A 250,429-nucleotide genomic window follows, 5' to 3' on the forward strand; every position below is an offset into this window, starting at 1 on the left:
GCCTAATAACAGAAAATGCACATGATATACGGGAGGTGTGATTAAGTTTCAGGGCAAATATCTGCCAAATATGGCTGTAAGATTTTAACACAGAGGACAGGGTAGAGCAGAACCAGTGTGAGTTGTGAAGGAGAGTCCGACTGGTGAAGCTGAGGTTCATTTTAATCAGTTCGCCAGCACTAACCTTTACTTCACTAAAGAAGCCAGCTGAGGCTGTTAATGGTGGCTCTGGAGAGGCACAGTTTCAGGAAGGCAAAACCACTTATCTTCCCACAGTATCAGCTGCAATTCCAAGTGGCAAAAATACAGGCAGAGGTTCCAGTTATAAACTGGGCAGCAGCCGCAGCAGGTGGGAACATCATGAGCAGAATGTTTTCCACACATCTTTTCATCCTGTGACTGGACTCATCCCCTGGGAAGCCCAGGATCATCCTAATCTGCATCAATTGTTGTATAAATAAATATTTGGCTGAAATTCCCCATTCTCTGTGAGGATAGGTTAACTGTGAGTTGGCATGAGCCTTATGCCTGGTCACCTGCAGGAAAGCATTTTCCCTGGCCTGGTCCCATGTCCTGTGGCCAGCTAGCTGCTCTTCTGACTGGGCACTCCGTATGCCCAACACTTCTGCTCCAAAACCTATTGAGCACCTACTCCAGGAGCCTCTCACACATACTGTCCCCTATCTCCTCAGCTTATGGACAGCCCTGATGAAAACAAGTTGGGCATCCAAGGGAACCCCTTTGGGGATGAGGTAGTGTGAGCTGGGGCACTGGAAGGGAAGAGAAAGGACTTTTCTCCACCTAGAGCAGAAAGACCAAAACCCCCTGAAAGCAGCAGCAGAGGAGAGAGCATGACAGGCCCACATTCAAAGCAGTGGGAACCATGGGAAATAGCATTTTGCAACAGCATAACACTGCAGAAGATTGAGCACAGTTCCAAATGCTACTGCAAAATACCCTAGATAGAGTTCTGTGCTCAGATATGTCCCCGTGAGGAGCACAGGGTGTATCAATTTACAAGCTAGTCCCCAAAACGAAGCCTTGACATACCTAAGAATGGTGTCTGCCATTATGGAAAAACAATCTGTACCTGCTGTGAGTCTGGTGGCAGGTCCAAAGCTGGGCAGGTCTGTAGAAGCCACAAGAGTAGTCTTGGTCACACATTTAATTTTGGCACATGAGCATAAATTCTGGAAGTAAGAATTACGCTCAGCCCAAAGAAAACATTGCCCTCATAAGAACAAGTAGAAAGTGATGAGTAACTTCGACAAAGCAGCTATTTTTCAGCCTTACTTATTTGAAAACAGCATCAGTGGTACAGCAACATGTTTCTTGATAACCAGAAAAGAAATTCATCAGATTAATAGCTAACATGCTTGTGCCTCAGAAAATAGCAAACTAGATTGGTTTTACTTAGACATAATGGGAGATTAAACAAATAATCTTAAATTGCAATAACATGCAGAGAGTTGCTTCAGTGGAGTGCTGGCATAATGTTACCTTTGCTATTGCATAAGCCCCAAGAATAATCTCTTCTATGGGATAACATGGCTAGCTGCACTCCAATTCCCATCCAACAATTACATATACCGACCACTGAGCAGAAATACCATGTAGTAGAGATTCCCTTCCACTAGGGATTTTCACCCCTGAGTCTGACATACTCAGCTTGAATAAATCGGACTAAGCCCATTTTTAGAAATATTTTCAGAATTATGCAGAAGCACAACATGCAGCCACAATTTCCTAGGTAGTTTTTAAGACATGTGGCAGTTGCATCAGTTTCAGATTTGGAAATCGCCTGTGCAAATAGAGATTAGACAAACATGGTCACTTTAGGGCTGTAACCTCCAGAAACCAACTGCAGTCCTCCTGTCTTACCTTGAATTCAGCATCAGGGAGACTGTTGAAGCAAAATGGAAAGAGGAAGGGAAGAGAAGGCAAGGCAAGGCAAGAGCAAAAACTGCGCACAAATAGCAGTTTAAGTTGTGAAGGATTACTTGCTTTATTTTTTCTGACCATTTCTGTAACCTAGCTACCAAGTATTTTATTTCTGATGTGTGCTTTCCCTCTCTGTTGAAAATGCTTGTCAGTACCCATGGCACATAAAAGGAACCTCAGGACACAAACTAGCAGGAATTTTCCAAATAAGAGTCTTATGAACATTCATATAGCTTATTATAATCATATAACTTGCAGTTTGGGGTAGCTTCTCTCCCAGTATTAATGCCTTTTTTTTTCCATATAGGTAATGGTATACAGGTAGCAATCACTTGCTTCTGACTTGTTTGAAACTACCATTTAAATTGTCACAGAATTTTGATTCAATGGTTTAAGAATGTGTAGATTCTCTGAAATTACTAACAGGGAGAAGGATGAATTTACCAGAAAAATGACGGCACAACTAATTATATTTAAAATAAAACCTGGGGATAAAGAAGTAACAACATGAAGCAAGAAATTGGTATTTGGGGAAATAAATTCCTTATTTCATGGAGACAGCATTTATCTGGTTTTGGCTGTTACTCAGTCCATTTGTTATGGTGGCTAGACTATAAACCATGTTATGTCAGTATTATAAAAATAAATAGGACAATTAAGACTGTGGCATGTACAAAACCATTATAAGGATATATATTTACCTTGTGTACCCACAGAAATACACTGAAAAAAACAGACTTAACCTTAAAGTGACTTTACGACTTCTACCTGCAGGCACCTGGGGGCTACATAGGCTATAACAAAACTCAGAGGCACACAAGCATCAAACTGCTGAAAAAAATTGACTCATAAAACATGGAAGACGCAGATTATAAGGTTTTTCCATATTTCTGCTATTCTCCCATATTGTGACAAGAAACAAACCTTAATCTGTTTAAAAAAAACCATGGCTGTTTCCTTCCACCTTTCTGTGACAGCATAAAGTGGTCTTTCTATTCTGAGTGCCAGACAACTTGTTTAGAAAATATGTAACAATCTAGAAAAAGTAAGCAAAGAAAGTATATTTAAGTTTTGAATCTTAAATCAGGGAAATAGCTTTCTTTATTTTTTTTTTTGTTGCATTGGGCTTTCCACCATGTCATCACTCATGAAAGTTAAGGACAAGCTAAATACTGTGAGTATTTGAAATGGCTTTCTATCAAAGTTTAAGAGAAGAAAAACAAACAGAACACAAGCAAGAAATAATAAATATTTCAATCTCTTCCCTTTTATATGCCTTGTTTTGAAGGGTTTCTGAGAGAGATTAGGTTCTGAGATAAAATTGACTCTCAAAATGGACTGAAGTTCTTTGCCAAACTAGCACTGAGATATACTTCATCCTGTCATAGATTTAACAGCTTATGTTTGATCAAAATGTATATGGGCAAAATTCATTTTAAAGGCGCAAGTTCTTGGTGTCTTTGCTTGGTTTTGAAGTAATCTGAAAATGTGTATGGACAAAATTTATTACATTGAAAATAATAATATAATTGTTATGACAAGCCATTCAAGGAGGTGTGGGGCCACAAGGCATTGAATCTAGTTATTTTCCCTCATGCGCCTCCTCCCTCTCCAGTACCACACACTCCAAACACCTTGTCTTCTGCAGAAATGCGGGTCCCCTCTGCCTCACCCCTGCAGGGACTGCCGAGGTTTCATGACAGGCTGAGACTGCTTTTATCCTCCTCTCTGAAGAATGTCTCTTTCACCTGCTTGCAGAGTTGAAATTAGGAAACTGGGTGAACACTGTCAACGTGCCGGACATGAAGAAAGTATTTATCATTTGGTTTGAAGGAAACTTTCAGCTCTGCTTTTTCCATGAAGAGGAGTTTCCTAGGGCCTCCTTTTGACATGGCTGAAGCTGCTGCGTTCTCATTCAATTGCCGTATTTCCAGGCTGAAGTTAATCATCCTCCAGCTCCTGGTTATACAACCTGCAGTGCGTAAAGCTAGAAACTGCCCAAGAGCTCTCAGGAAATTATCTTATATATTTAGAGCTATAACTTTATTTTATTCAACTATTTTCTGTAAAGTGATTTTAAGCTCTAGTGTTTGAATAGAAACTCAGTATCAGATTAGCTCTTGAACAGAATCTATAGAGTTTTATAGCCCATTCTCTCTCACAGTCAACAGAATTTCTTTTTTAAAACCTCAGGGAACAATTTTTGTAGCTGAATTCGGTGAGGTATTTGCTAATATATCGCCAAGTAACAATTATATTGACTGGAGAATTCACCTTACTTCTTTGTATGTTACTCTTCATGTTATCACATTAAAGCATATCGAGAGGAATTAAATAAAACATTGTTTAAAGAACCCTAATATAAATGTATAAAAAGAAATATATTTCAAGTATTTAAAAAAAAACCAAATTTTATCTTGTTGACATGAAATAGGAGTTAGATAAAGAGACTTAATGTTTCCTTTAGAACATTTTCCAGTCTTTGGGATTTGAATGTTTTAGGGAAAATATATACTGAAAATCTATTTAAAATAAAGGGTATACGACTTTAAGCAGAAGAAAGTCAGGAGAGGTGATGAAGATCAGTCTTTAGAATATAGGTTATATTGGTTTTAAAATATCTCTGACATCTCTTTCTCCTAAAAGGTGAAGCACCCTCATATATTCTTCTCTTAGTCAGGTTTCTTCATAGCCAAGTGATATTCATTTTCTTAGGGAAAAACTTTATTCATTCCTGTGCCTGCTCCTTCTCTTTTTGAAGCACCCTCATATATTCTTCTCTTAGACAGGTTTCTTCATAGCCAAGTGATATTCATTTTCTTAGGGAAAAACTTTATTCATTCCTGTGCCTGCTCCTTCTCTTTTTTGGAAAGGTTGTCCATTCCTGTAAGGGGGCTGCTGCTTGTTTGCCCTTTGAGAAAGCAGTTCATGGCTGATGCTCTGCCAGATGAGCCACAGGTGCCCCTTCCAACCAGCCTGCGATGTACAGCACCCCTGTCAGCCAACTAACACCCAAGAGGAGGTGGGAGAATGGTATCCAACAGACAAAGCAGTTGTTAGTGTGCACTGAGAACATCTGTAGAAACCTGGTAATGTATCTAAGTTACATGTTTAAGCAGCATTTTGTCTAATAGCAGATTTGGAAACACCAATAGTGTTGGACGAGGGGGCTAGTGCAGAAAGTAAGGAAACAGCGAACATGTTCACTGGCTAAGATATCTCTTGCCATAAGATATCTCAGATGCCCAGGTCTAGCAAGAGCAATTAACAGCACTTACATGATCAGCTTATTGGAAACCTATAGGAGAAGTTACCTGTATTCATGACAAAAGATGACTCTGGGTGGAAATTAGGTGTGTGTATTTTCAGAACCTATTTGTAAATTCCTGAAAGAAAGGGAAAGAAGAGATGAACACTAGTCAGAAGCAAAGGTAGTGTTGAGAAGAGGGTGATGCTGCTCCAAGGCTGACCACAGCTTAAAACTCCAGGCACGTCTTGAGGATTCTCAGGGATGATTGAGCAAGGGACTGCATAGGCCTTCTGCTATTAAGTTTGATTTCTTCTGGAGTTTTTAATTACCTCTTTTTTAATTCTTTTTACAGGAAGGCTGATCTGAATTCTCATATATATAAGGACCTAGGGATTTTCTGTTTGTTTGGGTTTTAGGTCATGATGACTGTATGTGAGATGGACCGATTGGATTCAGGTGACAGCAAGAACTGTACGTCTTTCTGTCAGCAGTGGGACCAGATAAAAGAGCATAGCTGAGAGCCTGTGAGTAACATGTGTCCTTACATATATATGAATGGGGAACCCAAGTGAAACATAGCCTCTGTGATGTAAAAACATTGGATTTGAAGTCCAAATTTTTGATTAAAGATTCCCTGCTAAGGGTATAAAACAGGAAAACTCCAGAACATCTCTTAAAGGCTTCTGTTAGCATACTGCTTGAAAAGACTTACATTTCCCAAACCAAGCTCATAAAAACACAGGTAGCAAAGCAAACTAGAAGATAGGAAGGCTAAAGAAACAAAATAGGTATTCTAAGGCCAAAGATGTCACCCTCTTTGACTCCTGAGGTTTGCTTGTGGATGACAGAAAACAGAAACCTCCTGTAACTCCTTTGGTTAGCCTCTCATTTAATAAAGAAAAAATCTAAAACCAAAAAATGGTAAGAGTTTGAAATCTCCAGGCAGTTATTATTGTTTTTTCATGCACAAGCAAGTTTGTAACGATTTGGCAACTAAATATAATTTGTCAAGAACAAGTTGTATCAAAACAATCTAATTACCTCCTATGACAGGGTAAGAGACTTTTCAGAGAGGAAAGGAAGAAATAGATGCTATATGGAACTTCACTTTTGAAAAGAGTTTTGTGCTAACTAAGGACTCTGTGGATGAAAAACTAGTTGGAAAGCAATATTCAAAAAAGAGCTATCAAGGGTTTGTTGTCAGAGAACAACCACGGTTCAGCAGGTGTCTCTTTTGAATATGGTTTTGCCCAGTACTTTCTATACTGAGCTAATAAGACACTTTGCCCTTAAGAAGCTTGCAGAGCACACTGATTTAGGCAAGGCTGAAGGCACATTTGAGGGCAGAATTTGACTTTTGAATTGCCATGACCAATTGGGGAAACAGCCTGGAAAAAATGAGATGAAATTTAGTGGGACAAGCTGTCTTGCTATACAGACAGAAATGATCACAAAGGCAGGATAAAGAGCACATGGCTAGACTCTTTTTCTTTGTAATAAGGTCTAGTGGTGATTGTAAGACAAACACTGAGCCATTGACAATGTCAGTTTGTGGAAAACAAAACCAAAGCAAAAACAAAATCTAAAAAGCGACAGGTAATACAGGGCTGTTTAAATAGAAAGATCCTGTAAAACATGCAGAATAACCTCTCTGCTCTACTCAACTTTGCTACAGCTTCCATCAACATTTTCTAATCCATCCCTGAAGGTTTTCCTTGACATCCTTTTAGACAAACATTGGCTAGAAAGGGTGTAAGTGTAGCTGATCTCAGACAGAGAAATGAACTACATGATCTCTTGAAGTTTCTTCAAAAAACCTTTTTTTTATTTCCATTATTTTAATGTAAGAATAAAATACAACAATATTAACTACTCTTCCCTCTGTTGCACTTTCCTTTTTCACCTATTCCTCTTTCATCGTCCCAGGAAGCCCAAGGTTAGGGAGAAGCTTTCTTCTGTCTACTTTCCTCCTTTGGTGATGTGCTGTCCCATCTTCCCCTGTTTTTCAACCCTGATGTGCCCTTTACAGACCACTGCCCTGATGCTTCACTTAGAATAAATCTACCTCCTTGGCGCGGGGCTGTTGTGAAATAAAGAGCAACCTCACAGCAAATGTCACTATGCATTTTCTGCTATAGGAACCAAGTTCAACCTATCAGATGCTGTCTGCTTGGGAGTTTTTCTTCATCTCTGTAGCATTTTGCAACCTCTAATCAAGCTGTTAAATTGCTGGCTTTGACGTGGTACACTTTGACACCTGGGCAGCCTTAGAGCAGAAACTGTCAATGTATTTCATTCTCTTTCATTGAAGCTATGATACACCTAAGAGTTAGCACTTGCAAACCTTGTTGCACTCCTCAAGAGATGAAGTGGCTGCAGGGTGATTCCTTTCCTTTCCACACTTTGCCATGCTCCCTACGGGGCTGTCCACAGTAATTCTTACCCACCATGTTTTCAGAAGTTGTTATCTGGAGCTAGCTACCTATATTCACAATTAGATGGTTAGAAATCTGCTCTTGACTGTAAAAGGGGTTCAGCTGGCCTTTGTGGAGCCCAGGCTGAAAGGTAGCATTTTGTGTGAAGTTGATTGACACTGCTAAAACTGAAATGCATTGTTTTCTTCCTATTCAGAAGGTCAAATCCATAATTTTGCAAGAATTGTCTCAACACTGGCAAAAATAAAATATCATAGAATTATAAGATAGTTTGGGTTGGAAGGGATCTTCAAAAGCTATCTAGTCCAAGACCCCTGCCATGGGCAGGGGCATTGTTGATCTTGTCTACCTGGACTTGTACAAACCATTTGCCATTGTCCCGCATGACATCCTTGTCTCTAAATTGGAGTGATCAATTTGATAGGTGGACCACTTGGTGGATAAAGAACTGTCTGGATGGCCGCACACAGAGTTGTGGTCAATTGTGGGATTTCATGACATGGACTCAAGTTGATGAGGAGATTCAAAACCAACTTTATTACAACCAAACCGTCTTTATCCTCTGTTCTGTACTTTCCCAACCTGCACATACATGCAATGTTCAATCTCATTGGCCCCTGTAAAACTCTCCAGGTAAATAGTCCAATCACAATGCTGCAGACCCTCTCCCAACCCCTACATATTATGACATCCGACTGATATTCCCGCCACAACTACATCCTGACCCATTCCCCCAAGGCTTGTTTTTCCATCTTCCCTGTCCTTCAACGTTCCAACTTATTGCCCCAGGGTTTGTCAAGCATAAAGTCCGCAGAGCTCATTCCCAATCTGCTTCTCATGCACAACTTTTCGCCTTTACTCCCTACAGCCAACGGCTCCATGTCCAGCTGGAGACCAGTAACGAGTGGTGTCCCTCAGGGATCAGTGTTGGGACCGGTCTTGTTCAACATCTTTGTCGGTGACATGGACAGTGAGATTGAGTGCGCCCTCAGCAAGTTTCCCGATGACACCAAGCTGTGTGGTTCGGTTGATACGCTGGAGGGAAGGAATGCCATCCAGAGGGACCTTGACACGCTTGTGAGGTGGGCTGATGCCAACCTTATGAAGTTTAACCATGCCAAGTGCAAGGTCCTACACCTGGGTTGAAGCAATCCCAAGCACAGCTCCAGGTTGGGTGGAGAAGGGATCCGAGCAGCCCTGGCGAGAGGGACTTGGGGGTGTTGGTCGATGAGAAAATGAACATGAGCAGGCTTCAGTGTGTGCTTGCAGCCCAGAAGGCCAAGCGTGACCAGCAGGTCGAAGGAGGTGATCCTGCCCCCTTACTCTGCTCTTGTGAGACCTCACTTGGAGTATTGTGCACAGTTCTGGTGTCCTCAACATAAAAAGGACATGGAGCTGATAGAAAAAGTCCAGAGGAGGGCCATGAAGATGATCAGGGGACTGGAGCACCTCCTGTATGAAGATAGGCTGAGAAAGTTGGGGCTGTTCAGCCTGGAGAAGAGAAGGCTGCGTGGAGACCTCATAGCAGCCTTCCAGTATCTGAAGGGGGCCTATAAGGAAGCTGAGAAGGGACTCTTCATTAGGGACTGCAGTGATAGGACAAGGGGTAAAGGGTTAAAACTGAAACAGGGGAAGTTTAGATTAGATATTGTGAGGGTGGTAAGGCACTGGAATGGGTTACCCAGGGAAGTTGTGAATGCTCCATCCCCGGCAGTGGTCAAAGCCAGGTTGGAAGAAGCCTTGGGTGACATGGTTTAGTGGGAAGTGTCCCTGCCCTTGGCAGGGGGGTTGGAACTAGATGATCTTAAGGTCCTTTCCAACCTAACTATTGTATGATTCTATCTTCAACTAGGTCAATTTCCCCAGAACCACATCCAGACTTGAATGTCTCTAGTGGTGGTGCATCCACCACCTCTCTGGCCAACCTGCTCCAGCATTTTACCACCCTAAAACCTTCCTGCTCATCTCCCCTCCCCCAGCAGCCATCTTTGCATCACCCCCGCTGCTTAGAAAACTCTGAAAGTCATTTGTCCCAGACTGGGAAAAGTTGGGGAATAGTGAAATGTGATTGGTAAGAAATATAGGAAAACAGATCTGTGTTTTCAACACAGATCATTCCAGCCTGGTCACTTTAGTTAACATGTATGCATACACAGTTTTGCTGCTTCTGGAGATTGAACGTGCTGATGAATCAGGGTCAAACTGGGGCTGTCAAAAGGAGCAGCAGGTGTTGCAGTCCAGCAGTTAAGGGCTGTTACACAAAGAGAGAGTGTAAGGAATTAAAATTTCTAACCCATTGCTGTACATCTGCAATAAGTTTACATGTTTTTATTATAACCTGAACTCATGTGAAAAAATTATTCTTGCCTAACAAAAATCATTTCACATGCTTTCAGAGGGAGACTTGGAACATTACAATGACTTTTTGTAATTCCACTCAAGGCATTTCTTTTTATAGTTTGTATTGCTGTTCCTCTGCATTTTCCATTTATCTCCTAATTAAAAAAGTAGCATTTCAAGCTTGGCAAACAGATCAATGTGGGCATTATCATAATCCTGATAAACATGTTTCTGCAAGAGTTGAAATATGGATGTTTTGTCTATCAGAAAAGCTGTCATGCAGCCTAAGGAGTCTTCCTTGATTGACATCCTGTATAGTTTCTAGTTGTTGGAACGACTGATACCATCATAGACAAGTTTTTTTGGATGCAGATGAGACCAAAGTTTAGCCCATTTATAGAATCATAGAATAGTTAGGGTTGGAAAGGACCTTAAGATCATCAAGTTCCAACCCCCCTGCCATGGGCAGGGACACCTCACTCTAAACCATATTACCCAAGGCCTCGTCCAACCTGGCTTTGAACACTGCCAGGGATGGAGCATTGACAACCTCCCTGGCAACCTATTCCAGTGCCTCACCACCCTAACAGGAAAGAATTTCCTCCTTATATCCAATTTAATGAAAGATGGTAACTCGAAGCAGGTTTTCATTTCTTACTAGAAGATGAATTGTATCAAAAGGCTACAGAGACATTTCCAGGCTAAATCACAGTTGCTAAATGGTCTACCTTATACAAGAGTTTCTGTGTTTGAAACCTGTATCAATGAAACACATAGAAAACAGAGGAGGTGATCCAGAAAGTTCCAGCAAGGGCTCTGTGCCTGAAGCAACTGTTCAAAGGAAAAAGACAACATACCTCTATTGGATATTTGGTTGTCTGGAGCCAGAAAAGAATGAGATTAATCATAGGCGTTTGGCTTTTTTTTTTTCAACATAACAAGATGGGACTTTTTTTTCAACATAACAAGATGCATGAGGATAAATTAAACAAATTCTTATAAAGGTTAATTTACTTAAGCAAGCCAAATGTTTAAGAAAACAACTATAAAAGTGTAGGAACATGATTGACTGTCCATAAGGAAAGGGACATTACCATTTTCTATATTGCATAAAATCTCACAAACTATTGTCATTTACTTATTGTACAATGACTGGGAAGTCCCCTAACATGATTCAAAACCTGACTATGCCTCCTGCTTTCCCATGACTGTGCCTGCCACAGGACTTGTGAACATCAGCCCTTGCCCTCCTGTGCCCACCTGGCTTCAGATATGATGATTCAGCATCTCTTCTGATGAACAGTTTTACTGTGTGTAGAAGAAACACATTCTGCTGGCATTAGTCTTTCAGTCTTCTCATTACCAGTCTAGCTTGAAGGAACTATAACACAGTCTATAAAATTTAAAAGAATAAGAAAATCTTAGTTCCTTTTGAAATAGATAGAGACAAAACCCACCCAGAACATCTTTTCTGTAGCAGCCACACAGACTAGACATAAAACAAAACTTAGAAATGGAACTGGAGCAGAAACAAAGAAACAAATTTCAGAGAGAAGATGCCAAAAACCATCCAGTTCCCGTTTTTGGCTAAAAAAAAAAAAAACCACCCAAAAAAAAAAAAACCCAAAAAAAACCCACCCCAAAAACCCAAGCCAAACCAAAAAAAAAACCCTAAATGAACAAACAAAAAACCCAAGAAAGTAACAGGTTCTCCAGCCTGGGAAACAAGGCTACCAGAAAAATAAAACAGTTTTAGACAACTTTCACTTGTCAGAAATGCAACCTAGGCAGCTTTTATTCATGCCAGATAATCAGGGCAGAGCCACAACAAAACCTGCCCTTGGACTCGGTGGTTCTCAAGGTTTCTCTTTCCACTGACAACCATGATTTTCAATGTAAGTGCAGTTTCCCGCAGGAACAACAAGAAAATCAGAGATTTACCAGCATGAACTATTCTCAAAGCCCATCTCTGAGGTTGTGTGCATCCAAACCTGGGAGAAGTAAACTCAGCTGCTGCGAATGCTGCTTCCACGTCCACTTCCATGTATCATCATGGCTTACTAGCCATGGGTATCTATTCAAAACAGGGTACAACAAATATACAGAAATAAATAGAACAAGCACTGGCACTTTCTGTCCAGAGTAGGAGAAGTGGGGAGGAAGTGTGTGAGAAAGTTTGAGTTATGAATGAAGTCACTTGCTTCTCTATGAAGAGGGGTGTATGTAAACTGCTGATCACGATGAATGATGGAGAAAAACCTTCATTAAATCTATTATGTGTGTTCCAACTTAGGCTTCAAATTAGAGCAGGACTAATAATTCACTGAAGATAATTTTTTTTCAATGATTTCAGTACTTCCCCTGCTCACAAATCATTCCCAAATAGCTTGTGAGTCTCACTGTTTCCATCCTTCCACTAATTTTGTTAAGTACCCTGGGGCAGACAGACACAGGCAAAACCAGAACTCCTGTAGGGGTAACAGCACTGACAAATCCCCAGTACCATTAGGAGGCTCACCTGCATCACGTGTCAGGAAAGCTTATGACAGAAGATTCCAAAATAAAATGTTGTTGAACAAATTACTGAGCCAGGGAGTGGGGGGAATGACAACAGAGTCAGACTCAGTCTCGCCGAGTAGCTGTGTGAGGAAGAAATACATGTGCCAAGGGAGTGCATGCAGATGGTACTTAGGAGGAGCAGCTACGAAATCAGAAAGCAATGGTGGTGGTGTATAGGCTCACTGAAGCACAGGCTAATTCTACTGTTGGGGATAAATTACTTGCTGATTTATAACCAAATCAACAGTACAGCTCAGGATGGGAAGTGTTCCCTTTGGTCAGGTATGTGCTCTGCAAGGCCTCTCATGGTCAATATGCAACATTGTCTGTGGGGAGCAGCAAGACTGCGCGGAGTTTCCCTCCACCTCCACACTACTGCTTCTCAAATTCACAGAGATGCCACCAGAGTCAGGTTGTCCTTTGTAGCAGTGTCTTTCCAAGAAGGATTTCCATCCGAAGAGGAACTGCAGTGAGCCTGAAAGACCTTCACTTACTTACACTAGTGGAAGAAATTCTTAATGATCTTCTTACAAAGTAGCCAAGCACACGAAACATTTTAAAAAGCCAGTAGAAAGCCAACCAGGTAGGGGTAACAGTGCTCTCTGATCATGCAGCTTTTGATGTGAAGTGCTTGGTATCCCATTGGCTGAGCCAAGCAGGACCTTAGCTGGTGTCTAAGCAGCTGGTCACTTGGCCTTTATTGAAACAACCAGAAGAAATTAGAGGTTTACCAGAAAGGATAATTTTAGCCCAGATCTTTGTGCTTATAACAAATGTGTATCATTGCACTGATGTCAAACGGCATTAAGTAAAGCATGAATCCTTGTGAAATTCTGCAAGTTAAGGCATCAGAACTGGGAAAAAACACAAGACCTAAGCTGGCATATTAAGCTTCTCACTAGACTTCTTGTAATGCAAACCTGGCCACCCCTCTGAAGCACAGCAAGCAGGATACTGCTATCAACAGATCCCTGCTGCTGCAGAGATTGCCACCAAAGAGCTGGGAGGAAAGCCTGATGCACTGCAGATGCCACTGTAATTGCCTATGTAGTGGAAGTTCTCCTGCAGTGGATGGCTGGAATTCTGGAAGACTGTGTTGCAGGAGTGAAAGCCCAACATACTGCTTCATCACAGTGTTGTGAATAGTCTGTTGTTAAGCAAACGAAATAGAGATGATTATTATTTTTCTATTTAACATTGTAAGTGTAAGTAAAACTTCTAGAAAACTTGGCATATTTTTTATTTCCTCATTCTGTCATTTAAGCAATGTTTTATTCAGCTTTTTATAGACTCTTGATTAAGTGTGAGGACTATGACATGAATTTCAGTGTCTTCAAAATCCATGTTATCATTCTGACAACACTTTTATGTGGATGACAAGCAGACAGAACTAAACAAATACACATCCTCAAAGAAAGGATAAAGGATTAATCCAGGTTTGCAGTAGGACACTTTTTGCTTCGTCTTCCTCAGTGCTATGAATGAATACTTGCATGAAACTGTCTTCTGTTCTCTAAGGTTTGTACCAGAAAGTAGTCTCACATTTCAAAACAGGCAAAGGAAACCAACTGTTTCCTCTTAAATTCAGCTGCTGATTTTAATTATTTTAATAGCTTTACAGATTGAGTCTCTGAAGTTTCTTTGTGTGGGATTAAAAGGTGTTCCCGTGTGCATCTTCTTTAAGCAGTGTTAAAATTTGTTATTTCTAATAACACTGCTTATTTTTAAAAAGCTTATTTCTGCTGTGCTGAGTCTAGGATAAATGTCAAACTGTTAGTACCGACCTAGGGAGTACAGAATAACTCATTTCATAACAAAGATATTTTTATTCCAATCTGAGTTTATAGTGGAATAGGAAATGATGCTTCTACAAACCATCCTTCATAATAAGGTACAAGGGTTGATTCACTGCTGCTGTTGTTGAAGCTGGAGAGTCAGCCTACACTGTCTGTTAACACAGAGGTATGTCTATGTGAACAATCGACATCAAAGGATCCTTGTGAGACAGGTTAGTTTTACCCTACTGATGATGTGTTGTTGCAATAGTAATCCTGCTCAGTACGAGAGGAACCGCAGGTTCAGACTCCTGTGCGTGAGCTTGGCTGATGAGCCACTGGCACGAGGCTACCATCTGCGGGCTTATGACTGAACGCCTCTAAGAACCCACCTAGATGCTTGTTGTGCTATTGCATCATCGGTTGCTTGTGACTGACCCAGGAGATTACAGTCTTGTTCAGAATGCATGTCTAAAGGTCTTCCCGAGTCTTTGTTAGTGAAGTCAGGCCTTCCTCATAGGAGAAAGAAAACTCCTATCTTCAAACCTGGGCTGATGGAGCTCGTCTAGCCTTGTATGCTCTTCCATCAAAGAGAAGGACACTCTTACAAAACCTATGACCTGTGGACTTTGCTGTCACTGTCCTAGCTAACTAGGCCGTGGCAGTTAAACCTCAGGTTTAAAGGGTGGGGCCAGTTCTGCGCAAGCTGCGCTTCACCTAAAAAATCCACTGTGCAGGCTGGAAGGGCTTATTCTCACTTGTCTGTATGGACAGGCGAGGGTCAAAATGGTAGGTTACAAGGTGCATGGGAAGCTGCAAGATCCAACGTTGCATGCAGGTGGACCAGCGCATGAGCAGCTCAAGGTAGCTCAGGAGTTGACAGTCATGGTCGGACACTTCCTGATTGCCTCAGCACCCTTTTTCCCAAACAGATTTTTATATCCCACGTGCCCTTGGTTATCGTGCTTGTAGTAAGCGTGGTTAGAGCACTTCCCAAATCTTCGCTTGCGAAGCCAAGCCATCATCATGTCTATGTGAATACATTTTTAATTCAAAGTCATCACTATATATACAGAACAAAATGGTTGCCAGATATGCATATTCTCATGTTAATCTGACTATCACATTAAACCCACAATGCCAGAGAATTTGAAAAAGAGATCACACAAAGACATCAGTTTTCTCCACTGACTCATTCCATCCCAGATTAGATGTTAACGTGGCTAATTGGCCGGCCTGCAATCTGCTGCAATCCAGACAGGGCAGATGGAAAGGGTATATTGGTGTTGTTTATGGAAAAACACCCCAAACACTCTCCTCATATTGCAGCTACTCTGTAGTCCTACATTTCAATTATCTGTTCCAGTAATAGGGTGCAAGATCATTGTTCGCATTCAGTAATGAACCAGAAACCTGGAACTTAATGTTCTCATTTACCAGGCAGTTTTTCTGACTTCTAGACCAATTGATAGTAGCTATAAACCCATTATAAAGTACAGCATGATATAAAAGATGCACCTCTCATCTTCCTCAGCATTGTTCAAAATAGCTTCAATTAAATACAAATTTCCAAATAGGAAGACATCAAACTTTATCAGCAAGGGTCCACTACTAAAGAGGCCTCTTGTGAATAACTAGAATTTAACATCTGTTCTTCAGCGTTCTAATACATAAGTCTGGCACAAATGCCTGTATTTTCAATTATAAAATAGATTTAACTAAATGATACATGTAACATAATAACTGAAATTTCCATCATTTCAGGTAGGAACCCCACAAAATTAGAATAACATCTTAAAATTATAGATTTATTTATTATGTAATTGAAAGTGTGCTGGAATTTCAGAAGATTAATAAATCGTTGGGTTTTTTCTAAAAGGACAATAGTGGGAGTAAAGAAACAATGATCCCTTAGACCTCATTCTTGCATTTTTAACAGCATTTGAGGTGTACCAACTCTGTTGATAATTCCTGTTTTCATGTTTTCATCTTAAATGACTAAATATCTTTAGTTATCATGCTTTTAAAAGCAGATGCTCCACAGTATTTCAGTGAGACTTTTGATTACAGTAATTTTGGAAATCAAAGTTAAAAATAAAAACTCCTGAGTGTTGTTGGGGCTTTTTCTGTTTTGTGGTGGGGGAAGGAGTTTGGTGGGTTTTGCATAATTCTAATAACCAAAGGAAGATCTGCAAAAGAATGTCATGAACTATTGTAAATCTATCCAATCACCTTCAACTTTTATCCTGCTACATTTTTATTCACTGTTGTTTGAATTCAGGCTACCTTTCTACCCAATATGTCTTTATGATTTACATCATAAGGCAGAGCTGGGCTGAGAGGGGCCGGTGCAAGAACAGGTACCTGACCCATGGGTTGGCTATGCCAGGAGAAAACCCAAGTATCACTGGAAACCTGCAGTGCTTTGCTGTAGCCACAGCTATCTAAAGTCACAGTCCAGAAAAAGTATTACATTTGCAGACATACATTTTATTAGATTAATTGAAAAATTCAACAAGCTGTTGAGTGCCCAAAGCTAAATACAAGTTGAGAAAACCATTCAGAATTTAACTGGATGCATACAGGCTGGACCAATTAAAAGCTGATAGCTGATGCTGGTGCAGCAAAAGAAGAGAGGGCGAAAGATGACCCAGCTAGCTATCTCCTAGGGAAACAGCTGGAAAAATCATTTATAACTGACATAGAGAGGTTATAAAACCACACGCAAATGCATCATCTCTCTTACAACCACTTTTTTCTCATTATTACTTCTAATTTTCATTCCTAGACCTGTCTTTCAAAATTGCTTACAGGTTTTCCTTGAGGAGCAGACCTGAGAAATCAGAAGTGAAGTGGTTGCTTTGCAAAGAATGTGTTCATGGGCCATGGGGTTTCCCCCGTATTGAAAGTGGTGGTTGCAGGTTCCACCCTGAATCCTGTTACTGTCTGAGTTTCCTCTGCATGGTGACCACAGAGTCCCACAAACTGGGACATGCCAGTATGAACTCTGGGAGATGTAGGATGTCTTCTGCTGTGGCAATGGAAGTGCTGGGAAGCCCCAGTGCAGACACAGCCTTGATAGAGGCAGCACAGTGCAGACCATAGGGAGTTGCAGGCTTCACTGAAACGGACCATAGCTGCTTTGCTGGTCTGTTTGACAGCTAAGACGTGTAAGTTAGGAAAGATCACTCTTGATCTAAGCACCGAACACAAGCAGCTCACTGCTGGCTCTGTCAATTGCCCCTGTCTGGAGAGAGGCACAGCAGAAACAAAAAACGAGGAGGAACAAATTCAGCAGCAGAGAGGCAGATAAGATCTAATTTCCTTGGTTTTGGAAACCTTGCTTGTGAGCTAGGTGCAAAAAGACCTGAGACCTTAGAGTGACTGGAAGATTGGTAAAATACCAAGAAGATCACTGATATATCATTTTACAGACTTAAATGTACTGACATGTTGTCCTGGGTTTAGCAGTGGCAGTCATTTTTCTCTTTCTTGGTAGCTGGTGCAGTGCTGTGTTTTGACTTTCAGCTGGGAACAGAGCTGAAAAACACTGATGTTTTGGTTTGGCCAAGGACTCTGTGGGCCTCATGCTCTGCCAGGGAGGAGGGGAGCCTGGAGGAAGCAGAGACAGGACACCTGACCCAAACTGACCAAAGAGGTATTCCATACCACAGCACGTCATGCCCAGGAGGTAACTGGGAGTTAGCCGGAAGGAGAGGGGGTCGGCCGGGTCGGACTGGTGGTTCGGCGCGTGGTATTGTACTCCTTTCCTTTGCTGTTTTCTCTTATCATTGTTGTCGTTGGTGGTAGCAGTGGTGATTCGTATTGTACACTAGTTACTAAACTGTTCTTATCTCAACCTGTGGGAGTTGCATTTCTTTTTGATTCTCCTCTCCGTCCCTCCAGGAGTAGGGGGAGGGCAAGAAGGGGGGGAGTGGGTAACAAGCTGTCTGGCTGTGGGTTAAACCACGACACATGGCTATGGCAACTGTGGCACTTCATGGTCTTTAAAAATGTATGGCCATTACCCAACAGCCTCACCCACCCACTATGTCCACTGGTTATTACAGTCAGTCCTTTATTTGCTTTCATTTCAGTTGTGAGATCTCAAGGTAAAAGCTCTGATCAGTTTTGAAGTCTGACTGGGTTTTACCTTGGCAGAAACATTAGACACCTTTTCAGCAAGTCTTGTAGCTGCTTCAGAAGGGAATGTTTGCTTTCAGACTATATTTGAAGGCACCAGACTATATTTCATTTGAATTCAAAATCCTTCCTCTCTGTGGGAAATCTTAAATCTTTCCAGTGAGACTAAATACCTACACAAAGCATGCAAGTTGGCCCAATGCTAAGAAACAGAGCCATGCATACCACAAGTTAAAGCAAAGAGTAGGCCCAGATGGCCAAACCAGGACAGTTCAAATGAAGAAAAGATCAGCAAGTCTGGAAAACAAGTAAGAAAATACAATTGGTCAAGATGAAAAATAATGCAAGGAACAGTCAGCAGAAGGAAGCAACAAATAGACTGAATCCTTTCTAGAACACATCAAAAGAAAGAATTCACAGTGCTAACTGGGTCTCAGGGTATTAGAAGCCCCTCAGAGATTGTGAAGTGCTATACCCAGAAGTTTAGAAAAGGCAAGAAGAGGCATCTTCCAACCAGTGACACAGCTTGTATTCATGGAATTACCACAGAAGCTGGTGATAAGACATCCTTCATCTGGGTTCACCCATTTGGCCGTGTTTAGATAGCTTGAAAACCCCTGAGAAGAACGTCACTTGGATGTTGAGCCAACTTCTGATCAGACCTTTCCTATAGAGAGGAGGCTGGACTACTGGAAGCCCTGGGATTGTTACCAGCAGTAACACTTCCATTGCCAAACAAAGAGAATTGTAGTCAAAAGGCTTTGGCATGAACCAAGAAGAGACGGTGCTCTGCAGAGATGTGTAATTCAGAGCAGACAACCTGGAAGGCAGGCACCACCAGAGGTGTGTCCCTGGCAGAGCCCTTTCCCAAGCCGTTGCTAGAAAATGGCAAGTGTGCTGACTAGGGAAATTTCAGCATTTGAAAGATTAATGAAGGCCATCAGACATCAGGCTTCACCAAGGGTGCACAGGACAGATGCAAACAGGCAGTAGGGCTGGCTCAGAGGGACCGATGAGCAGGAAACCTCCAGTCTGAAACAAAGGGAGCTGTCAGTTTTCAAATTTCAGATATAAGACAAACGCTGGCCGCAATGACTTTAGTGGTGAAACCAGAGCTACAGGAACAGCAAGGTAGGGGGTAAAAATGTCACAACACCAACAAGAACTGTTGTGGAAACAAGCCCAAAACCAGGCTGGGGTTTTTACACCAGTCCTTCAGTTTGAGTTTGAAAATGAAGCAAGAAGTTGAATACATCTGCACTGGGGAAGAAGAGCTCTCAGAAGAGCAGAGCTGACAGACCCACACATCACTCACTGCTTATCCAGAGAGAAATGGATGCTTTTAAGGAAGGCAGTATGACTAGATGGGCCAGAGTGTTTTAGGAGGGAGAATAGAAAAGTGTGTACATGGTATGATCTTTAATTGGAAATGGCAGAAATTCAGTAGGCTGCAGGGATCCAGACCCACACAAGCATTACAGGACTGATTTCGTATCTGAAAAAAAATCATGTGTCCATTAAAAAGCAAGCAAACTATGAAGTAATGCAGTGAGTCACACCTGCCCACCTCTAGCCATGAGGAGGTCTGCCAGCAAGCAGAGGAGCCACATCTGTGCTGCCTCTCATTGGCCCATGGAGGGATAGTGCTGAAGGCTTTCAGGAAGCTGAGTCTGCTACAGTCAGAGCTATGTCAGTGCAAAGGTCTCCTTGAGATCCCCCTATCATTCATCTCATGTCCTCCTTTAGAGTACATTAGCAGACACTCTCAGTGACTTTCTTTATAGCCCAGAACAAATCATCATTCCAGTCCTCTTTAGCCCAGCCACCCACCAGACCATTCCAGTGTGGAGAAGCTCAAGTCAAAGGAAGTGCATCAGTATGTGACTTTGTGGGCAGGGCAATTCAGAGACTTCACACACTAAGTTTCCTTACTGCATTCCTTTCTTCACCTTCCCGCATTACCAGTTCTGTTTCATGGGGTTGCCACACAAAAAAAAAAAAAGGAAAAATGGCCCCTGCTACTCTCATACCCCAAATTTTGTCTACCTGTTAGACCCTTAAGGGCTCATATGCAAGTCTGTCTACAAGCCTCCCTACCTCAGTGTGACTCTTTATGCCCAAAACCTTCTCTCTGGAAGTATCTTAGCATCCAAATGCCAACTCAGCTGCCCTGCCTCCTCTCCTCAGGGCCAAACAGGATTAATTAACATGAAAAGAAAGTTAAATACAGTTTATTAAGAGAATCAAGTGTCCTTTCACCCCCAACTGAAAAATCTTAGTGTTAACCACTTTTTGATTTATTTGAATTGACCTTCTTGCTAAAATATTAATAACATATGTGTTTGTTCTCCTACTATGATCACACACTGAGAACACAAAAGCCAAGGCCAAGCAAAGAGAAATGTATTTCAATATTTATTTCAGAGATGACTTAAAATTAACGGTGAAGAGTTCTCTTCTAGTTAATGTTATTGCTGCTGCTGCAAACAGTGAATGACAGAAATGTTTTCACAGGCTATGAAACCTGAGTCTCTGACAGAGATGGATTGACACTTATGATCAGCTCTTAACTTCCATTCCTTGTAAATGATTAGTATAAATATGACAACAAAAAAAATCACTAGACCTTCACTGGGTAATGAAACTGTGAGTGATGAGCAGACCATGACAATGTTTGTCACACCACCTTGATTGCTTTCTGGATGGATTAAAAAAAAATTAGTAGGTAGCAGAAAACTGGTGGCTGTCATACATAAATTATGAGAAGGCATTTGATAGCATGTCACATAAATATTTTGTTCCAAACTTATTTTAATTTGTATGTGTGTGCTCTTCCAGGAGTTGCAAAGTGACTGAGAGGACACCGATAACAAAAGCAGGGGGAAAATCAGCCAAGGGGAAGTGTTTAATAAAGCACTGGAGGGAAGCATGTTAGGCTCTGTATTATGCATGGCCCCACTACAGGATGGGGCCAGCAGCACATATTTTCTTCTTGCTTAGATAAGGGAAAAGGTAAAAGGGGTGCCTCTCTCACAGTCTTAAACCTCCCAGGAGGCAAAGGGTCCCAGGGACTGACTCGTGAGAGAGAGAAGAGTCCTGGCCTTAAGGTGAACTTTTGCCCTCTTTGGTTTTAAACCTCCTTTTATTTTGCCGTGAGAAAATGAAGTCGGGTCTTATATTAAGACATTGCTTTCTTTTCACTCATTTCTTTTTCAAAGCCTACAGCTGCACACATAATATTTCAAGGAGAATAGTAAACAGGAAATTAAAGAGACATTTTATGAAAATTTACTTGGGTAGTATTCACTAGCCTTACACAGGTAACATAGATATTCTCAATAAGGTCCAAATAGTATGTACAAAGTTTCAAAATTCTTCTCATTTATACAAAAAATAAAGCATTGAAGACTATTTAAGAAGTATCGTTAAAGGCCTTAGCATAACCATGAAGTTACACTATAGCTATGTAGAACATATAGATATTACCAAAATTACATGCAAATTACATACAAGAGACTTAAGTTGATTTATAGTCCACAATTTGCTCTTTGTATAAAATGTTAACTATTGATGGCTTGTACTAATAATCTTAACTTGTCCACACTTTTTTCCCTTTTTTCCTTTCCCTACTGAATAACTGTCAGTTTTTTGATGGTACTTGTATGGAAGAAGCCTAGGATGTTTATAGCTCAGGTTAAGTCATGTGTATCTGACACAAATATACTGGAATCACTACGTATGAAAAGATTTCATTAAGACGACTAGAAGTTTGATGCTTTGCAGGTAGTCCTGAATACCACTTATACCCATAGCCACTGCAAATGTATTCCAATACATTTGCTCCCAATACTTTGATAAGATACAAAAATACAGTGAACATTCATGTGGTTGAAATGCAGCAGCTCCTGAGAGAGCCATTTTAAATCTTAGAAATGCTGATATATACATTCCTCAGAATACAATGATCTGATAAAGGAAACTGGAGCTGAAAAAGGCTTGTAAGTTTTCAGCCTGTTTCACAGGAAAATGAAAGCCATTATCCTGAAAATATTAATTAACTTCAGGAAGTTTACCTGTGAAAATTGTCCTATATTAATCTTTTGTGTAAATTTATTTAGTGGAGTGACAATTTGTTAGCCAGGAGCATGCTGAACAATTGCTTTTAAACATATGGTCTCAGTTTCACATGCCAGTCAGGATAGGGTTAGGGATCAGAGAGCCACAAAGCCTACAGGTCTAGAGAGAGTGGGACTGCAAAAGGCGTATCGAGTACAGCACTGCACCAACATTGTTCCTAACACACACTTCTCATGAGGAATACCCATGGTGCTGGAGATGTGAGCCTCAGTATTGTGGTGTCATCAAGTTAGGCTTTGGGTTAAGGTTAGGGTTGAGAGAGCCACAAAGCCTACAGGTCCAGAAACACGGGGGCTGCAAAAGGAATGCCAAGATGACAACGGCACTGCATCAACATTGCTCCTTACATGCCTTGCTCATGAAGAGCACCCATGTTCCTAACACACACTTCTCATGAGGAATACCCATGGTGCTGGAGACATGAGCCTCAGTATTGTGGTGTCATCAAGCTTAGGGTTGGCATTAGGGTTAGGGTTCAGCGAGCCACAAAGCCCACAGGTCCAGAGACACTGGGGCTGCAAAAGACATGCTGAGACCAGTACAGCATGGCATCAACATTGCTCCTTATATACTTTTCTCATCTGGAAAGCAAACTCTACTGGAGAACACAGCCTCAGTATTATGCTATAATAGAGGTTACGGTTAGGGTGAGGTTTAGGATTCAGAGAGCCACAAAGCCCACAAGACTAGGGATACTGGGGCTGTAAATGGCATACCAAGATGACTAGGGCTCTGAAACAATATTGTTTTTTGAACAACTTTCTCTTTGGCCACATGTGGAATTCATATAGGTGGAATTTATATAGGGTTAGTTTTAGAGTTATGGTTCGGGTTAGGGTTAGGGTTCAGAGGGACACAACGCCTACAGGACCAGAAACACTGTGTCTACAAAAGACATGCAAAGATGAATACGTGTCTGCGTCTACTTTGCTCCTTACTTACATTTCCCACATGGGGTGCCCGTGGTGCTGGAGACGTGAGCCTCAGTTGCACATGCCATTCAAGGTACCGGTTAGATTTCAGAGAGTCACAAAGCCTCTGGGATGCAAAATGAATACCAAGATGGATATCCCCCTGCAACAACATTGATCTTTACGCATCTTTCTCATTGGAAGAGCCATGGTACTGAAGCCATGAGCCCAAGTATTGTGGTTTCATAAAGTTTAGGGTAGGGGTAGGGTTAGAGTTAGGGTTCAGAGAGCAAGAAAGCCTACAGGTCCAGAAACACTGTGGCTGCAGAAGACATGCCAAGATGAGTGTGGCATTGCTTCAGCAGTACTTAGATACCTTGCTCATGAGGAACACCCATGGTGCTGGATACATGAGCTTCAGTCTTACGGTGTGATCAAATTTAGGGTTACAGTTAGTGTTAGGGTTCAGACAGCCACAAAGTCCAAAGTTCCAGAGACATTGGGCCTGCAAAAGTCATGCCAAGATGATTACGGCATTGCTTCAACATTGCTCCATACATACCTTGCTCATGAGGAACGCCCATGGTGGTGGACACATGAGCATCAGTATTATGGTGTCATCAAGATTAGGCTTAGGCTTAGAGTTCAGAGAGACACAAAGCCTACAGGTCCAGAAACGCTGTGGCTGCAAAATACATGCCATGATGAGTACAGCACTGCACCAACTGTGCTCCTTATGTACCTTACTCATGAAGAATACCCATAGTGCTGGAGACGTGAGTCTCGTAATTATAGTGTTATATAGGTCAGTGTTCTGGTTAGGTTTAAGGTTCAGAGAGCCACAAAGCCTCCTGCTCCAGAGACACTACAATTGCAAAAGGCATGAAAGGATGAGTACGGCACTGCACCAACATTGCTTGTTGCAAAACTTGATCATGAGCTACACCTGTGGTGCTGGAGACGTAAGCCCCACAATTATGGTGTAATCTATGTCAGGGTTCCAGTTAGGCTTAGGGCTCAGAAGTCTAAAAAGCTTACAGGTCCATAGACATTGGGGCTGCAAAATGCATGCCAGGATGAATTGCCCACTGCAACAACATTGGTCTTTACACATTTTTCTCATCTGGAATACCCAAATGCAGAAGACCTGAGCCTCAGCCTTGTGCTATCCTAAAGTTTAGGGTTAGGGTTAGGGTTCAGAGGGACACAAAACCTACAGGTCCAGAAACACTGTGGCTGCAAAGGGCATGCCAAGGTGAGTCCGGCACTCCGTCTACACTGCTCCTTACATACCTTGCTCATGGGAGATACGCATGGTGCTGGAGATGTGAGCCTCCATTCCACATGCCATTGAAGGTAGGCTTTGGGTTCAGAGAGACACAAAGCCCACAGTTCCAGAGCCATTGAGGCTGCCAAAGGCATGCCCAGTACGGCACTGCATAAACCCTGCTCCTTATATACCTGTCATGGTTTACCCTGCTCCTTATATACCTGTCGTGGTTTAACCCCAGCCAGGCAGCTGGTATCTGCATAAACATGTCTTGCACCAGTTCAGTGGAACACATTAATGTAACATGCCATTCTTCTGCATTGTCTGCAAAGGAAGAGTTAGAAAAAAGAAAATACAAGTAAAAAGATGAAGAATGAAAATAAGGTGCTTGTGATTGGTTTTGACTTAGATGAGTTCTTGGGTGAAGGTACAAGATCTGCACTCCAGTGGTTTGCTTTGGAACACACTGCTGTGTTTTGAACATTTTCTTTAAAAGACTGAGCATCCAACAGTCTTTTTCTGAAGTCTGTGGCCAAGACAGCATTGCACCATAATTTATAAGATCTCTTTACTATTTACTTCTGGCAGGGAGGTGCACAGTTTGCACATCCGTGACATTCACCTGATGTGATAGCTTTGGGTATTTGTTTGCGTTTCAACACAAAAAGCCCTTTTACTCTGAAACCTGATCATTACCTGCAATTACTCCTTTTCTCCCCTTTATCTGTCTTTCCATGTAACTTATTTGCAAATGATTCCTCTTTCCTAAGTCAGTACTTGGTCTTTCTTTGCTACTATAAGTCTGAGTTTTGCCTAAAAAAAAAGACAGAAAAAGATCTTTCAAGCAAGCTATGGTTAGTATATATCTGCTTTCTTAAAGCAGTAAAAATCTAGAGCTCTCATGTAGAACAGCTATGTGTATTAGATTCCTTGGTTTGGACAATGCTTTGAACAAACTTAATTTACCTTTCATTTCATAGACATGCTCATGCCTGAAAAAGAAATCACTTGATGAAATATTTGTAGTCCCTGCCAGCATAAGGAACATCTGAAATGCTTTGTTGGGGAATGAAAGTTTAAAAATTTTTTTAGTGCCATGACATACTTCTGTACATGGATGGAAAATAACTGACAGCCTCTGGCTTTTTGGAGATAAGCAGTAGGAGCCACCATAGAGTAGTGGACTGTGTCTCATGGGTAAAACAGACTGGCCATAGCTTTGTGAGAGAAAAAACAACAATCATGCTGTTAATGCATTTTCAGTTTCTTTTGATGCGTATGCAGCCGATGAATGATTATTTCTTTTTTTTTTTTTTTTTTTTGCTACTGTTTTTTTCCATTTACATGCCAGGCATCATTATCAGGTCGATTTGAAGACATGAATGAGAAGTAAGATGGCTAGGAGCAAAAGGGAATTCAAATACATACAGCAATTTCCTGGATCTGGTAGCTCTAGATACACATTATATGTATCTTTGAAGGAAGACCACAGCAGTATCTCATTATAAAATATTTTTCTTCCAAATCTGAAACTAAAACAAACAGAAAAGCTGAGCTGATGGAAATTGCTTAAATATCTTTACGTGATAAATATGCGAAAGTCCTGTCAGAACATATCCTCCTCTATTGAAATTCACTGGACAGACGCTATCAGCCCCTAGGAGAGACGCCATTCAGATGTCATTCAGAGAGTATAATGATTTGAGCGTTCACGATTTAAAATGCTTTTTCACATTTCTTTCCATGTTGTGGGCATTCTCACAGAGAGCAGTGTGAGAGTCGTCTCCTGAACATACCCTTTTTGAAAAGTTTTGAGCCCACAAGGGGCAGCACAGCAGATGAACCCATTTATCATGGCTACAAGCTTGCTGTGCACATTTTAAAGCTGACAAGCTGTAGAGATGTAGCCTGTGGGAGTTCTTCAGAGCCAGTTACACATCAGACATATCGATGAAGACTCTCAGGGTCATGTGCCCGTATAGAGTTTCCTGAGATACTGAGGTGTGACTCAGTGTAACCCAGCCTTGGAAACCACAAAGGGCAGCAACCCAAACCAGACCACAGCACCAGCATGGGCCCAGCCAGAGAATGAGATCTTTCACAGACCTGCAGACACCTTACCATAGCCATGTGTCATCTTCCAGGAAGATGTGGACATAACCTGGCCCTTATTCATGTAAACTGTAATTTTTCCCTTCTTCATCTCTTTAGGTCTTGGTTAAGGAAAACATACTTTCTCCCCTTCCCTACCTTTTGTATTTTCTGTATTTTAAGCACATCATTAATCACAGAGGTGATTGAAAGTTAAGCACATTCATAAGGGTTTCCTTGAATAAAAATATACTTGGGAAGTCCTTTCTGACCCTTTGGAGGACAGGCAGCTCATCTGTTATGGTATCCTGAAAATGACTGAGATCACATCAGTAACAGCACACTGAAAGGGCTGTAAAGACTGAGACAGCTCTAGTTTGAGATATTTTCATTACTCTGTCAAAATACACGTAATTGTTTTAATTAAAAGGGGAAAAAAATAAGTTTCTTTTCAACTTCAACTTCCTTCTACCTCTCCTCAAATAAAATGTAGATGATGCAGGATAATTAGTCTCATTGGCCTGAGTGGTTTGTGTTCAAAGCATTTGTGGTAATATCCTGCTTTCCTCTTTGTCTTTTTATTACCCATAGTATACTGTGGAATATATCAGGTCAATGCTGAACTGCAACACTGCAGGCAGCTTTACAGGCTCATATCTTAATATTTGTTTTGACATCTGGCCAATCTTTACATTTAACATGTTGATTTATGTGCTAGCATTTTGAAGAGCTCCCTATGGCTTCTGAACTGTGCATTTGTATATACAAGGTCAGCAGCAGCTTCTGCAGATCAATTATTTGTAGTCTATGCCAGAAGCTGATAGGAGACAAAGCTACTGTGCTACCCTTGAAAATAAGCTGCAAATTTTCTTTAGGAAAAAAAGAAGTCATCTTACACAAAAGAGGAAAAACTGCATGTAGGAAAATAGTGTGAATAGTGGTGAATGGGATAAGGAAATGAAAATTAAGGCAGAGCTTCAGAATAATCACATTTCACCCTCCAAGAATAACCTTCCAGATAAAAGCATGAGATGGATATCATTGACTTTCCATATCAGAAGTTCTAGAAGGAAAATAATGAGACAGAAAATATTTGACATTTATATGATAGAGCTCCAACAAATAACATTTGTGATTTCTTATGTATCACCAAGTAAAAGAAACAGGTGATGAAGTACACAGTAAAGAAAGGTACATATCTTTTTTCTACCCTCAGTATTTGGAGTTCCAAATCCGTTTGCCAGACCTATTGTTTAATTTCTCCCTTGCACAAGGATAGTCACTGCTTGAAAAGTAAGACATTTTACAAAATTTATTACTTTTTTATTATTTCAGATTTTTTTTTTTTTTTTTTTGCTATTTACTTAAGAATTATTAAGATATCCTTAACTGGTTTCAAAGTACTTTTTTCTTCTATCTTGGCTACCGTATTCTAATATTTCATGCTTTTATGTTGAAGCTGCAAATGCGAAATTACAGTAAAATCAGTGAAGTGTCTTGCTAATTGCTGTCTGGTTGCTCATCAGGGGTTGTGACTTGGCAACTTTCATTGGAAAGTACTTTGTCATAATCTGACAAGACAAGTTAGTTAGTGTAAAACTCCAAAATGCATTCATTAATGCTGACGTACCTCAAACCGTTGACATAACTGCTCCTATGTAATTTATGCAAGTGGTAAGGAGCACAGTGATACCTGGGTTTATTTGTATCAGAGCATACAGCATTCACGCTTTAATCACCTGTGCCTTTTAACAAAGGGATTAATACTAAAATAACTTCTTAATATTGTTAAGGTGCTGTATCCCTAGGTGCTGAAATAGCCAGGGTTTACATACCTTCTTTGCATGATTGCAGAATCACAGCTTAAAGGTTATTATATGAAGATCTTTTTTTCCTGTGCTTTAAAGATCTTTCAGGAGCTTTATGACCTCTATCTGTTGCTGTCAATAGATCAGAGCATTGCTAATTTCCTTGCTAAGCATGTGTCCCTGCTATGTAAGTGTGAAAAGTTACAGATTAGGCAAGCAGAGTCTGTTGCAGGAGACTATAATTCAGATGAATTAAGAACATATTTGCTTTAGAAATATGGGACTGTTGAGAGCATCAGGAATTGCTGTAGCTATGAACTCTTATCTGGAAGTGGCCCTGGGAAGGCAAGGAGGCCATGGGAGTGAAGAAATGAAACTGAAGCCATAGCAAGTAATGTCTTCAATTACTTTAATACTCCTCTAGCCAAATCAGCTACAGTGTCATATGTTTTAGGAGGAGTACTGAGTGTAGCCCCGCTCACACTGCATGGTGCAGGTGCACACAGAGGTCCTGAATACTGACTTTGCTGGAGTAGGTAAAGTGTTGCTGATTTCAGTGGCCAATAGATCAAACTCCAAAACTACTTCTTACCTTTTTCTACAAAGAATGGATATCACAGTCACCAACTTAAAGAAAAATGAAATTCCCAACTAGAAAATGTGCTCCCATTTTGTTCTCTGTCTATTATTTTTAAGGTCTAACCAGAAGACCCCCTGCCAGCACAATATCAGCAGCAGTCACAGTTCTCTCATCATGACTGTATTCCTGTATTTCAAACACCCACAAAACACTGATTCCCTAAAAATTCCTTTCATTCTGGTATGCTGCCACTGACAGAAAAATAATAACCTATAGCTGAAAGAAAATTGCTAAGGCAAAGGAAAAACAAGGTGCTTGGTGACAGCCAGCATGGCTTCATAAGGGGAAATCTTGCCTGACCAATTTGGTGGCCTTCTATGATGGGCCTACGGAGTTGATGGGCAGGGGTAGAGCAGTTGATGTCATCAACCTGGACTTGTGCAAAGCACTTGACACTGTCCCAGACGATATCCTTGTCTCTAAATTGGAGAGACATCAATTTGATAGGTGGACCACACGGTGGATAAAGAACTGGCTGGATGGCCACACGCAAAGAGTTGTGGTCAATGGCTCAGTGTCCAGCTGGAGACCAGCAATAAGTGGTGTCCCTCAGGGATCGGTGCTGGGACCGGTCTTGTTTAACATCCTTGTCGGTGACATGGACATTGGGATTGAGTGCGCCCTCAGCAAGTTTGCCGATGATACAAAGCTATGTGGTTCGGTTGATACGCTGAAGGGAAGGAATGCCATCCAGAGGGACCTTGACACGCTTGTGAGGTGGGCTGATGCCAACCTTATGAAGTTTAACCACACCAAGTGAAAGGTCCTACACCTGGGTCGGGGCAATCCCAGGCACAGCTACAGGTTGGGCAGAGAAGAGATTCGGAGCAGCCCTGCAGAGAAGGACTGCTGTTGGGTGTTGGTTGATGAGAAAATGAACATGAGCTGGCTTCAGTGTGTGCTTGCAGCCCAGAAAGCCAACTGTATCCTGGGCTGCATCAAAAGGAGCGTGCCCAGCAGGTCGAAGGAGGTGATCCTGCCCCTTTATTCTGCTCTCGTGAGACCTCACCTGGAGTATTGTGTACAGTTCTGGTGTCCTCAACATAAAAAGGACATGGAACTGTTGGAACAAGTCCAGAGGGGGGCCACGAGGATGATCTGGGGACTGGAGCACCTCCTGTATGAAGATAGGCTGAGAAAGTTGAGGCTGCTCAGCTTGGAGAAGAGAAGGCTGCGTGGAGACCTCATAGCAGCCTTCCAGTATCTGAAGGGTGGGTGTAAGGATGCTGGGGAGGGACTCTTCATTAGGGACTGTAGTGATAGGACAGGGGGTAATGGGTTTAAACTTAAACAGGGGAAGTTTAGATTGGATATAATGAAGAATTTCTTCACTGTGAGGGTGGTGAAGCACTGGAATGGGTTACCCAGGGAAGCTGTGAATGCTCCATTCCTGACAGTGTTCAAGGCCAGGCTGGGCAGAGCCTTGAGTGGCATGGTTTAGTGTGAGGTGTCCCTGCCCATAGGAGGGGTGGTGTAACTAGATGATCTTAAAGTCTTTTCCAACCCTAACTATTCTATGATTCTATGACTTGGGTGGTGTTGGCAGAGCATTTGCCAGTGAAGACTGAGGCAAAGAAGTCTTTAAGAAACTCAGCCTTCTCCAAATCCAGGGTAGCCAGTTCTGATAGCTTCCAGAGAGGGCCCATATTGTCCCTAGTCTGTCTTATTCGCAATGTACCTATAGAATCCCTTCCTGTTACCTTTCACATCCCTAGTCAAGCTTAATTCTAACTGGAATCTCACCTAACACCTCACCTAACAATAAATGGGATGGTTCACAAGACAGAAGCTAATAGAAAACTAAGCTTAGATAGAAGATGAAAAAATGTCAAAGTACTGTAAACTACAGTATATTATAAGCAAGAATATTTTTTTCTGATCTGTTTATGAATCCTCCAAATCCTGATCTCTGATTTCCAGTGAAAAAGTGCCAAGGTAGGTTATAAACTTCTTACAAAGATCTTGCCAATAACACAATCTACATTTTAGGGTATCTTGAAATATCTATTGTACTATGGCTTTTCAACCTTTTGTGCATACAGATAGCACAGGAACAAAAGCTGTCTTCCTTATGCTGTTATAATGCACAGAACATTGTGACTGCCCGATTTCCCCACCCCACAGTTCCCAGCCATTCTTACTGGAGCACCAAACAAAAGACAAAGAATAAAAGGAAAATGTTAAAATAATTATTTTAATGGCTGGAGAACAAGATAATTTGGCTGAGATCTTTAAAACTCTGAGCCTGATCTTAAAATCATTAACCTTTCACAGACTTTTCACTGTGCCCTCACATTAAAGACAGAGCAGTGCCTACTTATCACCAAATGAGATCATTGGCTTTATAAGCAATTTCTCAAGGGTCAGCTTGTCCTTAGCTACTTCCTGGGCACCTATAGCTACTTCCTTTGATGACACTGAAATAAATGAAAAGTTTGAACTGAATAGAACAAGAAAGAGCATTTAGACCACTTAATTCGATATGATTGCAGATTTTTGTGGCACAGCCCTCATGCATTTAATTCTGTTAAATTTGGAGATGTAGATTTATATTTTTTTTTCAGGTTTAGATGTTTCCTTTTTCACTTGTCGTTTCTCCATATAGTAAAGGTCTCCTGGCAGGTTACTGCACTTATTTCAGTTATGTCAATTTTCGGGTTCTTTTTCTAGGGTTTGAGGTCTTTTTAATATCTAGAAAACATTGAGGAACATATTGCACAGAAGTTGAAAGCTAAATCTGCAGATTCTTCTGGTTCAGGAATTTGCAGGGTTAAGTGTCCAGCATATTCCTACAGTCACTTCAGGGATCTGGACTACAGCACAGCTTCACAAGCCATCCTATTGGCACTGAAGATGGAGTGCAAAACTGCTACTTGACTAGAGACAAGCAGTTAGGAATTGTGCAAAGGTGTTAAAGGTATTTTCAGCAGTGACGTCAGCTTGTTTTGGTGCCAGCCCCATAGCAAGCATGAAAATCAAGGCCAAAGTGTCAGTCCAGGTGTTGTCCTTTCTCCAGGAGCTGATGAACAGCAGCATGGGGCTGGTATCCAATTTAAAGGACATGCCACTGAAACACTGCCTAGAGGCTCTATCCAGGAACCTGGAACAATGACACCAAACTTTTTGTCACTCGACGAACTAATTTTTTTCCACTTGCCAAAACAAATCAGCCATTTTAACATGCAAGATGTTATTAAGGGGTGCCCCATGGCAGCTTTGCCAACAGCACCTGTTACTTCAACTCTTTCAAACAACACTTGGAGTTGGGTTCACTCCTGATTTAGGTGACAGCCACTGGGCTTCTGCAAGGAATGCAGGCACATCTATCTGTGGCTCATGATCAAAGAAGAAAAGAGGAAAGAATAAAACAAAGGGGTCAAACTTGAAGCCAAGTTCAGTAGAACTGAAGGATTCTTTCCTTCCAGCATCTTAATGATCTTTCTGTCCCTTACACAATATATTTGCTAAACTTGAAGCAGCTTCTGCAACTCTCTTCCAAAAACATGCTGCCAAGCAGTCCCCATTTCCAAATATTTATCTTTTTCATGCCCTCTAAAGAATTAGAGAAACACACATAATCATTTTAAGAACAATAAATGACGTGAAATCTGCCAACTTTACTATGTAATTGCATTAAATTGATGCAGTTATGTGAAAGAATAATTTAATTCATTTTACTGATTTATTTCAGAGTTACAATTACACAGGATTAATGCTAATTTTTCATACTTAGAATAATTAATTTGTCTCCATTTATTTGTTTGGGGGATGACTTACGCAGGAAAGCACAAACAGCTCAGTGACTTGATGATGTATGCTTTAAAAGCATTTTCACCTGGCAGTGTGTGATAATACGAAGCTTTCTGCAAGATCACCACCATATACTAAGATAAACACCAGAGCACCTTTATGGTATTTCAAGATTATCCGCATGCTTTTTGATCAAGGACTTTGCATGGACGTCAAAGAGCAGACGTCTTGCTCATACCTTTACTCAGTAAAAATAGAGAAAAGAGGGGGTTTAACCTTTTTCTAGAGCAGGCCCACGTTCTTCCATCAGCCCTGTGGTTACTTCTAGGATATTTTCTGGCTAGTTGGACTAGATGACTTTTGAAGGTCCCTTCCAACACAAACTATTCTATGATTCTGTGATTTCATAAGGCCACCAAAAGAGCTTCTTCATCTTGCTTCTGTCACATGCTTTTCTTCAGAATTTGAATTCATAAATATAAAATTACCTAATAGGCTCCTAATTTCTCAGAAAGACTGAGGTTATTTGAAAGAGCAAAGTAGGCTAGTGGAAGGAAGAGAAACCTCATAAAAATTGCTTTAAAGCCAAAGTACAAGATAAATGGCAACCATATTTAATTCGTCAGGCTAATCACACACATGACTGAGCAATCTAGTAAAACACTGGGCAGGTCTCTCATATAACCCCAGTACAACAGAGGAGCAAACCAAACTTAGTTTAAAGAAGTGGACCCAAGGTGGAGGGTTGAGAGGGAAAGGTAGAAAAGAGTCATTGTAGCATTCAGACACCTTTGAGGAGGCATTTTGTCCAAATTTCAGTGAAGAAAGTTGTCAGCTTTTTGTATTTCTAGGTCACAAAGGTCAGAACACTAAGAAGCTTTTCTTTAAAAAAAAAAACAAACCTAACACATTAATCATTCAGAAGTATGGAAGTCATCAGCTGATGAAAGTGAACACGTAAGAAATTTAGCAACAGGTGTGTAAAATTAAATTTCCCCACATTCTATCAAACTACAGCCTTTCCAAGGCCCTGTTTCCACAAAAGTAACCTTTGGACAGTCACTCTGTTCTTGGAAATGTTAAATTTATGCTTGCCTCCTCAAAGGCTCTTTTTATTTTTCAAGTATTTGAGTTATAAAGGCTAGGATGTTATTGACAGAAGTGTCTGGGAGCACTTCTGTAGGACCATGCGTTGCATGGTTTAGTGGGACATCACAAGGCTAGGATGTGCTGTGTCACTTCTACAAGGCAGTAAGACCCAGTGCACTGCTGTGGTGTGACCTGCACAGCCAGGTGCCCACGGACAGGATCCAGGAGATGTCACAGATCCGCAGCCAGCCATGCAGCTTGCAGGAGTATGGACATCTCTGCCAGACAGCCAGCAAGGGATGGATGTACATGAACAGAGCAAAGACATATCTTCTATTGATACTGTTGGGGGGGGTTAATTCACAAATCACTCCCCTCTGCTCATCTTATTTGCCCTACTCCCCCAGTCAGCCCTTGCCACCTCTGCAATCCCAGAGTACCTTTCTCTAACTTGCTCACCCTATGAAGTGAAGTTGTACCTGCTGGAAAAAGTGTTCAAACAGTAACTTGCACAGCAACAGGGAAGCTGAGTGCCTACTGGGGGCTCTCACCTCCTCTGAGCATGTAATGTCACTGTGTTTTCACCCTTATTTATCCCTCCACCCACCACTTTTGGAGTAAAATGAGTTGTCTTTGTTGCAGCTGGGAGAGCAGATGGAAAAGGGAGGTATTCCATGGTCAAGTACTTTTCTGAGTCTTAGCTATGTTTCCTTCAGCTGTGCCCTCTACCTCTTGTTTTCTTCCACCTCTCAGAAAGGGTTGGACAGGGACATAGTTTTAAGACAGTTATTGCCTAAAAGCCTTACATAATTAAAATCTCTTTCATTATCATCACTGAGCTGAGTGCATCATTATAATGAAAAGGATAATAATACATAACTTTATCATTTACAGTAACAATAAAAGATAACTGCCAATGACCAAGTGTCTCAAGTAATATATACAGAATGTACAATTCAATAATGAAAGGTAATTCAGTTGTTAATGGCAGTGAAGTACTGGTATAATTTAACATTCAGATATTGGACAGGATTCTGCAAACCACTGTTGTTTGGTCCACTCCTCCCTGCACATGGAGCACCCACTGCCTCCAGTGGCAAGGGTTGGGTACAGAGGAGATATGCAGTGATGAGAGCAGGTTCTCATGGACACATGGCGACGGTCCCTTGGTGCTTCTGCATTTAAAACTTTTAAGGCATTTAAAGCCTTCTTGGGTAGTCAGTTCGCAGTCTTGTAGCCAGTTATGGGCCAGAAAGTGTAAGTCTACTTCTAAACTTATCCTGAGAGGGATGGAAAGAATGTGCTTTGCCTCCTGCCTGCAGTGGGGAATTGGCAAGCCCTGTCCCAGAGGTGTCCACAGTGGGTTGACACTAGGCAAGAAGTTCTGCCCTTATGTCATGGTTTAAGGCCAGCCATAACTCAGAGCCACACAGCCGTCTCTCACTCCCCTCCTTTCCTCCCCATGCTCCCAGAGGGATGGGGAGGAGAATCCAAAGAATGTAACTCCCACAGGTTGAGATAAGAATAGTCCAGTAACTAAGGTGTAGCACTGCTGCTACCACCAATAATAATAACTGTGGTATGGAATACCTCTTTGGTCAGTTTGGGTCAGGTGTCCTGTCTCTGCTTCCTCCTGGCTTCACCTCCTCCCTGGCAGAGCAGGAGACTCAGAAAGTCCTTGGTCAGAGTAAATGTTACTGAGCAGCAACTAAAACCATCCGTGTTATCAGTGTTGTTCCCAGGCCAAAAGTCAAAAACACAGAACTGCACCAGCTACTAAGAAAGAGAAAAATGACTGCCACTGCTGAACCCAGGACAGTATCCACCTCTTATTCCATACCATTCACATTATGCTCAGATCCCACATTTTCAATATACCATCACTCTTATATATATATACATACACAGAGAGAGAGAGAGAGAGAGATCACTCCTTAGTTCATGGACCAATCCCAGTAAAGCTGCTGAGTCCATCTGGTTCATGATGTCAGGCTCCATCTCTTGTAACAGTCTTTCAGAGCAGGAGAGGGAGTGTGATGTAGTCAATCCTCCAGGCCTCCCTATATTTGTGCTTCAGCCATCATCCTCCATACCAAAGAGATTTTAACCGCTTGGCTTGTTTAATTGCAGCACGTTTCACATTCTTGAATAACCTGGGCAACAGTGTCCATTGCTAAGTCCACCCCTTGATCATGAGTCCATCTCTATGTTGCATCTCTACCCTGATGGCCTGAGGTGTCATGGGCCCATCAGGCTCAAAATAATTCACTTCAGCAGTTTCTGTAACTGTTGCTGGGGACTCCATACAGCTGCCTCCCATCTCCAACACTTCCAAGGCATTGGAGGGGCCCAGTGGACTAGATATTTGCCCATACTGTCCCACACACCCTGCCACCCATGACTGTCCAGCCTCGGGGAAAATCTCTTGGTCCTCCTATATCATAGTCTAATCCTAGACAAGACCCAAACACAACTCTGCTTAACTTTCGAGATCAGACAAAAATGGTCGTGGGTAGAACACACTCTGTATGTGTGCCTAAATGGTGATCCCCATCAAGGCAGGTCTCAAGGGTGCCCAAAGGCCATTCCAAACCTTCAGAATTCGCAAATGACGCTGATGTACTTGTCACTGGGGCTGGTGTAGCTGCGCTGTCTACTGCTGTTGGAGTTTGAGTAGCTGCTGTACTTGTCACTAGGGTGTGTGGGAATGTCTCTCTCATAGGCTGACCACCCTAGGAGGGGAAAAAGATGTGTAATTGCTAAGCACTTCTATTATATACTTCCCAAAGTATAGAGGTGGTGACCACACTGGGAATGAAAAACAGATCAGTTTCATGATCAATGAGACTATTGTATTACAAGTCATTACCATAAAGTTCAATGAAACAAGAATCTTAGCCCAAGGCTCCCAGTCGATAAACACTAACACAGCAAATATTGGCTGTAAGTAAGGCACGAGATGCTGAAATTGTGAGATTAAGAGTAACAACTTTGAGAGCCAATAAGTCAGCACTGTGATGAGTGACTATTAATCTGAAACAATGAATGCTTATCACAGATACGATTAGAAACACTCTGGTCAGATCTGCCATTATCTCAACCCTTCGTGCCCCATGCTGGGTGCCAAAAAGAACTGCCATGGTTTAAGCCCAGCCATAACTCAGAACCATGCAGCTTCTCTCTCATTCCCCTCCCTTTCCTCCCCATGCTCCCAGAGGGATGGGGAGGAGAATCCAAAGAATGTAACTCCCACAGGTTGAGATAAGAACAGTCCAGTAACTAAGGTATAACACAAACCACTGCTGCTACCACCAATAATAATAACGATAAGAGAAATAACAAGGGAAGAGAATGCAACAGCTCACCACCCGCCGACCGATACCCAGCCTGACTGAGCGGTGATCTAGCCCTTCCAGGTAACTGCGTCCAGCTTATATAGTGGGCATGATGTGCTGTGGTATGGAATACCTCTTTGGTCAGTTTGGGTCAGGTGTCCTGTCTCTGCTTCCTCCCGGCTTCCCCTCCTCCCTGGCAGAGCAGGAGACTCAGGAAGTCCTCGGTCAGAGTAAACATTACTGAGCAGCAACAAAAGCTATCGGTGTTACCAGTGTTGTTCCCAGGCTGAAAGTCAAAAACACAGCACTGCACCAGCTCCTAAGAGGAGAAAAATGACTGCTACTGCTGAACCCAGGACACCTTATCATTATTATTGGTGGTAGCAGTAGTGGGTTTGTACCAGACTGTGCACATGAAGCCCATCAACATCCACCCTGCCTCTCATCAGGGAGGCAGGATGCAAATGACTGGGGCAATCAAACTAGGGGCAATATGCTGCTGAGGGTGTTGGTGGCACTTTTTCAAGTGACACTTTTATGCTTCTTAGAGGTAGGGGAAAATTTTCTCCACCTCTGACTCAGGACTGAGACCTGAGAACAAAACTTCATCCTATATAACTGATGAGTACAAGTTATGCGATGTCACGACTGATGCAATGATATCCCTCACTAATCACTTCTAACATATTCTAGACTACCCTAATATAGTTCAAAACAAAATATAGCAAAATATTCAGTGGAAGGGAAGCATGAAATTGAGATGTATGGATTAAAACCACATCCTCATTGCAGGAGGTAAGAAAAATTCAAGTTCATTCATTAGGCAGCAATTAAATTGCAGTTTACAGAGCAGGAAAACAGAGTACTATTGGAAAACTATAAGGCAGGTGAGCTTATCATTAACTGATTCTATTATGCTGCCTTATCCCAGAACTACAGCTATTTCCCTCTAAATTAGAATGAATTAGGAGTGTATTTCCTGATTACACCTTACATAATGATTCAGGGCATGGTGCTTCTGTTCATATTTCCTTTCTTCTTTCATAAAACATGCCAGATAAGAAAATTAGCTAGCAGTTTTCTGTCAACACAGGAGTTTCTGACAACGCAGGAACGACCAATGGGATCAGCGAATGCCAATTTATTACAAAGCTTTAACTCCTTATATACCATTTCTTACAGGCACTTACAGCAATTTGGCATATTATGATTGGATACTTGTCTTGAAGACCCTTAGTGATTAACACCTAATTGTTTAAGCACAGGTGTGAGAACTTGACCTCGAAAGCTTGCCAACAGTCCACAGTTCTCATTAACTCAGTGAATTACAGCTGCTTCTTATCTTGCTTGCTTAAGCTTTTTTTTTTTCCCCACTTTGTTCACTTTTTGGCATGTGTTACAATAAACCATAAAGATGTGGGGATGGCAGGTTGTACCAGAGGTTGGAGTTCAGCTGCAGACCTCTAGGACCATTTGTGCCCAGACACATGCTCTCTCTCTGGTTCCTGGGCCAACACAGTGCTCTGCCATGATGGCTGACTGCTTCTGATCCTTCTTTTCCCAGCTGTTTGGGAGATAGCAGCAATGGCAGCAGAGGGTGGCATGAAGAGAGCCGGGTGTGTGTTTGGAGGCAGGTAGTGCTTTCAGGAATCACTGAGACTGTAGCTTAAGTGGTCCCTGTGGTCTGAGTCAGAAATGTAAATGCCTGAGGAGGTGAAGCATGTTGGGTCATTCACCAGGAAGAGAGAACAAAGGTGAAATGCCCCATATTCTCCCCAAGACCTCCTCCCCAGAATTCCTACACAGGTCCCATCCACAGTCCTCCCCAAGCCCTGCCTTATTCCTGCAAAGACATCCTTTTCCCCCAGGAGCTTCATGTCTCTCCCAGGTAAGCTGGGCTGGCCCTAGGGTGTGGAGGGAGAGCTGGAAGTGAGGATGGGGACAGTACAGGGACACATGGAAGCACTCACAGGAGACAGGACTATTCCCAGAGTCAGCGCTGATTTTGCTGCTAGCGCTGTAGCACAACTAGTCTGTCTATGGCCAGCATGGCTGCTGCATGCTTTCCCCCCGCTTGCTCTTGCCGTTTGTCATGTACCCACTTTGGCTGCTCTCATTGTTCAGTAACTCATTTTCCAGCACTGTTCATGAGCCTAAATGCTGCTGTAATTTTTAAAATATAGATTTAAATCTCTACAGGGCATAATTAACATGAATTACAGTAATATATATTAAGTATCACAAATTCTTCCCTTGTTGAAGATCAGATTTCTCTTTAACTCTTGATGTGGAGCCAAAGGTTGTATAGTACAACACTGCAAAGGCAAGAATTCTTTTCATGGTATTGCTGCCCCGGCAGGTATTAAAAAGATCACTTTTAGGACAGTGACAAGAAGCATTTTAATTTTTGCACACTCCTAGTCTTAACCAGGTGCCACTGCAACTGTCAGAGCACAGCAATAGACTGTTATTGCAGGTAATCCATGGCACTGCTGTTGTTTTATGGCTTGCAGTAGACATTAGCCAAAACGTATGAACATAGGTAACTAACTAGATGGATAGGATGTGAAAGAAAGCATATAGTGAGTGGCTCAGAATTAGTGCCTAAGTCACAAAGTGAGGTAACTGTCATTATTATCCCTTTCTCCATGTGTAGCAGTGCAAAAAACCTCAGCCATGGATCAGAATCTCATTTAGACTACTTATTAACAGAAAAATGAAAGAAAATCCGAGTCCCCAAGGGCATTACACGGTAGTTCCTACATGTGTGTGCTTTTAGAAAAAAATGTCAGTTCTTCACTATCTAAGCCACAGCTTTGGCAATTGCATTTAGCTGGGGTAGTACCAACCACCTATGAAGCCCCTCAAATCCAAGAGCTACACAGATGGTAGAAACAGACACAGCAATTCCATTAAAAATAATAATAGTCAATGCATGGAGGTTACAGGTGAAAGTAAGAAAGGGAAAAGACAAAATGTGTGTTCTGGGAGGACATTTAGACAATCACAGGATAAAAATAGCTAGACAAATAAAGCCCCCAGAAAAATGAAACTGACAAAAGAAAGGCGTATTTTGAAATGGCAGCAAATGAGTGAATTATGCTTGAGAGCAGAGAGTGAAAGTGCTAATGTCAGTGGAATGGTAAGAGGTCAGACAATGGTAAGAGAAGAAAGTTAAGAGGAGCCTCGTCTTTTGATAACTTCACTGTAAGGAAAAAAAATTGAGAGTTACAGAGAGAAAGACTGAGAACAAAAGGCAAAGTAAAAAAAAAAATAAATTTAAAAAAAAAAACCCAAGAGGTTGAGTTTGGTCCTGGAACACCAAGGAAAGTGAAGAAGGAACAGCAAGCGGGAACAAACAGCACTACAGAAATCAAGAAACAGCAAGTTCTGCGAAACAAGAAAAAAAGCAATCTAAAAATCAGAGTATCCTTTATTTTGTTATTATTATATGATTAGTTTGATACACACATGAAATAAAGGTTTTGCAGGGTGAGAAATGTTTCAGTTTCAGCTTGAGAAAAATATCTGTGTTCCTGAAAAAAAACCTGGAAGACAATATTGCTGGTGAAGCAAGTGGGAGTGAAAAGAGGGAGAGATCTCTATTTGTGATGCTCAGTGTGCATTTTAGAAACTAAAATTTATACTTTGAAGCATGTGGTAAAATCAATGAAAAGTAGTATATTCATGATATCAAAGACAAATCATTCAAATTTTCCATTAGAAAAACTGTTGCTTGATTGTGAACAGTATTTCTGAGAGCTGCAGAGCATACAGGGATAATAAAAAAAAAAAATTCTCTGTAACCCCAAAATGTTGTTGGAGATAACTTGTAGTGAATTAAAGCAGAAGACAGATGTAGAGATGCATTTGCCTTGAAAATAACAAATTCCCTAAATGCTCAATTACTATCAAGCGGTAGTTTTAACTTCTAAAGCAGGTTGTAGGGGGTTTTTTACCTCTTTATCAATGAATTAATGAAGTGTTCAGCTCGCCTTTAAGAACAGCTCCCAAGGTAGGGTTTACAGGGAGGATGTGCAAACCCATTTGGGGCAGAGGACCATGGGAAGACCCTTCTGTGGCCACTGTTTCTACTGGACAAAGCCCTGCAGCTTGTGTTTCAGGGTACTGGTACACCTCCAAATTCCCAGGGAAAGTGGGAACTCAAGATTCTCCCAAGAGCAAGGCACTGCCAGTTTGCCTGTAGCCACCCCTGTACTCTGTCAGGGTGGGAACCATTAGGCTGCAGGTCCTCCTGAGCCAGCACTGGCAGATGCTGCCATCCGGAGAGGAGAGAGCTCACCTCTAATAAGAACATGTGAAAAACAGTGAGAAAGACATAAATGGTGGCTTTTAACATCTTACGTTCTGGAGCAAAAGCTTTTATTTATGTGGAAATACAGAAAATCTGGTGACAGTAACATGGGGAACAGAGAGAAATGAACTGCAAGATGACATTAAAGGCTGAAAACCTTGTTCTTATCACAACTAAGAAAAAAACCTCACCTCTCTCAGAATGGCAAGATGTGCTCAGGTTGGTGAATACATTTTCCCATCCTCTGCAGCTGCCTCTGATCAAGACAATAAGGGTGACTTCTCTGTCTTTGTGCCTGTGAGAAGCAGCACCCAAGCCTTCCAGAAATTGTGATCCCAGGCCTTCCCTGATGAACTTTTACAGCAAGCAGGAGAGAAAGCATCCCACTCTGTGTTTGTACAAATGTGTTAAGATAGGGCTGCGCTAGGTAGCTGAGTTGCTCTAGGAGTGATGCTGGTTGTCCAAGAGGAGGTACTCCCTCTCCTTAGAGAATCATGGGCCACCTACTGGTGTCTGAGCCAGACTCATCTAGACTTGCATAGAGCTCCTAGTTGTAGCCCAGGGATTTTAACAAGTTGCTGAAATACCAGCAAGCCTCAAGCTGCAGATTCCCTGTGCCTGTTGTGAGTAGCCTGTTGCAAAATCGGAACAATCATTGCAATAATTCCATTTACTAAGGAAAGGACTTTTGGTACCTCTGTTCAAACCCTATGGTGCAGTCTCTCTCCGACTCCTTGGATTTATAGCCTGTTTCCTTTTTCTGACCAAAGACAAATTCACACATGTCCAGACTCTCCATTTTCCACTGACCAGCAGAAAGATGGCATATTAAATCTATTGTCTGCACTAATGCACTGAATACTTAAGCAATCTTTGAACATGCTCCAAGAAACACAGTACAGTAATTTAGAAACTGCATTTATCTGAAAAGAGTGAATCCTGTTCATCAGATCTTTCAACTGATCATTACAATTCTAGGGGATTAAGCAATAAGCTTGGAGGTTGCTGCATGTGATGGAGTGGTGCCATTGCCTTGCAAACCAGTTGAGCCCTATAAGGGCATCTCTGCTCATTCCCATCATCTACGGTGCCAGCAGTCACATGTCAGAAGGGCTGTGGGGGCCTGAGAAATCCATCAGTGCAGTGTCAGACATGCAAACTTATATTTCTTTTGTGCTGCTCAGGATAAGCTTTTGCCATCCTTTCAATAGACTGCTGCCAATTAATTTGCTGCTCCTGTTATCTAAACTTTCAGACCATGCTGACATCTTCATCATTTGGGAAGCACACTTTTCATTATCCACTTTGAGTCCTATCCAATCTCCATAAGGTCTGAGATTTACTCTAAGTAACAGCAAATTGAATGCTTTCTCTCATTGAGAGTAGTCTTTTAATCTGCAGAGATCAAATAGCAGAATATCTATGTGTACAGTATATCTGTAGCACAACAAAAGATGTGGATAGAGTGCGTCCAAATTGAAACTAAGACTCAAGACAAAATGCCCCAAACAATTTCAGTGGGCTAAAAAAATGCACCTTATATGCAAAGCCAAAATGTGTTGTTAATCTAATTAAAGTTGCAAAAGTCTAATCAAAGAGTCATTACTAGACCAGTTAGAATGAAACTTATTGTCCAAATTATATAATTATTACTGGAAAAGCCTAATTAATAATACAGTTAAAATTGTGCTGCATTAATTCCCTCATACCCATCCTTCCTGTGGCATATTGCTGACCTTTCCCCTGCCCTTCTAGTTTCCAAATTAAGTGACACTAGGCTTCCCCAAGACAACTGGCACTTGTGACATCCCATTTTCATCCCTGAGGGAATCCAACATTGATAATGGGGTTATGGCTACATGTTAGCTCATACAGACCGCTTATTTACTCTTTCTTCATTGGTCCCCATTCCTCCTTGAATCTTTTTTCACTGCATATGATACATTTTGACCAATTTGGTGGCCTTCTATGATGGGGCTATGGAACTGACGGACAGGGGTAGAGCAGCTGATGTCATCAACCTGGACTTGTGCAAAGCATTCAACACTGTCCTGCACAACATCCTTGTCTCTAAATTGGAGAGACATCAATTTGACGAAGGGACCACTTGGTGGATGAAGAACTGGCTGGATGGCCACACACAAAGAGTTGTGGTCAATGGCTCAATGTCCAGCTGGAGACCAGTAACAAGTGGTGTCCCTCAGGGATCAGTGCTGGGAACAGTCTTGTTCAACACCTTTGTCGGTGACATGGACAGTGGGATTGAGTGCGCCCTCAGCAAGTTTGCCGATGACACCAAGCTGTGTGGTTCGGTTGATATGCTGGAAGAAAGGAATGCCATCCAGAGGGACTTTGACAAGCCTGTGAGGTGGGCTGATGCCAACCTCATGAAGTTTAACCATGACAAGTGCAAGGTCCTACACCTGGGTCGGAGCAGTCCCAGGCACAGCTACAGGTTGGGCAGAGAAGAGATTCAGAGCAGCCCTGCAGAGAAGGACTGCTGTTGGGTGTTGGTTGATGAGAAAATGAACATGAGCTGGCTTCAGTGTGTGCTTGCAGCCCAGAAAGCCAACCGCATCCTGGGCTGCAGGATAAACTTAAACAGGGGAAGTTTAGATTGGATATAAGGAAGACGTTCCTTCCTGTTAAGGTGGTGAGGCACTGGAATGGGTTGCCCAGGGAGGCTGTGAATGCTCCATCCCCTGCGGTGTTCAAGGCCAGGTTGGACAGAGACGTGGGTGACATAGTTTAGTGTGAGGTGTCCCTGACTATGGCCTCTCTCACCTCATTCTTGCATTTTTTGAGGTCCTTGTTGTCTTCCAGGTTTTCTTTAACATCAAGGAAAATCTTATGGCAACATAACTGATGTTTAAAAACAGCACAACCTAGTCACACGTACATCCATGTTCTGTAGGCATTAAGAGTTCACTCTACCAAAAATGGTGATCTATTATAAGGCAGCTAGATGGATAGCTACATACAGATATAATGCTTTGTCAAGTACTTTTTATTAATATTCCATATATTAATAACACTTATATGTTATCAGAAGAACTTCTATGGCATTTGTGATGCAGAGATGGCACAACCTGACTGCAGCAGGAAGCTTATACAGCACACAGCTTCCTCCTTCTTCTTTGAGCTAGAGCCTTGGCTTCTGCCAGCTGGTGGGAGCTGGATGGCCAGTGCCTGCCAGGGTCATAAGTGGATAGGTACTCTCCTATCACTCACCAGGTAGAGTGATCATCTGCAGCAGCTCTGCATGTGGCCTTAGCCAGTGTAGCATACGATAGTCCTTCTTCACTGGGTTCTTTTTACCTATTACTCTACAAGACATATTACAGGGGGACCTACTTACAGGATCATTTTGGTGGGTTTTCACCTCCTGTTTCAGGGTGTCTGAACACTGCAAAGTGACTTTCTAGATGCAAATTATTTTTCTGTAAGATTATTATAGATCTTCAGTTTGCAAATCTAGAGGTGTTCTGTTTCTAAAAATAGCTCTGTCATCATCTAAGTTGTCAAAGTTAAGCTCTCTCGTTTGTGAGTTGCTCCTCACTACATTCAATAAAGCTGTAGAGACTAGCAGATGTCTTCATTTCACATAACTCCTCTGTATTATGACTTTCTTCTCCTGTATGTGAGTTTTCAGGGGGGCATGGAGAAAGGTCTTGGTGCAAATGGATTACTGAAAGCTGTATTTAGCCCACCTTATAGATTGCCTTAAGCAGATTGGTGGGATGGTAGTAGGGCCAGGGAGTCCCTTTAGGGGCATCAGGTCCAGCAGGTCATTCAAAGATCTGCAAAAGTCCTTTGGTTCCCAATTCAGACATATAGACTGGAGGAACAGAGTTTGATGGCATTCATTGTGAACTAACACAATGACTTTTTAGAATCATAGAGGGAGGTGACAAGCCATTCAGAGCACTTGATGTCCAGTACTTATGTACCCCAGCTCTCTGTACAGACACCGGAGAGAGGCAAGTGATGCCTGTTCTTGGAAAACACAAGAAGGATCCGGATGCTAGCCCCATCTCTGTCCTTGGGAAAGCTACAGATGCCTGCCCAGGCATGTGAAGGAAAAGGCAGGGTAGCCTTCTCTCTTGTAATTCCCCAGTAAGCAACAGTTTTTCCTCCTCAAAGAAGTTGGGTAATCTTACAAAAATTTAACAGATTAAATGCTGGGCAAAGAATAAGTGTTGGGATGAAATCTTTATGATTCTATTTAGTATAGATGCTGCATGGTATCATATGGATGAATAGAATTTTCCAAAGGCTGTTGCTATTAATCTATTTCAAACATTCAGAAATTCGATTTCGAGTCAGAATAGTGAGAACTGGATATTCCTAAACAATTTCCAGCTTGAAACACACTACTATGTGATACGCATGCATATTTATGTGTCAAACACTCACTAGACTGTTCAGTCACTCCACCCTTTCGCAGGATAGCCAGAAAGTAAAAGGAAGATGAGAAGACTTATGGATTGAGATAATAACAACTGAAACAAAAGCAGAGTACAGAAGCAAAGCAAAATATGTAGTTTATTCTTTACTTCCCATCAGCAGATAGTTTTCTAGCTGCTTCCAGGGAAGCAGGGTCTTAGCACCCGTTAATGGTTTCTCAGGAAGAAAAATACCATAGCCACAGATGTATCCTCTTCCTCCTCCTTTCCTTGAGCGCAACAACATTTGGTATGGAGTATCTGTTTGGTCAGTTCAGGTCAGCTGTGTCCCTCCCAGCCTCTTGCTCGCCCTCATCATTCATGTTGAGGGCCAAAGTGGGAGAAAGAGGAAGTGTTGACACTCTGCATGCACAGGTCAGCAATAGCAAATGTTGGTTTGTTGTCAACACTGTTTTAGTCACAAGCCTAAAACACACAAAACATATCTACAGATAATTGTCATCTGATTCCATGATACTCAGTTGTTCTGATTTCTTAAACTAATATTGTCTGCCCATTTTTGGCTTTGCCTTTTCCCCCATTTGGCTCCTCCCCTGTGGTTTGAAAGTGATGGAGCCTGAAAACACTTTATAAACCAAAGGTTTATTGAGGCAGTAAGAAAGATGATCAGCAACACACCCATATGGCAACTCACCCTATCACTTACAGTGAACACCAAATCGTAAGCAATGACATGGCTCTGGTGGTATGCCAAGGATACAGAATGTTTTGGGTCATCTGGCAGCAACAGCCAGTTATGTAAATGCCTTCTTACCGTAAGAGTCACATGGTCCCTTGGCTCCACCACAGCCAATGTGACTAGGGAGACTCATACCTTATAGAAATCATGTGGGTGGCATCCAGCTCTGCTGCCCATGTCACTTGAGGGGCAGGGTTGTGGTGTTGTCAGTGCTACCTAGCTGCCTATATTGGTTGACTGACAGGGTATCAGGAGGCAGGGTGTCATCCCCTAAATACCCCATAGTGAGTCCTGTGCAATCCTGAACTGCTTTTCCTCTGCGTTGCCTAATGTGTTCCAGCCTTTGGCAGAACTCTCCCTTAGTCTAAAAGGTGATTTAGAGAGCTACTCCAGTGACTCCTTATCATGGGTTTCGTACCTGGATACTGGAACTGAGGCCTTGCTGGGACAGTCCTGGAAGGGGCCCAGACAGAGCGTTCATTCCTCCGAGTCCTTGATTTGGATTCCCACCTGCCTTTGTGCCCCTGAGCTCCCCTGGGCAGATGAGGATGGGCCTCTGGTGGGCTAATGGCCCTTGGGATGGGCCTGGGACAGGGTTTAAATTAGGCTCCCTTCTGCCATTGCCTCTCCAAGCTCCTTTGTGAGTGTACAGACCAACTTTTATTACATAACATGGCAGATTAAAACCAAAGTTTGCAAACTATTTCTAAATGGTTCTGGCAATGGCTCTAGAAAGGCACCGAATGTTGATTTAATGGATTTATAGCATGCATGAGCTTGCACCCAGGTGAGCACAGCAATTACACTTTTACTGCTTTCTTATAGTCTATATGACTAAGTTTTAGAAGACAGGTTGAGGTCTAAAGGAAGATGTCTTGCTGGTCTGTCAAGAGTATTAAGCCATTGAATAATGACAGCTTTTATTCTGGCGGTATGAAAACCTTCACCTTACATCTGCAGATGATTTTCTTTTGTCAGTTTGTGTCTCACCCAGCATAGTACAAAGAGATAGATGATCTTTCATCTTCCGTCCAGCTTTGACAGCCGCTGTCTGGAATTTCCCATGCTTTCGTCAGTCTGCAGCGTTCTTACCACTGGGAATACAAGTGTGGAAGAGGCAAACTGAGTAACATTGTTGTAAACTCATTATTGTAACTCTAGTCTGCAAAGTCTCTTCATTGGGATGCCATATAGGAAAGCAAAAGCAAACCCTCACAATGTAGTCCTCTTTCTACTGCAGCCATCTCCATTTAACTGAAGATATGTCCTTATCTGTCCCCATGAAGGAAAATTCAAATAAAAAGGATTTCAATTTGCAGTTCCATTGTAAAGGGGAGAGTTCCATAAGAAAGGGGAGAGTTATGTTTCCAGAAAGAATCCTCTTTCATCTGATAGCTTCCTTTCAAGCACCTATAATATTAAAATGGCCAGGACACTTCAGACTGGTCCTCTGCTCTTTAATCTCTGCTGAGTATGCATGTATTGAAAGCTTTTCTCTTTCTCACATCAGTGAGAATATGTGTAAATGCAGAGTGTAATTTTATTTCTATTAGATACAAATGTAAAAATAGAATTTTCTTGCTGATTCAACCTTGTGTCTCTTACACCAGGTAATTCACTGAGATCAAAGCATAGACACATTTTAGTGATGAAGGGCTATTTAATCTGACATTTGAGAAATAAAATTAAGCACAAATTATGTGGACAATAATTTTTTACCAGGAAGTAACAGCACTTTGGGAAAAAAAATTAAATTTATTTATCCTTATGTGTTAGAGATGTTTCTGCTTGGATGTTCTCCCTGTGTGGACCATAAAGTTTTCAGAAATAAATGAAACCTTTCCTTATAAGTGTCTTCATCTGTAGTTTTCTCAGGTGTGGGATTTTGGGAAGAAGGGGGTTTGGAAGGATGGTTGTTTTTTTGTGAGTTTTTTTGCACTTGTAGACCTAAATCTGAGCAGCTTCTAACAGAGCAGAAATGCAGTTAAAAAGCCATGAGTTTGCCTCCATTGTCCACCAAGACTTTTCCAACAGCCTTTACTGCCCGTGCAAAATAAAAGCTCTGGAAAGTACTAAACACAGAGTAAGAGTTAAACATCTTCTTATTCTGCCCTTTAGCGTGCCTTACAAAATCTACCCTGAAGTCCTCAAGATGTCAGTAATGAGGGACCAAGTAAATGGATGGGGTGAGAAAGAAGGACATGTAGCCCATTGCATGCACAGACCAAAACTTGAATTCTGTACTATGGATATTCTTTAATCTCTAAATAATAAGTGAACCTCGATGTGATTTAATGCTGTTTATAAAGCTGTTCAACATGTTCATATTTCATGATAACATGTTGATATCAGGGGTCCTACATGAGTCATAGTCACAGGTGCTTAGAAAAGTGCTACCCATGTAATGCTGCTTAGAGAGTGTCAAAGTAACAAGTGTTTGTGGCAATGCAAACCATAACATTACCTGCATTCAGACAGTGAAAAATGGCAGAAGTTACTTTAAGAAGCTTAAGCTATGAGTTGAGATAGAAACAATTACCTTGTCCCATGCAAACCTTGGAGGCATGTCACTGCAAATCAGAATGCAAAATCAGACTGTTAAAAGGGATACCTTGCTCCTCCTCAAAGAGGACTGGTGTAAATCAATCATTTTTCTTGGATCTTTTAGGAATGTTTGTTTCTTGCTTGTTTCTTCAGACTTGTTTCTCTTGTAACTAAGTACATGTTCCCCATGGGCAATGCCACCTTAACTACCTTGGACAACATGCACTGTCCATTTGGGAGACTTACTGGTCTCACAGACCACAACCCTCACAGTTAAGGGCAACCGCCACACGCATACAGCAGCTTCTCTCGTGTGTGCCAGCAACTTCCCTAAGCACAATCTAGGCTTTCTGAGGGTGCTGGTCAAGCTGAGGTGACTCAGAATGGACAAGGGCACTTCCCTCCCCTCAGTGGCCAATCCAGAGGAAGAGTTTCAAAAACACAGAAGGATCCTTTCCATAGCTTGCAACATGCAGGCACTGAGCAGGAACCAGCTTCAGTTAGAGCTCTGCAGGCACACTGCAACCCTGCTTTCCCTGAGAAGGCGCAGCCCTAGCACCAAGCCAAAGCTACAACAGCTGAAAAGATTAGAAGTAGAATTTGGCATTGTTTTTATCATGACAGAATAATGACAAAATAAATATAAGTAGAAAAAACATAGACAATAAGTTCAAAGTGACTACAGAATGTATAGTTTTGGTAAAAAGTCAATTACTACTTTGGTTATTACAGAGTTCCTCAGTCCATTGGTATTCATGACCTATCATAAGGTTCACTAATAAAACTTTATCTTTCATAAATTTTCAACAGTATTTTCATTGGCCACAACATCACACAGTTATAACTCTCACAAATAATATAATCATCTCAGTCTTCAAACTGTTCTTGCTTTTCCTTTTCTTTAGAAAGGGCTGACAATTGGTCTCAGAAATCAGCATAGGTGGCTTCACTTTTTTTAGTTATTCTTCAGAAAACATTGCTCTGGCTAGTGCAAAGAGTTTGTGTAGGCTGAACAAAGATGCTAGTGGAGTTATCAGAAAATATTCTATGTACTGCAATAAGAATAGCTTCAGGCACATTAAACTCATGGTCCATTACATCTTCTTCATTTACAGTACAGTGATGAAAAGCAGAAATGAATTTCATATCCCTTCAAGCCTTCTCTGTCACTAAGCAGTTGGTAATGCTTTATTCCCTTCTTCTTGGGTGGTTAATTTTTACTGGCAGTAGGGAAATGTAATTACCTTCATTCTGGTGCAGTTCTAGGCTATACTTGCTCTCCCAAACATACCCAGGTCATCAAAACTGTCTTCCACAGGAATTTCAACATATATAGAAGCTAAATTGTATGTTAGATTCATCAATGCCTTTTCTCCTGCAGCAACAAGTCTGGTCTTTGTGATCTAGTAGTGTATGAAAAATAAGCTTTCCATTCAAATACAGAGAGTTCTTTCACAGAATTATTTGGGATTTTTGTTCACCTATTTGAACTCCATTGTCAAGCTAAATCATCTAATAGATACCAGATTCCAATTTATGTTCAGGTAGAGTATTATATTAGGATTCTTGGAACTCTGTCTCATTAGTGCACCCTGTCTGTATAAGATGAGCATTTTTCTTTAGATACAGATGTCAACCAATATTGATGAAGTTCACCCACTCCTAAAAATTGGCATGAAATTGTTCAACAGTCCCTGCATAGAAATGCATAATCCCTTCTGTAATGAGCCTTTCAGCATCCACATGAAGAGCTAGCAAGAAAACCACCTTCTCCAAAAGCTTATATGATAAATTAAAACTTGCAGAACTTAGTACTGTATCAAAGAAAACTAGAATGTTCTCTAAGGCTTTAAGTGCAGCAGTTCATGCACAGCTCTCTGTGTACAGTCCCTTAACTCTCCTCTAGCATGATATGAAGGCCAGTATTTAAAATTGCTTATTATCTTCTTTCTTTGAAGAAGAATAAGTCAGAACTGGTCAAGGTTGCACAGGGTCTCTTTACAGTCCTTGAGTTAAGAGCTTGTTCATATTTACCTCAATACACCCTTGTCTTCAATCTGTCTTCCCTATTTTGTTTTGCTATTGCAATGGATCAGGCTGCTTTCTCAGGAAACCACTTGGGAATACTACTATGGAGCAACTAGAGAGGGAATCACCTACAAAAGAGAAACCCAAGAGGCCGTCTGGTCCCTGCCCCACACTGATGGAGAGGTGGCCCTGTCAGATCAGTGTTCAGTCACTTCCTGAAATTTTCTGATGCGTTTCAAAAGCCTTCTGTGTCTCTGTTTCTATATACCTTTAGAGTTGGATTTTTCTTTCCCCCAGATCAGACTTACATCTTCTTTTCTGCAAGTAAACCAAATACTTATTGCCAACTGTGGAAAACAACTGGACAGGGAGAGCTATTATTTGTTACGTTCTTCACAGTTACCTTCTACTTATTAGAAATCTGTTAGGGTGTTCCCCGCCTCTGTTTTTTAGTCATTCATCTTCTTAATGTTGCCTTTCAGCTTTTGGCATGCTACAGTTTGCCTTCACTTTTCAATGGAATTGAAAGGTGGGAAAAGGCCAAAACCCAGAACTGAACAGAATCTTATTATATGGCTCTTTTGGGTTTTGTTTTGTTGTTGTTGTTGTTGTTGTTGTTTTGTTTTGTTTTGTTTTGTTTTGTTTTGTTTTGTTTTTGCTAAAACAATCCTCTTTAACATAGTGAACACAGTTCAGTTACCAACACAGGGCATCTAGTGTCATTTGACATGCCCTACAGATCTCCCCAGCTGACAGATGCTGCTCCACAAGTGCACAGCTCTCCCATGACTGTACATTCCCCAGTCCCACACATATTTCTCAGCTATCAAAGCAGCAGAAATGACACCATATTTAGGCAATTCAATCTCTGCGTTTCTGCTTACAGGGATGGACAGAAAAAAAAAATAAAAAATCAAATCCTACAAAATACAAACTAGTGTCAGTTTAGTTCATTCATTTTAGATATCCTTGTGCTTTTGCAGGCCAGACAGATCTCTACTGCCTCACATTATGATTTTCTATCACTGTCCAAGAATAAAGGAGTTCACTAGTAACTTAACATGTGTATTCACATCTCAGTTACTCCCTGGCCAAAGTACTCTTTTGTTTTATGAATCATTCCATAAGCTCCAAATATAGTTAATTAGGTCAAAGAGTGATATTTAAATCCAAAAAAGGCTTCCATGAAAGTTTTACTGGAGGAACTAGGTGTAAAACCAAGACTTTGCTCTTCATTTGAGCCAGCATCTGATTATGATCTGGTTTTCCAAGTGTGCTTCTGCAAGTTCCCTTGTCATCCATGTAACTATGTAAGCATGTATGTATAGCATTCGTAATCCCCTTCTGTAGTTAACAAAAAAGACCCTCCACACTCTTGGACTGTTAATGAGATTAAAAGCAAAGGGCCAGAAAAGAAGTTTGCACATTGTACCTTTGAGCATCTGTATCTTTTCTTTCCTTGATATGCTTTTGATTGTTTCAGCTAACTCTAAGATTCCACCCATGCCCAGTACAGATGACAGCAGAATAATTCTCTCAAACAGATGTCCCACTTTAGGACAGGTATCTTCTATCTCACTCAATAGAAACATCATTTTGATGGTTTAAAATACAGACCTCCTGTTGTCTTAGTCAGGGGAACTCAAAGTACACACAGAAGAGTAAACCCAGCTTTGAGGCAGAGGAGCATCAGCATGGGTCCAACAGAAACCCTGGGCCAAGTAATATGCAGCTGTAGACATCACCAATCTGCACTAACAGTGGGAGCAATACAGACATGAGCCAGTCCACACCAGCTGGCCATGCAGCCAGGGAAATTCCTTACCTGTCCTTAGAACTGGAAAGTCATCATCTCCCCTACTAAAAACAGGTTAAGACAACAAAGCCTTTAGGTGGCACTGCACACCCCAAAAAAAAGCCAGCTGAAGGCCTTATGCTGCTGGGTAACAGTAAGTAACACAGACTTGTGGATCCTATCCAGAGGGGTTAGAAAGAAGTTACAGGCTACATGGATTTTCCTTTTGCTGCCCCTGTCCTCGTAAAACAGTTACCAGGGAATTCCTTCAGGCAGCCCAAGGGTGAGAAAATCCTCATTTGACCAGTGCTTTGAGATACGTTGATGTAAATTGTAAGGAGGACAGGAAGGGATACCTTTTCTTGCGATTCTTAGCAGTAATGTGTTTTTTAATGTTGAAGGAAAACCATGTAATTTCTCTCAGCAGAAAACCAAAATGTTTCTGATAATCTGTATGGCAAAAAATACTTATTAACATGCAGAAATTACAATGTACAAAATTACAGTTTTTAATTGAAAACTGCCATTGTCACAAGTATACTGCTGGAGAGGGAAATATGGTTTGTGGTACTAGCAGTGTTGAACCCTATAACGGGCTGTTATTTACTAATATTTTTATACATCCAAAGCATACACCCATTAGCAAGTCACTTCAGTAAATAAGTAGGGTACAACTGTTGTTAATAGTTATTGCCACTGAACCTGTACTGAGCACAAACTCTTCTCATCTGCACTCAGACATACAGACTTTCCCCTTTAAGCTCACTGCTTATGCTTACATGTAAAAAAATAAGTTCTCTGCTTTTATATGATTTGCCTTTTCTACATTGTCTGCAGAATACAAGTATAGCATCAGGGCTGCAACTGTCAAGCATGACTCAGAGAGCTAAAAAGAACCACCAGCCACCCTGTTAATGTGATGAGAACTCACACATAGAGCTGCCAACTGCTTTTCTGTAAAAAGCCTCCCCCATGTAGTACATCCCTACTCACTCTCTTTATATCACCACTTTCATACGTATATATCTACACATACTGGGGATGAACATGGCACAAAAATAGCTGCCCCAGTGAAGTCAATCGTGATATTCCGAGTGAGTTAAACAGGGACAAGGATTTGCCTCAGATATTGAAGTCAATGTTGCTGTGTAAAATCACATCTAAACTGCAGGCCTGAGAGTAGTGTGGGGTGTTTGCATTTGGTTTACCCTGGAGAGAATTGAGGGAAAGTCAGTGTGTCAAAAGTTTGACATAGTTTCCATACATCACCAGCCCCCTAGCTGAGGCATGAAGAGCGTGCACCCACCATGCTATGCAGTCCATGGCCAGCACACATTCCCTGAGTACTGCAGCCCAGTCTTTAACCAGATTTGCTGTTTCGGTGGGCAGAGGAGCCTCCACTGTCAGCTCACCTTGTAATCCTGTTTGTTGCTTGACCCATCTGAAGGGAAAAGCAAAATCATATTTACTGTCACAGAAGACAGGGGCAATGTATTGGGAACAGAGTTACAAAAACTAGAAAAAGAAAAAAATTCTAAGTATTTATCATAGAATGATAGAATCACAGAATGGCTTGGGTTAGAAGTTACCTTAAACATCATCTAGTTCCAGCCCCCCTACCCCAGGCAGAAACACCTGCCACTAGACCAGGTTGCTCAAAGCCCCATACAACTTGGAATTAAACACTGCCAGGGATGGAGCACCCAGAGCTTCTTTGAATTTTCACAATTTGTTCCATCTCTCCAGTATTCCACTTTTCAGCTATTAACATCAGAGTTTGCACTGTATTTCAGCTTCATTTCTTTTTTAATGTCATGCCGGTCAGTGCAGGCAGGGCCCTTGAGGCCAGTTTGGCATGTCATCAGTGCTCTGCCTGCTGCATTTCCACTACACATTTCCACCACTGGTTCAGCAGTCCTATGGTTTATCACAAAACTTCAAACATTATATTTCTACTGTTCCTTAAAATATGATAGCACTTCACTAACACGCAGTTCACAAGGTTTCTCCCCACCCCAGGTAATGATGCCTGAGTCACACTCTGTAAGACGTGTGGAAAGCGGAGTGGAGGCAAGAGCTACAAGACTGTCATGTCTACTTAGGGTGAGGCTGAAGAAGCTGTGGAAACAAGCTCTGTAAACTGGGCTTACACTCAGCTGTGTGCATTCGTTTTCACTGGCAGGGACCCCTGTACCTCACAGACCCCCACATGCCCCTTTCAAATCCAGCCATGCAAATGGGGATGTTTAGCACAGAAAGGCTTAATCCCCACTTCCCAGTGTCCTGGGAAAGATCTTGGCCTCGAGCACCCAGTGGGACTGTGGGATGTCACATTTCTTCTCCATACCCAAGGATACAACACCGTCATTCTGATTTAGCAACCCTTCAGAGATGCTCATGCAACCCAGCCATGTGTCAGTGCCCAAACCCCTCTCCTCTGCACCGGTTTTCTGCTCAGTGTGAAAACAAAAACCAGCGAAATCAAAATCCAACCCTTACTTCAAGGAGTATGTGTTTCTCTAAATAGGGCACCTTCCCAATACCTTTGGTTTTAAGTGCTATGGCAACAGGCTGTATGAACATTAATGAATTGAACGGAATGGGAGGAGAGGCTCTGAAACAAAGAGAAAGACCGCACTGCACAAGTGGACTGAGCAAAATGATGCAAAAACCAACACATCTAGAATTGATTTAATAAGTGATATGCAAAAGGTACAAATTTCTTGGGCCTAGTAAATAGGGTAAGAGATATAAAGATCTAACAGCTGAACCCTGGCAAGTTGTATCCCATGTAATTATCTTGACATCTTGAAGTGCGGAAGCGTTGGTTGAAGCAACCAGAACTTGTTATCTACAACGAACCCAAGCAATTACTTTTCAGTGTAAAAATGTCTTTAAAGCAAACTCAGGGCAGGGCAGCAGCGCTGAAGTGGCTCCTTTTTCTTATGGCTGCAGTGCTTTCCTGAAGGAGCTGTAATGTCTGCATGCACTCATCTGCTAGGACTAGCACCAGAAAGACCAGAAGGCAAATGTGACTGCTACTGAAGCCCTTCTAAAGCAGGACTGGCAAGTAGGATTAAAATAAATACATCCCTTAATCTGCACTTACAGACAGATGTAGATACAAAATCAAAATAATGTAAGGCAAGTCTATTACAAGAGAATGGGACTGTAATATGAGATAATATACTGGAACAATATACTTAAGGCTTGACATGTGATTCCTATTCTCATTACTTCTTCCCATTTCTAGATAGGGATCTAGTTCATTTTGATCCTTCTTTACAGGCAAGTCCCACTGTGTTGGTACTACCACAGAATACATGGAAATAAGAGTTTGTGAGGGGACAAACCCAGTCATTTCTTACCTCACCCTAACTGACTGCAGAGTCATTTTTCCTACTTCTTTTTAACATATATGTACATTAAATTCCTATACATATAGAACATGATGCAACCAAATCAAGATAAGGTAAGGTTACTTTCTTCTAGAAAATCACCAAGAAAATAAACAGAAAGGGATTACTACTGAGGATTCTTCAACACTGGAGTGTTGTCGCTCACTACTGTCACTTGTTATGTAGCTATTTATAGTTGTATGAATATAGCTAACTAGTTGCACTAGCTACGAGGAGCCACAAAAACAGTAATGTGAACTCATATCAAACCCCACCAGACTGTCCATCCAGCAGAAAAACCTTTGGGGGTCAAACCACACTTACTCCTCAATAGGTAATTCCTCTTGCTCTAACCTCAAACAGAAAATACACACCAGCAAGGTCTCTGACACAGGTCTGTGCACTCTTGGAGGTGAACGGCACCCAGCACAGCTGAGCTCAGTCCCAGTGGAGTTTGCAGACATCAGTAATTGGTCAGTTAAAAGCTACTGTATTGAAGGAATGTACACTAATTTAAGAAATTCCAGAATGAAAAGAAAACAAATCACGTTAGCTTTGAAGCTGAACTAGGCCTGCACAAGCACCCAAAGGTGTCGGAGGCTGTCAGGACCACCCAGGCATTCACTTTCCTCTGGAGGTCACAGAACCACAATTAAAACAAGCTGTTGCCCTCCATGGTAGCACTGCCATCTCCCAGGTGCACCCATCTCTGCTCTCTGCTCCAAGAACCCCATGAACTCCTTGTGAGTCACCAAAGCAGAACCTTAAATTCAGGAAATCAGTTTGCTCTTTGAACTTGTCATAAGTTCAGCTTGATTAGGAAATAAGGAGCGAGCAGTGTTTTTGCTGGAAATGTTCTCTGAGCTATACAACACAGGGACAGCATAAATGTTCACAGCAAGGTGAAGATGTATATGATGTACCTTACTGGTTTCAGCACTGAAATATGGTCTTATCCAGCAGACATGCTAGGTCTTCACAGCACTGAATAGGTGAATATTTAGTGTACAGTTCAGAAAAGGAGAAGTTTTGCTGGTTAGAGGTTTAAATTGATGCAGCATAAAAGAAAAGTTTTGAACACCTATGGCTTCAAATACGTTCAGTTTTCTTTTCCAAGTATATGAATCCTACACTCAAGCAGCTCACTATGCACACAGTTTTCTGAATTGCTTTTAACAGACATAAACAAGCTCATAGCTAGTTCACAGTGTTCCAAGTTTTATCAGCAGAATACTTTGTCTCATATAATCTTCCAAAGCCCAAACACAAATACATGCTGAAAATAAACTTCCTACTTTGCTAGCTCTACTTACTGGGACATTTTTGCTTACTTTTATAACTCTAAGCACTGCTTGGCATTTATGGATTTGAATACATGGAGTATGAAAAGGAAAGCAAGTGGATTTTCTATGGATTTTCTAAATGCCTTCTGTAAAGACTGCTCCCAAACAAAACTCGGGAACAGGCTGACCTTGCCACAGGTTTGCCTGTTCATCTGCAGTAGCTGCACAGTGGAACCATTTTTGAATGTGGGAAAGAGATGCTGGACAAAGGGAGCAAGCTTCTGCAGATGACACATGGGGTTGCCTTTCTTTATGGGTGAGGTTAACCAAGTGCTCCACTAATTTTCATCTAACTTCCTCCAGAAATCTCAGGACTTCTAGAGCAGCTGCTGTGAGGAGCGCTGAAACAAAAGAATCAGAATATGCTAAGCAGAACTGCAAATGTGAGTAATCCCAAGGACGGCTGCTTTGGGCACCAAAGCATTTGAGCAGAACTGCTGTGAAATTGGACCAGCCTCTGGGACAAAGACATGCTGGCTGGTGAAACTACTAGCATAGCTAGTCTCTGCATCAGCACTGGTTGTTCCAGCACCATTTCCCCACTGAACGCAGTTTGCAGCATTAGCTACCTGGACCAGCATTAGCTGCCTGGACCACAGGCACAGTACATGACGTGGGCTGCTTCCCTGACGAAACTTCCATGGAGTGAAATACAGCATTCTCCCAAATGAGTTCAGTGCTGAGAAGCAGCAGTGACTGGCCCAAGTACTTACGTGTAACACTTAACGAGTAATTTAATCTCTGTCTGGAAAACCATTGCCCAAAATGATCTTTTGAATTAGGGAAGAAAAAGGAGCTGTCCCTTTGCCAGGGAGCTGCTGCCAGGGCATCAGGTGGAGAGAAGAACCTCCCATGTTTTGCAAAGGGGAGCAAAATAGCTGAAATGCTTGAAGACAAAAAAAAAGTTTGGAAATACAGCAAACTACAACCCTCTGGAGGTCATGAACTTCAACTCTCCAGAGCTGAGAGGTGACTGGAAAGCTGTCATGGGAAACCCAGACATCCACAGATGACCACTGAAACAAAGCTTTTGTCAAGCAAGTTATGCGCATAGGTTACCCATTCCCACTTTCAGATGCAAAAATGTCTACTCCCCAGACATGAGCACCTTCCAGGTCTGTACAGATCTAGAGGGAAATCTTGATCTAGCTGAAGAAGCTAGATCTGTAGGAAGAGGGAGCAAGGCACAGGAGAAGGAAAAGGTCAGAATAACAACATGGGCTTTCCAAATTTTACCTGTGCTCTGACAGGCTTTGCAATACTACAGGAGGGGAAAAGGAACAGGTTCCTTTTCCTTAGGGTTTGTGTTGCAAGCTTGTTCTCACATGAGGTCCACAGGTTCCTGGCAATCACTGCTGTCTCTGCTGGCTGCTTGCAGAGAGGTAACTGTTCACATGGCAGTGCCTCCTCTTTCCTGTTTTCAAATTGTTTGAAGACATATCAAGGTAAAAACAGATATCCAAAGCTGAATGCTACTTGAGAAGCAGAGCAGAGGTCTTGGGATGATGGAGTTGCAGCTGATGAGCTGTCAGTGTGGGGGGACATTGGCTCAGGGCAGATGTGCTGAAACACAATTCTGTGTCAGCAAGAGTGACCAGGAATCATGGCTTGAGGAGTCCTCATCAGAAAAATCATTTGACTGTTTTACAGAGACTTGATCCCAGGAAAGGGAGTATTTCTCTAAACTTGCCAAACCTGTGGAGAGAAACAGTACCATAATGTGGGAAAGAACTGCCCACAGGTGTGTGGTGAGGAGGGAGCATCAGCATAGTTCTGTTTCCCAGTCAAGGGGAGAAGGGCAGGAACAAGAGCATGTGAGGCCAACAGGTTTGCTAACCTATCTTGCAGCTATGAAAAATCACAATGGTGGCAGGTATCATCTTCATAAAATAGCTATTTCCTGGAAAAGTCTGAAGGCCTGTCACTGGCATGAAGCTAAAAGGAACCTACAGAAGATTTTTTACATTCTCTTGAATTCTGCATGCGTTATGGTAGTTTCTGTTGAATTGTGTTTTCCCTGTAGATTCAAAACTTATCCCCCAGAATTCTATAGTTGCAGTTTGTCTTTCTTTTAAAGAGATAAATTGTCTTTTTTATCTCTCTCTTTATAAATTGGTTCTAAAATCCTTTTCAAATACTATAATTTTCTATGAAGATTATCTAGGGACCACCCAAAAACTCCATATGGACAGAAACTTCAATTACATAAACCACAGATATGGATATTTTACATGTGAGTTTCCATATGTAATAACTCACATTAAGCAGGTTTTCCAAATCAAGCAATCCATGCAAGGGAATGAAGAAGTCATTTTCTCCACCAAATGTTTTTTATTTGTTTATTTTATTTTGGCATATAGAAAGTAAACATCTTAATACATATAATATGTTCTAAATAAATACAGAAATTGACTTCTATATATCTTCTATAGATAGAATATATCTTCTATATCTTCAAAATTCCATTCATTATCATCAGATCCTGCCACCTTATACCAATTAATCTATCAATTTATAAGCAGCCAAAGGGAATAGATTTCAATAATACCTTGATTTATAATTGATGAGCTCAGTGTTGCATATGCCTTTGAGCCAAACATCTGGACCAAGCTACTCCAGCCTGACTGAAGAGGTTTTTTAGTGAAATGTCACAAAAGCATGTGATGAGTTATTGCCCATCAACACTATATATTGGTTGGTCCACTAACTGGACAAAGATGCATTGCCTACAGCTGCTGCAAGTCCTCTGTACTTCCAGCTTTTCACATGATGAAGTTTCTGCAGGCATTGATGTTCAATAGGTTGCAGTGAATTACATTATCCCAGCTATGAAGTTTACAAAATCACAGAAAATAATCTGTTTTCCATTATTAAGAAAGAGGTTGGGCTTTGTTTCATTCATTGAATTCATTGCCCAGCCTCATTCCTAAAGTTTTATCCAAACTTTCTGTTCAGAAAGTCCTAAGAGCTCTGACATATTCTTGCACTCTTAAAAGATACGAAGATTTCTATTGGTAAAAAAAAAAAACCAGGGAAAAGAAAGAGTGTAGGGAAAGAACAGAGAAAGGAAATCTCATCATCCTTTCCATCCGCCAAGCTCTCCCCACCTCCCCTGAAGTGTGAAAACTTAGTTGCTGTGCTGGTGGAGGTGGGTAGGGGCAGAGATAGCGTATGAGGAGGCTTTGAGGCTTTGATGTCTCCTGACTCTTTATTCCACCTACACCCTTTAATGCACAGCAGAAGTGAGTGTGCATCCTCTGACCTCTCCAGTGCAGCCAAGGAATGGCCAAGAATTAACAGATCCAGCTCATGGGTACTGCTCCCTGTGGAGCTGGTCCTGAGGCAACAGGACAGGGATGCAGGGATGCTCAGGGTTGCTGGGCCTCACACGGGCAGGATTTCAGGGGCTTGCTTAGTGGTAGTGAGCCTCAAAACCAGTTAAAATTACTCCCCCCATTTCTGGGAACAGGAAGACAGAAGTTACCTGCCTGAGATTTTTCCAGCATCAATGGCCAAGACTGTAAAGGGAAGTATTTTTCCACTGGCAAATCCTGAGTTATTCTGTAGTATGGCACAGAGTAAAAGGTGCAATCCTGGATGGCCTAGATGGGAAAATAAAGTGCAATTTCTCCAGGTACTGCAAGGTATCTCTTACGGAAATCATGGCTAGGACTGGATTCAAGTTGCACTGAAAAGACCTTTATCTGCTACATTAGAAACATTTTCCTAACATCAGCAGCCCCCTTTTCAATTCCTTGGCCAGTTTCTTTCCTAAGGAGCCTGAAATTCAGCTACTACAGAGCAACACAGAGACTCTCCCTCACAGCTGCAAAATGTTTTTTCTTATTATTTTATACTTAGGCTCTACTGTCAGTAGTCATAATGAGAAAAAGGCATACTTTTTTTTTCCAGGCCCAGGGCACTCTGTTGGGTGTGACACTTGCCAGGTGCAGTCCTTTCATAGAGAAACATATTCAAATTGAATCAAAATGGCTGAGGGAAAACCACATAAGACACTCTACACCACTTAAGAGTTGGTCATTTTTCTTGGGTAGAGCAAACTGGGCATCAAGGGAAAGAGAAAGCTCTACCTTACCCCTGCCCAGGGAAAGTCCATTAGGGTCACTGGGAACTGGTGGTTTTATGATTAGATCCATATTCTTTGACCAGTGGTCTCCTCTTACTTTGTCCTTTCAGGCAGTGTTTGCTCTCAGCCTGCCCTGACCCCTAACAGACAAAAGCAGAAAGCTTCCTGTGTTACTCATCTTTAAGATGATGTTACATTTCTTTCACTTCCGCTGGCAGAATAAAACATTTAGGAGTTTTTCTTTCACTAATATCAGAGTGGAAAATGTGAATACATTTCGTCAGCAGCATAGGAACAAACTCTGACAGTGACTTGGCTTTGATTTTAGGAGTGATGATTGCATCGGTGAAGGAAATGGATGTTTTAATTTTCATCTGTAGCAAGATTTATTCTGAAGAGGTAGAATATATTCTGGCATGCACACACATACAGATGCACACACACCGCTGACCACAGAATTTGGTCTGCTTTATTCAGAGCATATTAGAACATTTTGCCCTTGGGTCGGCAAACAGTTCACCCCTGAAGGTATCAATATGCAGTTTTGTGGTAATGAGAACTACTGCAAAAATACCTGTACTGACATCACATAAAACCAGGCACTGATACTGTAAACAGCTGAGCAAGAAATTAACTCTCTTGGTGGGAGCAGACAGGGAGGTGAATTTTCTTTCTGTGTGATACCTGCTTCTTTTTAGGATCACGTACATTCAATTTACTTGGAGCACTTTCATTCCAGCAGTGAGTGTCACACAACTTGCCACACAGCTGTTGTCAATTAATAACAATGGAGTGTTATAATAAAATAAATAGCCTATTAGATCACATCCTGTTTTATTTTCATGCCTCACTCTTGAGAAAACCAGCAGGCAGCTGTTCTGTGACTTTAAACTGGTCCATATTCATTCCCTTATGGGTTCTGCCTGCACACCGAAATGTATTATGCATGCACACTAACACAAAAGAGCCTCGTTCTTGCTTCGAGCATGCGAAGATAATACATTGGATGTGATGGTTATATAAATAATAGCAATTATGCAGAAAACAGCCCATGTTCCCTTGGTAATGGAACCTCATTAATATCACTGAAACCTTCCTAAATTATAGCAATGAATTCTGCTGTCAGGTTTTGGTTGGGGGTTTTTTATTTGTTTGTTTTTCCCTTTCATGAGCAAATTGTGCCATACAAGAGTAATATTGCAAACGTTTGCAGTGGACAAAATGCCCATCAGATGAAATAGCAGTGGGAGAGAAGAGCTATGATGCATAGTAGACACTGACATTGTGCTTGCTAACAGCTGTAGAGAAAGTAACACTGACAAAAAAATTCAAGAAGTAATTCCAGAAGTGGTGGAGCCCAGTTTCCAATCTATTGTGTCTTGTGGTAGGTGAATTGCATTAAGGCTACAGCAGGAACTCACCGTGTCAGTAGGTATGGGAGACCCCTCAGGGGAGAAAGAAGTAACATGAATTTTGAGGAAAACTGCAAGGTTTGGTTTTTTATTAGTCATAAATGCCAGATAATCTGCTTAGGACCCAACCACTGACAGAGGACAGGACTCTTCACTTGTTACCAACCCTGTGCATTGTGCAGCTGAAAGTGAGCCATGAAACACAGCTCACTGGAGGCCTGTGATAGCCACAGCATCCCTTCAATCACCATATAGATCCTGTGGCTACTAGTACGATTGAGCTGAGGCTGAAATATCTTTCCCTCAGTAAGGAAATGAGTTGAAATGGGGGTCTTTGAAGCCTTCAGATGTCCTTTAAATCTGGTCAAAACTGAACCACAAGTTTGACAGTTATTAAGAAGGGAGATAATGGTGGGCATATATGTGCAGTAATGGAGAATGAGCTTAATTTCTTCAGAAACCAGGTGAATAGAGAGATACTCTTTTGTAATTGTCACCTTTCTGGTTCTCAGGGCTAGCCAATAATAGTGTCACCAAGCTGACGGCCTCTGCATAAAAGACTGCATGTATTCCTCTCAACATTTCTGTCTTTGGAGGTCCATGTATTCCTCTCAACATTTCTGTCTTTGGAGGTCCAGACCTTTAATACATGTATTTGTTTTCAATGGACAAACACTAGAGAAGTAGCCTTCTACTCTCTAAAATTAAGTATCACCTAACTTTTCACAGGGAAAACTGCTCCAGCTCAATGGCTAAAAGCAGTGACCAACGTCAGGACAAAACAGCATTGGAAGGTACATTGTTAGATATCAATTTGCTTGTGTACTGAAATAGACAATGAAAAATGTAGCTCCACATATGTGGCCAGTGTTCACAGTGCAGCATGGGAGCAGGACGTCACAGAGATTCCTTTCTCCTCACACATGAAAACAGAGCAAGCAGCTACTGCTCCAGTGACACTGAACTCAAACAGTCTCAGCACTTATCAAAACATAATTTTTTCAAAACATAATTATTTCAAACTTTATTCCCACTTTCAAAAAACTGTGAAGAGTCCTCTTCAAAGACTAAAACACTCAAAGCTATTTTGATTTCATTTACAAAATATTTTATAGATAACTAACTGCTAATAGATACTCCACAAATCAATGAATGTGTGAAATTTTGTCTGTTCTTGCTCTTTGTGAAGTCCTAAAAAGGGTTTCCATTGGTTTGCATTTGGAAGGAGGGGTATTGTTATTGTACAGCCTGCCCTATACAGACTACCATTTATTGTTAAATAAAGTGTTTCTAATGCATTTCATTTCATTTTCTATACTATTGGATGGAGTAATTGTAAGGTTAATTCATGGCTATTGCTCTCCTGCACATGCAGACGCATTCAGATTCAACTACCATTTCCTGAAGTTTTCCAGGACACAAGTTCAGTTAGTTATCAGTCTGTTTCTGATTATTCTTTTTTCCCCAACCCTTTGTTAATTTGACCTCATGTAGCTTTGTAACTCCTGGTGAGGGAAGTTCCCAAAGAATCCCAAGAACCAGTTATTTCAGCAGTTTCCCGCATTCCCAGCTATGTTCTAGCTGAGGACCTGACTGGTCCTCATAACTGAAAGTGTGAATGAATGCTTTAGTATCTGTGTGTGCCATGCTTTATCGTCTCTTCTGCAAGATGAAGCTATAGAATGTCACTTTTTTACTTCATTCTGGCTTATTCATTCCTTTCATAAATTGCATGCCTGTGATATGTTTTATCAAAGACTTCTCAACAAATATGACTGTGCTAAAAAATCTTCATAAAGCAAATAGTTAATGAAAGTGTAAAAACAAGTATTATAATTTGAAAAAATGAGAACATAACTTGTATGAGTATGTGGTATTTCTAAAATGGTCAGTAAGAAGGTTGGAGAACACTAGGGAAACCTCTGGGCCAGTTCTTCTTGGTTCCAGCATACCTGTACAGCCAGGTCATCGTTTTCAAACTCAGTTAATGTGACATTAAGAAATACCAAGTATATACAGGCTGTCGACTAGAGGTAGGAGTTCTTAGTGGCTGTAAAAAGCAGTGTTTTCTAAATTAAATCCCCAGGTAGGAAAAATATCAGTCAATGCCTTTCTTACTAGCTGTTTCAAATTATTCTCTTATTTCATTGTATTGGGTTTATACAGCAAAGTTTTGGTAGCAGGTGCACTGCAGGGATGGCTTCTGTGAGAAGACACAAGAAGCTGCCCCCATGTTGGATAGAGCCATTTCCAGTCAGCTCCAAGATGGACCCACCAAAAGCTGAGCCCAACAGCAATATATTTATGAAGGGATAAAAAGTGCTGCACAGCAGGTGGGAGGGAGGAGTGGGAAAATGTGAGAGAAATGTTCCTGCAGCCACCAAGGTCAGGGCAGGAGGGGAGGAGGTGCTCCAGATACTGGAGCAGGTTCCCCTGCAGCCTCTGGTGTTGACCATGGTGAGGCAGGCTGGCCCCTGCAGCCTATGGGAAGTCCACGGTGGAGCAGATATCCACCTGCGGCCCATAGAGGACCCCATGCTGGAGCAGGGGGATGTGTCCTAAGGGAAGCTGCAGCCTGTGGAGAGCTCCTGGCAGGAGCTCCAGGCCTGGAGCTCCAGGAGCCCATACTGGAGCAGGTTTTCAGACAGGACCTGTGAGCTTGTGGTGCCCATATGTGACTGATGCTGGAGCAGTCTGCTCCTGAAGGACTGCACCCCAGGGAAAGGACTCATGCCAGAGAAGTTTGTAAAGGCCTGTATGCCATGAGAAAGACCCTACAGTGGAACCAGGGAAGAGCGTCAGCTCATCACACATCTCTGCTGCAAACCCTATGTCCAGTCCCCCTGCTCCACTCAGGAGGCAGAAGACTGAGACGTGAACTTGAGCCTTGGAAGAAAGTGGTGGGAGGAGAAGGTGCTTTTAATTTAGTTTTATTTCTCACTATGCCAGTCTGTTACAATTAATTGGCAACAAATTTAATTAATTTACCCAAGTAGAGGCTGTTTTGCCCATGACGTCAATTGACAAATGATCTCCCTATCTTTATCTTGACCCATGAGTTTTCTTCATATTTTCTCTCCCCTGTCCTGAAGGGGGCTGGTGGGCACCTGGCAGCCAGCCAAGGTAAACCCACCACATTCATTTATATAATGTTTTCTCCTTGTCAGAAGTCCTTCTGTGTCTATTTACTCTGTTAGTCTCCCTGTCTGATACACCTTATTTTCTCTCTCTTCTGTTGTGGTGTTTCTTAAGTAAATACACAATCACCCATGTTTTAACTAAGCTTTAGTCACTAAAATTGCTTCATTTTTATTCACCAGTTGTGCTACTTAATAATTTTATTTCATTTTGCTTGAACTTTTATGTCCATATTCAGTCTTTACTAGTGCAACACATTATTCACTCAATTCCTGAGGTACGCATAGTACTTTCAACAAATGCAATGATAGTCTGTCCTCTAACAAGCTTAGAGCTGAAATAATAGATGCCAGAAGAAGCCTGAGCTGGGGGCAATCAGGGAACGATCAGATTTGCACAGTATACTCTTGAGAATGAATTGACCACAGGATATATATAGATCATTACACCCTTGGTGACATGTAACCACATAATCAGGATCTGATAAAGGCTTCACAACATCAAAGCAATGAGGTTTTAGAAAAGCCTTCTTGTTAGAACTACGGGGAAAAAAATGCTTAAACCTTAAGCTGGAGCCTGGTGTGTTTCTGAAAAGGACTGTGTGATGCTGTTGTCTGCAGCAGTGGGAGAGTGGATTTCCTTTTTCTTGGTTTTAGGTGGGGTTTTTTACTCTTTTTTTTTTTTCCCACTGTATTTTTGCATTTGCTTGCTGTGAACAGAGAGGGAAAGGGGCTTGTTAGAGTGCAGGTTTGAAGAAAGTGAATGCCAAAGCTGCACTCATGAGGGACAGCAGTCAGGGAACAGCACCTTGTGAATGGAGGAAGAAGTGCTACATAACATCTAGCAAGAAAGCAGGCTCATTATATGGGTTTCCAGTGGTTTCCCATCTGTTCCTGTGATACCTCGTTTCCATGCTCAGGAGGTGAAATTTTTTCTTACAGATGAGACAGACACTGCATTTGGCAGAGTATTGCTGCGGACCAGCTGACCATAGCGTAACCCAACGATGGCTGTCAATGTGCCATACAGCGCTGCTTACACGTGACACCAATCCTGCTAACTTGCCAAACCTCATTAAAACAAACCATAAACTACTTTCCAAATAAGCAGTTCCTCTGTCTTTTAGAGAGCTAATAAAAGCAGGGAGGAGAAGGAAGTTGGCCTGCTGGGTGAGGAAGAGAAGGGGGGCATGGCCAGAAAACAGTCTTGCAATTGACGGTGATCTGTTTTTCAAAAATAATTTCTACTCCATCTGCAAAGATTGTATTTCATACTAAATGGCAGTGCTGGCAGAGTGGCAAGATGTTCTAAGAAAAAATTAAATGCTTTATTTGATTATATGGGGATAAAACATTTGTACAGGCAAAGCCTAATTAAATAGCAAGTTCTCTACAACCCTCAGAACACTGCTGCAAGGTTAAAATTAAGATACTGTCTTTTTCCTTTGTGCACTGATTTCTTTTTCTGCCCACTCACACTCACAACCTAGATCTGCCAGCTTGCTGGATTTGCCCTTTTTTTCCTGATTTGAAATAGTCTTCTCTTACTGGAGAAAACGCTTTTATATGACCACTGGTAGTTTCCCAAATACTGGCAGCATTCAGGAAGCACTGACAGGGAATGGCTTATTCAGCCCATCTGTTTCTGTCACCGATCATGCTTAGATTCTGAATCTTGTTTAAAATACAGCTTTATTTCCTAACTGACTGCTTGCCTAGGAATACAAATATCTGAACGGAAAAGGCCAATTTAGGGGCCAGGTGAAGTGTGATTACAAACTTTAATTTTTTTATTGGATTTCAAGTAGGAAGAACTTTTCTACGGTGCTACCTGACAGAGAAATCCAGGAGTTTCTACACAGCAACTGCTTGGTGGCTTCCGAGCCCCAGGTGCCACCCTAGCATACAGTCAGACTGCTTTCTCCCTGGCTTCTGCCGTGCCTCAAGTATCTCCACTGCATGTTTCATTTTCTGTCACTCTGCAGAAGCCACACAATGCTGTTTCCTTGGAATTTTTCAAGCACCTCTAGGCACATAATTATTTCTACATGAACCTTCTTCAGCTCATCTTCCTCTGCCTACTTCACTCTCTGCTGCAAGTCACCTTTTGCTCTGAAACCTTGACACAGCAAAGGCAACTGCTGTTTCTGAAATTGCTGTCTACCGCCCTGCCTGTCCATGTCTACCCATGGAAACTTGTCACCTAATTATATTGTCCAGTGGGAGGCAAGGATGGTCTTTGGCCAGCACCCAGCACGTGGGGATCCCACTCTGTGCAAGCACTGCTGAGCTGAACACAAACATATCGACAAAATAGGACTTGAAATAGGACTCTGCCATAAACACTCCCAAGAGCCCCTTTTCTCTCTCTGTTGTTGTAAGAATAGGAGTTTGATCTCCCTTCATGCACCCCCTTCACCAAAAGTCTTTTGCAGCACACACAGAGGGTTAGTGAGCAGGGCAAATTTCAAACCAAAGCAGCTGCCTTTAAGAGCATTGTGCTCTGACTGTGTAGCTTGAATGCAGACACCATAGTAACATATCCCCCTTGTTTTTCTTTAAAAGGTTTGCTATTGCATTTCATATTGTTCTGACTTGCTCTTTGATATTTATTCTTAGATGTCTTTGTGGCAATAAAGATGTATTTTCCTCCATGAGAAAGTGGAGAGTATTTATTCCTCAGCTCTGTAAATCTGCTTTCACTTTATCTCCTTCAGAACAAGCCATTGCTAGCAGAGGTGGGTAAACACAGCACATTGGACTTTCTGAAGTGAGACAAGAGCAAAGAAATCTTGAGTGTGATGGATCAGGAACAGGGTGTCACAACACTTCTGCCATGGTCTTGGTGAGGGAAAGTAGAATTCAGCTGCTGAGGCCCTTAGGGACACTTCTCACTCAAATCCAGAGGTAGTATCCACAACCTGTTCTCTGTAAGTCCACTGATGGTGAGAGGCATGGGAAACCATGGAATACATCTCTTAATTCTTGAGGAAAAGCACCCAAAAGCTCTTGCATAGAGTTATAACACTCCAAATTCCCTGAAGGGAAGAAGAAATGGGGTAAAATGAAGATAGGAGAGAATGTGAGAGGACTAGATGGGACAGCCAATCCTGCCAGCAAGAAGTATGGTCAGTGAAAGGCTCTTCAGAAAGTGGGGCTACACCATTACCCTGGGCATCAAACGTCACCTTGCTGTTGACCAGATTTTTTGGTAGTCAATTCTGTGGGGAAGTTCTCTCCTGGAAACTGTTTACTCATTGCCCCATGTCTGAAATAAAAGCTGAGAGTCTGAGAGAAGTTTCAAGTTATAACCTGACATCTTCAAAGCTTCCCAGAAAACATGACTGTAGGTGCCATCAGACAAAGCTTTTCTTGTTCAGTCTTTGTCTGGAGATTCAGTTTCTCTCTTGAACTTGTTACGCCACTCAACTTCATTTCAGTCACTTAAAATAGGTAATGCATTATTTCTTCATGTTTATATACAGGTAATGGCCGCAAAGGTGGAGGCAGTGTAACAGTTTAGATTTTTTTCCAGCTTAGCTTTATTTCAAAATTAATTTCTGTTTCAGAAATTAAAAAAAGCAAAAAAAAAAGGACAAGTTTTGCTTTTGTCCTGAGTATGGACTTCAGACTAATGAAAGTTACAAGTAAGTTATTTGTAGGGTTGGGTTTGAACTTTCCTATAAGAAAAAGGCCTGTTTACATACAAATCTGCATCACTCTACCTACCTTGATATGAACTGAAATTGTCATTATCTAAAATATATTTTATGTTTCTTGAATTTAAAAACAATGGAACAAACAAAGGGTTTGTTGATAGCTGCTGTTAGGCGAGAAGAGACCAAAACACATGCTAAAACTGAGTTTCTTTAGGACTCTCTCAAATCTCTTTTCACTTAGTAAAAATTTGGTATATTGGCAAAAAAAAATACACACTGCTACTGTAGGCAATTGAAGTATTGTCATGCTTTGACACTTTTAAATTCTTGACTTTCAGTTATTGAAGCACCTTAAACCCCATGTAATTCACTGTAGTTCTAACAACTTCTGTAGTTTCCTTGGGAATACTTCACTTGTCAGAAATTAAAATTCATTATCACTAATGAGATATTCTGATTTGAGATTGTCATTTCCTATTCTAAATATAAAACTGATTACCAGCACGTATGACCCCCCAATGGAATAATTTTATCATAATTCCCGGAAGTAACATCAATACTCTTTCTGTTTCTGGTAAATGAAAAGCCTTTACCATAATGACCCCCTGAGAGTCAAGCAGAAGACATTACATAGATACAGAGGAATGAAATAATTGCATCAGAGGTTTAGCAACATATTCTACTTATAAGAGCAAGAAATAGATACAAAAGAGTAGTTATTATGTACAGTAATATAACAAAGGTTTTGGTTTTGTTTCCAAACTCATGAAAAAAATTACCCAGATAAAGCAGTCAAGTCTCTGAAAACTGCAGCAACAGCAGGCAGCAAAGAGAATCATAGAATCATAAAATCACAGACTCATATAATGTTTTGTGTTGGAAGCGACCCTAAAGATCATCTAGTTCATACTACTTGCAAATCTCAATAAATAAAGTGTCCTTTCATTTCATCTTATCAATATCTCATTTTGCAAACTATACAGCTATTCTTAAGAAGCCTTCTAAAATACAAGCAGCAGATTCATAAAAATGATGGATATTAGGAACAATTTTGTCAAGTGCAAACCTGATACGTGTCCTGCAGCAACTCTCCTTTTTCAGCATAGCTTTCACAGAAGGCAAACATTCCTATTAGCATCACCATCTGTTAGCATCATCCAGATTACAGTTTGGCCCTATCAGCCCTGTATGCTCTGTATCAGATTTCCTGTGATTGATACAGAATATCACAAAGTGTCTAAGAAGGGAGTCACACAAGTAAAGAGAGATTTATAGACTCCCTTCAACTAGCACTCATAGTTAAGATTACCTAAATAACTGCTGCATTCTTTATGCTACCTGATCCTACACTATAATTGCATTGAAGATCCCTGCACGTGTCTATACATTATAACATACCTCTGTATAGCCCCATCCATGTTTTACAAATTGGATTTTTAGATGAATAATACTGAGTATATTAAGAATGGTGGTAGATTACATAAATTTATCAAGAACATTTCTTTATTACTGCTTGTTACTGAGAAACTGTATTTTGTACAAACTGTTCTGGTTTATTCTAATCAAAAAGTTTTTCAGAACAAAGCACCATACCGGATATCTGATCAGCTCAATACTTAAATATCAACTATATCCCCTTTTCCCACTCCCATTTCACACCCATTTGAAAGACATGAGAACCTGGTAGACTTTCTAGTTAAAGACCATGAGAGGAGATTGATTAAGAAGAAAGTCAAGGATCTTCTTGGATCATCAGGCCTAGTCTTTTGTCATCTTGATTGGCCATGTCACACACATTTTTTCATAAAGAGACAAGTACATAATTTATTATTATTATTATTATTGTTGTTCCTATCAGAAATCAACTATCTGTGTTCATTTCCACTTCAAAATTATTTGTGCCCATGTTTATTTCCAGTTATTCTTGTATTAGTATTTAGTTTAGATAAATGCAGCAAGTTCCTTCAGTTAACTGCCAGGAAATGGGTTTTCCTTTCTTCTGATCCTTTTCTCCCTTTTGTCCCCATTCTTACCACTCTTCAGAAAGGACATATCAGCACAGATGTGTGCAGTGCTTTGGGTTGGAACTTACCTGTGGTTCACATGAGGTAAATAAGACTTTTCCAGTCTTTGTAGGTAGTACTCTGATCCAGCCATGGGCCCCTTGTTGGCATTCCCACAACTGAACCTCAACCTGTTTACCCTGCAGCTGTTTAGTATAACAAGGTCTTGTTCCTTCCTCCTTTGTTTCCAGTTGATGAATTCCAGCTTACAGGAGGAATTTTTGATGCTTAGCAGCCTTGTAATTTTGACTAACAATTTCATTTTTTCTTTATTACATCAAGATTTAAGGTCATTCTGATGTTCCTTTATTATTCCTACCTCCCAAGTGTTGCCATCAGGAGTTCATTAAAAATGTTCCTATTTTTTCTACTAATCTCTAAGACATTTCTGAATCCCACATCCAGTCCCTGAGGAATTCAGGTCTTTCTTCCGATTGATTAGTTCCCCTACACTGTAAGCTTCTTGCCATTTGCTTATTGTCCATTTCCTTAGCTATTATATAGTAACTAACACACAAAACTTGAGATTGATTAATCATTTCTAGTGAGGAAATGTTTTACTGAAGTCCAAACAGTTTGGAGCTATTTCACTTCCCTTGTATCAAAAATTAATTGACTCATGAGACATAAGTATTAGGTTACACTGGCATAATCTACTGTCAGGAGATTGTAAATCTATGTTGTATTTTATACTATTCTCCATGTAGTTCCTTCCCTTTAATTATTCCTTCAGACTTCTGGGATGAATATTGCCCACGTTTCTAGTTTCACTGCACTCAGCATTTTGAATTCAAAGTTAGTTATGGGACTCAGCATATTTTATCATCAAGTTCAGAATTACCAGGTTCAGTTGAAAATATGGTAACATTTAATTATTGACAAAGCTATCTTTCAATTATGTCATACGTCTATTTGGGCATCTATATTGCTGAAGAAGCTCTTACTTGCTTTCAAGTGCATTGCAAAGTCTAAATGAGTGCCATTTTTCTGAGGTTCTGACTTCAGTCATCGTCTTCTTGATTTCAAGATTGCCTTTTTGTTGTTGATTTACCCTTTCTGGTTTTGCTGATCAGTCTGACAGGCAACTGCCTCTCTCTACAGATTCTAAAGACACTCTCAGTGGCTCAGTGTAGCAAGTCTTCATCAGCGTTGCAGATGCCTGAAGCCAGGAGAAATGAAAACCAGCATGGTAGTCTTTCAAAATACACTGTACCTAATTCAGATGTTATGGACTTGACTCATAATACAAGACTGAGTCAAAAATCACATATATGATGCTAATGGTCCTGATGGATACTTGTAGGTAATTATGAGGAAGTTTGTCACAAACCTCATCCATGAAAATTGTACACCACTTTCATTACTATTGTTCTTCATTCTGCACCTGAGAAGGTAATTTTCTCATTCATATTGCAAATCCTAACATGTTTTTAACTCAGAGAAGTATTCAAATATTAATAAACTCAAATGCATTCACACAAGCAAGCACAGAGACAAACTCCAGGGGAAAAGAAGCCAAAGATGTATGTAAAATAGTTCTGCAGTACCTAGTACAGCAGTACATTTGCTTTAGTACAACTAGTAGAAAAAGACCTTCTCATTGCCATTTTTACTAGCATCTCTAGTAACCACCTGAAGGATTCAGCTTTGCATGTATTTCTGGTGTGGCTAAAGAAGTAGAGGATTTGACCTAATTGTTAGATTTAAGAAAGAAATATGGACAGAAGATAAAGCTGGAGGTCTGCAAGGCAGGATGTTGCCAGGGTTACAGGAGTTTGTTCATGAAATGCTCTCCATCACACTTGAACCAAACTAGAGCTGTTTCCTGGGCACACACACTGAAATAAGTGCATATGCACAGGTCTTGAGAATGTCATTTACAGATTGTGGGAAATACAAGATGCTGTATTCAACATTGTTTTCAGCTCATTTTGTTCCTCATTTCTTATCAAGCCAGTAAAAAAAATAAAAATTAAATATGAGGTGACCTTGCTTTGAGGAAGTTAAATGGACTGTCAAGATTTTTCAGTACTATTCCCACAATGGCATCATTTGAGTAGACTCTAAATATCTCATAATGGGCTTCATAATAGCGTTGAAGAGTTTCAGAAAAGCAAAACTACTTTTTACATCTGTATTAATGCATATTTCACCTTATCAACATATGACCAAAACATTGTTGCAAAACAGTACACTGTAAAAACCCCTCAGAGAAAGCAAGTATTAAGATATGAAACATGTAACCCAGGATTTTCTCTGTCACTGCATGGGTGTCCTGGTTTCAGCTGTGCATCGCATGTATTTTTTGAATTTCATTTCTCCTTTTTTTGTTGTTCCCTTTTATTATTATCAATATTGTTATTATTTCTATTATTATTAGATTTTACTTAATTTCAATCATTAAACTGTTCTTATCTCAACTGGCAGGCTTCACTTTTTTCCAATTCTCCTCTTCATCCCACGTGACGGAGGTGGGGGGAGTAGGTGAGCAGCTGCCTGGTACTTAGTTGCCAACTGGGCTTAAACCATGTCACTGGGCTACACTGCAGGTCCCTGTCCCCTCTGGCATCCCTTCCAACTGGCATCCTAGTCATCATTATTTCCTGTTTTGTCTGGCCCTGCCTCCTGCATGAACCTTAAACTCACATCACAGCTGTGTCTCTGTTGCTGCCAGCTGGACTCTCAAGCTGACTCACTACCTTGCTTCATCTGGGACTGTCAGTGGCTCCTGGGACTGCCAGTGGATACTGCCAGTACCATCAACCTTCCCTTGCTCAGACCCTGAGGGACAGCGCTTCATTGGAGCGGGCAAGCTAAACCTGAGCCCCAAAGGCAGCCAGACTGTCACCTCAGTGCAAAGAAAACACAAGCCCTGTGGTAGCTGTAATGAGAATGAGCCTTCCCTGCCCTTCCGTTCTTCCAGATTGCTCTGAGTTTCCAGGCTGAGAATCTGTCCAACAGGGCACAGCCTGGCTGAAGTCTGTCTACACTTCTGCTACAGCTCTTCTTTTGGATTATCCTCCAGGCAAGAAAGATTATGGTAGCATGTGCCATAGTTAGCTTTGCACGTCTGTGGAGAGTTTTGCTCTGCCTGGGAAGGTCCTTCTCTGGCTGGATCACACGCACTGCAGCAGCCACTCACTGCACTCTCCAAGGTCCCCTGGGCATCAACACCACCCAGAAGAACCCAGCAGTATGTGAAGCTGTATTTCATCTCAGAAATATCCAGGTAGCTCTCTGAATGCTGACTGCTTTGGATGTTTACCACACCACATGGTGTTGGGAACTAATAGGTTTCTGTAAGTGCCCTGTAAAGGATTCCTTTCCTTCTCAGATAGTGCTGCTTGTTCTGATCCTTGCTTTCTTTTGCATGTCTGTCACCAATTATCCTGTTGATTGATGCAGGCTGTGAGGACAGCTTGCTTTTGAAAATAAATCTTCATTAAGGAAAGCTGGGGATCTGGTTTGTCAGGCCCATATGAATAGACCCGAAAGACCTGATAGACCCATCAATAAAGTTGAAACCAAAATGATCTCATGAGCTGTATTTTCATTAATGTAATGCACCCCAGCGAAGGGTTAACATTACTTGAGAATGCTTTAGCTGGGTTTTGGGTTTTTTTTGTAAGAACACTTAGTGCAATTCTGAGCACATCTGAGAGTTTGAAGCACAGAATGGGGCAGGAACCAGGAACAGGTTCAGCCTGCTAGTGGGCAGTGTGCCATTGTAAGGATATTACATTTGTGTGACACCATAATGCCAACAGTCCTAACGCTGTTTGGGCACGTATGCATAAATGAAATGCACAGCCTTCAGAACAGAGGCTTTACACCCTGACTTACATCACAGCCACAGCCCTGCACAGCTGCCTTTTGCGCAACTCAGCCCCAGAGCCTTCTAATTCCTGACTCCACAAGCAACTCCGAGCACTCAGCAGCAGAGCAGGACAGGAGAGCTGTGCTTTTTCCTCACCCACCCCTAATGGCAGCTTTCCAGGCAAAGTGTTCCAGTGAGGCATAGAAGACAGTCTCTGAATCCATGTGGAAGAGATTAGGGAAAAGATTATGGTGGAGTGAAGAGCTGGGGCAGGAAAAGAGAGCTCATTGTATGACCTTGAATAGCAATGGTCCCTGTGGAGGTATATCCCAGGCTCCTCACCTCTCCTTTGTTCCCGTTACAGCTAAGCACTCAATGTACCAATTCTCTCCTAATCAGCATCACCCTTGTGGGCAACACAGGAAGCTTCCCATTTTCTAGATACAGCGAAATAATGCTATGATTGAATTTCCTCCCTTGAGAGAGGCAGGAGAAAGCCCTTCTTCCATCTCTACCTTTACACTAAGAGCCCCTTAGAGCAGCATTATTTACAATGTTCAGAAAAAAATCTAGCTTGTGACCAGAAGTAAAAAACAGGGCCATCAAGTATAGTATATAATCTGTGCTGTTGATTCCTTAAAATGCCCTTTAACTGACAGCACTTAAACCCAGAGTTTAAGAACAGAGGCATGTCCACAATGTGAATGGCTTAAAACGCAGTGTGATAAGGTCTCAAAACCTAGACTCATCCATCCCATTTGTTTGCAAGATCATCTCCATAGCTTTTAACTCACTTAAGTAACTGTAAACGCCCACTGCAGCTAGCTTGTTTTCTTAAAGATAGGGCCTATTACTGTGTGACCCTCAGCCCTAGCAGCACCATGGCTAAAATACCCTAGTTGGGTAGGGGTAGTATATGCCTGCAAGACAATAAATATGTTTTTGCAAGCAGTTCCCATTGGGAGTCTTGGAAATCATGCAACATGGTTACTTAAACATTTGTCTTTGCTACCACAGAGAGATAACATTCAGGTATAAAAAGACAGTATCAGTTAGTGGGAACTTTATTTCATGGTTTAATGGTCCTTAGGGCAGCATAAGAGAAGCTGTGAATAAAACAAGAAAACAGGCAAGTAGGCAGTGGTCCTGGCAAAAGGCATAGTCATTTATTTTAATTAACTGAATTAAATTACAGGAGTCAGACAGTTGTCTTTCTACAACCAGCCAAAAAATCAATACTGAGGATTAGTCATAGCAAATTTAGTAGTGTTGGCTGTTATGAAGGTGGCTAGATATTTCCTATTACAAGACATGCTTTTGAGCTAACTATTCCCCACAAAACTTCATCTGTCTGAATTGAAATTTTCCATATGCGATATCTGATTTGGCTAATTCTTCCAGAAAATTTTAGCAAGAAGATTAGAACTGTTTCCAAGAATTGAAATACTGAATGGGATACTTCTTGGCCCTTCTACTTTCTGGGACCTTCCTTTCCACCTTCTTAACTTTTGTGTTGGAGGAGAGGTTTGAAATGCAGTAGAAAGTGGAAATGAAGGCATCAGTAACTGCAATTGTGCCTCCCCAAGAGGCCTAGACCCCATAGTGTCTAGCCAAACTCAGCTAAGCTTCACAGTCCTCAGTCACTCCACAGATGCTCTGAAGAGTTTGCTAGCCATGATGCCCAGAGGTCCAGCCCTCCTTCAGGGCACTGTTGCCCAATTCCCTCACTGGGACACAACCCAGAGGGCCATTTGACATGCAGAAGAAGTAGGAAACTCCCTTGAGTAGCATTGCTTAGCCATTCTGGACCCACCTGAGGCAATCATAGAATTTGTACTTAATTGCATCTTTGGTGGCACTCACCAGCCCCACTTTGAATAAGGAAGGGATACAAAACAAAGGAAATGTGGACAGCAGGTTGAGGGAGGTGATTCTCTCCCTCTACTCTGCTCTTATGAGACCCCACCTGGAGTACTGTGTTCAGCTCTGGGGCCCCCAAAACAATAAGGACCTGTTGGAATGAGTCCAGAGAAGGCCACAAAAATCATTAGAGGACTGGAGCACCTCTCCTACAGAGACAGGCTGAGGGAGTTGGGCTTGTTCAGACTGAAGAAGAGAAGGTTTTGGGGAGACCTTATTGCAGCCTTTTAGTGTTTAAAGAGAGTTTATAAGAAAGATGAGGTCAGACTTTTTATCAGGGCCTGTTGTGACAGGACAAAGGGTAAGGGTTTTAAACTAAAAGGAGGAGATTTAGACTAGATATGAGGAAGAACTTTTTTAGAATAAGGGTGCTGAAACACTGGAACAAATTGCCCAGAGACGTGGTGGATGCCTCATCCCTGGAAACATACAAGGCCAGGCTGAATGGGGCTCTGAGCATCCTGGTCTAGGGGAAGGTGATCCTACTCATTGCATGGAGGCTGGACTAGATGACCTTTAAATGTCCCTTTCAACCCAAACTATTCTATGATTATACATGTAGACAAGCACCCAGGCAGTGGCCCAAATGCCTCCACATTGTGGAGGCCTTCACACATATTGTGTCCTCTCCAGGGCGGTTTTCATGCGAAGAAAGCTCCCTGCATGCAGACAGAAACTTCACTAGAGTCCAAGAGGTGTCAGCTCAGTGTGATGAGGAAAGCCAGGATGAGGGCAGGAAGGAGAAATGGAAGGAAGTAGAGGCTATGGCCCATCACCAGGCAGGAGAGAATACTACCTGATAGAAAACATATATTTCTTATAAAAGTAAAGTTTATTGATTATTTATTGATTATTCTAATCAATAAATATTAAAGAGACAGTAAGGCAAAATTAACACATTCACTGTTATTAATTCTCTTGCTCTTCTTACAGGTGTGCTGACTATTTCTGGCCCACCACACGAGAGGTAACCAAGCGTTATCCAACCATTCAACAGAGCCATCAATAACTCTGTCACCAGGATACCTAAGGGAATTCTCTCCTAACCTGTTTGAGTCCCAGTGCACTTGAGGGAAGCTGTCAAAGCAGACTCTGATATTCTGTTCTAATCACCTTTCCAGGCCACCATGGAAGAAATTAAACTGGATATTTTATTATCTGATTTTCTGTGGGTTTGGGCTTAGGTCTTTTCATTTCTTATCTGAGAAATTCAATCTTCCAACGATTTCCTCCAAAAACTTTCTACTCACCTCCTTAGGTTTGGGCTTCTGAGGCTAATCTAACCACGGCCAGATGTGCACTGCAGAAATGACTGTCAATCCATATATTATCACTTCCCTGATGGGGGTGAACACTTTTCCATGCGAATCAGGAGAACAGATTGTTGGAGTTCTTAATCAGTCCTGTGTCAGCTGATAGGTTGGTTTAATATTCACTAGAAGGCAGTTTAACCTACCTTGCCTTGCTTTTCCCTGAGGCAAAGAGACCTCACATTTCCTCCACCTGAGGGAGCAGTCGGGGGCAGTCACATCTGAAATCATCACAGATCTTCCAGCAGGAATCGTTTCTCCAACTTAAGTTCATGCTGTGCAAATGCTCAGCACAAAGTTTATGTCCCAGAGCATCTGTTTCCTGCCAGAATTTAGCCCACATGATCCTGAAAAAAAAAAAAAGAGAAAAGTGAGGACAACCCAGATGCTGCTGTATTTCAGCAGTTGACAAACATTTGGATTGGAGATGTTGGCAGGGTGGTATACCTACAGATGAGCAAAGTAATTTCTACTCTTTAATCATATGAGGGCTTCCTACAGTGTTTATCTGTCATGGGAGAGGGCTGGTCTATTCCTTATATCTCCTCTCCTGTGAATTCTGAAAAGGCATGAAGAAAAACAAAGGCAATTCAAGCATGTATTAGGCTACACTTTGTAAAAAAAGTTACATCAATTTTCATGGCTTTGACAAAAAAGGCCAGACACAAGTAAAGCATTTTAATCTGGCATGCAGACGGGCGAATCTCTCTCTGACTTTCATCTCAAAATAACTTGGCTTCAATATTCTTAAAAAGCATATATCATTGTATAGTACTGAATCAGACCTGTAGAGCTGTGACTGATGAAATTGCCCAGCAGCCCAACCTGACATTTCTGCTGTTTTGCTTCATCAGACAGAGCCACCGATACGACTGCTACTTGTCTATAGCAGCCATGCAGACAGGCAGGGTGGCCAGGTAAGTATTAAGTCACCTTTCTTCAGTTTCTCCATCCACACTAGTGGGATAGGAACAATGAGACGACTGGAAACACTCTTAATGCCTAGGATTCCAATTCTTTCTTCACAAAATAGATTGAAAACCTGAAATCTTGTTTCAATCTATGGTAGCTATCAGATATCCTGATTTTTTTCAGGGTAACTTTTGAACTGACTCATATTTTGTGAGAAAACAATGGTGCAAGGACCATTCCCCAACTACTTTTATGTCATGGTTTAAACCCAGCCAGACAGCTCGTTCACTCACTCCCCCCCTTCTTGCCCCCCCCCCCCCCCTTGCCCTCCTCCTACTCCCGGAGGGATGGAGAGGAGAATCAGAAAGAATGCAACTCCCATGGGTTGAGATAGGAACAGTTTAGTAACTAAGGTATAACACAAATCACCACCACGACCACCAATAATAATAATGATAAAGGAAATAACAAGGGAAGAGAATACAACACCTCATCACCAGGCAACTGATAACTCACCCCCCCCCAGCCCAACCAAGCACCGACCCATACCTCCTCCAACACTGCAGTCTCCTAGCCCTTCCAGGTAACTCCCAGTTACATCCAAGGCATGACATGCTGTGGTCCGTTTGGGTCAGGTGTCCTGTCTCTGCTTCCTCCTGGCTTCCCCTCCTCCCTGGCAGAGCGTGAGGCTCACAAAGTCCTTGGCCAAACCAAAACATAATTGTTTTCAGCTCTGTTCCCAGCCCAAAAGTCAAAACACAGCACTGCACCAGCTACCAAGGAGAAAAATGACTGCTACTGCTAAACTCAGGACATTTTAGAAAGCTGTCACTGTGGTTCCAGCCACAGCAGAAGACTAATCCCATTTCAGACAAGTATAAGGAGAAGGACAGAGGACAGAAACTCACTTTCCTCTCTTAATCTCAAGTCACAGTATTTCATATTGCCAGTAGTTCAGTAGTCAATTCTGCCCAGGAACCCCACACATAAGTTTTTCCATGGAGAAGAAGGAAACCTGGGAGGTAAAAGTCCAGCTAGGCATCTCACCTGTGATCCTCTTCTTTTGGCAGGCACATCTGGCTTTAGAGACTGCATGTGCCTTCATTAAGGACACTGCAGTAAGAAGTTTTAAGTATTAATAACTTTCTTTTCTACTGCACTAATTTATTAGAGAGTTGCTGCCAATTTTTTATTTGGGACATTTTTATAAACTGTGATACAAGAAAATAATCACTGATAAGAGCTGGCAATTATCTATTGCAGACATGACAAGAAGAAAGGAATGAAATGTTAGAACTCAGGCTATAGCACAGCCTTCATCTCTTTTTTTTAATTTAGCTGCAGCAACTTGTCTCTTTGTGGCCTCCTCTGGCTCCTACTCCCTTGCATCCAACAGACATATACTAAACCTCAGAACTGTGTTAGGCTTTTTTCCCCATGAACAATTGTCAAAAAAAAAGAAAAAATATCTCTTATTCATGTAAGAATCAAATAGATGATATTCATGTTTTCATGCAATGTATCTTCCTGGTTTTATTCCAACATGCATTATTTGTAGTCACCCTTGTAGGGATAAAATGTGCAGCTGTTCCTAACAGGAACAGAATGTTTTAACAGAAAAATACCTCATGGGGCTCATGTATCTCAGTTCCCTCCAGTCCTTACAGCCTTATCATTTTGTGCGCCAGGTTGTTAAATTGCTTCCCAGTTGACACCTTAAGAAGTCTTTCCTTGCAGCTGTCTTGAAGCTGACTCTCTCCATAAGACTGGTTTGCTGGTGACAAGATAGCACTGTGATCTTCACCACCCCCTGGGAGGCAGCAAATTAAACCAGTATGAGTATCTGGATATTTAAGCAGCACACATTCTCTAATCCTGAACCCTGTAAATAATGAGGAAGTTTAAATGTCAGAGCTCTCACAGCCTCATACCTACAAGCACCATGATCTATTTCACTTTGATAAGTTGCATTAGTGCTTTTGTGTCTCTCATGCCCAAAGCTAGCCTTGATCTAAAGACCCAGGAACTGTTTTGGTAACATCCCTGCCCAGATTTTCACAGTGTGCTAAATTCTGAAATGTCTGGTTCCATTTACATCAAAGAGGAGATCTGGCCTCTTAATGGGTGTATCATAGCGAGACTAGAGAAAGTCTAATGAAATCCATGCTGGGATGTTTCATTATCTTATAGGCAATAAAGCCATCAAAACAAAGCCATTCATTATCTTTCGTACTAGGGAAGAAAACAAGTGATCTATATCATTTAGATTATCTCATTGTCCTCCCTGGTCAAAAATGATTGTGGCATAAAGAACACTAAAGAAAGTAATCTATATTACTCACTTGTTTGTTTCCACAGTAAGGAAGCAGTGTCTTAGAAGTAAGAATAAGCTTGAGGGCTCAGCTGCATAAAAATTGTCTATTTTACAGCTCATTGCATTGTTAAGTAACATTACATGGTAATTTAGACTTTGGGATATAGTTTTACATAGGGTAGACTAGCACTTGCAGATATATTTTTAATGTCCTATTCCCCCAAATATGTTGTACATAACCAAATCCAATATTTGGATTTTTAAATCTGCACTAAATGGAAATGACTATGAGCATACTTGACAGCAGGCAGCTTCTGGACTCCAATCCTGAAAACATTATTGTTTCTAAAGTGATTTATTAAACACTACAGATTTGCTTGTCTCTGTTGTCTATCTTGTTAAAACAGATTATAAGGTCTTTATGGTAAGAGCTTTGTCTCATTAACATGCCATAATACTGTGATCATAATAAGAGATTTGGGATGTTAAAAAAAAATTAGAGTGATAAGAATAATTTCTGTCCTGTTTCATAAGAAAAAGACTTCTGCGACTGCACATTTTTTTCCCAGCTCTCTCCCTAGTCTGACAGTGAAATTCTCATGACTTTTGGGAAACTGTCAATCAAGTGCAAGAAAGAAACATGGATGTCAGAAATGTTCCTCCAAACTTTGTGGAAATAGGGTAGAAATAACTAGGTAAAAAGCAGGTATTACTGACAAAAAAGCACCATGGAGCCAAGCAAGTGCAACAGCTCGGTGCAGGCTGGGCTGATCTGCAGTGCTACCAGGGCAAGCCTCAGCAGGAGCAATTCTGCCCTGCAGTTACAGGCAACTGTGCTGGGGCTTACCCCCTCATCTCTGATGGCAGCAAGGATGCTCAAACAGGGCACAACGTGCCCAGAATACACATCTCTCCATGGCTGTTGAGAACTCTTGGGACAAATAAAAATAATACCTCAGCTGTTGCATTGTTTATTAGACCCATTCTCCTTTAGCAGCAGAAGAAAATATACTAGTGAGGTATTCTCCCAGGCTATACCTTTCTATTCCTTCTCTGCTTTCCCTGTTACTGCAAGACAGAATACATACATGCAACTTTCATTCTTGCTTCATTCTTGCATATAAATATCTGATTAGATAACACTGTGTTGTACTAATAAGCCATTCTATCTTTTAATGTCTTGGTTTTCAGGTCAACCTCTAAAAATGCCTAGCTATGTCCAAAGGGAGTACTGGAGATAGCCATCAGATCCCAACATGTGAAATGTGTCTGGTCTGAGATGGCTAGCTCTGAGGTTTCTAAGTCTAAAACAGAGAGAATGGGGGATCTTTATGATCTTTATGGGGTAGAATCTCCAGTGGTTCTATGTGGAAGACACTGTACTTAAATGATGGTTAGACCAGAAGTAGATCAAGAGAACTGTGGAGCAGGATTATCCAGTATCTGGACTCAACAAGGTTAGGATTTTATATATAGGAAATGCCTTTTCACAGTTTCCATGGCACTTTTATTTCAATTAAGCAAGAATGAGATTCTAGTCTCCTTGGCTGTGGGAAGTAATCTGATGCCAAAATATGCCTCAGAGGCAGCAACTGACATTACAGGGAAATTCAGAACAATGTGTCATTATGATATTGTCCATCTCTAGATAACTAAAGAAAACAGCATCTAAAAGAGCAGCAGAATATATTTTACTTTCAGACTGAAGGCTCCTAAGATAAATGGCGAAAAAAAACAAACACCCCAAACCTGTTGGTAGTAAAGACAATCAGACTGTGTGAAAGAAATAATGTTCCAGGTTACTCCTAGTAAGAAATTGCCCTACAAAGAATATGACTAGCACACATAATTTTTTTAAAAGCTTGCTTGCAATAAGTTTGTTTTTTTTAATTTAGCAGAAGAAATTGAAACTAGGAAGAAAACAGTGGTATTTCATTTCATGAGGGGAGGAGAAATTCTGGATCATGTTCTGGTGTTGGATTCTTAATAAACAAACTCACTATTAAGTATTTGTTCAGGCAACTGAAATGGTTATTTTGTGGTAGCTCCTAGTTACACATTACCAAATAGACAGAATAAATAGATAGAATATCATTCTCCAAAGCTGGACTTTCATTTCCAGATTCACCATAATGCACCAAACTTTAATTGTGGGTAGGCAGGAGAAGATCCTTTATGGTAATTAGCTTCAAAGCAATTAAGTTATAACATAACTCTAACATAAACTTTCTCTACCATTTTTAGCTTAGCTGAAAGGAGAGGGTCAAATGCTGTCTTTGGGCACATTAATGTAAGTTACATAGACAGATGAATGAACTTCATTTGGTATTTGAAGTTACAAATTCTAATTCAAACCCAGAACAACTGTATGTGACTCCAAAGCTGTTACCTAAAATGTATCTCAGCTGAGGTCATAATGTATTAAACTATAATCCTCCTTAATTTTTCACCTCACCAAATACTTACATAATACTTTTCATCCACAATGCTTCCCAAAGGACATCTATCTGGGTAGATGTTAGATCTATTTCCGAGTTTTATCCTTAAGCACCTAAAAACCTTTAAAAACCTAATTAGTTCTTCCAAGGATAAAAACCAGGTAACAGAGCATCACAGACCACCCTGGAGAGAGAAATACAGCAGAAAAATACTGCTAAAGTGTTATAGGATTGTTCCCACAGCAACAACAGACCACAGACCAAGGTTAAAGTGACACAGGATTTGTGGGGAGAAGCAGTATTTTTACTAGATCAGGTTATATCAGTGGCAAAAACTAACTAAATTGCAGGTACACGAGCTCTCCTTCAGAAGACCCAAAAGCTTGTCAAAACTCTTCTAGATAACTCTTTTCATTTCATGAAGACTATTACGTTTGCCTTCAAATTTGCTTTTCCTTTAATTCGCAGTCGAAGTGTTAATCAATCTGTCAAAGAGTCAGCAAAGCACAGGGTATTAGTTCAGACAGGAGCAGACACCTGCTCTTTCCATCAGGTTCGTGCTGTCGTACACTGCAGTAAATATTACCAGAATTTTATAAGTCTGGACAGCTGAAACAAAAATGACATAAATTAGCACTCATGTAAATTAAGGCTCCTTACTGTTAAGAGCAAAGCAAGCAGACTGGGTAACACTCTTTTACCCTTTCACAAGAGATGACCAACAGGTGTTGAACGTATACCTTAGAAAAAGCAGTTTCAGAGAACTGACTGACACGTTTGTTTTTGTATCTAGGTGTTTTACTTTACATAGTCATATTTTAAGCTATGGATAGGCTCTTGGTTGAACTTACAGGTGCCTCACTGCAACACTAAATATAAAAGCACATCAATTCTGTGTGATTAATCTAACCGGCCCTAGTAAACCCTCTGTCAGAAGTCTCAACTAAAACAATCCCAGGACTACTTCTACAGACTTCTCAATTTAACAAGCAATCATGCCTTTGCTCCCCAGTGAACACAGAGCGGCATTACCCTGAGTAAAAAGCAGATCATTGCATGTATAATCTCATCCCTAATTCACTTAGTTATGCAAGTAGCAAATCTCCTAAATCATGCCCCTCAGGAAGTCTGACTCTCTCCTGCTCACAATACTGTTGCTACCTAACTTCACGCAGCCAGGAGAGATTTGTATCTTCAATTAGTTGGAGAGAAATGTTTGTTGGTCCAAAACCTCCTTTCTTAAAGCTTCTGTAAAACTGAAAGATGCTCCCAAGAATGATACCCTTGTAAGTCTGTGTACATGAGTCTGGTAATAACGATGTTATTAGTAAGACAGTTTACACAAAAATAACTCTAAATTGGGAACCTGCTTTATACTCAATTATAAACTAGCACTGACCAAACTTTGTCACATTACGCTCCCAAGATTAAACACAGGGAAAGTACATTAAACATCCACAAGCCTTAGAAGTTGATGTTTTGACTGTTCAAAATTTTGGATGCCTATTCAGTTTCTCAAACCTTGGGACTCAACCAAGGCATATTATTAGGCATGTATGTCAACAGGAGTTCAAGCTCTTCCAGGTTGTGCTTGCATTGGGACTGTGCTGAGAAGTTTTCTTTCATGTTTACAAGCTTCCTTCTATCCCTTTTGGAATAAACTCAATTAAAATCCTGGGGAGGACAGATGAATGAGTAGCACATCCAGCAGAAGAAAAGAAAACAAGCATTCCCCAGCCTGAGGCTGGCACTAGCAGAAGCAGAATCTGGCATAGGCTCTTATGAACCAACAGAGATAATAACTGGATGGACAAAGCAGTGATGCAGCAAGTTCCAGCCATTAGAGAAAAACAAGAGGTGCTGTCACTTCTTCCTGCCAAATCTGTGCCACCACAGAAATGGGGGTTGAGACTTATTTGGCCAAAAAGGGAAAGCAGGAGGAGTTCTTTAACCTATTTATTATACCACTAGTTTAGCAAATAGGAGTCCTGTGATCTAGCTCCTTTGCCAGTGACTGTTTCTCTCTTTTGCTCAATAACTACTTAAAATACAAACAGTCTAGAGACCTGGGTTCAGGTGCTCTCCCTGCCTCCTTCCTTTCCTAAGAAACCTCTTGTTGCCTCAACTACAGAATCATGCATTCCTGGTTTTCCAGTGCAGGACCAGTGATTTATTTTTTTTTACAGATTGTCCTAAGTTGTGACAGCAATGAACATCAGCACCAAAAAATGATACTAACTTTACTGAGTGGGCAGCCCCCAAATGAAAGGGTGTCTGGCTGCCTCTGAAACTCAGAAGGAAACTAGCCATGTCTCTTACATCCCAGGGAAGTGCTCTCGTGAATGGATTATTGCTCAGCAAGGGAGGGAGGCACGCTACCTGGTAACAGCAGATTCTGCTGTTGCATCTTGACTGGAAATGGACCCAGCAAAGACATTCTGAGAGCGCTTACCTGAGCACCCACACTGAGGAGACACTGGTACAGGGTTCTGGCTGGGCTTAGGCAAGGAAGATTGCTAAATTTAAGGCCTTAACTAACATGGAGATAGTTTGAGGCCCACTGGAACGTTGTACCCTCGGGAAGATTAGGCTAACAAGGAATGAGTCTGCTTATTTCAGCCCTCAAAAACAAAGGAGCCAGTTAAATATAGTTGATTGGAAACAGTGAGGTGATGGTAGTGACTAACTCCCCCTTCAGCACCAACACATCAGGAATGTATATCTCAGCCATTTGGGACAGGCTCTCCTTTAAGGTTCATGACAAGAAAGCAGCAATAACCCATGAGTGATACATCTGATCTGCTAAGGATGACTGAAAAGCACCTGGGTTTTTTTTCTGCTGATTATAAAAGGAGCCTGTGGTGAATTGCTCACATACAGGCATTGACATTTTGCTAAATTAACACTGTACAAGTGCTTAGAATAGCACAGTCCACCTATTTTAAAACAAGGATGGTGGTGCTGCATCTTGCACAATATCCTACCACTCAGGTAAGATACTTATCAAGCCCATAGAGGATCCAGATCAGGCCATCCAGGGTGACTCAAGCACTGTGCTGCCTGTCTCATGTGGGAACACAGCCCCAGCAACTAAGAGCAGGGTGCCTGAGTGGAAGTTTGAGGAAGCTTTCAGAGAAAAAAAAAAGGTAGATAGGAAGGGGAACACCACACCCATATAGGATATAAACCAATTTCGGATGTCACGGGAACACTTGATGGTTTGAGAGCCTTCTGCTGGCACACGTTCATGAGATGAACATCGCAGGAAAGCAGGGCAGCATGTTTCCCCAGTGGGCTCAGAACTGAACCACACCAGTATCTGGAATGGATCTTCAGTCTTATTTCGTCCAAAAGGAATTGAGGTCTCAAGCACAACAACTGCAGTGGGAAGCAATCACAGGAAATAAATGGAAAGTGTTTGCTTCAAAACTGCAATTTTTCTCCAAATTGCTGATTTAGACTTAGACAATGAGTAGTATGTTCCAAAGGTAGCAAAAGTGATATTCACACTAAAAGACACCTGAAGTATTTTAGTTTGTTATTTCTCAAACTGCCCCTGTGAAATCCTGAGTTTATTGAAGCTATTGGGTGAGGTCATGTTGCACAGAAACTCAGAGCAGACTATCTTAACTATTCCTTTAAATATATACAGTTTTGGATTTTGCTTTAATACAAGACCTGAGTCAGTTCTTAGGTTATCCAAACTGCTGCTGTTACTTCACAAGCAATTTCCAACTGTTAAATTATTATTTCTTAAATTATGAACAGAGAGTCCATAGAGGTGGAAAAGATAGACTTACCTTTCCAGGAGCACTCCTAAAGCATAGAACGTTATCTACGCTTCAGGCAAAAGCTGGTTTCCTAGGCTCTGATCCAAACCTGTGCAAGTATGTTGCCAGGAGTTCTATAAGGCAACCAATTTCCTCAACCTAACTAAGATGTTATAAGCAGAAAAAGTATTTCATATACAAACAAACCATCAAAGTGTAAAGATTAAAGTACAGAGTTTTTACAAGATGAAAGGCAGTTTAACAGACATTATTCTAGCAAGAGGTCAGCTAGGTCAGACCAGAATGTTAGATCCTGCAATCCATGAGGAATTTTAAGAAGCAAGGAACCAGACAGTACTGAAGATTACTCACTTGTACACGAATAAAGAACAACACAACTGGTTTACTTCTGTGCTCTCAAGTGAATTCATATTAAAATACATATATTGCTTGCTTTGGGGGTTTCTTTCGTGTTTGGTGGTGGTGGTATAGGTTTTTTTAAAGCAGCTTACAGATAAAAGTGAGAGAATCAACCAGAGACTGGAAAATCAGCATTTCTGGAATTGCTATTCCGAATGAACTTCCAGACGAGGCCACATAGGCATTTTCTTCAGATACCTAATAGATGCTTATGTAAATATTCTGGATCATTTTAGGGGAATTACACAAATATGAACATCCTAAATAGCACAAAATGCATAGATTCTTTTCATATCCTTATTTTAGATGAGTCCTTAATTCATTTCACCCTGTCAGCACATGGTAGCAAACAGCTGAGATACAGCTGAACACTTGAAAAATCTAGACAGAGCTGAGAATCCAACACAAGGAGAAATATCTAAAACACTAAGTTCACTGACATTAAAAATATAAAGGATGCTAATCTGGAAAATGAGTGAAATCCTGGAAGTAAGCACTATGTCAAGAGTGGGGATGGGGTGCACTGGGAAGAGGAAGAATTTGTCTGGAAGTTACCACAGGGATAACAGCTACCAATTCACTATGCTAGCAGGGAAAAACTGAGCAGTATGTGGGATGTAATGCTGAGGCACAGAAATATATCACGACTCTCATGCAGATGCCCAAGTGAAGGAGCCTCCTCCAGCCTGTGTGCAAGGATAAGGTGTTATTCAGTCCTAGGTACAGAAAAGATTATACTGTTTGCATGCTGTCGTGTTGCAGTGAGTTTTCCCAGGATGCTGCAGGAGGCCACGTGCTCTCCCAAGAGCAATGTTACTCTGATCCCTCCTTGATCTACCTGACCCCCTTTCTCAGCAAATTTTAGTCACCTCACATATGCAAACAGTGCAGCTGGGGGAAATGAGCTTCAGCCAGTCCCAAATAGGTTTCCACAGCTCCTGTTCACTTCTATGCTGATCTGGCCTCACTGTCAGCTGCAGCCAAGATGACTCAGAAGTCCTGTATGCTGTAATTACACTCCCTACTGTCATCATGACATACACCCTGAGTTTGGGGAGAACCTTTCATTTGCATTGCTATAGTAACTGTAACATAGCTCCCACGAGGAGGTCAGCTCAGGTTGGCAAGTCACTTGTTGCTCTTACACTTGTTCTTTCCTTAACCTCCTCCCCACCCTTTTGAGCAGCAAGCCCCTTGCCATCACTGCCTATCTGCTTTTTCTTTCCTCAAAACTTCCTTTGGCTTGGTGCTGTACTTCCTGCTCGCACAGATTCTTGCTGAGAAGTCAGCCTTACTTCCAACCTGCTACTCAGAACCTCCAGGGCATTCCTGTCAAGCAAGGGCTTAGACACCTGCAGGGGAATTTAGAACCATGCTTGAGTCCCATGAATGTCAGGTGACAGTAAGCACTCTTCAGTACCACCCTGTAATCAATAAAGTCACACTTTGTGTGATATGAATTGGCATCACTTCAGTGGCTTCAGAAAAACAGCAAGCTACTGCAGGATCTGGCGCACCTTTCCACAAGCATTCCCTGATGAGGAATAGTCTGGGTGGCCAGGCAAATCCTCCTCAGTGTCTCAGGAAAACTTAGATATAAGACTTTCTATTAGATTTAACCTCTGCAGTCATTACATTAGTACATGAAGGTTATATCTCAAGCTGCTAAATAAACAAGAAACCTCAGCTTCAAGGTAGGACATGTTACGTATGTTGAGCAGATGCTAAAAGACTTTACCTGTAAATCTTACAGTGAAACTTGTGCTGATGAAACACTTGACTAGAGATACTCGGTAAGATACAGCTCTGTCTACAGTATCAGTTAAGTGCAGTATCTACCCCACAGTCACATCCAAGCTTGGATGCTGCTCCCCTTGTTCACAAACAAGTGCAGACTCTGGTCCAACTGAACCAAGCTACCAAACTTCCTGCAAGGGAAAACCTGAACATAGCTGGCATCAGCACAGGATCACTTCCTGGACAAGGCAGGCCTAGATTTTAAATGTCATCTTCCAACACACCCAACAGATCCTCCCAACACCCAACAGAGCTTCAGTTCCCAATACCCACACCCAACATTTCTTCAGTCAGGTTTTCCCAGACAGAGTGGTTCAGCTATGCTCAGGCTAGTAAACTGTACAGGCTTACAGAACATACCCAGGAACAGGTAGATACATGATTATCCACTCTGCCATAGGATCACCTCCCCGGATCTGCTGGCAACACTCCTCATGCAGCCCAAGCTTGGCTGCAAAAAGCTCATTTGCCTTTTTCCATTTTGGAAACGGCACGCTTCTGATTCTGCCAGCTCAAAGAGGAGATGGATCCCTTGTGACAGTAACGGGTTTGTCTCCAAGGATACTCCTTTATGTAGCACAGTTAGCAAAAGGACAGGTATGGGCACTGGGAGATGAAAAGATGATGGCGCTGTTTCTAGCTTCATTTGACTAAATGAAAAATTCCCTCCTTGACACCACAGTTCACAGTAGGCACCATGATTCTTTAATACAATATATAAACAGTTCTAAATAACACAATTTAATATATTTGAAAATACATTTGCACATTCCAGACAATCTTAGGAAAATGCTTCATCTTTCACAAAACAGTGTCTCTCACTGGGGAAAACGTACAATGACACCAATTGTGGCAATACCTGCTATTTCTAGGACACGCATTTGCAAACCACTTTAGAAAAACCCTTCCATAGGAATACATTTTATTTTTATTACCATCGAAACTTCTTTTAGTGAAGAGATAAACTCTGTAACCTGAGATTTTCTAAAGCAATGCAAAGCTTTTAAACTTACTGTTTTACAAAGCTGTAATAATGGCTTTCTACTTTTGTACAGATATTTACCTTTTGGTGAAGTAAAAATTATTTTGCCCAAAACCAACGAAACACAAAGCTCAAAATTCCAGTTTCTTTGTAGGAAAAGCTGGCCCAGGTATTTGGATCCCCATCAGTTACATAGCCTGGGTCCAGCTTCTTGACAAGTCTGATGATGCTACAGGGCTAATAGGATTCAGCCTTAAACATGGTACAGCACCTCTTGCACTCTCTTTCTGTGTCAGTGATTCAGGCTGCAGTCCTGGTATTGCAAGGGTGCCTGTAACTGTCATACAGTGGAGTAACTTGTGATTTCTGAATTAAAATAAATTCTTTTATTCTATTGGGGAAAGGTTGCCATGACCATGGAGTGGTCACTGGATGAGAGAAAACATGAGTGAACCTTAATTCATGTTCATACTCAGTTACTGAAATTAACTGAGTGTTACATGGCTGGAGTCCAGATAATGCTCCAGGTTTATGACTGTTTCTTCTACAATTTCCACACAAGTGTTCAGATTACATTTTAACATATAAGTGCATTTAATTTCTCTCTTACAAAATACAAATACAAAAATGTGTTCTATTTTGTAATTTTGCAGATCACAATTACATTCAGTATTGTCAGACTTCCTGGAGAAACAGCAAATCAAACTTAAACTTTTCAAAAGTGAAATCACTTATAAAAGCGAAGTGAAAAGAGGTGTAACCAACATCAATTTTTATAATCACAAAGAGCTGAAATACAGCAACAATTTTTTTATCTGTACATACTGAAGAGCAAAAAAGTAAAAAAATATATATGCAACAAGCTTAACAGCAAAACAAACTCAAAACAGTTCTCTACTGTTCATGGATAAAACAACTTTTCCTTAAATTTTTTTTGCACATTCCCTCTCCTTCACAAGAACCAATGCATCTTCCTGTTCTAAGGCAAACTGAAAACAATCAAATCTTCCTTCAAATCAAGAACAGTTGTGAATTAGTGAATTAATACATATTTACCTGAGAGCACTCTGAAACACAGGACATGATCAGTAATGATTAATGGCTAAGGTGCACAACCATTTTGTCATTTCTAAAGAGAAAGAGCATTTATACAGAATGGGTTTTGCTACAAGAAAGTGAAACTGTCATCAGTAAAGCAACATGATAGGTGGAGACACTATGAGGATCATAAGCAGCTTACTCTTCTACTTTCTTCTCTTCAGTATTGAACTGTTCCCAACTTTCTGTAACATAAAAGAGGAAAGGTAAGCAAGAATAAATGCAAAAAATAATGATTAAAAATATTTCTTCTGTATCCGCCTATTTCATGCCAGTTTCTCTCAAATCTGTTGACTTATTTTGAAGTAGTCCTATGGTAAATACTGCAGGTGGATGCATTTCATCTAGACCAAACAGCTTAAGCAAAACCACGAAGATAAATATAGACTATGTGTGTATCCAGTTCTGATTAACCCTGAGATAAAAATAAATTAGCCAACGCTTGTATCCTTCTTTTATATTTGGAATTAGTTGTTTAATCCTTTCTAGAGTAATTCTGTTGAATTCAATCGGTATCCACTAGCAACACGTTCAAACAAAATCAGCTTTACTGATACCTACTTGAAAGCATCACGAAAGTACATTCATCCAAGCACTGAAAAAGTCACATCTGCAATGGTAAACAGAATTACCATTCATAAATTCCATGGAGGAAAGCAAGGTCAAAGCTAAAGGGGCCGTCCTTTACTATGTGCTGGCCTCAAGAAACAGAGCCATAGTGATGTCTGGAGGTGGGAAGAATTGGGCAAGAGCAAATAGGAACATTGTGACTACTCATTTTTTGGTCACTCTGTGACATGCATCGTTACTGTATCTGCATGCACTAGGTCATGAAATCATTTAACATTCTGCTCTTCACTCTTATGATTTTGAGATGTATTATTATCTTTAATGTGGTACATGAGAGGGAAAAATAAATAAATTAAAAATACAGAAGAAATCCATACTGCAGCTAAAGACTCCAATTTCTCACATCTCATGCCAGTATTTTAATCAGGAGACCATCAGGCATAAATGCATCATTCATATGCAGACTTAAACATCTGTTTGGCACAACTGCTTAGTGACTACACCATGTGAGAGGAATTAAATCAGAGGGGAAAGCTGTGTCCTGCTTACAGAAGTGCTCAGAAATACAGAAAAGCATGAATGCACACATTTAACAGAGTACCATACCAGGTACAACTCCGATGAATCTGTGTAGGGAAAAAGACTAAGATCTGAAAGGAAATCTATAGTCACCATGTTTACAGGTGAAAAAAAACAACCAATCCAATATTGCTTTTGCAAAGCCTACAGCAAACAAAGCTATGATTTGATAAAACTGGTCTGTATCTCTGTCACTCTGCAGATTAAATCCAAGTATTAACCTTGGATGTCTTCAATGTATCAGTGCATCAGATGAAATTACAAGCAAATATTAATGCCGAAAGTCATGCAAACATAATGTACTCAAAGTGATCCAAACTTGAAAACTGAAATAACAAAAAAAAACCAACCCTCACATCATTTTAAAGTGTATTTTCATTGTATCGTCAAACACTAACACAACTTAACTTTGTACACCATCCTACATACAAGCTGTACCCAAAACACTTAGCAGACTTTAAAATCACAATTGCAGAGTTGAGCAGCAGAAGAAGAAAAAAATTAAGTGCTGCAGGCAAGGAAGAAAACATGAGATCTCAGATGGGACTTGAAACAAAAGGGAGAATCAAGATAACTTTGTCTCGTGTTGTAAGTCTAGAAGAAATAAATGTCACAAAGCAGTACCACAACGATTCAGCTTACCTCAACAGCATCATCCATTTCTGTGCTGTCATACAATCATTTCAGCTTTTTCTGAATTAGGAAACTCTTTTTCTAGAGAGCTGTCATCACTGAGGTCACTGTAACTGTCACTGTTAAAAGCAATACACAGGTCAGAAGGATCTAAACCGAATATTTTATTTCAAACCCTCCAACCCAAAAGATGCATATAACCGACACTTTCCTCAAATGCAGTCCATTTCCAGAAGCCTACTTTAAGCTCATGCTCAATTTTGGTATTTAGAACGCCTTCCTACACAGGAATGGGCTTAAGTTTGGAGTCTGAGACCTGATGAGAAAAAGTATTTTACCTGAGAAACAGTATGTGCAATTTCTTTTCGCTTGGCTCCTGTGCATTCATTCTACAGTTTGCTGGTACTTTGTGCCTATGACCATGATTAACAACATGGAGAACAGCAAGTATTCAGAGCAAGACTAAAACGAATTTCTCCTTTGTGATAAAAGAAAATTATTGTTTGACCAAAGAAAAAGACAACTTTATCCAGAATGCTTCCATTTATACTTAAATTATAAATCTTGCTCTTCCAATCAGAATATACTTTTTATTGCTCCAAGCAATGCCCTGACAGCTTTTTTTCCTGAGGTGTTATCCCCTTCTGCTGTTTCATGAGAGAAATAGACTGGTTTTCACAGAACAAACTGCCATGCAAGTAATAGCTTTGTAAGTGGCCAGAACAAGGAAATGGTGAAGAACAGGAATCACAGCAGTGACTGAAAGAAAGAAGTGCTAACAATCCACGGTCAGCTGTGATGTCTACTGGGTCTCCAGGTTTATCTTAACTCTAAGTGCACCTCTTCAGAAGAGCCTTGAGCCTCAGCCTCTCCCTACTACACTTTACTTCTACAATCTTTTTTCCAGATACCTGAATTTCCCAAGATCAGAAGCCAGCAAAGGGAGCCTGAGGAACTGACAAGTACCTTTTGAGCAGCAGTAATTCTGGTCAGTATTGCGGTACTGCAGAGCACAGGGTATGGTTAAAACAGTACAGGTGGGGATCTCAGACCTCATTTGTGTGGGTATACCCATGTCAGCCTCAGTACCAACTCTACTCCAGCCATTGCACAGACACATTCACTCTTCAGCTAACAGGATATCAGCCATGTCACTCTCCCCACCTCTGGGAATGATCTCCTACTGAGACATCAAGCACATAATTAGCCCATGACCCACCTCAACGCAGCACCATCAGTTGATCTACAGTGACTGCCTGCTGTGTAACGTTTCAAGGGGGACTATGTAACCCCACAGCTGGAAATCTTTGATGTAAACAGCAAAGTGGAACAGTGAACACGCTGCACTTAGCTATAGTAACGCTTGTTACTGGGCACTGATGACGCCTGAATTTTGTAGCCTGAATTTTATGCTCTCTTCTTTAAAAAAAAAAAAATAAATAAAATCAAAGATCAGGTAAAACCTAAAAGCCATTTTAATAGAGTGGGACAGCAGATATGGAACCAACAGTCATCTCATTTAATTTCTACCTCTGACTGTTAGGGAAGCTTCCCACAGTTACATCACATCACTGTACCATACTCTGTACAAGACAACATAGAAATTCCAACTGTTCTATCATTAAGACTTTTCCTACAGCACTCTGCCCTTTCTTCACATGACACACATATTGTTGATGCAGTTCTTACAAAGAGTGTGTTTTATCAGGCTAGAGAGAAATGCTCAACGTGATAATTCCACCAGCAGGCAGGCAATTACACAGTTCAAGTGAGGAAAGTGTTAACAGTATGATCAAGCATGCCAGATGCACACAGACAAACACAACATCACCAACATTGTACTTACTTCTTTCTGAAAGTACCCATGGAAACATGGAATAGAAATTCATTATTATTAAAACAGTTTTGCATTTTCACATCACAGCAAAAGAGAAAAAACCGTCCACAGAACAGAGGGTAGAACAGTGACTGCAGAGAGCTGCATAATCTTATTATACCTCTGGTTTAACCCCAAAATCTTCACACAATTTGGATTTTTTTTAATTGGTTTTGCTGCCCTGTGGCAGTCACAGCCTAAAAACACACGCCAGAGCTTCATACAGAACACAGTATGAGAGGCAGATGCTTAAGGAAAATTGCTCAAGGACCAGTGAGGTGAGTGGGGAACTTCCCAGCTTCACCTCCTAAAGACAGGCGCTGATCCCCACCCAGCACTGTCATCACAGGTCCTCCCCACCAAATGCCATAGGTTTTAGAGGCATTTGCAAATAGAAGCAGTCACACACTGCTGGTTGCTTCCATCCTTTCATTGATTTAACCACTCCAACTTCTCAGGCCTGTTTCCAGTTTGCTGAAGCTGAGGGTCACTTGGGTAGCCACTAGTACAGAGGCTAAAACATTTACTCGGCCAAGGACAATTCTGTTACTGTTACCACACTGCCCAATTCAGTACAAGATTTGACTCCACATCACAGAGAAAGGATCCTGTCATCACGCTTTTGACTTTTGTAGTAGCACCTCGTGGTCTCCTCTACTTTACAGCTGTCCTGTTGGGTGTAAGCCAGTTTTCTCTCTAACAGGTAGTATACAGTGGCAAGAAAGGTAGGGGAAACACCCAGGTAAGGATCAGCTCTTGAGCTTCAGACTCAGGTAACTGTCAGTCTCACAGTTTCAGCTGCTTTAACAGTATCTCTAAGTATCCCCAGAAGCTGTGGTTATCATATTAAGAACAATTTTGGCTCTGAGACAACCTGAGCTTCTTCAGAAATTATGCTGCCAGTGGACTTCAAACCAAACAGGAACTCATGAATCTTGGCATATCTGCAGTTGCATGTTACAGCTGCAAACCAGTGTTGATGTCCAGTTTATAACATTTACTGTATGAGCTGTGATTCAGCTGATGAGTCATCTGAAGAAAAACTCCGGGTGGTACTAACCACAAATGAGTCATCATCTCTCTTTGGAATAAATGAAAAGTGAATAAAAAGTACCTCCTTCCAAGTTACAGAGTTGCTACACGGATATTAAACTCAACAAACTAAATGGATATTTTGTGCTTACAGCTAGTGTTATGTATGTAACATTACTTAAATGTGCTGGCTATGAAAGAGGTGGTGGTGGGAAACCAAAAAAGCCCAGCTTTTCCTTCATGACAGTCTTTTCCACACAGACCCCTGAACTGACAAAAAAAAAAGGCTTACATTTCCTTCAGCAAGGTTTTACTCACTTTGTGTACAAATTATCTAGTCATTATCTTAGGCAGGAACCTGACCCCCACTTCTTGTTTGTAACAATTCTTGTAACACTACACTCCCAACAAAAAGGAGCTAGTGAGCAGATCTAAGGTGTCCACAGCAGTTACTTTTTTTTCTTTTCTTTTTTTCATGGGCTCTGGAGTATAAAGATGTGGCCAAGAGAAAATCAAAACGAAACTCAGAGCATGCAGTGTCACTGCATCTAGTCAGTCATTTCAGTCTTCAAGAAGAACAATTCTGGTCACTTTGATCTTTGCGCCTAATCTACCTGTAGTTAATGGAAATACATCCACTGCAAAGTGAAGAATCACCAGAACCTACGTGGCATTTCACTTTGCAGTTAACTACAACATGAAATATATACTAGTACTTAGCTGGCATTTCACTTTGCAGTGAACTGAAATATCCTCTGTTCAGAAATTACATTGTGGGGTTTTGTTTTGTTGTGAAGTTCACTCATCCTCAGATCCCTGTATTCTCAACATGTGAGCAACAAAAAGAGCTTCCCTCTGCACAGGCTCCATTATTACCAAATTTATGCCCATTTCAGATCTCTCTGTTCTACTGACAGTATCATTACACATCTGCTATGCATCAGTCCAAACCATAGAAGGAGGCAAGGTATTTTCATATGGTATGGCAATATGGTATTTCCACACCATCCTATTGCTATGATATGGAAAGCAGACGATAGCTGGAGCTACATGGAATGAAGCTGGAATGCATCATGTCAGCAACTAATCTCAGCTGCAGAATCTTGAAAATTAAGTCTCAAGATCAATTTTAAATCTATGTTTCTCAAGCAGCTGCTCCAAAGTCCCTGCTTTCAATGTCTTTATTAAGAAACAGGCAACTGTAAAATAGGTACTCCTTGAACATTCTGTTTTATCTGGAAATCCAGATCAATGTCCTTTAGAAATGAAGTATTTGACACAGCTTCAGAGGGGCTATTTTCATTCTTTTTTAACATATAACTGATAAAAAGGTCCTTTTCTAGAAATGTAAGCGCCAGTTCACCTGCCTTCTTTGGTGACTGCGGTTCTGACTCCTGATGGTGAGGACACTATCCCTGCCAGTACACCTTCCACCCCAGTTCCCGGTTTGCCTTATCTTGTAGAGCCACCCCTCTCTTGCTGCTCTCTTAACAGTCTTCAAATCATAAGGTATCTTTCACTTCCTCTAAAATGTCTGGATTTGGACAATGGTAGAAATATGATACTGTGCCAGATGTGTTCTTGGTTGGGGACAACGTACAGGTGACATAAGAGATAGCCCTGCCCATACCTTCTTTGTCCCTCATACACCAGAGAACGCATCTCACAGGCTGCTTCCTTTTTTGTTTATAGGTGCTTGCCCAAACCTCTCTACACAGCTGATTTAGGAGGCACTTGGACCATTTTAGTGCAGTAAGCACTATATGGGCAAATCTTCCCAAGTGTCCTTATGCACCACAGCTCTGGACACTTTTGTTCCTTGCCTCTGAATGAAACTCAGAATCTTTTATTAATCTTTTATTTAATTTAATCTTTCATTAATAACCTTCCCAGAACTTAACAGACTACTCTGTGATTAGATGGCACTGGATTGGTGCCTATTGGCATATTAGCATATTCACTAGTGACATGCAATAATTTCTTTTGGCAGTAGTCAGTTGCCCACACTTTCTCGCCTAGAAACATCTCACACTTCCTGCATTTCCTCCCATCTACTGGACATTTGTGTTTAAATTAATTATCTTTAACTTGTTATCCTATTCCTCCAAATAAACATCTGATTTCATTATTTTCAGCACAGGTGTCTGAATTCCCGATATATTTTTATGTGATTTCTTTGTTCTGAATAGGGCTTTCAGCTCTTATTTAAATGACATTTGCAAATATCATTAATGCACTGTGGCCTACTCTTGCAGGCCATTAATAAAGATGTGTGTTAAGGTGAGAGAAGAAAGAAAGCCTGCTGCTGCTTAACTTGTGGGGGGGAAACAGCAATATGGTTTTATCGTACAACAGAGGTTTTGCAATCCATATGACATTGTTCCCAAGGATAAGCCAGTTTTTATTATTTTTTTAAACTCAAACTGTAAGACTCAGTACAAGCCAACATTACGTGTTGAGTTCCCCTCTTCGTTCACTACTTTTCTATTAAAACCTTTTGTCTTCTCTTAAAAAGCAGTGTATTTGTGGGTACTGTACATTTTCTGAGAGTCTCCTGTGGTTCTCCTCTGTTCTTTAAAATGAAATATGTAAACTGGCAGCCTCTCATCCCCCTCAGCTCCACATTAAATGGCGATTTCAGTATTTCCATGGAAATATTTGGAAAGGTCACAATTTAAAACCATTCACAAGGAAATGAAGTGCGTGGCTTTGTCTGATGGTTAGACACTCATGCCAGAAAGCACGAGAAGTTGAAGCAACAAAGGCAACTCAGATGCCTAACTACCAATTCAGGTAACTAAGTAGTAACTCATCACTGAGTTACTCTGACCCTTTGCTCAGTTCTTGACTGTCTCTGTATACACCAAAGCTTCTGGGAACTAAGTTTAACCGGGAGGATGCACTCCAATCTCCAAGTAGGTATGTTTGTTCCTATGTGTAAGCATTACCTCCTTAAGACTGTCTACCAGACTAAGCCTCACAATTATTCATTTATTATTGTTCACTTTATTTATTTAGGGTATTCTCCTGGGAGGTGTGATACATCTTTAAATTTACAGTTTACTTCGCTTAGAAGCTAGGGCTTCTGTCCAGGTGTCAGATGTTCTAAAATTGCATTCTAATTATGGGGCTGTTAAATGTTCTGGGGTAACGCTTTCCTGTTAAGGACCTCATGCTAAAATATGTATTTCCTTTTGTCTCAGAACTCCATCATTAACTCTCTTTTTAGTATTTCTAATAGCTTAGTTTATTTATGTAATCTGCTCAACTTGCTGGTCTCCACAAATTCTCTTTCAGGTAACATTTTGGCTCTAGTCAACAGCATGACTACAACTCATGTAGGCAGTGCTGGATGAGGTGTGCAGAAAATCCCCTCTTCAGGTTTGTTTCAGTCTTGCTATGACATGCCTTTGCTTTACGGCTCAATGAAATCACTAGCATTCTGGGATTTAAAGGTTTAAATTGGAAATTCTTTTCACTCAGCAGGTGGATATGTTAAAATGAGTGGATGTGCTGTAATTACCACTGTGATTCCCTCCTGAATGTTCCTCCCTGCAAAATACTCCTCTATTACTCACAAAATATTTTTCTATTCCAATGCTCTTTCTCAAGACAGAGTGGTTTGCTTGGTTGCCGTGTAAGTAGGTAAATGGCAAAATCTGTATTTTATATATAAAGTTTGGGAGTACTAAATTTTGTCTTTCCTAAATGTTTAAGTACTAGCTAGAGTTTATTGTACGAATGTGAAGAAAAAGATTAGTACATACTTTTTACTGATTAATTGAAATAAGCCTAACTGCAGCACATTCAGTAAGTGCTGAAACTTAAAGTCAGGGTTAGAAAATATATTTGTTATAATGCTAAGGGATTTCAATTTAAATTAGGACATATACAGATCACCCATTTAAAAAAAAGTAATTTTTCTTTATATTTTCTTTATATTAGAGAGATTAATAGGTATACTTACGGAAGGAAGCAATAAGAGGAAGGATATTGGGACCTGGGCAACAAGATGAACTGTGAGGCAGAGAGTGCTCACATCAAGAAAAGACTGAAAATCACTGAGCTTGAAGACTACCTCATGCCAAGCACCACAAAAAATTGAACTGTGTAATGCACTGGCACAAATTTTAAAAGGCAGCTGATGACCACTAATACCAACGACAGGATATGGTAATAGGAGTGTATCAATCAAGCTGTAGTTTCCAGATCGTTAAGAAATTCTGTATGTATGTACATCACTGCACAATTGGCTATGGTGAGCAAAGAACTGCATTTATGAAAGGCAACTGACAGCCATAAGGATCAGAGTACCAAGACAGACAGATCTGATCTGGCCTGGCCAGAACAAAATTTCTATTTCTCACTTAAGGACAGGACCTAATTTTAATACAAAGGAAGCTAAAAAAAACCCAAAATACAAAAAAAAAAAAAGACACCCCCACAAAACTACTAAGTTTGGTGCCTTGTGTGGAGGAAAAGGCAGTAAGTCAGCACTGGATCCGTTCTGTCTTATAAAGTCCTTGTGATTTTCTTTTTTAATTTTTTGTTTTTCTTTTTTGTAACTGTACCCTAGACTTCCCTCTGACCTCTTTATTATTCTTGTTCTAATGATATAATAACTGTTATTGATATCACTGAAATAAACAAGAATGAGTTAACACTGGCTAAAACCTACTGCTACATTCAATAAACCAAAAACTCTGTGTCCAAGGGAACTGGGACAAATAATTTTAGTTTGGCTGCACCATTCAGCTTTGATCTAGATACAAACCCTTCTGTAAGTCTAACAGTATTCCAACCACTTTGTTTCAGGCCTGTCTCTGCTAGATAGTATTAATTATTTAGCTACTGGAAAATAAAATCAGTGTTTTCTTTTTTTGGTACTATCATCATTCAAATACAACTAGATAAGAATTTCATTTCATTACTTGATCCTCTGACAAATACCTTTCCCTGTGAAACTTACTGTTACGGAAAGTTAACACAGGAGGCCACTAACTTCACATGACTTGTTAAAGGTTTTTTTGCTTCTTTCTGGTTATAATGTATGGATCCATCTGGTTATAATGTATGGATCCATCTTTAGCCCTAATAGCCTCTGAAAACGAGGAAGTCAGGAACTGTGCTTACTGCTTACAGTCACTCTTTTTACCAGGGTTTACGTCAGGCATGCACAGGAACAAGTAAATCAATACATTAAGAACTCCTTTTCCTTTCACAGACTCCTGAATTGAAGGACAGCGTAGTCCCTCCAAAAAACGTGACTTCAAACCTCAGGCAAATAAGTAAGAAAGATTACCTTGGAGACAATTTACAACCACGTTGCAGGTATGCACTGAGTGTCCCAGTTGCTGCTAGCAACAGTCCAAGGTATGGAGGAGAAGGTTTCATTGGTCTTGAGGAAAACTCTGGGTGGAACTGAACTCCTACAAAATATGGGTGATCTACAAGACAGATGTCAAAAAAATTTCTAAGATGTAAGAAGAAGATAGTAAAACAACTGTTATTGAAGATTTCACAGAATTCAAGAAGTCAGATCAGCATGTGTGGATTTAAGGGTGAGGCAGCAGGATACCTTTACTTTTTCCACAAAAAGCAACTGACAACAGAGGCAGAAGATTAGTAAGATAAATTAAGGAAAAACCATGCTGTGATTCGACCCAAACATGCACAATGATGTAATTAAAAGCTGAATAATAAACCTGTACTGACATGGGGTGGGGGGAGGAGAGAGGAAGAAGCAACCACAAAGTCTCCATTTGTCATGTTATTTTTATAGTAGTTTGGTTTCCAATATATATATATATACACGTATATTCAAAACATGCATCCATATATACCTGAGGGAAAAAAATAAAACAGTTCCTAAAGGACCAAGCATCACCATATAGCCACTACTTACACACTAAGAGATGGACATGAAAGCAACATACAGAGAAAACTGTGGGAAACAAGCTTCAAATAATTAGGCCTGGAATCCATCTCCTGGGACATTAAGTCCAGTCTCCTGTTATTGAATGTGGTTACATCATGTAGTCTCAAGCACACAGGGTTCTGCCATAACACCCCTTATGTTTTTTTTTCTCCTACTAGAAAACTCTTATAATACGCTTTCCTTTTGCTTTGAAACCTTTTCCTAATTCACAGGGCATCTTTATTACTGCCAATTTATATATACTGACGTTAATTCTTATGGCACTGCTCTTTCCTGCTGCTTGGCCTGTGTGATTAAGGATGACTATCACTATCATTCAACTCTGCCTGCTAAGATAAAAAAGCCATGCTGCTTCATCTCTCTTAAACCTTCAGCGCTGCTTACAAATCAAATCAATTATTTTAACTACTGCTGCTGCTTTCCTTTTGTCTTCTTCAAAAGGGAAGGGAGGAAAAATGTTTTTGCTGTCTTCCATGATGTGAACCTGCTCCTTCTCTGAATGTTGTTTTAAAGGAAATAACATTACTCACTTCTAGTGCCAGGACACTGAATGAAATCAACCACAGATCTCTTCTGGTTTAACAGTTTCCAAAATAATCCCATTCAAGGAATTTCTGTGCAGTACATAATAAATGATAAGAAAAAAGATTTGTTTTTCTTCTATGAAGATAATATGATCTAGTATACTGCTCTTCTCTCTGCTGCTATGCCTTACAGAGAACCTGGACCCTAAATTTCTCTCATAACTTCTTTCTCTCTACCATGCAATTTAGCTCTTTAAAGGTGTAAAACAAGACAATGACAAAGCACCAAATATTTCCTAACCTATCTGGTGTACTGTTATTTCTGTGTTTCTGCTCCAAGCCATCCTCCTCCACATGATCACTGTCTTTTTTTAGTAATCAGAGTCTCCTTGCAGCCCTTTGTGAAATAATTCCAGGTTTTACTGCTGCTTTTATTCTTTTCACAATAACATGAAATTTAAAAATTCTGCCTGATTTATTTCACGATGCTTTCTACGGAAATTCTTTCAGACACGACAGGCAAAATAGCTCCCCAACACCAGCATGCATAACAAAGGTAATATATATCAGGAACATAGTAAGCAAAACCCAGCATGACAATTAGTATTTTATGAATTCGCATGTATCCTTTGCTCTCAGATTACTCCCTGTGGGGCAGTTGTTTGACATTATTTGTAGGTGTCTGTATTCAAACCCTGGTTCAAAATTATACTGCTGTTCTTCAACATACCATGGAGTACACTAAATGAATCTTCAGGAGCATCATGTCACAAATAGCACTCCATGGGATGATAATGTATTCTTATGACAAATTCATGCTTCCATGCACGGAGTTTATCTTAACCAAAGGCAATTAGAGGACATGTAAGAAAACAAAAAAAAACTTGTACCTTCATCTTCAGCTGGCTGATAGTCATTTAGCCAACAGTGACTTAAAAGCAAGGAGTTGACCAAAGAATCAAGCAAAATTAAAGGGACTGTTTCTAAGAGGTACCCTGTGTTGCATACACCAAACATATGCAGAGTAGTTCCTTTTTATTTCAGAACTTCTTAGAAAAGATAACAGCTCTTCCTTGGTAAAGCAGCCCGAATCTATGAGATTTCCACAGTATCAAACCCTCATCTGAATCACCTCTGTGAAAGAAAGGAACTTGCTTTTTATTTGATTTTCATACTTTTTTTTCTATAATTCTAATCAGATGGTAACTGAGAGAGACACAAATTAATTGGAAGACATCTTGAGAGGTCTCTAGCCTCACCTTCTGCTCAAAGCAGAAGTTGAGAAGGTTGCTGATGGATTTTTCTAGTAAAGTTTTGAAGGTTACTACCAGCAAGGGTGGAGATTTCACATCCTCTCTAAGTAATTTATTCCAGCAATGGTTTATACTTTGGCTGTACTGCATGTACACATATTTCATATACTGAAGCAAACCGAACATATATTAGTTACTGGGACGTAAGTAAGAATATTAGAGGGTGTTTATGGAGCAGGCCAACGTCATTGTGAAGATAGTTTTTATCTCCGAAATGCCAAGGTGACCATGAAAGGTCTCTGATGACTGGAAAAAGACAGTCACCATGCTCTTCTTCAAGACAAAAAGGAAGATGTAAGGAACTACAGGCCAGTCAACATAACCTCTGTTTATGGCAAGATTATGAAACAAACCCTCCTCTAAGGCATTTCCAGACACATGAAGGACAGGAAGACAACCGGGCACAACAACCTTGGGAACAATCAGTCTTTGGATTAAGGGAAAGCAGTAGCCTCCCTTTATCCCAACTTCACAATGCAAGGATTTTGATATGGTTTCCTAGCATCCATCTGGGAGCTGTGGACTATGGGTAAACTACAAAGTGTGTTAAAAAATGGCTGGACTATTGGGTTCAAAGACTAGTGGTGAGTGGTTTGAAATCCAACATACTTGGAGATACTCAAAACTTGACTGATACAGCTCTCAACAACCTGATCCCTATTTGAAGGTAGCCTTGTGTCGAAGCAGAGGGCTAGACTAGCTGACCTACATCACTCTATGATTCTACTCAGCCAAATCCCAATGAGCTAGAATTAGGACCTTTTGGAAAAGGAGCATGTCTCTCCCTGATAATCAAATACATGCACAATCCTTGACAAGAGTTAAGATGCCTCCCTCTGAATCTTCACCCACTGCAACACACAGGTGGAGTCAGCAGTATTTCCCAACATGATCTTGGCTGTTATGACAGATAAATAGTATTCCTATATGCACTTAAGAACTGAAAAACTGATAGTTTACATGGTTTTAATAGATTTAGAAAGTACTACAGACAAGTAAGACACTCACTCTCCAGTTCAATAATTTCCATCCTGTTCCCCTCTGTATCATGGCCAACAAATCTCAAACCTTTCTCTTCAAAGCAGTGAGTCAACTCTGGGTTCACCTGAAATATTTAAAGTAATAATAATTGTAATTATATTTATTTCAGCATTTAACAAACAGCAGAGGTTATTTGTAATGTTTTCAGTATGCATACAAGAATAAAAAGGATAGAGAAAAGAGTTGGGAACTTTTGCTTTCTTGTTTTAACAACTCTCAGGTATAAAACTGTAAAAGTGGGCATGATTATTTAATACAAGGTGAATTAGTAATTTTAAAACTTACTACATAATATTAAAAAAAATAAAACAAAGCCAGGGTCTCTTCTGCTTGCTGTCCTCTTGATTCTGAGCAGCTTGCATTTCTCATTTTTTAAATGGCCCACTGAAGTAGGCATAAAGGCTGACCTCCTTTTTGAACACTGCATTTCAGTGGTTATGACACAAGCTGTGGTTCAGCTCCTCCTTCAAACTGAAGAGTTCTGCAGTGAGCTGTTTCATTTCCTTGGTGATGTTCTAACCACTCAGTTACTATGCAAACTCTGAGCACCTTTACCATGATCACATTCTCCTCCGAGCTTTTTAAGGAAACTTAACATGGTCTGAATCAGGTTGTAGCATGCATACGTCTCATAGCTCAGGTCCCTGTGTAGATACTGGTGGAGTCAGGTCCCTTCTGAACTATCTCAGAAGTAACTCCAGGAGGCCGGCTCTCACTTGTTTCCTCGAATGACAGTACTTTGAACATACAGAGATGTTCTCAGAGAAATGGAACTATACAAAAGGCATACAGAGTTGGATGGTAGGAAGGAAGTGATCTGTATTAGCCTCCAAGTTGTAAAATGCCTGAAGTCCACCTACATTTGATGCCTGAAGTCTACCCATATATGAAAGAATGTGCACTACCTGGACATAACCTAAGCTGTTAAATAAGCCAAATCAGCCAAGGATCAACACATTTAAGGATTATAAGACTTTAGCTTTCAAATACTTCACAGAAAGTCAAGTAATCTCTGACATCACTCTCCGATACCATTTTCCTAAGACACTGCAACTTCTCTACCACAAAAACAGTACACAGACTCTCTATAGGTCACTTGTAAGAACACCTCTGCAATACTGTGCCTAGTTTCAGCCCCCTCAGTACAAGAAAGATTGACAAAATGTTGCAAGTCCTTAGGAGACCCAACCAGGATGATTAGGGGGCTGGACCACATGCAGCATAGGAGAAGAGACTGGATGAGCTGGATTTGTTCAACCTGGAGAAGGCAGAGAGTGGATCTTGTTGCTGGCTTGAACTATTTAATGGAATGGTATAAAGACTGAACCAGACTATTCTGAGAGATGCACAGCACAAGACCGAGAAATAAAAAGCAAATTGCCAAAGGAAATGTCCTATTAGATACAAAGGAAAAAAGTGATCATAATGAAGTGGTTAAGCATTGGAACAGATTGTCAAAAGATCAACTTCTTCATCTTCAGAGAGATTCAAACTAGATGTAACAAAATCCTGATCTAATTTTGAAGCTGAGTCAGCCCAAAACAGGAAGCTGGACAGAAGACTGAAGAGGCTCCTTTTGATCTAAATTATACTATCTATTACTAAATTTTGGGTTATGTTTCTACATTGGCTTTAAGGAGAATCATGCCTACCAGGAACGTAATTTGCTTGAGCTTTAACTTCTGAGTACAACCTACACTAGCAGTGCTTACCTCATATCGATGCCTGTGCCGCTCCTCCACAAACATTTCATCACCATAAAGTTTCCCTGAATATACAACAAAAGAGAAATTAATGCTAATGTGTTGCTTTAATAGTTATCAAAACACTTTAATGTAATTTAAAAATGTCAAATTTAGAACATAACAAGACATTCCAAGTTTATGTTTTTCTGACTGATGACTAGTCTCTTTTAATTTATGTTACCCAAGTTTACTTAGGATTCACATTCAACATTCCTTAACCAGAAATAGCTTAGGTAGACTAGAGTCTAAAGGTCACACTTAAACTAATTTAAATTGTAAAGCCTAAAATAAAGTAAGTTTGAATGAACAAGCAACATAAAATCCCTTCAGGATTTTACAACACCTGTACACAATAGGTGCAACAAAGGAAGCCTGTTTGTAACATCTGTTCCATTCTAATAGATTATGCATGGCAGCTGGCACAATACCTCCAATGACAGAAAATATTGTTTTCCTCTCTTTTCCTGATCTCATTACCCAAAGGACTCTTGCAGTTCACTGAGCCTAATCTGGAACACTCTACATTCCAGAGTTAGAAGCATGCAGTAAACCAGAATTTAATCATCTCTCTCACTTACAGCCATGGCTCAAACTTTGCTCTCAATTTATCTTAGTGTCATTAGGACTACTATCTCACTTAATGGTTGGTACAGCAACTAGACTGCCAAGATCTCAAAAAATTGTGGAGTGATAGTACTGCAATTTTACAAAAATGCAAATATGCATTAATTTTAAGGAACTGCCTTTTCAAATTGAACTATTTCCATTCAAGTTGTAAAGCATCAAAACCGGGAATAAGATTTCCTGAGTAAATTACCAGAGCTTTCTATGAATCTTTCATAAAGTGAGGACTATGGCAGTGAGTCCAGGTGACATTTAAAGCTGAGGTATACTGGCAACTCTAGAGAATTACAAGCAGTATTTAGGGCTGTCGAGAGCATAATGCATAGGAGACTGGGGTACCAAAAAGCTTCAGGGGTAGAACAAGCAGTCCTGGTTCACACATCTATCAACTCATAAAGAAAATAAAAAGAAAATGGTCTGATCTTCTCCAAAAAATAATGACTTAAACTATCTGCTTTCCAGTTACCTCAACAGATTCCTCACTGTTTATTTAAAGTGTTGGACCCTAACTGATCTTTTCACTGGGACTTCTAGATGTGTCTCATTTCTTTCTTCACATTCCAATCCTGGGTAAACGTATATAGGAACAGGATTAGAATGAATGAGATTAGGAAAGCTGCCACCCAAATGCTTGCTTGAGGTTGTAGTACTGTAACAAAATGTGCTTTGGCATTTTTGCTTTGCTATGTTACAGAGTTCCTATCCAAAAGGCAAGTCATAAGAGCAGAAATATAACTTACTTAAAACGGAATTTTGTGTTTTGAAAACAGTCTTTCTCTTCCCCAGTCTCATTGTTCCACCCATATCTCCAGGACTGTGTTCTGGCATGTCAATAACCTGTAGAGGAAAAAATGTATAAACACTGTTTCATCCAACACAGAAAAAAAAAAAAAAAAAAAAGCAATAACTGCATAACAGGTTGCACAGATTTATAAATGGCAATATTATTAATTTTTCCTCCAATCATTCCCAATTATGACTACTCTTTGGTTTCCCTAAAGCCTTGATCTAAGTATTGGGAGTGTAATAGACTGAGAGTATTAGCTAACTGGTGTGAAACTTTTTAATGCAGTGTTACGATCAACAAAAGCAATTTATTATTAATTCCTTAATTTAATTTTTGGGCTAGAAAAAAATTTTTTTTATTAGAAAAAAACAAACCCAGATACCAGAACATTAGCAATAGGATAATTCTACTAAAAGCTATTCTTTGTTTCTATAACAGTACATACGTTTTTTAAAACTGATAACTTCATAGATGAAAAAGTCCTCCAAGTAATAAAGACAGCATCTCTGAAAAAGCAAGTACCTGAACCACAGTGATAGAGCCTCAAAGATTATCTTGGGTAAATATTTCTGTACACCAGTCCCTTTCCTATACTGTTCTTTATATAGAATGTTCCTTCTTACGCTAAGAAACAGAAACAGCTGTTGTATGAAGACAGCAAAAGTCCTCTTTTTTGGAAAGCGGGGAGGAGTGAAAAGGCATGGAAAAGGAGTGGAAAGAAGGCACTCCTAACAAGACTATAATCTAATGTTGTAAAAGCAGAGTAATAAAAGACGTGACTCCAACATTTCATGTTATATAACTCACTAATTTATCACTGACAGAAAATGGAAAAACATTCCCCCTTAGTTTCACCTTTACTAAAGGGTTTCTCAGATTGCCTCAGAATACACAAAATACTTTGCCTTGTATGTAGAATATGCTATTTAACATAAAATATGAAGAAAAGAATATACAAATACTGACTTTGAGGACTGAAATGTATGAGTCAAATGGATGCTATGTGGGTCAAGTGGAATCCAGGATGGTGGGATTCAGAGGATGTGAGAAACTACAGTTTAGTGAAAGGAGCATGTTTAGTTTTGCCGAGTTTGAAAAATCCTGCTGGGTCTCACAATCATGTGAGAAGGCAGATTTAAAGGAAGTGTGCCTCAGAGAAGTAAACTAGTTTAAAAGTGTAGAAGCACATAGGCAGAAACTATGACCAATGTATTCACACACACTCACTGAGGAATGTAATTGACAAAGATTCTAAAAATATAAATATTCATACAAATGGGCAATACAGAATTGGATTTTTATCAACCTTAGTTTGCCCTCTGGGTGTAATGAAAACAATTTCTGATGATACACCTCATAAAGTAAAGTTATTCAATTTAGAAGTGATGGTAGAAAGTGCTTGGCCTTTGGCCTTGTGCCAATGCATTTCAGCTGTGCAATTATCTCTGTATAACCTGACACCTTCAAACTGTTATTTATAAGCTATATACTCATTACAAAATGTCACAAACAGGAGTTGTGATCAAACTAGTGGGATACTACAAATACATTAATTACCTCTCAAATTACGAAGGTAAGGACTATACAGAAAAAAAAATATTCACTGAAACCTTATTACTTCAAAAAAATGAAATTGTCTGCTTTTTACTTTATTTCCATCCATTTGCTCTCACTTTTTTTTCCCAAAGTAGTGGCCACAAAACAACACAGGACATCAGAAGTGGTTAAAATGTATATACAGTATACTGTGTATATGTGTCAAACACTCTGATCCTCTGAAATCAAACACAATTTTTCTGAGGTGTTATTTACTTGCCTACACCCCTACTACAGATGACCTTAAAAGTTATGCTCCTGACTCTTATAAAATGGACATGAAGTAGTAACAAGCAGCTATCAAGTAATTCCAAGTATCTGCTTCTCTTTCAATTACAAAAATTTCACTTTAACAGCTGTTTAATAAATATTCGCAGTTGACAGGTTTTGTTTGTGTTTTCTTAAAAGTTTGGAGGCTAAAGTCAAGACTAGACATCCCTTCATCCTCAAAAGTGTATCAAGTATCTAAATACTGTCCCTTTAGATTTTTCTCACCTTCAGATTTTTCTTCCTAAAAAGGCACACTTCCTAAAAAGCTACACATGTAGCTTTAAGTGAATTAGTAATGGCAAAATTTCGCATACTGTTAATTTCAGTTGGAGAAGTCTCAAAGACAGTGACAGAGTTCTGATGTTTCAATAGATGTATGTGGTAGGAAGGGAAGGATTTCTGCTGGCTATAGATGTGCTGATCTTTCTGAAATTAAATTAGTGAGTATTTGGTGATTAATTGTAGTATGAGCTGGACTGGTCCAAAGCCTGAGAACAGCCTTCCACTTTCCTTTAGTTATTCAAGTCTGACAAATCCTGCACACCCTGGTGTGGCGTGACTGGCACTCCACTATAGCCAGCACTGTTTGACCTGATTCCTTTTGCTAACACTGACAGTTTGAACATTTCTGCTTGATTAAATATTTAAGCTGACTCTGTGACATATGGTTGGAATAACTAGAATGAGTTCTAAAATCTGTTAAGCAGTATCTATATAGGCTTTGCATATCAACATCTTCATTAACTTTTTCTGTTCCCTGGACTTTGCTTATGAGTAAGCAGGCACTGTTTGAAAAAGAAGCTACACCCTTTGTGACATTCTGCGAAGAAAATGTTACAAAACATTCTGCACCAGAATTTCTGCTTATTCAGGCACAGTCTTCCTTAGAGAGTTTTTAGGCTTTAATTAAATAAATGTTGAAGAGCAGTTACTTAATTCTAAAACAGGAAATAGCAAATCTTTGGAAAAGAGGATTTTCCAAACTGGAAAACGCTTGACAATAACAGGCTATGGGATATTAAGAGTTTAAAAAATTTAAGTTGATATTTGTTGGAATATTTGGATACTGTGATGTAGTTCAGTGAAGAGAGTAGAGAACAGGATTTTTCAAGCTGGTTGCTCATAACACTGTATAGCTGCACGAGTCAGCTGTAGATGATTTCTGCTTTGATCTTATACATGGTGGCATTAATATTTTTGAAAACAAGCATTACTACAATCAGAGTCATAGAGCACTGAATAGTCTGAAACCTGCAAGTGGTTTTATGGCAACTAGTTCCATCCTTGGGGGCTGAGTGCTTTAGATAGATAGGCAATGATGGGGTTTGCTTGGAACTAGGCTATCTTTGGGAAATAAGGGAATAGGGGATTCTGGCAGATACGTGATCCTTTCACGTTCTTTCAGTAACTGAAAATATTTAAACCTTGGTTTTGAATGAACAGGCAAAGAATGTATTTTTGCTTTATTTGTCAAGTTGGAAGCTCTCAGTACCATACTTAGTATTGCATCTGTCAATTCTTTTCATTAAAATGATTGTACTATTGTTTCTAAAATGTTAGTATAAACATCCCATTTGTAGGTGGCTGGGTGTGTCTATGAATGAAACAGATGAGGTTGAATGTAGCCAGTACTGACAAATCCTGAATGGAAGGGGCAATAAAAAAATGGGTTCCTCTAGTCTGGTTTGAGTCCTTGTCAGTTTCTGTTGGTTTTCTTTATAGCTGTGTTCAGCAGGGATTAATATTCATCAGTACCTGTCGCTGTATTCCCTACTCCTGTTTGCTTTCCCTCTGCACATCTCTTGTGCGCTGAGTCTCTTAGAGCCTCTTTTCAGTGTTCTATTAATCTTTAGGGTCAGGGCTTCGCCTGATGCTTTGATCAGGACTTACACGTGTAGCAATTTATTTCAGCAGTGACAAATCATTTCCTTGGCAGATGAGGGCAGGGTGAAAAAGCAAAAACCCTAAAAATCTGCTTCCAAAGCTGACTTCCCAATGACTTGTTCAAATCAAATAATGTTCCTCTTCCCTCCCCGCCTTTCCTCACCCATCCTTCCCAGACAAAACCCAAACAGACACCTTTAACGTTTCCCCTCCCAGCCCCAGTATCCATAGTAGATGTATTTTTCAAAATGCATTGCAGTCTGTGAGGCAAAGCAAAAACAAAATGTAATGGTCCGGGGTGATTACTAAAATGATAGATGGTGTATTTTCAGGGCCTTGGTTGCTCCATATTGAGTATCTGGGCTTGAGAGGTTTTCTCATTAATTTTTATATGTGTCCTGACAACAATGGAACAACTCAAGCAGTAGGTTTCTGAAAGAAAATCAGTAAAGTCACTATTCATCAGTAGAATGATTTAATACTAATCAGGGTGTTTTATATCTAGGATGTGTTTTGTGTTATGTCAGAGTGATTATTTATTTCATGTTAACTGTCTGCTAAGTGTAGTATGTGGTCTCCATAAAATCCCTGTAGTGCTGGCAGTTCTCAGGGATTTGGGTAAGAAATGCCTTATCTCTGTTTGCATCCTCACTGCTGATGCCTTTTTGTTGCTTGTGGTACCTCTTGTTCTATGGTGTTCTCCAGTCTTTGAAAGAACTATTGCATAGTGAGAGCTGATTGATTCTGTGGCAGGAAGCATAAGCTCTTTGAAGAATCTATTCTGTTGCACAGTTGTTCAAAATAGCCACCACTTGAAGGTTCGTCTTTTATCTGATCAAATTAATTCTGATAAATACGGCAAAATTTTCCATAATTTTCCATAATGAGTTGCCTTTCTGATGCTTATTACTGTCTTTGGGGTGTAGGGCAGTGGTGTCACTTTGCTTTCAAAAGCTTCTTGCACAAACTTTGTTACAGAGAAACTCACGTAATATGTAACTACTGAGGGATGTGCTGTGATAGTTGCTAAAGTTGATCAGAGTCACAGAGCATACCAAAAAGGAAGATCCAGAGTCCATCAGGAGGAAGGCATGAAGTAAGTCTGTATCCCTGAGCATTCCAAAGCAGAGGGAAAAACCTAGCGAGGGAGGCAGAGCCTGGTGCTCTCTTCATCAAACACCCCAGCCACAAAAACATGGATAATCAAACACAGCCTAAGACTGTTTAAACAGTAGATGTTTGATGCTTCCTGACTCAGGTAATTATATCCTACAGGCAACTGCCACAGAAGACTTGCCCACAGACAAGCCCCACTAACTAAGCTATGCAAAGTAACCAAGGAGACATGAGGTTGTCCTTAGCAGAGACAAAGCACACATTTTACCCTCGAAACTGTCCACTGTGTTCTGTACTTCCTCCACCCTGAGTTACTACACGTAAGCAAGCAACCATTATTCTTTCATTAACAAGGTAGCATTAGGATCATTTCATTATCAGTTATCTCTGCCTACAGCACACAAGGCAGAAGGAAAAATTTCTGCTACCTGCTTCCAGGCAATGCTTAGTACCAGAACCTGCACCACCCAACTATGTTTTTAAAGAAATTCTATTAATCTGCCATAAAAATCAGCATCCTCATAGGGAAGACAAGGAGAACTAGCAGCTGGTTTCCATCCCATTTCCCTAACATAATCAGACCACTTCCAGACTGGTGAGCAAGACTGACTGCATTTCAACCTCTGACACCTCTCACAGAATGGTGTCACCAACTATCCTGATAACCTGTCTATCTTCCACTTCTGCCCAGCGGTGATTTAGTAGTTGATGATCAGGGATGCAGAAACTAAGTGGTTTAGTTTAGAAAGGGCATGGGCAGCAAGTAGAAAATTACGGATTTCCCTATCTTCATTTATATACTAGCTGGAGGTACTTTTTAATTGGAAGGTACTTTTGTGGTCATGTAAAACTTCCCAGCTAACTTCAGAGCTACGAAAAAAACCCTGGAAAGGTCCTGGATCAGTTTAAAGATTTCTTTTGAGTAATCTCTTTCAAATCAGAACAGCAAGCCATTTGTTTGTAATTATTTTTGTAAGCCCTCCTTTTCAAGCCTGCCAAATCAGGTGCAGAGCCACATTTGCCACAAATCTATTAAATTGTGTGTGTACATCCTAAAGAATAAACAATAAAATACATCTGTGGACTATTTTATTTGCTGGAGATGGAAAGCATCCTATCAAAAGGATAGCTATTTGAATAGGAAAAAAAAGTAAGGTAATGGTACAATACTATACTTTGAAATTTAAAAAGAATCTGGAAGTTTTCATGTAAGTACTCACAAACTAGTTTAACTTCTGTTTTTAAAAAAAATTGCTTTATTGTCTGTGATTCAGTCTAATAAATTATTTTTACGTTATCTGACAACACATGCTTGACTGAGATGAACAACTTCATGCAGTTTAATTATTTCACCAACTGCTTTACCTACTGTACATTTGATTAACAGATCATTAAATAGAGGTTTTAAACTGAAGGAAAAAATATACCATCACGTTGCTTGATACTGCCACAAGAAAATGCCTTATTTAGAATCTGGACTAGATGAAGAAAACCAAAATAAAGGACACTAAATCCATGAGGATTTCTGTGCTACAGATACATTGGAAGCAGACCAGTTTCACAATTAGGGTATTATACTTCATATCATACCCAAAGATCAGTGGCAGACCATTAGCTTTAATGATTGGTTGACCACATATCGAAAGGGACACCAGAATTTAAACCCCAATTCTCTCCTAGTTGAGCTAAAATAGTATCTCTGATAGGTGAGCATTTTATTAAAATCAGCTGAATAGAAAGAAAAAGAAAGTATCTTGAAATGTTTTGAAGGCACTAGAGTGCAAATACGTTAATTTCTACAAGGTATTTTGCAGGTTGTATATCTTTGCAAAAAAAAAAAAAAAAAAATCCCACTAAAACTGTAGAGAATTGCAGAGAGCTGTGAAAGTAAATGTTACTCTACTCCCAGTGCCAGAATTTTGGGCCAATCTAATTCCTTTAACAAGCAGCTTAGCTGAGTCCATTCTACAAAACCACACAAAAAGACTAGCTTATGCCAACCACTGTAGCCTTTAATTGAAGCAATCTGTTCTGATGAGGAAGTATATTTTCAACTCTACTCCTACATTTCAGCTGTCACTTTGTAGAAACGAAGAGGGATGAATGAAGAAATGTTGATAATGAAGGGTATCATACTAACACAATACTAATTTACAGTATAGTCATGTTTCTTCCTCTCTTCTACCCCCTTCTTTTCTTTGTTTTCATTTTTACATTTTGAAACAGCATCTCATAAGGGATCACACCCAGGAACAACACTGTGCAAGCTAAGTAATTGTTTCTGGAAGGCAGGATCACTTTTACGGTTTAAACAGAGATATATATCTACTATGTAGATAACTTGGAATATTTTATATGTAGTTTTGTATTGTCCTCCTTCTCACTTCCTCTTGGTTTAACTCCTGTTTAAATGTCACGCCAGTCCCCTCACCTCTACTACCTGGTAACATTCTGCTCCCTGTAACAAAATGGAAGTACCTATCAATCGGAAGTTGGCCACCCCATGACCTAGTGGTTCTCCTACTTAATTTACTAAATTGAGTTATTCTAGTAAAGACAATCCTGTGGGCTAAAAGCATAACAGAAATACTCTAATAGGGAATTTCTAAGCAAAAGCCTCTGGCACAAGCACTAATTTTAACTACTTCTATTTGTCTTCCATGGTATACCAAAAACAATAAAAGTACCTTGGCCTGTCTGGTCATTCATGCCTATAACTTCTCCTAAATTACAAAGAACAATCTGAAGATGCTGGATATCTCATTAGGCATATAGAATGGACACCTCATCCTCTGGAAAGATCTCCAGAAATGAGTAATAGGATTTTCTTTGCCCCACAAAGTCAACAGCAGTAATGGAGATTATTTCCATGAGTTGTTACCATCCTTTCCACTCATACATTGTAATGTTTCTCATTCCAGTTGGAGAACTGGAAGAACTAAAGCAAGTGCTGGGTATCATACAACATAATCAATTCACTGACTTTTAATTTTTGGATTTCCGGGTGGAAAAAAAAAAAACAACAACCCAAACAAACAAAAAAACCCCAAACAAACAAAAGAACCCCATCAAGAACACAAACCAGGAAATTATATTAAAAAAAAAAAAAAAAAAGCCAGAGCATAGGGAGATAGTTGCAATGATACAACTTTAACCAGTTAGATTATCTTGCAGAAAAGTACTTTGGCATTTTCATTATTGTCTATCCAACAACAGTACATTATCTTTTATGCTTCAGAAAACCAAAAGTAATAATACATATTAATATTATAGCAGAGATTAACTACCTTAATTAGCACTGTCAATCATTTCAGGGATGCTCTGAGTCACATGCTTTACAATACATTTATAATAGTTTCCTGCTTCCAGTCAGAAAAGCTTCAGCTAGCCGAAGATCATCTTGCCTGGAAGAATCTTAATTCTGGTAGAAGACTTATGACCAACAATCCAAATAATTTTTATTTCAAGCAGGAACCACAACATCTTCCTTCTGAGCAGGCTCCTTTCCCCACTTTGTCCTCCCTCCTCCAAAAGTCTGCTAAACATCACTGTCCAAATCATAACTTAATTCTGCACTCCTTGCAATCATCCTTCTAGCACACTTATCATCTTCAACATAAAGTTAACAAGACTTCTCTGGAAATTGCTTTCCTTAATTGTGTTTATGTAAGTATCAGGGTCAAGTTCAAACTGTGTTTAGAAGACAAGTGGCTTAACCAGTTGCATCCATGCTGTTGGCAGAGCTCAAATGTTAATCACTTACTTCTTCCCCCACCAAGACACCAGTGAGCACCATCAGGATGCTTGTATTCAACTATGGGATCCAGAGTTAACGTGACAGTACAGACGTATGTGTGCAGTTCTCGTTTGCTAATGGATCATAAAACCAGAACTGCAAATCTACATACTCATTTTAAAAGTAAATATGGTACATGCTTTTTTGAAATATAACCAGATAAAGATACGTGGGAGGAAGTAAGAAGAGAGAAGTGGAGAACCATCAGGAAAAAGGCCAGAGGAGGATAAATGAATTTTCAGATCATTTCTTATTTAGCAACAAGAAGGTGAAAGCCTACAGAAAATATTTTACCAATATCGTTTCTAAGAAAGTAGCATTTAAAGAGTAATGTCACCTTTATGCTACCACAAATCAAGTATTTCAATAGCATGACATCAGATGAACACACCCAGCATAATTCAGACATCCTCTGTGAAAAGCGGGGGTGGCCAGGCACAGATCAATTCAACAGATAATGCAGTGATGCATTCAAATGCTACAAATGTTTACCATGCAATCAGCAAAAGAAATTGCCACACAGCAAAAGTTCTAGGCTGTGTCACCAACCGGCACAGTATCAGAGCTAGACAGCTAGCTCTCATACAAAGCAACACAGACAGCTACAACCTCACAAAGTAATCAGCTATTTAACGGTGCCCATACAAAAATCATTTTATCTTTTACCTGCACTTCTAATAGTTTGTTTCCAATGGCAGAATAAACATAAGAATTTGTAGTTAAAATCTACAGTGAGTAACTGTCGAATCCATTGCAAATTAAGTTCTCTTGTTCAGTTTCTAACTGCACAGTACAGAATCTTATCATACAATGGTACAGAATCATAGAATAGTGAGGGTTGGAAAGGAACTTAGGGTCATCTAGTTCCAACCCCCCTGCCATGGGCAGGGACACCTCATACTAAACCACGTCACCAAAGGCTCTGTCCAACCTGGCCTTGACCACCACCAAGGATGGAGCATTCACAACTTCCCTGGGCAACCTATTCCAGTGCCTCACCACCCTCACAGTAAAGAAATTCATTATATCCAATCTAAACTTCCCCTCTTTAAGTTTGAACCCATTACCCCTTGTCCTGTCACTACAGTCCCTAATGAAGAGTCCCTCCCCAGCATCCTTACAGCCCCCTTCAGATAATGGAAGGCTGCTATGAGGTCTCCATGCAGCCTTCTCTTCTCCAGGCTCAACAGCCCCAACTTTCTGAGCCTATCTTCATACAGGAGGTGCTCCAGTCCCCTGATCATCCCCATGGCCCTCCTCTGGACTTGTTCCAACAGTTCCATGTCCTTTTTTTTTGTTGAGGACACCAGAACTGCACACAATACTCCAAGAGAGGTCTCACAAGAGCAGAGTAGAGGGGCAGGATCACCTCCTTCGACCTGCTGTCACGCTCCTTTTGATGCAGCCCAGGATACGGTTGGCTTTCTGGGCTGCAACTGCACACTGAAGCCTTCTCATGTTCATTTTCTCAACGACCAGCACCCCCAAGTGCTTCTCTGCAGCGCTGCTCTGAACCTCTTCTCCGCCCAACCTGTAGCTTCAACACATGTAAATCAAGGATGGAAGACACATACAAAATTAAAAATACAGAAAACCTCATTTAATAAATATGTCTTAATTTTGGGGGAACCTTTGTATTGATAGGGAGCCAGAGCATTTGTTAAAAATAAAACTTTGGCTAATTGCTTTTATTTTCAATTAAAATCACATAATTCAGAACATAATGAACAGACCACTTACATCTCATTAAGTGCACCCTTCCAACCCAATTATGCAACCGATTTGAATTCCTCCCGTTTTTCTTGCCCACGTACTCTTAGGCACACATTCAATTTCCATTCTCGCTCTTGGATGTCTTCAGGGCTCTTACAAAAAGAGTGGAAGTCCTCAGCTGCAGCACAGAACTTTTATTTAAAGTCGTCCTGGTTTCAGCTGGGACAGAATTAATTTTAATTTCTAATAGTTGGTACAGTGCCGTATTACGGTTTTAGTTTGAGAACAATGCTGATAATACATCAATGTTTTAGTTGTTGCTCAGTACTACTTACCCTGATCAAGGACTTTTTAGTCTCTCATGCTCTGAAAGAGGGACACAAGAAGCTGGGATGGACCAAAGACAGGACACATGACCCAAACTAGCCAAAGGGGTATCCTACACCACAGCACATCATGCCCGGTATATAAACTGGGGGAAACTGGCCAAGAACCACTGACTACTGCTCTGGGATGGGCTGTATACTGTTCAGTGGGTAGTAAGCAATTGCATTGTGCATTTCTCAAGGGTGAGGTTTACTCTTTCCTCTATCTCTTTATTTCCTATTATCAATATTATTGTATTATATTTTACTTTTATTTCAATTATTAAACTCTTCTTATCTCAACCCACAGATTTTTCCGTCTTTTCCAGTTCTCCTTCGCATCCCACTGGGGAGTGAGTGAGCAGCTGCACGGTACTTAGTTGACAGCTTAGGTTAAACCATAACACACACATCAAGCCATTTTGGAGAAGCAAGTGTTTCATTACCTTCACTTGGTATGAGAAAAATAAAGCAGATTAAGCAATTTGTTTAACTTAGCAGAACCACAACCTCTGTGACAACTAATTTTGTTCCTACACTTTAGAAACAAGGCAGCTAATGATACTGAAACTCATAGATCCATGAGCATCTAACAAAGTCAGCGTCTTAATGTAACATGGTCAGTTATCCAGGGAGGAGAAACTCCTATGGAGATGACATTTGTAATATTGGAGGTGATTTCATATAGTTTTCAATATATGAACTGCAGCTTACAGGTAATCTATTTCACTCTTTCAAATGTTGTGGGGTTGTTTTTTGTTGTCTTTTTTTTTTGTTTGGTTTGGGTTTTGTGGGTTTATTTTTTTTATATGCACACAATTTCTGGAAAGTTGCTTGCATGGGTGGTTTTTGGGGGCAAGCAGGTCACTTCGTCATAGAATCTGATCAGGTTTGCCAAGCACAATTTGCCCCTGGTGGGTTAATGCTGGCTTCTCCCGCCTATGTGCTTCATTTGAATTGTGATAGCCCCTAGGAGGCTCATTCCACCACTTTCCCAGGGACTGAAGTAAAACTGGATGCTCCTTTTAGTCCTTCTTGTAGATGGGGGTGGCATTAGCCTTCTTCCAGTTTTCTGGGACATTGCCCAGTCTCCATAACATAAAAGATATTATGGAGAGCAACCTCACAATAATGTCAGCCAGCTCTCTTAGGAACTTTGTGCAGGTATCATCAGAGCCCATCTATTTGTAGGTGTCAAGCTTCTGCAACAGTTCACATACCAACTCTTCCTTCATTGAGGGTGGGTCTGTGTTTGCACCAACTTGGATTTTTGTCCCCCAGCCCTGGTGCCCAGCAGAGCTGGTAAAGACAGAGCTGAATAAAGTATTGAGAATCTCTGCCTTTTCAGCATTGCTGGTGATTAATTCACCTTTTCTGCATAACATGGGCCAGTATTTTCCTCCTGTTTCCGATTGTTCTTTAAGTACCTGAAGAACCTACCTTTTCTTGTAGTTTTTGACATCTCTGCCCAATTTCAATTTAAGCGGAGCTTTAGCTTTTCTAACTGCAACTGGGCATACCCTGGCAATGCCCTTATAGTTCTCTTGTACACTTTTCTCTTGGTTTTGAGCAGACTCAGAAGCTCGTAGTTGAGCTAAGGGGTTTCTTACTCCACCTACTTCCCTTAGCCTTAAAGTGGATGAATTCATTTTGTGCTTCCAGGATAGTGATCTTGAATATCTCCCAGTACTCACTAGCTCCTTCACGCTCCACAGAAGTTTCTCATGGAGTCCCCCCCAGCTGAGCTCTGAGTGAGCTGAAGTTTGCTCTTCTAAAATCCAAAGCCTTTCTCTTAGTGCTAACCTTCAGTGCGCTTGGACAGATCCCAAACTCCACAATATTCTGATCACTGCAGCCAAGGTTATCACTAACTGAGATATTACAAAGCAGGTTTTCTTGCTTTATGAGTAGCAAGTCCAGCAGTGCCTCATTCCTGGTTGGCATATCTAACATTTGTCTGAGGGAAGCAGTCCTGTATGTATTCCAGGAACTTGATGGATGACGTGGGCTGCTGTGTTGCTTTTCCAACAAATGCCTGGGTAGTTGGAGTTACCCATAAGAACCAGGTTCCACTGACCCAAAGCTTGCTAAGGTGACCCAAAGCTTGCTAAGGTGACCCAAAGCTTGCTTTGTTGGCCTTATCATCTTGCTTTGGAGGTTGATAGAAGATGCCTACTGTAAGATCCCCCACTGAGAAGACCCCTCTGATGTTGACCAAGAGGTATTCTAGGGCCTTTGGTGTAGATGGAGCTGTAGCATGACACTATGTGCTTTTCTTAAGTAAAGGTGATACCATAAAAATCACTAGAAAACACCAAATTCATTGCCTACATGTGATATAACCATAAGGGTGCTTAGTTCACAAATGCATTTCAACAGTTCAATCTGTGTTTTACAAGGAAAGCAGGGTTCTTCCCTTTTAATTCATTATCTCAAATAAAGGTCCTCCTAAAGCTGCTTGTCACTTGAACTTCAGGTTTTGCTGAGCTTGCAAGGGCATGGTGGAATGAAGAAGAAACTACATAAATTCACTGACGAAAGAATTATTTGACAATTTTTCAGTTGTTCATTTAAGTACTGGCTCCCTAACACTCCCAAGAAGACAGAGACGGTTGAACATGTTTTGTCACTAAGGTTTCAGCTCAGAAAACACAGGTAAAAAGTAATTAAGTTGTGTAAAAAAGTGCTAATATATTCACTACATAATAGGGCTAATGATACTGAATTTCAAAATGGTAGTTTATTCCAAAATACATACCTTTCCCCCCATCCATATGAATTCTGTTACAGAATTCATATATCTTCTTTATACCATCCCTTAACAATTCCACATTCACAGTAAGAAAATCAGCAAGACAACAGAAACCTTGCAAGAACTCTATCTTGACTTAAAATGGATTACTCTCAGAAAATTCAAAGTATTTTTCTGCCACAAGATGAACAAGTTCTGCACAAAGATAAGCTGTGCAATAAAACAATGGTCACCAATCTGTGCTGTCTACAGACACAACATGTCTGCTGTGATTTGTCAAAATTGATTTTTCAGTTTACAGATTGAGCAATACTGAGGCTTTAGTGCTTTTCCCAGGCTCTTGGGCAACTGTTGGGCTTCCTTCTCATCAGTGAAGACCAATGTTAACAGTTTCATGGCAAGTTACATCTCTCATCCCTATGTAAGCTCTCTGTAATTAGCCAAGCCAAATGATTATCCTAATGGAAGCCACAGCTAATTAGATCTATATTATCTTTTAAGCCACGATGCAATAATTACAAACTCTTTTTGTATATACATTTTCATTATTTCCAAGAGTATAATTTTGACAGTCTTCCTTTGGAAATAATTTAGCAAATATCTATTATATCTACAAATCAACATATCAAAGTGCTAGCAGATGAGGGCTTTGTATGCCAAAGGTAAAGCCTTTACTTGGTAACAACATTTGTTATGTTTCACACTGATAATTAAACATACCCCAGAATATTACTAAGAATCTGATTTTACGTGGTATGGCATGGCACACTTACAGACTTCTGAGAATGAGCAACTACTTGAGCTCAACCAGTGCATATAGGCATCTTTGAATCAAAACAGCTTTAAGGTTCTTACCACTATTCTATTTATTTTTCTGCCTCTGCATTTTGTGCTGCTGAGTCTTATCAGGCCAGCAAGCCTGATCTAGGTGTTCCTACAGAGTGCTGAAGGTGAAGAAATTGAACAGAGAGATTCAGAGGTTGATATCAAAGAAGCATTGCAAAATGACCTCCAATTCTTCCTCCCTTAAGAGCACCTCTCAGGGATGCTGCTGCTGTTTTCCCCAACTTACCTGCTCCTGGAGGAAAGCAAGTGGTCATTAAATAGCACAAACACTTTTTTACTCGCATTGTAGCACTCTCTCAATGATTTCCTTCTGCCTCAGCAGCAAGGCCAGGCCAGCTGCAACAGGGTCACAGTGACCTAGAGGGTTGTTGCAGCACAATTCTAATAAAAGGGGCTTAAGCACTGTAACAGTCCTGAGGGCCAACTGTCCCTGCCCAGCGTGCAAAGACATCCCTTCAAGACTGCATGATGGTCCATGTGGTCAGAAATTCAGAATACTCATTCTCCCAGCTCCTGCTGTTTAAGGTAAAAGGCAAAATTGTTTTAGAAAGAGAAGCCAGAACTCAAGATTCCCCATCTTCTCCACATGCACTCAAAGAGAACCAAGAGTATCCTATCACATCACCATATCATCTCAAGTTGTAGTCATGCTTTAAAAGAAAGCATCACTAACCTGCATTATATTAGGCCCTTTTTCTATCAAATCATATTAAATAAATTAATTGTAAGAATACATAATGGATTCGGCTCTTACAGGACTGAGACAACCACATGTGTCATTTCTGACTCACTAGTAGGATTTTCACATTGACAGGCAGTAGTCCTGGACTTGCACGGCAACACACTATAGTTACTTCCAGGCAGGAAAAAAACTGAGCAAAGGAGTTTCTTACTAGTATGTTCACACTTAAGGATTTAGGCATCTCAGTGCCGAGCAACACCTACATTCTGTGCCCATGTGGTTTATTACATGCACCTCTAGAGCTCTTTTTAACAGTCCATCAGGTCTACATTGTTGAGAGCAGCAACAATGCTTTGAGAACAAACTGCAGAACTAGATTCTATCTCTCCTCATTGATTTCATTTTCAGAAAATGGAAGGATAAAACCTCTCTTGAAACACATTCTCCCTCAAAAATGTCTCATGTAACACAAAATGTCTATATCACAAGGAGTTTCAATGATGTAAGTTTGTCTGCCAGATGTGTACATGACAGCAAAAGCTGACACATATAGCTACAATGAATAACACATCACCAATTTAAAGATGACTACAAACAACGCATCATATTAAACCATTCATCCCTGTAGCAGCCACACCCAGTCCTGTTTAGAGAGACACCTTCAACCTCTCATTAAGGTATATGTCACAAGGGAGGGCCTGGAAGAAACTCTTGTCAGGATAAGCCATATAGTTCAAGTTTAATTTGTGAGATGAGACAACCCTTTTATACATCACCACTGGAGGTTTTACAAACAATGGCATTTTTAACGTAAGTAATGCATCACTTATGACACATAAAGGATTTTACAACCAGTCTTCAACTTCCATCTAACAGTTCCATACCTCAGAGCAATGCCAGGTTCCCTATAATGGCTGTAGTGTGGTTTGCTGAATTGCTCAGCCATAATTATTTGATCTTTCTCAGAAAATTTGTTAACCAGATATTCTTTATCTGCCTTTTGTCTCCTCCTAGCCCAACAGTTAGAACCCATGGCACTGTCAACATTGAAAAGTTGAAGTGTGAAGATGCTTGCAGTTGCAGGACCAATTCTCTGCAGACCTCACCAAAGCCCTTATACCCAAAATGAACACACATGGTGGCAGCAGAAGACATCTCTATCTCCACGGCTTTCCTTTCATTATTTGCTGATTACTACAGTACAAGTATTTAAAAAAATATTCCTACTGATCTAATATTGTACACATCCCATATTTAACTTCAGTGTGGGCATTACTATTTTACAACAGGCGTAGATACATGTATGTTCTTTATGCCAGCATTAGTACTATACAGCTCACGTTCCCTATTAGTGGGTGAACAATCCAATGCTTGGTGAATTCTGCTTCACAGGTTAGTTTTACCCTACTGATGATGTGTTGTTGCAATAGTAATCCTGCTCAGTACGAGAGGAACCGCAGGTTCAGACCCCTGGTGGGTGCGCTTGGCTGAGGAGCCACTGGTGCGAAGCTACCATCTGTGGGCTTATGACTGAACGCCTCTAAGTCAGAATCACGCCTAGACACTTGATGTTGTGCTATTGCATCATCGGTTGCTTGTGACTGACCCAGGAGATGACAGTCATGTTCAGAATGCATGGTTAAAGGTCTTCCCAAATCTTCGTTAGCGAAGACAGGCCTTCCTCGCAGGAGAAAGAAAACTCCTATCTTCAAACCTGGGCTGATGGAGCTCGTCTGGCCTTGTATGGTGTTCCATCAAAGAGAAGGACACTCTTACAAAACCTATGACCTGTGGACTTCGCTGTCACCGTCCTAGCTAACTAGGCCGTGGCAGTTAAACCTCAGGTTTAAAGGGTGGGGCCAGTTCTGCGCAAGCTGCGCTTCACCTAAAAAATCCACTGTGCAGGCTGGAAGGGCTTATTCTCACTTGTCTGTATGGACAGGCGAGGGTCAAAACGGTAGGTGACAAGGTGCATATGAACCTGCAGATCCAACCTTGCATGCGGGCGGACCAGCACATGGGTAGGTCGAGATCGCTCAGGAGTTGACAGTCCTGGTCAGACGCTTCCTGGTTGCCTTAGCACCCTTTTTTCAACCAGATTTGCATATCCCACATGCCCTTGGTCATCGTGCTTGTAGTAAGCGTGGCTAAAGCCCATCCCAAATCTTCGCTTGTGAAGCCAAGCCATCAATCAGTACTATACAAATGTTGCTCTGCTTCCTTGTAACAAATCAAAATTATTTGACATCTATGTAAGATTAGTCTGCAAATCAGATAAGGAATTGGATGTTCCACAGAACCCCTAATCCAGTTCAATTTACTTAAATTGTCCCATCACCTTTCTCCACGTCCACTCCAGAAAGTAACCAAAGCTAACAAAGGGCCTTGATCTAGTGTCTGATGTCTGGAAGCTAGAAATGATGCACAAGCAGCATACAAGTAGAAGTAGGTGAAAAATAAGCACAAAATCACCTCCTGCTCTTTCTTCCCAAATGCACAACATCTACAAATATATATTCTCAATTATAGCAAAACTTCATCTTGACAGTAGATATTTCTATACTGCACTCAGGCTGTAACATAAACCTCACAGAGATTAACAGAAACATAGAATCATAGAACAGTTTGTGTTGGAAGGGAACATAAGGACCATCTCTTTCCAACCCCCCCCTGCCATGGCCAAGGACACCTTCCACTAGACCAGGTTCATCAAAGCCCCACCCAGCCTGGCCTTGAACACTTCCAGGGATAGGGTAGCCACAGCTTTTCTCAGCAACCTGTTCCTGTGTCTCACAACCCCCAGAGTAAAGAATTTCTTCCTACTATCTAATCTAAATCTACCTAAATTCCTCAACTAGCTTTGAATTAGTTGTGCTCACATACAAGTAACAGTAGTACTGCTACTATAAAATACACTAGAGAAGGTGGAAAAATACTGGAGGGTTAGGGTGTTAACCTATCACCAAAGGATTAAACAGGATGAGAGATAGTTGCTGCTCTCAGGTGACAGCCACACCCCTGTGGAAGGTGCCTTGTCCTGTCCAACAGTATCAGTCAATGGCATAGAGATCCACTTGCAGACCAACCTAGTTTAGTCCAGCACATTAAGGCAAACAAGGGGCACAGATTCACATACTATTTAGCCATCAATGGTGACAGGAAGGATGTGCATGAAGACCATGTGACCAGGATGCCATAAGCTTCACCCCTCCTACCACTAGCAGTGGTGCCCAAACTTCAGCCATCTCTGCAGCTTGTATTGTTTTACTCTCCAATGTGATTAGAACTGCTTGCTCCAAATACACCGGCAAACCAGTTTACTAGGGTAATACTCAGCAATAACCAATCTGAGTAACTATTGCAGACACCATCACTGAAACAACACACAATCATCACAGGGACATGTGTGTGATGTGCAGCATTAAACAGACTTACACAACATCATCAACTTAGTTCTTTTTTTTGCTAATGGCTTTGTATATAAGCTACAATAAAAATGTCAATTCTAAAAGGATATGGTGCTTGCTAACATGATTTTTCTAGCCCAGGGCAAACTCAATTGAATTATGTCATAAACTGCAGAAACGACATATATTCATACATCCAAAAAAGAGCAGCAAACCACTGTAACCAAAGCTGGACTGCTGCTTCTACACTGCGAGTCAGCTTCCACAAAGCTTGGTACCAAGTGCTGCTCTTCAGCATTGATAAATGCTGCTACCTGCTAGTTACACGTCATCTAATAGTGGCAATAACAAGGTATTAACTTTCCCTACTTACATTCAAGTTCTTGGCTAGTGACCAGAATTCCTTACACCTTGATAATCATTCTGCCATTGCTGGGTTGTGCTGGACAAACTACACCTATTACAGAAGAGCACTTATGTCCTAAAAAGGGTCTTCTGGCAAAGACAGTGTGCTGGGGCCTGTCAAACTAAGTTCTGTTGCTGATTCCAATACAGTGTTCAGAGATGCCACACAAATTACCTGGAGGAAGGCACTGTGGTCTAAATGAGAGAGGACAAAGAGTCAGGAGATGAAACTACAAATCCCAACTCTATCAGTTTCTCATTCAGATCGCCTCTTAAGAGATTACAGTTCTTTGTGAATAAAACTGATCTGAAGAGACTGGATTCATCCCCACATTTCATGTGCAACTCTTAGGCAGGTCACCTAAATTCCCAGACATTGGTATCTCACTTCCATGGGAAGATGTTTCAGTAAAACTGGTTATGCTATTTTGCAATTAGGTGGTGTTCTTTAACAAAACCTTAACAAATTTGTAAGGCTAATGGACTGAATTCCTTGAGTTGTGATCCCTTGAAAAGCAATTCTTCAATACTACTAAGCATCTTACTACCACATCTTGAAGACAAGGATGTGCTTTTGGTACAAGACAAGACAAGTCATTTGAACACTTAAAAAGTTTTGCAAATACCCTAATGTCAACAGCACAACTTAACTGTCATGGAACCCTGGACCTATACACCTGAGGTTCCAAAAACTTCCCAACCCATCCATCTCCTACAGACCCCAAAGCTCTTAGCTTAGGGTTATAAGTGACACAATGGTGACTGATTCAGAGTAAGTGACGCACAGGGTAGAAGATCTACTAAGTGAGCCTGAAGCTAAGCATCAAAACCAGACACCAGCAGATATCAGACAGATTAGAAACCACATGCAGAAACCACAGCCAGAACCAGCAGCTCAGCGGTTGCAAAACCAGCAGTATTGGGCCATGAAGCATTGACCACGGGCTGAATAGCACTCAAAAACGCTCCACAGACCACCAACAGAACACGATTTCAGAACCTGAAGAACACAATACTCAGGAAGATGACTGCAAGAAGGAACAGTTTTCAGGATCTTAGATTCACCTTTCCCATTTAGAATACTTCAGTGTTTTTTCCATTCACATCATGGACTGTTTTGATCCTTAACAGTAGAAAGCAAAATTTTATCCCAGAGGAAATTCATATTCTCCTGTGCTAGGTAGCAGCACAAAATTTGGAGAAGTGGCTGTGGCACTGGTGATTATCAACTCGCACAAAGAGCAAGTAGCTTCTTCGTGTTTACTTAATTGAATCTTTTTAAAACAAACTTATATTTACCATTTTCTAAAAGTCAATTACAATAACAAATGCTATAGATATCTCCATAGCAGCCTTTTTCAGGCTTCTTTGTGTGTGGTACCCAAAATGTAAAATACACAAGCCTAAGAGAGGAAACCTCTCCCTCCAGGATGGCCTATGAACACCAAGCAAATCTATGTCAAGTGCAGCAGTGGATGCTCATGATAACCCATTCCAGAGATAAAAAAAAAAAATATTACTCATTTCCACTGCTAAAGTATCCTCCTTCTTTGACTATTGTAAAGACAATAGAACTAGTGCACTGACTCAATCACAAATGCTAGTTTCATAATTAGGGTGGAGCATGCAAGCAACTATAAAGGTTGCCCTAACCTGAGACTCTCAGTTCGGCTGAATACATTTGAAAGCTCTGGATTTTGAGTCAGGTAAGAACAACCTAAACATATTTGGTATTCCAAATCTTTGAACCTAACTTTTGCTGTTGTTTTGTTTTGGGTTTTGGTTTTTGGTTTTTCTTTTTCCCCTTGAGAAAGTTGATCCAGTACAAGGGAGGGGAAAAAAAAAAACAACAAAAAAAAAACAAAATAAAACAAAAGCAAAACCAAAAAACACAAAACCAAAACCAATTATTTTCATCTAGGTTAAATATTAATCATTTCACATGGTTAGTAACAACAAACAGGATTTCAGATACATTTCAAAATTCTGATGCACAGGATTGTTACTGTCTGCTTTGTCTGCAGTTCTTCAAGACAACATCTGAGAAACATGGAACATTTACTCAATGATAACCTTCTGAAGTATTTTACCCAGTATGCTTTAATGGAGGGTAGCACCAGTGCACTGTCCATTGCTGGGCTGAAAAATCTACTTCAAAATCAATTTGCACAGTACCTGAAGGTAAGTTTCACTCTTATATGATATTATTATACTCATATATATTTTTATATAATGTATTATTATATTCACTGTGCTTCCTATGAAACAGACAGCAAAAACAAAATACAGGCAACGACACTGCAAGGCATATTATGTGCCCAAATGTTTTCACCGACTCTATAAATAATTCTTAAGGCTTGGCTTATAAAAAACTCCACTCACATTAATGAACAGCAGCTCCAAACAGGTATCTGTGTAGGGAGTTTATAACAAAGCTCTATGAATGCAAAAATCTAAGAAGCTGTTTTGTTTGTATTTTTTTTTATGTAAGCTAATCACACACAGAATATTGCACCTGAGTCTTCTATTTTTTTTGCTTCAAGTCTAAGTAATAAGTCTGAATCTAGAAAATATCTAGAAAAACACATAAATCAAGTACATCAGTATGACACATTTAAAAGGAAGAGATATGAGCTAATTTTCATCTAGATTAAGTCACCACCACCACCACCAAATAAAAGGTTTGCCCTTCCAGAAAGAAGTCAAGTAAAGAAAAGAGACGCTACCAAGCTAGAGAGAAATACCCATTTTCTGGGGAATGGAAAAAGAGGAGGATAATTACAAAAAAAAAATAAATTTAAAAAAATTCTAGGTTCTGATTTCATATATATTCTCTGCCAGACCTTTCCTGAAATGCATTAGGATCCAATTTAGATTTTTTTACTAGACAAATTGTTAAATACTGTGTTTTGGATAGCTAACAAAAGCAGTGTTTTGCTGAAGGGCTGAAAAAAATTGCACCTCAACAGAAAAATCCAGTACTTTGAGAACTACAGTAATTCAATTTAGTAACTTCATTAATATGAAGTGGCTAATTAAAACAAACAAACAAATCCCCACCAAACTAATAAAACACAAAGGGGTTTTTCTCTTAAAAACTGTTAGAAATTGTCAAAATTTTATAGGAAAGATGATGGCAAATTCAGAAATATAATAGTTTTTATATTAGCTGTGGACAAGCTAGCACCATACCCATTTTCTCAGATATGTAGACATGGAAGAGCTCAAAAAAGCAATGCTGCTGCTTTTCTGTCTGGGTATCAGATATTTTCAAGCACCTACTCTGTTTGCAGAAATACATGGCACCGTAATAAATCAACATAAAAGCAGGAGAGGACATTACAAAATATGCATAGGCATCAAGTATGAGGAAACAAAAACTTTTTAAATTCAGATTAGAAACCAAAACTGTTTTTATATTATTCAACTAGCCTGATCAGGGATGTTACCATAACACTCACTGCATTAGGATTTGAGATGTGCTCTTATCAGACACGACAAATAAAAGGAACTAATAAGCTGAACTAGATTTAATACATTAGCAAGAATTTTTCAACAGTGAATACAGTATTCCTAGTAAAGAGGGCAAAAGGGAAGGGAAAGCCACTCTCAGGTCCTGATCCAAAGCCTAAAAATGCATTACTACTTTCATTAAACAGCGCATGCAGGGCCCAAATGAGTATCTAACAAGGCAACAGTAGTATGCATAATAGTTTTGTATTGGTGACTCTGTACATGCTGCAGCTACTCTACCTGCTGTTTCCTAAATTCCAAATTTATACGTAAGACTGAAGTAACCCAAGTAATACTTGATATTTTTAAATGGTTACTATATCTTTGTTAACATTTCTGGCAACGGATAGCAGGCACTGTATTTCTAGTTTAACAAGTAAAACTGGTAAGTACAACACCTTCAACACTGACTGTTCGTGACTACATCACTTCTTGGCGACATTCCTTACAGGAAAACAGTTGTGGCAATCTAGTTATTTCATTCTCTCTTTTTTCTTTTTTTTTTTTTTAATAAAACAGGATTCATTCTCACTTGATAACATAATTAAATCGTTGGACAAAAATAATGATGGAAGCATCAGCTTTGATGAGTTTGTAATGCTTATAAAAAAGATAACTGGTACAGGACAGTAAGGCATCTGCAAGAATGAACACCACTGCTTTGAGGGAGAAGAGCCTGGCACATGTGTACATTATAGGTACACCTAAACCCACAGATTTGTTAAGATTTTAAAACGTACAGAATAAAGTTCTGATGTATAACAAATTATGTCTTGTACTGTGTCTCCTGCACACTTACTAGCCACCCTTTCCAGCTAAGCTGCCTCACAATTACTTCAGAACTACCTGTTTCTATTTCACACTACATTTGCAAAAGTGTTTAACAAATCCAAACCCTGTTTTACCTGAGCTATTGTTTGGACCTCTAAAGCAATTAAAATCAAATGGTTTCTAAAATACACAAAAGGAAAGATGTGTCATTCCATTTGAGCAGTGTCCCTAGCGTATACTATCCAATGCTCCTCCCAGTTCAGTTTCGTCGTTCACATAAAACAGCACTTGCATATGGCAAACAGTAAAAATTTTTAAAACATAAATTACTTATTTTCAATAATATAAGAATGTTAAGTATGACGTCTGTAGCATTACATGTTCATTTTAAATTATATTTACGTAACCGTAGTTTGTGTTATGACTCTTGTAAATGGAACACATTAAGTATACACACACATACACACAGAGGAACTGACTGCTGTTGCAATTAAAATATTCATTACATTTATTTGGTGCAGTTTTAACCTTTTCATTGCATGAGTACCTGTGACATATTTTCACACACATCTCATGGCCATTACTATTTAAGAGGAAATTAGTGAGCAAGAAGATAGGTAAGAATAATGAAAATTTTTGAAGACAAGTAATTCAGTAGATTAGGCACTAACCCTACTGGAGAACTTGGAATTTTTAACTGAATTTTAACACCAACATCATTCATTATCCTCATAAATCAGTGAGATCTCAGTTACTTAAGGACTTAAAGGCTCAACTTACTTGCAAAGCCTATCAAGCACATTCAAAATCCCATACTACAGTGGTCCTTATCCCTGAATTTCCCTTACGTGAAATGAGGAATAACTTACTCCACACCAGTGATGAACAAATAGAAGCCTCAAAAATTCTGATATTTAAACATGATATGAATGTTCTAATCAGCTCCTGGGCTGTTCTTTTACACAAACCCCTCAGCTGTTAAAAAGTGTTATGTTTCTTGCAAGAAAAGTAAATAATAATATTTATGACCTTTTTCAAATTTATGAAAAAAAATATTATTCTAAATGAACAAGCTTCTGATTTCAAAATAAAATATACCCCCCACATCCTTGCTTACTAAGCTACAGTAGCTACTTTAGGCACATAAGTAAAATCACAGAATTTAAAGGTGCTTTTGCGGGAGTGGGACATACACTCCTTCCATCTCTTAGGTGACCTCAGAAATTTTTTAATTCAATCATGCTACTGACATCCTGAATAGGAAAAGGGACATAAAGGAACAAACATGTTACAACAGTGTCACCTACTGGTAAAATCTATTTCTGCACAATTTCTTGAGTTTATAGAAAATGCATTTTTTACCCGGTGAAATTTTTGAAGTTTCATGATGCTACACAAGATGCATAGGTCATGAAGAATAACTGTCACAATTAAAATTTGGAGGTTTTTTACTTGAGAAAAAATAAAAGTGTATTGGAATTATTTCTAGAGTCATCTTCTTATTTTCCTAGAACAGTTAGATACAGTTACAATAAAATTGACAAAGTACATACTTAAAAGGCTCATCCAAAAAAAAAAAAAAAAAATCTAAACTTAATAGTTGAGGAAGACAAGGGAAATGGGACAAAACAAATAATTCCTTTGCCATTCAGTGAATCCATCCAGTTCATTAGCAGTTTACAGACTATACATTTTCCCTTTGAGGGAGTTAATTTTAAAATTATCATTTGCAACAGAAAATTCATACTAAGCATTACTCTCAAGCAAATGCATTACTTTTTTGAACAGCTATTTTCCTGCAAAGAACAGTAACAATTTACCTATCATTATTTTGCAGAAGGCTAGGAAGTAAAGTAGAAAGCTTAATAATATATACAATGGGAACAGGACCTGCAAATAATCAGTCAAGATGAGATCAAGAACTTGATGGGCTGTGATGAGTGCTCATGCACCTCCCTCATTTTTCCTACTGAAATCAAATGTGTGTTAAATAGGAATTCAAGCCAAAACCTTAAGGTGGTATTTTGGTAGTTTAAATTGTATGGTCTGACAATACAGGTTAACTGCCAAATCAGAGACCTTTTTTTTTTTCCCCCTTCCGAGTTCATATTTCTAGTTTAAGCCTAAATAAAATCTAGTATCAACTTCTAATCTGTCAAATGCAGCTTATTAAGGTTCTAGGTCTCATTTCCTTTAAGTTTTTATCACACAAATATTCAGCTTCAGGATTTTTTTATTCCCTACAGTATTATAAAGATACAATTTTGTCTGGTTTACACTACTAAGTCATTAGCTTCCATTTTTGTGTGCAGAGACTATTATTTTTTCCAAGGTGTTTGACACCTTAACTTTGCGATACTTGGACATTTACATCCCAATATAATTGATATCAATATTCCCCAAAACAAGCAATACAGAGTTATACAGGGTTCCCATCCTATATAAAGTTACTCACGGGTGCTTTTGCAGAACCCAGGTTGAGCAACACTGTTGTAATGATAGTCAGTAGAAATACACGAGCAGCTGCAGTGAACAGATATTCAGCATTGCAGGCAACTCTCTGCATTCAGTTGTGTGTTATTCAAAACAAAACAAATCATAATTGCCTTACCACATAAAAGATTTCTATGATCCTCAAAACTTTTAACTAATGCAGACAATGCTCCTCTGTAGTACAATAACTTGTGTTATTTAAACTGCCAGTAATGTTTTTCATCATTTCAGACATCTGTTTTTTCTCTGGAAGCCTAATTCTGAGTTACATGGTTACTTTACATTCCCAATTTTTTATTTCTAATGAAAAAGATTCAGATTTTCACAGACAGACATTAGGGAGGCAAAGGAGACTAAGACATTTTATACATACTTTAGGAAAAAACTATCAGCTTTGGTTAAGTACAGTTCAGAGCATTTGAATGCTTAGCAAATTAAGAGATGCAAAAGTAGCTGCATATTTTACGGCTGTCCCTGAGTTCCCCTGTCAAACTACATACCTGAACTTTTGTCTTTTTTCCTTTTTCTTAAAAATAAAAGCAAATAGAACTGCTACTACTACCAGTGCCTTTCTTCCCCCACTTTAGTGTCCAACAGAGCAGGAACCAAAAGAAAAGTACATAACTTCGGTCCTAAGTTAGCCCTCAGTTGAACAACACAGTGGCATTGCAAGATACTATCAGTGCTAATACAGTGAACTAACTTTCTTGAATAATGAAACACCTACACCACTTAAGTAGCTCACAAACTTCACTAATCCGCTTCTCTTCTGATTGTTTTTATTGATTTGTGATTATATAGAATATCTCAACTGGTTTTAGCACAACATGGACTCTGTTAAGACAGATTATTAGCAGTTATAATTATTGACAGGGCAAATTTCCCCTTTGGAATGATTTACATCTGTTCCTTGCCCAGAACCGAGATGTCAAAGATCAGATTAAAATGCTGCAATATGACTGGTAATAACCAATTTCAGAACCTTAATGTAGCTCAGAACAAAAGAATATCCATTATACATACTGCAAGCATACTGCTTTGATTGTAAACACTGCATTGACTTTCCATGACACATGCACTCCATTATTTTCTTAATTTTATGTCCAAATAATGTTCTCTTTAACATATATACCTTACCTGCCCTTGAATGCAAATCACAAATCACTCATTACTTATGGAATAAAGATTTAGTCCTAGATATATTGTACTAATACCCACTACAATTTCTGTAACAGAAGAAACTGACAGTAAGGCTGCAGCAGAAAAGCACCCACATTCCCGACTTCAGTTAAGTGTGGAGCTCTGCATCAGAGCCAGCTACTGTGAACAACCCTAACAATAATGTAGAGAAACCGCCAGTTCCAAAGGGGGACTCAATCCCCAGTTATCTAGCTGTATCCCAAAAAGGTACCTGAGGTGACTATCTGAAATGCAATCATGAGAAGTGTCCTGGGTTCAGCAGTAGCAGTCATTCTTCTTAGTAGCTGGTGCAGTGCTGTGGTTTCGACTTTCAGCCTGGGAACAGCACTGATAACACCAATGTTTTTAGTTGTTGCTAAATCATTTACTCTGACCAAGGACTCTGTGTGTCTCATGCTCTGCCAGGGAGGAGGTGAAGCCGGAGGGACACAGAAACAGGACACCTGACCCAAACTGACCAAAGAGGTATTTCATACCACAGTTTTAAACCACGACAAGAAGTTAAACGAAACTAGCTCTAAAAAGCCCCTCCAGTCAAGAACTTTGAGCCTCATGCTCTGCCAGGGAGGAGAGGAAGCTGGGAGGAAGCAGAGACAGGACCAGAGACAGGAGGAAGCAGAGACAGACCTGACCCAAACCAGCCAAAGGTGTATTCCATACCACAGCACATCATGCCCTGTATATAAACCAGGGGGGAGTTACCTGGAAAGCCCAGATAGCTGGTCAGGTCATGGTGGTGAGTGCTTGTATTCTCTCCCCTTGTTATTTCCCTTGTAATTACTCATCATAGCAGTAGTGGTTTGTGTTATACCTTAGTTACTGGACTGCTCTTATCTCAACCCATGGGAGTTACATTCTTTTGATTTTCCTCCCTATTCCCTCCAGGAGCAGGAGGAGGAAGAACGGGGGAGCAAAAGATTCTACCACTGGCGTAAGATTCAGCCCTGTCATATCTACAGTACTGAAATTCTTCTCAAAAGGAGGACTGTGAGACTCATAAGGGAGAAGGAGTGTAATGGTTATTTATACTGTTTATACAAACAAAACACAAGAATTTTTCAACAGCTTTTTATACAATCCTTATCTTTCTATATAAATTTCTACTTTGATAATAGCTTTGTGCTACGCTTTCCAGCTTCTCTTTGTATATTATTCTCTAGTAAAGCCAACCTCATCATTATTGTCTACTCCCACCAACAGTCTACAGGCAAGAAAACCATTAGAAAAATTACAAGACATAAAGCTAAGACAAATCACACACTGATCAGGTGAAGGCAAGGCACTATTAAAAGAAAATACCCTTTTAAACAATATAGAATAGGGATAACAGATGCCTTTTCATGTGCTACTATGTAATGATATAGACAGTTCTTACACAGAGCCAACTCCCTTTTTAACAAAAGATACATGTTCACAAAACTAACGCAGAAAAAAAAAAACAGTACTTACAACAGGGTTTTTTGTGTCTGGGTCAAATTCTGTAGAATTAGCATCTGAAACACGTTCAAAACAAACACAATACATTTCCATTGTTATACATGCAATACAAATGCATCATAACAGTTCTGTGGCATTTCATTGTCTGCATTCAAGCTACCATCTTGTATGTTTAAACACACACTGCACCACTTCCGAGCAATCACAGGAAGCGTATGACCTCAGTCATACACACTGCCTTTCCTACATTCCATAACTTTTTCCTCCCAGCTGTCAGTTGCACAAGTTATTTGGTGAGCTAAGTCTCTTCATACTTCTACTGCAATAGCTATGGTTTGACAACTCAAACTAATGAAAGCAAGGGAGAAAACCACTTCTCACTTTTACTCTTCACCACCTGAACACTCTAGAAAGAGACTACAGAGGTAGCCTATAAGCACACTTTCTAAATCAAGAAGCAGGTTTAAAGCAATCTGCATAAGAGTTCCTATCCCCTTGTACAGAAAGCACAGGGTGCTGACCTGAAAATGATCATGTTGAAGAGCTAAGTACCTAATGATGATAGGATCTATACAACAGTTCTAATAATAAACATAGACTTCACATACAGAATAAAATTTCTTCTAAGCAAATCACATCCACATGAGCATACTGAGCTCACCTTCCCAATTCAAACAGTTTCTTGCAAATTCCACAACTGCTAATTGCATTCCCAGACAAACTCCTAGAAGAGGAAACAAAACCCCCAGAATTTAACAGGACAAAGAGCAGGACTGAAAGTATTTGCTATTCTGCCTTAAAGCTGACTGCTTAGAAATCTTGGTACCCAGTGTATATACACAGACTTAACAACAAGCTAAAAAAAAACAAAAAAAAAACTGCTCAATGCAAAAAAATTTAAATTTGGCACACTGATAAATAAATGTGACACAATTAAGTGCTTTAAGCCTTTTCAAACATTTTTTTTAATTCCCATCTACTTTACCAGTAATTACTGTAAGGACACACAGAAGCTGAAATCTGGGTATATCCAGATACAAATTTTGATTTGGCAACTAGTCCAAGTAGTCACTTAAAAACCGTAAGAAACGTGGAGTAGGGACCGAAGCTTCAGAGGCACTTACACAAACAGCACTTAGCTTATAGGCTAGATGGCATCTTTAGACTTTACCATAATAAAACATACCATAAAGCAAGAAAAATTAGTTAAGATAGCAAATGTGTCCAAAGACACCTACGTTTCCTGCACGCTGATTAGTATCTATAATGATGCTGATTTAACTACAAGACACAAAGACTCCCCCACATAAATGTGGATATAGCAAATAAAAAACCTCTGAAGCAGGGATAGTCTTTTTCTTCCTTCCTTTATACAGCAAATGTAGTACATGACTATAACCCTGGGCATTATCTACAAGGCAAATATTCACAACAGCACACATACTGCCTAAGACAGGATCCTTCCACAGAGCGTGTGTTCTTGTTTTGTTTTTTAATCAGATCAGTTAGCTTGCTATACACTCCCAAAACACAACAATTTCTGACTCTTAATGATCTTACCAAGAAAGGGTTTTTTCTTTGTTCTTGCCCAGGAAATAGCCTGGAGTTTGCCTTCTGTTCCCCTAATTCCAAACCCTCCTGGGACCAGAATGCCACTGGAATGACACCAATATATAAAGCAACCAACATGTAGAATCCAGCCAGCAAAGGAAGTCCACACAAACTGAAGACTTTTGAAATTGTACCAAAACAAGCACAAAGCACAAAATGCATGTTTTATATGACCATTCAGAATACACAGAATTTAACTCTCAATTTGGAGGTTTGTCTCATCTACCCACTCCAAATTTCATCTGACCAGCCTCATGCTTCACAGGGAAACTCCCACTGCTTAAACACCTATTGCTTAAATAAACTTGCTACATTTTCACTACTTTATCTTGACACCAAAACTTAGTGTCTACTAAATAATACTGAAGAAATTAAATGCACTTTGACAACAAACAACGCAAACTGAAATCCTGGCAATGATTCTTAACAGATGTCCTGGCCCTCTACTCTGCTCTCTGGAGACCTCTCTTGGAGTACTGTGTGCAGTTCTGGTGTCCTCAACATAAAAAGAACATGGAACTGTTGGAACAAGTCCATGGGAGGGCCACAAGGATGATCAGGGGACTGGAGCACCTCCCATATGAAGATAGGCTGAGAAAGTTGGGGCTGTTCAGCCTGGAGAAAAGAAGGCTGTGTGGAGACCTCATAGCAGCCTTCCAGTATCTGGAGGGGGGCTATAAGGATGCTGGGGATAGACTACTCATTAGGGACTGTAGTGACAGGACAAGGGGTAAATGGTTAAAACTTGAACAGGGGAAGTTTAGATTGGATGTAAGGAAGAATTTCTTTACTGTGAGGGTGGTGAGGCACTGGAATAGGTTGCCCAGGGAAGCTGTGAATGCACCATCCCTGGCGCTGTTCAAGACCAGGTTGGACAAAGCCTTGGGTGGCATGGTTTAATGTGAGGTGTCACTGCCCATGGCAGGGGGGTTGGAACTACATGATCCTTTCCAACTGTAACTATTCTATGATTCTACATTTGAAGAGTGTTACCAGCATTTACTAAGATTTTATTTAACTACCTTTCACTATGATGCATATTGACAAAGACAAATCTGTGGCAATTGACCTGCACTGTAAAGAAAATCTAGCTATCAAAAACAAACAATCAACAAAAAAACCCAAACAACTGCAACTTCTCTAAAGAAATTAAAAGCAGATGCTAAGGTTGAGACTATAATTTGCTATGTCTGAAGCTTGTCACTAACCATGCACATCTATCACCTTATGTAAGTAAGCGAAGTTTGGATGCACTGAAACTTATTTACTGAAGCATTTTTCATCACATGAAATAAATATCATTGTTTGCATTTGGGATATAGAATACCCAATACTACTTACTCTGCCTTGCACAGTTTGTGCCATGCCTGGTGATATTTCACTGAGTTCTCCGCTTCTGTAGAACGTTCAAGTTCTGTTGAATCTATGTACTAATTAAAAAAAAAAAAAAGCAAGGTTTTCTTCCACTGAGAGCAACTTCTTAATGGCATTAAGACAACCTAATATTTTCAACTCAATTTCCAGGCTTGCCATCTCTGGAACAAACTAAACAATGGATACGATAATTCTACCAGCAAGAAAGGTGGTAAGCTTTTCCCCGCATGTAGTTCAACTTTCTGTTCTTACTAATAAGAGGCAAACTACATCCCTAAATAGTTCTGTGTTTGAGGAATTACTAGGTTTATGGGTCAATTCTGATAACAGAATCCTGCTAAAAATAAAACTGAGGGCTCTCAGAATATCAAACGAAATAAAGAGCAACAGCTTCTGGCACTGGATTTTAAAAACAAACTAAACTGCTTTCAGTTTACCTCTTTTCTTCTTCCTTTAAGCTAATCTTACTAACATAAGCAGTCTCATGAGCAAGACCTACCTCTGATGTAAATAGAAATGTGTAGGTAAAGCCTGCTTTTTCATCAGATCCACTTTTGTTTACTGCATTATTCAAGTGTGTTTAGATCCAAATAAAATTACTAAATCCGTACACACTTCTTGAAAAAACAGGATGTTTGGTCAGTATTTATCTACATGATGCATCTCCTAATTTCCACACGAATTAAAACTGCCTCCCATGACATATAGTATAGCAGAGTATATTCAAAGTATCCCTGAAAGCAAAATCCAAAAATATCCTCACCATTAAATCCAGTTTGTGATTAATTGCCAGTGCGGAGTGCTCCAGAGCCTTGAAAACAGATGCATAGCAATCACTTAGTTTTGTGTACTTGCCAACGAGAGCTATGGAACATACCTTCAGCAACCTTTCATATCTGACAAAAACAAGTTTTTTGCTTATTAGACTGATTTGCACAAAGAAAACATTTTAACAATGTTTGCTTTTCCTTTACCTTCACAAGTCATCAACTAAAAACCTCAAAACTGACAGTTTTTAAACCCAGACCATTCACAGCTGTTGATCAGGAACAGGCTACTGTCTCCCATCAAGTTTGATGATTTCACAGGACCTACAATCCTAACTTGCATTAAAATACTACAAAAAGCAGCAGGAATTAGGATACCTGTCAGCCATTTTCTTCCATCTCATTAGAAGATCACTTGGATGGTCATCAACAGGCAAATTTAACCTCTGTTTAAAATACTTAATGATGCCTTGCTCCTCCAGCAGGATTGGTACTCGATAAGTGGAAGATACATCATGGACAAATATCACCTAATAAAAAAAGCATAAAGTAAGAGACTTAGCTAATAATTTTTCATAGGAAATATAACATTCTATATTTTTGTATACTACATGCTGAGCTTCTACCCTAAAAGACAGAAATTTAGAAACAAAACACTGCCATGAAGACAGCCCCCTCCCTGCCAGGGAACTCTTCAGGGAAGTTCAGGGGCACACTGGACTGTTAGTCCAGTCACATAACTGCAGTTGGAATCTAACTGTGTACATGATTACATACAGCCTGATACTGACAGGAAAGCACACAGCATTGTTGTTTGATTGAACTTCCATCTGTCTGTCTCTGGGTGGAGAGGAACCACAAAGGCATTTCTGAAGGATTTCCAGAGGCTAGCTCAAGGGAGCTGTCTTCTACAGATAGTCAGATGGAAGGAAGAGCAGTGGCGGGAGTAATAGCCCCTTGCCCTCTATGTGCTCATCTGGAATCTTACTATAAAAAGGTTTTTCTTACACACCTTCAGAACGAGAGGCCAACATGGGCACGTATTTGAAACAAAGAATAACTGCTGGCATCTGTTATCCCTTTTATATTACCCATTAAATTGAAGAGTAAAATGCTTTCACTCACATAAATATTAAGAAGCATTTATCAGAATTATTACTTGAATAGCAATTAATCACAAACTAGTAAGGTAAAAATCACACATTAATTACAAAAATATACAAAACTACACAGAGATGTTCCAAGCATGTTAAAGGCCATGAACAGCTTATTAAATATTATCACAGTGAGATACTTTATGTGTCTGTGATGATCTATGGACATAAGCAGCCCCCTAGCTTTACCCACACTTTGTTCATCCATTACTATAACCAGCTTCAGAAGTGCAGTTTTCACAACTATGTATAGGAATTAGCTATGTGCTCAAAATCTATTCCTTTTATTAACTTTTCACTTAACATCCACTCAAATTGTTAATGATTATTTGACATAGAATCTAAAATATAAACTCCCAATACTTTTAATGTGTTATAGAGTACATAACAGTAAGATAAAAATTGTAAGCAATTACATATTAATCATAGAATCATAGAATAGTTAGGGTTGGAAAGGATCAGTCTAAAGTTGAAAACAGAAATGCACATAAATACTTGGATGCTTTCCCACATATTTAAATAATGATGAATAAAATATTAAAGTACTGACCTGCTCAGGCTCCACATGGCAAAACATGGAAATCTTTTCCTTCACTGCCATTTCTATAGGTTTTGCACTTCTACAGACAATCTGTCATAACAGAAGGTAAAGACTTGAGCATTTACTAGGCAGACTAACAAAATACTCAATATTGTTCATAGAGAAATTAACTCCTTTGGAGGCACAGAACAAATTTATGTGCCTTTTTTTCCTCTTCTCTTTTGGAGTTCCACAACATATCTTAGCTTACCAATACCTGCTAGCAAGGCAGAAGTAAATCAGTCACCTGCACATACTGACCCACTTTTATTAACCTTTGATATTCCCTGTAATGCTGCTTCCTCATGTTCTCCCTTCTTGCATTACTGTTGTAATACTCTCTACCTAAAGTCTAGTAGCTCTACAAGTACAAATAAAATGATGAATCAAAGCAGATAAATTTTGAGCAACAATACTTAGCTTACATGCATGTTTTCCAGTATTTCAGTACTTCAGCACCTTTTTGTAGTTTTTAATTTGTGTATCATGAAGAAAAGAAGGCTGAAGATGAGAAAACGATTTCATCTTTTTTTTTCTTGGGGGGGGGGGGGTAGGGTGTTCCTGGTGTTACTATTCTGCTAAAGAATTTTAGAAAATACTGGCAACTTTTACCAATAAACAAACATGTGATTTGATGTTAGTTGGAAGGTGTTATTTTACATTACGTAACTTCAGGCGAACACAGAACTGCTCTATCAGTGTGCTTATTGATTACCCAAGTCTACTACATGAAGCTATTTTGAATCCTGAAAGTGTAACAGAAAGTAGGATGATCCTGATTATTTTCCCCATCTTTCCAGCTAATGCAACTACTTAGTGCATCAAGCCCTTTTTTGTTCAGAAACTTGCAGCTGATCTTTGACTGCCTTGCCAGAGTGCAGCTTAGTTACACTGACAAAATCTAATTAATTTCCCCTACCCTTGCAAGAAATTCCAGAAACAGAAAACCATTGGCAAGTATAAGGGAAAACCAGTGCACATTTTAGTAATCATAAAATAATTATGAAACAATTTGCACATTCTGTTCAATTAAGCACAACTTAAAAACTGGACACTGTTTGAAGATATAATTCTTCAAACAGTAATAATATATAATTGGCAATATGAACATATAATTAAATCCACTTTGAAATCTATCATCCATCCTGCTGAGACAAATTTAAAGTTAACGCAGTCACAGAGAACTGGTTACAGTGGCAGAGACAGATATCAAAGAAACAAAGATTCGTGACAATCCAGTTGAATAGGGCAGCACTGACAAGTGTATAACCAGTCTTCAAAACACAGTGTCCATTTTATCTGTGGATACAGCAGTTTTCATTAAGCACTTAAAACACCCCATAGAGAACAGAAAGGCTCCTATATGTGCACAGCTAAGGCTGGCCCAGCACGCCACCTCAGGGAAGCCTGGGCCCAGGCAGGGAGGCAGCAGGTATTAAGAACAGGTCTAGCGAAGTTTAGATCAGGCAACCTGGCAGCACAGCTTATGAAGGAAGCCCTCCTGCCTGCTGTTCTAAGAACTTCCCCTTCTAAGACAGCAACGATTTAAAGATTTTCTTGAAGCAGTGCCCAAGCAACTTCATAGCAGCACCAAAAAGCTGTGTTGAGAGTTTAATCTCTCAGTGCTTTGGTGGTCACCAGCAGCCTCAGGCAAGAACTGAAGATGCGATAAAGTGACTAGATCAGCCTGCTTTTCTTTTATTACACACACTTAGCAGGCTTTTAAAAATTAACTCGAAGGTTAGGGAGGGAGTCAGGCTCCGGAATTATCTTAACGGCTTTAAAAATCACAGGCAACTTTCCATATGTAAATAGCACCTGAAGAGGGATTTTGAAATTTAGTGCCTGAAGCTTGGACTATAGAGCACCACTGCACTACACAAGCTGACTACAGTTGCCACATCACAACAATCTGAAGCTACCAAAGACATCCTTTCACATATTCTACTTATAAAGCCTATATAAGCTAAGGATATATTGTATGTACACATCGTATGATATATTGTATGTACACATATCCTACTTATATTATAGTTATAAGCATGCTCTTTTGATAAACCTGAAATGCAAGAATAAAAAAAAAAATCAGAAAACACAGCACAAAATGTAATTGTGTGACTATTCTTTTAAAAGTAAGTTTTCTTCTTTGAAGATACATAGAACCACTGACCATTCTCACTCCTCTTTCATTTCTGAGGTGTCCTGGGTTTAGCAGGAGCAGTCATTTTTTTCCTTAGCTGGTGCAGTGCTGTGGTTTTGACTTTCAGCCTGGGAACAGCGTTTATAACACCAATGGTTTTAGTTGCTGGTCAGAACGTTTACTCTGACCAAGGACTTTCTGAATCTCATGTTCTGCCAGGGAGGAGGGGAAGCCAGGGGGAAGCAGAGACAGGACTCCTGACCCAAACTAGCCAAAGAGATATTCCATACCACAGCATGTCATGCCTAGGATGTAAAACTAGGGTCAGTTACCCAGAAGGGCTAGATCACTGCTTGGTCAGGCTTGGTATCAGTCAGCGGGTGGTGAGCAGTTGTATTCTCTTCCTTTGTTATCTCCCTTATCATTATTATTATTATTGGTGGTAGCAGTAGTGGTTTGTATTATACCTTAGTTACTGGACTGTTCTCATCTCAACCTGTGGGAGTTACATTCTTTCAATTCTCCTCCCCATCCCTCCAGGAGTGGGGGGGAGGAAGGAGGGGAGTGAGCAAGGGCAACGTGGCTGAGTTTCCAACTGGGCTTAAACCACAACAGAAGGGCTAGGAAGCTTTTTCTCCCTGTGAACTTTATGGGAATGGAAAAGGCTCAAGAACTTCCAGAATCAAGTAAGGAAAATATTCTTTGATGTAACAAACAGCCTCACACAAAAGAGCCAAATTTTCCTTTTCTTTTTCTCAAGCAGACCTAGAAATAGTGTCTTCAGCTGTACCAGCTGTAGCTCAGGAAGACGGGAGCGTAAGTTTGAACTGAGGTTTTACTGGCATTTAAAGCTGTGCTGCCCTGGCTTCATTGCGATCAGCACCTGATCAAGGAGATTAACATCAGTGTCAGACACGTATCACAACAGGAAGCTGCATTCTAATTGTGTTTCCTCTCTGCTCCCAAGGAAAAGTACCAGGGAGGCAAAAACTGCATTCCGTGAATAACCACATACTCATTAACTAAAGCACTGGGGAGAAAAAATGGAAGGAGCTCGGCTTTTGATTATTTGCCAACTAGCATGAGGTGTAACTTGCTGGCTTTAGGTTCACTATAGTATGTGGTGCAAGAAGGGATTGAAAGCAGCCTTGCCAAGAAGTATCTGGGGGTACTGATGGATGAGAAGCTCAACATGATACGGCAGTGCACGCTTGCAGCCCAGAAAGCTGCAATATGTTGGGCTGCACTAAAAGAAGTGTGAGCAGCATGTGAACGGAGTGATTCTACCCCTCCACTCCACTCTGGTGAGACCTCACCCAGAATACTGTGTCTAGTTCTGGAGCCCTGAGCACAGGAATGAAGACATGGAGCTCCTACAGCGAGTCTAGAGGAGGCAACAAAAAAAAAAAAAATCATCAGAGGGCTGGAACACCTCTCCTGTGAGGAAAGGCTGAGTTGTGCTTGTTAGGCCTGAAGAAGAGAAGCCTCTGTAGAGACCTTAGTGTGACCTTCCAGAACTTAGACTGTTTATAAAAAAAAATAGGATCAACTTTTTATTAGGGCCTGTTGTGATAGGATAAGAGATAAAGGTTTTAAACTAAAAGGGGCAGATTCAGACTAGATATAAGGAAGAAATTTTTTATAGTGGGCATGGTAAAACACTGCAACAGGTTGCCCAGAGAGGCAGTAATTGCCCCATCCCTGGAAACATTCAAATTAAGGTTGGGCGGGACTCTGAGCAACCTGATCTAGTTGAAGATATCCCTGCTCACTGCAGTGGGTTGGACAAGATGACTTTAAAGGTCCCTCTTAACTCAGATTATTCTACAATTCTATGACAGAAATTGAGGAACCTTACTTTGGAGATTCACCCATATATTTACATTTCCAAACAGGAATATTTTTTTTAAGGCTGTACTTCAAAGGTAGGATTACTTCTTCTTAATTATGCATAAGAAGAAATTTGTGAGAGAACATCAGAGGCCAGAGGCATTCTAGGTCCTCCCACAAAGTAAACTAAGACTTCAGATTCTTTTTAGCAGTGCAGAATGATTTCCCTGCAAAGAACTTCAGAAGAACAGAGCTACAGTCCCAAGATATCACAAGGAGTTAGTTTATTTAAGTTAACGTAAAGTGAATTCAAGTAATTTGATTTCCTGTGGCGTTAGTGAAGCATGTATTTTCTATTTCTTCTAAAGTTCTTGTCTTTCATGGGACACTAAGACTTATACTTTGAAGACAGGTTACACAAGGACACTTCTAGATGACCTGTAAATAAAAATCTGCATTTATTGACTCACCAGATCTGGAGACAAGCCTAGACCCCTCAGTGCTCGAACACTGTTCTGTGTTGGTTTTGTCTTCTGTTCACCAGTGGCATTAGGCTGGAAAGATGTATTTTGAAAGCTCAGATGGCAAAGCAGTTACAGGTAAAAAGAGAAAAGCCACTGCAAATAATAATACTTGAAGGAAGTAAATGTATCCAAACAGAGCCACAATATGGCAGAAACAGAAATGGCAACACTGTTATGTAAGAAATTCTGAAGAACCCACAAAGCCCTAGTTCAGGTCACATTTATTTGGGGGTTTTTTGTTTCGTTTTGATTCGGGTTTTGGTTTTGGGTTGTTTGGTTTTGGGTTTTTTTTTCAGAGAAATAGTTTCAGTGCAAGTGACTCAGGTGGCAGAAGAGGAATATTCCAAAAGTTGGATTTCGCTAACATACAGAGAATGCCCAACACAACACATGGCCTTCAGTAACTGCTCTTGTAAATTATCAGAGGTAGTAAGTAATTCTATTTTCAAATACACTGAATCAATCCTACCAATAGCTGACCAATCCTCCAATCCAAAGCTGTGGTGGCTAATAATTCTCTCTGTATCCATACTAGGTGCAATCGTATCATCATTACCAGTATTTGCTTAACAAAATCTCCCCAGTGAATACTTATCTCTTAAAATAATAAAACGTATTTGTGAAGTAAAATTTAGAAGGGAATGTTTAGAATAGAAATATACTTTTAGCCCTGCACAAAAAGTTGGAGTGGCCTTGACCAGAAGACCACTGTACATCAAGGAGTTAGTGATCCACACCAGAATTCCCCTTCAGAGGACCACTGTGCTGCACAAAACCCTTGGCTGCAGGACAAACTTAGCCAGCTCTTGTAACAGAGGAGCCAGTAGGCAGCTCTCACTCAAGATCTGCAATTCCATTACCTGTGTGGCCTTCCCTTTATCTAGGAATGCAGCAAGAAGTTCTCCAGAAAGGATGTTTGTTCTGTCAAACATCCTTTCTGTTTGACAATAAAGATGATACAGTTGTTTCCATGTAATGAAATTATCTATTAGTCCAAATGACCAAAAGGGGAGAATCTCTTCTGCAGATGAGGTATGCCCAGCACACTGCACATCAGGGCCATTCTATGCTACACAGCCTGGGGCTCCCCCCACCTAAAGGGACATAAAGTCATTTATACCCTTCCTTCCATATAGCGTTAACTCTAAAACAGAATTTTAAGTGATACCCTAGAGAGTCTGAGGGCCTTTCTTACTGGGTTCATCATGTACCAGCACCTTCTTGTGCGAAGTACAACTATATTTAGCCTTCTAGGTAAATCAGTGTTGATAACAAGGATTTTCAGTAACTCAGAATACTAAAACTGATACTCACATCAATAAAGTAAATATCAAAGCCTTTGTTTACTCCAGTGTGACTGGGCTTCATATTTGCATCTCTAAAACCCTCAACCATTAAAGGGTTAATGGGAAAAGTGAACAAATATGAAGCCCAATACACTTTAAAATCTATTTTATCAATTTTAATAACTTACCTGTGGTACTAGACTAACATGGATATTACAGAAGTTCTCTTTTTTTGCTTTGAACTGAAACTGTCTAAATGCTTCAATGAATGGCATTCCTTCAATATCTCCAATAGTTCCACCAAGCTGAAAAAGAAAGCTTAGATATGTCAGTGTCAGAAAGCAAAAAAAAAAAAAAACCAACCAAACTAAAGTCTACCTCCACCAAGTTTTCTGAAATATTTACACTTGCAGGCACACTCTGCAAAGAGCCTTGATCTATTCTGCATATTTGTTTCCAGTGGAAAACAGAACAATTTTCAAGTTTTTTTATATTCACTTTACATCAAACACATAAGCTTCCCCTGGGAAGATGAGTGGTGCTACTGAATAATACATGCTTTGACGATGCCTTGGAAGTGGTAAACAAGTATAATCAACAGTGAAGGATAAAAGCTTCCAAATAAGGCAGAAGCAAAGCAACATCTTCCTCTACGGGAGTCACCTGTATTGCACCCCAGGCTCCTGGCAATCTCCGGCAGTTCTACGTGTCCTGTGAGCCAGGTCAACTGTGTGGGCTGACAATGAGCAGATGCTGAGAGTATGAACCACAACTATTTCAAACTAAAGTCTTGGTTTCTTGACAACTACTCAGAATAGGTGCTTTTCAAAAGTTTATACACATTAAGGAGAAACCCAATGACTGCTGTTGGGTTTTACTTTGGGTTTTGGTTTGGTTGGGGTTTTTTCTCCCCCTAACAGGCTTTGCAATGATTGTGCTTACATCTGCTGCTTTGGATGGCATGCAACTAACTGTATAGGCGAGAGACACAAAAACCCTTCATTTTCCCATCTGTCAGATTAATGAACAGTTGTGACCAACAAAACACAGGTATTTAGCAGTATTATCATAACTTTCCAACATCGATAAATGCCATATGAACTACATGAAGTGATACTTGACATTATACAAGACTTTCAGTATTACCAAACCAACACCCGATACAAAGTCCCTGTTACAAAGACAGAAATTAGATGTCTTTCAAAGACACAAAGAGCTGAAGTAGACTGAGCACTGAATAAAGCAATGTTTAGCACCTATGTCTTATGAAGTAGTTGTATTTCATGACTGTTCTGTGCCATCAAGTGGCTTTTGACAGAACTGCACATTTGTGTTCACCCAGTAGCAGAGAAACTTCACACTACATTTGTACATGACACACATACTCAGTCTAACTCCTTCAAGGTTTTGCAAAGGGAAAACTGTTAAGCAGCTTAGTTTCAACAGTGTTCTAGAAGGGATTTAGGCAAGTAAACAGAAGCTATAGGAATAAAGACCACACCTGTCATTTTCAGAACAAACCAAAGAAAATACAATGTGCCTTTGCATTGCTGCTCTCCATGAAACTTCAGTCTGACCTTTTTAGAGTAAGTAGCAAGGAGAAAACAAGCTAGCTGTTTGTGTTCATTGTGAATATATATCCTAAAAGATTCTATACTTGCCTCAATTACACAGATTTGTGGTTCTTTTCTGTCATCATCCACTGGAACTTTTGCCTGATTCATTACCCATTCCTGAACGGCATCGGTGATGTGTGGAACAACTACAAGAAAAAAAAACAAGCAAGCATATCTTGAGACCCACATACCAGGTTTTGCATGCAAAAGGGGGAAAATGATCAAAAATATCACAAGGAAACTAGTACTTCCTTTTTCTATTTCTCTTTTCTTTGAGCCCAGAAGCCAAACATTACAGGATTATGCTCAAAACTCTTGGGAAAGAAAAAGGAATAAAGTGATGCAGCAAGGAACAGCTTGTTCTAGCTAATCACTTCAGCAAAGACGGAACGGACAAGTATCCCACAGAATTAAGAATATCACCTTGAACAGTTTTCCCCAGGTAATCACCATGTCTTTCTTTATTAATGACATGCTGATATATTTTTCCAGTGGTGATATTGTTGTCTTTATAGAGATTGATGTCCAAAAATCTCTCATAATTTCCCAAATCTAAGTCAACTTCTCCACCATCATTCAATACAAAAACTTCACCTGAAAAAAATAGACAAAACCAACAGAAAGGCAGTAAAATAATGAGGAATTATTAAACACACAGCAGCAACACCACAAACTTCTCTTAAAATTCATGAAATATTTTTAAAAATGACGTATCACAACAACATATCAATAAAACACATGCTGCAACTCAATCTGTATTGTCATTCTGTGTGACCTGGATATTAAGTCTTTTAGTCTACCCTTCAGTCACATATAGCTTGCAAATAAGTTTAAATTATATTGCCAAAATATTTAAGTGACTTAAAACATTTAAGCAGCATTTTAACAACATACTACAACCCCTGACTGGAAAAAAACAGTCTCCAGGAATCATAAATCGGCAACAAATAAAACAGCAATTTACACAGAGGAGCCAAACACTGCTTTTATAAGCATGAATTATCACACATGTTCAAAGTGTTTCACTGTAAATTCTTGTTGGTTGGATCTATTTTAATGATTGTGGCTTGGACCAGGAGTAAAGTTAGGCTAAATATAAATGCTTCTTCAGGAATGATCATTGTTTCTTACTCAATTCTTTCACCTTGTACATTTAGTACACTATGGCGACACCAAATGTTCCGATCCTGAGAAATCTAACAAAAATATCCTTCAGGTTCAGATTTTCCATAGTCCGCTAAAGAGCCTCTAAATTCTGAATCTAATCAACTTCTGAAGGAACTTAAGTTGCTAGATCTTGACGTAAGGCGGGAAAGCTTTTCAGAAAAAAAAAATAAATAAATAAATATTTTGCCATGACTCAATAAACCAATGGTTAAACAAATTGCGGAACCAGTGCACAAGGAGAAGAGCCTTCCTGAAAGCATAGTGTGGACTACAGAAATATATATCCTGCCAAGACACAACACTCCAATGAACAGTTTAACAAAAGCCACAAGGATGATAAGGGGACTGAAGCACCTCCCATATGAAGACAGGCTGAGAAAGCTGGGGCTGTTCAGCCTGAAGAAGAGAAGGCTGCATGGAGACCTCACAGCAGCCTTCCAGTATCTGGAGGGGGGCTATGGGAATGCTGGGGAGGGACTCTTCATTAGGGACTGTAGTGACAGGACACGGAGTAATAGGCTCAAACTTAAACATGGGAAATTTAGATTGGATATAAGGAAGAAGTTCTTTACTGTGAGGGTGGTGAGGCACTGGAATGAGTTGCCCAAGGAAGTTGTAAATGTTCCATCCCTGGCAGTGTTCAAGGGCAGGTTGGACAGAGCCTTGGATGACATGGTTTAGTGTGAGGCGTCCCTGCCCATGGCAGGGGGTTGGAACTAGATGACCTTAAGGTCCTTTCCAACCCTAACTATCCTGATTCTACAAAACGGTGGAAGAATTATGCCTGATCCTGGGATGTACTAACTGCATTCTCCGTACTAAGTTATCATTTAAGCCAACAGACACGGAGTGGAACCAAGATTTCTCATAAGCAGGCCTTGGAAGAACTAAAAAATATACTACTAAAAAACCTCTTATGTTAACTAGAAATCACTAAATTAAAATCCTGTGAGTCAATCATATTTCTGCCAAAACGTTAACAAAAGAGGCTTGCCATTTTGGCATGTGTGAATTTCTACTTACTGATGCTTCTTCACAAACATTAAGAAACTCTTAAGTGAACAGAATGGGGGGAGAATACCATGTGGGAATTATTTGCTCTAATGCCCCCTCTCACCTGTACCTGATCTGGGGGAGGAGTATATCCTCATAAACTCAAGACATCACAGGAGTCTTACCACCAAAGGTAAAGGCAATTGCCTAAGGAACACCAGATATGATTCTGAAAGTGCAGGACCACTGGATTAGTTAAATTTTGCTTTTGGGGAGAGGTCTGATGTGCTGTGCTCTTCCACTTAAAAAAGCAAAGTGGGTTTTTTTTTTTAGTTAAGGAGATATATATGTTTACCTCCAGTTCCAAAACTTTTGGACTAGACTAAAAGTAGGCAGAAAAAAAAATATCTAACAAATAAAAAGAATTAGAAATGTCTATTGGCTGAAGGTACTTTGGAACTTTGAAAAACATCATTTATTAAAAAATAAATGTCTAAGTAACAAGCCAGATAGCTGAAGGAACAGGCAACATTACAAATGTTGACAGACTGACCTGTTGCTCATCAGCAATGTAGTCGATACAATCAAGGTAGCTTAGAGAACTAACCAAACAAACTAATGGTATCATTAGTTGGGTCTATAAGCTTCTCTGATGGTTTTGACTAGATCCTTATAGACTTAGATGGGAACTTAATCTAACTCTCATGAAGACATTTACACTAGAAGGCACTGACACCTGACACCCGACACCCAGATAACAGCATTCATAAGTATCTGCTAGCTACTTCAGTTTCAAATAAGTTTTATACCACTATTCTGTTTTCTTTTATCAAGTTGAACTGAAAATAACTGAACAAGGCCTACAGCTAGGATTTTCCTAACAAAATGGGATTTTATAGAAATGAAGCATCTACTTCCAAAAGTATCTTCAACAGATAACCTCTCTTTATTTAGAGCAGACAATGCCCTTGAGAACACATAGCAAGGAAGGAATTTGCATTGCAAAATAGATTATAAAATTACTAATTACTACTGTTGTTTGTTTTAAAGACACCATAAACACCATCCTACTAAGAATACAAATATTTAGGCAAAACAGAACAGCACTGCTCTCCATACCATGTTCATATGGTGAAAAGGTTCCAGCATCTATGTTTATGTAAGGATCAATCTTGATTGCAGTGACACGTAGACCACATGATTTCAATATGGTGCCAATGCTGCTTGCAATGATCCCTTTGCCAATGCCTGAGATGACACCACCAGTTACCAGAATGTACTTCATCGGAGAATCAGCACAAGCACACAGATCTCAAGCTGAAAATCTAAAATGATAACGACATGCATCTGATGAATGCAAATTCATGTTAGGAAAGAACACAGTCTCAGTATGCAAAGAATCTAGGTTGAAATGACCTTTGGAAACAGACAACAAAAATTACCATTTTGGAATTTGGGAGCAGGATTCATCTCTCCCAGCTTACAGTCCAATCCACAAGCATAAATCCACCCCACAATCAATGGAAAACCAGATACCATTTTGATACACCGCCCCATGGCTGTGCCAGAGAAACACAGTTCATCTGCCATATCCCTCTCCTGTGACAGGAAAAGCCAGCTAAGTTTCAGAATCACGTCAGGCAAGACAAATCTCACCCTGAATTTTTTTTCTAAAGCAGTTAATAACTTCACGTTTTAAGAATTTAGCTCATTGCTACATTAGCCAGAACACTCACATGCTCTATCCAGTAGCTTTACCTTTAAAAAGTGACTGTAGCTTCAAAAATTTATTAAAATTGGGCTATAGCATCCACCCCATTTTCCAGTAGCTTTCACTCCTCCAACTCACAGTGTATCAACCATTTTACCTGAAGTCTTACAGTATCCTACAGATAACAGAACATGAGACCAAGAAAGAAAAACTGAACCAGAATGTCTGTATTTATAATACCCTAGAGTCCTTCCTTCACAATCCTACCCATTCTCCCTCTCCATGTAATTACTGTGAGAGAAAAAACAGAAAAAGAATCACTTAGCATCTGTGGACTGCAATGCAGAAGAACAGTTAATGCTCTTCTAGAAAACAGCATTTTATTAAGTTTCACATTTAGAGAAAAGCCTATGACACTCATCATGCATTCAGAATGGCAGTCCTGGATAAAGCATCTCTGAGACCTATAGCATGGCCAACTTGTCAGAGTCTCTGTTTCCCTGTCTAGACCATGAAATAAATTATTCTTCATAGGAGGGAACTGTGAATACCCAACAAACCTCATACCCTAAAAAAAGAAACACAACAGTTAATGCCAATTACAGGCAGTGAAGCCTCAGTCAGATATCGTTTTTCCCATCACTCTGCAATAGTACCAGCACTGGCAACAACAGCTATTCAGGTACAGAAACTTCCTCTCTTGAAAATTTGGTTCATTTTAAGAGACACACAATGAAATAAGGGATTCAAATATTATACTAGATAAATCATATGACTGGGAGAAGAATAATGTAGTAGATGCTAATACACATATGCCACCTTGCACTGTGTAGGAATATGAATGGTAGTGTATCCAGAACTATTAAGAAAAATTTGAAAAAAACACCCCATAAACATTCTGATAATTACTATCCTAATTAGAAATTCTTCTTCCTTGTTGCTATAATCTGCTGTTCGCACCAACTCCTGTTGATGTTGTCCCTGCTGGTCTCCTCTTCCACCTGGCTTTCAGACAAGCCTAGATTCTGCCACTATTTTTCCACCCCATCTGAAACAGGATGATGTATCTCATTCATAGTCACATTCATATTACATTCAGGCAGCTGTGGAGGCTAATCAGTGGAATTATTTTTGCATAGTGGCAGTATGGCTCACCACAGAGCAAACCTTCTAGTCAAGAAAATCGTTCCTTACTCAAGCACCAAATTCATCCAAAGGAACATGCAAAAACACGTGACCCAAGAGAACTCAATATAAATCAACACAGGATGGTTTTCGGCTGCTGGCAGTAAGCAGCAGCTAGTGAATGCACTTTGTAAGCCTTCCTCTTACTACACTGAAGACAAATAAGGCCTGGATCCTCGGAGAGGCTCCTCTTAAGAGTTCAAGAATGTAACAATGCCTGTCGTGTTCTTGATAACAGGAACTACTAAATTATTGTTTCCTTGTTAACATGGACAAAAAGAAGACCATAGGCATCAAACATATTTAACTGAGGAGAAAAGGTTCATCAGGAATTAACTTTCCCCTGCTATTTTAGCATTCAATTTATTTTAGTAGCCTAGAATTTTAAGAGAAGTTATTTCGACAACAGGTATAAACCTCGAGCACATCCTGCATCCGAGCCCTATTACCTTGCTTAGAGGAACCACAATGAAGAGCCCGCTGTGATTTTAGCAAGAACAGCGACTTTCCAGCAGCTTAAGGAAACACATAGCTTACTTCCAATAGAAACAAAGGAATCCAGGTGGTTAGGGAAGCTACTTGTAAAAGAAGAATGAAACAGAGTTAGGGGAGGGAAAGCAAAAAGCGAATACTGGGAAAAAAACATTTCGCTGGGAACGGGAAATCAGCACAAGCGGAAAGGAACACGATTTACTCTGTTCTGCCCTATCAACAAAAACTTGTTGCTTTCAGCAGGAATTGGGGTGCGCTCCACCCGAAATCTGCTGCGCCACGGCGAGCAACCGGCTGCAGTCGGTCCCGGCAGAGGAGCTGCCCTCACCCTGCCCTGCTCTGCCCTGCGTCAGCGCCGGGTGGCCGTTACCTCGGGGCGGCCATTACCTCAGGGCCAGGTGCTGGGCGGGAAGAGCCCTCAAAGGGCTGACGCTGAGCGGAGGCCGGGCAGGGAGGCAGGCCAGCGGCGCAGAGGATCGCGGCAGGGCGGGGGAAGAGAGTGACAATCTCCTCCCAGGGTACCGTAAGTCACCGGACTGCGACTTGCCGCCCCGCGACACCTCTGCGGTCTTAAAGGTGGGTAGCTGTCCCACCAAGATGAGGTGCACCCGCTACGTTGTAACCACCGCTGGATCACCGCCAGGGTCTGCCGAACTCAAGCGAACACCTCCCCACAGAGGACGGCGAAACCCCACGACAGCGGCCCTTACCGCCCTCCAGCCCCGCGCCGCAAAATAACCCCGTCAAAGCGGGGAAAAGCATCCGCGGGCAGGGGAGCCGAGCAGGACTGCAGCGGTGCGGGAGCCCCAGGCGAACAGCGACACTCCCCCCACTTCGTATGTCGGCTCCACCACCCCGCCTATTGCCCTCCCCACTCCTCCACCACACATGCGGCGGCGGAAGTGGCGCATGCGGAAGGAGCGAACCGCCTGCGCTTCCGCGTTCGAAGCTACTCGCCCCTTGGAGCTCTGAGTGCCCGTTAACGGGCCAGTGCGGCTGCCGCTCCTCAGCCATGTTGCGGGGCCTGGGCAGCTGGTTGGGGCTGGAGCGGGTAGGTGAGGAGAAGCTGCTGCCAGCGGAGAAGAGGAGTAGCTCCGCTGAGGAGGAGGAGGAAGAAGAAGAGGAGGAGGAGGTGGTCGATAAGGAGGCGACCGTGCAGAGCTCGGAGCAGCCGGACTCGGAGGCGCTCCTAAGCCAGGCTAAGGGGCTCGGCAGTGAGTGTCCCATCCTTGTACGCTGGGGAGCGTAGGTGGGAGGCGACCCAGCACCGCTAGCTCCGGGACACGCCCGCACCCAGCTAGGCAGCGCCCCGCGGGTGGAGAGTCCCCGGGACTGCAGCGGTGGGAAGGGGGGGCTCCTTCCCCTCACACACGCGTCGCCGCTGGGGACCTTGATCCAAAGAGAAAGCTTGAGTGAATGGTCTCACTTGTTGGAGAGGGTATCGCGCCCAGGCGTCTTCATGGGGGGAGTGCTGTTGTGGGGTTTAAAAAAGCTGTGTATTCTCAGAAGTAAGGTCCTGCAGCGTGGTGAGAGTACTATAGCAATTGGAGGAGGGAAGGTAGGCCGGATTTATGTATGCTTACAAGTTAGAAGTTACTAGTGCTACTGGCATTTACACCAAAGCTTCAGCTGAGCTAGACCATACAGATAGGTTTTCAGATGAGTTAAGCATGTTTATTCTCAATTCGACAAATAAATAGGAAAATTGCTTTTCATCTAGATGGCAGCAACTCCAGTGTAGCTTGCACAGTGATGTAAAGCAAAGAACACAAGTTCATGAAGGGACCTAGAGACGTTTTTTTTTTTTTTTAATTTTTTTAAATATGCCTGAAGCATATCTTTTAAGATGTAAATGATCTGTTGGAACAAGTCCAGAGGAGGGCCACGAGAATGATCAGGGGACTGGAGCACCTCCCATATGAAGATCCGCGGAGAAAGTTAGGGCTGTTCAGCCTGGAGAAGAGAAGGCTGCGTGGAGACCTCATAGCAGCCTTCCAGTATCTGAAGGAGGCATATAGGGATGCTGGGGATGGACTCTTCATTAGGGACTGTAGTGGTAGGACAAGGGGTAATGGGTTAAACAGGGGAAGTTTAGATTGGATATAAGGAGGAAATTCTTTCCTGTTAGGGTGGTGAGGCACTGGAATAGGTTGCCCAGGGAGGTTGTGAATGCTCCATCCCTGGCAGTGTTCAAGGCCAGGTTGGATGAGGCCTTGGGTAATATGATTTAGAGCGAGGTGTCCCTGCCCATGGCAGGGGGGTTGGCACTTGACGATCTTAAGGTCCTTTCCAACCCTACCTATTCTATGATTTTATGATTCTGTAATTCAGGTTAGGTTAGGTAGTATGGAAAGCTATCTCGGTGAAAAGTTTTAAAAGTTATTTTTTGCTATCCTTTTTCTATTTTTGTTTTTGCATATATTTGTTGTTAAGCTCCTTTAAAATCATGTCTGCTAAGTCTAGTCTGTGGCATGGATAACTACCGTATTTCACAAGATGGAGTTTTTCATGCAGCTTTGTAGTCTCTACCACAGTTATGAAACAATCCTATGCAATTGATAAAGCTGGAAGTTTGGAAGTGACACAATTCCCTAATTTCATTATTTTTCTGTATTTCAGAGCTTTGTTTTAGTACTTACTGGCGGTGAGAAATATTTTATTGCACACAATTCTGTGCACTGGTAAGGAATGTTGCCTCACTTCGGAGCAAAACACATTAAACAAACAAACAAAACAAAACCCTTCAGTGTTTAAAATATGACCCAAGTAAATGACTGCAAATGTTCCTTTCGGTTATCATTTTTTTCAGAATTGTCACTAAATTAACATTTCCCATTGGGAGAAGTCACTCACATATAATGTACCTCACAAATTGGTGTGGGCTTTCTGTGATTTTGTTATTTTTATAGGAAAGGAATGGGGTTTGATTTCTTCTAATTCAGACAAATACTTGTCTGGTTATTGTAAAACAATCCTAATCTGGTAGTCAGTGTTCAGGATGGAGAAAAGACTTCGAATTTCAGAAGAAAAGTAAGCATTGACTGTTACACATAGGAAGGTCCAGACCATAATTTGCTCTGGAAGTGAGAATTTGGTTTAGTGATTCATTGTCTGTGACACTAGAGAAGATTGTGGTGAAAAGGCTTTTTCATAAGGATTTGCACGTCATTGTTTTAACACATGATAACTCTAGAAATATCTGCATGACTAACAACCAGTGTAGCTGTGTGGAGAGGTTCCCCTAGCACATAAAGAATTTTACTGGTAAAACTGAAGCTTTACGTACGTTTCCTATTTTATTTTTTTTCTTTTTTCTTCCTCATTATTGCATTCTTTCAAAGGTTAGGAGAGTTTGTCAGTATGAACTAATACTAGATATCGCTAGATACATGTTCTTAATATGGGCATAGATTTATAAGAGGGAGGGAAAGTTTCTTGGTCGCTTGAAAGTGGAAGTGTTTACCACTAAGTCTATTTTTCTAAGGCAAAGTAGCAACTCTTATTGAAGTTTTAAAGTACTTTAGTTCAGAAGAAAAAACATTGATGGACAGCAAATGTTTCAGCACCTTTTGCACCTAAAACAATTGCATATGAGAGTTTACAGGAATACAGGAAACAAGCAATACAAGCTGGTAGGAAGGAAACAATTCAGTAGACTGCTGCTTCCTCTGCTATCATAAGGAGAATAGTATGTATCCATATAGAATGTGTCTATATCTAAAGTGCAGAAGATAGGAGGGTATTTTTACAACATGAAGCATGTGATGGTTTGTAAAGTCTGATAACAGTTATGAAAGATCCTAGCAAGTACTTGAAGGAAGTTCGGTTGCCACCTTTCTGCGGCTTATAACTAGAAATTACATATAAAAATAACTTGCTTAAGGGCTGGCTAGACCTCTGCATATTTCAGTGTTTATATTAGGAGTGATACCATAATAAGAGAATATTTTATATGCCAGAAAGAACAGTCAGGTTTCCAAAAAGTGACATGAATGCTCTGAAGTAATTCATTCTACCTGTGGCTAACAGCTCATTTAATAACTCATTTTTTTTGCATTTCAGGGTTATTTCTTACATTTCCAACCCATAAGGAAAGTAGAATCTTTGTGAGGTCTTGAGAAGGAAGTTGGGAGGTTTTGTTCAAAACAGAAATACTGAGGATTTTCTGAAGTCCCTTGTATAAAGGTCAAAGTAAAATTTGGGGAATAACTAAAGCATCCTTATCCTCTCACGTGCTTTTCATTCTTACCAATGCCTCAAATATTTTTGATACTTACTGTGCAGTTTAGATCTACCATTACTACTTCTAACCATAGAATTGGAATAGAATAGACTGTTTCTGTTGGAATGGACCTAGATGGTCCCTTTCATCTAGGTCTCTTCCATATCTAGTCCAACTACCTGACTAATTCAGGGCTTACCAAAAGTTAGTGTGCTATTAAGGGCATTCTCCAGATGCCTCTTAAACACTTGACAGGCTTGGGGCATTGACCACTTCCCTGGGAAGTCTGTTTCTGGGTTTCTTCACCCTCTCAACAAAGAAATGCTTCCTGATGTCCAGTCTAAACCTCCCTGATGCAGCTTTGAACCATTCTCAAGTGTCCAAGCCCTGGATACCAGGGTGAAGAGATCATCAGATCTTTCTGCTTCCCCTCCTCAGGAAGCTGTAGGGAGCAATCAGAGGTCATCTCTCAGCCTCCTTTTCTCCAAACCAAACAACCCCAAAGTCTTCAGACATTCCTCATAGGACATTCCTTCGAGCCCTTACACTGGCTTTCTAGCCCTCCTCTGAACGCATTCGGGGACCTTCACATCCTTCTTAAGTTTTGGGGCCCAGAACTGCACCCAGTAATCGAGGTGAGGCTACACATCTTGAGTACATCAGGATAGTACACCAGGACAATCACCTCTCTTGGCCAGCTACTTATACTGTATGTAAAACACCCCAGATGCAGTTTGCCCTCATGGCTGCCAGGGCACACTGCTGACTCAGATTAAGCCAGCTGTCAACCAGCACCCCCAGGTCCCTTTCTGCAGGGCTCCTCTCCAGCCTCCCCCCATTTATACTTGTGTCTGGTATTACTCTGTTCCAGGTGCAGAATCCAGTATTTCAGCTTGTTAAAATTCACGCTGTTGATGATTGCCCAATGCTTCAATCTATCTAGATCCACCTGTAATTATTATATTTACAGTGGCACTTACCAATATTTTATCATTGTATACACTGTAACTGTGATCTTAAGTCATAATGCAACTGTTCAAATATAATAAAGTGCTTGTGACAGTGTCATTGCCTGAGGAAATAATACCAATGTTATTTTAAAATCCATTGTCAATAAACTGGTATTTAATGTTTCTGAAGGTTTGTAGTACCCATCTTGCTGCTTGTAACTGCCTATGCCACATAGTTCTCTTCCTGCCACCTTTCTTTACTTCAGCACCGCTAATACAAAAAAATGCTGGTTAGTCTTTGGAAATACTTGTTACTGTTGTTCTGGCGCTGATTGTATTCAGAAGTAAGCCAACAGGGCAATAGTGCCTCTCAGGAAGACTAAAAAGAAGAAGACAATGCAAAATAGAAAAAGGGTAAACAACAGGAATAAACTTCTATCTTAAGACTTTTGAAGGAATCTCAAATTTTACTCGACTGAAATGTTTCAGGCATTTGTTGTCTTACTGCAGGAGACTTAATTGTGTATGTTGATTTTCTTAAAAAGACCAGAATCACCACCCTGTTTTAATACTGTTGTTAAAGTTACTTTCCTGCTTAATGTCTCTGAAGTACTTACATGAAATTAGGAAAGACACTTTCTTTTGCTTCAGAACATTCATTGGAAATCAGTATTTCAAGGACCATTAATTTGGTACACAAGATTTATGTGTAAAAGTTTGATTTACAGACAGTTGTGATCAAACATACAGTTTGATCATCATCACTAAAGAATATGAGCTAAGAGAAGATAAATAGGATTTTAGGAGTTCTTTGGAGGTCAGAAGTGGTATTAAATGATTTTGAAAGCAGCTTTCAAGTAAGTGTCCGAATTATTAGAGAAAGGAAAATAAATCTAGTAAGAGAACAAGGAATTTTTTTTTTCATATCTTTCTCTTTCTTATTTTGAAAGGTTACCTCTTCAATTTTGCCACTGCTGCTACAAAAAAGATATCTGAATCTGTTGCTGAAACAGCACAGACAATAAAGAAGTCTGTAGAAGAAGGAAAAATCGATAGTATCATTGATAAGGTATTTTATTTCTAGATGTTTGATCTAAAATATGTTTTCTTTCTATTGTTATAACATGGCAAATCTGGCATGTGGTAATATTTCTTTAAGGCATCTCTCACTGGTGTTAAACTGAAATACTGTGTTGTTGAAGGAAAAAAATAATTATAGCAATTTATCAGGCTTAAAGACTTGTGTGCTTTTTGACAACTTGTTAAACCAAAGACCTCACTGTATAAAATTTTGTGTTTTGTGAGTTGAGTATTCATTTCTAGCTTCATGGTTTCTTTGCCTCTGCTTTCAACTACTGAACATTTGCACTGTTACTACTAGATTTTGGCATGCTGACTTCTGAGATAATTCTTCTATTTTTAATTCCAAATTCAATAAGGATGTTTTGGAACATAATTTTTTGATGAAAACTTGTCATCAACAGAAATGGAGAAATTATGTCAGCCAAGCAGACGTTCTTTAAATAATACTTAACAATTTTACAAGTCTGATTTATTGCAGTGGATGTATTTCTTGAGCAACTCCCAAATTTTATTGTAAGGCAAAGAGGGTATCTTTAAACAGTCTGTGTTGTCCATATTTGATAGGGTAAAGCAGTAACTGTATATCCATAGTATGCCAATGTTCAGATTATCAGCTAGGATTTTCCTCCTGTATTTTTTTGTTCCCCTGAACTTGATAGACCTCTAAATGTAATTTTGAAAGCGTACACAATAGTTTAAACTTTTAAAGGTAAAGTCAAATGTTTCAGTAAAGGGGCATATATGATTTATGCAGAACACTTTAACTTATAAAAAGGGCCACCAGGGATATAAGAACATGATCCTGCAGTGTATTTGAAAGCACTTTCTGAGTGAACATGAAACAAAAGGAGTGATTTTTTTTTTTTTTTTTTAATTGTGGTTTCATAATTTTTATTTCAGACAATTATTGGAGATTTTCAGAAGGAGCAGAAAAAATTTGTCCAAGAGCAGCAAACAAAAAAATCAGGTAATGTATGATTTTTTGCATAAACATTGCATATGCTAAAACTTGCTGGAAGCTGGATAATTAAGCTATATCTAAACCTAATCTATCAAAACTCTGTTTAATGAAACACATTATGGCAGAACTTGAAGTATGTTATGGAATAGGAAGAAAACATTTTTAAGTGAGGTTAGTGTTACATTGTCTAGTTGGTTTAGATTTGCTTTTTTAACCAAATTCAGCTTTCTGAAATTAACTCAAAGATCACTGTGCTAGCAAAGCTAATTTTTTATTGTTGTTTTGAATCTTAAACCTGTGTATTTATTGAAAACAGGCGTACTGATTATTTCTCTTTTGAGCTTTAGCAATCATCACATTTTCATAATAAAATTAAAAACATGAGTTAGGGTTTGCACTGTTGTAGTTATTTGTTTTGCTGTAGGTGTTGCTCTGCTTACAGTAAAGGTATAATTGCTTTTTTACATTTCCATAAATCATTTGCTTTATAATTATCTGTGATCTAAATCCTTTGAGTTATCCACCCTAACCCACTATTACCTGCAGTGGATCTATTTTAAACTTTAAAATAAGCACACATTTTTTTTTATGTTGCATTTCATCATTGGCTTTTATCTCCTTTAACATGTTACATGGATGCAGTAATTTCTTGCAGTTTGAGTAGTTAGTGGCTCTACTGTTAATCTTGAAAATGAGCTGGTTTTAAATGGATTTTTCTAAAATTTTGCATAATGTCCACAATTAATTTTTTTAGCCAGATTTCTTCCCGCAGGATTGTTTCTGTGACTGCATTTGTCTGTATTTTTGTCTTTTTGTCTCTGTTAGTAAACTTTGTCATCTGTTAATATATTTCTGAAAGTTTTATGAAAATAGGTAGCTAGATTGGCAGAAGAAGGGCTATCGGATGGTTTACTGAAAGAAGCATTAGCATCAGATGGGAATCTATGTGTGTGAAAGATTTTGCTGATGTCAGATGCATAGTCTGATAAGCAGTGCTAGTTAAAGTGCATAAGAATTAACTGTTACAGATGCATCAGATGCAGGCTGAATTTGCATTGACAGTGAAGAGATTAGTAGATTTCTGTAGATCTACAGTAGTTTATTTTCCTCTGTATATAACCTATAGAAGTATTTTGGAAGTATCTGTGTAAACATATAAATCAGCTGACCTCAAGTATGCTTATTCAGTGTACTACATGTAATTTATAACAAATTTATAACTTATTTTCTCCACCATTAAAGAATTGGTGTCTTCTGGGTATTAGAAAATTAATAGAATAGCAAATTATTTTTAAAACTTAATTTAGACAAAGTTAACGTGTTTAAAGTGAATCTAGGTATTTCTGTTTGCAGGCAGCTTAACCAGTTTTACAGCACTACTTCAGTAACTAAGAGGTACCAAGTTGAGTGACGCACACTGCAAAGAAAATCCCAGTTTTACAATAACAGAAATTGGCAATTATTTATATATTTAGTTAGTTAGCTAGTTTACCTGCAATAAGCAAAAAATCATTCCTAGAGTTTCTCTCATGTCCCATGTGCTTAGTTTACGAAAATGAAATGAGGGCTTATTTTTGTTATGTTATATGTTACTTTAAGGCAGGTTTTGTTCAAGTAATACACATGCAATTATTTTATTTCTTTCAATAACAGAAGCAGCAGTACCTCCCTGGGTAGACAGCAATGAAGAAGAGACAATTCAGCAACAAATACTGGCCTTGTCAGCAGTGAGTATTTCATTTCCTGTACGATTTAGTTTTCCTGATGGAGAGGTGAAAACTTCCTCCCTTTTTTTTTTTTTTTTTTTTTTTTTGGCTGGCATTAGATTATGTATTTTCAATGTCCTTTTTTAATGTGTCTGTTTCTGCACTGATCATGCAAGACTGAATAGTTCTTTCAGGATCAACTTGAGCCAAAGGAGATCCCCAGTATTACTGGGGTCAGTAATAAAGCCAATAACAAAAGCTTTGCAGCTTTGTGATATGATAAAATAATGTGGGAACTGGGATTCCATTGCTGGTCTCGTGTGTGAAATACGATATCCTTTTTCTGATATCAGTTAATGACTATAAATATATTCTTCAAAGGATAAACGAAATTTTCTGCGGGATCCTCCGGCAGGTGTGCAGTTTAATTTTGACTTTGATCAAATGTACCCTGTTGCAATGGTGATGTTACAGGAAGATGAACTTCTCAACAGGATGAGGTTTGATCTCGTTCCCAAACAGTAAGTAATTTCTGATGGTTACTATTGTGGCTGGAGAGGACCTTAAAGATCATCTAGTTCCAACCCCCTGCCATAGGCAAGGACAGCTTCCACTAGACTAGGTTGCTCAAAGCTTCATCCAGCCTGGCCTTGGATACTTCCAGGGATGGAGCTTCTCTGGGCAACCTGTGCAGTCCCTCACCACCCTCACAGTAAAGAACTTCTTCCTAATATCTAATCTAGATCTGCCTGTGTTCAGTTTAAAGTCATTCTTCCTTATCCTATCGCTACATGCCCTTGTAGGAAGTCCCTCCAGGTTTGTTGTAGTTACTCTTTAGTTACTGGAAGGCTGCTCTAAGGTCTCCCTGGAGTCTTCTCCAGGCTGAACAACCCAGCTGTCTCAGCCTGTCTTCAGAGAGGTGCTCCAGCTCTTACAACTGTGTATCCTTGTGCTTCTGGTGTGTGTGTATATATTCATAAATTACTTCTTGTTATTTTCACTTCCTTCAATTCTTTATGTACTTCCTCTAGATCTAATTTAAAATGCATGAAATATTGCATGTGCATTGTGGTTTAGTAGTCTTAGGAAAGAACACAAGTAGATCCATTAGGCATTCAAACTAATAAGGACCTGTGGACTTACGAATGGGAGAAGCCTTAATTTTTTTCTGTATTCAGTGTGCTAAATTAATTGAAAATCTTTTTCCCAAAACCATGGTAAATGCAGCAACAAAAGTGCTTTGATCTGTTGGTGTAACTGACACCCCAGAAAGGTTATTAGGGAGAGTCAGAGGCCCCCTGGAGAAATGGTGAAAGAATGCATCACAAAACAGTAGCAGTGCAAGTAAGAAAAACTCGTTTCGAACAGGCGGCAGGAAAAGCTGTGTGTTGCAACTGCTGTCCTTCTGGTGGACCTAACTAAAAGATCCATAAGGCCTTTGTCCCAGTGGTTACGGCCTGTTCCACTATGGCTTTTTGATCCCAGCTTCATTCAAGTGCTGTTCTCCTTTCTGATCCAGTTCCAGATGCTGCTCCGAAAGCTTGTTTCACAGGTTCTTGTTAAGTAGGAGTTCCTAACATTAGTCTCCTTGTCTAAAGATGGAAACAGGAAAGAAAACATCATGAGCTTTTCTGTCTTAAGTCTCCTCCTTTTATATAAAGCTTCCCAGCTTCTCATTTTATTTACCCCCTTCCCTGATGTTATGTGCTACTGTCAGTACTAAATATTCTAGGTCTTCATCGTATCTGTCCCTGATGCTCTGTCTTCAGCCTCTGGTCGTGCTGTCCTTGCCTATTCTACATTGCTTAACAGGTTTTTTTCCTCTGTTCATAATCTCAGTAGTCACTGTTTGCCTGAATGGGCAGGAAGATAACTTCACTCCCCACATAATTTCACAAGAGAGATATTATGCTATTCTGTTTTTCCCAATTATGTATTGCAGCATGCTGTTAAGCTTTTCTAAAGTCAAAACATTATTATAGGTTTAACTCAATTGTAACAGTCGTGTAAGAGATCAAGAACTTCTACGATGATAGATTATTTTTTTAACTGTGTTAATATTACAAACTTCCTTTTAAAGTTTTTACTTAAATGTCACCTATGTCTACTTTGTCCCTCTGCAAATTTAATTTTATTTCATTGCTAGATGTTAAAAGGAACCATATTTCCAAATGTAGTAATCAAAATTTGTTCTCTCTAGCGTAAAGGAGGAGGTGTTCTGGAGAAATTATTTCTACAGGGTGTCTCTAATTAAACAGTCTGCACAACTCACTGCACTTGCAGCTCAACAGCAAGCAGCAGGAAAAGAAGAGAACAAAGGCAGAGAAGAGGATAGTGAACTGAAAGGTATGGAAAGGATTTGTTTTAGGACAGCTCACTAAGTTAGTGTCAGGCATACTGATGGTGCACATCAGGTGACACTGAATTTTTATTCTGGATTTCTCACTAAATTGGGGCTTCTCTTGTCATACTCGGTGTGTTTGTCCAGACTGGGGAAGAGGAGGCTCCTAGTGGTTTTAAACCATTTCACGATTCCAGCCAACTTTGTCAGAAGAGTGAAAATCTCAAGAAAGAAAATGTTATACATGGCTTGTAGCAGCTCAAGACCCCTAGTGGTCTCTGGTGTGCTTTTTTTGACTTGTCAAAAAGTAGTAGGAGGTAACTTTGTTTCACCTAGTAAGACAACAGGTACTAGCCAACCTAGCCAGCTGACAGTTTGCTCTTAGCTTTTGCTTAGACCTCAGGCCAAACAGACGTTAATGAGTGATACGGGCATAGAATTATTGTGGTGGCAGAGGCAGAGATGATTGCAGGATGTAGAAAGTTCTACAGTGTATTACAGAAGTGGAGGAAGATAGAGACCAGGAGACTACTTGGGATTCAACCTTGAGATGGAAAAGCCACTTCAACGTGTCTTCAGTTACATTTATCATTTTATACAGATTATTTTTACTGACCCTCTTAAGAACCACTTGGCATCTTATCTGCATGTAAACAAATTCTGCAAGCAAGAGTATATGCAGCTTAAAGAGTAGAAAGCAGTTACTGGCAAAGACACAAAAAGTAACTAGTAATCTTAGCTTAAGCTAGGTATGTTCACCACCCCAGGTTACACACCTGAAGGAACTTGGCAGGTTGGGTAGGCATTAGGCAGAAGGAGAAAGCCTTTGCTGCATCTTGATACCAATTCTTGTATTCCCTACATCAAAAATCTGTCATCATCCGTGAAATAGTTAATGCTTAAGTCCTGTTGACACTGCTGGCATGACTGACAGCAAACTGATCACTATTAATTTCATTCTTTTTCCCCCTTTCAAATATATCTTTTCATATTGGTGTTTTCTTTCTTGAGGCAAGATCCCTATCTAGAAAGAAAAAAGTAATATTCCAAGCAATTTTGGCAGGACAGATCACTCCAGAATCTACTGCAGGCCAAGAAGCACCAATTCTGACTTCTTTTATCCAAAACAGTTGTCTGCTGTCCCAATGGGCTTTATAAAGTCACACATGGCAACATGTCCCCATGTTGAGCAGCATGCTTGCTGTCAGTCACAGAAACACTACTCATGCTTTGTAAGCTTAAAAAAACACATGGCCTTGTGATTGTATTACATGGAGCACAGAGATCTAGGCGAGTGTCTGGCAAGTGACCACATGCCATGTGCACTTGAGAGAATGCTTGCCTTTGAAGAGAGTAACTGTTGCCAGCACACAGCAATGTGCTGTTGGGAGCAGGGTTCCCTCCCTGAGAAGGTTGAGAAAGACAGCATACAGATAGCCCAAAATGACTTAGCCGTTTGCTATAATGATGTAATTCTTTTGCTTATTGTACTTCAAAAGACTGCTTTAAGCAAAGGAGTACAGGACTTGTGTTCGGGGTTTTTCTTCTGTACCTTTAATATAAAAAATACATGCAGGTTTAAAAAAAGGTGAGAATTACACGATAGTGATTTTTCTCACAGTTTTGTAAGCATGTTCTTTTTCTCACCATAGAAACAGAAGAGTGATAGAGAAATTATGATACATGTGGAGAAACAATCAGTTATGTAAGCTGAAACTTAATTTTTATCTCTCATGTAAGAGAGCTACCCTTAAATGTCCTACACGAACTCTTTAATCATAACAGAAAGCTTTTGCCTTTACTTTTCAGTGCAGACTGTGTTTGGGCTCATTTCCTGTTTCCCTGGTCATGTCACTTGTACACTCACATCATATTCAGCTCCCATTTTTGCCATTTTCTGTGAGCAAATTGTGTTCACTCTTACCCTATACAGGTGGTATCAATTCAACAAATTGCTAGAATTCTCATAATTTCATAAACTTTTGCACTTAAATGGCATCTAAATGCATTTATCAAGTTTTCTTCTTGTATTTCTTCGCTTATTTGTTTGGGTTTGGGTTTTTTTCTTGTATGTGTGTGTTTTTGTTTTTCTTTTTCTAATTTCTGTTCTCTGGGTTTTTTAATTACACCAACTGATAGGATTATATTGTAGACTATTAAAAGTAGTGATTGTCTTCTTTGGTTTCTGTAATGTCTCACAATAGGTTTTTGAGTGTTAGATCCTTTCATTTAGTCCTTTGTATAGAGGAAATGGTTGCATTTGGAAAGATTAGAAACAAATTCTGCCAGAAGATACTTTCTTGACTGCTGTTTGTAAGACTGAAGTCTGCTATTAGTTTGCTTCCCCTTTCCGCTGAGCTTTTTATTTTATTTCTGTTTCTGCATACGTTGCTTCAGTAAACCAATTTCGGAAAAGAAAAGCAAGCTGCCGCTGTTGTGGCTGACTGGAAGGTCAAATCAAAGTTACTCTATCATTAATCAGTGCTGAGGGATTCCTTTATGTAAGCTAAATATGTAATTAAATGGGCAGTCTTAAACTGTAAGCTCTTTGAGCAGCATAATCTTTTTTCTATTTTTTTTGTTTGGTGTATTTGTTTGTTTTTGTTTGTTTGGGTTTTTTTGTTTGTCTTTGAACCCCACAATGCTCACATTTGCTAAACTAGCTGCTTTACTTGAAGTGGCTCAACTCTACAGAAGAGATGGCAACTGACCCTATTGAACGACGGAACTGTTGTCTTTGAGTCAGCTAAACCCTTGGAAGATAAAGTTGCTGGATAATAGTAAAATTACCATTGTGACTGAGAACAAAACATACCTTCATCTAAATTAAAAAAAAAAAAAGCAGCACAGTCTTTTGACCTCCTATAGATGTTATAAAATTCAGAAGACCAGTACAGAATATGCAGATAGACTTCCTGTAATGGCAGAGAGACATTTACCAGACTGTAGTAAATGCGTATTTTGTTGGATTTGAAAATTGTATAGACTTGGGAAGCTCTGAATCATCAGCGTTATTTTTTATTTAAAGAACCTTTTTGAAGGTTCAATTCCCTAGCTGGAGGTTAACAAGTAATTGCCTGTTGGTAACTCTTCATAATGTTAAGAGTTTCTTCTTAAAGCTGACTGTCTATAAAATAGAATTAATTGCCTTCTATTTTTATCTCTGTCGCCTCCTTACCTGCTGTTTTCACAAAGTAAAATTAGTATGGTTGATGCGAAAGGAAAGAAGAAGGGCATATGGATCTTAGTGCAGAGACTATGTAAGATCTATAACAAAATGTGAAGTTTTAGTCCTTCTCCAGGTATTAGTAACTATTTATTTGGCAGTGGAGTTACCTCAGGGGCAAAGAGCACATCAGCAGTGGAGGAGATGATGCCAGGCCGGTAGATCCAGCACAAGACTAATGGTATGTTAGTCATATCAGACTGGTGCGTGGCCCAGTGCAGAGCTGCCATGCCACCTTTGCATGAGAGCAGCAGGTGGAGTTTGAAGCACCTCTGTTGCATGGTGGTTTGGGCATTTGGTGCTGAACAGCAAAGAGTACCATGTTCTACAGCCTCCTTGAACCAGGAGTGCTGGAGTCTCTTTGTGGAGCTCGGTGCAGTAACAGGTCCTCTGAAGACTGGGAGGACAAAGGGAAGGAAGAGAGGATAAACAACAGTGGGCATTGAATAGATGAGCTGCATAAGCAATGACAGCTACCAATTAAGGAGTTATTTTAATTAGAACTGATCTTAATTCTAAAAATAAAACCTAAAAAAAAAAAGATAATGCCCCCTTCAGAAACTGCTGAGTAAGCAGGAAGGGTCCACTTGGACACATTGCAGTAAGCAAAGCTGCAAACTCAGAGCAGCATTGCATGTTTAAACAAATAGAACTGCCAAGCAAGCACTCCATCACTACCACAACCTTCCGTGTATGTTAATTGTTCTTGCAGCCACCTCGCTCTTTATTGTGACAACTCTACCCTGCTAGTTGTATGAGGAAGAATGCTTCGGTGTTCCTTTACCTGCCAAGAAAAAGATCTGTCTTTACTTGTAAAAGAATCATTGCCTTCCTAGCACCATGCTGTTATATACAGCATGCACAGTGAGTTTTCTTAGGAAACTGGGATCTACTTCTAGGTTTTGTGGGGGTTTTTTGGTGGCTTCTTCGTGTGAAAGAAGGTGAGGCTGAGGAACACTCTTCTTGTGTACATTTAGGGGTCTGCATACAGACGGTCTGATATACCAAAGAGCTAACTAGTGCTCATGTCAGTGGTAATACCCAGCCAGGTCTACATGTTTGTAACTTCAAAGATCTTGTGACGTGTGATGCAATCTTTAAGTGTTCTACCTGAAAGAAGGCATTATTTGAGATTCCCAACTGTTCCTATTTACCTAGTTCTCTGGATGTTTTTGAGGGGCAGGGGGTTCCTGTGATTTAACTTTAGAGTCATAATGAGGAAATGGTTTGCTAAATTTGCCGTAATTAAGAATAGAAAATGGTTTCTCCTCCATTTTGTTGTTGCAAGTGCTTTATCTATGTCTGAATTCAGCATTTAACCACAAGGATTCCTTAAAACTTAAATATTTTCTTGTACATTTAATAGGTATGCAGATTAAATTAGATCTTGAAATATTTAAATGTAATCTACCTTATTTTTTTTCCCCCTTAATAGAAACAGTACGGCCAAAAACACCACCTGTTGCAATAAAGCCTCAAATAAAATCTCAAGAGGTAAAGATGCTGTTATATTTTATCTGATATTTAGTATGTGAAACTGTTACTTATAGGTAACAGCAAGTTTGAGCATGTTGTGCTATGAAGCCATAGTAATATAATATCTGACAGTCCTAACCTGCTGCTGTTTTGCTGTGATACTAATTTTTAGTGCATACGCTTTAAACTCCTTTTCAAAAGAGGAAACAGTAGTTTATCTAAGCCATAAGTAGTATCTTGCACATTTTAATAAGACATGTTTTCACTCTGAAGAGTGATACTTCCAGAATATTTTGAGTAGGTTTGCACTGTATTTAGACATGAGGAATAACTTCATAAAAATATAGTTGTGATCCATGTTCTGTCCAACTCTTCAGCAGTTGTCAGGCTTAAGTATAGGAAATCTAAATGATACAATGTAATAGCAACATTATTTTATTGTAATGGCAAGAAGAGTTTTGCTTGATACTTTAAAAACCTTTAAATTAGATGCATAATGACTCTTGTTCATTTCTGAATTGTAAAATCATGCCAACAAACACTCTTGGCAGAAGCAGAGCTTCACTTGCAGGTAATATGCAGTGGACTAAATTAAGCTGGAAGAATTTACAAAGAACAATTCTCTCAATCTTACTTGTGTGTAAAGAACTGTACAAAATTGTAGTCAAAATTTAGTCATAGGTACTGTTTTATTATTGTTACTGAAGATTACAGAAACAGAATTAAAGTTAGGAGAACACAGGAGGAAGCCTAGGATGAAAGGCAGATAATTTTCAATACAATTATCGAACATCTCTCTTTGTACAAAAATACTTTTACAACTATTTTTCTTTATGGGCTATTTTTCTTTAAAAGTAATGCGTTTGGTTTGCTTTTTTTGCTAACTATCTAAAAGACAGTCAACGTAAATGGAAGTATCCATTGGTGGCATTTTTCCCCCCTTTTTGCATAAGCTTATACAAAAATGTCTTGCTGCAGGATGAGGAAGAGATTTCCACAAGTCCAGGTGTATCAGAATTTGTGAGTGATGCCTTTGATGCCTGTAATCTAAATCAGGAAGACCTAAGAAAAGAAATGGAACAACTGGTGCTAGACAAAAAGAAAGAAGAGACTTCAGTAGTAGAAGGTAAACCTATTGTTATGTTCTGTATCTTAAATACAGAAATTCTAAGACAGGTTGATGTAATAAATAATTCAATTTAGGAAAGTAGATTTTTTTTTTTACCGTTTCAAAGCGAGTGAAATGACCTGCAGTATATTGCAGAAATTAATGCTAATTCTCACCACAGTTGAACCATGTGTTATACAAAATGCTAGCTGTGAAGAATTTATATCCAAAGAACCTTCTTAAAGTGGCTCTTTTATGGAACTGACAGTAGAATACCTTTTTTTTCTGTCTACCTCCTCCTTTCCCTGCCTTCTCTTTCATAGGTCTTCACGTGTACAAATTTTTCTTTCCTTAATTGACATCCTGGAGGTAAAGTACAGTATTTGAAAGTCAGGCAATGTTTTCTTCTTGTTAAACCATCTAAAAAGGCAGTATTTGCACCGGACTGTGAGATTGCAGATGCCTCTGCTGTAAAACGTTTTTCACGCATTTTGAAAAGTTAAAATTTAAGAAATACCTTTGAGAATGATGAGAAGAAATAAAATGGGGCTTACACTTAAAGTAATTCAGAAGAACTAATATCAGTGTAAAAAGCATAAAACCAATCTGTGATAATGTGGCTCTGTCCATACGCAATGAACAGCTTACTGTGAAAACACTTGTATATGTAGATGCTTATCATAATATAATTTTCAGAATTCATCTTAACATACGTTTTTCATGTTGCTGAATCCTTGTTTTCTGAAGTTGTGGGTTTTTTTCCAATACGTAGCCAAGCTTGAAGAATTCCAATAACTAGTATCAGTTCTTTGCATCTAGCTTTTTGATGGAAGTGTTCCAGTAAGTCATTAATGTGCAGCATGTTGGAAAAATCTCTGCTGGCCATAGTGACTTGGACTATGGAATTAGGTACCTTCATATCTAGGCTGAAGTACTAACCAACGTGTAACACATCAAACGCCCATCTCCTCCCCCATACTCTTGCATATGATAGGTAGAGCTAATTAAAACTGATTGACAACACAGGAATGCTTTCTGACTCATTTTTTGCCCTGAAGTATGTAATATGATTACCCTTAACACTGATTAAATGAGCCTGCCTAGCTACAAGTGTCAGCAAAGAGAGTACCTGCTGCTTTTTCTAAATTATCCATAGTATTTGATCTTGGGTTTGAGGTTTGTTTTTGTCTCGTTTAACTACATAAGAGTATACCGAACAAAATTATGAATGTCATTAAATTTTTGCTGGGGATTTAAAAGTACAAAAATAAATTTGGTTGACATTAAACTGAAAGACTGTAGGAAATGAGCTTGCAAAGGGAGGCCTGTTTCAACTAAGTCACCTATTTACTTTTTGTATCTTTATTATAGTACACACATAGGAATAGAAACATGTATAGTAATTAATTCCTGTTTGTGGTCAATAAGATGATGAAATGTCTGGTCTTGAAGTTTCTTTAGGTTTTAAGGAGAATTGTTCATAAAGCTGAGGGAATATGAAAGAGATTGAGTGCAAATTCATCTACTTTTATGTAAATAAGCTACATGCTATATTATCATGTTAATTTTTACACGTTACTTATCTTTTGTAGAAGAAACTGCTGACTGGGAAAAGGAATTGCAACAAGAGCTTCAGGAGTATGAGGTGGTAACAGAATCAGAAAAGCGTGATGAAAACTGGGATAAAGAAATAGAAGAAATGCTGCAAGAAGAAAATTAAGCATTTTCACAAAATCACCACAACGCTAAGCTTTTTTTGAAGACTGTGGATTTCTGCTTTCATATTTTCCTTATGAAATATCTTCAAAAGACATAAAAGAATCTAAAATTGTTATAATTCCATATGGGAATACAACCAGTATTTCTGTTCTTTATGAGCAGTTTCTGAACTACATTCTTCAAAAGAAAAAAAAAAGGAGACAGACATAGCAGGTTATATGTCATAATTAAAAGCGGTAACATTACATGAAGCAGCAGTTTAGTTTGTGGCCATCTTAGGTGGTCAAGAAGCTCCGCAAAGAGATTTCTAGACCTAAGAATCTCAAACTTTTTGTCTGCAGCCTTCAGTTTTGGATGTAAAAACGGATGTTGTAAGTAACTTAGACCTTGATAATAACTCTGTCCTGACCTGTGCACTCTGATCCCTGTATAATCTGTAAATGTGTACTGTTTTTAAGGTACTTGTAGCTCATAGCTTTCATGTGTATTTAACTTCCTTAGTGATTATAGCCAAAGAGTTTATAGAAAACCCTGTTGAATAACTTCTGATACTTTGTTAAACAAAATACTAAATCAGACTCCAAAAGAACTACTGATTAATTATCAACTAGGTATGATTAACTGGCAAACATTTAAGCATTTAAGTAAGAACAAAGTTCTTAACTGCTTGAACCAAGCTGTTATTAAATCATAATATTAAGATGCTGCCTTTCCCCACAGAGAGATATGGTTTAATGCATTCTTTCTTCACAAGATTGTTATGTTTCCATTTAATTTTGCCATCTGAGTGAGAACAAATTGTTTATTTTAACTGCTGAAACATTTCTGTAAAAAATGTGACTGGTTTGGGCATCTTTATTTAATACTGTAGATATGTATAAAATTGGCTCATTTGCTTGGAGGAGGGCAGAATGAGAGACAAACATATTTGAGATTTGAACAGGTTTCAAAAATATACTTTTGTCACCATGTATAAGATATGGAATTTAAATAGAAAAGTTTTCTTTAAAAGACTTTTTGATTCCTAGACATCTGGATGTTTCCTGTAGCTTTACTGTTAAGTCAGTATCTTTGTGTATAAATGAAAATACTACGTTCTATTTGTCATCTGTTTCATAAACTTAGGTGACAAAATATTCATGCAATTCCAAATATGAAGGAAAAGTGGATAAAAGATAGGAGCCATTAAGCCCAATTGAATTATATAGGTATGTTACATACAGTAAACTCTGTCTTGCTGACAAAATTCTACAGAAAACTTTTAATAAAGAAGCTGAAGTTATCCAGCCTCAGCTGTAACTATTCATCACATGGGAACTGAAAAGCACTAAGTATGTCTAACTCCTATTGCTGTAAAAAAGGACTATTTAAAATTGTTAGTAACTTGGACAGAAAGCCCTCCTGTATTTCTTATTATGGAAATGAATTGATTTAAACCTGCATCCATTTGGCTTCTCCAATTAGTTTCTTTATTACAATTCACTTTCTCAACTACAAATTATCTTGAGCACAATTTGTGTTCTTTATAGTGTTTTTCACTTTTGGTTAACAGATGCAAGTCATGCTAAATAAGTACTTTAGGAGCTTTTAATATCTGGAATTAATTAAAGGCTGCAAAAGTTGAATCTGTTACGCTTACAAAAATCAGACTATTCAAAGCTTAATGTTTACACTTGACAAATACAACTGCTTACAGATTTAAGCTGGAGACGTTAGGATCTCTGTCTGCATACAGTTTGACATAACACGTTCTAAAAAGATGGATAGTTCTTCTCTTATAGTGGCCAATCTTCTCTGGGTGACTAAAAGCTCAGAGTAATTGCTCCAAATGTCTACTTCCTTAAAAACCAGCCTGATAACTGCTAGTGATTTCAGATACATGACAGGATTATTTGCATGAGATCTGTATATCAAGCTTTACCTTTCTTTTCATGTGAGCATAGCATATATGATGGTTACAGATCTCAAACTCCATCTCATAAATGTTGGCTCCGTCTACATGTAAAACCTTTGTTTTCCAAGTCTTGTGAAAAACAAGTATGAAAAAAAACCCCACCAAAAACCAAAAACACGACAACCAACCAACCAAAGAAAAAGCAAACAACCCACTATTTAAATTTGCCTTTAAAAAGACAAATAACATAGCAAAGCTGAGTCTAACTTGAGCTCTGATATTTAAAGTCTTACCAAAATTGTATTAATACTTTCAAATCTGCATATCTGGTTTTAACCTGGAAAGCTAAAGTAAGGTCTGTGTGCTCCTGCAGTTTTCAGGGTTGTTCCATGCCTTCCATTTAGGTTAGTGCTAAGAGTGCCTTGCAGTTTTTACTGTGCATGGTAAGAGGAAAAGCGTCTGCATTCCACTTGTCACATGAGATGAACTCAGACCTCTTCATGTTCACGGTGAATTTTGTACGCATCTGTAGCCCAAATGTGTCATAGTATTATATTTCATAAACATGTAGCTGGTGTTTTCTTAACAACATCATTCCAAGCACTGGGATGGTCCAGCTCCTAAAAGTCAATGACAAAGCCAAAGGAAACCAAGAATGGGTGTTAAATAATACCAACCTGTGAAGACAATTTAACTGAAAAGGCAGTTGTTTAAAACACTGAGGAAATGCAAACAAAAAGATTGTTGGCAAGTCTTCTTCGAAGGAGCTAAGCTTGCAGATTCTGGAATTAACCCTTGAGAAATAGGGAAAAGATTGCCCAGGAATCATTAGGTTATCTTGGAACAGTACTAACAACTTTCTTCTGAAACACCATCTCTAGTTAATCTGTGCACTGAAGCATCCTCTTCAACTATTTTAGTTTACTAGTCCAGTTGGTATTAGTTCAGATGTATACAAAATTATTTGATTCACTAATTTGTTTGGAGGGGGAACAAGAAGAAAGATCATAAAACCCTGCAATAAAAGAAGTGTAGTAAAATGTTCCCCTACATTTTGTAGAAGGTGTCCCTGCCTGTGGCAGGGGGATGGAACTAGGTAATCTTTAAGGTCCTGTCCAACCCAAACCATTCTATGGTTTTTACTTGTTCATTTACAGCTGTTTTCTAAAAAAAAAAAAGATAACCAAAGCTTTCAATTTCCTGAATTATTTCAGTAGATTTTATCACTTCAGTTGGGTCAAAAAGCTATTTTTTTCTCCTCACTGTTTGGTTATCTTGGTGTTTGTTTTCTGGGGTTTTCTGAAGCACAGAATGTCAGTTTTAATCTCATGCATTTGAGGTTTTAAAAGAATAACCCTTCATACAGGAGTGTATCACCTGACCATGAGATGCATCCTTGAACTCTTGGCCACTCATATATTATTGACTTACTTTGTAATAGGCCTTACATAAAAGGGAACAAAGCGTGCCTGGTTACTTACCAGCATGCTGCCAAGCAACAGCAGCCCCATTGGGTCCTCAGTCCATGGGCTGTACCTAGAGTCTGGTTGGATGACTGCCGTGCTGAGAACGAGACAGATAATGGCCTACCTTTTGATTCAGCCAAGGTTTAGAAGATGTATTGTCTGGCCTGATACTATACAGCTCAGTAAGTGCTGAATTATACATCTATAACAGCAGCACAGCAGCCTAGCCTTAAATCATGTTATCCATTAGTAGATATTTGTTCCAAACTACTCATTTTCAATGCTTTTTTCTGTTGCTTTAAGTGTTAGGGGGTTGAGTTGTTTTAAGGTTTTTTTCAGATCATTGTTCTGATTTTTTTTAAATAAAATGGCAAGTAACAGTGAATTAATTTCTTGCTATATTTTCTTTGTATTATACTTAATTATTTCAGAAAACAATTCCTACAAGAATAGCAGAAGACATGTATGGCTTCATTTTCTTCTCAGTACAGCCCAGTATTGGTTCTTTATATATACATTTGAAGACCATGCACATATATAAATAGAAACCTACATCTATTAGCGTCTAAATATATTCAAAAAATCATAATGTACTTTTCCTTTTCAGCTGTCACTTCTAACTAGGTACCATCACGAGAGGAGGAGCAACCAAAATAATAATCATTAGTTTGTCACTGTATCATTTTTAATGAGAATGTGCTCTGTAGGAATTATCTGGAAGAATGAATCACTTGCTTTATTTCTTAAAAGCCTGGTTTTCATTCTGGCACAGGTTGGGAATGTTTTCCTCTGCTAATTCAGGGATTCATGAAGCTATGACAAACCTCTCCAGATACATTTGGGGAGGTATGCTTAATCCAAAACTTACACAGGCAGAAAGGTTATTTTAGCTCTGTGATTCTGACAAAGTAGGGTAAGATGGAAGTGCAGTTAGTTAAGGGCTATATATGAAACTAGAAAAATAAAAGATTTGATGCATGATTTGATATACAATGCTCTAACGAAAACCCTGTTTAGTGTGTGGTTGTTTACTTGTACACATGCACAATAACTTATTTTGCACTTCTCTTATTTATTTGTTCTTTTTAGCTATGGCTTCCATACTCAAATGTGAAGGTTTCAGAAGCAGGCACAGCTCCTGCTTTTCTGCGTTTCCTACCCTTCCCAAGGAGAAATGGGCCAGTTTACCTCACAGTCAAATGATGGCTAGAGAACAGACTGATTACACTCAGCTTCGTCTCACTTCAGAAACATTTTAATGCTGGCCATATGCCCTTTCATGACTTTGATGTCTGCAATTTAAACATCAAGCAGTTTTTCTTTTGCTGTATCATCACCACCTTGCATCCTGTATCATGTTACAAGACTTTCAAACCCATTGTATGTTGTATGGATAAAAAGTGCTGCTGTAAAAGTATTACTGGGGTGGAGAGGAGCTTCCTCAGACATTTAATGTGGATGTGGTGTCAAAGAATTAGTAGGCATGTGAATGAAAGAGCAGAAACCATTGCCTACGCTGGCAAAAATACTGTTACATAGGATCTTTCTTGTGGAGGAGCATTGTTATCAGACACACTTCAAGTCTCTCTGGCTACAGATGTACTAGTCGACTGATGTGTCTGAGCACGTGTTGAAATCTGAATGCCTATAAACAGTAAGAGCCCTACAAATGTTTCCCCTGAGCCACCCTAGCAATCTCTTCATTGGCTTCTTACCACTGAGTTATTCCCAGTGGAGATGGTGTGCAACCCAGCTTTGGAGCCTGAGCATCAAGGGATATTGTAAGGAACAGTCTGCATCCACTTGGCCCAGATGCCAGAGGATGATCACTGTCAGATTTAACTCACAATAGCAAGCACAGCCTCTGGTTTGGGTGTCCTGCCTCCAGTCCTGGCTGGTGTAAACCAGCACACAAGCATTGTGAGGGTAAGCAGTGTCAGGTTCATTGGAGTCCCAGACTGACCGCCTGCCTCCTCACAGTGAGCCACAGCTTGCTTCAGACCCTGGTGCCTGGCATCTCATCCAAATTCTCTTTCAAAGTACATCTGCACAAACCTGTAACTGGCTATCATTCTTAACCATACAAATGTCCATTTCCTTTTTAAATCTAGTTCATCACTTCATTGGTGGTATGGGGTAATTAATTTCTTAATGTGGGAAGGGGGGAAATTTTTTTTTTAATCATTTCAAATGTGCCACTTTGTAATTCAGCTGAACTTTGTGTGACGTGGAATACAAAACAACCCAACTTTACTTTCTTTCCATCATGTCCCACACATTACTTTCCTAAACCAAGGAAGTAATTTCAGACTTTTCATTCCTGTCATATTTTAATGATGGCATTTTCCCATATACCCAGTAATTTCTGACAGCTTTCTCAGAGCCCTTTTACCTTTGGAGTTCATTTTATGAGAGGGAGGAGTGATGTGCAACACCACCCAGCTGACACATGCTGTTTCCATTTTCTCTATTACTCCTCATCCCATTCCACGTGTACACCAAAACCTTGTTTGGTTTTATTTCTAGCTGCACGTTCAGCCAGTACATGTTTGCCATATTGTCCACAATGGGCCCCAGGCAATTTGCCCAGTAGCCATCACTGATCCTGTGAAGTAGAAGAGTGGTTATTTGGGTTAGGGTTTTGGTTTGTTTGTATTTTTGTCTTTCCCTCTGCCTTCATTTTCAGTTGGTCATTCTGTGAAAAGTAACACTGAAAGAATTATGGTTCCTACTCAGTACCAGGGGAGAGTGAGTGTTCCAACAACAATTCTGGTAGTCCAGAGTTTCTTGAAAACACCTGTGAAAGCCATTATCATAGTAAGCATGAGAAAAGGACAAAATTAAATTTGGTGCTCCACTTCAATGGTTTCCTGGCTGCACTGCATGTTATAACAATGCTGTAAGAAAAGAAATACTGTCTTTATTTCACAGTTTCTCAATTGTCTTTGTTTAGAGTTTTAAACATCTTGTTCTAGTGGCCACCCTACTGATGTGTTTCTAAAAAAAATAACAAAGCAATTCATTTTTCACCAAGTTGCCTAGGAGTCCCCACCCCAGTGAGGGCAGTGAAGTAGTTGAGAGAGTTCACAAAGTTAAGACTACTCTTAAGTATGGTAATAACCACATAACTTGGATGTAGTTCATAAAGCTAGGTTACCCTTAAAATGACTAAAGATTCTTACCAAAGGATGCTTAGTTATATTCTAAATAATAATAAACACTCCCCTATTTTTTTCTAAGATATTAGATTAGCTTCTTGCCTGTCAAAACGTTAAGAGTGCTACTTCTGATGCACAATAATTAAGTGGCTTCTTGGCAACAGCTATTTGGGTGGAACATCTGCTTGGCTGCTCCCAGTACATAGTCCATGACTGTTCCTCCCTCGCACAAGCAATCTCCAGCAAGGTCATGAGCAGGGCACAACTGCAAATAAGTCCTCAGCCTCCTGTCACTACATGTATTTACTTGCAGGAGTGGAATATGAATTTTCAGACTGTTGACATGCACTTTGCTGGCAAGTGCATGTCAACATTTCTGAGAGAAATTCTGAGAGAATTCTGAGCATTTCTGAGAGAAAACAGTTCACAAAATAAAAAGACACAGGAAGAAAACCATAAACGCAATCTAAAATACTAAACATTGTGGGTTTTTTCATTCAGTTTCACATTTGTGGTGTTCAGAGGACAACAGCACAGGGAGCAATAGGTGCACCAGGGATCTGTGGCTGAGTTTGGAAGCCAGTGGTACTTCCCTCACTAAGCCCATATCAGCTACCCTCAAACCCCCTTAAACTTCTGTAAAAACTGACTTAGTAGGAAGCAGTGTCTTTCTTCAGAAAATAATTATAATCAAACTGTGTCACAGAATCAGCAGAAAAACCCCTGCCAGTTCAAGTGTAAAAATAATTACTATTGGAAATACATTCTCTAACATCTGGTAGTTTTTGATGAAATCTTTGTCCTACTTGACAGAATGGCCTTGTGCCTGCTTCTATTGCATGATGTGTATTAACTTCTCTGGCACCTAAATTCACCAAAATAAGCCTTACAATGAAGTTTATTACAGTAAAGGCTTACAGCCAGCAAGAACTCCGTGGGTCTTTATTCTGTTTTCTCTCGAAGTAGCTCACACTTGTAATTAATCTTCCTTCTATTCCAGAAAGTGCCTATTGGGGGAGGGGAACAGAATGCAAATTAATTTATGTTTTACTACACATACAAACGTTCCAATAGTGCTTTCAAGATATTAAAAGCAATCTTAAGGCCCCATTTATGGATTTCATGTGCCATCCTGGGATCAACCGGAGCATATTTGCATGGACCTCGATACTCTCAAACAGAAGGGATGTGTGGGCAAAATCCTAGAACATCAAAATTCTGCTGGGGCAAAAGAGGGACGCTTTTTTCTTTTTCCAAGAATTGCATCAATATTATGCATGTTTGTAAAAGAACAAGTGTCATTCTAGGGGAGAAAACCTCCATCTAAAGATTGGGATAATACCCAAAAATATAAAATTATTTTTCATCTTGAAACTATCAATTGAATAGGTCTGGGAAGCAGATTTAGACTGTAAGGCCAAAACAATTCAAGGGGGTACTGCCTCACAGAAGCTACTTTACTCAACGCAAATATTCACTCCACCTATTCTCTGAAGCAGTAAGTGCTTAAGGAGGTTTAGAGTGGTACTTTTATTCAGTAACTCTATAAAAGAACATCAAGGTTCCCCTTGTATTACAGAGGTTAAGTTTATTTCCTTGGCAAGTGGGAACATCTGTATTACCAGGATGTGTGCTTGCACGTACTAGTGCACAGTCCAGCAAGATCCACACACACCCAGGAAACCAGTAGTGAGTTCAAAGGGTTGCATGCGTGCCCCAGCAACTTCATTCTTCCCTCCAGCATGTGATGTCAACCTTCCTTCCACAGAAGCAATCCTTAACCCCACAGCAGCCATCCCACTTGCTGAAGCCTTGTGGACAGGGGAAGGCCTGGCTGAGGTTTGGGCTGCAGCAGCACATGGCTATGTTCACCAGAAGGGCTTCTGGCTCACTCCAGGTGTCTGTGCTGGCCTAAGGAGTCATAGAATCATCAAATCCGTGGTTGGAAGGGATGTCATGATGTCACCTGGTCCAGCCTTTCTAGCAAAGCATGACCTAGAGTAGATATCCCAGCATCCTGTTTATCCAGATCTTACAAGTGTCCAGTGCTGGGGAATCCAATGTCTGATAGATCTCATTGTGAAAAATTTTCCATTTGTTTCCAAATGGCATCTCTCCACGACAAACTTGTGCCCATTACTCCTTGTCTTCTCTATATGGCTCCTTGTAAAAAGGAAGTCTCCATCTTCTTTAAATACTTGGAATATGGTGATATGGTTTTCCCCAAACCTTCTTTTCTCAAGGCTAAACAAACCCAGCTCTCTCAGCCTTTCCTCATAAGCCAGGCTTCCCAGCCCTTTCATCGTCTTTGTGACCCTTCTCTGGGGTCTCCAGTTTCCACATCATTTTTGTATGGCGGGGAAGAAAACAACACAGTATTCCAGGTATGGCCTCACAAACGCTCTGTCCACAGTCCCGGCCTCGGCCACACCTGCACAAAGCAATTCCCGGCTAAACCTCTCTTCCCAGCCCCGTTTTCCCTCAGGAGCAGCATCCCCACGGCCTCCGCCTTACCCACAGGCGGCCCGCGGACCCACCCCACGCCCGACTCCCCGTCACGGCGGCGCTGCTGAGCTGTCCGCGTCTCCCAAGCCACGGCAAAGGCACCAATGGCCACAAGGAACGCGGGCGGAGCGGACTAAACGCCCCCTGATCACCAGCCGCTGACACCACCGCGCGCCCGCCGCCCCGCCCCCCGGCCAGCGCCGGCGGGACTCCACCTCCCGGCACCCCCCACGGCAGACCAGACTACAACTCCCGGCATGCCTTAGGAAAGGGGAGCCGCGCGGTGCACGCCGGAAAGCGCAGTCCGCTGCTTCCGCGGGACCCCAGCGTGCTCCCTCCGACTCCGGGGGAGCAGCGGGCAGGGAGGGCGGTGACCTCTCACGTGAGACGAGGGACCGCGCGGCGATTGGCTGCCGCAGGGAGAAGGGGCGGGCAGGCAAGGAGAGCTTCCGGTGTGCCTCGGCTCTCGGCAGCTTGTTTGGATGCTGCCGTCACATCATGGCGACGCGCGGAGCGGAGGCAGCGCGCGGAGGAGGCAGCAGCGGTGGCAGTGGCAGCAGCGCGCAGGGACGCAGCCGGCGCCAGAGCCACAGCGGAGAGGAGGAGGCAGTGGCGGTGGTGACGGTAACAGCAACAGCGAGCGGCGGCCCGGAGGTGAGGCAGCGCGCAGCCGGGCATGGTGGGAGGGCGCTCCCGCTCCCCACCCGGCGGCTTGTGGTGCCTCGCTCCCCTCCTCCCCCGTCCCCACGCGGCCTCGGCGCCCTGCAAGCGCTTGGGGCTGGGGCAGGCCGTGCCCTCGCCGCTTCCATGGTTTTCGGGGACCTGGCCCGGGGCGGGCCAAGCTCCTCTCCGGTTCCCCACGGGACTGGACCCGCGTCCCTGCAGCCGCGCGTGTGTGTCTGAGGGTCGGCATTCTCCTGAGGAGCCACACTCGCACTTCCCTGGCCGGGGGTGGCACCAGCCGCTCTCCATGTCCCTCTCCCGGGGGTCGAGGGGCGGTCCCTGCCTCGGGCGCGCGGCGGGCCTTTGGCGGCGGGGGGGGGGGAGGCACGTGGCGGGGCCCGGTTTGTTGGGGAGACAGGACGGGTCGGTTCGGGGTCTGGGAGGCATTTGCCCGTATGCCGTTGTCCCCCCACGGTGGTCCCGTTGGCTAGAGATGCCAGGCGCTGTGCCGGCAGTTGGCGCTCACCGGTGCGGGCCGTGTGGTTGAGGTGCGAGAGACGCGTGCCAGAGCGGAGGCTCTGCCTGCCTGCCGCGCGGTGTGTGTGTGTAGGGGGGGAGTGCTTTCTTTCGAAATAGGTAAAAAATGGTTCTTTCTCTCATTTTCTTTCCTCTACCGACACGCCACCAAAAGCCACGGTGTTCTCGGTGACTTTACAGTAATATTGCACGTCCATATAGGAAAATCCTAAAATATGTGTGCAGCGAACAGCAAAGACTTAAAATGTTCTGTAGTTGAGCCGTGACATCACCAACACGCTGCCTGACAGAACTGCCACGGTAATCTCATGTGCCACTTCGGTATCTCACTCTGTGTCCATACATAAATCCAAGTGGCTTTTTTTTATGGGACCTTTCTTCTGTGCTACAAAGGATAAAAACGTCCCATAAATAGCAACTTGGTAGTAGTGATGGTTGTTTATTTTGGCTCTTGGAGAGATTTAGGAGGCTCTGGAGGTATTTTTTCTTCAAAGAAGAACCATCTCTTGTGCTGTGTGTTTTTTTGAAGCTCCTTACCGGGAAGTGGCTTGTAAGTAACTTTAGCATCTGCGACGAAAGCAAATGCTGATGATTAAAACCAAAATACAAATAAAATCCAAACCACACAAACAAACCAGCATCTCTGTGCTAGTTCACATACCCGCAGTCGAATGGAATTGAGCATTTTAAAAAGGTGAAACGTGACAGGGAAGATTAAGCAAATTTTACTTCAAATTTTTTTTTTGTGAATTAAAAATCCTTAAGCAGTCCCCTGCAGCCTCCTTCCCCCTGCCTTGGTACAGGGGAGCTTCTTTACTTTTAAGTTCTTTATGACCTGTTTGCATTGTGAATTCGGAACTCGTCTGTCCTGCTTTTTCCAGAAATGTAATGTGGATGACTAGAAAACTATTAGGTTTATAGTGAAGAGGAAGTGAAGCCTCATTGGTGGAAGTGATTCATGCTATATTAAATATTTTCTTAATTAGCACCTGTCTCAGCCCCTTACATTAAAAAAGGACTGGTGAAATGTACAGCACTTTACCCTGTAAGTGTCCTGAAAGCTTCCATTTAAGCTTTGGGTTCTTCCAATGTTTTTTGGGTTTTTTTCCCCCTAGAATTACAGGAATTATGTTTAATGTCTTAAGGGAAAGCAGGGAAGAGATGGTTTTAATTACTTTTTTTTTTCCAAGCACAGAGGAAAAAGAATGATATAAAAGAAAACGTGGTGTGGTTTTTTTCTTTCATTTGAGGTTGCTTGAGGTAAATAAAGCTATTTTTAAAAGCTGGAATCTCTTCTGCATCATGAGGTTGATGAAAGTCAAAACAAGAAGCATGGAAGGGGTAACAGAAAAATAAGAACCAGAAGCAAAGGTCATATAAGAATGTGTTTGAAACAATATTAGAGACTTACTCTTAAATGTAAGGCCAGCAGTGTTAATAGCAGTCTGTTAACATTGACCTTGTATTGACTTTTATAAAGATAAAATACAGATTTCCACAGTAGGTATTTCTTAGTCGTCCTCCTGCTGTGCTGGGACTTACTTCCAAGTTTGCAGTGCTTTGAAACTAATGATGAGCAGTACTGCAGGTGCCTCAGTCCAGTGTTTTGAAAGTAGGTAAATGAGCACATAGAACATAATTTTTAGTTTAATGACAGAACAAGGTGAAATGTTTGTTTGAAGTGACTTTCTGATCTCACAAGATTGTAGTTTGGTGGGGAAGGCACCTTGGCCACCACTTTTTCAGAAAGGTATAATTAGGCTGCATGATCATCCAGGGCAGTGAACACAGTATAGGGAAGTATTTATTGCATGGAGAAATAACCTTAATAAGGTAGTCTTATGGTCACAAGCACCTGAATTATTGCGTCTAGACGAGTGGATGAAGGTGCACCTGCTGCAAAATTCAAACCCAAATTCTGTGACATCCCAAAATGCTACTTTTTATGGACAAGACATGACTAACATTGCTACCAAGAATGACTGTTCTTTTAGCACAATAGTTATGTTAAATGAGCTCTTCTTGAATATCTGTATTGAGGAAAAGTATATCACACAAATGTTTTCAAAATAAGTTTTCCTGTGTTAGCAGGTAACAGTAAATTACTGGGATGCAGGAAGCATAAAATTTGCTATAAACCGTAAACATTTATGAGAAATTACATACTTCTTGCTGTTACAGGTGTTTTTTGGTTCTGTTTGTTTGAATGCAGTTGATCAGGTTAAGGGTTATCAGGCTTTTATGCCCAGTTACATGTGTGGTAGGTTTGAGGATGTAGTCAGCTGAGTGATGTTATTTAAATGTACTTTTTCTTGAGCCTGATGCTGAGCAATGATTACATATTTGCTTATATATTTAGATTGTCTTACAGTTGTGAAGATCTGTTTTGTGTACATACATTTGTTCTGAGGCTTCCAGGATATTATTTGAAAGTATTAGCAGTTCTGAAGGCTAAGGTTGTAAAAGTCTTCCCACAGTTCAGGCCATCTGCTACTATGAGCACTGTAAGAGATGTTTTGACAGATTAATACCAGTATTTTTTGTTGTTGTTGTTGTTAGAGTAACTTCCTAGCATATAGGAGAAAAAAGATGTGGGTTTAGCTACTGCTTATGGTTTTATTTTCAATAAGAGATACAGAGTTTTCAGGAAAAGACTGAGTATGTGTATGCACAGGAATATAAAATATAGGTACTTGAGTACATATAGTAGCAATAAGTACAGTATATGTCAGGTAGCACTGTGGCTGTGTTTATGGGCTCTTGTAGGTAAGAGAACAAAGAAGTAAGTCTTATTAATACTTTTTGGCATGGTAAGGAAAGTTCTGCCAAAGTGTCTGTTTTGTCCTTACGTGCAGTGAACGTTACTGGAGCAGAACTGTTTGAAGTTGGCTTAGACTCTTGTGATCATAGCCGGTTAATAAATAGGATACCTCTCTTGTACTCTCATCTGGTAGGTACTGAGAGTTTTCTTGATGCGTAACTTTTTTGATCTAGGTACAACTTGAGAGAACATAGCAAAAGACTGAATGAAAACTTGGGGATGAGCAGGGGCAGTGTTTCCTGCAGGGCATCCTGAAGTTGTTTGCCTTATAATTCTGTCTTAAATAGCTTGAAGATGATACACTAATTCAGAAGTGTCAGCACCTTTTAATAGCTGGTTTAACAGCTAGGTAGATGGCAAGTATCTTGTTTTGTAATGGTAGAGTTTTGCGTTTTTGTAAACAATTTTGTGATCTAAAAAAGCCACACATTACCTGTGCAACATACTTTGTCTCTCACTGGCCATTTTTCTAGGTACGTAACCGTCTTAATTCTGACCCGTCAGATTATAGGCCTTCTATCATTAATGTTGGTTAGAAGCAGGAGATTGGAAGCCAGCTGGAAGCTGAGGAAGCGTGGTAGCAACTAGAAAAGGTAGCGGAGATTTCAGTAGAAGGTCTTTGGCGGGGTGGTTTTGTTTCTATTCAGTCAGTACTGAATCAGCACTGTTATACAATGTGCTGTTGGAAGTGCTGTGTTCTGGCTGGAATGTTGAACTGAGAAGTTCACTAGTCTGATGAGCACTCATTTGAAAATATAAAGGTAATAGTTGGGGTTGTTCTAACCATTGTCTTAGTAAGGGGAGGTGAGGGGGGTGGCAGTTTCAGTGGTAGAGAATGGTTTAGTACTTAACATTCTCTGTGTGACATTTATTATTGCTGTGCTCCAGCTTGAAGCTTTATACAGATCAAATCTGAAATACCTATAGTAAAGTGTTAAGAATAATATTGAGTTGTTGGAAGGCTGTTCAGACTTCTGGTTATGTGTTAGTATCTAAAGTGACAGCTAATGGGGAAAAATCTTGGTTAGTCTGAATTGGGAAGTCATCTAGCTATTAGTGTTTGTGGCCCTGGTCAGGCAATAGCAGACTTCTCTGTTTAAAACTACTTTCTAATCTAAGTTAGTAAAATTCTAATGTATTTATGTTGTGCCACTACTGTTAGTTTTGTTAGAACTTAACAAACCACAACTTAATATATCGAGTTTAACTAGGTTTTTTTAAGCTGTTTTTGGTATGTTATCAGGGTTGCTGTAGCTGCTGGTAGAACCGCTTCTTTAAATACAGTGTTCTAGCCTGTTCTGGTCACTAATTTTTTTTAATTGCATTTAAGCTGAGTATATTTGATATTGTTACAAAATCTCTCTACTGCCACAGTGAGCTTTGGTTTTGCAGTGAGCATGTTTGCTTGTCACTAGCTTGGATTTCTTCCATTTTCACTGGAAAACCAAAAGAAGATTGTCAAGTTTAATAGTTTTTTTCACTATGGCTATTATTTTCAAAGATATTTGAGATGTACAAGATGCTTGTGCATAAATCTTTTTCTTCAATTCAGTATTCTGGTAGGTTATTTCTGCCTGCTCTGTTAGACTTCAGAGAATGAGCATGAAGTTCTGAAAATCCTCCTGGGTTTTTTGACAAAGGATGGAGAATACTCAGAGTTAAGAGGTTGTTATTGTCATCACAGAACTGGATTGACACCTAATTTCACTGTTACAAAAGCCCTGCTGAATTAATGAGGTGGTAGTGTTCACTCTGTGAAACTTCCAGGTGCTGTGGAATATGCATGCTGATTGCCAGCTCTGAATTGACAAGAGTTGAGGTTACTATGATGGTTTGCCAGAAGTGGGCATTTTGTGTCTTAACTGTTCACATGTATGCCCCACCATCAGTTGTTCAGGCCTTTTTTGTTTGTTGTTGGGGTGGGGATTTTGTGTTTCGGGTTTGTTGGGTTTTTTGTGGGCTTTTTTTTCCCCCAGAAATGGCAGAATTTTCTCAGATGAGAACCAGTGAAAAATTCTGGGTTGTTAAATTTGAAGCAGTGCTTCTCATGAGCGTCATCTTGCTGACGGTGTTCTGGTACCCCAGTAGTCAGTGTTAACTATTTAACTGGTTGCTTTTTGTTTAGTTCCTTGTGCTCTGGCTGTGATTAGGTTTACTTTTTATAGTGACTCTTGTTCTTTGGCTTCTTTCCAACCATCGTGCTAGGACTCCTAGTTGGCAGGATTGCCTATTACTGTGCCGTGAGCAGGTCTGAGGTACCAATCTGGCTATGAACTGTTAGAACAAGCTGCGTGAATGTTGTGGCTAGCACAACAGAGGTGGGTATGAAAAAGGGGAATGAAGTGATAGCAAGAGAGCTGCTGCTGTTCAGTGTGCAACCACAAATGGAGCCAGTCAGCCTTCTCAGCTGCCTTTTGAAGTTCCTGGCAATTTTGTGCTCTTCTTTCAAAAGTTTATGGGGGTCTATTTATGGATTTCAGAAGGTCTGGAAATACTGTGCCAAACCAGAAATTTTTGAGTTTAGAGCAGACTTTCCCTACCTTTTGCCAGGCTTCTTAGGCACAAGTATCTGAACCAGAAGTTCATGTCCTATGTAATAGAAAAAACGCAAGTTTCAGCTGTTGTGTTGGTACTGCAATTCTGCTCTGGTATCACGTTGTGATCTGATACCTCTGATCTTTCCTGTCTTGTCAGTCTAATGTAACATCGTTTCTTTGGCTTCTGTATGAATCATGATTTTTGGAGATCTGTGCCATGTCTTCAGACATTGATATCTATGAAAATAAGCAAGCTCTGTTGTTTTCACATTTCTTGTCCTTTTTTAAGAAGAATCTTGTTTGTTTAGCTGACCCTAAACTTGGGAGGGGTAAGCCTTTCCCATGCCAATGGATGCCCCACTGTTTAAGACTACACAGGAAAAATATGCATCTTGCAGCTCTAAAAAGTCAACTGTTAAATCTTGGGATTGGTTATTTTTTACAGTAGTTGTATTATTACTGCATTACCTTTGCTGGCATTTATCAAGTATTTTGTCTTGCGTTACTGGAGAATAAAATTGGCAATGCTTTTTTTGGCTTTTGGTTGGATTTTTTTTCCCATATACCACATGCATCACTTCCACACTTGTAAAAAGCTGTGAAAGTGAATCTTCCTTTATAAGTCAAAAAGTTGCTCCTAAATGTGTATGCAGATTATTTGCAGTTAAAAACCTTACTGTCATTCATGAAAGATACTATATGAATTCCATCATTCTCTGCCTTGAGATAAGGTCTAAAACAAGGGACTTTTATTTACGTGAAGAGAACAGCTAAGCTGTCATCAACTTTTTTACAATATTAACACATTTGTTTAATGATTTTTAAATAACTCTTCAAAGCATGCTGAACAAATTTGGAGTTGAAATATATCTCGCAATGTATTATTAGTGTTGGCTGTGTCCTTTTGATGTTGGCAAATTTCTTTTGAAAAGGAGTACATCTGTGCAGAATACAAAACCCAGTACAAACTCCAGGTTTAAGATTTAGGACATTTTAAATATTAAAAATATAAGATAATATGAAATAAATTTGTGCTTAAACAATGAAATTCTGCATATAAATGGGAAAAACAAATTTCTTGTGACTTTAAGAAAACTTATTTTCCATTCACTGAAAACAAATCAATTAGAATGATCACTTTGGCAGTGAAGTGAGTTCAGCTCTGCTTATTATACTTTCACCCATGGATGCACGTTGTATAGTAGGATTGCAAATGCACAGCAAAAAATACCACCCCAAAATACTGTCTGGAGTCTCAGCCTCTATACTGTAACAAGACAAAAAAACACCCAACCACACACCCTTGAATTTCTCTCATCAGCCTTAAATGTATCTAGAAATTGAGAATGTTGTCCTAGTGGTTGAGGGGGGAGTCCGGTAGCTGCTCAGTAGTATATAGAGCGATATTATCGGGTGTTCTGCTCCAAAATACTGGACATATCACTGCCGTTCTAAAACAACTGGTGATGTTTAACTTTTTGGTTAAATGATTAAACCTTTGGGTGTTTAGGAAATCTTTGGAGAGCAAGTTGTTTAATTGAGCAGAAATAATATATTGTTAAAAATCATAGGCAGTAGGACTCCAAATCTGAAGTCAGTTAATACTTACTTTTTTTTATTACTTCATAGATATAAATTTTAATATTTAAAAAATGGATGTGTTTCCAGTTGTGTTTATAATCCTTATTAAAACAATAGATATTCTCCAGTCATGAGCTGACAGTCCTATTTGGCATTCTGATTGAGGTAGTTTGAACTCTTACCCTAGGTGTGTTATCAGTGTATTTCTGTGTATTTCTTTAGACTTCCTAGTAGGTTAATTCCCTCCCTGCCTCTCTCTTTCTTACAGTATATCTCGGGTTATTTTAGAACTGGTATCTTTCACTTTTCTGGAACCAATATGTAATAAAGTTGGTTTTAATAATGTCCTCCTGTCTCAATTTATGCACCTTGTTTTTCAGATAACAATACATAAAGCTAGTTAAACTCTTGCTGAGTTTTAGGTTTGATAGTGTTGATTTGTGAGATTTTAAGAACAACCATGGGAGAAGTGTTTGTATTTAAGATTGTGTGCTGAGATGATAGCCAGTTAATTTTGGAGCTTTAAGAACAAATTTCCGTGGGAACTTTTTATTTCTAGAGTATAAACATTTTTGCAATTACATGGTTTCAAATTTGTTTTGTAAAAGAGTACTTAGTATTTTGGACTGTTGTATGCTGTTTTCTTCATCACTCTTTAGGGTCATTCTGTCTACAGTTACTTATATACCTGCGTTAACAACAGTGAATATCAACTTGAATAAGGAAGGGATTTTACTTTTACTTGTCCATGCAAAAGAAAGGTGAAAGTTTTCATTTTAAGTATAGTTGATTGATTGTTTACTTCTTCCTTTCCCTTCTGAAGTTGGTTGGTGGTGCAATGGAAGAAGTTGTTTCTCAGGAGATGGGAATGAATAACCAGGATCAGCTGGTGAAGAGTAAGTGCGATGAACTGTCTGACACACCACTGCAGCATGCACAGTCCAACTGTTGTGGCCTGGAAAACACAGGTTCATTGGATGAAGCTGAGTGTATCACAAAGAACAGAAAGCACCTGGGGTCCACATGCTGCTCTCAAGAGTCTCGTGAGGAAACTCCTGGGAGAGAAGAAGCCCGTACTGATCCACCTGATGGCCAGCAAGATCCAGAGAGTGAAAAACACAAAGAGAAAACTTTGGGTATGTTCTCTTCAGCATTACGATTTTTAAATGGCTTTAATATTTTCATAAAATAGCTATGCATTTGCTCTGTCTTTGTCTCAGGTTTACTCTGTAGCCAAAACTTGTCATCTTTAACAAGATATTCTGAGAAAAGGTGTACTTCCGCTTAGGAAAAGACAATTCTTAATGCATATGTAAGAATCCTTCAGCTGGTAATGCCATTTTTAAAAGGAACTTTAATAACAACAATAATAATAATGTGGTAATTACTAATAAGCGTTTTTAACTTTCTGGTTGTTGGATTAACTTTTAAATTTGGGATTGTGGTGTTCCATGCTACCAAAGCACTGCTGATACTTAAATTCCAGAACCTTATTAAAAACACTTGTGTGAATATCCTTTATTAGCGAAAACTTTTTAAATTTTGCTCTTCTAGATTTTTCTTTTTATCTGTGCAATTAAATATATATATAAAAATATTTTTGTGGTTTTAAGGTTAAAGTAACTTTTTATAACTTTATCCAAGTTATGTAATGTCACATAGGCAAGACAAATTCTTACTGTGATGGCTTCACATTTGTCATCTGTTAGGATTATGCAGCTATCAAACCAGAGAACAACTTAATTCGTGCAAAATTCTCATGGAATTCTCTGTATTTTACTTTTCTACAGATAGGCTCTTTTCTGGTACTTTTTTTTTTTCTTTTCTCAATTTGGTGGTTTTCATCCAATTCATAGGAAAAGAAGTATTGTTATTAATGCAAGCCTTGAACACGCTTTCTACACCAGAGGAAAAGCTGGCAGCTTTGTGCAAGAAGTATGCTGATCTGGTAAGTAATTTGTAAAGATAGCAAGAGTTATTCATGTGTTAATATTAACTGTGGAATGCAAGAACTTCTAATACAGGACAGTAACAATTTTGAATATTTCACAGTGTTGGTAGCGGAAGAAAAAGCAAACTCAGGCTTATTATGGGTATTACTTCAGCCAAACTTGCATGCAGTCATTCTGCTTCTACATGACTGCCTAAATCCAAAGAAAGTAAGTTTTGATAACTTGGCATTGAAGCATAGCATTAGGATTAACAGACGTTTAGAGTTTCTCTGGGGAGTAATTATTTTCTTAGTTTTTGTCTGTCAATAGTGCTTTTGTGCTAGCATTTTATAATTTATACCCTTTAGGATAAAGGGAAAGAACATATTGGGATAATGAGATCTGGAAAAAGTTTAAGTTATGCTTAACTTTTAAGTGATTTGGGGGGGCAGGGGAAATTAGGTGTAGGTTTAATTTTGCTTTGTGCTTTCTGATTATGCAAAAGATTGGATAGAAAAGTAACATTTCTTCATTAACAAATCAAAAAGTCAAAATGTTAGCAGTGATTGATCATAAAGTGCATTCCTACCCCTAGTAGGAGAAATGATAATTTATTTTCTAAATTAGGTGATCATAAAACAGGGGACACACACACACACATGACTCATGAGCTCACTTTTCAGAATGTCCCTGGAGACAAAAATGCTTGACTTGTTCATTTTGAGACAGGAACAGACAAGAACGGAAAGACTGGAAATACCGTGTGCATGCTTTCCTACCGTATTGGCAGTTACAAAAGGAGTGTAAAACGAGATAACTGAGGAGTTTGACAAAAGTATTAATTTTTTTTCCTTCTGTAGATGTCAGGTGTGTTATATACAAAGGTGGTTTTGAAAACAACATAATGGCTGCACCACATGGAGCATCGCTCTCCTGAATTTTTTTTTTTTTGTCCTTTGAGATTAAGGATGTCTCCAGAGCTTTGAGGGTGAGCTAGCAGGTAGTCTTTTTATTCACAAAGGCAATGCTAATTACTTAATAAGAAGACTTAGATTAGTTCTGTTTAGGAAATCCTAAATCCTCCTTGGAGATCTGTTACATTTTAGCTTTTTCTCTGCTCTCTCACCTGCACGTTCTTGTTCACATGAGTTGATTTCCTTCAAAACCAGCAGCTTCTATAAGAAGTCACTTTAATTTAAAGAAATACAATAATGCTTTCACAGTGCAACTCAAGGATGAGGAGCCCACCTAAAAATGAGCTTTGATATTGTGAGAGGAAAATGTGGTAAATCAGTTCTTACGAGCAGTTGCTTGTGCATGTGATGCCTTTTCTATTTGAGCGAGCAACTCCCACGTCAAATCACAGTGATCATGATGGCCTGCACGAGGGGCTAGGTTCGCATGAATTCCTTGCTTCTGCAGAAAAAAAAATTAGCTGAACCATGTTAATTTTGAGCCTTCTTGTTGAAGACAATCAGGAGAGAAACATGCTCATATTGTTTTTTCCCCTCCTGTGAGAGGATCTGTAGTCCATAGGCAGCATAAGCATTCACAGTCCATAGTTAGTCACCTTCCTGGAAAACCAGTTGCTTTCCCCAGGGTGCTCAGAACTCTTGGGACTTTGGGTGGGAGGTTGTCCAGGTGTAGCAATAGCTGTTTTAGCTGAATGAGTCTTAGAGGTACTCTTGTTTCCCTCAGAAAGTTTAGGTTGTGTTCCTCTTAAGATGCGTTCTTTTCTTCATGATAGTGGTGATGAACCACTGGCACAGGTGTCAGCTTTAATGCCAGCAGAGGTTTGAACTGTTTATGACAGTGCACCTACAATGCTTTTTTTCTTTTTTTAAAGATTCATCATCTTTAAAGCTCACTGTCAGGTTTTTCAGTGGTGTCTCATGAAAAGGACTGTACCATAAAGGTAGGAATGCCTCTCTCCTGGCAAAAGATCTTCCACAATTTTTTTTTTTTCCTAATTTGGAAACTATCAGGAGATCAGTTTGTGATGCAGGAAGGTTTGCATCCATGGTGATAGGTCTCATGCTGGCATACTTTTACAGGCCTGAAATTTCATAGGTATGCAAACAGCACAGCCACTCGAAGTATTTTTTCTGGCCACCCAAGAAAAGGGCTTTTTATGTTTTGAATATCAAAATATTCCCTTAACAATCCTTTTCTCCAAACTAGATTAAATATACATTTAATTTACTGTTGTCATGGAGGTGCTTAATTGTATTTATCCTTTCTTCTGTGCTTCAGCATTACTTTGAGCTCTTTCAAAAAACTAGCACTGTATCATTATTCTGTCATGGTGATGTTCCTTGTTGTCAGCCTTCTTTTGCTGTGGTGTCCTAAGGCTGAGGCACTAATAAGGAGCAGTGTTAAACTTAACATTGTTGCCTTCTTTACAACAGAACAGACTAAATAATATGGTTTCTTTATGGAGCCCAAAAATCCTGTGTAATGGAACTTACTTTCAACTACATATTAATGCAAGAAACTTCTATTCACTGGATATTCATAGCATATATTTTGAAGTCAGCACCATATACATAGTTTAACACTGTCATTTACAGTCTAAAGAGCCTAAAGAGGTACAACAAAAAATTTGCTTCAGATGGTTGAGACTACAGAACTCTTTAAGTCATCAGAGTCTGAGCTGTGCAGCTTTAATAGTACTTGCTTTGTCAGGGCTGCTAGTTGTATCTGTTCCATTCTGAAATACCTTAGCATTTTGCAAACTTGTATCAATTACTGCTTCCTTTGGTAGGAGCTCCTGCTGACAAGAAAGAACTGTGCACACATTTCCATGGATTTTTGTTTCTGATACTAGAGAGAGAAACCTGTTGGATAAACAGCTGTGTGTACCTTGCAGATAAGAGTGGAAAACGTGACCTGTTGTAAAGCCAGTTTCAGTTGGTTTTTAATTATATCTGCCATATCCTTCTTTCTCAGAGCTAGTTCTAACCCTGTGGCTGAATACAGGTTAATGGCCCATCAACAGGCCCGTGGTCCCTTATCCTCAAAGGTTAAGTTGGAATTTGTGTATTTCCATCTTCTGTCCTTACACGTTTAGAATTGTCTGTAGGATGATGGAAGTTTCTTTTTAAGTGTCAACTTGGGGGTCTTAATGAAATTATTTTACTTTCTTTCATCTGAAATGTGTAAAAGTTTGTTCAGTCTGCTCATCTAGAAGAATATAGTTTCACCTATGTTTATTTCATAAATATACTCTCTAATGTTAGTTGGAGGAGAGTCGAAATGTTCAAAAGCAGATGAAGATACTGCAGAAGAAGCAAGCACAAGTTGTGAAGGAGAAAGTCCACTTGCAGAGTGAGCATAGCAAGGCCATTTTGGCACGTAGCAAACTGGAATCTCTCTGCCGGGAGCTTCAGCGTCATAACAAGACTTTGAAGGTTAGTTTATATAAATTACAGTGGCAGTGGTGGTGGAAATCTGACTTTATTGGCTCCTGCTTAAACTCAAGGCTGCTGCTTTTTACTTACCACTTTGCTTGTTATCTGTACCTGGAGAAGAAGAGTATCATGTGACGTAAGTGTCCCTGATTTTAAGGTAAAAAAGTAGGTATAATTCAACTTGGGTTTGTTTTTTTTTCCCCTTGTATTGCTTGCAGTATGTAATTCTGGCATATTTGGTTCTGGGAGCAGTGCTAATGTCTTATGGGGAAAAAAATAGCACAACTGAAATATAATGGCAGTATGAAATGGCATAGTATCAAAAAAGGCTTAATTCTGTCAGAATATAATGGACAGGAGTATAATGGAAGAGAGCCAAGATATTCTTATCTGTGATCACTGTAGGAAATCAGTGCTGGTTTTAACATCTGGGTAGTTCTTAACACTTGCAAAGGTATTCATGTAACATCTTGTAATACCAGCTTCTCTGTAATGTTCAGAGTGGTAAAGAGAAGATTCTTTAGAAGTTCTGGAGTTTCTGTATGTACGCACTTCATATGGGTAGCCAGCACAACATACTATGGCTTATATTAACTCTAGAACTCTAGAACATGAAACTGTACAGAAGTGTAATACTACTATTGTTTCTGACTCAAAAATATGAAAAAGGTCCATGGTTTAGCTTGAACACATTAATATTCTCTCACAAAAGGAAGAAAACATGCAGCAAGCACGTGAGGAAGAAGAAAGGCGGAAAGAAGCAACTGCACACTTCCAGATTACACTGAATGAAATTCAGGCTCAACTGGAACAGCATGGTATACATAATGCCAAGCTCCGCCAGGAAAATATTGAACTGGGGGAAAAACTGAAGAAACTCATTGAGCAGTATGCACTGCGAGAAGAGGTGCTTACATTATGCTTCTAATGGGATACTGTTAGTTCCTTAACTGTAAAGATCAGATAATTCCTTACAGGGGACAAAAGCCTGTAATATTTTACAGCCATCATGTATATAAGTTACTTCACTACTGTGAATATTAAGTAGCTGTTGAGCCCACTGTCTGCCTTTTCTGTCTGGTTTTGCATATCTAAATTCAAGATATATTGGGAAAAAATATCATGCTGAAAGTGGTCAAACAGAAATAAGTAGTCTAGAGACTGGGAAATCTGTCTTTATTTAGAACTCATCTGAGCCAGATGTGGGCAGCCTGATCAAACATTGAAGCTGACTGGGGTTTGAGTGAACTTAAGCTTCCAAAGGTTATTTCCAACATGTGTTTGAAGTTCTTCTAAATTATAAATTTACCAGCATAAGAGTTATTGTCTGTCTTACTTTGATTCATTATAGTTGGGGGTTTTTGGGAAGCTCCTTTGTGTATGTAGCTGTTCTTGTTGGCACAGAATCAAAGTATGCTATCATGCTTTAAGAATATATTTGGACCAGTGGCATGGAAATGACTGTATTATAGGACTAACCTAGCTAGCTTCAATTGGCACTGGCATGTAAGCTAGCCAGTCTAAGCTACAGTAGTGGAAAACAGGCAGTTCTTGTCAAAGAGAGAATTGACCTTCAGGGAGTTCTACAGCTAAGATTAGCTTGCTAGTTTTTAATTGACAGAGGAGATTTGGAATGTAGTTTTATTCAGTTGTGGTTCTTTTTCTTAGGGGTGGAGAGGTTGGTTGGTTTTAAACCTGGAAGAGTTAGAGAGCTTTCTGTAGACTAGTTCCCACCTTCATGAGATAATGTGGGGAAGAGAAAAGGTAGAAAGATGCCTCATGCTACTTACAAATGTATGTAAGACTGCAAAATTCAGTGATATGTGGAATTTCATCAGCTAAATAAACTGTTGTTGCAAATTTTGCTCGTTTTGAGCTTTTTTTTAACGATGAGGACCAGAGCTTCTAGAAGTAACAATTACAGTAAGGATTAGAGATAATACACTACCTTTAGAAGAAAGGATATAGGCTACTTGTTACAGGACTTTAGTATGTTTGGTGTGAAGTGACTTACAGCATTGTACCAGTTTAATACAATATGCACCTGGCTTCTGTGAAAGACAAAGCGTAGTGACAATGCATGGACATAGAGGAGAAAAGGCATGTAAAACAGTCTTTGCCTCTGTTTCTTTTGAATGAAAGTTCTAAACAATATGCATTTCCCCATACATGTATATTTACCTTAATTGACTCGTGCAATTTTTATATTTGACTGATATGATTTCCTTTCTTTAGCATATTGATAAAGTGTTCAAACATAAAGAACTGCAGCAGCAACTTGTGGATGCCAAACTTCAGCAAACTACCCAACTTATTAAAGAAGCAGAGGAAAAACATCAGCGAGAAAGGGAGTTTGTAAGTGAATTCTTTGTAAAGATGAATAACAAAACCCACCAAACCATATTTTTCATGGTTTGAAACAGATTCAGCAAGTTGAGGGGACTGTCTATTGAAAGTTAGGAAAGATTTCAGCAGTAAGACTGAGATTTAAGTTTTGTGTATGTGTAATGCCTTCAATATTAATGTCCATATATACAGGCAAGTAATGTTATTATTTGCGTTTTCTCAGCAAATGGGCTGGATATTGTTTGGATTTTTCTTTGACTGGGAAATGTCTTGAGCTGAAACACCAAAGGTACTTTTGTGGTCAGGAGTTGTAACTTCTGGTTTTATGCTATAAGAAATAACAAGTGCAGAATAAAGCATATGCTTTTTTGTCTGTTTCCAAAACTATGGCTGATGTTTTATTTATATGTCCATAATCAGCGATTTACTTGCAGTCTTCCAAGAAGTTTGCTTCAAATTAAAAAAATAATACTTAGGTAAAGTGGTGGCTTGTTTTGGGGTTGTTTTGTTGGTTTTTTTTTGGTTTGGTTTTTTTTTTTCCCCAGTGTTCCTTATATATCTGTAACTTCTAGCCAAAGCCTTGCTTTTCCTGTATTATCTTAAAATGATCATCCAGTGTGGGGTTGTTCTGTATTTTTAAAACATAATTTTGGAATCATATGCTGATGAAAATCAAAGTTGAACCTACAAAATGGTGTCAAGTTGAAGCAAAATTGGTTTTAACTAGACTGTAAAGGCTACTGCAAAGTTAATATTAGTGACTGGAGAAATGGAGGTAGAAAGTAGATTAGGTTACAAAACAGTTATAAATTGCATGCAGTTTGTTAATGAACTACCCAAATTTAGCAGTTCAAACTTGCTGCAGAAATAGAAATGTTGACTCATGGTACCAATTAGAAAAATGTCTCAAAAATTTCTGCGTGCCAGCACATTTTAAATTGTATATGTGAAAGTATAGTAATAAAAAAGCCCAAGTGAGAAAACATGGTTGAATGGCCATTAGGCGATGTTAATGTTTGTTTCTTTTTCATCATAAATGAAGCCATTCATAGGAGTACTTTCTTCATTATAAGGCTTTGTGCATTGTTGTTTGGGTTTTTTTTTGTTTTCGGTTTCTTTTTAGTTGCTAAAAGAAGCTACTGAGTCCAGACACAAATGTGAACAGATGAAGCAGCAGGAAGCTCAGCTGAAGCAGCAGGTATTTTTTTTGTGTGTGTTTTGTTTTTTTGTTTTTAATTTGTGGGTTGTTTTTTGTTTGGGTTTTGTTTTGTTTTGTTTTTGGTTTTTTTGGTTTGGGTTTTTTTATGGAGTCATCTTCAATACATTTGTTCTAAAAAGAAAACCAAAATATTTGCGATTGTAGTGAACATAATGCAACATGTAGAAAAACTACATGTTATCATTCATGCAGATATGTATCATTCAGATGTTATACACTACTTGTGAAAATTATTTGGTGTCTTTTAATTGCCTTTAATTTCCAGTATTTAACTCTTCAATAGTGAAGTGTGAAATGTAAAGACATTTTTGTGCTTGCTGTTTAATACTTCTGGAGAGTACTGTAACTGGGAGGTGCTAAACATTGAATTGCTGGAATTAGTATACTTCTTAACTTACAGTGTTAGTATTACAAGGACCAGAATATATGAAAGTCTAACAATCTATTCATTGTGGTGGCTACTTCACCATTCCTTGGCTTCTCTGAAACTGTTGTTTTCTCTTCTACGGTTTTATTTTGCTGGAATGAATCATGTTTGGTTTTAATGTGTTCATATATCTATATGTATGTGTGGGTGTATAGAGTGTCTCTGTCCACAAAAACCTGCTATCTTCAGATTGTTTTCTTGCTATGAATGCTACAGCAAAATCTTCTCTGTGAGTGGAGAGATAGCCTCCAGATTTTGCACCTTGGTTCTGGATTACCTGCAGTCATTGTGCAAATGCAAGCTCAGCACATAAGGCAGAGGGAAATTGTTGGTTCAGCACATACAGACATAGCATCTGAGAAGCAGTAGCTGTTCCTTTTATTGTATACCTCTTACTGCTTCACTTTTTGTGAGGCTTTGTATTAAGTCTCCTTGCAAGCTTTATTTCATTCCTTTTTCTATGCTCACTATACCTAATTCTTTTCCAGGCTCTCCAACAGTTTCTATTTCAAGTGTGTGTGTATTTGTGCAGTTAAATGTAATCATATGCACACATCTCCACTGAACTTCAATACATTAATATCCAAATTATCCCAAGTATTTTTTTGCCATGCTTAATCTTTTATGTTTTTTTTTTTTTTTTTTTGGTAGTTGATTACCCTTCATTCAAAATGCCACTGCCCTTTTGTTAGACATTTTAATGGTAACAGTGTGTATAGTTCGTGGTTTCCTGGGGCTGAAAGATTCTTTTGTAGAATAAGATGAGCTAGAGAAGGTTCAGTTACAATAACGGTAATCATCATGTACTGTTGACAAGCCAAGCTAATTCCTGTTATGAAGTTGCCTCTAATACTAGAGCAAAATAAAGTATTTATGTTCTGAATGGTATTGTCCTTTACTCCTCAATGTAAGAATTGAGAGAACTGATTATTCTTCAGTTGGACTAGGAAGATGGTCATGTATTCTTAGAACATCAAATCACACACTGATATTATAGGTTGTTTTAGTAAGGACCATAAGGTTTTGAGATTTATTTTTTTGCTTTAAACAGGTTATGTTAATGAATGTATTTTTCAGTTCCTTCTTAGTTATTAGCCTTGTGATGAAGGGCAAGAAAATGTTGTGTCATTGTAGATTAATATTCTTCACTTGTTAAAATGTAACCCTTTGCACTATTAAATGAATTCCTTGTCAGTATTCTCTGCCCCTTTTTTTTTTTTTTTTTTTTTTCTCAGTGGGCACATTTCATAATTGTGAGTGTGTATTTGATTTCTGGAATGAATTGTATTTATTTTGTCCCAGTCTTGGTTGTTACCTTTGGCTGGTTATGGAGAGGTTTTCTGAGTATGATTTCACTAACCAGGTACTGAATTTTCTGTATCTGTCGAGGGTTTTTTTGTTTGTTTGTTGTTTTTTTTTTCAGTAAGGAAGCAAAAATGAGATAGTGATGAACTGTGATGTCTTCAAACATTTTATTAGACATAATACCCTTTCTACTTAAGAATATATTGCTGTTCTGTAATCTTAGAACTCTCCTTTATATTCAGTTTCTATAGCAGGTTTTCAGACAAGTTCTGTATGCTTCTCAAATGGAAATCATAGGATAGTATAAAAAAAAGATTTTAATCCTCTAATATATTGAGTTTAATTTTGCCTTGTACTCTGTTTTTGTATTTGTATACAGCTGTTTGGATTAACGTTCGTGCCTCTTTTTCCTACAGCTTTCTCTTTACATGGATAAGTTTGAAGAATTCCAGACCACCATGGCAAAAAGTAATGAACTCTTTACAACCTTCAGGCAAGAAATGGAGAAGGTACTTACAGGATTACCTGGTTTAATAAAAAGTAATATAGACATGCTTGCTGTTACTGGGATGCATTTTAGATTTTATAACAGTGTTTACTTTCTGAAAATATATGAAATATTTTGCAAGTTAATTTGGATCATAAGGTAAAGCTTAAGAATTTGTCATATTATGGAAGAGAAATGGTTTTGGAGGGTTTTTAATGGTTTTTAACACATTTACGTAATCCCTGAATCCTAATTTGAGTGTTTCATTAAAGGCATAAAATACTTCTCAGTCTTCTTGGCTGTGCTTTTTTCAAACTTCTTTCCCTGGAGCCCTTTATTAGTTTTACTTGAAAGTTGCTAGTCTGCTTCTTCTAAGGATCAATCTTGTTTTCTTTGAATGCAGAATTTGTATGTGCGGGGTTGATTTTTGAGCAGAAAGACTTCCCTGTAAAACAACTTGTTCAAACTGAACTTGGAAAGTAACAATAAGAAGTCATATTACTCATGTAAACCTACCTACATTGCAACACAAGCCACAAAATTAAGTCTTCTGTTTGTCTCTTGCAGATGACAAAGAAGATTAAGAAACTGGAAAAGGAAACCATAGTGTGGCGTACAAAATGGGAAAACAACAACAAGGCTCTTCTGCAAATGGCTGAAGAGGTAACTTGATGCTGGGGATGGACTCTTCATTAGGGACTGTAGTGGTAGGACAAGGGGTAATGGGTTAAAACTTAAACAGGGGAAGTTTAGGTTGGATGTAAGGAGGAAATTCTTTCCTGTGAGGGTGGTAAGGCACTGGAATAGGTAGTCCAGGGAGGTTGTGAATGCTTCATCCCTGGCAGTGTTTAAGGCCAGGTTGGACGAGGCCTTGGGTGATATGTTTTAGAGTGAGATGTCCCTGCCCATGGCAGGGGGGTTGGAACTTGATGATCTTAAGGTCCTTTCCAACCCTAACTATTCTATGATTCTATGGTTCTATAACTGTCATTTAAGCAGCAGTATGGCTAAGCTAGAGTCTGTGGCCTGGAGAACTTCGTACAATTTCTCAGTTTTAAAGAACTGAATATACTGCACAGTAGCTGCCTCTTGGTTTGTCTGCTGTATGGTTTCTATTCTGTAAATGGTACTGGTGGTCTTAGACATGAAAAACCAAAAGCTGATTTATAAATCTAAACTCATGACAAAATCAGCCTTATCTTTTCTTACTGTTTAATTGGTGGGATAATGTGTATAAAATCATGCAAGCTGAATGAATTTACTGTATTTTAATATGCTGAGCAAAGTTCAGTCAGTGCTGTGATAAAAATAAATTTTAAATACCCAAGACAGACATGAAGAAAATAACACATGTGTAAGGAATCAGTTACTTTTCTACACTGCTTCTGCTTTTGGGGTTATGAGATGCCATTACCTACCTAACTGTAGTCTAGTAAAAGAGGAGCTAAAACAGTTTTCACAGAAACCATAGGCATACAGTTTTGTCTGCACTGTCTAAGGTCTAGTTTAAGTATATGAGGTATAATCTTGCTAGGCTGTGCTAAGTCCTGTAGATTTGCTATGGCACTGCTTATCTTTCTCTGTTCTTTTAAGGAGCTAGTTAAGAGAGCCAGGACTATGGTACCTGCTGACCTGGATTTTGGATTGTAGATTTTCTCCATTTGTGCCTTTCTGCTCCCTACAATTGCCATTATTTGGGTTGTAAATGCCTTGAATCAGGATCCTTACTGATGCTCAGCCCTCACAATTAGCATTATGCTGTTATATAGGTATCAATTGCTTGTTGCTAAAGCTGTGTGTTGCCACTCCAGCTTAGACAAGCCATTTGTAGTGGTCAGGCATTCTAAGGAAATTTGCTCTGGAATTTGACCTACTGGATTAATTAGAACTTAATATTCAGGATTAAATAGTAGTCAGTCTTTTAACTTATGAAAAAAAAAACAAAACAACCAAACAAAAACAAAACTGAAAAATAAAATCAGTGTGATCACAGAGCTTTTTGTCTTTCGTCCTTCAGAAAACAGTAAGAGATAAAGAATACAAGGGTTTTCAGATAAAACTGGAGCGCTTGGAAAAGCTATGCAGGGCTCTTCAGACAGAGAGGAATGAGCTGAATGAGAAGGTGGAAGTCCTGAAGGAGCAGGTTTCTCTCAGAGAAGCAGATGTGGATCTAGCTGTGCAGGTGTTGCAGTCCTGCACACTCAATTCCCATGAAGAGCTGGGAACTCCCACTGACACGGAACCAGGAATCCAACCTGATGTGGAATCACTTGTGGCAAATAATTCCGCAAAGACTGTCTCAACAAGTCCTGTTCCTGGCACTGAATCTGTAGACTAAAATGAAGTGTAAACACTGTATTGAGAGATATATTTTGTGTATAACTTTCTCTGTTGGTGGTAACTATTTGGTTTTGTGGTGAAAATTTTCTTACTTTTTCTACCATATCTGTATTTTCTTAGAACTACTGGACTTACGTGGTACAGGAAGCTGCATAGCAGCTTTAAATAGCTTAAACTATAAATTTTCCACAACTGTGTTGCACATCTGCCTCATTTTTTTAAAAGAAAATATTTTTCCATAAAAGGATGCATGTGCATTTCCTCCCCACAACACAAATCACTGTCATGGAAGACCATGTACAGATACAACATCGTTCTGGGGAAAAAAGTGACAGCAGGTCACGTTTTGGTTTAAATAATAGCATTCTGGTTTTGTTCATTGATTTGTCACTCAATATACTAAAGAATACTGATTTCCCCAATAAATCTATCTGCATTAGTTGTCTAATGGCCAGTAAAAAAATGTCAGCTTTCCCCTCTAGTATGTTTTCATATATATGAATAGAAAACTAAAGGTTCAGGACATAGTAAAAGATGTTTAAAGGCTTTTACGTACTTTGTGGTATGAAAAAACAGCTTTGAAGTAGGTCAGTTTGCAGCTGGTGAAACAGGGTGTACAACTTTGTGCAGGCTTCTCAGGGTTGTGTTGTAAAGGCTGGTTTGGGCTATTTGCTCTATCTGTGAACGTGTTAAATATAAATACGTGAAAAAATTCACAGCAACATTACTGAGTGGGATTTTGCCATTGTGTAGCCTATTCCATGGGTGTTAGTCATGTTCTTCCCTCTTAGCTGCAGTGTGTCCATCACATGGTTATCCTGACTAGAGGAATCCATTGCTGTCTAGACAAATCTCCGGATTATCTGAAAGGCTGGAAAATAGACATTTACTGCTGGAGGCATGCAAAACACGAGTCTGTAGCATATAGGCTTTCTCTAACAGCCCTATATGCAATGTATTTAAGTTAAGCATGTACTGGTTATAATTGAACAGGTAGATTCAAATACTTTTCTTGAAGTACAACATGGAATTTCTTGCACACTCAACCTCAAAGCTGTACCAGTTGGCAGAGTGCCTTTCCAGGTAGGTTATCTGGTAAAGATGGTACTTCAAGTTCTTAACATACCACAAGAGAAGCTCCCTTGTTAACCATAAAAAAAAATTCCTACAAAATTTGATAGCCACATTTTGACTTTTGTTCCTGAGAGAAACTAGGACCAACATTTAACTTCTGACAAGGCAACGTGTGAAATAACTGCAAGCTACCCATAACTTTAGTTCCCATGTATTTACTTTCTAGTTTTGGTTGCTGTCATGTTAGGAAATACAAACGTGTAGCCTTTTCTGGTACTTAAAGTTCTTTGCACTTACTTGGGAGAGGTTTTCTGAATCCAGCACATCTCTCAGTGAGCTTCCCACCCTTGTTGCCCGTGACCATTTAGTGGCCAAATTACTTGAATGTTCAGGCTGCACTGAGCTCCTGATCCTTTTGCTGTAGTAATGTACATTGAGATATTGTAGCTGTCTCTGAGAGAGTAAGGTTAAGTAAGGCCTAATTGATGTGTTTTAGCTCATACCACTAAGAGGAACTGTGCAAAACTGACGCTTCTTAAATGGTGGAGCAAATGGGAAGCTGGCCGTCTTTCTTCTAGATTTGTGCAAGGTTTGTGGTTGTGGTCCAAGCACAATACAGGAATGAAAAGAAGGTAGCAGTGAGCAGTCAGTCACATTAGACTAGGAGCTTTGAAATGTTAATCGTGCTAACCATGTGGCATAAAAAAAGACTGGAAGTATTTCAGACTTGCTTTTCAAATTACTTGCTCTACAGAATCAGACTGTTTTAAAAAAAAACATAGTAGTTGTGAGAACTGGTTTTCAGCTAACACTAAGCATGAAGTAATTTTCCTGAGGAAAAGTGAAAAACTTTGTATCTGATGCATCAAACCCTTGGCAAGGTAGGACATACAGTTTTCTATTTTTACAATCTATTATTTGAACATTTGTATCTTTAACAATTCTTTCTATAGTGCTTGTTCTATATGGAGGCAAGAGTGATTTTTTTGCACCCTGCTGCAAGAATATTTTAAAGGGCTTTTAGAGACACAACAGAGGTATAGAACAGCAATACAAATATATTTGTTATTGACTTAATATGTGAATGAAGCAGAACACCCCAAGTGATGAAAGGCTTTTAAAATGGGGATACCCTTTTCTCTTTACTACCCTTAACATACCCATATCATATTGACTTATCTGGCCAAAGTGAGCTATACGTCGCTTCCTGAAACCAGTCAATGCATTGCTTTGAGAATGTTATTTAAAAAAATAAATGAAAATTAAAAAACACAAATTCATCTAATAAATAAAAATTAAAAACCACAAATTCATCTAAGGATAAGCTCAGCACTCTTAACTGATCTGCCATACAGCAGGCTATTGCACTGCCAGTCTGCAGCCAAGTGGGTTCCAGTAGGGTTTTTAAGTAAACTGGTATGAATGCCTTTCTCCCAACTACCATAAACTGTTTAACCTGGGTTGTTAAACTGATGTGGCCAGGAATAAGTATGTCTAATTGTCAAAAGTCTGGGGCCCAAATGACAGTTTCACCATGCTTAAGCTGCAGAAAGCGAAATGGGATGTGATTCAAGACCCAAATGTGTGTATATGTACACAAGTAAGTTAGGGCTGTATCTCTAATGTTTTGTCCTTCCTTTCGTTACACCTGGTTACGTTACAGTTCAATTCTCAGGTGTTGCAGAAAATCTACCTCTTTGGACTGTAGATGGAAATAACTGTGAAAAAAGTGATGCAGAAATCTAGTTTGTGCTAAACACACTGCTTTATTTTTACAACCCATGTCTGCTTTCATGAGGAAAAATGATAAATGAACAGGCAGTCTTTGTTTTGCTTTTCAAGAACATTTTGTAGAGATTTTTCACTAATGTGAATCTGAAATTTTATCTACTCAATTCTGTATAGATTAAGTAAATAAGTATGCTTAATATATTGGACTCCGAGTGGTTTTTTTAACATCGTACTCATGTCTTTTGACTGGATCTACTGAGCTCATTGTATTTGTTTGCAAAAGGAATCAAAAATGAAAATTAAAAGATGTTAAATTTGAGTTGAAGTGTATTGTTCAAGTGCAATGCCCTGAGAAGGTGCTGCCACAAGGTTGTATTGGTGAGTGGTGTGCCACCAATGGAAACTACAAGCCGAGTAAGTAAGAAGCAAGATGGGGGGCAGCTCAGGCCATGGAGGGCAGGTGCTCTGCTGGGCCTGTGGCAGCTTGCTTTGATTTCTGTCTTCTGGCCCCAAAAGTTTACCTACCATAGTTCAACTGCTGCAGTATGAGAAAGACGGGGTTCTGTGTTAAAAATCAGGTTCTCTAGTAATGTCATCAGGTGCTCCCCATTCTGTCATGTGGTGTGGGGTCCTGTTTGTTACTAATGCAAAGTTCCCTCCCAGTTTCCTAGTAATGCTAAGTGCTCTGTTTGCCACCTTTGGCATATTCCCTAACATTTGGCAACTTCCCCTAACTTACGAGAACATATTTGGGGTTCATTTTTCCTTTACATATACTTCTAGGTAGCACATAGGATTGGTTTACAATACACTGATGTTCCCTGTGATTCTTTGAAGATGAGGGGTCAGGGGGAAGAGGGTTTATTTAAATTTCTCTGCTTTTATAAAATGGGTATCTTCAAACAAGTGAACAGTGTAGGTTCTGCACCTGAGCCTTGTCTAGAGCTGTGTCAAGTATTGAAAATCCAAGTGCATTGCCTGGTCTCCACTGCAGTCCTTGCTGTACTTGTTTGCTGCTCCAAATACTCCCTCACATCTGAGACCTGTCTCCGCAAAAGACACTGCTTCTGCCCATGTATAGGGTTGTAGAATCTTAGACCGGTTTGGAAGGGACCTTAAAGACCACCCACTAGGGATACCTACCACTAGACCAGGTTGGTCCAAGCCCTGTCCAGCCTGGCCTTGAACACTGCCAGGGATGGGGCAGCCACAGCTTCTCTATGCCCATCTCTAGTATTTCTATCCTTTGTTATGGTACATACTGATGAATGCCATTCTACTGTTAGTAGTGCCATGGATCTCCCCAGTCTTCCTAAATTCTGGTCAGATTTGAAAGCTTTTCCTGGAGATAAATTTGGTTATACATCACAGTTAATAGCTGGGAAATTTGTCTTTTTTTTAGGTGCTAAGTCTGTTCATGTACACACACACCTACACATTTGAGCTGTATTTAACTCTTCTTGTGAAGGGTAGCTCAGACGTGATAACCTCTTTCACCGCCTGCATTTCCAGCCTTTCAGTCCAGCTGCTGGGGTATCATCTCCCTGGCCTGTGGGCAAGTATGTTTGGTGGTCTTTAACAAGATGGTTGTGTTTGTGCCTTCAGTCAGTTATTCCTCACAGGTACTTTTTACTTCTTTCTGATTTCTTTTTTGTTATTCTTATTTTCCTTTTTACGCTTAAATTTTGATTATCCACCTTTTTGCTCTTCTTCAGGCATGTCTTCTTGAAAGAAGGGTGTATTTTCTTGAATCAGTCTCAGACTCATCTAACTATGCTACTTGTTACTGACCTTGATGATTCTGGCACCCCATTTAGCCTTGAACTTAAGTGAGTTAAGAATATTGTGCTACCTGTAAAGACTTAATTTTGATTTCCTTTGAAACTTATCTTCTAGCTTTGAGGCTGCAGGTTATTTTAGATTTCTTGCTCAAACAAGGACCTGGGGTGTGTGTGTTGTGTGGACTGTGGTAGTTGACTCTTAACGCAGGTTCCCTGCATAATTCAGGACTTTGCCAAGAATATTGCTTCTAAAGCTTTGACTCATGGAAGTGATTTCTTACAGCATCTAAAAACCTAAACACCCTGTTTGCTCAAGCTGAGGAGATGAGTTCAAGTCCTCATTCAAGTCCTTTTTAACTTTATTCTAACTACAGTCATGTAACAGATACTCCATACTGATGTAGTTCACTGTCACTTCCACCAGTTTTTTGCCTTGGTGTCAAGAGTCAAAATAACTCCCTCAGTTCTGCCAAGTCCAAGATATGTTACTATTTAAGCTGTGTGATTGGGTAGATTGGTTGGTTGGGTTTTTTTTCCCTACCACCAGTATTCACGTAAAGCCATTTAATCTTGATCATGTTGCCTGTCTTATAAATTCTGCTCATAAGGAGCTTTTGCTGGCTTTGATTCTGCTTCTGCTCGTTCCTGCCAGGAGGTTTCTGACTTCTCCTTAAGCCTTTTATCTGGCATATGTCTTCTATGCAGGCTTGAATTTTGAAGCAGAGAATCACTGCCTTTAATAAAGGGGAAGAGTAGTTACACAGCTCCCAAACATCAGGTCAGCACTTGTTACCCATATTGGGCCATGCCTGGACTGGGGGAAGCTCTGGGTTTGAAATTCACAGGACAGAAGGTGATGTTGAGAGAATGAAGAAGAATCTACCACAATGGGCTTTTTAGTGGCTGAAAAGCAAAAGGTCAAAGCAGGAGTTGACTAAGCACTTGCTCTCTGTAGAGAGTTTACACAGCCAACAAAGTGCACTTTGTTCCGCTCTTTCAGTACTGAAGTGAAAAGGTACAGTGTGCACACCAGTAATAACAAAGTATAGTAAGGGCATAACCGCATGGCTGTGTATCAAAAATTGCGTGGGATCAGTTGACACTGTTACGAGTCTTGCGTGCTGCAATAACAAGGAAAGGCAGTTCTTCACTCACAATAAAGGAAAAACCCTGAAATTGCTTGTCTCACTGAAAATAGTTGGAGTGAGTCCAGAGAAGGCCACAAAGATGACCGGAGGGCTGGAGTACTGTGGAGACAGGCTGAGAGAGGAGAGTTGGACTTGTTCAGCCTAGAGGAGACTCCAGGGAAAACTTAAGCAGCTTGCAGTACTTAAAGAAGCCTATAAGAAATCTAGAGAGGGACTTTTCACAAGTGACAGGACAAGAGGGCATGGCTTTAAACTGAAAGGGGAAGTTTAGATTAGACATCAGAAGTTTTTCGCTATGAGGGTGATGAGGCACTGGCACAGGGTGCCCAGAGAAGCTGTGGCTGCCCCATCCCTAGCAGTGTTCAAGCCCAGGTTGGATGGGGCTGGGAGCAACCTGATCTAGTGGAAGGTGTCCCTGCCTGTGGGAGGAGCATTGGAACTGGATGATTGTTAAGGTTCCTTCAACCCAAACCAGTCTGTGATTCTATGAGAAGAAATGAAGGAATGTTACTCTCTCAGCTTTGTTGTTGTACAGGTATCAAGTCCTCTAAAATATTTCCGTATCAGTAAGTAACTTAACCACCTGCAGCTCCTCACAGAGACATTTCTAGTTTTCAAGTTCACACTCAAAGGTTCTTAGAGAAGAAGACAGTGGGAAAAAGAAATTGTCATGCACACCAGTAATGTGCCTTGTCTTTATAGTGACAAACCAGCAGAGTATACTGCAGCGCTAGGAGCATTCTGCTCTCCAGCTACCCACCCCTCTTCTGAAATGCTTAAGTGGTCTGAAGAGATAGCATAGCTGAAGATTTTATCATTCAACTTCAAAAAACACAGGTTCTGTTGAAATAAAATAGGTTTAAAATGTACTTTGTAATTCCACTGTCATTCATATTATATTTCAGTACAAAGATGAAGGAATTCAGAGTTCCTTGATGCAGGTTGAAAACAGAGAAGATACCCTTTACAAACAAAAATTGCATCAGATACATACGTGTTGAGCGCAAATGAGGAAGTCACCCTAAATTGTCAGTTTTTCACTTTAAATTACCTTCCCTAGTGCAAGTTATGCCTGCACTTCTGGAATCAGCTAATACAGAAGAGGTAGGTCTCAAAACTCTGCATACAGCTGCTTTTAAAAGAGAGTCCTGTAGATGGAAATCCTGCTGGTTTTTCCTCTCCCCAGCATGTACCAGCCTGCAGGAATAACTTAATGAATTAATTATGCTCCATAAGTACTGAGTAAGTACACCCAAAGTTATTGTTGTTTAATGCAATAAATAAATAATTTGCTGTAGCCACTGTCCAGATTATTTTTTACTTCAAATTCCATTGTATTTACTACTAGCTGCAGTATATAAGTGGTATCTACTGCCTATGGAGGTCACCCAATATTCACAGAATCATAGAATACTTATGGTTGGAAAGGACCTTAAGATCATCAAGTTCCAACCCCCCTGCCATGGGAAGGGACACCTCACACTAAATCATGTAACCCAAGGCTCTGTCCAACCTGGCCTTGAACACCGCCAGAGATGGAGCATTCTCAACCTCCCTGTACAACCCATTCCAGTGCCTCACCACCCTCACAGGAAAGAATTTCTTCCTTATAGCCAATCTAAACTTCCCCTGTTCAAGTTTTAACCCATTACCCCTTGTCCTGTCACTACAGTCCCTAATGAAGAGTCCATCCCCAGCATCCCTATAGCCCCCCTTCAGATACTGGAAGGCTGCTATGAGGTCTCCACGCAGCCTTCTCTTCTCCAGGCTGAACAGCCCTAACTTTCTCAGCTGATCTTCATACAGGAGGTGCTCCAGTCCCCTGATCATTCTCGTGGCCCTCCTCTGGACTTGTTCAAACAGATCCATGTCCTTTTTATGTTGACACCAGAACTACACACAATACTCCAGGTGAGGTGTCACGAAAGCAGAGTAGAGGGGCAGGTTCATCTCCTGCTGGCCACACTCCTTTTGATGCAGCCCAGGATGCAGTTGGCTTTCTGGGTTGCGAGCACACACTGAAGCCGGCTCATGTTCATTTTCTCATCAACCAACACCCCCAAGTCCTTCTCCGCAGGGCTGCTCTGAATCTCCTCTCTGCCCAGCCTGTAGCTGTGCCTGGGATCAGCCCAGCTCACAAGCGTGTCAAGGTCCCTCTGGATGGCATTCCTTCCCTCCAGCGTATCAACCGAACCACACAGCTTGGTGTCATCAGCAAACTTGCTGAGGGCACACTCAATCCCACTGTCCATGTCACTGACAAAGATGTTGAACAAGACCGGTCCCAACACCGATCCCTGAGGGACACCACTCGTTACTGGTCTCCAGCTGGACACTGAGCCATTGACCACAACCCTTTGCACGCGGCCATCCACCCCGTTCTTTATCCACTGAGTGGTCCATTCATCAAATTGATGTCTCTCCAATTCAGAGACAAGGATGTCGTGTGGGACGGTGTCGAACGCTTTACACAATTCCATGTAGATGACATCAACTGCTCTACCCCTGTCCATCAGTTCCGTAGCCCCATCGTAGAAGGCCACCAAATTGGTCAGGCAGGATTTCCCCTTAGTGAAGCCATGCTGGCTGTCACCAAGCACCTTGTTGTTTATCATGTGCCTTAGCATGCCTTCCAGGAGAATCTGCTCCAGGATTTTGCCAGGCACAGAGGGAGACTGACTGGTCTGTAATTCCCTGGGTCATCCATTTTCCCCTTCTTGAAAATGGGGGTTATATTTACCTTTTTCCAGTCATCAGGAACTTCACCTGACTGCCATGATTTTTCAAATATGATGGCCAGTGGCTTAGCAACTTCATTTGCCAGCTCCTTCAGGACCCGTGGATGGATTTCATCAGGACCCATGGACTTGTGCACGTTCAGATTTTTAAGATGGTCTCGAACCAGATCCTCTCCTACAGTGGGCCCAAGGTCTTCATTCTCACAGTCCCTGCATCTGCCTTCCAAGGCTTGGGTGGTGCAGTCACCAATGACTGAGGCAAAGAAGTCATTGAGAACCTCAGCCTTCTCCAAATCCAGGGTAGCCAGTTCTCCTGATAGCTTCCAGAGAAGTCCCACGTTGTCCCTATTCTGTCTTTTATTTGCTATGTACCTGTAGAATCACTTCCTGTTATCCTTAACATCCCTAGCCAAGTTTAATTCTAACTGGGCCTTAGCTTTCCTAACCTGGTCCCTAGCTTCCCTAGGACAACATCCCTGTATTCCTCCCAGACCGCCTGTCTCTGCTTCCACCTTTTATAAGCCTCCTTTTTCGCCTCTTAAGTTTCCTCAGCAGCTCCTTATCTATCCAAGGAGGTCTCCTGGCCCTCCTGCTGCACTTCCTGCTAATTGGGATGCAACACTCCTGAGCCTGGAGCAGGTGATCCTTGAAGATCAACCAACAGTCTTGGGCCCCCCTGCCCTCTAGGGCTATATCCCATGGAACCTTACTGAACAGGTTCCTAAAGCGGCCAAAGTCTGCTCTCTTGCAGTCCAGGGCAGTGAGCTTGCTGCATGCTCTTCTCACTGTTGTGAGGATCTCGAACTCAACCATCTCGTGATTGCTGCAACGAAGGCTGCCCTGAAGCGTCACATTTCCAACCAGCCCTTCCCTGTTGGTGAGCACGAGGTCAAGCATGGCACCTCTCCTTTTCGGCTCCTCTATTACTTGCAGAAGGAAGTTGTCTTCCACACAATTGAGGAACCTCCTGGATTGCCTGTGCCGGGCCGTACCATCCCTCCAACAGGTATCAGGGTGATTGAAGTGCCTCCATGACAAAAAGGGCCTGCGAGCGTGAGGCACCAAAAATCTTAAGGCACTCAGACAAATAGGCTTAAATATGACAACTTATCAATGTTCCACAAGTATTCTGCTTGGGGAATAACAACATGTATGTAAAGAAAAAGACTTGCAAATTTAAAGTCCCAATGGTCCCAGCAGCACATTCTCACTCAGTAACAAAATGGTTGGTTAAAGTCAACAAGATGTAGGCTGATTTTTACACACTGGTCCTGCAACCTGGCTGTAGGACCAGCTGCCTCAGGTATCAAAAGCAGGCTTGTGCAAGGTTGCCACAAGTGAAGGACTCTATGTGTGTGCACACGTTGTTGTGGTTTAAGCCCAGCCAGTACCTCAGAACCATGCAGCTGCTTGCTCTCCTCTCCACACCCCCTTCCCTGCTTCTGGCAGAATGGGGAGGAGAATCAGGAAGAATGCAACTCCCACGGGTTGAGGTAAGAACAGTTTAGTACCTAAGGTATAACACAAATCACTACTGCTACCACCAATAATAGTAATGATAAACAAAATAACAAGGGAAGAGAACATAAAACTAAAAAACGGAACAGGAAAAGAAAAACAATAAACAGCAGAGATGCACAGTACACTTGCTCACCACTTGCCAGCTGATACCCATCCCAATAAAAGCAGTGATCAGGGCTTCCCAGGTAACTCCCCCTGTTTATATACTGCACATGTTGGCTAGTTTGGGTCAGGTGTCTTGTCTCTACTTCCTCCCAGCTTCTTGTGCCCCTCCTCGCTGGCAGAGCATGAGACTGAAAAGTCCTTGATCAGGGTAAGCATAACTTTGCAACAACTAAAAACATCAGTGTGTTATCAGCATTGTTCTCAGACTACAGCCGAAACACAGCACTGCACCAGCTAATAGGAAGGAGAAAAGTAACTCTTACAACTGAACCCAGTGAAAGAGAATTCAGACTCAGGAAGAAGAAAGCAGTATAGAGGTTGTATTTACTGCAGTACTTTGAACTACATTAAAGGTAACGAAATTATGCTCTCATTTTGCTCCATAATAAATTATCCCATCCTGCCACCTTTCAGCTGTACGAGCATGGATACTGGGCGCAGCTGATGCCTCCATGCTCTATAAGGAAGTGGCAGGGCTTGGTGGTACACTGAAGCTATCCACCAACAGTGATAAGGCATAAAGCTCTGGCTCATAGCTCCTGGCAGTTCAGTGAAGGAAGCCAGGAACACTGACAACCACATCTTATTTTAAAAGGTGTGTACACCTGTAAAAAAGCACCTGTACAATGGCATTCTATCGGCACTAAAATTGCTCTGGACAGTATGCCACTATACTTTCGCAGTATCTATCCAATTTGGTTTTGTCCAGTTAACCAGGATGCAAAACAAGGTAATTAAAAAAACCAGAATGCCTTTAGGCTTTTGTGAGTGAACAAGCAGCAATCTGTCCAGGTTTTGCCAGACCCAACTGTGCTTCATCCATGTTCTGCCTTATACAAGAGATCCCTTTTCTGACAAGAATGGATTCAGAGAAGCTGACGTGAAAGTTACAGGGACATTACGTGGGCCTCGAACACCGAGCCACCAGCTTCCAGCTTCCCGTGGGGACATTGAGATGTTTCTGGCAAGTGGGACAGCCACAACAGGAGCTGCTGGCACAGCAGCTGCAGGGGCTGTCTCAGGCTACTCAGCAGGAGACCCAAAGCCCCCTATATACCTCTTGTTAGTGAAAACAGAACCACACTTAGCAGATGCATTCATCTCCACTTCCCAGACATGGCACTGCAGTGTTTACACCCATGAACACTGGCTAGACCAGTGGTTAGCTAGACCATGGTTAGCCAGGCAGCAGCTGAGCTGTCTGTCCTTCAGCAGCACTGATCTTTTGTAATGTCAAGTACATCCTCTCCAGCAACCGCCTGCCTGCTGATCTCCAACAGCATCTCAGCCTTCCATGGGAACATTTGGATGCTTTTGCACCTACCTGCATCACATTTAGAGGACCCATTCTGGGAAAAGGTGTGGAAGGAGACATGTCTATGCATGATGACCCAGGGCCTACAGCGTGGGGGGTAGGTCCCTGTAACAGCAGGCAGGAAAACAAAAACAAGCAGGTGAAGGAGAGCAAAGAGCTGCAGTTAGTTGCTCACCCATTTTTCCCACTCCCAATTAGTGAGGCAAGGCAGTAAGAAGATGTAAGCAAACAACCCCAGTTGTAACAGATACACAAAGCTGAAGTCACGAACTACAGGGAGGAACCACACTGTACGTGCAGATGCAAAGCAGCTGCAGATCTCCTTGAACACAGCCCTGAAGAGAATCAGCAGTGGGAGTTGTGTAGAGCCCACACCCGCTCTGGGCCTGGAACAGTCACCACTGTGCTCTCTGGGAAACACTTGTTTTTCCAGTAGTAATCAAGCCACTGACCTTTTAATTTCCTACTTTTCCAAGAGTCAGAATGCATGTCAAAAGGACCTGATCAAAACCCATCTCTGAGCTCAGAATGTTTAACACATATCATTTGCTGTCATTTGCAAATTAAATTATTATCCAGAGCAGGGCAAGTTCCCCTTAGAAGTCACTGTGGAGCCCTTCCTGTGAGGTGAAGAAAACTGTTGGGCTGATCATACACTGCAAGACTTTGTCAACAGATGTTGACTCTCTCAGCTGAATGACCCATAGCTAAAATGGGAAGTTCGCAATACCTTTGCTCTATGGCTTCATCACCAACCCCTCACAGTACTGGCCTAGGGACCATCTGCTGTAGGTAACCAAAGGACAGTGCGTGCCGGAGGTTGGCCCTTTTTGTGACATAGAAGCAAGCTCCTTCCTGAGGAACAAAATCATGAACTGATACTGTTCTTCAGGATGCTTATAGCCAGGCTCCATCTCACAACCACTATCTCTGCCCAGAAAGGGCTAACTTCCACTGAACGTTCCAATACTGCAGTAGCAGTACCCAGCACCTATACCCAGTTCTCTCTGGAAAACAAACTCGTGCCCTTGTCATAATTACCACTGGCCCCTGCCAGAAGCAGGCCAGTGCCCTACCAGCTTCCAAGCAGCGTTCACCATGACATGCTCCTTTCTTCCTCTGCCCCAGTTCTGCTGCCAAGCAGGAGTCAGGGTAAGGAGCAACCCCTCAGCTCAGGTCAGCTGTCATACACTGTATCTTCCCTGCCCTGTGGTGTCCAAGCACTGCCCAGCCCTTGCCACAACACGGGTGCGCTACCAGCACCATTCTAGGCATAAACCCAAAACACAGCACCATGAAGCATGCTCTCTCCCAGGCCAACCCAATACAAGCAGCTTGAGCTCAGCAGCCTAGAGAATTGTTAAAATCCAAGTAAAAGGGAAGTAACATTTTCAACATCAAAAAAATCACATTTTCAGTGTCAGTCAATGTCTTCCATTTCTTTCGGCTTGAGCAGAAAGACTGGGAAAGCCAACAATTACTTTAATCAAGGGCTGTCTTAAGTAACTAAAAGCTTTAAATTAAACTGAAGTTAGACACTGACTTAAGACGTGTTGTTAAGCTGCCAAGGTGATGCATAAGTTGTCATAACCAGAATAAACACGAAGATATTTTACTTCTACATTATCCAAATTCTCCAGCTTTTCAGTCAGCCCCAGCTTTAGAAACAAACTATATGTTTGTCTTATGTTTGTTCAGATATCAATGTATTTTAGATACCTGCCCAATAGCCTCACATCATTTTGAACAAAAAAATAGCTACAGGTGGGCGCTAAGTGAACACAGGCAGGACCCAACTGAGTCCGCTGAGAGGACATCACCATCTCAGCGCCTAAGACAAGAAAATGTTAGAGGACAGCACTTCCACCACCGCCCCAAAAAAACCCCACCCAAACCCCAACTCACCACAGTTACCTGACTCTGCTCAAGAGCTGAGGCTTACAGGTCTCTCACAGTTCATCTCCATGTGTTCCCCAAACCTCTTTCTATGCCCATTCTGTTTGTAAAGGATTCAAATTTCCAAGTTTTTCACATCAAGACAACTCTCACCACTCCCAGACCCTTAACAGTGGGCTAAGTTACAAAAAACTACAGATCTCTATATCCATGCAGAAATTCAATTATATTTAGGTGGGATGGCATTCACCATGTGTCAATGAACATTAAACACACCAAACATTTCATTTAATAAATTTTATTTATGCAAAGCCAATCCAAAAGTGTTGTGTAAAAGTGAAAAGCTCTTTCTACATATTAATAAAAACTATTTCTTCATTGCACTTTGTGTGTGGGACAAGTGAGGATTTGACTGTTTTATTTACAAGAACCCACAAGTTTGTTTGAAAATATACAGACACAGGTATTAAGTCATCCTTATTTTCCCTAAAAGCTAATTGCTGTACAGTATACAATTGCTCCAAGTGCCCAAATAACCAAGGGTAGCCCATGACAACTTGACTATACAAAGTTTTTGTGCCCAATGAAGAATATTCCCGATCAGATGCAATGCTTCTGCCCAGTGCTTGGGTTGGTTTTGGTTTTTGTTCCCCCCCCCCCCCCCCATGTATACAGTAGTCAAATTACATTACTATGTAACAACCAGTATTTCCTTGAGGAAGAAAAATTATGTTCCTTGACCCTCCAGTTCGGCTGCTGCTATATCTGGTTCTTCATCATTGTAAATGTTTTCTGCCTAAAGACACAAGATATTGTAAGTGGTAACACAATGGGTTTTAAACAGTCTTCTACACTTCATACAGAAAAAAACTGGTAAGAGCAAGGCAGCATAGACATCACTCCTGCCTTAAAGAGACCTTCTCCCTGCCTTTTCTTAGGGGCAGACAAATTAAAGATGTGTACACAGCGGCCAGACTTCAGCAGCTGTCTTCCGGTACAGTTTTATTTCTGCAGCAGAACCTTTCGCCATTTAACCATTAGCCTTACCACAGACATTTTACTTGGACATGTATCAACCTCAGTCTGAACACACGAAACAAGTTAAAGAACAAGTGTAAAAACTGGAAACATGACCTGTGATGGACGCTTAAGTCCGTTACTTTTATTTTTTCCTAACTGGAATTATTCCCAAATGACTTTATTCCACATTTGTAGGATAACTGATCAAACTCCTGTAATGTAAAATAATATGAACTAACTGGAGGGGTAAATGGCATCTTGCTTCACAGTGAGCATGTGAGAAGCTGCGGTAAGAACAGGTCTTGGCTAGTACTGGATATAAACTTTGCAATTGCCACATTTATTTTAAACTAGTACCTAGGACCTGGGAGTCAAGAATTAGCAGCAGCTGTATTTATTCAGGTTGGCTTAGTCCGTTTTCTTTTGAAACTCTTACTTTCCAACCAAACAGTGTAGGAAGTACAGGGGACAGGCTACTTTCAGCCACTGAAGGCACAGGCTGCCCTAAGAAGAACAAGCCATTTCAGTTTCGTTTATCCAACAAGCATTGGAGCAAATCTGGAGCTGCTGTGACACTCACCATTTGCCATATCTGCATTATGTTGTCTTCTGATACAGAACAGATCACCCAAGGCTCATTAGGATTCCAACTGAAGTCCGAAATTTTGGCAGTGTGTCCTCCATGAATAAACTGTTAAAAAGAAGAAAAAAAAAAGAAAAAGAAGAAACCACTTGCTTCTTCAGAGAGAAATCTGTTAAACCTCAGGATTCAGAAGCTAAATGTCATGCTAATGACTATACAAGGAACAAAAACCTGCTACTACAGATTCACAACACAAAGGTGTGTGATGCCGATACAATTGCTGTGAGTGTGGTAAAGACAACAGTTCATATTATAGCAACAACCGACTAACCATCCTCAGAATGGTGCCACTTCACTTAAGGTTGGGCTGTGAAATCCAGCCATATATCTATTACCTCATCTAATTACATGAGCACTTACACAATTACAGAGGAAATGGGGAAATTGAACTGTAAGCATTTTTAATTATTTGTTTCCTAAGGAAGCAAACCAAAAGTCTTTGTACTCTCCACATCAGTAAGGTTAGGTATGGGGGACCTAACTAGTCTATTTCAAAATAAACAATTGGAGGCCTTGGCTTTACAGGCATTTAGTTATAAGAGAGCACAAACAAGCACATGGCCAAACTGTAAATATGTTCAGAAATGAGTATGTGCAAATCATGTCCAAGACAGCTCTGAAAACAAATCAAAATCCATTCCAAATGGAACAGAGGAAGACTACTGCAAGTTAGAGTAATGGACTGAAAACCAGGAAGGTGGATTTATGAACTGCTGCAGATTTAGTAGCACAGTCATAACACATCCTACTGCCACACAGCATGTCAGCAGACCGCAACCTGAAGAGCAGCGTACCAGCAGCTCAGGAGGCCCATCTTCTGCATCCTCTGCAGACTGCTCTTCACCAATTTTACTGTAAGAAAACAGTTCATACTTTTTATTAATAAATAAAATTGCACTCTACATCAATTTAACTTGACAGTTCCTAGCCTGTTTCTCCAGTATTTGCTTTTGCTATTGTTTTTTCTCACTGTCAAATAACTGTAAGCCTCAGGTGTAAGTCATCAGCCGTTTGGCATTACCAATACTGAAAGAAAATGTAACTTGTGAAGCACAGGAAGGCAGAAATCACTTTTCACCAAAGACAACAGAAAACAACTCATCAACAAGAAAATCTCACAGAGAAGTAATATTTTAAGTACTGCACTGCTTCAACTGTGTACCTGCAAGACCAGGTACAAGATAAGCAAGGCAGGCTAGAGAACAGCACAAATCAAGCCTACCAAAGCATGTTTGCAGGCTTTTTACCATGTGTTCATATATAGTGAAAGAAAGGAACTGCTCTTCACCTTAGATCCCATACATTAAGCCGACGGTCAGTACCACTTGATGCAAGAATTGTTTCATTATGAGGAGACCAGTGAACCTGATGAAAGAAAAAAGGATGACTGGAGCAGTTACTGATTTCTAAAGCATATCCTGAATGACCATCACCAGGTGCCTGGCCATTAATTTTTAGCAACTATACTGAATTAATCATTTCCTTACAGCACAAAAAGTATCCTATAGTGCCAACAGAGTGCTTTAAAGTCTCAAAGATTTCTCAAGCTGAATAGTCAACCTTACTTCACTGTTACAGATATACTCTATCATGAAGTTCTATTGTCTAAAATTCACTGTTACATGCACCTACTAAATAGGCAGAGTTCACAATACTAAATTTAAACCAAGCCCTCTCTACAGAAAAACATTTTAGAAAAACCTTCTATCTGTACTGACAGTACCTGCAAACCCCTAGCATCTTTTTAGCAATCAGCTGTTGACTACCTGCTTCAGAGTCAAGTGAGAAAAGGCTGTAAGAAACTGTGTGGCAGTGTCTGTATTTGTTAAACCAAAATTCACTATTTAGTATTTAACAGACTTATTTATTGTGTTTGGTCACCATATGAAAATCTACTTGATCTTGTTTATGTCTGTACTCTTGTACTTTTGTTTACAGCTTGTGAGAAAAGTTTACCCACCTGAAAAATTTCATCTTTATGGGACTCAAAAGAATGGAGTTTCAATTTTAAGTTCCGAAGATCCCACAGCGCCACTGTCTGAGAAAGGCAAGAAATTTTACTATAATGACTATAGAGCTATCATCTAGAATACTCATGAATTTAAAGTATACAGAAGTAAAAACCTTGTCAGCAGAACCAGTTGCTAGAATGAACTCGCTGTAAGGATTGAAGGACAGACAGTTGACCTCGGCTGTATGAGCATCTACAGAATGACTTGGCTTGGACGTGGTATTAGATCTTGTGTCCCAACTGTTGCAATGAAGGATTTGGGTAAGGGCGTGGGGCAGGGAGGAGAGAGCAAGAGTAAACAAATGTAAGTTTTCACAGGAGGTTCTTTTTCACTACACATTAGTTTAAGAGACTATGTTATTACTCAGTCTTAGTCTGAAGCCACAGTTTTTATTCCACAACCTGTCAATATTTTGTATCTGTTATACATGAGCAGTCGGTATCAGGAAGCTAGCATACGCATTAATCACATTTTATTTTCAAATGGTGCAAACACATTAAATGACATGCAGATTTCAGTGATTCTGCAGCATTACTAAACTGAAGAGGTAAATGAGGTCATTCCAGAATTCAGATTTCCCCCCCCAAAACTCTCTGGATTGGCTGACAGCAGGCACCATCCAGAAACTGCTTAACCCCAACTTACATCATGAGCTTCTGATCATCTGCCACAGATCCAAACAGAGATTCATGAAGCAAATGCCATGCCACATCCTCAACCACTGCAGAGTGCCCAGTAAAGATCGCTTTTGCATCAACAATTTTGCCTTCTTTTGGTCCAGCACTTATATCCCACAAACACACAGTCTGTAAAGAGGCATATTCTATTGTTACATGGACCATGACTGTATTATCTTTCAAAAAACCAAATAATCACATGCTCCATATAAACAGAGATGACACTCCTGAAACAGTTCCTTGTCTTTGAAAAGGAACACTCCATATGCCAAAAGTGAGAAGTGAGCCAAGTTCTTAACCAGTTTTGTGTGAATTCAAGGCACAAGGATTATTTATAAGGTCACAAAAGCAATTCACAGTTTTAAAGCCCATGAAGATATCTATAAGCTATTAGTTCAATTATCTTTGACAGTCTTACTAATAGTCTAAGACCCAAGCCAGTTTAAAGGGCTGCTACACAACAATTTCTTCCAGCAGACAACTATAAAAACATCCTGTTCTTACCTCATTAAGAACATTACGAAAAGTGGTTGTTGATTACAGCCTAAAGTCAACTAACAGCCTTTATAAATATTATTACAATATGTGAGAACTTCCTACCATAACAATATACAGCTACACTAACCCAGTTTTTCTCCAATTATCTATTACAGCATAAATTAAGAGGGTTGGTTGTTGTGTTTCTTTGTTTTAAACCAGAATAAAAGATGTGGGTTTTACATGATCATCTGATGCGCTGAGAAGATGTCCACTCAAATTTGAGTTCCAGGATAAGCCATAGCCTTCCTTCTGGTGCCCTCTTAATCTAAGGTCAGGATTACACTCTCCAGTTGGGTCTGAAAGAGAGAAAATGCTTTCCATTAACCTTCACCTTGCACATCAATCCCCAGGAGTATTATTATAACCCAAGAACTTTGTTTCTGTTGCTGCTTGTATCAAGATTCTCTTATGACATTAAGCATAACCAGGCAGTTAACGTCTCCAAAGATATGGTCCCTCTCATTCGGGTTACAGAGCCCATCACCTCTTCTCCTAAGGACAGTTAAATACAAGTTCACCTCTCATTGACAAGAGGCATATTGCCTAACTTCAAGAAGCGTGACCCACCTGATTTTGAAGGATGTTTAGTGTAGTCAAATACCAACACATCAGCAGACGGTGTTTTCGTAGCAATGATGCAGGGATTCTGTGGCATGTAACGAGCACGGTTCACTTCACCTTCATGGTTAATTTTAATCTCCGTTTCAATTTTGCCAGTCACAGATCCAAAGCCTCCAAACTCTACATTTGTCGGAAGAAGGTCAGTTTATCACACCAGCCATTTTAAACAGGTAAAACAGCATTTCTTGCCATCTTCCCCACTTCAAGAAATATCATCTGATAACTCATGCATGCCCACCTCCTTTCTCACTGTCATACTGCGCAGTATCAAACTGATCATCATTGGGAATCTGGACTCTTGCAACAACCAGGTGGTTCTGTTCATCAGATGTGTGTGTTCCCAAAACCAGCCAGTGTAGAGCATAATCCTTTCCTTCTGGCCTGTTTAGGATAATAAATGCATGGAATAAAATTACATGCTCAGTTCCAGAACTTTGATGGCTAGCATTAATATCACTCAGGGTCAAAACTTCTTCAGAGAGCTAGGAAAGAGAGATTGGTAAGAGATTCTTTCTTTTGCTGCAAGAGACTTATGCAATAAATTGAACTTGAGCCTGACTTAAGCAAGCCAAAGATCCAACCAGCAAGGCTACAGTGAGTCAGTAAAAAGGACAATTAACAATTTGTATATAGTTAAAGGTGACATTAATAACTACTGTCTTTAATTCCCAAGGCAGTCACACAGTACTGATTTAGAAAACAATCAATACTACTTTCTGTAAAACAAATACTGAGGACAAATGGCAACCTATTTTAGTTACTTCTCTTAGAAGCTTTTAACAGTTGTTATTTTATTTCAGAAGCTCATTTTTAAACTGTACAAATCCTAGCTAATTAGAAATTTCTCTTCTGGTGGTTAACTGCAACATTTAGTAATATGTGAAAGGCTGGATGGACAGCGCCATTTATCTCTGAAAGGAAAAAGTGTGAACAGTCAAAACCAAACAGCTTCTGCATTCTTGAAAGCAGCAAACTCATTATATGTCTGAATCCAAACAAACAGGAATCACTTAGGCAATCATATACCACTGTAGGTATTACACCACTTCCAATGCATCATTATACATGTTGAGGGGGAAAGAAAAATATGAAATGAAACAAAACACACAATTCACACACACTTACTTGCATCAGGAACAGATGTCCCATCATGTCAGGTGCCATACAAAGAGACAGTCCTTGCCTTTAATGGCATATATATTTTGACACTGGAGGTATTATTGGAAATACCAGGTTTTAAACTGAATATTAAGTCAATCTGCAAAACACGAGGCAAGCAGAAGTGTTCCTCATAAGGGCTCCTCCACACCCTCAAATCCCCAGCTCATTTTCTCCATGCCACAACTAGCTCACATCTCTCAACATCTTCCCCAAACATTCTGGTATATTAAATGAAGAGATCATCTAACCACCAAGTACAACCTCAACTTTTAAGGTAGAATTTTTAAAGAGGAAAGAAACCATCCTCTGATTATTGCACAAACTTTACGCACAAGGTACTTTAAAACCTAGCTGTATCCAGTTTACAACGACATGAGGGACCTGGTCTTTGTCCGCTACCTCAATGGAGCACTGAATGGTTACGGCAATAATCAATATAGTTGTCATTTGAACAGAATCTATCCCCACCTTCACTATTCTTTAAGAAATTAACCAGTGAGACAATAATTTTTAGGGGGAGGTGAAAGAATGAGAAAATTAAAATATGTGAAGTCATCAGCAAGCCAGGGACAGAACCAGGACGTGAAGCACCAGTCTTAGGACAGTATCCTCTTAAGTCCATACTTAAACAAAAAAGGACACATACTATAGCTTTTACAAACCAGTAACCTATAGTACACGAGGAAAACCAGGCTTCAAGAAAAAGCTGATTTAATACATAGATTTCTCTGATCATCTGTAACTAAAAGTGTAACATCTCATACCAATAAATTGAGAAAGATTGCTCTCCTCACACCTCACAACATCTTGTGCTATGCTAAGCTTTGGTAAAGTATCAGTTTGTAACTTTTTCCCTCATAGCTTCTGCATACCCAAACAAGCAAAATAAAGTGTTATAAGCTCACAAGGAGGAGTCTAACACAAATTATTCTCATCTTGTGTGGTCTTTATCCTTAAATTACCATCGTTAACAGAGACAGAAAGAGCAGTGGAATAAGCAACTGGACAGAGCCTCAGCTCCTCCTGCTTTGCAAACTGAGCAAATCAGCAGCTAAGCCCTGTGCCTTCCTGGTGCCTTCCAGGCCTCTCTCCTCTTTCTCTCACCTGGTCACATCAGGTAACCACTGCACGGTGAGGCTGGGCCACTCTAGTGCATGTGTCATCACCAGATCGTACAAGAAGGGGGTGTTTTTCTTCCAGATCTTGTACTCTTCGCTAATAACACGCTCCTCCACCGTGTCTTCCAGCGCTGCGGGTGGGAAAGAGAAATGAACCAGGCGCTCGGCGCCTTCCGCCGCTCAACCGCGGCGCGGAGAGGGGGAGAATAGCCTGCCGATACGGGCCGCGGGTACTCCAGGGCGGAGACGGGGTAGAAGACTGGGTCCCGAAGGGGAGGCCACCGGGAGCAACGGCCCACCCTCACTACCACCTCGTCGGAAGTTCCTTGGAGAGGAAGCCCGGAGGGTCCCCACGGGGAGCGGGAGTCTCCTACCTTCCTTGCTCGCCATTTTGGGTGTGACGCAGCGCGGGAAGCGGCGGCTGACGGCGCTGAAGAGGGAATAAGAGGCGGAGGAAGAGGGACCCCGCCGCTGAGGACCCCGCCAAGCGCGGGACACCCGGCTTTCAACCCGCGCCTCACGCCACCGCGCATGCGCCGTCGGCGCTCCCCGCAGCACCACCGCCCACCGCGACAGCCAATGGAGCGGGTGGAGGGCAGCGAGCGTGCGCGCACGGGGCGGGGCGGGGCGGGGCGGGGCGGGGCGGGGCTGGGCTGGGCTGGGGTGTCCCAACGGGTGGGAGTGAACCGAAGCTCTTCCCCTGGAGGCGCCGGCGGAGGGTGGGAAGTGGGTGGTGGTTTGACGGTGCCGTGCCCTCCCCTCCCCGAGGGCGCCCAGGCTCGGCCCCGGGGGCTCTGACGCTGCGCGTCTAAGCGGCGGCCCCGGGCTTACGGGGCGGAGCGGAAAGGAGGGTGCGAGGAGGAGGAGTACGTGGAGGAGGAAGAGGTGGCGGGCGGCCGCAGGGGCGCGGGATTGCGGGCTAAGAGGCATGGGGGCCTGGCCGCGCTGCTGCCGCGAGGGGGTGCTGTAGGTAAAGCAGCGGCCCTGAGGTACCTGTAGTGTGAACTAATAAACCCTGAATGATATTAAATCCTTAGATATTAGTCCCGCTTTTCAACGGGAAATCTGAAGGTAAAAAGGCTATAGAGGACACAGCTGAACAGTTGCTGTTTCTCTGAAATGGTACTGAAGATAACAATGTTGCCTGATTTTCTAGAGGAAATTAATGTTTGAACTATTTGTTAGTTGCAGTCAGGGCATGGAACACACTGCATTGCATTATTGACCCCTCAGTCATAGAATCACAGAACGGTTTGGGTTTAAGGGACCTTAAAGATGATCCAGTTCCAACCCCCCTGCTATGAGCAGAGACACCTTCCACTAAACCAGGTTGCTCAAAGCCTCTTCCAGCCTGGCCTTGAACACTTACAGAGATGTGGAATCCATAAAGCCATATAAAATCAGCCTTCTTTCTACATTCTGTTTTTGTCTAATAGTGTTAGTGCTATTGTCTGACTACTGTGGTAAGTGACAGCTTCATTTAAGTAGTCACATACAAATCAAACATACAGCTTTACCACTTTACCACAATGCCTGCCCAGCCTTTCTGTTCTCTTGTTCAGCTATCATTACCAAAAGACCATTTAATGTAACTGCTTTGTGTTCATCTTAAATAAATAGTGCTTGCCACAGGTAACAGCCTGTAATGGGAATAGAGGCAGGAATCAGGTTAGATCCTGAAATCCCCTTAAAGATACAAAGGAACATTTTGCCTCTGAATTGCATGAGTTTTCCTATCATGGTGTGACTTACAGTCTTAAGATGAATTCCTGCTTCAGCATTAAACTCAGGGAGAGGAATCTCGTATCAATAAGCACACGTGCCTCGAGTCCCAGAAGGGGAGGAAATTAGGTCTGTAGTGGATCTCACCGTGCTTAGCTAGAGACAGTGGCAGGAGAGAGTGTGAAACATGCAGCTGATAAGAGCCAGTGTTTTTCATTTCCCTCTGTGAGGACACTCTTCATGGGCTGAGCCTTCTATGGTGTGGACTCCACTTTTGCAAACGAAGAATCTAGTTATGGCAAATGTTTATATTGAGGAGAGGCTGGAGAGTGAGAGGCTGGTAATGGCAGCCAAAGGTTGTAGCATGAGAATGAGGGAAGAAGGCTGAGGTTGGCACCCAGCTCCTCAAATAGGAAGCCTTTCCTAATGAACTATTACACTTTTGGCCAGTGTTGGAAAAAAAATTTGGTGAGGTTAAAAAACTATATATGAATCTTCTCCTTAAACCTGCACAAATGGGAATTAAAGCTATGCATGGCTTATTCAAAATGAGAATCTTGTTAAATTAATCAGAAGCTGCAAAATCATCTGCGACACAGGAGTGCAGGAGTGAGTGTGTTAACACAGACACAGAGCCTTGATCATACCAGATGTGTTACCAGCTTGCCTTTGGCAACGCATGCTAGTTGTTTTGGTATTTGCTGCCAAGTATGTGTCTACTCCTACAAAGTGCTGAAGCCTTCCTAAAAGGTAGGAGGGTGAAGACTGAACCTTTCAGAGTCTGTGAATTGTTACAGAGCATGCATTACTTAAACCTCAGACACTGGACAAAGGAAAATCTCTGTCAGGCTTCCTGGCCTTAAGTGACCTCAGGTAGCTCTCACTGAAGGGGGATTACATGGCCCCTTGAAAGACGAAGTCTATGTAAGTGTTTGGGTGGGATGCTGTTTGTAGCTTTTGCTGTGAACAGCAGTATCTGCTGCCACAGCTTACCTGGAAAATGATGGGGGAAGTGTGAATTAGTTTTGGAAAACAATACAGAAAATTATCCTCCAATGATGTCAGGTAGGGCTTGGCTGAATTACAAGCGAAGAGAGGGATTGCTCCATGAATTATTGCACTCTGTGTAGGATCCGCAAATTGAGTTGGAGTCTTAATAGGCTGCCAGGACTAGTACTAGCTGTAGTGGACAAAACCTGTCATAAATAGACGTCAAAATAGCTGGTAAGTGACCAGCACAATTCTCTTCTCCTTGTTAGCAACTATACTTGCACACAGCCACACTTTCTTTTAATTTAAATCCATGCACCAAAAATCCTATTATTAAGTGCTTTTCTCATCCTGGAAAAGAGAATTTATAAACAGTACAGCTATCAAAGAAGGCACATCATCAGCTCTCAGGCTGGTTATTTGCAATTCATCAGCATGGTCATATCTGTGACCGCACATTCAAAACATATCCTTTGATTCCCACACTTTGTAAGGAAAGTAATTATCCAAGGCCATTGTTCATCACTTGCAGGATGTGTAAAAAGTGCGATAAATTAGTTTTGAAGTAAAAGAGTGACTTGAATTGTAAGCTTTATTTTATTAAGCTATACTTCTTTCAAACCTAAGCATGAAATACTGCATTTTTGTTTCAGTAAAAAAAAAAATCTGTCTCCTGCATCCTCAATTGTATGTGCTACATCGTGCTTCAAAGCACCAGATATACTTACGAAGAATTATATGCACTTATTAATTTTCAGCTTGAAGACATGTATGCTGATTTATTACCCTGCAAAGAATTAGCTGGCTTGCCAATGCTTCTGTCTCATACATTATGCAGAGCTGATGGATGTTCATGGCACAGCTCAGCAAGTAGGTGTAGGTATTACTGGGAATGACCATCTCAGTCAGAAAACTGTTTAAATTAAGTTTGCACAAACCTCAGAATTACCTATTGGAAAAGTAAAGTAGCAGCCTCAGCATTTATTATTCTCTAATATATTTGCTGTCATTCCATAGTCTCAGCAGCTTGTTTGGAATAAAGCATCCTTTTCATCAAACAAGCAGGTAAGAAAAGCACACCTCAGTTTAATTGATGCAAACATCCATTCACAATTTCTGAAATATGTCCATGTTTATTTTCCCCACTGCTCATCCAATTTTTGTTTGTATTTACCTAGCAATTATTATCTCCCCAGTATAAATCACACCTAACCAATACCCCGCTGTCATGGAAAACATTGAGCTGCAGCAGTGTAGCATCATCTTGGACTTGTTCTCTGTGACATGCAGTTTGGGATTTGTCTAATGACAGCATGTCTCTGACAGTTCACCTCTAAATCGGCTTGGCTGTGTTTTATCGTGATGTTCAACATATGTATGCTGCATAGCCATGTGCAAATGATACTTTGCAAGGAATAAAGTACATTTATAGTCAGATAGGAGAAGGCATGACTCACTCGAGTTATATCCAGCAGTGTAGACAAATTCTCCCCTTGCACCTTAGAGATGGCATTGTTTTCACTATTTGGGTGCTGTAGTGGGAGCTAATGATCCACTTGTTTGGGATAACCAGCACTGTGATGCTTTCAGTTAACCATTGTAGATAGTACTGATTGTACTGTAGGTTTGTGCTGCAAATGAGAAGTAATCTTATAGCAGCCTTGTGTCTTCCTTCAGTATTCAGGAATAGACAGTGGTTTATATTTGATGTAGAATATGTTCATGTTGGAACGTACAAACAAAGCCTGTTTTGATATAACAAAGCCCCTCCTTTCCCCTCCGAAAATAATGTTAGTGCTACACTAAGCCCAGACTAATGAACCCAACCCTGCTGAACACTTTTTTGTTGCTTGCCATGGACACAGCACCATTCTCTCAACACCTAGGGTGGCTGGGCTGTTTCTGTGCTATGCAGCATTTGCATAGCATTTTCTATGCTTATTTTCAATAATTCCATATAGAAGGCAGATAAATTGTTTGAGACATTGATATGAACATTTATGTAATTGGCTTGGTACACTTTTATTAATTTTGCACAGATTAGTAAAACTGGTGGAATTATTGAGGAGCAGGGGAATAAGTGAGTAGTTTTTAACAGGCCATCTTATGAAATAGTGCTGCAGTATGTGCTGGTTTGCATGCTATACATTTCCAAGAGGACGTCAGATGTGCTTTCATTATATAGCCTGCTATAGTTCTGTAGCCTGCTGGCCTGGACAGATATTGCCCATGTGTGGAGTTTGCAGACCTGTAGGGATATTAAAAGAAATGGCAGGGAATATTTTGCTCCACTTAAAATCCTTTGGATTTTTGATAGAAGTAACAGACATGCAAATTTGCACAACAAACAATCTATTTTCTAAAAGTATGAATGCTTACATGATTGCTAGCAGCGGGATTTTCAATAAAATGGAAGAAGACATCTGACTTCTGAAACTTCCAGCATTTGGCTCAGCGGAGTTCCTCACTGCTTGCTGCCCTGGCCTCCCTCCTTGTGATCTCAGAGCAGAATCTTGGGGAGTAGGAATGGGGTAGTTCCACTCCTGTGTCTGGGTCACAGGAATCAGAGGAGTCTGTAATCCAGAAGCTGCTGTTTTCAGTTATGTGGAAAGGAGTTGAGGCAAACTACTGCTCTCAGTGATGTGCTGAAGCATTGTGAAGCACAGGGAAGTCTAAGCATTCTGTGCCAAGGAAGGTGAAAGGGAGATAATCCATTTCCTCTTCATCTTCCCCTCCAGGGCTTTAAAGCCTCTACAAGTATTCAGTGAAGGAAAGTGATCTCTGCTCTTGCCTTCTAATCTCTCCCCACCTGAACTTCCTGGCCTTCTCTTTCAGAGACTTCTCTGAGGTCACCATATGGTTTCTTTCTTTGTTCTTCACTCTTACTCTTTTGAGACTTGAAACAATTAATAACAGCATTAGCTTCAAGGTTCTGGAGATCTCAGAGGTGAATCTACTGAGACAGGAACTCTGCCAGGCTGTTTTAGCTCACTAATCAGTTTCTGTGGTAATGAAGATTTTTGTTCGTTTTGATTTATTCTGTCATCATGGCAGAACACTCTCTGGAGCTGTCTTTGGAAGCTCTAGAGATCTTGAATTTTATATGCTTCTTTCCAAGTGTTGTGAATACTGAGAACTACAGTACTGCACAGAGTATATAGTAATGGATAGGTGTTACGTCAGATGGGTGTACAGCTTTTTCCTTTGGGAGGCAAAGGCTAGGGCCAAATTAACTATGGGTTCACTGTGTACCAGGGACATAATGTAAGGGAGAAGATCTGCTGAGACCAGGCTGCTGCCTGCTTACGTTTCTGCAGTCAGTTCTAAAACTGGTGGATACCCAAGTGTCTTAGGAGTACCCAGCTGCTGTATATGCTAGATACTCACTGTGGTGTCTGCAGCTGAGGCTGCAAAGCCATGTGTTCAGAAACGGGAAAAAAGAAAGATAGCAGCACTGGTCTGTCAGGTCAGAACTGTACTTGTTCTGCAATTAGCAGTCTGTCTTACATTCCCTGTGGGCCAGTTTAGAGTTCCTCGTGCTGTTAATGCTATTTTGCAATGCATTTCAGAGTATGTTTTTATGAACGAGTCTAAGTCATAATGCTACCAATAGCAGAAGACCTGCTCCTCCCTCTTGCTAGCCACTCTAGTCCCCCTGCCCTTGTGTCAGTGCTGACATTCCTGTGGTCAGTGCAGAGCTGAATCATGTTCCCAGCCTAGCTGATTTATTTTTTTTAGCAGAGAAGGTTTTCAGCCAGATGTTCAAGTTGAACATACTCACTGCATGTCTTCCTGGTTTTAAACCTGGAATGATGGGGAGCACATGGCAAACGGCAAGAGCAGGGATGGCTCCATTCATCTGGTTGCAGATTAGTTTGCATCAATTGTGAGATGATCATGCAAATCAAGAGCATTAGCTTTTTATTGCTGATCTGGAGTGTTCAGTTCTGTGAGCAGCCAGGTAGTATAGTAGCATCACTCTGCCACTTGTCTGTCTTCTGCAGATGAGGAAACTGAGAAAGAAGGTGAAAACTTCCTTCACATGCTTTCCTTTGCTGGCATGGGAGGAAAGCTTTAAAATTTCTACTTAGTTACTGGTATAAATGTGATACATAACTAGGACTTCAGTGGGAAACAATTGAGCTAAATATGAGTACAGGGACTTCCAGTATTATAGGACACCACTGAGACTTTATTTGACATGTATTTAAAATATTCTTCAAAGAGGTTTCTGAAAGGAAGAAGGTTTTAACAAAACTGCTGCTTTGCTGAGAGGCAGCATAACTGGATCAAATTAAATAAAACCTGAATTTTAAAAGCATCTTGTGATTTGAGATACTGCAGAAAGCCTCTTTAAAAAGTGTCTGAGATTGAGCATCCATCAACTGAGGAAATCCCTAACACTAGAGGCTTTACAGAAATCTAAGCTTTCATATTTGAACTGTTTCTCCATACAGCTGGAAATCTAATGTAAACAGGGCCTAAGCAACTTGGCCAAAGTGATTTAGGGAATCAGAACTGCTGACTGCTAATCCTAGCTCAGATTTCTAGCCACATGCCTGGAATGCTAACATTTGGATTTATTGCTTTGTGTTTTCATTTAGTCTCTGCTGTGAGGTACATTGCAGGAACAGTAAAGCAGGGACTCTTTAACACCTCTGCCTTCTTTCTTAAGAAGGACCTTCTTTTTTGCTGAAGCTTAGGACAAGTACAGACTCCATGATAACATATTTCTGTGTGATAAGTCATTTTTGGCTACTCTGACTTTGAAAACCCATGCACATGGGAAGTTAAGGAGGGTGTGAATAACCTGGTTTCTTTTCTGGAAGAGTGACGCAGATGCAGTATATTGGATGTCAGGATGGCTTTGTTATTTGTTATGTGTTACCATTACATCTGCTTACTGCAGTCACAGGTCAGTGCCTGATTCTGTCAGCACTCTACAGACACCATAGGAAGATGTCAGTTATTGGCCTGAAGATCTGTTTTACTCTTAGATTTTGAGAATAAAACAGTTGGATACAGGAAGATGGGACTCTTCAAGGCTACAATTACTGGTGGGCAAAAGAAACAGTTCTCATGGTTGCAACTTGCCTGGTAGGAGAGATAATATAAAAACAGAGTTTGAAAGAGACACAAAATGACTTTGTGAATGCTTATGGGAGAACAGTGCTCAGGTGAAACAAGCAAGTAGGTACAAAAGGGGTAGATAACTTTTCAGATATTTTTTTTTTCAATTTAGTTTACCTCCCAAAGGAGTTGCTCCACAACCCTGATTGTAAGTCTTCTGGGGTTAACATTAGCATTTTAGTTTGGACCAGAAGTGAACTTTTGAAGCAAACCTAATTGTCTCAGTGCGCGTGGGTTTACACTGCAGACTGGTCACAGAGCATGTGAACTGGGTTCTTTTTGAGTCAAACTAAATCAGAAATATGTTCCATCTGCCAATGAGGGGGTCAAACATACAGAACCAGGCCAGGAATAATATAAAATAATTAACCACACACACACTAATATATTTAGAATGAAGTCAAGGTCCTCAAACCCAATTGTTTTACTCTACAGAACCACTGCTGTTGCATGGTGCTACTTGCTATTGTAGAAATAATTTATCTTGCTTCTTTTTTATTTTTTTGAAGGAATACAGCTATTTGATAAACTTTCAGGTGCTCTTTGCTTATTTTTCTTATGTATGCTGGTATCTTATCATCTATAATGCCTCAGTGGCATTTGCTCAAGTAGCAGTATATCCTATGCTTAGTAGTTGCAGTGAAATTGCACCTATTTCAGGACAAAGTTTTGAGATTCACAGGAAGCATCTTGTCAGCTGAAATGGCATATTAAAGGTAAATCTCAAATGCCTACTCAGCATTTTGGCAGTGGCATGTATGGAAACAAACAGTTAAAGATAGTGAAGGTCAGATATTCTCTCTTAGGGGGTTTTGACTTGAAATGTGAGAATTTTTTAAAATATATTACAGATTTTAGCAGAACATTTGGAAACACTTTCCCCTCTTTCCCATGTGTGACCATAGAGTCATTCATCACTCTCTCCTCCCCACTTGCTTGGCTCCACGATGGAAATATCTAGGGGCAGTATACTGTTGATTTTGTGTGTGTTTTATTAAGGCCTAGCACATTTTCAGATCCTACAGAAGAGCTCAGAAGAGAAACATTCTGGTAACATGGAGCACAAAGAGATGAGGTGGTGGGCAGAAGTGTGGCAACATTCCCCTGTCACCATGCTCATGGAGAGGGAAGGGGAAAATTTACCAGAAGTTGTTAAAGGGAAACAGAGCACACTCTCATAATCATCCACAGGGAAAGGAGGGCGCCAGAGAGGTAAAGCCTATTTTTGACCTTAGACTTTACTTGGACTGGTACAGCCATCCACAGCCTCTCCTGTAGTTCTGTGTCTTCAGGATTACATATGTGTGAGATGCTGGTCAGAGAGGGTAGTCACAGAAGAATCCCAGTTTCACTGGGACTCAACTCCTACAAGAATGAAGGACAATAAATTTCATGACCTGTCGCCACAAATGCCAGGCACATTTATTCAACAAAGCCTTTGCAGTACAACGTAAATAACATAGGAACTTAACAGCAGAAAAAAAAGTTGTGAAAATTAAAAGCACAGAACCCTCCTCCTAAGAAGGGATAGAATAATACTAAAATGCATGTTACAAGTGTCAGGTCATACTTGTATTTCATTCTTAAAAGGACTTTACAAATGTGCTATGAACATGAAACCCCTCAGTTTTAATAGAATAGAAACTTCAAAATGCATTATATTTGAGAATTATTTCTCTGAGCAACCTGTAATGGCATTAAGTGTGGTGTTGATATAACAATACAAAATTAAGCCTGTGTAAAGATCTGTTCCAAGTGGGTTAGGGCAGCATGTGGCAATATGCCACAATGCCCATTTTTCTCAGCCATGAGCTTGCCCCTTTTTTTCTGAGATGATAGCAGCTTGCAGGAAGCCTGAAGAAGTGCTATAGCAAATACTGTCTCAGAGGAAAGCAAGGAATCAGCTACTGCCACCAAAGGCTTGCAGGTGCTGGTTAGCAAGCTGGTTTGGGAGCTGATGCCATACAGGAAGATGCAATACTACTCAAGATTCCCATTTCTTTGTGTTTGGAATGCAGCAGGACCTTGATAATGCCTGATAGGTAATCTTTCTGCATAAGGCACAGATTTCCAATGGATCTTGGACCAGACCCCTGATCACAGAGTCATGTCTGATTACTTAAGAAATCCTAACTAGCAGACAGAATTTGTGTTAAAAGAGAAAAACCCCAAACTCTTTTTGGTGCGCTTGTTGCTGCTGAGCTAAGAGCGAAGAAACAGAGGAGACTCCCCACAAATGTTAGTAAATACACTGCATAGCAACTAACCTTTGGTTTATTGCATAGAACAGCATGTTGCAAACTAATTTTTTCATGGCAAAGTAAAGGCTAGAAGCACTCAGAATACATCTGTGCCTGCAGCTGGGTGAAGATATACCTGACTAAGCCTTATACCAGCAAGTGTTGTGGAGTTCTGTGGAAGTGAGCAATTGGGTATATTTTTAGATTTTTTAAAAGATATGAAATATCTGGGGTTTTGTGTGTGTGTGTGTGCATTGATTTCCACCAATATTGTCAATTTCTTACCCCAAAAGAATCAACTGTGGAAAGAACAAGCAAAGGAATGTGGAAGAAACACAGCTCCCATAGCTAAAAGATGTAGTTTTTCATGATGTTCCCAGTTATGGTTTGTAACTCCCCCGTGGTTCTGGCAAGGGGGTTCAGGTACATCCAGGGATTCTCTACCCTTCAGCACCTTTAATTAGATGTTAAAGGGTGTTCCTTTACTTAGGGACATGCAAATGAAGCAACTCCTTGTTTTGACAAAGCAAAGACAAATTAAATGAAAAAAAAAAAGCTTAAAAATGTGAAATTTATCCTTCCCATGAGCTAAATCAAGTGCAAGCTTTTCATATTAAATATAGACTATAATGGCTTTCATCAGATTCTGGCTATCACCAGAATCACTACTACTACTGTGACAATGTCATCTCTGTCTATTCTGGACCCCTGAGTGACACGAAGTGGCTGTACCCACTCTAACCAGACTCTTCTGTGTATTACTTTACTGAATACTGCCTGTGAGTTCCTGTTCACCCGAGAATGGTTATCTCTAGTTGTAAGAAAATTTTAACTCAAGTGGTCTGACCTAGAAGAAGACAAAGCATGAAGAACACAGGAATTCATGTCCTCAGCTATTTGTACAGCCATTTTGCCATACACAGCTGTATGACAGAATCATCTGAACTGGTCACAGCAATTCAGAATATTGATTTGCAAGGGAGCAACAGTTAGCAGAGCCAACTCTTACTCTACATAAGCAATCATGCCATGTATTTCCATACAAATTTATCAGATTTCACTTTCAAAACAATTAACTAAGCTAATCTTGCTGTTTACATTGGAAAACCTCCATTCCTCTAGGATTACCCACATTTGAAATTGCTGAATGAAGTGTTGTGAGAAGAGAATCAGAATTTCTGAGCCATTCTTCTCAAGGGAACAAACCCATTACTTAAATCCATAACACAGTATTGCACAAAGAAGAGATACACAGTCCATGTAGGTTGCTAGTGCAATAAAAGACAATACAAGATTTTAGACAGGCAGAATGTGATTTTTTTGACAATCTGCTAAATAAGTTGATTCAGTCTCTGATGTTCACATACTTGCAAGCACTACGATGCATGCACACCTGAGCAATTTTGCCAGGGTCACCTCTATGTCATATGATGGCAACACAACAAATAGCTTTTTCAAGTCCTCATTATATATCTTGGGTTTCTTTCCACTGGAGGCAAAAAATAGGGTTTGGACAGGTTTTTATAGTCTTTAGGAGTCAACAGGTATTATAGGGCAATCTTTTTGCCTTACAGCCTTGTTTATTTTATCCTTTATAATCCTTCAACAAGGTTGCTGCCCATTCTGTTTGCTTCTTCATCTCACATATTGTTATGATTATAGTCTGTTTTATTGCTGAGGTAACAGGAAGAAGAATGGCTGTTCCACTGTGATGCAGCTTTGCTGCTTTGCTCCATTGTTTCCTCTGGTGCTTTTGTATGCACATTTCTATCCAGGCCAATACTAGTATTTCTGTTACATGGCTTTATACACTGTAATGGCTAAAAAGTTTTTCCACCATTCATTGTAAAGAATTTTGCAGTACATTTAAGCGTACTTGAGTATTGAGGATCTGGGGGTATGGCCCCAGAAATCCTTGTGCTACATGCCAGAGTTTCTCTCCAGGGCATTACCTTAAGAACATCATTTGAACATAAATAATTATCACTCTGGAGAGTGACATCTTACAAGGGCTCGTAGTGACAGGACAAAGGGAAATGGTTTTAAACTGAAAGAGGATAGCTTTAGATTAGATATAAGGAAGATGTTCTTTACTGTGACTGTGGTGAGGCACTGGAACAGGTTGCCCAGAGGAGCTGTGGCTGCCCCATCTCTGGTAATGTTCAAGGGCAGGCTGGATGGGGCTTTGAGCAGCCTGATCCAGTGGGAGGTGTCCCTGCCTGGGGAGTTGGGACTGGATGAGCTTTAAGGTCCCCTCCAACCCAAGCCATTCTAGTTCTATGAAAATTTTTCTTTTTTTTTTTCTTTGATGGATAATATTTTGTCATCTAGAATATGGAATTTGTTGTCCTGGCTTGAATCAGTCTAGTGGATCTCTTTCTTCAGCAAGACATCTATCCAAGTAATGAAGGACTGTGTATCCAAAGGGAGTAGTATTTCTTTGATGACTCTTATAAATTATTACTTTATTTGATTAGGTTTATTAAAGTGGCTTGCAAAGAGTTAGTAGTCACTAAAATTACAGAGTACTTAAGAAAATGTTGGTGCAGTAACTAACAGTGATCAGCTGCAGAGTTTAACTGCATTTATTCCCTTTGGCTTTGCAAAATTGCAGTTTAGGTCTTAGATACACATTCAGTAAAGAAATAAATGCAAAGATAGAAATTGTTATTGACCCACTCTTTGCTTTTGTCCTTTTGCCAGAGGTGAATGCAATCACATTTTCCACCTTTTCCCCTGTTGAAGCAGTAAAGTAAAATGGTCCTTCAGCCAGTTTGATGTGAAATCTGCTAGTCTAATAACAGAACCCAAATTACTGTGAAAGGCAGTTGATGCTGAGCTTCCAGATTTCATATGATACTGGCTTAGTAACACTTAAACATTACTTGTAAGAGGTTTGAAAAAGATAACTGGGGCTGGGCAGGGAGGGGAGGATGGTTTGGCAACATCTTAAATCACTGCAACTATTTCTTAAATGAAAAATCACACAAGCCTAGGAATTCTAGTCGGTCATGACAGTAATTACTGTACTACAGCTTTTTGTCATCCATTACAAACCCCCTGGAAGTGCTGATAAGGGTGTTCAGAATAGACAAGCTGCTCACTTGCATCTGTTCCAGAAGTATGGCCATTAGTCACTTGGGAGACAATTTAAGAGAAGTTTGGCTTTTCCGCTGTATTGAAAAGAAGATACTATTTGATTCGTGCCTTGAAATGTGGCTTTCAAAATGTTAAGTTAGAAATCTGTGTGAAGAATGCAAGGCTAGAAGTTCACTGATTCCAAAATTTAAAAGGTGTTATTTTTTTTTTTTTGTCCCATAAATTCAGTCATTCTCAATGAGAGGTAAAAGAATGTATAAATGTGACTTCCCCAGTATTTAACACATTCTAATTGATAGCATGCTAAGGCCATCAAACACTTTCACAGAAACATAGCTAGAAGCAGAAACATTCACCAGCAAGAAGGCACTAGACCAATGAAGTTTTGAGCTTAAGTGAAAAAAAGAGGTGCTATACTTCCCATTCAGCATTATATATGCACAGCATAAAATCCACAGAAAACTGAGGAGGAAAACTCATCCCCCAAAAATAGCACTTATCTTCCACTGCATTTTTAGTGTGGGAACATTGCCAGCAGCATCACTCAGTAGCCTCCCGTAGCGTTCTCTGCTTCAACCAGTCAGTCTGAAAACCGAAGGAATGACTTTGCACTCATGCTTATACCAAGGAAGCTGCGGGAAGTTTTCCATCCTGACTTAGCACAGTCAGTGGTAATAAGAGCTGTATTTGTCAACAGCTTTGCATTACTTTCAATATCATGTCAGTTATTCTTGCTCCTGAGGTTTCTGATGGCAGCACTGCTGATGCTAAAGCTGCTAACAAGACTGCAGCTGAATCACTGTGAGCAAAATTCTTCACAGTGCACCAGACTTGAGCTGGCTCAAAATAGAAGTGGTACACTGTCATCAAGAAGTGCCTGCCTGTAGAAAAGCTATCATTAAAGCTGGCCAAAATCTGCCCAGTGTGAATAGCTATGCTTCTATCTAGCTGAGATAGAATCACAGAATCATGAAATAGTTTGAGTTGGAAGGGACCTTCAAAGATCATTGGCCCAACCCCCCTGCAATGAGCAAGGACATCTTCAGTGAGATCAAGTTGCTCAGAACCACATCCAGTCTGGCCTTGCATGTCTCCAGGGATGGCACATCCACCACCTCTCTGGGCAACCTGTGCTGGCATTTTATCACTGTCATTGTAGATTTTTTTCCTCACATCCAGCCTGAATCTCCCCTCTTTTAGTTTAAAACCATTAGCCCTTGTCCTGTTGCAACAGGCCCTGCTAAAAATTCTCTCCCCATCTTTCTTACAGGCCCCTTTTAAGACTCTTTTCAATACAGCTACTTGGACTATGCACAATACACACCATCAAGGGTGGAAATGAGAAAACATACTCAGTGGGATATTTTTAGTGGTGCTATAGTCACAGTATTCACCAGCTGTGTGAGCATGGTCAGGTCACATAGCTCACGCCATCTCTGCCCTGAAGGCAAAGACATAAACTATAACTTAAGTAGAGATACTGAAGCTAGATTGAGGCTAGCTGGAGAGACTATAGACAGTGTTGCCATAGAGGTCACTAGAGGCTCCAAAGCCCATTTAACAATCCAGCTAAAAGTTTGTAGCTGGCCACACTGAGCTGCTGCAACATCTTTCTCCAAATCATCTGCCCAGAAATTCATAGCAGACTGCCCCTGCAAACTGCAGTCACATACTGACTGCAGTACAGGCACGTATTTTATTTTACTCAGGAATTTTAGTGGTCAAGCTGTCTATGTATTCATCAGAGCTGACTGGCAATCAGAAACTATTTGTTAGTGAGAATTTTGTATCCTCTCTCCAGGGGACTCTATTGACAGAAGATTATTCTCAAACTATGTGTGGAATAAAAGTGGTTTTTTTCTTCATTAGTACATTCAACTCTCCTAATGAATAATACAACATTAGCAAGGCATTCATAATTCTGTAGTAGTCATTGTCCACACACGGAGTTCCTCTGAAGAACTAGCCTGCAGGTTCTCACCCTGTTTTACTCCACACTCATTTGCAGGTTCCCCAGTTGGAAGGAAGTAGTTCACTGTTACTTCTCAGCCAGCTCCCTAGATCTTTTTCATTTCTTCACAAATACCTTGATATGGCTTCCTCCAGATCTCTTTTTTGGCAGACCCCAGCTGAAGGGCTGTGCCTCTTCTGCTGGCACTTCAGGACCATTCTTTGCTGTGGGCTCTGTCCCAGCTTTTCTATCTGTGCAATATACTAAATTTGCCTGCTCCCTTACACCAATCAGCAGTAAAAATTTTGTGCTGTATGAGCTGACTTGCTTGAGAGCTGAAACCTATTTCTCTATCAGAGCAGGCAGGTATTTTGGAGGAGAGCAGGAGACTCTTATTTCAGATCCCTGTAGCCTTCTTCCATCTCCAGAGAAAGACTCTGCACTTCCATTCTCAGCCTGTGCTTGCCAGAGCTGCATTGGCTCTCCTGCTCTGCAGCAGTTAACCAAAGTGGCATCTCTTACAGTGCTGCCAGTGAGACAGCAACAAGGACAACAAACACTGGCAGCTTACCCTCTGCCTTGCGGGGAGCAAGAATGCCAAGGATCTGGCTGGATCTTAACAAAGCCCTGCTCACGCAGGTGCTGATAACAAACAGCTCTGGAGCTGCACCAGCCCTGCTGAGCCAGCTCCGGGGAGAAGCCCAGCCCACTGCAGAGCCCCCTCAGGCACCCTTCAGTCACACTCCGGAGGGCATCCAGCACCCCTTCATGCTAAGAAATGGATAAAACACCTGATACACTGCAGAATGTGAATTCAGCCATCTGTGTAAACACACATAATCTGTCTTTTTTGCTGGCCATAAGCATTTATAACCTACATACCTGCTGAAGTTTTTTACCTTTGCATTATTTTCCACTGATTTTTATATACAAATGATTTAAAGGGTAATGATAAAAAAAGTTGCAAAATGATACCAACACTGATTTCCACCTTGCCCCCAACTGTCATTATCTGGGGTCTCAAGTGGAAACAACTTTGCCTTTCTCCCAAAACCCTCTCACTGCCCTTGACAGGAGGCATTTTTATTTAATGAAGACAGCCATACTTCAATTAAAGGTGTCAAGTGAATTATTCATGAGCTCCTTTATCTCCAAAGCATTCCAGCTGCTTTATCTCGCTGTAAAATTGTAAAAGAAAATTAAAGTTTTTTGTGGAAGTGCAGCTGTTGCTTTGAAAAGCATCTGTTTACCAACTAATACTAGGAGACAGCAACATCCTCAGCTTCTGCTGTCAAGAGGCGGAAGACCAGCAAAACTGGGCAAACATACACTGGAGAGAAACGAGCATAACTGGTAACGTCAGCACTGTGAGGAAATCAATATCCAGATATTTTTAGGTACCTCATTTTCTGCAATTAATGTCTTGAGCAGTATTGAAAAATGGAGCAGCTGAGCTTTTTCGCCCATCTATGTTCCCGTTTATTTAACATATGATGTTCTTTACTGTGAGGTATTTCATTACAGACCAACTGTCACCACAGTATGTTGATCTGTATCAGGAGGAAACCCATACAGTCAGCATAGCTATACACAAGTACAACAGTCTTTGCATTTCATCTAATTTCAGAGCCAAGATCCACATAGGCTGATTCAATTACAGAATAGAATTCACTGCAGCAACTGTGGGCCTTATTCTTACTTCACTGGCTACAGTTATTTAAATTTGCACAGATGTTGCAAAAGAAAAGATGGTTTTCTTTTTTCTTGCTGGTATTTTAGCATTGTGGAAGTACAAGTAAGCTATATTTAGAAACATTGGTAAAAAATTACTATGTCCTTACAAGCCAGAGCAGACTACTTAGGAGCAGCTTGCTGAACTTACTACAGCACTCTGGAGGCTTGTGAGAGCAGGTGTACTGCAAGCTTTTGTCCTTTACCAACTCCATCCTTCAACCTTGTGGAGAAAAGTTCTGGCTTAAAAGACAAGTGACTATGATTTATACTTATACCTCTTCTTTATAACCTTATTGTGAAGTATTTTCTCATAATCATTTAATCATATAGAAAGTGCATCACTGTGTCTATGCATTTTTTTACAGTCTACTACATAGCAGATAATCTGTTTGCCGATGACACCAAGCTGCGTGGTTCGGTTGATACGCTGGAGGGAAGGAATGCCATCCAGAGGGACCTTGACATGCTTGTGAGGTGGGCTGATGCCAACCTCATAAAATTTAACCATGCCAAGTGCAAGGTCCTGCACCTGGGTCGGAGCAATCCTAGGCACAGTTACAGGCTGGGCAGAGAAGAGATTCAGAGTAGCCCTGCGGAGAAGGACTTGGGGGTGCTGGTCAATGAGAAAATGAACATGAGCCGGCTTCAGTGTGAGCTCGCAGCCCAGAAAGGCAACCGTATCCTGGGCTGCATCAAAAGGAGCGTGACTAGCAGGTCGAAGGAGGTGATCCTGCCCCTTTATTCTGCTCTCGTGAGACCTCACTTGGAGTATTGTGAGCAGTTCTGGTGTCCTCAACATAAAAAGGACATGGAACTGTTGGAACAAGTCCAGAGGAGGGCCACGAGGATGATCAGGGGACTGGAGCACCTCCCATATGAAGACAGGCTGAGAAAGTTGGGGCTGTTCAGCCTGGAAAAGAGAAGGCTGCGTGGAGACCTCATAGCAGCCTTCCAGTATCTGAAGGGGGCCTATAAGGGTGCTGGGGAGGGACTCTTCATTGGGGACTTTAGTGACAGGACAAGGGGTAAAATTTAAACAGTTTAGATCAGATGTAAGGAAGAAGTTCTTTACTGTGAGTGTGGTGGGGCACTGGAATAGGTTGCCCAGGGAAGTTGTGAATGCTCCATCCCTGGCAGTGTTCAAGGCCAGGCTGGACAGAGCCTTGGGTGACATGGTTTGGTGTGAGGTGTCCCTGCCCATGGCAGGGGGGTTGGAACTTGATGATCTTAATGTCCTTTCCAACCCTAACTATTCTATGATTCTGTGATTCTATGATCTGCTACATTCCATCATTATTTAGCAAATGTAGCTCAATATTAAATAATTCATTTTTACATTTAATTTGTCAGCCTTTGTTCCCATAACAGGACAGAAGTAACATTGTGTAGGGTATCTTACTTGTGACATTTGCTAATTTTGGGACACTTTATTTTTTAAACCTCAATATTTATTTTTCAAACCTCAATATTTATTTTTCTGTACAATATTTCATCTAGAATTGTCCTAATACAATGGCATCTTTCCTAAGACAGTCTTCAGTTATCAACCAAAGCAACATTTAAAATTGTGATCATAATCTTAAAGGCTCAAACATAAAGATAAGAAGATACATAACCAGAAATAGATTACTATCTTCAGTGCAGAAGTAGATTGCAATTGCTCCTAATTAATTCTGGTGCTGCTGAGATTGGTATCTGGTTTAATGTAGCTGCCTTGCCAACTGGATGCTAATTTCTTCCTCTGAAGATTTTTCTCGGTTTTAATTTAAGTTATAACACAATATTTGGCTAATAGCTGCTGTGGCAGCTATAGTGCTTTTTCTGTCTGTTATATGTGATGCTAAATTTCACAGATGGTCAGAAGAAGCTACAAGAGAGTGTTTCTTGAATTTAAGCAATGCCCAACTTATAGGGCAGATCTTGGGAAAGGAAAGAGGGATCAATAGGCTGACTCTTTTCCATCAGTAATCATTGGACTGAAGAAAGGAAGAAAAAAAAAAAAAAGAAAAAAGAAGATGGATCTACCAAGGATTAAAAAAAAAAAAAGTTTCAGTAATGATGTTATGAGATCCCTGTGCCCTGGCTTGAGTGACTTCACCACGTAAAAGGTGACATCAAAGTCTTCAAGTCTTTGGAAAAGAACAATCTTTTTGACTAAGGCGTTCTGCCCATGTTGTGAAGGTAGAGACAAAACAAAATAGTGCTCTCACTGGGGACAGTTGGTGCTCTCCCTTCAACTCCCTGTGGGCACCCACATATCCAGACAAGAGAGCACTGTGGGAAAACCTCACTTCAGAAACTCACTTTTTTTTAAATTTTATTATTTTGTAATTAGGAATTCTGATAACTAAATTACTTCCCATTTGCATAACTCTGCTGAGTTCTCTCAGGATAAGATATTAGGATTTTTCTGAATCTATAAGCTCATCAAGAATTACTAGAGCTGACATGAAAAAAATCCACAAAAGAGAATCTGTCCTTGCGAACATCGCCAGCTATAACATTTGTCACACGGCTTTGATTTATAAGTACTCCAAGCAGAAGATTGCCTCTGAACATCTGTTCACTGCATTTCCCAGAGAGACTGGTTTTGTACTGCAAATTTCAAGCATCTCTGAAATTACCATGCAATTCCAGCAACTTTGCTCCTCTTGCTGAAATGTTCTTAATGAGGATAACTTAGGAGAAACCTATTTGCCTGAAAACTAAAAAATGCCTACATATTTTTAAATTTCCTGCATATTTTTTAAATCTTGAAGGAATTTGCAAAACTCATACCCAGTCATCCTGCTCAGCTATTCTTTTTAACTTTCTTTTATCTTTGCATTTAATTATCTTTCCATGGCATTTCTTATGACTGGGGAAGTTTTTTGACTTTTTAGATGATGACTTTTCATTTAGATGCCTGTTATAAAGGATGCACTCCTTCATTAAAGCTTCCATAAAATTTCACTAAAATGAAAAATGATATTTTAATGTTTGAGATCAGGCCTCACCTGTCATGCTCATTTACTGCAAACCTTTACAGTGCTGTCTATGTTACAGTAAATTTTTAGGGCATTATCCTGCACATGCTTAACTGTGCAATTGTGTAGCCTTGAGTAAACTCAGTGTTATTTCATGGATTTTAAAGTGAAGTGATATTATCACTTTATCCTCATTATAAAGCAAGTACAAAGAGATACGGTCCTCAAGGTATGGGATTACCTGTCTGTATTTACACAGCAAAAGCTGCCACAATAAAGACTCAGTTATGCTACAAAGCATAGTAAAATTCACCCCAAAACTCACTATAGCCATTCTCTGGTTTTGACTGTAAATCTTCATAATTTATTCATTTTTTCATATTGTTTTATACCAATATTTCAAGATAATAAATATTACATTGATAGCACAAGCTTTTCTAGAAATGAATACATTCTTCTGTACTTGCATTAGGATATAGAGTTATTAGAAATATATCTTGTTTACCTTGAATGACCAAAAGAAAAATAAATTAGCAACCAAACCAAACCAAATTCCAGGATCTCTCTAAGCAATTCTTACTCTTTTAAGTCACAGAAACATAGAGCTTTGCGTGGGTTTGGGAGGGAAGCGACCGTAAAGATCATCCAGTTCCAACAGCCCTACCATGGGCAGGGACACCTCCCACTAGACCAGGTTCCTCAAAGCCCCATCCAACCTGGCCTGGAACACTGCCAGGGATGGGGCAGCCACAGCTTCTCTGGGCAACCTGTGCTAAGGCCTCACCACAGTCACAGTGAAGAATTTCTTCCTAATATCTAATCTAAATCTACCCTCTTTCAGTTTCAAACCATTTTCCATTGTCCTGTCACTACCTGCTCTTAGAAAAAGTCCTTCTCCAGATTTTTTGTAGGTCTCTTTAGGTATTGGAAGGCTGCTCTGAGGTCTCCTCGGAGCCTTCTCTTCTCCAAGCTGAACAGCCCCAACTCTCTCAGCCTGTCACCATAGCAGAGGTGCTCCAACCCTCTGATCATCTTTGTGGCCTCCTCTGGACTCGCTCCAACAAGTCCACTTCCTGCTAGTGTTGGGGGCCCCAGAGCAGGGTGCAGTATTGCAGGCAGGGTCTCAGGAGAGCAGAGTAGAGGGCAAGAATCACCACCCTGCACCTGCTGGTCATGCTCCTTTTGATCAGCCCCCGGGATTCAGTTGGCTTTCTGGGCTGCAAGTGCACATTGTTGGTTTGTGTTGAACTTCCTATCAACCAACACCCCCAAGTCCTTCTCCTCAGGAATGCTCTCAGCCCAGTCTCTGCCCAGCCTGTTTTTGTTCTTGGGATTGCCCCAGCCCAAGTGCCTGACCTTGCACTTGGCCTTGTTGAATTTCATGAGGTTTGCACAGTCTCAGCTCTTGAGCCTGTCAAGGTCCTTTCAGTGTCAACCGCAGCATATAGCTCGATGTCTTTATCAAACTTACTGAGGGTGCACTTAACCCCACTGTTGCTGACAAAGATGTTAAGCAGTGCTGGTCCCAGTACCGATCCCTGAGTAACACCAGTTGTCACTATTCTCCACTTGGATATTGAGCCATTGACCACAACACTGAGTGCAATCATCCACCCAGTTCCTTACCCACCACGAAATCTATCCATTCAATTCATGTCTTTCCAGTTTAGAAACAAGGACACCTTGTGGAACAGTGCCAAATGCTTTGCACAAGTCCAAGTCGATGTAATCAGTTGCTCTTCCCTTATCCATCAACACTGTCACCCCGTCACAGAAGGCCACCAAATTTGTCAGGCACGATTAGCCCTTAGTGAAGCCATGTTGGCTGTCACCAATCACCTCCTTATTGTCCATGTGCCTTACAGAGTTTCCAGGATAATCCGCTCCATGGTCTTGCTGGTCAGCGAGATAAGATTGACTGGCCTGTAGTACCCTGGATCTTTCTTTTTTCCCTTTGTAAAAATGTGGGCTATGCTTCCCTTTTTCCAGGCATTGGGAACTTCACTAGACTGCCACAGCTTCTCAAATATGATGGATATGGCTTAGCAATTTCATCCGCCCATCAATTACACTGCAAGTAAGTATGCTCATAAAATCATAATCAATACACTGGAAATGTTCCTCCCTTAAGCTATCCATAGTTTTAGAGAAGGTAAGACTTGACAAATGTATATTATTTAAACTATGTGGAAAGTACAACAGCGTTCAAAAATACAACTGTTGAAAAGTTCACTATGAACACAGGGAACCTAGTAGTGAGGTTTTTGATTTTGATCCATCCTACTTCGAAATGGTTATTCTGTGGCTTCATCAGATCTCTTTACTGCTTCCACAAGGCTACACAACATGGACACTCTTTAATCAGTTTGTACAGAAGCAAAACCACCAGTCATCCCTAGGAGTTTTAATTTAGAATGGCAATCTTCTGTAAAACCTTTTGGCTCTAGCTGTGCATTTTTAGAACAGGCTAATCCTGAGTTTCACTCCAGTGTTCTTGCACCCAAACAGGGGGACTGCAATATCAGTTATGAGCAGCATTGGATCAGTGCTGTAGGAAATACTTGAAAAACATCCAACTGACCAAGCACAAGAGAGTAGCTACACATCCTGTGGCCCAACCCTAACTGTTTTTCTAATATTAGGGCCTGGAGCTGTTGATGTACCACACCCAGAGGAGTAAACAGGAAGGGCAGCATCTATTGCTTTGTTCAGTAGTGCTGTGTGACAAGGGGAAACATAGGATACCTCCAGGCAGACCCATGCAAGCAGACATAATCTATTCACTGCTATGCTATGACCAAGACAGGGAACAGGAAAATGGTTGCATCTAGGCAGCTTCCCACTACAACCATTTCATGTACACCAAACCTGGGGGAAAGGGAGAGCTCAGAAACACCTTTCTTTTCTTTCTTTTCTTTCTTTCTTTCTTTTCTTTTCTTTCTTTCTTTTCTTTCTTTCTTTTCTTTTCTTTCTTTCTTTCTTTCTTTTCTTTCTTTTCTTTCTTTTCTTTCTTTTCTTTCTTTCTTTCTTTCTTTTCTTTTCTTTCTTTCTTTTCTTTCTTTCTTTCTTTCTTTCTTTCTTTCTTTCTTTCTTTCTTTCTTTCTTTCTTTCTTTCTTTCTTTCTTTCTTTCTTTCTTTCTTTCTTTCTTTCTTTCTTTCTTTCTTTCTCTCTTTCTTTCTTTCTTTCTTTCTTTCTTTCTTTCTTTCTTTCTTTCTTTCTTTCTCTCTTTTCTTTCTTTCTCTCTTTCTCTCTTTCTTTCTCTCTTTCTTTCTCTCTTTTCTTTCTCTCTTTTCTTTCTCTTTCTCTCTTTCTCTCTTTCTCTCCTTCTTTCTCTTTCTCTCCTTCTCTCTTCCTCTTCCTCTTTCTTTTTCTGATTTTCTCCATCTCTTTGCCTGCCTGCCTTCTGTCTATCTGCCTCAGCTCATCTCCAGTGTTACAAAACTGGTGCAGCTTAGAACTGAATATTCAAGAGTAGCATCAGCCATAGATTCCAAATTATG

General features: G+C 40.2%; 4 protein-coding genes across 5 annotated transcripts; 2 read left to right on the forward strand and 2 right to left on the reverse strand.

Moving 5' to 3' along the window:
- Positions 1–91,823: 91,823 nt before the first annotated feature.
- On the reverse strand, positions 91,824–157,175 carry CTPS2 (CTP synthase 2). Its single transcript, XM_061364535.1, has 19 exons — positions 156,474–157,175; positions 154,248–154,453; positions 151,392–151,562; positions 151,014–151,114; positions 149,541–149,657; positions 148,013–148,096; positions 143,543–143,623; positions 142,217–142,368; positions 141,835–141,967; positions 141,039–141,127; positions 139,647–139,741; positions 138,748–138,810; positions 138,099–138,142; positions 109,794–109,890; positions 108,397–108,452; positions 106,652–106,748; positions 103,171–103,315; positions 94,970–95,079; positions 91,824–93,363 (listed from the first exon to the last, which is right to left on the reverse strand). The coding sequence occupies exons 2-18, from the start codon at positions 154,411–154,413 to the stop codon at positions 94,998–95,000; spliced, it is 1,773 nt and encodes a 590-aa protein (XP_061220519.1). The 5' UTR covers positions 154,414–154,453; positions 156,474–157,175; the 3' UTR covers positions 91,824–93,363; positions 94,970–94,997.
- A 240-nt stretch (positions 157,176–157,415) lies between these two features.
- On the forward strand, positions 157,416–176,191 carry SYAP1 (synapse associated protein 1). Its single transcript, XM_061364528.1, has 9 exons — positions 157,416–157,730; positions 162,639–162,757; positions 163,672–163,738; positions 165,386–165,459; positions 165,820–165,959; positions 167,639–167,784; positions 172,441–172,499; positions 173,460–173,607; positions 175,182–176,191. The coding sequence occupies exons 1-9, from the start codon at positions 157,529–157,531 to the stop codon at positions 175,307–175,309; spliced, it is 1,083 nt and encodes a 360-aa protein (XP_061220512.1). The 5' UTR covers positions 157,416–157,528; the 3' UTR covers positions 175,310–176,191.
- Positions 176,192–184,719: 8,528 nt separating this feature from the next.
- Positions 184,720–206,659, forward strand: TXLNG (taxilin gamma). 2 transcript variants are annotated; one of them, XM_061364521.1, is made up of 10 exons: positions 184,720–184,985; positions 193,294–193,606; positions 194,327–194,418; positions 197,641–197,811; positions 198,524–198,718; positions 200,047–200,166; positions 201,281–201,355; positions 203,525–203,617; positions 204,163–204,258; positions 205,613–206,659. In XM_061364521.1, the coding sequence occupies exons 1-10, from the start codon at positions 184,830–184,832 to the stop codon at positions 205,931–205,933; spliced, it is 1,632 nt and encodes a 543-aa protein (XP_061220505.1). In that variant the 5' UTR covers positions 184,720–184,829; the 3' UTR covers positions 205,934–206,659. The 2 variants fall into 2 exon arrangements, with proteins under 2 accessions (XP_061220505.1, XP_061220506.1); XM_061364522.1 differs by lacking the exon at positions 184,720–184,985 and adding an exon at positions 186,790–186,902.
- Positions 206,660–219,586: 12,927 nt separating this feature from the next.
- RBBP7 (RB binding protein 7, chromatin remodeling factor) lies at positions 219,587–227,537 on the reverse strand. Its single transcript, XM_061364527.1, has 12 exons — positions 227,471–227,537; positions 227,083–227,227; positions 225,056–225,198; positions 224,764–224,937; positions 224,377–224,492; positions 223,625–223,785; positions 223,092–223,218; positions 222,928–223,005; positions 222,256–222,332; positions 221,762–221,819; positions 220,905–221,015; positions 219,587–220,100 (listed from the first exon to the last, which is right to left on the reverse strand). The coding sequence occupies exons 1-12, from the start codon at positions 227,484–227,486 to the stop codon at positions 220,032–220,034; spliced, it is 1,275 nt and encodes a 424-aa protein (XP_061220511.1). The 5' UTR covers positions 227,487–227,537; the 3' UTR covers positions 219,587–220,031.
- Positions 227,538–250,429: the final 22,892 nt, after the last annotated feature.

This window comes from Neopsephotus bourkii, unplaced genomic scaffold (genome assembly GCF_033783945.1).
Source record: "Neopsephotus bourkii isolate Nb327-2 ecotype Australia unplaced genomic scaffold, CSIRO-AGI_Nbou_v1 NB_1234, whole genome shotgun sequence".
Classification (NCBI taxonomy): Eukaryota; Metazoa; Chordata; class Aves; order Psittaciformes; family Psittacidae; genus Neopsephotus; species Neopsephotus bourkii.

Bases quoted from the DNA above. Each gene is read 5' to 3' on its own strand.
- TXLNG (XM_061364521.1), top strand. From the start codon at position 184,830: ATGGCGACGCGCGGAGCGGAGGCAGCGCGCGGAGGAGGCAGCAGCGGT. The intron at 184,986-193,293 runs GTGAGGCAGCGC...TCCCTTCTGAAG, and splicing joins CAGCGAGCGGCGGCCCGGAG to TTGGTTGGTGGTGCAATGGA. The intron at 197,812-198,523 runs GTTAGTTTATAT...CTCTCACAAAAG, and splicing joins GTCATAACAAGACTTTGAAG to GAAGAAAACATGCAGCAAGC.
- SYAP1 (XM_061364528.1), top strand. From the start codon at position 157,529: ATGTTGCGGGGCCTGGGCAGCTGGTTGGGGCTGGAGCGGGTAGGTGAG. The intron at 162,758-163,671 runs GTATTTTATTTC...TTTTTATTTCAG, and splicing joins TCGATAGTATCATTGATAAG to ACAATTATTGGAGATTTTCA. The intron at 165,960-167,638 runs GTAAGTAATTTC...TGTTCTCTCTAG, and splicing joins TTTGATCTCGTTCCCAAACA to CGTAAAGGAGGAGGTGTTCT.
- RBBP7 (XM_061364527.1), bottom strand. The intron at 224,938-225,055 runs GTGGGCATGCAT...CGACAAATGTAG, and splicing joins GTATGACAGTGAGAAAGGAG to AGTTTGGAGGCTTTGGATCT. The intron at 223,006-223,091 runs GTTTTTACTTCT...TGCCTTTCTCAG, and splicing joins CAACTGGTTCTGCTGACAAG to ACAGTGGCGCTGTGGGATCT.
- CTPS2 (XM_061364535.1), bottom strand. From the start codon at position 154,413: ATGAAGTACATTCTGGTAACTGGTGGTGTCATCTCAGGCATTGGCAAA. The intron at 106,749-108,396 runs GTAAGCACTGCT...TAAATATTTCAG, and splicing joins GGCACAGGCATCGATATGAG to GTGAACCCAGAGTTGACTCA. The intron at 103,316-106,651 runs GTGAGTGTCTTA...TCTGTCTTGTAG, and splicing joins GGAAATTATTGAACTGGAGA to ATCACCCATATTTTGTAGGA.